Source organism: Gambusia affinis, linkage group LG01 (assembly GCF_019740435.1).
Source record: "Gambusia affinis linkage group LG01, SWU_Gaff_1.0, whole genome shotgun sequence".
Lineage (NCBI taxonomy): Eukaryota > Metazoa > Chordata > Actinopteri > Cyprinodontiformes > Poeciliidae > Gambusia > Gambusia affinis.
This window is the reverse complement of record NC_057868.1, coordinates 10,794,741-11,032,592: the sequence shown is the minus strand read 5'-3', so window position 1 is coordinate 11,032,592 and position 237,852 is coordinate 10,794,741. Positions and strand designations below refer to the sequence as shown.

Genomic DNA, 237,852 nt, shown 5'->3' with positions numbered 1-237,852 from the left:
TGAAAGACGTTTGAAACAGGATCAGTTTATAAAACAGTGTCTTAAGGTTTCAAGATCTCACACAGTGCAGTTCAGTTCATTGCCTGAAATGGATAAAAATGTCACGAGGAAAGATACACAAATCCATGTATCTTCTGTCACCGTGTGAGCTGAATCCAATGGATCTCAATGAATTTCTGTGGAGGAGCTGCAGGGACCCACAAATCTAGGACTTATGAAGGAAATTATTGTTGAAAAAAAATATCAAAGAAGTGTAATTTGTCAGGCATTCTGGTCAGACAACAACAAAATTGTACATTTTGTCCTATGAGCTTCAGACTTTGTTTGGGGGGAACACAATAACCTTAGCATTTAATTCAGGTGTCTTGAATACACATCTGAAAAAACTGTAGAACTGAGGCCTCCAAGATCTGGCCCATATGTTAGTGGAAGATGTTGATCTGGGAGGACAACGCTAAAACTGAAAGTTTTTTCCCCCTCCAACGTCCAAAATGGCAATTGTGAAGGAGAGTACATGAAACAACCTTACACTAAAAACTGTATCTCCAAAAGAACCACGGTGGTGGCATTATAATGCTCAGGGGTTTATTTTCTTAGCAAGAACAGGGAAGCTGCAAAAGACTTCAATGGCCTAGTCAAAGCTCACACTTAAATGCAATTGAGAATCTGTAGCCAGACTTTAAAATTGTGGTTCAAGGACATTCTTAATCCAATCCCAACAAATTTGACCTTTTTTGTAGAGAAAATTAGCAAAAGAAATTCACCCTTTAGATGTGAAAAGGTGAATGAGACACCATTCAAAACAATGGTATTTTGGTTGATTGTTGGCTATTTTGTATGTATGTGTGTTGATTCTCATACAAAAAATTTTTTGACAGCGACATCAGAGCTGAGCCTCCCTTTTCATTTCTTTAAATTGTTTCTCTCTTTATATAAGAAGTTGGCCCACTTATGAGAAATTAATATTGACTTTGATTTATTGAAATTATTTTGAATGCCGTCTGCTTGATGCAATTGAGGAAAAAGGGGTTTGCCTTGAAAATACTGTCAAACGTCAGCACCATGGGGAATGGTCACCAAAACAAAAAACAAAACAAAACAAAACAAAAAAACATTGAAGAAAATACTCTCCATGTTGAAGTTCCTCTTATCAGATTTTAGTCCAGTCCCATTTATTGTTTCCGAATGCAAACATACTCCACTCTTCTCAGAGTTTCTTTTTATGCAAATTAAGAAACGGGTATCATTTTCCTTCAACTTTACTTTAATTATGTATTTTCTCATGGTAGCACAAAAAAAAAACAACAACCATACTCTGTAATTTGTGGCTGCCACATGACAAAATGTGAAAATAGGTAAGTTGTATGTTTGACAGAGCACAAACTCATAATCTGACTATAATTTAAAATACTTTGAACAATTGTTCGCATTAAGATAAATTCATATTGGCAAAAGTCACCTCCTAGTTGTTTTTCCTTGAGTATCTTTTGAGGCAAAAGTAAAGTATTCCTGTTAATTCTATCGACATTACCAAACTTCAAATTCATTTGTAACCTTTTGCAGACTCCATTGTTATTCACACTGTCTTTTATATTTTATTATTTCCATTATCTTATCTGACACCGTCATCATAACTGCGGAGGTCCTTCTTGTTCTTTTTCAGCAAGTATACATTGAAAGTTACTTTCCTACTTTCACCCCTTATAAATTCAGATGCAAATGTTTCCCAGACGCTTCAGCGCCATGTGGAAGGTGGCGGCGGCGTAGATTTTGGCGTGGGAAGCCAGATGTTTTACAGGTTAAAAACTAAAAGTCTGGAAGCTTCTGCGTGGCTCTGCTGGGAGACCGGCCGCGTCATCCCGGAGCACATAGATGCTTGTGGTCGCCACGCCTCGGTGACGCTGATCTGTGCAGGGCGCTGCCGCTCGTGTCCGTCTCATGCCGAACCCACACAATCTAAATGCACCAAACTGAAGAGCAGAACTTTGAATGTTCTGTTACCGAGCACTGCTGTTTCTTTGAACATTTTTCATCCATGGTCCAACCCTGAAAACGAAGAAGGCCTAATAATTGATGTAATAATTAATGTTTCGTTTATGATAATACAGTCTGACCAACAGAGCTTTTGAGCTCCTTATTTTCCCGATTAAAAGCTAAAAGTAAAATGCTCATTGGGTTAAATTAATTCTAAAAGAAATTCTTGATATCTCTCTCCATATTTCCCGATTAACTGATTCCACATGTTTTCTGTCCGTATTTCAACAAAGGATCACTTCGCTCCAGGCTTGCGCAGATGGATACCGACGCTGAAACCAAGACAAAAAAGGTTCCAACCGATGCCCCTTTTCCACGTTTTTTTTCTTATCTGAAAGGACCGGTTCCCAAGCAGACAGGAGAAGATGGCAGTTATTTGGGGGTCCCATGGGGCAGGGCGCGTGCAAAACCCCCTATATGTAAGGGCGTGACAAAGACCAGCATCATATTTACCTCTATAATGACATTTTTGAGCTGAAGAACGATTTGATGTCGAATCTCTTATGGACACACATTTAACTGTTTCACCGTTAAAGACTGTTGGTTTAATTTAGTGAGCGGATGTTGCGCGTAAAAGTTTAATTTGCTCCATTTGAAGATTTGACTATGCATAAAATTATGAAGACTTTTTAATTATTATTTTATAAAATCGTAACTGCAGATGCAAGATCACGGTGTCTCGTAAATTTATGACCTTGGCAGAGATTTTTATATATTTTACATTAGTTACGTAAAGTAATCAAGGGCACAATAGCGCATTTGTTACTGTGGCCACTGAGCCGGATGCCGACGGCGGGAACATGCATCAGGGTGGAGCGGTGGAGCGGAGGCAGACATGGGGAGGAGGGAGAGAGAGGGTCTGTGGTTTGGGAGGGTGGGGGATGTCATGAGGGGAAGGTTCCCATCTGTTGCGCCCATCGTGGCGCGTGCCGAACGCGTGAATCCCACAGTCAGCTCCGAGTCTGCGTCACCGAAGTCAAAGATTAAGTTAAACTCGTTAAATCTTTTAGGAAAAACAAAAACAGCTGTGTCATCTGAAATGTTTAGAATTTTATTGAGGATTTGAGCTCTTATTGCGCGTTTATATATTTTAGGAAATACGGAACATATTTATGAAGAGATGCTTTGTAAGTCTCCCAAATTTAAATACTCACTTTTAATCACCGCACCAATAAGTGTGTTATTGGTGCAGGTTTTTTATGTAAATATGTAGATTTTACATTTTATATATCGTCTCCTTTTCAACATACACATCCGTGAAAGTGCAAAATCTCAGTTCGTTTTAACTCCATCCTGTTGATAATTGATCAGGCTCTTCTGGGGGCCCATAAGCAGATGTTAATCCATACATGGCGTGGCTTGGGTATCTGGTTCCCTTTTTTTGTTGTTGAATAGATTAATCTCGTCACTTTAGATTCACATTTGACATTGCGTGTTTTGTTGTGGCAGGACGCAAACTGACTCTAGAAGCACATAGTATCTCAAGGTCATTCGCGCTTTTATCGTTTTAATCTAACTTTTTAATGATAAGCATCCAATGAGGTAGCTTTCTCCGTTCAAAAGGATACAGTTTAATTGGTTCATTCATGAACTATACGAGGTAAAATGAAATATCAGCCTATATAGATAATTGTTACTTAAGTCCCAACGTTATTAACAAAAGGCGTGGGGCAGAAAGCACATTTTCTAAACAAATTAATAAACGGAGTTTTTAGACCTTGAAAGCCAGAAGCATTTCCGTTACAGGGGTCATGTGCAATTTGAGGTTGGACAATACAGCTTTGAATTCAAACAAACAAACACACACACACACACACACACACGCACACACACACACACACACACACACACACACACACACACACACACACACACACACACACACACACACACACACACACACACACACACACACACACACACACACACACACACACACACACACACACACACACACACACACACACACACACACACACACACACACACACACACACACACACACACACACACACACACACACACACACACACACACAAAACAAAACAAAAAAAAACAAAACAAAAGGCATGGAACCCCAAAAATAGGAGGCTCTCCAGCACTCTGTCACACTCGAGCTCAGCTCCTCCAGGAGAAAGTACAAACAAGCACAACTGCAACAAGCGAACGAAATGAGTCCGAGCATCTCCGCTGAGGCTGGCCAGCCTCTTCCTGCGCGCTCCACTGTGGCCCAGAGAAAACAGGCCCACGAACTCAGAAAGGTAAGGAAACGAGCAGTGAGCACTCGAAAATGAAATGAACTAAAGCGCAGCGAAATTTACAATCATTGTTATTCCTTCCAGACTTTGAAGCCCTTGCTGGAGAAGAGAAGGCGCGCTCGCATCAATGACAGCCTCAGTCACCTGAAGAGCCTGATTTTGCCTCTTGTTGGCAAAGACAACGCGCGTTACTCCAAGCTGGAGAAGGCCGATATTCTGGAGATGACCGTGCGCTTCCTCAGAGATCTTCCATCCTCTCCGGTCAAAGGTGAGTTCGATGACCCACTGAGAGGCTCTATTCCACTGACCTCTTTGTTTTTTTGTTTTTTTTCTCGAATATTCTTCATAGTGTAATCGGTCCACTAATCATATCTCCAATCTTCTCCCTCCAGACTCTGCTGACAGTTATAGAGAGGGTTACAAAGCCTGCCTCCAGCGGGTCTCCGCTCTGCTGCCCAAAACCAGCCTGGACCAGAACGCGTGCCGGCGCGTGAACGACTTCATCCAGCAGACCATGTCCAGCACAGTCGCACCGACCTGCCTGAACTGCTGCGCCCAGAGCTCCAGGACTCTCCCTCAGATCCAACACAGACTCTTGAGCCTCAAGTCGAGCTTCAGCTCCAGACTTGAGAGCCAGTCCCGGAACGACCTGGGAGCCGAGGCCCCCATCCGAGCGCAGGCCCTCCAGCAGCCTGTCAGCGCTGCCATGTGGAGGCCTTGGTAGAATCTATTGGACATTTACCCCTCCTTTGTCAAATTATTTTTTGCCTGTTCTTACGTTTATTGTACGCATTCCGTCGTTCTAGCACAGAATAATCAATGAAACTGCTGTATATATGTAATGTGCTAATTTTGTATTTGACTCGTGTCGGCGTTGACTGCCTGAAGGCATGAAGCACAGATCGCAAACAAACTGACGTCTATGAACGTTTTAGAAAGCAATTCTCTTTGGGGTTTCAAAAGAGACGGGTGGTAGACAACACATTTGTAAAACCCCAGGGGTTCTTTATTTTGGAGGGTTGCACTGTGGACTTGAAGCTATTTTGGTCTGTGCAACAGAACAGTCTGTAAACACTATGTGTTCAAAATAACTATTAATTTTCCATTTGTGACATGAAGAAACACTTGTTTCCTGACATTTGTGATGTTATTTTTCTTCTATGAGATGTGAAATAAATGTACGCTAAGCACAAACGACTGTCTTGCTTTTTTTTCTTTTTTCTTTTCTTTTTTTTTTTTTGCTGCAGTAGCTCAGACGTGTCATTAACCTTAATGAGAAGATTTAAGAGGGGAAGGGCGAGCGGGGGGAGCAAGAAAAATGGCGCGCAATCGCAGAAAACCAGAAGTCAGGAAGAGCAAGCTGGTGCTGATGAGCAGCTGGCCTATTGTTGGTGATGGAATAGGCGCCTCTCTGATTACCGCCAAAACTGTGGGAAGATGCCTGTGAAGGGAGCCACTCTGAGAACAGGGAGCGATTCCAACTTAGGAAACACACGCAGCCATTATATGTCTCATTCCTCTTTGTTTTAATAGCTCATCATTAAAATTAATACCAGCCTTAAAGCCAAATATAAATGTCAGGGACCTCTCCACAAGCAAGAGGAAGTGTAATGGTTTTTATTTAACATGAGGCAAGAGGAAGTGTAATGGTTTTTATTTAACATGAGTTAAGTACAGAAAACATCTCAGCCAACATTATATTGTATATGAACCATTTATTTCCATATAAGGTCTAAATTAATGCGTTAGTGCACTGCAAAGGTCATTTTCTAAGAGTAATGCATATTGTGTGTCTTTATTTTCACTGAAGGTGAGAACACTGTAAATTCATTACTGCATTTTTTCTATATAAAAAAACAAACAAAAAACGTGATGAAAACTTTAATGTTGAGATCTTCTAAAAAATTAATCATGGTTATTTAAAAAAAAAAAACTTTTCACATTTTTTCACATTGCAACAAGCTGAAATAAATTTTATTGCTATTGGTATTTTAATGGGTTGGCAAAAGGAAATTAATGTGGATATTTTTTTTTCCGTCACAAATAAAAAAATGTAATTGTTGGAGTAAACTTCAAACTTTTAAACCCGAACTGAGGAGGCCACTTCCTATCTTGGGAGAATGGTTTTAAAACTTGTTCAACCCATACACAGACCCAGGATGGTTAAACGTAACTGAGGTAAAACATTGTTTGTCTTTTCTCTAACATCAATGTCCACAACCGATCAAAAGATCCTCTGCACTCTGCTGCTACCCCCTGCATTTCTATTTAGTCTCCTTCACAAATAATGTGCCAAGCTTTGAACGCCTTACAGTGCACTGTTCGACCCATCTGCAGATGAAGAGTAGGATCCAACCAAAGAGGAACATTAGCTAATCACTCAAAAGATCAAAAGTAGCTCTGGAGGAGCTGCACAAATTCACTGTTTAAATTTACATAAGAAAATCGGTCTGCAAGGCAGCTTAGTTGTGCTCCACATCCTGTTCTTTGGCAAATAGGCATTGTTGAAAGAAATCCATATACAATGTTTATGCTTAAATGTTGCAACAAGCCACATTGACCACACAGTTGAATGGAGATGCTCTGGTATAATAGACCTTTTGGTATGCATGCAAACCTTGTGGTATAAATCTACATCCATCCATCCATCCATTGTTTATACACCCTTCGTCCCTAATGGGGTCGTGAGGGTTGCTGGTGCCTATCCCCAGCTAACGTTCCGGGCGAGAGGTGGGGTTCACCCTGAACAGGTCGCCAGTCTGTCGCAGTATAAATCTACATGTCATTCTGAAAACACTGTCCCCTCGGTAAGAAATGATAGGGGAAGTGTCATGCTGTGGTTAGTCTTTACTTCAGCTGGGACAGGGAAGCTGTTTGATGGCAATACATCTGCAAGCCTGCAGAAAACCTGTTAGAGGCTGCAAAAGACTAGAGTCTGGCCTGGAGGTTCAGCCTCCAGCAAGACAACTGTAAGCTTTCAACAAAATCTACAACGGTTATATGACCCAATGTTAATTTTTTTGTCATGGGGCCCAAGATTCCTGGCGGCGCCACTGCATAGAAGCGACAGTAGGTCAACAGACCTACAGTAGGTCAATAGTAGCTCAAAGAATAGACTTTAAAATACTGTTGTTAGTTTATAAATCACTGAATGGTTTAGCACCACAATACATTAAAGATCTGCTGTTGTTGTATCAACCTTCCAGACCTCTCAGGTTCTGGTTCTGGTCTGCTCTGCGTCCCCAGAACCAGAACCAAACAAGGAGAAGCAGCATTCAGTACCTATGCACCACAAATCTGGAATAAGCTTCCAGAAAACTGTAAAACAGCTGAAACACTGACTTCCTTTAAATCTCAACTAAAAACCCACTTGTTTAGAATATATTTGAAATGTAATCAATTACAAATTTAATGACAGAACCTGACTTAATGTTGTGTTTTTATTGTTGATTCTATGTTGCATTGTGTTTCTGTGTTTGATATGATGTAAAGCACTTTGAAATGCCTTGCTGCTGAAATGTGCTATACAAATAAGATTTGATTGATTGATTGAATATAACAACATAAAATATATTTTCGTACACAAACACAAAACTGCAATACAATGTTTTTTAAAAAGTACATGGGGAAGGTCATTGTTGGATCCGCCCTATAGTCCGTGAAAGTTCGCCTCTGACCGGTAAATATCCCACAATGCAAGTGTACATTCAAAATTTACAGTACAGCTGTAAATTGATCCAGAGGTCCGATCACATCCAATATCCTTTCAATACGCATATCAGATCACAGTAAAGAGCTGTATTTTCAAAACCCAGCCACCTTACTGTTTTTTTAAGATGTAGTTTTTATAGCCATTTGTTACAGTGACAGTCAACATAAATTTAGGCTAAGACGAAAGTAATGGCCCGTGAACACTTTGAATGTACTTTTCACACTTTGTACCTGGGAAGACTTTCGTCTTTGTAAGTATTTAATTGAAAGGAAGACTCTTGGATATGTATTGTTGTTTCTTTGGTTGATAAATAGCAGTGAAATTAGCATAGCATTAAGATATGCATTGGCTAGTAAGATTTTTGTTTCTTTCTATTATACAGTATTTCAGTTACAAAATCGTCTTGAGTGCTTAAGATAAGTAGGCTACATTAGCCAGGAATATATTTTTACTTCCTGTTCAGTTACAAAAATACGTTGATAAAAGATTTTCAGTCAAGAAAAGACCATCTTGTGTGAAGCCCTGTTTTTGTTCGCTTGCTGTCGAGCACGTAGTCACGTGTTGTGAGGACAGCAAAGCCCTCATGCTTCTGAACGCTAAAATCTCATTAGGGACTAAAATCTCACTTTGTAAAAATTAAATATCCAATTTTTTTTCATCATTTTTAAATATCTAATATTATTTTTTATTATAAGCTTGCTTGCTAATAAAGCTTTTCTTTCATATAAAATAATTACACAACTGTAAGTTGGCAAGTTATATTTTGCAGTTGAGCTTTAGCTTTTCCAACTAAAGAAGAAGCTTTTATATTTTACGCATATGTATAAATAGATATTTGGTAGATATTATTCTTCCAAAATACTTGCTCATTATTGTCCACTGCTCAGTTAGAGTAAAAAAAACCATTATATGCTATTTTTATGCTCTTATATCTGTCCATATGAACATCTATTCTATATTTCTGAAGGAGTTGATGTCGTGTTTATGACGGTAAAAAAAAATAAAAAATAATAAAAAAAATCCTAATACTGCGCCTTTTTGTTAAATGGGAAGAAAAGCACTGAATCTGTATGGTGTCTCTCTCCCACCACTCTGCGGTAAAAGTCACTTGCTCTGGAGCTCGTGTTTCTTAATTCCCATGATGTATCGCTCCACAGTCAGACAAAGGCTCAATGTTATCCTGACCGCACAGATGGGTTCCTGACGCTGAATTTGCCTGAAAAGACAAAAGAAGAGGGCTCTCATCGTAAGAGGAAAACGGAGAGGTGCTGACCCCCTCCCTCTTCGGCCCGGCCCCTCTGCGGGGATGGAGGTGGTGGTGTGTGTGGGGGGCACGGGTACGCGTGCAGCAAGTGTGCAGCTCGTTCCCAGGTTTTGTGGTGAAGGCTTTGTTACTTCACCACTAAACCTTTCTTCATGATTCAAACACATAACATTTATAAATGCAAAAGTGTTACATAAATTTAATGATAATGGAACTCAATTTTAACCAATAAACAGCGTTGTTGAAGAACTAATTATAAGCAAAATTTAAGCAATTTGCAATTGGCAATAATCTGGTTGCCAGTTTTGACAATGCAGACTTTTTTTTATCTCAATTTTTATGTCCTTATCTATTGTTTTTTTTTTTTATATTAATCTTAATTTTTCTCTTGTCTTGTATTTTAATAGTTTTCTACCATAGATTTTCAAAGCTAACTTCGGTAAATGCTGTTATTTCTCGGTCTGTTTCTGCTAAATGTTATCCTTCCACTTAACTTTGCCTTAATATGCTTGGACACAGCGCTCTGTGAACATTTATCTTTTTCATTGTTTTGCATTTTAACCTCGTGTAAACCAAAGTACAGTGCTAGCAATTCTGTATTGTCGATATATGTTTTTAAAATCGTATTCTTATCGTATATTGAATTTGCGTAAGCTATGATCGTCAGCAGGATCTTCACCATTCAAAATTTGAAATGTGTTTGTAATAAATTGGATCATTGAAATGAATAAGCGTTTATGTTATTCTAATATACTAAGATGCACCTGTACATATGGGAGAAAGAGTCAAATAATTGTAAAATATAGATATTTAAAAGAAATTAATCGAGGTTAGTTTTATGTTGTGTCGGGTAAATTCTATTAATTTCAAGATAAAATACTTGGCCCATATTGCAATGACTGACCGTTGCTTCCGTAACACGATATGTATATTTTTGTCACCATTAGTGTCCACATAAAACTGAAAATGTTCCATGGGAAACCGATGCAACACTCCTCTAGAAAGAATCAGAGTCATGCACAGAATCCTTTGTCCTCAACATCCGACATATTTTCTTTTTCTTTTGCCTTTTGTGACCAGAACTGCTGAACACGCTTTAACGATAGCTTGGACGCTGAAAAATAACCAAGACTCAAACTAATGAAGAGTAAAATGGAGGTGGGGGAGTGGGAGAATGGTGCGTTATGATTGGACCGGAATAGAACGGACCTATGAGATGCGTGCAGACGGAATACCCAAGCCAAAACTGCGTGGAGATCATGTGTCTTGAATTTGAAGTTTGGGCTGGGGATGGGTCGCCGGGGGTGAGGGGGTGGGAAGGTGCACGCGCCTGTCCCACTGCTTCGGATGAGAATCGGTGGGACCGAGAGCCAGGACGCAGGAGATGAATGGGGGAGGAGAGATGGTGGTGATAAAAAGGAGGTACAGGGTGAGGGTGGGGTCGGGGATTTGTAACAGACAGCCATCTGGTCCCCGTGGCGCGTGCTGCGCGCGTGGTTCCCCTGAGTGCAGAGGCATGTGATGGGCTGTCATGTCGCTTCAGTATTTATTCAAAATCAGAAACACTGGCGCACACTTTAGATGTTCGTTTGCAGAGAATTAAAAGAGAAACGACGCGTACTCGACGAATACTTCGTGTCAGACTCGACTTAAACTTTCGCAAAATTAAACTTCTGGAAAAAAATGAAGAAAAAAATCAATATGGTGTAATTTTATTCTACGCAAAAGCTGTGGTTAACGAACACCCCCAGCCCCTGTTTATCCCCCGATTTTTCGGCCCCCACCTTTCTGCTTGAAGCGGTAGCTAGAGTCGGACACTCCCTACAGGTAGTGACCCCCTCCCCTCCAAACCCCCAGACAAAAACTGCATAACAACGTCATATGGATTTGCTAAGCTATTGTTGTCAAAGTATAGGAGCAGATGTTATATAAAAGTAGCGTGGCTTGGGTGTGTGATCGGAGAACGAGTGTGTGTTTGAGGGGATAATTTTCTAAACACACACAAACCTGACCCCTATGTGAGTGATGCACGTACTACATCCTGCTATGGTCTGGATTTCCATTCAAAATACATGGAGCAATTTAAACTTTGATATTATAAAGAGGACTAGAGAAGATCAGAAAAAGGAACATTTAGGGTTTAGCGTAATTATAATCAAAAGTCTTATCTATGCGTTTTAGAAATATTGTTTGGAAATACGTACACACAAATTAAAACATTTTATCTCAAGTTACTTGTTATTTATGTCAAACTTCGAGAAGCACCAAAGTTGTGTTCTGTTTATATCCTCAGCGTGCGCAATTACGCACCAATATTGGAGTTTATGTTCAAAGAATGAACAAATAAAATAATTCAACCATTAAGCATAAACGAAAAAGTGGTGCTGATGATGTCTGATTGGGAGTTTTGAAAATTAGTTTCCCCACCCTATGATTTGCAATGCTGTGCGTCTTTACGCACTGGTTTCTCCAGCTTTCTGACGCAGCTTTTGTTTGGTTTATGTCTGTGGATCAAATTGCAGACACGCAATCTATTATCACATATTTTAAAAATTGTGAACAGATGGTTATCTTATTAAATTCAATGCTTTTGTGTTGTTTTTGTCGCGTACGGGCCAGTCCGGGCCAGTTTGAGTCGGCTTGGGGGCGTAGCCGTGACGCACGGAAACCGACGCCGCAGACTTGGATAAATACCGAACCGTCAGTCCGTTAGAGACACATCCTCCCCGATTTAGCTCTTGAACGCTTCTGTGGTACAAAGGCGACACTGAGAAATGTCTCCAAACACGACCTGTGACGCTCTCCAGTCTTTTTCTCCAAGGCTGACTGTGGCCAAAAGGAAAGAGGCTCTGGAGTTGAGAAAGGTAAGCTAAATGACTGGATTTTCTTGGATCAGCTCAAATTTTTAGCCATATGAATGTAAACTCAAACTCTCTGTGTTCTCTTCAGACTATGAAACCACTAATGGAAAAACGAAGGCGCGCCCGCATCAACGACAGCCTGAACCACTTGAAGAATCTCATTCTTCCCCTCACAGGCAGAGACGTAAGCCTCTCTATTCTAATGTTATCACACGTAAAGCTAAAATGTGGCTCCAAAAACTCAAGATAGGTTTGAGCTCAGCGTTTTTAACATTCGCTTTTGTGATTTTCGTAACAGAAAACCCGCTACTCCAAGCTGGAGAAAGCCGACATTCTGGAAATGACCGTGAAGTTCCTCAGTGACATTCCTCCTGTTAACGTGAAAAGTGAGTAAAGAATTCTGCGCCTTTAAATCTTTTTAATCAGTACTTAGGCCCCGGGCTCCATTTGTAAACACCAAAACTCACGTTTATTTGTCTTTTCAGGCCCAGCAGACAGCTATAGAGAAGGTTTCAAAGCCTGCCTCCAGCGCGTCCCCGCTCTACTCCCCAAAACCAACCTGGACGAAGAGGCGTGCCAGCGAGTCGAGGACTTCGTCCAGAAGTCGATGTCTGCGAACAGCTCGCCGACTTGCCTGAAATGCTGCGCCCATAACGCCAGGGCTTTACCCCTGCTCCATCAAAAACTCCTGACTCTGAAAACGTGCTTCGGCGCCAGTCTGGAGAGTCAGCCAGCGTCAGCAGTCAGCCGAGCGCAGTCAGGCCCGCAGCCAGTCCGCGTTGCTGTGTGGAGACCCTGGTAGAGCTCCGCAGTTGAAGATCCCTCATCTTTAATGACGAGGAGTCTTTAATCACGCTATTGTGATGTGTTACGTTTAAGTTGAATTACCTGTAAATTGTTCTTTAGAACTTATTGTTGAAGTGGTTTGATTAAGTATTATATACTTGAGTTTTGCGCGCCGGTCCGTTGTCTTGTGTAAGTTGACAATGTTAGACAGTCGTATTCTTCTTAAATCCGCATGTATGTATACGTTCAATATTTAGTCCTCTCGCTGGACTGAATGATGAAGGGCTATTGAAACAGCCCTGTAAGACCCAAGGGGTCATTATTTGTACGGATTTGCACGAAAGGCTTCAGAGTTCTGAGTCTGTGCAAATGAACTTTGTAGACATTAAATGTCTCTGTAATAGTATCTTTTTTTGGGGACGTGCTGTACTTGTGCTGTTTGCAGCACCTATTGTGTATATGATGTAAATAAATAAAACTACGATGTCGTGGTTACGTCTTGAGTTGTTTTTTTTTTCTTTGTGCACACTTACTTCATTAAAAACAATGAATGAATGAAAAAAATGAGATCAATAAAAAGTACTTTTTTTCAAATGAAAGCTAAAATTAAAGGGAAACTGGATTTAAGAGCTAAAAACAAAATAAAATAAAAAGACACCATAAAACGGATTTAGAAAATACGTAAACCCACTCTAATGGCAAAATACAACCATAAAGGACTTCATATTTTTTTGACATGTGCCTTTTTCTTATTTCTTTTTTATATGTTCTGGTTTGTAAACAAGTGTAATTTTAATATATTGTGCTTTTCACTACCCTTTCCTTATTTTTCAAGCTTATTTAAACAGTTTTTATAATTTGGAGTTCGCTTTAATTTTTCAAACTACATATGTTATTGAGGGAAATTTACTTCAGGAGTTGAATCTTAGTTGTGTAAAGCGCATAAATAAAGATTGATTAATGTAACATTACATATTGGTGCAAATATAGCACAGAATGTGAATCAACCTAGGCATTTTATTGAATAAATAATTAATCACACTGTGTTATGAACACGTTTGCTGTGGGACAAATGTTTAGTTCAAATGCGCCACCTATAGACATGATAAAATGTAACACTGGTGAGGGTGATATTTGAGCGGTCTCTGGTGCCCCCCTCTGGTGAGTTAAAGTACTGACATAGTTTCAGTTTCTACTGCACAACGACATCTTATTTCACCGGCATTGGGTCGAAATATAAAAGCCATTCAAGTTTCCTTTACTTTATAAAGTGTAAACCAAGCATATGAACTTTGTTAAAAATATTTGAAAAATCTGGTCAATATTTTTGCGGCTTCCGTTACATTCCCTTTTAAAACAGTCTTGAAAGAGACACGGTGACCACAGCAGCCCTGGGACGCCGCCGGGGGGGAGTCTGCCTGATTTCTCTCCGTACCACGCAGGAACCCGACACCGGTAGTCAAGGGGAGACTAAACCATGTCGTCGCCGGGGATGGACGAAGCATCCTCCCTCCAGTTATGCAGGTATGACGTCCATGGTTCATTTTCTAATGTGGGGTGAAGGTAAGACTAGTTTGGTTGTCGGTAGTGATGAGCACAGCGCTTTCTGCTCGCGCCGCCGTGTGACCGTTTGTTCACCCGGATGATAACCCGGATAATCCGCCGCTTGGGACTCATCCTAACACAAGATGTCCACTTCGTCCATGAAAACACTGCCTTTTTAAAGTCAGCGCTCCACAATATGTATTCTGCTTCGGTTTATTATACCCTCCAACTGGTGTCTTAAGGATCTTAGCTGTGTGATGATGACCTTAGCTCGATTAGCAACCTGGCCAGGAAGCTGTTTAACTGCCAAGGACAGCTCGTTATAGCCTAAAAGTAAAAATAAAGGTGCATTTTTAAGAGCAAGAGATCGATATTTCTTCTTCTGTGATTCCTGAAAAATCTTTGGAGTTATGTTTTAAATATATCATCCAGATGAACGACATAGAAAGAAACAGTTATTCAGCAGACTACACTGTAATGAATGCTAATCTAGTAGCCGTTGTATTAACAAAAAAATCCCTTCTATGAATAAACTCACCATGTAGCTATTCTCTTTCGCCAGCAGAGGGAGCTACACAACTCACTCACAATATTGTGTTTCTAATATCTGAGGTCGTCACATCCCAGTCTAGCTTCAAGCTAACCAATGGTATACAGTTTCATCGTTTAACCTACTAATGCCATTGGGTTTTTACATTGTTTAATGAAACCATAGTGACTGTAGATTAAATCTTCATTATTATTGTAATTGAATCAAAATAAGTATTTCAACATGTTTGTCAGGTAAAAACACAAATGTCAATGTATTCTACTGGGATTTTAAAAGAGAAAATAAGACTAAGACTTATGCTGTAGGAAGGCTTTTCCTTAGCAGGGATTTGGAAACTGGTTGGAGTTGATGAGGGGATGGATCAATCTTAACAATCCTATATGAAAACCTTTTTGAGAGCAACAAAACAATCGGTACATAGACAATTGTGTATAGAATGGCCGGAGCTGATCTTTTGCGCTTCTTTGAATCTTTCTTTCTGCTATGCTGCACTCTACAACGTCGTAGAGCACTGCATGCGTGTTTATTTTAGAAAGCAAGGACATTTCACTTGCGGTTGTGGATGCAAATAAGCAAACGTACTTGGCTTGTTTGGCCAAAGTAGTTGGTCTCCTTTTTGCAGGGAAAAGGAGAATAACCTAAAAGGAAATGTTTGGTTATCAAAATACTAGAGACATTTATGGGTTGTTTTTTTCCTCCTCATACTGATGATAACTCTGCCTTCTTCACTCAGTAACTGCCTTGTTTTTTTAAAAACAATCCAATTATGAAGCAGCTAATTTGTTTGTAAAATCAAAGTTTCATTGTAAGAAAGGCAAAGACAAATTGCTTCAACCTTATTTCAGTGCGGATTGGAGCAATCAACCCAACTCCAGTTTCAAATCTAATTGAAAAAAGATTTTCATGACAGTAGAATGACTGCTACAACATAGTAAAAGCAAAAACAAACATACCCAAAGCATTACTCTGAAGGTAAGGTTTTATTTTAGCTGTGAATTTTATTAACCACATTTGAACAGGAAATTACAAAAATAATCATAAGGCAGACCTCCAAGAACTTTAGGTTTAACAATTCATAAAAACCACTAAGAAGTGGGTACAATGTAGTAAAAAACTACAGTACGCTGAGTTACGCAAACATTAGCTTGAGGGTGTTTTTCTGTAAAAAAAAATCTTCAAAAACCAAAGACATTTTAATCTAGATAACAAAAAATTCTTCATGCCATTTGAAAATCCAGGCTCTATTTACTATAGTTACAAAGCAAATTGTGACCAACGTTGCGTAATTTTTTAAAATGTCACTGTGTGATGTCATCGTTTGACACATTTCCTGTTCTTCCTGTCCTGACGACGTCAGATTTTATTTGTCTGTTGTTGAATGTGTGCCGAGATCGGGTTCGTCTGGTCTCTGACATTTTTTAAAGCCGGCGTGTGGTTTACCCTGCGTGACATCAGTTGTAAGAACATTGTCAAAACCTGAGATCACAGTAGCAGGGAGGCTTCCAGAGAGAACAGAGTCAAACAAGGCAAGAAAATGGATTGTACAGGGGCAGCAGATGAAGTGGACAAAACAGTAGCAGCGATGGAAAAACAGAAGCCTAGTCAAAGTCAACCAGGCTGCAGGGACGACTGTAAAGATGTGGGAGCTGAATGTGAGCTGGTAAAGAAATTCCAACTCAGCAGGTACTTTATTGCACTGAGAAATCTAAACTTTTTTGTTGTATTCATTTTTTTTTTAAAAACTCGCTTAGCCTATTCATAAAAAGAACAATTTAAAACCTTAACTACTCACTGATCTTAAGTTTCAAACTAGTTTTTAACTTCATATCTAAACTTGGTACAGCATCCACACCACCACTGATACCACATACTGCAACTGTTAAAAGTTAATCAGACTCATCAGGTTTCACAACACTAGCTTTTATTGGCATTTTATTATCTCATACTTATAGTGTGCATAGCTGTGAAAGTCATTTGGCTTCGATCTGAATCGTACATTTCCAGTGCTGGAAACTAATTTTCCCCACCCAAGTGAAAAATGTTTTACAGGAAGTCGTCTGGGCTCATGACTAGCTGAGTGAATGGAACTAAACCACATCACAGTAAAAGATTCAGAATGATGTTATGAGGTGGATTTCTTTTCATTATGAATTGCTTTCTTCTGCTGTTAAGCATTCCTCACTGTCTGATTCACAAGATTAGTCGGGCTTGTTAGACCCGTTCTTTAACTGTGACAAATGTAAATAAAGAGAACAAGTTTTCATAGGACTGCGGGGGATACTTTTCTCCTGCTTTACTGTTTTCCAGCAATGAAACCCACCAAGGACACAACAATCTGTGTTGCAGTAACCTTTATCAGTCTCAATTGTGACTAATCACTTACGGCCTGTGAGTCTTTCTTTTCTTTGTGAGACTGGTATTGTGCCTTTTGACTTGATCCATGCTAATTAAATAGAATCAAGAATTAAAATGATCACAGTATGATAACGTGAAAGTAACATATTACAGCTTAGTGACAAGAAATTTGGACTAAAATGTAATACAACAGTGTATAGCATGCCGTAATTGGATGCTTTTTTTTTTGTTAAAGGAGAAAAATAAATATCTAATGTTGAAAAAACAACACTAAATGTCGGCTGTTAAAGAAGGTTGCAATCTTATTATCTAATGCTTATTGCAAAAATCAAAAATGTTTGCTTTGTTCTTTGTAGAGTAACACTGTTATAACAAAGTGATTGGTAAGTTCTTAATCAAGCTGTCCACTGAAGGTCACTGTGAGGTTGACTTTTTAAACAGACATTAAAGCGTGTGCTCCTTTACTTTCCATAACAACACTGCTTGTGTTTTTCACCATGAAACAGCCAAATGTGTCTTTGCTGTAAATGAGGGAAAACTGTATTAATTTTCTTTCAGCCAGTTGACTGGAAGTGTGCAGAAACAAGTAGGGGAGGGGTATGATGTATTACTCTGTGCTCCATAAAACTGGAAACAAATGGGGTCATTCTGGCCCTTTTTACTGCATCTCATTAAAAGTACCCATTACTAGTATGACGGAAGTTTTTTTTTTTTTTTGCATTTTTGAAAGCATAATTGTAAAAAAGTTTGGTATACCTTGAAACTGGTAACTGATGTCTCAAGACAGCATCATGACAGTGTGACTAACTTTATTAAATAAAGACGGACAGGTCACATTAACCAAATAGAAAACTGCGTTTGTATAAGTTTCAGCTATTTAAATTTTATGTGTGGGTGCGGATGCGTGTGTGTGTGTTCATTTTAAGTCTTTCTTTTACTTACCTTTAACTATAATGCCAAACCCCAGTTGTAATGGGGTTCTTTATCTTTCTCCAGAATTATTTATTAATGCAGACTTATTACCACCAGATTCAGACACTTAGTCTGTTACCTTTGCTGCAGGATTATGCTGCCAGATGACGCCAATATTATGGGTAACGTTCACGGCGGCATCATCCTCAAGATGATCGAAGAAGCTGGAAGCATCGTCGGCACGAGACACTGCAACACACAGAATGGAGTAAGTACTGACCATATTTAGTCCTCATTATTTTTATTCCAGTGGTAAAGTATTAAATCCAGATCTGGAATAAGTCCCTGCCTCCATATAATTGATAGAAAACCCAAAAAATTAGGAAGTCCTTTCAGCCCTGAATCCCCATAGTGCAGCACGCCAAGTTCAAGCATGAAACTATTAGCAGCATGACGCTGCATTCTGTTGCACAGACTATAAATGCCTTTATCATTTGTTCTGATCTCCCATTTCGAAGGTACATTGAACACAACATCTTTGCTCATTTCCTGTCTGCTACAAAATGTTAAAACCAAACATTTTTATTTTTTTTATTTGAGATATCCGCTTTATTTCAGATTGCATTAAGTGATCCATATTGTGGAATTATTTTGGTTACATTTAGAATTGGTTCACTGTCATGGTTGTACTTTTCATTTGTACAACCATGTACAGGTTAGTTCAATTTTGGGTGAACTAACCTGAGATTTAATGACAAAATCTATAGACTTCATATGTTTGCTCTAATTATCATCTCATCTTCAGTGACGTTCATATCAGATTTTGATGACAAAGTTCATGTTTAAATGTCTTAAAGAGTAACAGTGACAAATGGATTTTCAAAAAAACTCGGTACACAGCTTTAATCTTTGATCAGAGAAAAAAAATAGCCGAACTTCAAATGTTAAAGTCTCTGTTTGCATGAGCATAAGTAGCTGATTAAACTAAAAAAATGTGGGCGCAAAGTTAGAAGTACATGAAACTTTACTTAATTTGACAGTTTTCAATTGTTTTCTGAGCTAATGAAGGTAAAACAGCTGGTGAATCACCATAGTTTCAGACTGAAACTGGAATTCCAAAGTTTTTCTTTTTTAAAGGTTTTGTTGGCTCTAGTGGCCTTTATTTGAAAGTAGTTTGACAGGAAACAGGGTAATCAGAGAGGGGGAAGACATGCGGAAAATTTCGCCAGGCTGGGAATCAAACCTGCGACCACCGCTACGAGGACTAGGGCCTCAATACGTGGGTCATGCTTTGCCCCTGCACCACCACAGCACCCAGGAAGTCCAAAGTTTTTATGTTAATGTTATGCAAGCTCTTTTACAATTAGACATCTATTCTGGTTTTGAACAGAATGTGAGTTGGTGGTCATTTATGTTGAATTTTGGATGATTACAAAGCCCTCTGACTGCCAAGATAATCTTGGGATACAGAAATCATTATTATTAGTTGGTGTTTTGCTAAAGCATACTGGGATGATGCAAGATGTCATCCAGCGTTATTACTTTAAGCTAATCATTGTTTAACTGCATCACGAGAAAAATGACTTGTCTTTTATTCTTCTGTCTATGATTATGCTAACCTTTCATTTCCTTTTCTGTAGGACCAATGTTTAGCAGCTCTGGTTCGGGTGGAGAAGACGGAGTTTCTGTCGCCTGTGTTCATCGGCGAGGTGGTCCACGTTTCCGCCGAGATCACTTACACGTCCAAGCACTCGCTGGAGGTTCAGGTCAAAGTCATAGCTGAAAACATCTTGACAGGTGACTCAACTTAACACTGACATTCAGTAACAGAACATGTCCATGCATGCCATTAAGTAAAGGTCAGAGACACCTAATGCAAACCGCCCCATAAATCACATGGTGCTTGTATACTTTAACAGAAATGATGGATTTTACATTCACTGACGTTTCATGTTTTTGTGGTACCATAACGGTCTTGCAGGGAATAAAAACAACATGAAACTGCCGAGCACTAAAGGTTTTAAAAGCAGAAATACAGCATGCTCACACAAAGGCCCTCTGTCTGAAGTGAGATACAGATCAGGAAAAAAGCGTTGAACAATGGCAGTTTGAGACTTTCACAGCTCAGGAGGACTTGTATTTTATTTGATCAGCATTGTAAAACTTTATTGTCGTAACAAAAAGCCCCAAAAAATGTCATTCTAGGAGAGATAGGAGGACAGATGAACTTTTCATGATAAAAACCTATTCTTAAATTTTCTACAGTTGCTCTACTGTTCATGGTTTTGTAGGTTGGAGTTTATCTCTGCAAGACAGGAAGTAGGGGGACACATTGAACCAGATTGTAAGCCAGAAATGTGAAAACGTGCACTCCCTGAAAAACATGTTAAAAACGGTACCGTTGGTGGCAATTTTGGGTGAACTAACCTGAGATTTAATGACAAAATCTTTAGACTTCATTTCTTTCCTTGCAAACATGCACAGCATCTTGGAAGACCAGCAAAGGCACAATCCTGTACGGACCAAACAGAGTTGCATACAGTGAGCCAGAGTTACTCATTAGTGTTTGGGCAGTGCATGAAAATTATCCTTTTTCTTTCTGAATAGTTTGTTTGTTAATGTTCAGAATTTTTAGCAATGAACTAATGTGGACAGTACAGAGCCCCTGAGGGACACTGAAAAAACAAAACAAAAAACGTTTTGGTGTTGAGTCTCATAGTTTAAGAAATTCAAATAGTATGTTTTCTTAAATATTTTTTTTTTTTTTTTTTTTTTTTACAAAGCATTGTTGAGATCCTTAATGTGGAGGATTTTATTTCACTCATTCACTATCAGTAGTTAAAAAATACCATGTTTGTTCAGTAGAGGGCAGCAAATCATACTTATTGTGTTAATAACGTTTCTAGATATGTAAAAATTGCCTTAAAATACCTTGAACTGTTTTAACAAGTTGTTGCATTCTGCACTACAGATTATTATTATAGGCTACATAAAACAAAATTTGCTTCTGCAAGCAGGATTGTATGAAGCTGCAGGAAAATTGATATTGACCTGCGTTTTATATATGAATCTTTAAATACCATTTGCACCAAAAAATGCAAGCTAAGCAGCAACAACGTGTATTTATATAAAGGCATGTTTTATTTGCATTTACGCATGAGACAAATGCTTATTATTAAGCTAATTAAGGCAGTTTTTGAACATATTGTTGAACTTTGATGAAAAAGTTGCAAATACTGCTGACTTTTCAGATTAGTTTCAAACTATATGTAGTGGTTGGTGGTGCTTAAAGAGGGTAAGAAAAAGATGTGGAGTGCAAAAGATAGAGAGATGAGAGGAAGACTGAAAAAAGCAAACAGAGGGAAGCAGAAGGGCAGATGGATGTAGGAAACTGGCAGAGGGAATTAGAGCAGAAGAAGAAATACTTTGTAAGTAGGGAATTATGGTATGATAGATGAGAAAAAAGGACTTGTGAGAAACAAAAGAAGTATCCCCTAGGCGGCAGTTGCCGTAGCAACAGGCTCATACTGGTTGGCTGGCTCGTTGCTGGGCCGAGCGCTCATTGATGGAGGTGGGGTGGAGGCAGAGATATGAGGTGACAGGTGGAGAGCGGTGGGCACACAGGCAGGCATCTGCAGGGGCAGTCCGCTGTGGCCTTGACAGGAAGGACCCCTGAATGGCAAAAAAAAAAAAAAAAGAGCTCATTGAGTAAATTCATTCAAGACATTGGCTGAGGTTCAGAGCACATTCAGCCATAAAATATTGAGAACATTTAATGTCAGAGGACGTACCCTAATAATACCAGGATGTGATGTTGCATCTGGTGCTCATTTTTTCCTATTCTCACCCACAATCCTCTGCAGAGTCTTGGATTTATCAAAGTGCCTCTCGCATTGTTATGAATAATTATGAATAATTTTGAACAGCTAAGAGAACAAATCGATTAGCATAAGATTCAAATGGATATCCTTGCTCAACATCCATCTTTATGTCATGGTCTGTATTTCATAAACTTATTGCCTGAGAGTTTACAGACCATCTGCAATCACTTCACTGTCATTATGACTCATTTCTATTCTGCTGCATCAATCTAGTAACCCCATGTAGCATGTATGAAGATAAAAATGCCAGTATATGAGTTATTTTCTGAATTTATACTATAAAATAAGTAAAAAAAAAAATCAAGTAAGCCCAAATGCTCCTCTAACATTGATTTTTTTTTATCTTGTGTGCTTGTCTAAAATCTTTTGTGTTTTGAGAACATTTTGAAGTAAACTTTGTGAACATCAAATCCTGTAATCTGGTTCTGAATGTGTGATGTTTCATGTGCTGCTGTCTTTTTGTATTATGTGTGAGTATTAGATTGAAGAGTGTAAATTTCACTATTCCATTGCATTTCTTTTACCATGAAGTTAACATCTAGTTAAATGTTTTTCTGTGTATTGAGAATCAGCTGACCACCTAGGAGATCAGACAAGTAGTAAAATAATTAGCTAAATGAATCATAAAGCAGGTCAGGCTGCTGTCAGTTAGAGCCACTCCAAATGTTCAGCATTCGAATGTGAACCTTGATAAGTTTAGAATGTGTAAATTGGAACAACACATGAAATCCACAGTCTCTCACTGCATCACAATAATGTTAATTTTCTATTATCTAATTTTTTCATAGTTAATGATCACTTAAGCATCTTTGGCTTAAAGTGAATTTATCTATACCCCTAACTCATCAAATATTTATTAGTTGAATTAAACAGAAAATTGGTTGTGCCTTGGCATGTTCTCCAAGCATTTGGCATGCTGAGGCAAGTAAATCATTGTTAATGCAGATAGAGCATCTGCATAATGTAGGATCATTTATATAATGTAATGAATGAATGAGTTTCTGTTGGCTATTTGTTTTACACAAGCATTTGCATTACACACTATGCACAATGTCTGAGGTGTCTCAGGGCTTGAGCTGCTGAATTTGTCAAAAAACAAATGCATAGCAATCAAACTGCGTACACTATAATATCAAATGCATTAGATGAACATGTGGGAGCGCTTTATAATTAAACTTGCATATGCTTTTATGTCATTTAAGAACAAGGTAGACATACAATAGGCTGATCTGTTTGGCCTACTGGAAGTGGAGCTGAATCTGACTGAATCTGATGATACTTTCCAACATTATCTTTTCAACTATAAACTGAGGAATTAGGGATTTTAAAATGGTTAGTCTGAGACAAAGTCACCAACATAAATATTACAAACTGCTACTTTTAGAATATTGGAGGCCACCATTTTAATGTCTTTAATAGCAAAAATCATGCTGCGCATATTATTAGTTTTTATAAAAACTGCAATGATTTCCAACCATTCCTATGCTCATTATAATGAGAAAAGAAAACAAAAATGCTCGTATAAACAAATAGAAAGTGTAAATCCTTAATCACTATTATGTAGATCGATTCATACTGATTAAGCCACTGGGGTGACTTAATCAGTATTGACCAAAACACAGCATATGCAATAACAGTCATTCCCATAATAACAAAACAAGTTATATACAGTTCTAATCATAGTAGTTTTAACACAAGGTAGTAAAACAAATATTCCAAAATATCTGGAAAGTATTTACAGAGAACAAGAGGATCGGCTGTAGCTTTGTGTAGAATTCGGTCATATGTACTGAATAGGAAGTGGGTCATATCTGAGTGTATGTATGGACACACGCTCGTGTTTGTGTGCATGCATTCAGGCTCTATGTTTGAATACATAGAAGCCTTACTGGTATGTGCCCTTTTTTTTGGTGGGTGGGCACGTCTCCCAAACATGTAAAAGCTGGGTTTATTTAACGATCTTCACTTAGATTCATCATTTTGTGACATGTGCACTTTACATATGCAAGCGCGTGTTTTTCATCAACGTTTGGCCCTTTAAAAGGTTCCTGCGGGGCCGAGGGGGAAGAAGAAGAAGATAACGGGAGCAGACATTATTTGCTTCTGTCATGTCGGCTTAGCGTCAGGTCCTCGCACACTGTGGCCCAGTCAGATTCGGATGCGCAAGTGGATGTACCTGCACACGCGCCCTGACAGAGCCGCACGCGCGTACGCTCTCCATCGCGTCGCTGATGCACGCCGACGAGCGGGGAGCGCTGGGAGGAACAGGGGGCACACGAGGAGCCTGAAATGCTGACACGTTCGACGCAGGGAAAAAAAAAAAAAAGTCGCACTTCCACGCATTCTCACACCCACACGGCTGCACTCCGAGCAGACATCCCCCTTCTTAGTAAATGAAGCAGGACTGGCACCATTTTACACATTCAGGGCCAGACTTGAATAAGTGTATTTTTATGCAGAAGTTTGTTATAACTGAGCGTGCCTTTGTACAGCCGCGAGGGTTTTGTGGTTTAGTGGCTGATGAGTAAGACTTGTGTATATAGTGGTTTTTGTAGATACAGATTTGTGTTTATGCATTCATGTTTATTGTCTATGTGTGTAGGCGTGCGTGCATGTGTGTGTGAGGCAAAGCATCCAGGTTCCACAGTCAGTCAGGCAGCATCTCGTCAGGCGGGCCTCGGTCACAGACCCCCAGGGTAAGACTGCCTACTGTGGGCACGAGCCGTGATGATTGTCCCCACTGGGAGATTGCACATGCGCACTGACATACGCATGTGCAGTCACAGTTATGCCACAGTGCTTCGAAATTTTCTTGTACCCATCCATGTACAAAACTGTCTCAGGATACCTCAAGTGAAGTACACACACCTTCTAAAGAACTTTATGCTCACACAGCACCCGCAGCCACCCAGATCTGCTTTGCACATATGAAAAACACAGGTTGTTTCTATGAATAGAAGCATTTGGGCTTTATGTGTGCATGTACCTTTACGCACAGGTTTACATAAACGTATAATAACCAGATTATGCTCCCTCAATACACACATAGCTGAGAGAAATGCATTGTGGGTTGAGGCTTAGTAGCCTGTCAGTGTGACAGCTCTTGTTCTTGTAACACAACTACAGTTAACCCATACTGTTTGTTTCATGCTCACCTGAGTCCATTTAATTTAAAATTGACATTAAGGTTTGAAAGATAAAGTACTTTGGTCAAAATGCTAGTAACACTACACCATCAGACCTTTCAGATTCTTATATCATCCTCTGAAAAAGATGAGGACACATTTAGAAACCTGGGTTTTTGTAAAAGATTAGAGTGCAATTTCTGGTGAGGACTCAGTTATTCCACATTTATCTCAATGTAAAATGACTAAAATTACACCCAGACGTATCACATCAGTAGCACATGGTTAGAACATCATTACTCAGTATTTTATAGGTATACCCTGTTCAAACCTAGGACATTTTGTTTGTTGTACTCCTGACTATTTGAAGTGAGAGTGAACACTGAAAAAGTGTTCAGTCTCTCTTGAACTAGATCAAAAGCGCTATCTGAAGCCTTCAGAAAGAAGATTATATGCTACGGGATTTAAAGAGGTCTCAAAAGGATTTGAAATCATCCATTCAAGTCTGGGGAAAATAGTCTACAAGTGGAGGATATTCAGAACAACTTCCAACAAGCCCAGGCCTGGTAGTTCAGGCAAATTCACCCTGAAAGCAGGCCACATGATGCTTAAAGAAGTCTCTAAAAACCTTAAATGTAGTCATATTTGGAAAAAGTAAACCTGTACTCTAAGAAATACATGGAGATTTTACTATAATTTCCTGAGATATTAACAAAGACCAGGACGTCTGGAATGACAGTCTTTGGATAAATTAGTCTAAATTTGAAGGATTTGGACACAGAACAGAGAGTATGTTTCATATAAACTGTGAATAATGGAGGTGAAAGGGTCGTGGTTTGGGGATTCTGCTGTATCAGAGGGTGTTTGTGCTCTGGAAAGGCAGGGGTCAAGTCAAACTAAAAGTCTAGATCTTGATACTGTGGGGCCACTTAGACAAGCTGTTCATATGAGAATCTTCTCTAGAATCTCAAAGGTGAAAGTCAGGAGTGGAGCAAACTTTCCTCAGACCAATGTCAGAGACTGGTAGAAAGCTACAAAAAAGCATCTCACAGATTATTAGCTAAAGGGAATCTCTGGGGTGTTGCACATCTTCTGTTAAAACATTTTTTTTTTTAAGATTTTTTTTTTTAATGCGTGAAACAACACACAATGTTTCACCCTCTGCCCCAGAGCTCTGAAAGATGGAGGAGATTTTTTGGACAGCTTTGGTGCGGGAGTGCACAGAATATGATCGGTTTAGATTGTGAAGCTAATATTTTCTTTATCTTACCTTCATATCCAAAAGAAAATTATGAGCAAGATAAAAACATGGGCAGAACCCATTCAGATAGAAAACAAATCTTAGGGCATATCCGAGATTTGCAACAGGAACTGCAGTGGAGCTAGTGTTAGGATGAACTGCTCTGGAGTTCATCAGCCGTAGAGGTGTTTTTGTCCCGCAGTTGATGTAAATTTAGTTCGAGACATTAAGTGCTGACAAAAGTGTTCTTTTTCTTTCTTCTTTTAAACATCTAAAAGCACTCAGAGAGCCTAAAGTATACTGTCATGTTTAAATTGAGCATTGGAAATTCACAGGAAAAGCACTGCCTTTAAACTTTTCCTGCCCACATAATTAATCTCTTCCTATCAGGCTGTAACATCTCACAGGAAGAATGTAGTAAAGTTAAAAGTAAAGTAGGAGCCTTGGCACAGTGCAATGGAAAAATCTGTGGATTTGATCACCGGGGCTGAGCACCAGGAATGATCCTCTCTGTGCTCTCTCCAATCCTGGAACACATTGTCCAGGATGGAGGACGAAAATACATTTTTTTACTCCATTGTGGAAGAACTAAGAGCAGAAAGTAGGAGACAAAGGGGGTGAAACAAAATGGCAGTAAAAACCCTTTGAGGGGAAAGAAACAGAGGAGGGCAAGAGGAACAAGACCAGAGATCAAAGATGTTCAGGTAGCAAGTCTGATCAAAGTGTTTGAGAAGAGAAGCATCTTTTTAGGTATTTTTCAGGAAAAGTAGGATGCCATGATTGATGACTTAAACTTGGATTAAAGGGGATTGAATATGGGATAATCCATGCTGGAGGGAGTCTTCCTCCACATAAGCACCGGCCCTTTAAATAGCCTCTATGTTTAGTCTTTGGTATTTTGCCTTGTGTTTGGAATTTCTTCTGTGGGAGCTTGGATCTATTGGCCTTTTCACTCTTGTTCTTGGTTCTTCTCTGAGTTGACTTTTCATATCGGCCATCTTTGAAATGGTCCTCATTTTAACTACTTGGTTCTCATTACTGTACACTGAAACGAGCAACTAATGCAATTGTGATGGTGGTTAAAACATAAACGAAACAGACCTGGTATTAACTGTTGTCTAGACTTTGAAACTGGAATTGCTTTTAAATTGTAGCAAACTTTTCTGCCCTTAGCCCTGCCAACTAACATGTTGATAACCTCTCTAGAAACTCTGCTTCAAAATTCAAAACTGTCTCTTTAAAGGAGATATGTGTGTTTTTATAATAATCAAGAAATGAGTACGCTACTTAGGGATTTATTTTCTGTCTTTTGTTCATGGACTTAAGTCTAAGGCTAGCTGGGTCTCGTCAATTTCAAAACCAAACACTCTCAGTCAGTAGAAATTTCAGCGAGCAGCTTTGTGAGACTTCTGTTCCTGAAAGGAATGTAGCCAAAATCAGATCTATAATTTATTTAGTAATCCTAAATAAGTGAACCAGCTGCCTGTTCTGCCATCTCTTATGAGTATATTAATTAAAATTTCATGTGATCATACATAAAATCAAAACTAAACCATACTGGAGTTATTTTCTTAAGAATAACACAATTTCTTGTTTTCAAGGGCAATTTTTCCTTGAGCCCATAAGATCTAACATTCCTTATCATCTAATGCAATAAATAATCTTCCAATCACAACAGGGAGGAAGTTTTGCTATTTTATTAGGGATATGGTGAGGGATAAAGGAGCGAATCAAGGCGATGCCATGCTCAAACATCAACATTGTCTTCATGTGCTGCAGAGGGATTTAGCATTCAGAGCCAGCTGCCTGGTTCCACTCTGGTCAGAAAAGGTCATCAGCCGTTCTGGGAATGCTTCGTTCCGGAGATTCTCCTTTCTGTCTTCCTTTTCACTCCTCGCCTTCCTCCCTTGATTGCGAGCACAATTCACTGAAAACTTCCAGCAGGAGCTAATAATAGACCGGAGCCGCTCAGTCCTGGGTCGAGTCGAGGATATTTAAATATGCCTCTCTCACTCCTGTGGGCAACTTCCTGGTTGTTGGCAAGGGTTTGAGCCAATGGGAGAAGGAGTGGGAGAGAAGCACGGTGGGCATGGCAACGAGGCCCAGCTGCCTGCTCAGTTTTAACTTCAGCGTACAACATAAGCAGTGACCTGTAGGGTACTCTGTTCCCAAGAGTCTTTTGTCAAATGCTAAAGCTACAGCCCTTGACACCAAGATGACCACAGGCCACAATAATAGCGCTATTCCTGATTATTTTCAGCTTAGCACTTCTGTTTCTGAGAGAGAATTTATTAGAATCAATGTGGATAAAATGTCCATTAAGTTCTGAACCACTTTACATTAAGACAGCCACTTTAAGTAATGTGTGAATGCTTTATAATAAGGTTATTAGTTTGGTTGTAGCCAAACATATAGGAGATGTCATCTCTGATCTAAGTTTCAGATTTACATTAAAACCTTCTTTCTGGACATTAACTATTCAAATAAATGGGTTCAAAGTGTAAAATGGCATACTTAAAACAAATATTATTCTAGTGTCACAGTATTCTCCCATCATTTTTTTAGACTGCCCAGTAGATTGGTTATTACAATTCCATCATCGCATAGATGTCATCTTATCCTAGTATGGTAATATTAATGGTATCATGGTATTTAACATTTGAAAATAAATAACATGATCTTTGCTTTGCTTTTTCATTATTAGTATCTTCTACAATTTTTTTTATAGACTCAAACAAAAATGTATATGTAAGTGGCTTATTGTGCAGAATATTGCAGGTTTTTAAAGTTCTTTTCTGTATGGAGACACACAAGCTGATAATGACTGGTTTAGTCAGGGGACCAGAACATGTAGCTAACCTGCATGTATTGTTCATAGCACTGGGTGGAGATTCTACACCTCTTCTTTCAGTTGTAGTTTTCATTCAGTTAAATCTTTGGAAGGCTAGGGCTGCAAGATATATTACCACTACACAATGTTTCCACCATGTCACCTACCTGGCATCCATCTAGCTACATAATTTGTCCAAATGCAGAGAAAACCTGGAAATCATGACCCATCAAATTTTGCTTACAAGTGCAAAGGACAATTCTGAGTCCTTTGCACTTGTAATTGTGCTTGCAATATATTGTGCAGCTCTAGCTTGGATGAACCTCTCAGATTTCATCCACACATGAACACATAACTGTCGGAAAAGCTGATTTCTGGTCGGATTCTTATTTCTGTCATCTACTGTGTGAGTTGGATAGCTTTCCAGACCAATATCCTTGAATTAATCGTGAAATCAACCTGCAATCTTCTCAGTCTCGAGAGTCCAGCTGTGAGGCATGTTAGCGGCTGAATTGATATGAGCTCTCTATAATGCAAAATAAAAAAACTGTAATTGTTATTTGCTCTGATGAATCTAGCTGCTTGTTCATTAGCTACAAGCAGTCTGTTATACTGTTTTATGAAGCTGTTCACGCCAGTAGTAATTTGGTTATTATTGTTATGACTATCGTCTTCAATAAAATGCCTTAAGTATTGGGGCTAAAACGGGTTATGTTGCAGATGTATTTGTTTGTACATTCACAAAAGTACTTATTATTAAACACAAGAGCCATAGTTCATAGTGAAAATCAGCTACTTGGCTACAGGTTAAAGATTAGAATAGCTAAAGAAGGTGATTTCCTCTTATTTCGTGTCTTCACATGTGTGTCATAATTACAGCACCTTAAAATAGACCCGCTCTCTCTGTTTGTAAATTAATTGACAAAGTGTGGGAAGAATGGAAATCGCTATAACAATCTCTCCACCTGATTGCGATGATACGTGATTTCACTGAGTTTCTCGGCCTAACCATAGGCACAGACACAGAACTGGAACTGCTGCATTCAAGCTCAAGGGCCTTTATTTGGCCTCAGGGTAAACAACATGAGTATTTGTTGGGAACATTTATTGTGTGGAATGTCATGGTATTTAATGTGTTCTACACTTTATAAATTATGCAGAACCTTGTGGTCACCAAACTTAGTGTAAATGATTGTTTATGCTCTGAATGGACGTGAACAATTGTCTCTGAATCTTTGTTGTTCTCTTTGTCGACTTTGTTTGCAGCAAAAGCCGGATCTTTAAAATGTAACAAAAGAACGGCTGAAAATTAAATTGGGCGTTGCTTTTTGTGCAGAGAGTGGATTTTGCTCCATTGTTCCTTTAATAGAAAAAACGTGTCAGAACGTCTTGACTGCCAAAAACAGCTGGAAGCTGCCCTGCTGACATAACTGGACAAGAATTCACTCTGTTCTTTCTTGTTGCAGGTGCAAAAAAGCTGGCCAACAAGGCAGCGCTGTGGTACGTCCCCTGTTCTCTGCAGAATGTTGACAAGGTCACGGAGGTGCCTCCTATTGAGGTATGTTAAAGCGTGTCTTGGTCAGCTTAGAGCTTTTGTTCTGGGCTTACATTGTGGGGTTGTGTTGACCCCAGAATGAGAAAAATAAGTATCTTAACTCCAGTAAATTGCTGTCTTATTTAAGTTTAGAGAGTGTGGGGAAGCTAATGGAGGAGCTGAGCTATCAGTAAACCAAAGTAGGACCTATTCAGGAGAAACTCTCTCCCCGAACTCTCCAGGAAAGATTTTCTAAACTTTGTCACTTTTGTATGAAATAATTGTTCGGTTTTATGTGTAAATTTAATTTATAAATGTCACAATGCTCTCACTATGTGAGCTATATTTTAACACTTAGTATGAAAATGTTATAAAGTTGATCAACTTGGTCTGACACGAGTTCCTTTTCTCTAACTAGCAGTTCTTAGCTAAAAATGAATTTATCATAAAAAAGAATATAGATTTTTTTTTAATTGAAGTTTTGATAAACCTGCTAGCATAACTTACATTGAAGCATCTGTTGTTGCGTTGTGGCTTTTGCATTTTTGGTCCTTCTGGGCCATTATGGAAGTTCTTACACTGAGTTTTTGATGATGATGATGATGATGATGAATACTTTATTGATCCCCAAAGGGGAAATTCAAGGTCCCAGCAGCTCAAGACATTACACACAACATACACTACAATTCACACAATATACCACAAAAACACTAAATCACCAAATTAACACAATTACCAGACCAACATTACTAAGAGCTAAAAATACTAAAAAAAACACTAACAATACTAAAAAAGAAAGTCATTTTCTTTTTATTAAGAAAATGACTTTGATTTAATTAATAGTCTAAAAATAGAACTTTTATGGCAAACTTCAATGATTGCTCTGGCTTTGAAGTAAAAATGCATGACAAAAGTAGACGTCTTTTGTGAGAGTTCTGTCGGAGTGAAATGGCACTTTGAGTTCTTTGTGAGCATTGTTAATGAGGAGGATATTAAATTCTCTTTTGGATTTCACAAGGAGGTTAGGAAAACATTTATTATTAAACTGTGGAGAAATGTTATTCTTATTGGCACCTTCAGTCATGCAAGGAAACACTGATCAGTGAAGTGAAGCTCTTGATGGGAACCAGGTTCACTTTGTTTTCATGCAGGAACGACCACCAGCCTTCACTAATGTTTGGTAGAAGTTTGTGCTGGAAGAAGAAGTAAAACAACAAAGAAATAAAAGTTTTCTTTTAGTCACATACATATGGTTTCACAGTGTATCTGCCAATATTTGACCAAAGTTATAGAAGTTGAATAAATCAGAGCATACGTATGTTTTCACTGTATCTCTTCTGTGTTGCAGTATGCTAGTGCAGAGAAGGAAGAAGAAGGCAGGAAGCGCTACGAAGCACAGAAAATTGAAAGAATGGAGACCAAGGCGAGGGGTGAGGAGCCGATGCCGCCTCGACCAAACCCAGGTACGCTGCAGCTGCTTCTACCTGATCATGTAAATAAATCAGGTTTCTGACAGTCTGGAAAAGTCTGGGATTTCATTTGACTTTTTAAGTTCTGAATAAGTGTAAATAGAAGAGAATGGAATTATAATTGCATTTCTGTCCCTATCCTATTGTCTAAATGTTTTCTGTGCTTTCTTCCTTCATTCCTTCCTGAAGCCTGACTTTTGTTGATTACTGGCAAGATGAATAATTGTAGTGTTTTAAAATCATCACAAAGTAGTGAGAATAGTGGGAAGTTGTTTGTGGAAAAGCAAGGACTTGAAGTATAGGAGAATTAACTGTTTATCATGGTGCAATCTGGAAACAATATTCAAACTCTTTGTTGCTGTGCAGTCCATACAGCAATTTTGATCAGTGGTTGTAATTACGTGAAGAACAAAATAGAGGAAAGAACAAAATAGAGAGTTCAGCGCCATGTAGAATGCAGTGTTCAGTTTGTATTTCCATTACGTTCTCTTTCCCAGATTACTGCAGTTGTAATGACATCCAGACCATGAAGTGCAATACAGACATACCACATCTGTAAAGCGAAATACCTGCAACTGAGAAAATATGTGTCACTGAGTGCTGGCGTGGGAATTGTTATTACTCCTAACTCTAACCCGAACCCTACTCCTATGATCAAATTATGTGTCATATTACTAAAGAAAACAAAGACAAAAGAAAGAGAAATCTTTCAACATTCAATGTTAAAGGGTTGTGCCACAGTTTTACTGTTTATATGTATAAAACACAAATAACATTAAATGTGTTTTTATAGACTTATTTTTGTGCTGCATTTTAAAAATATTGAACTATTACGCAACTCTTGTCATTTTTGCTAAACCACAGAGGATGCAGCAAAGGGTAAGTGAACAACATCAACACGTATGTTGAGAATGTTGGTCAGAAATCAGGCATGCCTTTCCATTTATGGCTTGAATTTGGTTTAGTTGTTTTGGGAAAATATACCTTTTCTATTTTTCCAGAATTTAGTTTGTGATGAGATTTTGTTTGCATGTTTTTCTGTCCACATGGCAGAAAGGCACACGGTCGGCTTCAGCCAATCCAGCCTGATCCATTTGGTGGGGCCTTCAGACTGCACACTAGATGGCTTTGTTTATGGTGGTGAGTTCATGTCTTTCTTGTGTTGCTTTTAATACATGTTACTAACAGGACAGTTTGTTCTGAATGATGTTTTACTGAGATAAAAACTCAGCTTTACTTTATAATCCAAAGAGCCACTCAGCTGGCCGTAGGAAGGGTTTACTATGTCCCCTTATTGGTTTGTGAAGAACCTTAAAGAGAATTTTAAATGACTTTCCTTCAACAATGGTTTTCCCAGTAAAATACGTAGAGGTTTTCAGTTCAAATGTGGCAAATGCAGAGAAGAATAGCCTGTGGAAATTCCTTTGCTATTACGCAACAATATAAATTAATTCTTGAACAAAACTGTTATGACAGCGCAACATAAACAACAGAATGTTTTCTTACACAATAAAAGAAATACACGCATGACTCACAGTTCATATAGGGCAGGTTAAGAAGGAAAATATTAAGAAATTATGTCAAAATTAAAACCTCAGTAATTTGGCAATACATTTTCCCTGCTTTTTGCAAATACTGACTGAGTCATGTGTCTTGCATAAAACCAACAGTGTGCCAGAACAAAAAACAGTGCTTTCAGGTCAGGTTGGAGGACCTGCCTGTTGTGAGGAAGCTGAGAGCTGATGCAAGCCAAGTGAAATCGAGGAATGTCCATCATGATGCTCTCTGGTATCTTTGAATACAGTTAGGAATCAGTGGACTGTAAAAATGTTGTTTTGAAAGTATCTATTTTTGTCGATTTTGAAAACTGCTTTGGTGTTAAATGTGAAATTGATCCTAAAGCAGATAACATGTACGGGACAAACCTAAATATGTTCAGTGAGATTTTACATGTAATGTTTACAAATCTTGTTTACCTGAAACAAAAGTGACTCTTTCCTCACAATATTTTGAATGGGTTTAGATTAATTCCTGTTAAACCGCTAAATTATTAAACTGAAAGACGATAAAAAGCAGAGAAGAGAAGCGAAGTGAAATGAAGAATCTAAATTAATGTTGTACAGGCTCTTCTTTTGGCTATATCTATAAAGTTTTAGACTCCACAGAGGTGCTTAAAAGGAATTTAACATCTTTTACATCAATTTTCCAGGGAGATTATAATAATTAAAAATGCTGTTGGGGTTTATCTAGTTTAACTGTAAACAATGAGCATTGAGCGTGAGTTACTGTCTGTGCAACTGTTACCTGCAGGAGAGCACTCAATTGTTATGAGAACAGCTGAAACGGGGATGGATGAAAATAAATTAACAGTGAAGAAAAGTAGGACAGAAGTGTGTAGCAGTAGGAAGATAATAAGGTGTTTATGACAAGAAATTATAGTGTGTTGTTTGCACTTTTCAGTGCTTCAAGTTGTTTAAAATGTTTAAATAAACTTCAGAGAACTTAATTTTTAGCTTGTAATATTCAGATGGATCAGATTTTTTTTTTTTTTGAACGTTTATACAAAAACAAAAAAGAAAATAACATTAACAGGGCAATACTTATACAGCACAGATACAGAAAACAAGACAAAAATCAAGAACGGAGGCATGTACATAAATTACAGCTTCATATGAGAAACAACCAATTTATACATACACGTCATTCAGATTCACATTACTGGTTTTTAATTTTTGAAATTTTGAAGTATTCAAGAACACGTTCCCATCTTTTTTTAAAAGCATAAAATTTCCCCTTCATACAATATCTCAATCTTTCTAATACAATAACTTCAGAAAGCAAATTTTTCCATAGCTGAATCGAAGGAACATCAGAACCAACCCATTTAAGCATTATTGATTTTCTGGCCAACATCAATAGAAATTGCACAGTTTCTTTGTGAGTGTCCAGATGACTGGGTATGAACCCAAGGAGACACATGACTGGACTAGGGAGAAGTGTTTGTCCTATAGCAGAGCTAATTTCACGACATACTGCTCGCCAGAATGCCTCTATAATTTTACACTCCCATAAACAGTGAATTCTAGTCCCTGTAATTGTTTTACATTTGGGACAATTTGGAGAACTTCCTGGTGTGTACTTGCTATATATATATGGAGATATGTATACATTGTGTAAAATATTATACTGCATTTCTTTGTAGCGGTTGCATACTGAGATTCTAGAAGGCGGATCAGATTTTTTTAAAAGGGGTTTTCTGGTGAAGTTACGTGTACTCAGTATCTTCCCTCTTTCCCTTTGTATCTTCTTCTCTAACCAAGCTGATAGGACAGTGTAAAATAAGAACATAAATACATATCCAGATTTGTTGGTGTTACTTCCTGTAGCCATCAGTCAGACTTCTAGTGATTATAAAACAGAAAGCTTCCAGGATGCATTTGTAGCAAATCCAAAAATTTATTTTTCAACACATTGCAGATGCTTTCTATTAGCTGAAGTATATTGTTTATGGCTGGATGTTCGTGCCTCACCCTGTCATTTCTATTGAGGTCAGCTATGTTGGGAGGCCATGAGCCCAGTCAAGAGAATGAACAGAAGAAAGATGTTGACTAAGAACAAGAGGAACTGAGCTAGTGGTGCATCCTGTCTCTCCTATCCTGTTTAGTGACAGGATAGGAGAGACAGGATGGAAAGAAGAAGGATCATGGACAGAAAGATAAACGTTGTAGATTCATGGTTGCCTTTTTAATTTGGAGGGCTCTCTAGTTAATGTGTCCAATTAAAATCAAATATGGTAAAAGCATGCAGGTCATTTAAAACACACCCTCACACGCACACGCATTCTGTTGACTCTTTCATGCCATTGCTCGTTAGGCAATGTACCCTGTTGTTTGCTTGCTGCTGCTTTCGCTACACTTATTTTGTTTACATAACCGAGCCATGTCAGGCAGTCAGGGTGCTCTCTCTCTCTCTCTTTTCCTCTAGTAGGAAACGTACTGTATCCTCAGCTTAGAGAGCCAGTGGTTCGACAGTTATGTCATGGTCACTAACACATGATAATCCAACTGTCATAGTGCGTTATCTTTTGTTTCGCAGTTGTTTGGGCTTCTGCTCTTGGGTGGCTTTGATAGTGATTGTTTGATAGTCATTTAGAAAGATAATTATTTTTTTTTCTAATTATGCAACATTCACCTTTTCCCCATTTTAGTAAAAAGAAAACAGCTGAAACACTGAAATTAGAGAGTCTAGATTATCCAAAATAAACTTCCTCCTACAAGGTATTAAATTGTGATTATGTTTCAGAAATGCGGGGACAAAATCAAAAACAATTTGTATTAAAACGCATAATAGGTTAGATGGTACTTAAAGTAATAAAATGTGCCATATGATCTAACATGGTCCCTGGATGGAAAGAATAAGACAAATGTGAAATGGTTGTGATCTCCAGGCCCTGAGGCAGCGCTGCATTAAAAATAGACATGATTCTGTAAGTGGAAATCGCTGCACAGGCTCAGGAGCACATCAAGTTTATTGTCACTGAGCACAGCTTGTTGCTGCAATCCACTAATGTAAAAAAAAACCCTGTCATAAAGCAAAAAAGCCTTATTTAGCCTTGAGTTTATTTGAGATAGGGTGAGATAGAGACCATGTCCTTTAATTAAGAGCTAAGTTTTATATTCTATGTTCAAAAATTGGCTTTTGTGGTGATCTCAGGTATAGTTGTACAATGTGTCCATGTTTTACAGCCACTAAACAAAACTTTCTTCCAGAGAACACTTTGCTTATTTCAACAACTTTTTTACTCTTGTAAATTCCTTAGAAATTCTAAATGTCGAGGAGTGCTGTGGTGGCGCAGGGGGTTAGCACGCCCCAAGAGGCCTTAGTTCTCGACGCGGATGTCGCGGGTTCGACTCCTTTTCCCGACGACCTTTGCCGCATGTCTCTCCCCCTCTCCTCGCCCCCCTTTACTGTCTGCCTACTGTCGCAAAAATACGAGCCACTAGCGCCGCAAAACCTCTTCGGAGGCAAAAAAGGAAAAAAAAAAAAAGAAATTCTAAATGTAGGTGGCAACTGGACTTTCCTCGTTTCCTCTCATCGTTCTTCAGAACTAATGAAGCTACTTGGAAGAGATGCAAAACGTCTTCAAGAAACAAAATAAGCCCAGCTGTCTCATACTTAAACACTTGGGATTGGCATGTCTTGGATGCATGAGAATCTTCACCAGCATGTTCCTTAGCAATGGTTCTTATGGTCAGTATACATGGCTTCTTAGAGTTGTGATGCTCCCGCTACACAATTTTACATGTCCAAATAAATCTGTGTAAAACAGAAAAAAAAAAAAAAAATCCATAATTTGAATGAGCTCAGTTATTATGGAAAAAAGCTAGCATAAATGTACAATTATTTGTTTTGTAGGTATTAGATTGTATATACTTTCAATTATGTAGTTTACTTTATTAATAATTGTAGAGCGATAATAGATTATATTTCCTCTTCTAGATTGTCAGATTTCATTGTCAGATTGTCCTTGTCATGTTTTTCAATAAATATTAATTATGAAATTATAAGAAATCTTTCCAACTTACTTTATGAACACAGTTGTGAGAGATTCAATAGAAAGGTTTTTCAGATGAATTAATTTTACTGATCAATTTATTTCCTCTGAAGCTGTTTGGATACTAATATTCCCTACACAGTAGTCACACAAGCACTGTTAGATCTGAAAGATCAGAACATTTTTGGAAACACTGCTCATGAGTTTTTGCTCTGTAGCTTCAGATTTACGTTCTATCAGGCTTCTGTAAAACTATATACAAGACAAGAGACGACCTGTAGAAAGTCAGGCTGAATCAAAGTTTTTTTGTAACTGGAAATTAGAATTTAGCCTTAGGTTACATGTAGCCCTAACACAGTTTGTAAAACTCTAAAAAATATTAAGAGTTCAAGGACTTTGACATTTTTTTCTTAAATGATGGTCGCCTGGGGACAATTATGAAACATCAGATATGTCTTGAAATATTCCAAATAAAAGCAAGATCAGAACATAGAACCCCACAGAAGTCTTGAGTCCTTCTGCCTTTGCTCTCCCTTTCTTTTGTGCCTTTACCTCTGCTCGTTATCTTTTGCTCTCTTCTTCCCCCTTCCTCCATCCGTGTCGTTAACAAGCGTGCCACCTGTTACCATGGACACAGCAGCTGATTGCTACATGTGCGCTAAAGCACCTAACTACAATTCATCACCAGCTGGATTGTGTATTGTAGAGCTTTACAGGCACAGAAGTGAGGTTGCCAGTTATTGGGATGGGAAAAGATACAATGTAGATATTTTGTTGTGAAATGTGATGAAGAGAGCGATGCTAAACCTCTGAACACAGAGAATGTGCTACTTGGTGGTCTAACATCTGTTCTTGGCTCTGGTTGTTGATCAAGAAGTATTTAAGCATTTCAGTACCTGAGGTGGAAGTAATTTTGTTTGTCAAACACTTAGTTAAAAAAAAATTGGAACAGAACTAGTGGTATTACTGATGGCAACATAGTTAGATGACTTCCTGAAAACACTGGCTACTTCTAATAAAGAAATCATGCGTGTGATATCATTTCATAATGATTTTATACTCTGAGTGTTCCCCAGTAAGTGGAAATAATGACAGACAAATAAGTTGTTGCAACTTATTTAAAAATAAATAAAAAAGTTCAGTTTATACACTATGTAATTTATTCAATCCAATCTTGGAGACAGAATAATTACCGATTGCATGCATTTCAATTTGATTCTGTTTATAAGACAATGCGGTAAGAATTGTCTTCTATCCAATGATCTTTAGTGGTTGATTGAAGATACTGTAGTGATTAGGTAAATGCACCTATAAAGGGGGATTTATGCCTAGTGGAAGGACAAAAGACACAAATGGCATCATTATTGAGTTTACAAATCATGTTGTCATGACAGCTGCAGAAAAACAGAAAGCCTACTTTCAAATTTGCCTCAACAAAAGGGAAACAAATCTATTGTGCACAGTGCAATGAAAGAGAACCTCTGCACCAACCCATCTGTTTGCATTCTAGATTAGGGAATAAAACCAAAATAAATATTCTGTTCCTTTATGTTTGTAATTTGTGATGCCGGTTTCAGACAGGTTGACTGATTTCAAATACTTTTTACTTTTTAGGGGTTGTCAGCTTAGACAAGCTTTCATTAAATTAATTAAAGACCCAGCAAACCATGTTTAAACCAGCTAAGGAGGGATTCTGTTTACTTGTGCTGAATGTTTGACATAGAATCAATGAAAGAGAAAACGACCCACCTTAATTTCATCAAATTGATTTTACACATCCGTAGCCGATAGGCAGATGCCGCAAGGAAGCCTCGGTCCTGAGTATGGATGTGAGCAAATCGTCCCCTGACAACATCATAAGATGTTTCAGCAATTCTAAAAATGTAACGATGGGCTTATTTAACAAGGTTGATGTCATTTTTTTTTTTAATAAAAAAATAATAAAACAACTATCAATGCTTTTTATCTTAATAAGAAACACAAACACACACATTCCCACACACACAAAGAAACCAGTTAGCTTAGGTTTAACAAAACACAGTGACTAGTGCCCATTTTCTGCAGCCATGTTGGATTTAGCTGGAAATAAAACTCCTGAGGGCATTGACATAGATATTATTATTCACACCAAGACATCTGCTCAAACATTTTAGCCAATATTAATTGGGACTCTTGAATAAAAAACACATAATGCAAATAGTTTAAACTGTTGAGTGGATTGACTTTAATTATTTAAAATAATAAACAATATAATTAGCCAGGATTCTGCTTAAAACTTCTACACTACTGGTTACACTTTTCATCAATGAATGCAAACCACCTTTTTTCATATTTTATGTTCAAGTTCCACCTTTCTGAAGTTATATTCACAAAAGAACTGTATTTTATGTTGACACTTGGTTTTAGATGAAGTTACTATGCGAAAAGCCTTTTCGCTGATCAACAAATGTGTTCAACCTGAGAAGGCAGTGAAGCACATTTGTTCAGCTTCAGCGTTAAAGTTTTTTTTTTTTTTCCTTTCCACGGAAACATGCTCAGCAGGCAATTGTAATCTTTTTCTTTCTTTTTTTTCAATCACAGCTTATGGCACCATCTTGATTGGTGATGCTGAAGGCAGTAAAAAAAAGTGGAAGTTGCTGCCAAAAAGTAATAATTTAAGGCCACTCAGATGAATGTATATTTTTTTGCAGTATCTTGGATCTTTTTTAGTCTAAATGGGAAGTTGAAAGATTTTTAGAGAAGATAAAATTGGGAACTTGAAAAGTGCCCAACAGATCAATGCAGATTTTTGGAGGTTGTGAAGCATCGACTTGGAAAACACAGAAAGCAACCACATATCTGTAACTATATCAGTTTTAACTTTAAGAGTACGGACCTGCAGCATCACATGACCTTTATCATCAAAGATATACACAGTTAAGAATATGCTTATTCAGCCATTTTCTCTGGTTGCCTTTAGTAGATTCTTCATTTAGTTAAGAAGTGACAAATCCCACGGAAAATGATCTCCTCCTATAAGATTTCATAACACTGAAGGATACTGAGACAGGAATCCTAGACAAGCATTCTTTGCAAAGAATCCATGTTGAAATGCACATGCACTCATTATTAAAGATCCGCTACTTTTTCTAACAGTTATTCACTGTAACCTAACCCTAACCCTAGCACTTTTCCACCTGAGTGGCGACAAGAAATGTGTCAAAAAAAATAAAACTTTTACTATGTACTCACAATAATTGTTGGCAATCCCTGTGTTTTTCAATGTGAGATTATGTTACTGCAAGAAAAAGAGGGATTCTTTACATGGCTTTTTAAACTTTTTACCTTTGGAGCCAATAAATATGGAAGACCCTGCTTTTCATGGGGCTTACAGTTAATAAGAAAAGTCATCATGAGCTTAATGCGATTTGCAGAAACCTAAAGTCACATGCAGATTTGTTAATAAGCCGCCTGCTGTTTACTAATGTTTACCTGGAAGCGGGATATGTTGGAGCAAACGCAGCCTATAGGAGTTTCGGAGGAAATGTGGGTGGGATTGGGTGCATTTGCAATACCATTAACAGGAGCGGTTTCCATGGAAACCGCTCATTAGGAGGCAGTTTGAGCTGTTTGATACCGTCCGTGATTAAAGCACTTGCTGGGGAGGGATTGAGCATGACGGGAAGAGATGGAAAATCATCAATAAAGACTGACAGAGACCAAAAACAGGAGAAAGAGAGGAGAAACCGAAGCTTAGTGATGAGAGAATATTATAAAGGAACTGAAGTTAGTTGCACTTTGCGGAAGGTATTACTTGTAGTGTAGGGTGTTCTGTATCCTAGCAAGTAATGAATTAAAACGCTTGAAGTCAGAATACATAGTTGAAGGGTAGGAAGAGCTGCCTTGAAGACTTCTTTCATCATAGCCCGTGGACAGCAGCGCACTCAGGTTCTGGGAAATAATCACAAGGCATCTAATCACATAGGTATTCTGCCTTGTGGCGAACTGGGCTCCACTGGGGACTTGGTTGCTAATCGTTCCCTTTTCCCCCCATTTAGAGAGAGCTGTCTTCCCTCTTCACACACACCACCGCTACCCCTTCCCTCCGCCTTTTTGTGTTCCCACCCTACGGCAAAGAAAGAGTCATGAGTGCCATGTCATCCAGTGAATGTGTAACGTCAGGCCCAGGGCTGTGTTGGCCTAGGCTGTCCTCGTTTGCAGTCTCACATTGAGGATTACTTCAACCTTCTACTCTGACTGTACAAGGAGAATGTTTTTTGCAGGAGTTGCATTAATGCTTAAGCCGGCGGTAGTGATTAACAAAGACAAGCATCTACGGTCGTTCAGGACAGCCTTGTCCTTGACTTACTCTGTACAAGCATTTTCGTCAAATGTTTTTATTGTGAGCAGGTTCTAATATGGATTTGTATACTAATTTGGTGCATTAGGCAAGAATGTAATTGGTGATGACTATACATTAAGTTAATAATTCTTGATGCTGCACCTTTTGTTCAATTCAGTTGAGTTTATTTGAGTTATATAACACCAATTCAAAGCCTGTAATCTCAAGCCACTTTAAATTAGATCAAAAATATCTTTAATCTAATCATGTATACATTTCAGTTGATCCAAATAATCAAACAGCGCAGTCAAATTGGTTAAAGTCAGGGCTTTTCAAACCAATGCTCATTTGTAATCCCTTGTAACATAGTACCTTTACTTGCTGTCATCAGTTTGTTGAGGTCACCAATCACCACCTTTAAATGTTACATCCGCAAACATGACCATTCTATGTTTTGCTTGTGCTACACACCTAGATCTGCTACACAGTGGGATCTCGTCAATTTTCAAAACATAACAGTGGAAAAGTTCAAAAATATCTTCTCAACAGACTCTGGAAGGTATGCATTATTTTTTGTTGCATACAGAATGAGGGAGTTTGCCACCAATTTGGACTGTGAGGTGATCATTGACAAGTTGGTTCATTTTCTGTTTTGAAATATCTGGTCATAAATTTGATTACATAACCAGAGTATAACTCCTAACGGATATACTTTAAAATTCTGTTAATCAGTTTATAGATAAGACTGATGCTGGATGTCAAATTAATTGCATCTTTAAATCTTAATCAGCTCAGTGGACCCAGTTTCATGGCCAACGCAACGCAGCACATTTTGTTTATGCTCCCACACACTTGGCTGTCTTAAATAGAGCCACACAGTGCAGATGGTATATACCTCAGGGAGCAGAATCAGCCTTCAGCAAGCATCCTTATTGATTTTCTGCAACATAAAAGATACATAACGCAGCTCAGAAGGAACAGTCGGGGCGGCCAAAGTGTGTGGCGAACGGTCTGACTGTCTGTAAATGAACACACATTCACAGACACGTCACACATGCTCACAGACTGTCTCTGAGAAGCAGATGTCATCCTCTTGTTTTTCCTTCATCTCCATCCCACCCACTCCATACAACGTGTCCCACTTTCTGTGAGAAATCATCAAACAACAATTTCCTTTACACATGTCACCAGCTGCCAGGGCTGAGTGTGTGGTATGGGTGTGGATGTGTGAACTCCTCTGCTTCCACGTTCTGAAGTAGTTATTGGTAGGTTTTAACTCTGGTTTCCAGCTCAGTGGTTTAGACTAAAATCTTTAAGCCTGAAATTTAGAGATGTGCAGAAATGAACTCTTGGGCCTGTTAATATAGCTAGTATGGCCAAAGATTAAAATAAAGATTAAAATAAATGCTGGTTTTTACTCATCAGAACAATACAAAAATGTTAGAAATTGTTAGAAATTGAACATTTGCTTACAAATGATGTTCATATCCTTGCTGAAATTGTAGTTCCACCTAGTACCATTCTAGTACCATTCTTGAGGAGAAATAGTTAGCTAAAACATTAATGCACGAATGATAAGCTATCAAAAATTAGAGAAAAACTGTTGCTAAACTTTTTCATACATCCATCCATCCATCCATTTTCTGTTCACCCTTGTCCCTAATGGGGTCAGGAGGGTTGCTGGTGTCTATCTCCAGCTACGTTCCGGGCGAGAGGCGGGGTTCACCCTGGACAGGTTGCCAGTCTGTCACAGTGATAAACTTTTTATTATAAACAAAAGTTGATATTTGTTGAACCTCCTTTCCGGTAAGACTCAATAGGTTCTTTGAGATTTCTGGAGTGCTCTGCCACTTACATGCCATTATGAAGTCCTGTTAAAGGTCCTATAAGTTAACCAGTGCGATTATATTTGGGTTCCCACTTAGGTCCATCCCAGAAATGTCTCTTTTGGTGAAAAACGAAATAGGCTGGAAAGGTGATCTTTGAAGGCTTAAAGCAGCAGCGACATTGCACTGCTCAGGCTATTTCAGAAACTTCTGATTTTCTGAGATATTAAACCTCATGATCCATCTTTTAGGTTTACAAAAAATGGTGCAAAGATAAGAAAATACCCAGCAGGCTACAATTGTGTGGATGAAAATGCCATGTTAATGTCAGAGGTCAAAGAAAAATGGGCAGATTTCAGCTTTGACATTCAGGTGGAGAGCATTTATCCATCCAACTTTGTATTCACAGCTCAGGCTGCTGCTGCTGCTGGTGGTGTGGGCGATGTTTTCTTGGCATACTTTAGGCTCCTTACCACCGTTTGAGCATCATTTAAATGCCACAGCCTACCTGAGCAGAAGTTGATGTCAGTATGGCTATTTATGTCTTTTATTTCTTAGAATTTCAAGCAGCTTGATTACTAAATCAGCCTTTTATCTGGTCAAGTGTGTAGCAGTACTAATTATGTCAATGAAGAAATTAGTAAGGCTGTTTTCTAAGTGTAATGAAGTGCACATCTAAAAATCATCATCTGGAAAAGCTTCTTTGTGCTTGTGTTTGATACAGGTGTAGCCATGAAACTGATGGACGAGGTTGCTGGAATTGTTGCCGCTCGGCACTGCAACACAAACATCGTCACTGCTTCTGTGGATGCCATCAACTTTCATCGCAAGATTAGGAAAGGTAAGGATAGACTGGTGAACGCACACTTGGATTTATATCACTCATCTATTACAGTAGTAGTGGTGAAACGACCAGCACTATTTGAATCTAGCAAGTTCAGCAATTACACTGGATTAATAGAATGGGTAGAGATTCTAATTCCGCTTTTGTAGTTTAATGAGGAAAGAATTCAACTTTCCATTAAGTGTTTGACACGGTGCTGGTCATTTTGAGTCAAAGGTTTTCAAATGGTTTCTCAAATGTATTTTTCTAAAGCATGAGGAATCGCATTTATCTTGAACACTATGATTTTTGCAGAAAATGGTGGCTTTTATATGCGGCACCTCTGGTGTCTGACATGATGCCATCTGGAGAATCATTGCTTTTATGGAAGAAAGTCTAAATAGACAGTTGATTTTATATCAATGACCTAGTTTGCATGACCAGGTCTACTTAAATCTTTATGTTTTGTCCTACATTTGAATTAAGTTGGTCAGAAAAGGCAACCGTAGGTATGAGTTCCACTTTCAAATGTATGTCAACAATAATAATGACTGCGTATATTTCTTTCTAACCAATACAACTAATGGAAGAAACATTAAAGAATAAATAGTATTTTGGCTTTCAGATTAGAAAATAAATGATTTCTTACAGACCCAAATGTTTATAAAGGTACAGAACCATTTCAACAGCAGCACATGCAGTTTTTTTTTTTTTTTTTTTTACATTTTTGCTTTAGACAGAACCTTGTCTAGACATCCAGTCCTAATGTTCAGATGTTGTGATCCCCCAGGATGAAATGTTAACAATAGACTGGCTTCATCTCTAACCATTGTTGAATTATGAAGTGGAAAGGAAATGTCACAGCTCAGCACGACTGTGCCAGCTCAGCTTTGCATTTACAGTACACGTGTTTTCAACTACATCTCCTTCATTCAAGCAGGATAATTCACTTGTTGTCTTGGTTTTGTCAATCAAGGTCTAAGGATTTAAAAGCAGCAGTGTGTACGGCCTGAGATGTTGAAAACACTGGAAAGAGGCTGCGGTATAAGCTGAAGCGGTTAGAGGTTTCAAGCAGGATCAGACCGCCTCGTAACCATTTTTAGAACTTGTTCTCCTCTGCTTTTTGTTCAGCGTTTCACTTCACAAAGAACTGCATACAAATCTAAAATGCAGTATGAAAAAAATGTAATCTAATTGGTACAGATTGTTTAAAATCCACATGCATGTCCTCAATTTCTAGCTGTGCCAGTGTTGCTCTGGCGTGCAAATGTATCTGCACATTTGTATTTATCTTTTCTTGATGGTTTTGATGAAATTGTATTTTTAAGATGTAGGAGGTCAAACACAGGGGTATCAAGGCGGCTTGGGTATCAGTAAATACCCAAGCAGCAAAGAAACTTGAATATATGGTGTTATTCCTGAGTTAGCAATGTCTATCCACTAATTTGCATTCATAGTCTCTATGGTAACCATGCGGCTGCTGTGCTACTTTGGATATAGGTTTTCCAGTAAAAAGTGCACCGACCGGGACTGATTGATGTTTGTTGCCAGTATCTCTAATAGATCACGTAGGGAAAAAACACCGAAGTCTCTTACTGGCAGACATTCTTTGTTTGTGCTTACAGCTGGAAACAAAACAAAACAAAGCAAAAAATCATCCTATTATCCAAGTACCAGAAATCAACTGAAAAAAAAAAAGTGCAGTTATTTTGTGGAGGTCATCTCTAATGCCCAGCTTATGGCTCTGGTGCTCAGACTTTGTCTCCAGGTACATTACAGGTTCTCAAAAGGTGACCGACTATATCTGCTCAGAGTTTCTCCTTTTTCTTGTTCTTTTATACATTTTCCCAGGGCTCAAGCATCAATGCTAGTTTTATTTTAGCCTTTTATAACAATGACCAGTAACACACAGTTCTCCCTACTGTTTTGGGCAGTCATCTCAACGATTAAGCGACCTGGTTGAGAATGATTTCTATACTGAACACATTTTTTGAACAGCTTTGGAAGTTGAACAAGAAGATGGACTTTAAAAAATAAGATGTTGTTTAGGGGTAGATGCAATGAATCCCTATAGTGAGCTTTTCAGGGTTGTTTAGTCCGCTTTAATCAAACTTTAGTTCATTTCCCTAGAAAGTATCGTCCGTTTGGGGAGGTGTGAATGCGTAATCGAACTCTGATGTGAGCCAAGAAGAGCAAACTGTGGTCCATCTAAAAACCTAAGTCTCACTTCGGTTGATTTAGAGGGTTTGCCACTAAAATGTACTTTTTAATTTTTTTATTTCATTTTTTGGGGCATTTCTTTTCCATTTTAAAATAAAATACAGATGTGTCTATTTATAAGATTTTCAATAATACTTGGAATAATACAAGAGTGGAAACTTGTATTATTCAAACAAAGCCCAAAAACACCTGCCTGTTTTAGCTAATTTCACAGCTAAAACATCAGAATCACACAATATCCAAACCAAACTCTCTACAAAACGTAAAGCAACCATAATGTCAGATTGAAAAATAAACCAACAATAGTTGTTATTTATAAGTGGGAAAGAGATGTTTGATTCTACCCAATGATGTCCTGTGTATAGTCACTGCTCGTTTTTGTGACCAATTACTACAAAATAGCCAGAGGTACAAATAATGAGAAGAAATACACAAAACCTCAAAAGCTGAATGTCAGATGAAAGGACACGGCAGGAGAGGGAGAGAAAAAAATAGCAATGAAAATGGGGATAACGACAGAGTGTTTCATCTTAAAACCTTAAAATTATGTTTTTGTTTCATTTACCTAAATAAACACGATTTTGCTTTTATGCTTCCACAGTTTGGGTGTTTTATGCTTTTCTCCATGATAAACACTAGAGTCGAGATGAGAAAGTAGTGGGACTTCAACCAGTTTAATACTCTAGAGAAAAACATTTTTGCTTGTTGTTCATAACATAAATGTTACCAATACAGACCGTACCAAAGAGGGCAAATCTTTTATTTCGCACGCTCAGCTCAATGTATACACCTTTAAGCCTCCACCGCAGGTTTGCTGCATCAGACGAAAACGTGAGCTGACCTTCAGAGCTGCACACACGCAGGATGTTTCTGCATGAATCAAATATTAATCACTAAGGTCTTAAAAAAAAATATGTGAAAAAACAGACCCATCATCAAGACTCATTTTTGTCACAATGCCGTTGAGCAGATCTCACTTCTCTCTGCAGAGCTGTCCACATCTGTGCCAGAGGCGATTTATCTCAATGAGACGGAACTTGGTCCTGGTGGTGACATCTTAAAACACTCAAAGGGGCAGATGACATGGGGGAAGATAAATGGCTTCAGTGTATCAGCCCGTCTACTTGTCGCTACTCATCCTGATATACAGCCATTGTACTACATCACCCTTTTACAGTTTATCTAGGAAATATGTTTTTGATCTGGATGTCACAGTTAATATGTCATCTTTTATATATCCACGGTCTTTAGAACCAGCCGGGTTTTAAATTAAGTTAGTGAAAAAATATCTTTCTTTTTTTTTTTTTTTTTAGCTGTTCAGACTTCAGGCAGACAACAATTTTACAATAGCGCAGAAAATCGACGCCATTGTTCACAACTCTGCCTTCTGTTTGCTGACCGACTCTGTCAAAAATTGACCAAAGAAAATCTGAGTCAAGAGGAGAAAGCCCAGACCGTGGTGGAAGCACACATTTTTTGGGGGGGCAGAATTGTACAGAAAAGCAATGGCCTGCCTAGATATAAAGCTTCACCAAATAATTGTTGTTTTACCAATTTTCTACCATTTTTAATTTCTCATTGTCCACTGTTTCACCCAAAATAAAAAAGATCAGGAGTACCTGAAAACATTATAGTTAACAAGCACAATATTTTGATTAAAGTCACCAGCTTGTGTGTTTCCACATTAACAGCATTTTCCATAAGAAGAGCATTTTTTTGCGTTCTGTACGTGAGTAACATGTCCAAATTGTTTCGACAATTTTTGGTTGAAAACATTGTTTCTTTTATTACTTGGGCTTTTTATTGTTTTATTAGTGCTTCAGTATTAAGCCAGGATCTTTCTCAGCCTGCAGAGATAACACCTTCTCTCCTTGTCTCTATGGCAACAGTGGTAATAATACAATGCAGGCACATCAAAGAGAATAAAGGAATAGAACCAGCCATGCCCAGTTATAGTGGTAGACTGTGGTGACCGGAGAAAAGAGCACATTTTTCTGAGAGAAAAGCAGCACAGATTACATTTGTGTGAGCAAATGAATGAATAAACTCTCCTCAGCACTTGTGAGACTGGCCGTCTCACACGTCTTGTGGTCAGTAAAGTTTCCTCCTGCTCCAAATGTCCCACCGTCTCGCCTCTCTGCAGGCTTGCTGTTGAATTTTTGATGAGAATAAAAAATTTCACCCTAATCCTCTCAGCCATTTTTATCTTAAGTATTTTTCTTCTCACTCTTGCTATTTTTTATTTTTTTTTTAATAGACAATGCTCGTGCTTTTCTAGAAATCTTCCCCCTGTTGCAAGGTGTATCTTTGCAACACTGAATGACAATACACCCGATTATCTACAGGAGCCGCAACCTGTCACTCAGACCGATGGTTGATGAAATTGATGTTTGGATTGATGAGAAACGTTAACACGTAGCGTGCAGGAGTGAGAGAGAGAGTCTAAAGTGAGCTACCTTTTATCCATATGAGGTTTATCTTCAAAAAGGTGTTGTATTTTTTACTTAAAATATAGAACAAACAAGGCGTGCTGTGGTGGCATAGGGGATAGTGCAACCCACATTTGGAAGCCTTGACTCCCCAACACGGCCGTCGCGGGTTCAATTCCCGGACCTGGCGACATTTGCTGCACGTCTTCACCCTTTTCTGTCAGCCTACTGTCGTATAAGGAACACTAGAGCCCACAAACAGACCCCCTGGTGGGGAGAAAAAAATACAGAACAAACTTTTTCCCATATCAGTTTAACATAAGATATCCTTTTAAAAAAGTTTACATACAGGACAATGAAGTGGAGAGGCAGCATATCGGCTGCCTCTCCACCAGCCGACTTGGTGGTGGAGATTCATGTATGTCAATAAAGGTTTTTAATGGCTGTCTTGCTCCGTCTGAGTCGCTCCAGATTGAAATGCTATATGTACTTTGGTATTTAAGACTAAAACTTGGTAAGCCAATTTATTCAATGCCCTTCTCCTTTTCTCTCCAAGGTTGCGTGCTGACGGTGACGGGCCGACTCACGTTTGTCAGCAACAGGTCTATGGAAATAGAAGTGCTGGTGGACGCCGATTCGCTGGTGGAGAGGCAGATAGGGAAATATCGTGCTGTCTCAGCCTTCTTCACTTTCATCTCGCTTGACAAGGAAAATAAACCGCTAAATGTCCCACCTCTAAAGGTTGGTACCAAACAGTTTTTTTTTTTTTTTTGCATTTCAAACCATCATTGAAAAAACCAAGAGTCACAGTATCACGTTTCAATGTTGTGGCTCAAAATAAAAGGCAAAAGAGGTTTTATTTGCCATTGTTTTGCCTACTAGATTTTACTGTGGAAAAAGATAAATTGACCATAAATTCCTAGTGACACATCATCATTTAAATGTGTGATTTCTGTCTTGTTTATTTTGGACACTGATTGCTTCACTCTGATTGCAACAAGGTTATTATTGAAGACTGTGAAGCATACGAACACCTCCAATCTAACCTTTTCCTTTCCTAACTTAGCATAAAAATATGTTTGCTGTACATACTGCAGTCTGCAAGAAATGGAAAGAGTTATTCTTTCTTCTAGAACTACAACAAAATAATGGATTATTTTCCTTCTCTTTTAGCTTTTTCTTGAAACATTTACCTGGACAGAACTTTTTCCTTCTGTGCTTTCAGACAGCTAATATGTTATTGGTCAGAAATTTTAAATGTTCACGATTGCAAGTCTGAAGTGGTAGAGTCATTTTGACGACGTCCTGGGTGCTCTGCTCTTCAGTTTCATTAGATCTCTTGGCCAAAAGAAACTTTGTTCTTTTCCCACCTCAGGTAAAATAATACATTTCTCTAGTCTTGCAGAATAAACACAGGCCTGTTCAGAAGACTAGACGAGAAAAACAAAACACAGATCCAATAAGTTTTATTTCAGTCAATTTGGATCAAGTCTTAATCTGCTTTATTTTTGTGCACAGCGCTCCACATTTTCTCACCTGTTTTGTGACATGCAAACAGTTTCTTGTGTTCTATTTCCTGCCCATCTCCACATGTTCAGAGCGTTACTCAGTGACTTTATTTAAGAGCATATGGTTTTTATATCTAATTTGGCTTCGGGGTGATCCAAAGTAGGTAACCATCCACTGACCTGGGCAGGATATATTAGCCAAAACTTCCCTCAACCCCAGACCAGCCTTCAGGCTGTAGAGCAGCTGTCGTGCAGGGATTCCTCTGTCAGGGAGAACAGGACAGTGAGAAGGTCAAGAGATCCAGTCTGGGTCACTGAGAGGTCAAAAAAGATGATCCAGGCCACAAAGTAAGGCCCTCTGATTATTTTGCTTATACAGAACTCAAATTTATTTTAAATGGTCTTACTCAAATTAAGTCTTTTTAAAACTTCAGCAAGAGGTCAAGAAAACCTTTGATTAAAAGTTATGCCTTTACTCACATTAAATTTTGTTCTGAATATTTATTTCAAGCAGTATTAGTTTTCTCATTTGCTGCTAATAGTTAACTGAAATGCAGTTTTAATTAGTTATTAAGAAACCAAATTGTAAACTCTGATTAGGGTTAAACTTCTAATTAAATTACAAAACCTTTACACATTATCTTGCTCTGTGAGAATTTATCTTTTTGATTGATTTTTCATTAGATACAAGACTAATCAGATATATGGCAGCCTGATTGATATTTATTGAGACTTTTTAAATTACTGGCACTTTGATACAGTTAAACATACACTATTAACCGACAGCAGTGAAGGAAAGAGTTTTTAGTTATTACCCATGACTGATTTCTGAGAATTAAAGGCCGTTATTGCTGAAAAGAGTCCTTATTGTCAGTGACTGTCTGACTCAGCAGTTCTGGGGAGTAAAAGTGGAGGTTAACACGTAGACATGAAAGAGATGGATGCTGTTTGCCCTGGCTCTGTGCTGCATGGTGATTCTGACCCTGTTTATTATGCAAACATTATGCACACGAACCATCTGCTTTAACCCGATGTATTTGAATTATTTCCTGGCGCCCCTCACCCGCCCTGACTCTCTCTGTTATGATCCTTTGAAATCACGTCCAACTCTTCAGAGAGATGTGAATTCATCCTGTCAGCGTGTGATATTTAAACAAAAGAGGGGGCCCTTGAGATCCTGTTCCAAGAAATAAACAAAGGGTTCAATGGATTGCAATTAATTTTAAATGTAATATTTATTTTACTGTAAATGTGTATAAATGTCATGATTCCTAACTTCATAATTCAATAATTACTGTTTTTGTGTTTGGTTGCAATTTTCCCCTGTTTAGTTTAATTTGTTCCAGGTTTGCCCAATGCTATTGGATTAGATCATTGTTTGTGATGTTGTGATGGTGCTTTTTTCTTTGCTTTGCAAGCCCAGAAAAAGCTCACAACAGTGACATGAGCTGAGTAAGCAGCTTCAGAGAAATTTGAAAGTCCAGCAGTAGGTCATTATTCTCTCAAGTGAACACTAGAACCACATTTACAAAGTTAGTACCTGAGCTCATCATTAAACTTTAAGTATGTGTGGCTCGCTGCAGAAGCCAAAGAGACGCATTAATAAATGAAGCCAGAGCAGCAAAAATGGTAACAGGGTGAAAGTGAAGAGTGAAGCAGATTTCTATCTCAAAATCCATTCTCTCTTCTTAAACTAAAATTTAGTCTCTGTAAAATCTCCAAAAAGTCTTTAAGCTTGAAATTGTAATTTTAAATGCGAGCACAATCAAAGATTTTCTAAAAGAAAGACAAACTTAGCAGTGTTAATATCTGTGTATTTCAAAAAATATATCTCAGATTGGTTGTCTCATAAATTCTGCATTGACTCTTTGGCTATAGACATCCAGTAGAATCAGAAGGTGGACAGTTATTTTTAAAATGTGTATTTCATCCTGCTATATCTTTTAGTTTTCACTTGTGTCCTTACTTGAAGCTAATGATAGTTAGATATATTTGTAAGATATAATCTACGCTCTGTATTTGCCAAGGAGATGATCATAAATTACTTTGCAGCCAGACCTTCTTGTTCTTTCCATTTTATGTCATGCAATCACCTCTTTATTATCTTTACACTGCATGCGTCTCTGCTCTGCTCTGCACTTCACCGTAATTTAAAGCATGGACATTGTTCTCTAAATTACACTTGGAAAGTGCTAGCAGGCTTCCAAGTCAAAGTCAACAGTTTCAGTGAATTTGTTTAAACTTAACACGGTGTGTTACTGGATCCATATCAATACGGTAATGACGCAATTCAGAAATATCCGACAATAAGTATAGACTCAGGAGCCAAAAAGCACAAAAAAGCTCATGCATTTTCTTATCTGAAAAATTTTTCGGCTGATCAGTACCATTAGTGTTGACTCCCTGCTTAAGCTATCTGTCATCGCTGTCATTTTTTGTACCCTTATCCTTAATCCTTGGGTTGTTACTTCGCCTGAATCCTGATTTCCAATGTAAAGTGGTTTTGAGCAGAGAGATTGTTTCTGGTAGTTCAGGAAAAATCTGCCTCTTCCTCTTTTTTTGTTAGAAAACTAATTTTCTAACAAAAAGTGCCAGTGACTTCCAGCTGTTTCATAAGCTTCATTATCATCCATCTTAGGAACTGTTTTTTGAATACAAAGGTTCTTTCTGTTTCAGGAAAGAATTTTGAAATTACTTATGTGCTTTAAAATACACAAAAAAGCCAATTTTGATTTATTTATGTTGTATGCTTTAAAGATTTCTACATCTTCCATCTCAAAACCATCATACTTGCCCTTTATACTAAAAAAAGGACATGCTTAACTACGAGACATCCTTCTCTGGTGATGCAGCAGCTAGATAGCAATGATCATCAAACATGTGTCTCCTGTAGGTTGGCCTTTTCAAACGCTCCGATGTTTCTTCCTATTTCCATTTCACAAAACCAGCCCTTTAGTTCGGCCATTGTCTGCCTCCCACCTCTGTGCATTCATCACCGGGTTTTCCATCTCAAACAGGCAGCTCACTGCTTGGATTTCAATACTTGAAGATTTCAGTAATAATATGAGCCTTTGTAAATTTTAATAAAAAATAGTAATTCTAAGAAAAATGCAACGTTATTTTAAAAAAAAGTCTATTCAACACTAAAAAAGGAGACCTAATTGGATGCTGATGTAACATGCCAGCTTAAGAAGAAGAAGAATAGAGAGAAATTTGCACAGTGATGCAGACACTGTATGTATCTTGAGTATAAGGAAGCTGCCGTAGCAAGAGCAGATCTGTACGTGTGAGCCTTGGCTCCATGTGAACAGATCACTGAGCACAAATGAGCGAGAGAGGAACCCCAAAGCTCACTCTGTGCTATTTCCAGCTTTCTATTTACTGTGGGCTTTAACATGGCATGAGGTTGACTCAAAATGAGGGCGCCTGCATTCGGTTTCAATCAGTAAGAGCAAACTATTCACATGTCTGGATCGCCAATGTCAACCTGTCAACTTCATCAACATCCCTGTTTCCTTTTAGAGTGATATATCGGCCACAAAATATAAAAATGATGTAAAGACATTCATTTGAATAACACGATGGATGAACAAATAAAGACAAACATCCCTGCTGTTTCTCCTGAATGAATTTCACCTAGGATTACTTTAATGTAGTGAAAGTGGCCACCTAATAACTTCCGTAGATGAAAACTCTAAAAGGAAAAAAAAAATTACTTCTAAAAAAAATAATTTTTCTAATCCATTTGGCATGCCATTAAGGACAATAGCTTTTCCGGTTTTTGTGCAAAAGAAGTGGAGAAAAGCCTTCCAGAAGTTCCTCCTCACTGAAAGCTTTTCTGTATGGTTGGTTGAGCTGAGTGTTTTATAGCCACTAGCTGGTTAGCATGGGAACTAGTCGGTTCTTAAATAGTGAATCTTGGAGTTTGTTCAGTTCTCCAGTTTACCATTAAAAACAGACAGAATGCTTCTGATGACTCGCCTCTGTGGCGATGGAACAAAGTGAGGCAACTTTGCTGTCCTGCAACAAAAATCAAAGAAATAAGTGGTTTTAGTCAAAATGCAACAAAATTATGATGCAATTTAGATTTTACAAAAAAGATTTTTTCAAACTTTTATACCAATCTTAGCTGTGCTTCAACATTTGTGTGTGCTACAGTTTAATAAACATAATGAAGCTGCTTAGCTGATCCAGCTTTATGTCTCATTTAAAAGCATTTGCTGTCACATGGCTGTCTGAAGACGATAGAGGTTGATCTGCTTTTAGAGCTAAACAGTCTTCTGCCTGCAATTCTACTGATCCCAACATCGTTGTTTCTTATCATTCGTTACTGACATGTTAGAGGACTATAGTGTTTATAAGACCTGATTCTGTTATCAAGCTCTTTTTTTCTCTTCAGTTTTTGATCATTATCTTACCGAATGATGAACATGTTTAAAATGAGCTTTTTATGCTGGCAGCAATCACTTTTTGGTTCATTGTGCCTGCATTAATGAATAATGGGCTGATATAACATTACTTTTTCCACTGTTATACAACTGCAATCATTGGCCTGAATCCATTTACCTTGAATTCTGGTTGACTGATTAATTGTTAAGCCAATTAATTTAGTGGAGCGATTTAAACCAACTTCCTTACTGAACCCAATTTTCAAATTGATTCTTCTTGCTTCCACTTAGCATTTTGATACTTTAAACTTTAAACCGTTAATATACAGTATTTAGTATGACTGTGGGATAACACACTATTAATTACCCTTAGATAATAAAAGCTGTTATATGGATTTTGTTTCTTGGGGCTATGACACCTGATAGTTTCCTGCTGTTGTTATAGGAATTGATTGTTAACCTGTAAACTGATACCTAACTGCTTAGAAAGTCTGGATTGAGTTTCCAATCCAGACTTTTATAGCCACAAGCTGGTTAGCATGCGAACTGTTGATAAGCTTATGATGTTACACTGAAGAAAAGGACATGTTTGTCTGTCGAAGGTCATAGAGTAAGGGGCTTTCGAAGTTCATTTAAATGTGTTGAGTCAGCTGGTGGGCTGATTCAAACCAGTATTAACATTGATGCAAGTTAAATTGAAATGTGTTGGAGCACTCACCCACCTGTCATAAACCGTTGGGTGAGAGTAATGCCTAGTTCAAACGACAAGATTTCTACGCCATTTTTTGCCCCGATTTTCCGTTTCAAGCAACCTTAGCATGCCTTGATTATTGGGAGACATTTAAGAGTGTCTTAAGAGATATTCCTGCCGTGTGTGCTGTACACATGGCAAAATTTGTCAAAAAACCCCCAACAAAAAACAACATAGAATTGTTCTTGTAAAGGTGAAATTGTGTTTTCAGGTTATTGCCTTTTTTGCTAGTGCCATAAACACTAAAACTAAAAAAAAAGTGGAACTGTGTTTGAGAAGTGGCCTGCCACCACCATAATTATTTAGGTATACAATTATCTGCACTCCACTTTTAACTCTGAAGCCTTTCCATTGTTTGGGAGTCTGTTGTGCAAAGCTGTGAAGCACTTTACATAACATGTTCCTCTTATTTATTTTTAGTTTTACAGGACAAAGACAGCACAGGCAAAATTAATTTGAGAGTTTTCAAAGCGTTGAATTTGTATATCGGCAGCAAATTGTTTTGTTGTGCTGGAATAAAAGAAAAGATTTGAAAAACCAAAACAATTCTCTGAATGTATTTATCTCAAAAGCATGTTTTCCAAGCACAAATGCAGGGAGGCTTTCTTCCTCTGTTACTACATGTATAAATTTTCCAGTTGCTTGCTGTTGCTTCTCATTTAGTCTTGCCTCTTTCAAAGATCTCTTTGCTGAATCAACTTCATAAAAGCCACAAAATTTCTTCTTTCTTCGGCTAACGCAGGAGTAACAGCTCTCTCTCTCTTTCTTTAACAAGTTCACATAAAAATTCAAATTGAAAAGGGCTAAAACCTGGGTGGATATCATCGGGTCTTCATTTCCTGCCGTGTCCTATTAAAGATTTGAATAATGTGGGGAGGTCACACATAATGAGATTCAGCTTCTGTTTTATCTCTCTGTTAGTGTATTATCTGACTTTAATTATGAATGATTTGCACAGAAAAAAAAAACAAAACACAAAACATTTCCCTTTCAAGACTTTGATCAGCTTCATTTCACTCTGGAGCATGAGAGAAATCTCATGATTTCTCTCCATCCCCCACATTCGTCTAATCATTAGATTTCTTTCCTCTTGGGCAAAATATAACCAAGCCTGAAAGCTAAAAACAAGTGTCAGATCATCCCTGCTAAAATGTTTATATCACCGTGGCTGTTTTTGAGCCAGTTGTGCTCTATAAATAGCCTGATCGAAAGGCCTGCCTCTGCTATTTTTAACTGCAGGTGCTTTTCCCCCCTCATTCTCAAATCCTTGGTGTCTCTCCAGTGAACTCGCCGTGGTTACTATCTTTAGATTTTCCTTTTATAGCTCAACACTGGGTGGGCGGTGAGGGACTATACAAGAGTAGGTGTGTGGAGGGGGCGGGGAGGTTTTGTGGTAATGTGCGTGCACTGCTGGTAGCGGCGAAGTGGGGCATGAGGACAGCGTGAGCACGGAGGGCTTCAGGGACTGTCTTCACAGCAGTACCCTTGAAAAGTACTGAAACGATTTATGCGCTTGCCGATCCAGTTTGGAAATAAATGAAAATGTCTTCAAGCACCTTAGACTTGTGCAATTTTTTATTCTCTTATGGATTTGAAAGGTTCTATTAAAGCGATAGAGTCAGTATTTCCTCTGCAACTGGAACGAGGCTGGCTGCCGATGTCTAATGAATAAATTAAGCACATTCGTCCCTTTTGAGCTTGCAACAGATTTATCTCTTCTCACCTCTTTTATCCATTTATCTTTGATTTTCTTTCGTCATCTGTCCTTCCCTTCCAGTCTTCCCGACTCTCTTCAGATTTCCCACCGCCCTCTCCTTCTCCTTGCATCCTCGCTTTACTCATTTTTGTTGTTCTCTTCATCCTTCCTTCCCATCTTCCTTGTTCTTCATTGGCAGAGATTTAGCTCGCCTCCTCTGACACAAAAACAAGCCCAGTTCTCATGGCAACCTTCTGTAGTCCACATGAAACGATGCACATTTACTTCTAGATGCCCGCCATTGAAAACGGCCACACGTGGGTTAACGGGTACTGTCACACCAGAAACTCCAGTAATCCAAAGCACAGCACAGAGACCACAGAGCTGTTTGTTCTCACTGAAGCAAGGGTCATGAATCTGGAGTGGATGATTAATTATGCATATAAGGTTTTCAACATACCTTATTCATGAATTTGCAAAGATGCTTGCATATTTATGGACATGCTAACAAATCTAAAGAATGTCCAGTCTAGTAAAGGCAGAGTGTTTAAAGACACAAGCAAACCGTTTTGTGATAATGCACAGTTTTAGTGTAGACACCCAAAGTTTGTTGTGTCTTTAAGTATGACACAATTTGTTATAGAGAGAAGGATAAGAACCATGCATGGGGAGAACATACGAACCCCCTGCAGAAAAAAAAACCCCAGGCTGGGATTTGAACCCATGACTTTGTTGCTGCAAGGCAATAATTCCACCATGCAACCCTTTCAGTTGATTTATTTACTGTCAAACATTCAAACATTTCTCATATTATTCAAAAGCAGTGTTTTGGTAAGGAATGCAGCTAGAGATGTGTTTCTTTTCAGTACCCGTACAAAGATAATTGATCCACAGGTGGTTAATGAATTGTGAATTTCCACAGTTGGATTTCACACACACACACACGTGCACGCCCACGGCCACAAACGGGGCTTCGAAAAGGAAGACTTGGAAAGCTCGGCAAATGCTATTCTGTGTATTTGGGCCAATGACGTCACATGAAGCGATAAGACTCGGCACTGGGTGGCGAGGATCAACGCTAAGCAGTGAGCTTCGGCAGTAGGCTCCGTGGTTCAAGGTGATCAGCTTAGTAAACACCACTGCAGACAGATTTGGTCCCAAATTGCCAAGATGGTCCAAAAGGAGAACATGATGAAGACAGAGGAAGAAGTAAATTTTTTGGTCTGTCTCTTGATTCCCAAACCCTGACGAATTCTTCTTTAAGAATATCCAGTTGGTTTATTTGAAACATAAAGTCATAAAATTGCTAATGGTAAAATAATACATTAAATACATATGACATATATTTATCATTTTTGAGAACAAAGTTCAGAGTACTGTTCTCATGATTATTAAAATATATTTCTTTTAAGCTAGGGAAATTTAGAAACATTTGGACGTCTTCCATAAAAATATTATGAAGGAGCGTGAATGCAACAGTATCGCTTAACTGGTACAGAGCTACTGCGTTCCCTCTGGTATTTTCTATGGTGTTTTGTAAAAATAATCAATGAGTCAATCAGTGAGTGAATGACAAAAAAAACATTGATGGATGAATTGAAGAATTTTACGCTTTTGAATGTGTAATTATAATTTTTTTTATTATTATTCATAACGTACCTTGAGACAGCAACTGTTCGTGCTAACACGGCAATGCTGTGGCAGTGCATACAGTCGTGGCATACAAATACAGGAAGGATGAAAACGCTTAACCAGATAACTTTTTTTTCTGTCAGGCTGCAAGGCGGTGTGGCTTCACTGGTGTAAACTGTTCTGTGGTGCAGGTTGCGACATGGTGGGGCTAACTGCTACAGCGAGTCACTTTCAGCAGTAGTTTAGTCGTTCTGCAGCTCCCAGTGGAGTGTTTAATTATTACAGGAACAATTTGCACAGAATAATCACAGCGGGTTTATGATTATAAAATCAAACTATCCCTCCCTACCCTGATACTCCTCTCGAAAGGATTCCATGCACTATAAAAAGCAAGCCATTTTATGGACAAAACTCAAAGCAGATCAGTGGCAATGAATGCCATCGCTTCATCTGATTCAGTAAAGAATGAACAAGCCAAAAACGAATACATTGATAGATTATAAAACACCCCTGTTAAAAATGATTTAAAAATACAGTGTGTGCTTATAAAGGGTGAAGTAAACTATATTAAATATAAACAGTGCATATGACCAGCTTTGCTCCAAAATTACAATTGAAGCTCTGATGAGGACCTGGCCAGGTGACCAAGACTCCGGATGGCAGCTTCACCTTAAAAAAAACAAAAACACATTAAACACGGCAACAAGCAGTGATAAAAGGGCTAATCAGTTCACTGGTGTGCAGTCGCCATGGCAACTTGATCAACCATGTTAAAAACACAGATGTTGGTACTGATGTTGTTGTTTTTTTCATGTTTTTATGCAGTTGCTGTGACACTTGTTCAATGTTCCTTTATTTATCTCTTTATAATCGTTGTGTAAAGCTCAGTTGTGGCAGACTGATCATTGTAAAGATGGGTTTAAAAAATTCACCGTCACCATTTAGAAGAATTGTTTATTTTTCACAAAGTAATCAAGGTTGCTTTACCAATAATACTATTTGTTATTGTGTAGCTCCTGGTTGTCAAATGGTGCTAGGCAAAGATAACACTAAGTCTCTGATAAGGTCAGCTAAATGGATACTATACTTCTCACAATAGTTTGCTGGAGTTCTGGCCCACTCGTCATGACAGAATTGGTGTATGTCAGTCAGGTTTGGAGGTCTGACGTTTTGTAGGCTCGTACACACCTTTTCAGATTTACCTACAACTTCTTCAGATGAGCTGGATGGTCAGGCATTATCCATGTCATACTGAAGATTGGCACAACACAAGGGTGAATCCTCAGCCTTTTTCTCTATGCCTTTGCACCCATGATCTCTCTCCCAGCCATTATATAAACACAATCATTCAGCTTGTCCTGACGACCGCCACTTTATGGCTAATGGAAAGTGATGACGGTCTATTGGAAGGAGGTTTTTACCACTGACAGAGTGGTTCTCTTGCTTTAAACTGAACGGAAACATCTCTAAAACCTCATAAATAATAACAGATTCCAGAAAATAACAACATGCTGAGAACTTAGCACACAGAGCAATGATGGTTGAGAGGTTACACATCTCAACTGACCTCAGCTTGACCACACAAATCTCCCATCAGGTGGGAGAATGCTGCACAGAGACCATGTTTCCTCTGAACCCTAAAGCACCGTCAGGATTTTCTGACCACTTTCTGTCGGTCAACAATAGAGAGCCTCCTGACCTACTGCTGCAGAGTACGATTCAAAAGCTGCCCTGGTCTATGCAAGAAAGACCTGCCGAGAGTAGTAAAGGTGGCAGAACACATCAGTGGCACACAACTCCCTCTTTTCAGCAACTTTCCACAGTGACTTTCTCCACAGAACAGCCTCTTACATCTCAAGACCACTCCAAGTCGGGACATAATTCACGCCATCATCTGCCATCTGGTAGAAGAAGAAAGGCATATTAAAAACATACTGACAGATTGTGAAACAGTTTGTTCCTCCGGCCTGTCAATAGTGATACTCTGTCCGCCTTCCTCTTTTTAACCTCAGTCTAAAAGGTGAAGCATCTCATTATCATTACATACATAACTAGTCTTTTTCCTGTTTGCACAATACATATATTTTTTGCGCTCGCAAGAAGTGATAAACTCGCTGATTATATGAACGCTCTTTGGGTTTGGTTGACAAACTTAGTTAAAAACAGAATGAATGGACAGCGTGTCCAATAGTGTACATTTGCTTAAAATGCTGAACTGTGTAGAATCTCTGTCTTCCTCCGTTTTTGAAACCCAACGAACTGGAATTATGCATTACTTTCAGCTGAATGGCAACAAAGCATAACTGGCTGAGCAATATGTTGATGGTTATATAACTGGTATACGGCAAACAAACCAAAAACTGCAGCTGCATTCTCCTCACCCTGTTCTTCGATGATATGTTCACGCAGGTGTTTGTTTTCTCGTCACATTGGAGTCATGATCCCCAGTGACTTGTACCTGCTAGGTTCTTGTGGCACAGTTGTTACCAATCTGCCAGGTTTGCACCTCACCCATGAGACTGGTATCTGCGTTTGAGTTTGCGATCTGAGTGTGTCCTCAAAAAGAAATTGATCTTAACATACAAGTTTTGTTTGCCGTTTGTCATGCAAAGGGACACAAGAAACGTGGAAGAATGTTTTCTTGACAGAGGATTCTAAAAAAGAACAATTTGCCTGGCGTGCAAAAGACTATGTTTGGAGCAGTGTTGTGAAGTAACGAAGTACATGTACTTCATTACTGTACTTAAGTACAATCTTCGTGTATCTGTACTTTACTTAAGTATATTTAATAATGGATACTTTCGACTTTTACTCCACTACATTTTACAGTAAGTATCTGTACTTTCTACTCACTACATTTCTACAAAACCGTCGCGCTACTTGTTACATCCAAGTCGCATTGCGCTTTTTTCCCCGTTAAAATATGAAGTTCAGGGACTTAAGGCGCTGTAAATCCAAGTAATAACGTGACCTACTAATTACTGTCGTCACCCATCGCCTCCTCCTTTCAGTCGCGGAGCTCCCAGACATGCGCAGTGGTTTCCTCTAAGCGGGAGATGATTGTGTCTAATCGTCAATAATAGAATTTCGCTACATAAATTATAAGATTTGGCGACATGTAAAATCAGCAGCGCTTCACTTTCGGAAACTTCGTCCGACTTTTAGCGTCACTTTGAAAGCAAGCCGAAAGGAAGGTAAGCTAAGTGGACCGGATGTTAGCAAAGCTAGCTGTACAGAGACACATATGGTGCTTCTGTGATTAAAAAAAAGTTGTCAGTCATGCGTTTAATTATTGTGTGGAAGTGTTGTTTTAGGTGTCGCATATATGGGACAACGCTGTGACCAAAATCTGCTATATAGTGATAGTGATGAACAATCCGATTCTTCTGGACGGATTTTTACTAAGTCCTACAGGACTTAAGCCTCACTGAGAGCCGTTCTTTGTTCTTGTGACGCTCTGCATACACTGCAGTAGCTATTATTATTTTATTTAATTAAAAAATAGATAGATTTATTTAATTGGCCAATAAACAAAACAAGAACGTGTAACGCAGAGCTGCTCATTGCTCTTTGATTGTGTTGGTAACCTGTCATGGTGGCAGACAGGGTCAGAACCGTCACTGTCCTTCTGCCTGGTTACTTCTTGCTTCTTGGACAGTATTCATAGTTGAGTGTTGTTTACCATTAGTGCTTTGCCTTAATTTCTATGTTTAATGGAGCAGACAGTTGTGGTTTCTGACATGGGTGATATGGGCAAACGTCCAGGGCGGTAGCTTTTAGGGTTGGTAGGAAACCACTGCGGATTGTGCCACAGAGATGGAAGCAAAGCAGAATGAAGAAGAGTTTGAATTGATAATGATACTGGTTAAATTTATTTCAGCTCTCTGTATTTAATATCTAGGTGTTTTTATGGGAATGTGGATTTAAGATGTTTCCATCCCTGAAATTATGATGCATAGAATCACAAATCGAAATCTAAACTGTCACAGAGAGTAAACACACTAAAAACATGCTCTATCTGTGGTATTGTTAATTAAAATGGCACATATTTCATGTATTAAAATTAAATATGATAGGTACACTTAATGATATTGTATTAGAGATTAAGTCATGCATTCAGGAAGTACTTTTACTTTTAATACTTAAGTTTTTTTAAAAGCCAGTACTTTTTTACTTTTACTCAAGTAAAAGTGTTAATGTGGTACTTTTACTTTTACTAGAGTACATTTTTGTCCATGTATTTGTACTTTTACTTAAGTACATTTTTTTAGTACTTTCTACAACACTGGTTTGGAGGGACATTAGCACTGCGCATCACCTTCAACACATCATCTTCAATGAAAATATTGCTCTTGTATCATCAAGTGGGAACGCTTGATGAACAGTGAAGCTGGTTAATGCGAAGATGGACATTGGGCTAACCTGCCCAGTAACAGCAGAAACAGTCAAGAAAAGTATACCGTCTTTGTTTTCTCTCAATCATCCTCCACCAGCTGCTGGTGCGAATTTGGACTATTTTGCAAAGGAGAATTCAAAGAGGGGGAATTTTCCTCCTTCGACGTGTAAAGCTACTAGATTTGTGAAGGCTAGAGCATGCAGAGCCAAAGTTGATTCCACCAAAAATCCATTCCAGGGGGGCAGAGTAAAAAAAAAAAAAAATTACGGAAAGTTTTTAGTAAAATCTGTGTGAAAGTTTGAAAAGCATGTCTTACTTTCTTTAAAACATTTATATAGTGGATTTAGTGTCATTACAAACAACAAAGCTCCATGTGTTTAAAGTCGTTGGACAGGTCAAGAGACAGGTTCTGAGGGCTCTGTAAGGAGATAGCGGTAATCTCAAAACAAAACAGTCATTTCTAATTTACATTTACTGTAATATTAACATCAAGGTTTGGTGATCTTTCAGCTTATCAGAATTACACTGTTTTCCCACTATATTGCTGTTTAATACGACACCAGAGCCTAGTACCTTACAGAAACGCCTTTAAACACTTTCAGATGTATTGATCGCAAATGTCCTCTGCAAACTTTCCGCGTCTGATGCAGAAAGACCACTTCACCGAGATGATGAATGGTGATTGCCAAGCACAGGGTGGTAAATTAGATCAGACCTTTCGCGCCTTTGCATAATGTTACAGTAGAGGAAACACTCCTGTGCAGACTAATGTGAAAGTGACGAATGCGCATCTTAAAGCAAGTCTTTTGTCCCTGTGCTTATGTCTTCAGATTGAAGGAGACGACGAGCAGAAACGTTTTGAAGAGGGCAAGTCACGTTACCTCCAGAACAAAGCACGGAGACTTGCGGAAAAGGAGCGTCAGCAGTGACTCTGTGGCTCAGCAGAATCAAAACCTACACAGTAAACACGTGTTATGATGGAGTTAATGCCTCTCTGTTATTGTAGCCTGTTAAACCGTATTCTGTGACCCTGTTTTTGCAGCAGCGCTACTCACCAAAGTGTTCCCATGTACATGTGTGCAATATCAACATAAAAGTAATAGTACTTTTTTGAAGTTTAAGGAGAGTTTTATGACTGTACTGTATGTAAAATCTATTTATTATTACTGTTTGTATTAACTGACAGTGGGATTGTAGAAATACCATATTGTTTTGCAGGAATATCTCTAATTATACAGATTTGGCTTTGATGTCAGTAAAACTGGGAGTGAAAGGAAAATGATGATTAAGTGAGTGAATAAAAAAAAAAAGAGCCAAGCGTGAGTCGGGGGCTCTCGCAGCGTGCCCTTGCTTGTTTGATTATAATTATGTCATTGTCTTAGGCATGTCTTGGCAGAGAGGGCACATGCCAGCCATCTTTTCAGCACTGTGTCTTTCACAGAGTTCATCGGAGCTCAGGGGTTTTGACTCATCCAGCATCTCTTCCCCCACCTCCGTCTTCTTCCTCCTCTGCCTCCTCCTCCTCCTCTGCATGCCTGTCACACTCTGACTTCAGCCCGTGTCATGCTCGCATCCGTCTCCATCTCCTCGCAACGTCGCCTTCTTGCTCATTTACTCTATTTATCCTTAAGGCTCTTCTTCTATCCCATCATCTGCCCGCCTCACTCTCAGTTTGCACAGATGAGATATGAAGATTGCTTTCGGCCTTATAAGAAACAGAAAGTATTATTATATCGCTTGGTGTAGAAGGTAAGATCGGGACAATGAATTATTCAAGAGAAGAGTCCATGTGACTGTGTCAAAACTGAATTATCTTTCCAGTGAGAGGACCACATACAGTCTCCATTAAAAGAAAGAATACCCTCTTTCTATTCTAGGCTCATATGTGAATACAACAAAGAAAACTTGTTTCTAAAACAATTTACATCAAATTTGGATTGTGGAAACCACCCTCATTAAATATTAAACAGCAATGAACAACAAAATGGTGACATTTCATGATGATCAGTTAATCAGGCATAATTAACCAGCAGAACCTACCTGCTGCTTACCTTGCTAAGTTGTATAGGATTAGCAACAGAGTACTTAGTTTTTCACACACAGCTTTTACCTTCCGGGTTTATTTTTGTTCGACAATTAATGTGTTGAATCTGTTGAACGATTTGTTCTCCAAAGGTCTGCAACACAAGACAAAATGTAGAAACTCAAACAGCACACCATATCCTTTCTTTACTAACACATTCAAAAGATAAGGCTATTATTGAAAAGCATGTTTTTTCAATAACTTTAAAAAACGAAATGAAAGATTATTTAGATTAACTACACATAGGTGGATGTTCTGTTGATAAGGTTCATTTTCCACTCACAGCTAATAAAAAATTATACAAAATTTAAATATTACATAAGACCAATAAAACACCTTAAAAAACAAACCAAAAAAAACTAAAAGAAATGTAGACGGCTGTATTTTTTTAATTGTCAGCTATAGAAAAACAATTTAAGGAGACACAATCAAAAAACTTGGATTTTATACTTCTAAAAAGTAAAAGCATCATTAGTTTAATCGTGATAAATGCCCTTTTTTTCTATTCAGGCTTCCAAATCTCCTTCTTTGTTTGTGCAAAGAAACTCTCTTGTCATTGGCTCTTGAAGGTTATTGTTTTTCCTTCTGTCCCTGCAGCCAGATCAGTATATGTGCTTTTCATTTCCCCTGCGAAAATAAAGTTAGGCCCGAGCTGCACTGGGGGTGGAAAGAGCGAGGGGGAGGGGGGCATATCTATTTTTAACTCCAGTGAATCGCAGGCATCTTGTGGGAGAAGAACACAGGGAGGGAGACACAATGTTGAAATGACAGGATGCTTTTCACATGGCAAGACAAGACCTCCACGAAATTTGAGCTGATTGGAAGACATTTGCATTATGCTGCACGGGTGTGCTTGCCGGAAAACTATTCTCATCGTTTCAATGGCCATTACTGTCTTCAGTTATTTCAGTTGGTGGCAGCTTAGAAACTATACTGTAACCATACTTAAAGTGCAAGATTAGACTTAAAATGGAAGAAATTACCTTATCATAAAGCAATCGTACACGTAGCAGGAAATCTGCTATTGGACATTGTAAAGTGCGTCCTAACAGAATACCAAGGAAGAATTTACGTCCATTCACTTGCAATCTTCAATTTACACTTCTCACTCTAAAGACAGTGACCCCACCAGAGGGTCCATGTTAAACTGCTTTTCCCACAAGAGAATACGAGTAATGAACGAGGACAAAATGCTGATCTCACGTTTCCGCTCATGCCTCTGCATCCAAATCAGGAGATAGCGGCACTCTCGCTGCTGTATCCTGTACCCTGGAGAGACTGTCAAGGCTGCTTTTATAAATGATTCTCCCGCACAGCAAGAAAAACCATTAGGGAACGCAGAGGAAACGATAAATGACCCAGGGAGGTGTTCAGAAACCTCATGCATTTTATGAAGCAATGAAATCCAGGACTTCCACCACCCTGGTAGTGCTTGTATTCAGGGATTGCTTTGTCAGTCATTTTCTTGTTGCAGGGACCTCAGCTTTCACACATGTGAGACAAAACACATTGACCTGGGTGGATTGTGTGTTTAAATCTGACTCGCACAAATAAGTTTGTCAATATTTTGTGTGAGGGAAAGATTCCCTTGGAGTCGCCGGTCGATGCTGCAGACACTGAAAGACGGAAAGCTGCACACAGAAGATAATTTTAGAAAAAAATAAATAAATGCTTTTTTATGAGAGAATCGTCTTATATCCATCCTTGCACACCTTCACAAAAGAGAGAAAGTCAGAGTCACCACGTGTTATCTAGGAGTGGAGCCAGCAGGACTTCCCTTGCAGAAGGGATGAGGTACCACTCTATAGTTTGTTTGGTTTAAATCTTTCTTCTTTACTGGAAGTACTTCTAAATTTGGTTGCCTTCTCACAAACTCTTTTTCCACAGAGCGCAAATGTCTCTGAAAGAATCTTATATTGTAATTGCCAAGGATTTGCAAAGGTCCCATACCATTATAGGCTATAATAGTTATACAATGCAATGAAAAAAGTAATTTCCCCTTTGCAAATTTCTTGTTTTCCACTTTTTGTCAGTTGAAGGTTTAAAATCATATATCATATATAAAATCAATTTGATATATTCAAAGTCGACCAGAGCAAACACAAAAAGAAGTTTTCAAAATATGATTCAATTTATTAAAGTCTAACCATACCAACCTTCTAATGTGAACAAGCAATTGCTCTCCAAACATAGCAGCTATGCAACTCTTGGTGGCAACAATTACTGTGAAACGTTTCTCATAACCTACAATGAGCCTTTGCAGCCCTGTGGAGGAATATTGTCATGTTACATCATCTCAAGTGGATTTCAGCCCAGCCTTGACAAGGCCACTCCAAGGAAGGTTCACCACTGATCTGTGTTTTCTCTATTTGTGCATGACAGTGCTCACTGGTTGAGTTGTATCTAGGCCTTGGAGTGGCTCGTGAAAGTGAACCAATTATGGAGGGAAAATACTTCACTATAACTCTGTCTCCACATGGTTCTTATGAACTTTTATTGCAAAACTTCATATTCATCCAGACTTTTGGCAATTTTAGAAACTAGAAGAATTAAATGTCTGAAGATATTTCTTTTTCATATTCTTATTTTCTTTTTACATGCCTCAGTTAGTCATTGAAAATAGCAAATTCAAATTACAGACGTTTCCAGATGGAACAATGCATCGAAAGTTAAAAATCAAACATCAATATGCGTTTTTGAAAGGGATAGGATCTCAAGAGCATCATGCTGATGTGGACATCAAAATGTGAACTTACAGAAAACACAGAGGAAACTCAAGACACAGGAACCAGGATGAGAGCAACAGCAGAATCTGGCAAAGAGAAATGAAAACCAGCTAGTTTAATGCTGTTGAGGTGTGATTGTGACGTCAAAGGGAGGTGAGAACAGTTAGCAGCTGCTGAAGGGCAAAGATAAGGACCTGGGAAGAAGAGACTAATGACAGCACAGAAACATGAAATGACTGGGGGAGAAGAATCAGCACTCAGTAAACAGAGGCAAATGTAGAAAATACATAAATAACGGAGAATATAGTTATTCTCGGTTATTTATTTCAGAACTCAGACAGAACTAATCGCAAAGTCCATGGGATGATGTCCTTAAATCTTTTCAGTGTAATGTCAAAGTACCATAATGAGTGGTAAGTTTTCTCCAGCTGCATAAATTTTTACAAAATACTGCTACACCCCTCCTCTACCTGCTGCTGTACATTGATGCCCACGTGGCTGAAAGCAGGCCACAACACTTTTTCATTGCTAACATGGAATACAAATTCCTATGATGATCCTTTTCTGTTTGGAATAAAAATTACAGTGTAAATACCACATTGTTTTTGTGTATATTGCCAGGCACTTATATATATTTTAGTTTGTATGCTTGTTAGCTTCTTTCAAGTCACCATTACAGCCATATTCATCTTCCATGTGTTCCTTATGCTGTGCAACACTACTAAATGTGTTTCTAATGGGAGGTTACAGCTGAAAGTGAGAGTGGGGGCAGCCTGGTGCCTGTGGAGCCAGTGGGCGGGAATGCCTTCTGTTACTTTTTAATTCCAGGTCACCTATCATCTTAGAAACTCCAACACTTTCCCCTTGTCAAGTTTAAATAAAGGACATATGTCAGTTTATGGTACAAAAACAAAGCCTCTATCGTACTCAACAGTGAATATAAACCTTAACCTATAGGCACTTATCTGGCTACCAATATGTTTAATTGAAACCCGTTTTTCAATTACAGCTTCACTTTTATTCGAGCAGTACAGGCAGCTCTTTGTAGACTCGTTTTACTCTGACAACTGAACAATGAGCATTTTAAAGGCTTAGAGTGCCAGGGAACATAGGTTATTATGTTCAAATCTATCCCAGTCTTTTTCAGAAAAGAACTTGTGAAGACTTTTATTCCAGATTTTTCCGGTCTCGTCATTTAAAGTCAAAAGACATTTTACTTATTTTTCTTATTCCACCCTCCCCAAACTCCCATCTTTCAACAGTCTTTCAATAATCTAATATTTTAGATTATTTACTTATTTTGAAGTTTCTATCCTTAAAAACAATTTCCCTTAGGTGGAATTCTTTTAAGAAATCCCTAGTACAAATGTGTGTCTAACAACTATCTGTCAACACTTTTTCACCATTAAAAATGATAACAGTTTATAGTTTTTGTTGATGTCCAATGAGTGATTAAGAGTCATGAGCAAATGCAGTGATTTATCTGGTTCTGAATGCTTCGAGAAAAAAAAGAAAACAACAGTAACTACAACTTCAATACCAATACAAAGAGTCACCACACATTTGGACATTTCCAAACCTACACAGTAAAAATGCCAGTGTTGAAATCTCAGGTGTAGTGTCAAATAAAGAGTGTGAGTGTTGTTTTGACACCACACAGCTTTAAAATAACACTGCCAGTGTAAATTCCGTAAAATTCGCGTTGTTAAATTCCAGTGTTAATTGGTTGGTGTTGCTTAAGCCCCGCCTTCGCGTAACGGCTGCAGAGTTCGTTCTACTTTTTGTCGTCACGCCAGCAGTCAGTCGATCGGTACGGCTTCATTTCGCCACGAAAGACACAATTCTTTCCTAAAGGTAAGCTAAATATTCATATATGACCATTGTTTCGTTGTAAATGTGCTTTTTAGTTTGAGACTTCAAAGAGTGCACGATATTTAACTAATTTTGCTTGGAAAATCCATCAAATTCAAGGTCCCGCCGTTTTGCCTAATCTTGGCGAAAGGTAAATTTGAATTCTGTTATATTTGGTAAGTTCTAGTTGTCGTTTTAAACCATGGATAATACTTGTATATCTGTATTATTTGAAATATTGGCGATGTGTGTATCTAAAAAGCTAACTTTGCAAACGGCTAGCCTCTGAGAGGATATGGGGATGTTTTTTTAAATTCCTTGGCGAAGTTGTTCCTTACTGTTAAGGAAGCAGTTAATTTTCCGTAAAATAAAAAGTTTTTAATCCAACATAAATGTCGAATGTTTTCAACTCTTTATATAATTTATGGACTCATTGTGGGTGTTGTCTGGTTCGTCAACTTTGCAATACACTTTTGAGAGGGACGCAAAAGAGAGCGAAAAAAAAAATCCCCATGTCCACTAGAGGGCTCCGTAGACTGTACCAGTAGCAAAGCAAAAGTATAAAATGCCACGTTAGGGCTAGCTGATATGGTAGCAGATTCTGACTAGCTAGCTAGCTCAACACTCTAGCTTGGATGAAGTTTATATAGTTGACAGAGCTGATGTGTTCAAAGTGATAGTGGAAGTGATATATCTGAAAAAACATAATTATTAACATAATGATCATTCAAATAATTAGTAATTGCTGAGAATGGGTTTTCTGTTCATAACCTCTCCTTAATTGGTGTGAGTTTGTTTAACCCCTATGTGAAACAGGTATATTCTTTTTGAATTGTGTTTTAGGAGAGTCCCTCCTGTCAATGTCCGCATCACCTGTGCCCTGGGAATTGTCACCCGCTTTCCCAGTTTGAAAAATAATTGCTCACCAACTGGCTATGTGAGTACCTGAAGATCTTTTTCACAATGTGGATTAACCATGTAACTGTCCTTTTGAATACAATGTAATTGATATTTTGTGGTTTCTGTTCTGGGATAGGAAAATTTCTACGATCCTCAAAGTGGACAGGGCTACCTGGCCTATCGATTGAAAAACGCTCAGCGTAACACTGCAAGTGACTTTAAGAGGAACTCCCTGACTGCTCAAGAACTACAAGGCAGACCTCAACATCTGAACAGCTGTTTGGTGATGGATGCAAAGAAGCAATGTCCATAATGAAGCACGATCAGACCAGGACGTTGTTAAGGGGAAAATGAAGGCAACATTCAAGCATAGACAGAATATGCTACATGATCTGGACCAGTCATCACTCATCTTGGATCACTTCCCAAGATTCTTGGATACACCAGGCTTGGTGAGAAACTCCCAGATTTGATTAACTGAACTTTTGAATTGAGTTTTTTGATGGTATTTTTTCTTCTGTTAGATTGAGCAGGACTTCATCATGCTCTTTGGAGAAGACATCTTGGGGAAGTTTGTTGCAAGATGGCCAACGTTCTACAAACCAAAGGTCATCACTGTCAGCAAAAGCCTTGGACAGAGCGTTCACCTGGATGACCTTCTGTCTGCTCAGGAGGAATCAAGTGATTATGGTATGTATTGATAGATAAATATGTTCAACAGTCTTTTCTATGTATATGCATTCTAAGCATGGCTTGTTATGATTTTATCAGAATGGGACAGTGACTTGGCAGCCATTCTCCTGCTGGTTCATCTCTTGCCTCCAACCGTCAAAGGGAAGAAACATGTAAAAGTTAGTGCAGCTGAGGCAGCTGATCGTGTTGTGAAGTTCATGAAGGTATGTTTTTGACATGAATTATTGTGCTTCACTTACTGTAAATTGATCTAATTTTTACAAGACTGTAAAATGTAAAGTCATTATTTCGCGTTATTTGTATTGTAAATCTATAGTTATTTTTGGAGGGGATGGGAGAGATCAGGGTTAATTTTATGACAAAATGGAACAAAAAATTGGTTATGGGAAAATAATGACACAAAGAATTGTATGAGCCCATTAGAAATTATCTTTTCACTTAAGCTCACAGGAGTTTCCTTGCAAGTCATATCCCCTTTTGTGGCATGTTCACAGCTAAAGGAAGGTGGAAAATGTTCTTAATTTGTTGCTAGTGAGGGACTAAAATCATTATTTCTAAAGTGCTGTCTTTTAATCTTAGGTTGGAACAAGCATGGCGACACTCCTTGGCAAAGTTGGATCTGCACAGCCCTTCCTCCTCTGTTGGAGAGAAGAAGAGCAGTTTTCTGAAGTTCTACATCATCCTGGATCAGAAGCCCATTCCTTGTGCGCACAGACTGCAGTGGCTGCCTTCGATGAACTTTTTAAGGCACACTTTGTGTTTGCTGTGTCCTACGATGCAACCCTCCTCAACTTCTACACATTCATCCAAACAACAGTTTATGGGATTGATGCGGCAACAGCAAAGGAGAGCCCCAGAGTCGAGGAAATCAGAGTGAGAATTAACAACACTTAAATATGCCAACATGTTACATTTGTAAGGTTCAGCACAGAAATTATTCAACTCTTTTTCAGCGTTTGAAATTTAGTCATGCTTTGTATCCAGGGCACAAATTGCATTTTAAACGTGGGGAACATAGCTGTTCATCTGTTTTTTACACGTATTCTGGGTTCAAAAAGCACTTGATGAACGCACATGGAGGTACTATTGCTATAGATTCTGTTTATGTGGACAATGTTGGAGCAGATAGTGCTGAGACTGATGATGTTTGTGCTGATGATGCATTGAGTAGTACTTCTGTTAGTCAACAAAGACTTCCTAAAATGAGGCAGTTAATGGACATGTGTAGCTCTGTTATTGCCCAAGTTCAAACATCTGGACTTTCTGAAAATATTGTGCAATCTTTAACTTGTTCAATGGAAGAGGTTGTTAATGATGTTCATATTCAAGCACAGGATGCTGTTCTTGCATATCTTTCATCTGAAGTGAATGAGCAAACCTTAAACAAAGTCAGAGAATGTTTTGAGAACATGGAAAATCTATTCACACACCTTAACACTGTTTTGTATGAGCTGTGCATTGAAGGTCTGTAATACTGAAATGGGTTTAATAAAAGTTGAACTTTCCATTTCTGTGTATTGTTTTGAATATTTTTTACCACTGGATTTGGTTGATATTGACACCTTGTGGGGTCAATTATTTACCTTTTTAACACGATATTATATTTGAGGTTAACACTACACTAGTGTTACTTTTGACATTATATTTTAACACCAACACCGTTGTAATGTTAATATGACACTCCATATTGTTGAATATTAACAATATCTGGTGTTAATTTAACAAAAAAATGGGTGTCAAACTTTTAACACTTTGAAAAGTGTTACTTTAACACCAGCTGACTTGGACACATATAGACACTTTGTGGGTGTTAAAATTAACACTGTTGGTGTTAATTCACCACCGCCATTTTTACTGTGTATGGAGACACAGTCAAGCCTAAATATTGTGTACAGATTTTTGTATGGTAACCTGCTAAAAATGCTGTCCAGTCCCTTTAAAAACATTTGGTTCTTCACCATGAACAACATAAGAAAACATCAGAGATACATTCAGAAAAGCACACACAAAGTTAACAGGAGACAAACCAGAGGTAAAAAAGGTAAGAAACAAGATGATCTAAAATAAATTGATGTATATGTACTGGTAAGGGAGGAGAAATCTAAAGTGGTAAGGAAAGCATAAGCACGAGCTAACAAAACTATAAATATAATGTTTTGCATGTTGACAGCCTGTGCCAAAATTGGAAAAAAAAAAAACAACCCCAAAACTTACGAATGTAGTCCTGGAAGAATCAGCTGGGGATTTACTAATATTTTTCCAGAAGGCACTTCACAGGAAAGAGTTTGACTGTGTGCAAGATTGGCAGCTCCCAGGTGTAGATGAGTGTCATAAGTCATCTCGTTTAATGAATGGGAAGCAAGAGATTGCTCATCAGACTGTTCCTGAAACAAATTAAATAATCCTCATAATTGTTGCAAAATCCACTGCACTGGGGACAATTTGAGTTTCTCTATTTATTAAGGAGATTCTCTTCTATACATATATACATACATAATACATACATATATGGGTGCAATCTCAGCCCTGCGGGCAGAAAACTGCTCTAACTGAATCATCCAGGGACGGAGACTTATATAACAAGTCCTATAATGTCAATGAAAGGCGCATGTAAAATAAGAATGAATAACATGGAGAAAGAGCATGTATGAGTTGATACAGGGTTTAATGCATGATTAGATCATTTTACAAAGGTGACCGCTGCTAAATCTAAACACTGTAGGTCTATTTAAATTATTGGTTTTCCCCGAACATGGGAAATGAAGTCCATTCATAATTAGTTCACAACATTTTATGCCCGTGATGCTTACGGTTATTTTTCGCGAAAGCGTAAAAAAAAAAAAAGAAGAAAGTATAGAAAAGAAAGAAATCAACAGCTCTACTCCTTCTAAATGAGAATCCTGTGTATTTTTTATTCTATGAATTATTCCTTATTGCGGTTCACTCCCACGGCCGCGGTGTCTCTGACTCACGAGCGCGCTTCATCTGCCGGGAGCGCGCATCAGTCATGCTTCATCCATCGCGCGCCTCGCTTGCGTCGGAGGATTTTGTCTTTTATTCTGCAATTATCTTACCTGCTCTCACTGTCGCTCCGCTCAGCGCTGTTTCCAAAGAAAATCCGATGTTTGTTGTTCAAACAAGCCAAAAGACTCGATATTCTTTTTATGTTTTGCCGTCCTGTGAATGAAACAAAAAGACTGGCAAGACAAGGAGTAACTGGCTCCAGCTGCGGTGCTGTGGTGGGTTTCCTTTTTCTTTGTAGGTCATTCTCTTAACTTAATGCTGTCGACACTCCCGTCACTGTATACAGCCTGAGGATTTAAACGCAGGAAAGCCACTTTAAGGGACTTGAACTGACGAGACGAGGCAACCGCCTTTCATTCGTGTGGAAAAAAAGAAATTATGAGATGCTAGGAGACTGATCATCCTGCGGGGGGGAAAAAAAGGTAAGATAAAACTCTGGTAGCTTATTATGTTAATGCCACACTCGATGGTGATTACCCCGCTAATTCATAATTGATGTTAAGCAAACAGAAATAACGAGGCTCCATCGAAACAGGTGGTGTTCTGAAGCAGAAACAGCTCAGCTGCTGGCGAAGAAAGTGAATATGAGTGCAAATGTTTGAATCAAAATGTGGACCTGCGTTGGCCAGGCAGGTCTGACCTATATCAAATGGCACCAGAAGCAAATTCGGACCGAGAAGTGGCCTGATTAAAAGATGAATGGCATGCAATGTATACTGTAGGTTTAGTTATGGGATTTGGCAGCTTAATTAAATGAGGAGCATCAGCTACAATAAATGTATGTGACGTTATACTGGTAATTACAGAGAGGACGCTGAGTATTGACAGAACACCCACCAATAAAAGGGGACATGTAACCTAGATACACCAGTGTACCTGTTGACTAAACTGACATTAGCATAAAAAAAAAGCCTACTGAATGTTTTAGAAATCATAAACGTTATTACTGGTATCAATAGCACTTGTAAACTTAATTTTAGAAATGTGATGTCAGCCGTTTTTATATTTACAACATTAGACTGCTTAGTATAAAGTACATGTTTTTTTTGTTTTTTTTTTGCCTTTTAAGGAAGTTTTAACTTGAATTTAGTTTAAGGGTGACCTCATGCTCTACCAGCATGTGGAACAAACATTGCCTTAGTACTTTTTAATGTACAGTGACTCCCAAAGGAGCACACAGAGGTCCATGGCAAACAAATTCAAAACCTTTTCCGAATATGATGCGGCACATATCCTACACAATTTTAGCAAAAAGTCACCATTTTTTCCCCAACATGCTTCTTTACCTTCAGCGCATGCTCAATGGAAAACTGGTCAGTCACAAGCTAACACATAGCATCATAACACAACAACACACAAAATGAAAGAAAGAAAGTCCACCCTCCTTGACCCGCCAAAATATTCAACACAATATCCTAGAGTCCAAGTTATAGTTCAAACCCAAAACCTCTAATGGTTTCTATCATTGTTGCAGAAAAACATCTGTCCTTCCATCAGTGAATTTCCTAGCTTTTTTTTTTTTTTTTTTAAACAAAAACGTTTAGGATTCTTCACTTGAAGAAAAGGAGGTTCACGTTTGACCCATTTTATCAAAACAATCTTCCTGGCCACCATTAGAATTTGAACTTGTTGAATCAAAGAGTCAGGAACAAGCAAGCAGTGGAACTAGTGGCACGTCTTTACTTATTATTACTTATTTTACTGATGCTTTAAAGACAATCTGGACGATTTCCACAGACAATAGGACCTTGTTCCAATTCGGATCTTCCATTTAGGACAATTTAGGAATCTTTTTATGAAATATAAAATATGACGAAACATAAACACTTCAATTAACTTTTTTAAAGCATTAGGTTAAAAACAGCAATAATCTAGTTTCATAAGTGTGCAAACAATACTATGTTTAAGTACATTTGTATTCAATTTCAGTATTTAGTTTTATTTGGTACACACTGAACATCAATAAAATCAATCTGATTAACCTGAAATAAAATTTAGTTTTCCTCATAGGGTTGAAATAATATTTCAATTCTCCAGCTAAATCAATGATTAATGTAGCACTTATAAAGGACCAACACCACCTCCTCATACAAATGTATCAGTCAGGAGCGCGGTATTTAAAAAAATCCAGAGTTTTCTACCTACCTCATAACTGTCAACACAAGAAAACATACTGATAAAACTGATATTGCGACATTTCAATCTTAACTGTTAAAGAGACTGACAACAATCCAGAATGTGTTTGATGTGACAATAATATCACATGTTGAAACCATTACTCAATCATTTGTTTCTGATTGGAAATTAGAAGTGTATCTCTCAAAATAATAAAACAATGTTAAAGAAGTACAATAAAAAAAACAACAACATCTGGCTCATACATTTTATTTCAATAATCAACAAAAAATGAGTTGAACAGAAAAATCTTTATTGGCATTGCAACAACAAAAAAATGTTTGATCACTGCTTAACATTGTTTAGCATGTTTACGCTGGTATCTTTGATCATCCACCTTGTGCGATAAGCTCAAGATGAATGTCTTCCAGTCAGAAAACAAATTCAAATATTACTTCAAATGTAACATATATTGAAAATGTTGGACATAGCTTACACATGAACCAGAAGTGAACAATACCTTTAGGGAGAATGGTAGCGGTTTTTATTTTCGGCATTATCGTAAGTTCAATCATAAAGCCAGCACAACAAAACAGCTGCTTAATGAATGGAATATTAAAATCTTGGGATTATCGTGACAATTCAGAACTGACTCTGACAAAGCACGTGTTGTCACATGTAGTAGATATGGACAAGAGATGTTTCCAAAGTCTGATCAATTTGATGCAGAAAACAAAAACTGTCAAGATGTGAATAGACTTGAATGAACAAGAAAACCCGTCAGATTACAGCCAACCCTAAACTGGTAAAAATCTTAGAAATTATTTATCACCGTCCTAATATTTCACAATACAGAAACCTGACATTTAGCTGATGTGTACACTTATGAGAACCACATCATTTTAACATTAGATTTAGCACAGGTCCCACCACTGTACAGAAAGCAGCCATGGTAGCTAACAATCACCGTGGGGGAAAAAGAGCTGCGGCCTGTGTGCCACAGTTTTTGCTACACCAGATCTCAATGTTTTGCGGGGCAAGTGTGACATTTTGTTTGTCGCACGTTCAGCTCTGTCATTTTGTGACCACGTTAGGCTGCGTTCACACCTTTCCATTCTCCATTTACCAACAACAAATCAGCTGTTTTCGTCTAGGCAGATTTATGTTGTAATGGCAGCATTACGTAAAGAGCAGACTGAAATGCTATTTCTTCTAGAAGGGTTAGGATATTTACACCTATTTAAGAATATTCCATATGCAAACAGTGCTCAACAAATGTGTTCAGACTACTTGAACCTTTTGTCAAGTTTTATCAATTCACAAACTTCAATTTGTGTGTTTTCTTTGTTTGGAACTTCATGTGAAACACAAAATATCACAAAGAAGGAAAAAGAAACCCCTGAGAAATCCCATTGCCAGCTTTCGGCAAGCCAGGTTACGGACACAGCAAAGATGTGAAACATGTACGCTAGATAGATTAGACCTAAACTGAACTATTTAACCTACATGTAAAGTAACACTGGTTATCACCCTGAACAAACCATTCTCGTAATGAATCATGGTGGTGGCAGAATCATGCTCCAGGAATGCAGAAAAAAGCATGAAGACAAAAATAAAAATGGTTAAAATATTGCCATGTGTTCCTGTCCACTTCACAACTGCACTACATTTTGTTGGTCTGTATCATTATACCACTTTCAAATACTTCTAGGGTTGTGGTTGTCAGAATTTGTCATTCATTGACAAAGTTGAAGGTAACCTTTTGTAAACAAGAAGAGGGCTTCAGGGTTGCATTTGTAATGGAAAATTCAGCTGCACACTGTGTAACAATTTGCACATGTTGTTAAGAGGAGCCATCATCATGCTTTTTCCATGATCATGAAACTTGATGGATTGTGGCCTTTGATGGTAAAGCATGATTGGCCTGGTACAGTTTTTATTTGTATTTTTTCAAAAAAATACTGAATTTTACGTATAATTTTCATAGTGGTGACTTGCTAAGTTTTAAAGATTATACATGAGATTCTTGGCTCTGAAAGTGGAAGGGTAGTGGGAACTACAGTCTCAAAGAGGGTCTGATGTTTATGCAAAGTTCTTTCTAAATCATTGCTCTGGGTCTGTTATGTAACATTTTCTGATAGAAAGTCTCCAATGTGCACATATTATTTTACTTATTAAAATATCACCAGTTTAAACTCATTACAGTTCAGACAGAAATTTCCACATGTGCTCATAATTTAAAATATAGTCTGTCTTTCGTAGGCGTGTCAGGAATATGTCAGTAAGTGAGTTAATCTTCCATCCTTCAGATGCTTTAACTCTTTTGTCCTTTCAATATTTATTAGATTCAGCAGCATTTTTTTTTGTGCCTGACTTCTAAATAAAAGGGAAACGTGTGCTGGAAGTTTACAACAGCATTTGATCTATAGGTACAGACTCTGCTTTGTCTGATAGATGAAACTCTTTTAAGAGCTTTGAAAAGCAGGTAGAATGAAACCTCCAGTATGAACGCTTCATGATACGAATGGCAATAAATCCCCCATAAATAAGGATGTATTAAAAAATCCTGAAACACAAACTTGCTAAAAGTACAAACATTTCTGATAAGTAGGTTATGTGTTTTACAAAAATCGTGTTTGAGATAGTAATTGGACACATTACAATAATGTGTATTATTTGTTGTCAAACAGTTTGATTGAGGAATCAGACATGAAAATGGAAAAATCAGCAATACACGTTTGTCCTTTTTTTTATGTGAACATAAAGACAATACAAAATAAAAACAAAATGACATAAATAAACAAGGACATTCTCAAGACCCACCCTCCTCCCCTTTCCCTGCAACTTACATCTTATCACACCGAGAATCAAAACAAATTCTCAATCATGTGTATTATTTTAAAAAGAAATTACTCTCAACTGACAATGATAGTTCCTCCAGCTTTCACTTTGTCTCACATTTTTATCTTTTAAAAAAGACAGAATTTATGTACATGTTGTCAGTATATAAGGCTGTGACTTAAACATATAAATGTATTTAGGTTATGTGTGTGATTAAAATGGATAAAAATTGTTTAAGTGTAAGTTAATTTAACTAGCTTTTTCTATGTAACTTGTCTGGATATGTTTCTTACAGAATGAAACATAGTCACTGGATTCTATGTAGGTAAATTACGTTTCCTAGCAAATGCTGTACAAATCCTGTACACTATGAAAATGTTTTTTGTTTTTGGTGATTTAGAGAAATTTAGTTGGTGATATTATGCCTGCATTTAAAATGTCCACTTTTATATAACATTATTATTTCTAATCAATGTCATATAAAGTAAATAAAGATAAATCAAACTGGTCACCCATTTTTTTTTATTGACACCCCTGCCAATTTTTCACTTGGTTTAGCAATTAGCATTAGCATCGCTTGGTAATACATTTTTAATACCTTTTTTTTTGTTTGGTGGCTTCAGCTGTGCGGGGCTGACAAAGGGGCTCAAGTCTGGGTAGAGAGCAAGCTGCCAACTTATTCTGCCACCCTGCTGTGCATTAGTGAAATGCTGTGATTAAGTGGAAGGGGCATGTGCTCACAACATGTTATTGTTGTTGTTTGAGGCCTTAAGTATGTGCACTTCCACATTTGCTGTCTGCTTTCATCTGCTGGGAGCGTGCTCTGTTACAAGTTAGCATTTACAGAGAGCAGTTCTCGATGGGAAGATCAAGATGCGCAAACTACACAAACATCATTCAAACTAAGAGTATACATTTGTGTGTAAAAGCAATTGGTTTCTAGTTTTCCACTCTTGTTGAAAGAAAACACATTATGATAAAGTGCTACTCTAGTAAAACAATGGTTACTTGTACTTCTGGTAAAGTAAAAAATATAGTTAAGTTAATCTATTTTGTTTATGCAGCAACTTTTAAAATAAAAATTAAAATGTGCTTCAGTTTAAAGGGAATCATTGCATGGCAATCAGTAAAGGTTTAGAGATCCTATTAGAACGGCTTCCATGTTTTGGCTGTTTGTAATCCAGAGAGAGAAGTGTTAGGAAGGCTAGTGAAATTTAAATTTTCTATGCACACAAAAAAGCAGGAATAACCATCTCCAGCGCAGTATTATTACTATATGTACAGTTTAAAAATATATTTAAATGGAAATTAAGAGACAGAGCAAAACTTTTGATGTGTTCTGTAAATAATAAACCACAGTTAAAAGTAAGGCTGTCCTTTTGTGAAAAGTAATACAAAGATTAATGTCATCAGCATTGGTAGATAAGCGAGTTATTACTGAATCATCTTAAAATATATGTGAAGCAAATAAAGCATAAATAAAATAAAGCCTCAATAATGTTAAACCAATTTGACTATAATGCATATAGAAAAACCTGTTGCATTTGTTCTGTCTCAAACATTTGCTTTATTTATCCATTCATTATCAATCATAGAAAGAAGTTGTTTTGAGCTCTTTCCTATTTCCTTTATATTCTATTTTAGAACATAAAATAGAATATACTTTACATTGAAATGTATTATACATTTTATAGTAAAATATATTACATTTTACATAGAATAAAGCTGCTTAAAATTATGTGAAGTTGCTACATTTTCCCTTACACTTGCCAATGACTGCTGTTAGATAAACTAATTTTGTAACTACATGCTTAATGAGTATTGTATAAAAGATGATGGACGCGTGAACTCAGATGCTGCATTAGTCATAATTCACTCTTGTTTAATCACCTTTTAATGTATCCAAGCAACTCATGCAGAATGCTGGAGTTGTAGGACAATATTAGCTTTCTATCATCCGGTTTTGATTTGTTGGTATTTATGGAGCTGCTAGTCTTATAAGTTTTATGTCTGAATAATTTAATATTGGCAGAGCAGCACTGGGTGTCAGCTGGGCAGGTTAACCATTAAAGTCAGATGACACCCAAGAAAAGCTCCCTGGCCTTTTAAAATGAGTGAAAGGCTGACGTTCTGCTGTTATTTCAGTTTAAGAGTTGTTTAAGATTTGGTACAGTTGCTAAGCAGCATACACAGTAAAAGATTCAGTATATTGATCCTGACCATGTCCAGTAAGGATTTAGCGTAATTGTGGTGTAATTAAGGAAAAAATGTGAGCTTGTCAGTTGTATATAACACAATATGATATATGATATTTGATTGGGCTTATGGATTTCAATCCTTTAGAGTTTGCAGTTGTTTTGCAAATTCCTGTGATTCGTACTTTAATTAAAACACTTACTTTTGGCAGATCAATTTAATGTTTGATGTTTTGCCTCTGCTTCCTGTTCTTTATCTCCTCGTTTGGATGAGTGCACATTTTGACATTCTAGTTTATCTATGGGATACTGAGATAAAGTGGATTGTGCTGGTGATCTGTCTTGGCTCAAAGGAATTTTTCTTGGCCTCATTATAAATAGATAATGAGCACTCAATGTAAATGAGCAAGATTGATGGTGTATTAGTCTTTGAGAGTCAGCCCAATCCTTCATGTGGTGAAGAGGAACACTTCAACACTGCGTGAAGGATGGAACAATAAAAAAAAAAAAGAAAAAGGAAAGTGCTATTTACAAGGTTGTTTGTTTTGTTTCAAGGAAATCTTCATTTATATCAGGCACTGGACTAGGCTACTATGGGTCCTATCATTCTATTCAGAGCAAATTGGTTTATTGATGACAATATTTTTGGCCTTCTGCTCCTTGAGCTCATTGAGATTTGAGCTTTTAACTTTTGCTTGTAATAGGACACACTAGATTTGGAAATTTCTGCATTGAGGTAATGGTCCACATTACCTAGGGAGCAAAAATAGAGCCTGCCATTTACAGTGAGCCATGCTAACTGAGCTTAGCGATGCTACGCCCAGTTAGCTAGCTGAGTTCTTTCTTGCACATGTTGTGTGATCTGTTCTTGATATTAATAATGAATGAATATGCACTAAAGGAAGGTTGGAGAAAATATTTTGAATGCTGTTAATTAAAATTTTTAAAGAGAAATGGTTGTAGGATGAAATTAACATCAACAGGTTAAATAAAGCTCCGCTGGAACTGGAAATCGGAACTGTGCCATAGAGCTTTCAGATCTCGATTTTCTATTCGTCTTTTTGGCTACATAGTTCTAATTTATTCTCTTTAGTTCTCTAAATGGAAATAGTCAAATTTTTCTAACAAAGGTGTTAAAGTTTTACACATTTTTCCATACTCTTTCCTGCTTCACTTTCATAATTGTAAATGAGATCACCTCATGCTTTCAAGAGGAGAAAATATTAATATGCCAGTGGCAACTTAACAGCTTCCAGATGACTCTAAAAACCAATAGATAATGTCCTGTTGGTTATTTCCAGTTTTCACTTTTACTCTCTGCTCTTTTCCCCTCTTGCAACAAATTTCTGTGTTGCTTATTTTTCTTCCAACTTGAATATATTAGTCTGTAAATGTCAGCTGTGAACAGAGCCGTTTACTCTAATGCAGCCCCACCTCAGCACAATCCCATTTCCTGTTTCACTGTTGGCACTGTTCAGCCAGTTATTGCTATATTCTTGGTAAAATCCCTACTAAAGATGTTCCAGCCAGCTGGTCCATACATTCAGTTTGTCCTGTTCTCCTTTATTTTATTTTAAACCCCATTGTGCTCTATTTACCAGCTTCTTTCCATGTTCATTGGCAAAAATTGAATGTTCTCTGAGGTCACTTCCTTATTTCTTCATTGTGAATCAATTATGTACTAGTATATTGATTTTTATCCCTCTGTCCCTCCTGTCAGCAGTCAGGTCTGTATGTAACATTATCTCCCGATATGTCTTAGAAAGCTTTTAGTAAGTGATTTTCTGGAATAGATATTCCTCTGGGGACTGCCACATGTTCATCTCTTATTCAGTCTATTTTTAAATTAGTAACTGGATGTTTACAGAGAGAAAAAAAAACCCAAATATATATACAGTACAGACCAAAAGTTTGGGCACACAGTTCTGTCCAAACTTTTGGTCTGTACTGTATATCAAACTTTAGACAGTTTCAAGCTTTTAAATACAAGAGAAGAACCAGGAAGAATTGAGCATTTAACATTGTACCAGCAGGAAATGACTCTAAATGTATTTTTGCTGACTGTACTTTCAGAGTTAATCACCTGTCATGTGTAAACATCAGAGATGTATTATCAAGTACTGAGCCTGTAGTCTGGGGAAAGCAGCAATGCTCCGTGGAGCATATTTTATTTTCATCTCTGACGGCTCTATAGAAGTGTGGTTGGCTGGCCAACAAGGCCCCCATGAATCACACTGGACACTAGGGCATGTATAAAAGGTTTACTTTACTGTTTAAAGCAGGAAGATGCAAAGATTCCCTCCTGACACACTGACCAAGTCTTGGCTGGCGTAGTAGCTTAGATATCACCAAGAAAAAAAGGGACAGCATAATTACTAGTCTGAATTTCTGCAGATACCATTCTATCCTTTATTTTAATAGATAAATCCATCTTCATGCCTGCCAATATTTGGCTGGCCAAGATTCGATCTCATCCTCTCTGTTTCTAAGATGATTATAGCATGAGGTAAAGAAGCAAAAGAGAAGTTGTTTGTTCCTTTTATTAACGAGATAAGTTTGTGTGCTGAAGAATAAAGACACATTTTCCCCTGTGGCTGTTTTCACAAGGACTCCCCGATGTAAATGGTGCGCATCTTACAGGCAAAGACATTATGGTGATAAATGATTTCGGCTGCTCCCAAATGTAGTTTGTTTGGTATTTACTGTAAACACACAGCTGCTACCTGATGTGCACTATAAGGTCTTTTATTATTTTATTATTTGGCCCCTTACAGAGTTTTTTCTGTTTTTCCTGCTTTGAAAATCACATTTAAATGTATCAGAGTAAAGCAATTACAAAATACTTTTTCCACATGATTTCTGGAAAGTTGAGTTGAATTTCACTAGCAGGACTAGCATTCAATAGAGCCTGTCTGTCATGAAGTACTGTCTCAATCATAACTTGATCTAAAGAAATTCAAGAATGGAGAACAGACAAAATCATTGGCGTCCCATTAATATAATCTGGTTGGTTATAAAGCCGATTTGAAGACTTTTGGATTCCAGCAAATTGCATTGAGATATTACCCACAAATGAAGAAACCAAAAACCATTGGTGAGCCTTTCCAAAAGTACTTTAATGACTCATGCTGGAGGACATTAATGGACCCACAATAACATCTAATGAACTACTTCTCTAACCTCAGATAAGGTTAGCATTTGTGATGCAACAATAAGAAAGAGGCTTCGCAAAAATGGCCTCCGTGGGAGAGTCGTAAGGCCAAAACCATTACTGACCCAAAGGCCTGCCAAAAACCATCTTGACAAAGATTTTTCTGAAAATATTTTGTGCCATAATTACACCAAAGTGGTACATTTTAAGATATGTGTCAGGTTACATGTGGTTTAAAACTAATATTTAAACAAAGAAGATGCCGAGAGTTAAACAGCTGAGTTGGTAGTGCGATGATCTGGGGTTGCTTGCTATTTCAGAACCTGAACAACAAGCTGTAAGTAAGTAAGTGAAGTTTATTTATTAAGCACTTTCCACAGACACAAAGTCACAAGGTGTCGTACAACAAAAATCAAAGTTGTACAAATAAAAACAAATACAAGAAGCACAATAAGACATGACAAAAACCCGGGAAAACAAAAAAAGTAACTTTTTTTCATAATTTACAGCAATTGGCTGAATGAGGCTTCATTTTACTAGAAGGTCAAATACTCTGACTGAGAGGTTGTGTTTTTGTGCAGATCTTTATACAGGTTCAATAGTTTGTCTTAATGGAGGAGTAACAACATTTTATCTGCTCCACTGATAAAGAGCAAATGGACAAATCTGAATCTGCAAATAACATCTAACTAATAGGATCATTTTTGATTTGTCCTTGAAGGAAAACATCCAAATAGCATAATTATTGATAAAAAAGAACTGTTTGAAGAAATATATATTAACTACAGCTTCACTTTCATGCATTGCTTTTCATGCCGATAGTTCATGTAAGTTAGGTAACATGTAAAATTAATTGCTATTAAAATGCATGACCCATTTCTGCTTTCCAATCTGTGCCTCTCATTTAACATTCAGTGTCTTGGTGTCAGAGAGAGAAAGTCTCCAATCGGTGTGTGTGTGCACGTGGAGTTGTCAGTGCTGATTTCCCTTGTGTAAAGGACAGATTTGGCTTGAAGGCCCGTGGGATTGTGGGCAATCGAGCTGTTAGCTTCTGTAGTTAGAAAGGCCGTCAGTCAAATGGTTAAATAAAACCTGAGCTACAACTACTACTACTACTACTGCTCCTCCTGTTCTACCGCAATACTTCTTTGAGAAGCAGAAAAAATAATATTTTGATGTTTTTTGGTGGATTTTTTATTTTATTTGATTAAGCCTCTTTTGATTGAAGGTTTCACAATGTATAAAATGATGCTGGCTGGATCTGCATTTCTTACTGGGTTGTTGGCAAATCCGAACTGGGTTGGTCAGTATCCTTAAAATTACAAACTTCTAAGGAAGACAGGCCCTTGTGGGCTTCTTACATTCAGTTTGAATTGGAAATTTCATCAGTTAATCATGAACTATAACGTCCTGTGGACCTACTGGCCTGGTGTTTCTGATTTTTCGCCGTCTATTTTTAACCAGCAAAAAATGCTGTTCAGGTCAAACTAAAATACTGGGCATATGTGTGTCAAAGATGTATTTAAAAATGTTAATGACATTGACTCATCTTAAATATTGAGCTTAAGTGTAATAAAGTAGCTCCTATTTTGTGCCTGACTATAGTTCACTTTATCCCTGGACATTAAAATACCAGTTGTACACATTCAGAGATTAAGAAATTGGACTTGTCGAATATTTTCTCTCTATTGAGTTTAAACCCATTTGTGTACCTCTTAAGCTGACTGAGTCATCCTGGAGGAAGGGCTTCAAATTTTTTTTCTACTCTCTTTTGCTTTCTAGGAAAGGTATGATCTCAATTTTATTCGATGTTTAATGTCTGCAGACATTATACTTTGGTGAAGCAGAGGCTAGTCAGAGCAGGACTGAGACAAAAGTCGACTTGTGCCATGTCAGAAGAGCTCCAATATAAAAAACATCTTCAAAAGTGTCATACTTCATTCAAATCACCCGGAGTACACCATGAAGAGCTTTCAGCATTAATAAGTTTAATTAGTTCTCTTTAAAAAAAAAAAGAACCTTTAAACTACCATTGCTTATTAGATAATGATTTCCATGGAATAAAATAGTTTGTTTTAACAACAGAAACCTGCTTTTGCCTTTCCTGAATAGCAATTAGATTGAACACGACTTTCTGCTGGTGTTGGTGTCTCTGGTCGTTAAGTACTAACCTGTCACGGTCTTTCATACGATTCCTATTCAATTCTAAAACTTCTCCTGTGATTAGATTTTACATATGTTTCTGAACATATGACAAAGATTGTACCTGCAATGTTTAATCTGTAAAACAATTTGCTTGAATTAAGTTGCACATTATATGAATGAACAACAGCACCGCATGTCCCTCAGCCACTAAATATATCTGTCTGTGCTCAGTTGGAGGTCTGACAGACTCAAGACAACCAATAAAAGCAACAATAGTTTTATTGTTGTGAATAGCTGCTTCCGGTAAATGTCTCACATCAGTGAGTAATCACAGACTAAAACAAATGTAGTCATACTTTCCAAAGTTGCTTTTGTTTTGCATGTTTTTCCTGCTGGATAACTCCTGAGCAGCTGTTACACAGAAAACACGTCAACTAGACGGAGTCCATACGTCATTTATGTAGAAGACAGAGGCAGAGGGGCAAATCTCACAGTTTCTCAGTCTGTGTTAAATTCCTGAATATGAAAACTATTGAGATTCTCATTACACTCAGATGAAACCAGAAAACATTGAATTAAATGAGTCAGAAGCTTATTTTTCCTCACTGAGAAGTCAAGGCAAACTTTTCCATAGTTATCTTATTGCATGTACATTTCTGACTTTGAGGAAAGTAATTAGGAGTTATGTAATAAATTCTTTCTCATTATTCTTGCATTTAGCATGTAGTAACAGTTTTATTAATCCTATCTGATCTTCAACAAGAACAATTAGTCTGAGAAAACAAAGGTCATGTGTTTTTTTTTTAAATACAAATATTTGGTCAGATCTTATTAGAGTAATCAGCTCTACCTCCATTATGTCCTTTACGCCGTACCTTACTGCTTCAGATACTTTCTCTTGCTCTGCCTCTGTGTCTTCCCAGCAAAGGAAATTTATTGATTTATTGTATTTCCCTTATGGGATATGTTGAGTTGATTTGGGTCATGTTGTGACGCTTGCTTCAGTACTTAATTGATTCAGCACTCTTCTGTTGCTCAGTCCATCCCAACCACCTGGAGAATCCCAAATCAAAGCCATGAATCATTCTTTTTGTATCCCAGAATGTTTTTGAAGGCTGTGGATACAATGTGTGTTGCTTCATCCTTCTCTGGGTAAAATGTGCTTCTGTAAAGGCAGCAAAAAGTGAAAAATGAATGAGTAGGGGGATATAGTGAAGCTAAACCTTGGGATTCTTTGAACTTTAGAACTTAAAAGACCCTGTATGCATAACATTGTTTTTAGTTCACCAAAAATGTGAACTAAAATTTTACAGTTTTAGTCTGTAAAAGGGCTCAACCAATCGCTCATACTTTCATGCACATTTTTGAGATTAATAACAGCACAAAGAATATATATGTTTCAATGCTTAAATGGGTATAATTTTGAAATCTGCTATATCTATCATCCTTTTGCTTTCTGTATGTTTTATTTCTCAGATTTATAACTGCCACCTGTTTCCTGTGGTTAGTCTTTGTCTGTTGTCTGTTGTTCTCCAGGACAAAGTCGACAATCTTACATGCAATCCTGCTGTAAAGAGAAAGAAGTAGAATTAGATCAGTGGAAATTTGATCAGGGTTCCCGGTGACACAGTTGTTGCCGTTTTCATCATTCCTTCTCAGGGGTCCTGCCTGCAGCATGTCAGTGTTTGGACAAGCCAAAAGACAGGAAATGGATGTGACAACAGGCTCCAGCTGTGCCAGGCACTTTTCTCGTCACTCTGGGGGGGAACCAGCGTTTTCCTCTTGTGATGAGTGTCATGAGATGTGTTGTGGTAGGCTGAAAAAAGATCCTTGTACAGATTAGATTTTGTTATGTTGTTCTGGTAAATATTTGTAGCACAGTATTAGTTTCCCTGTGTTGCTTTCCAACCCCTTTGATGAGGATCAGTAATCATTGAAATTTGATGGACAAAATCTTTGATAATTAGTAGTTGTTCTTGATTGAGTAACTGAACTGAATTCTACCTCCTAGGGTTTCTACCTCTCTTTGTCCCTCTCCCTTTTCCCTTCACAGTTAATTCAGGCAGTGGTTAAACACTCCCCTGAGAAATGAGATACTGTGCATAGAATATAATACAGAGTTTGCCATAAATTTCCATACGTAGGAGAATGTAAAATCTATATTTCTTTTGTATTTCAGATACCCAAGAAGATGCGTTTGACAAAAGAGCAAAAAATTGAAATCATACTGATGGCTGGATTGGGAAGCAGTCGCATGGTTGCACCAAACTTTAACAAAAACATGGAACGAGCGTCACACACAACACTGCGCCAAAACTTATTTGGAAGTATCAGAAAACTGGAAATGTTGCGAATCAACCATGAAGTGGTCCAAGACGTGCAGCGATTACACAGAGTCCCACAAAAATAAAAACGGTTGTATCCATACATACAAATGGTTCATCTGTCAAGAAAAACCATTTGACAAACAAAAAATAAACATTTCCATACATACAATTTTTTTTTTTTTGTATGTATGGAAACTTATGGCCCACCCTGTAGAATAATCCTCTACTTGTGGGGAGAATTCAAGTGTTAGCAGCAACGTGACAGGAAGCCCAGAGTTACATGTAAAGTAATAAAATAATCAATAATATTAAAGACAAAGTAGAAACTGTACCATAATGGTACTTTAAGTGGTGAGAAAATGCTACAGTTATGAATAAAAGTAGATGTAAATTATTTATAACAAATGTATTTGACCATTAAGATAATGTTTAAATTGTAAATGTAATCAGCTCTTCAGTTTACCAGCTGCAGAGAGAAACGACCTTTGATATCTTTCGCTGCACATTATAGATGCAACATCCTTTTGCTGTAGGAGGTTTTCAGTGCTATAATGGTCATATGCATGGGCTGGAAAACATGTTCATAGTGATGCTATTTAGTCAGAGTTCTCCTGTTTGGCGCCACCTACACTGGGTTGAGAGGATTTACAAGGACAGAGGTGGCTTTCCTGCTGTTTCCTCTCAGCTGTTCATAAGTTTTCTCAGCAGAAATACTCGTACAAATATGTACATTTTAAGCGTATACATTTATTTCGATGAGACACTGCAAATATGCGTTTAATAAGGATACTGTCTGACGTTTTGAAATGGCTAGCTTACTTTAAATTAATCCTCAAATATGCATAACAGCATAATGGCGATTAGTCTGACTGCAAGTATACCAATGCATGTCGACCTTCATTAAACTATTCATTCAGCTGGTCATGATTTGATAATTAACATTATTGTCTAAGATTGTTAAGTACCTATAATCTGAGTCTGTTTTGTTGAAAACTGCATTTCATTTGAGGTGAATGACAACAGTTATGAGGGATTGCTACACAGAAAATGTTTAATGTAAAAACGCCAAATGACACGGCTGCATAGAAAAGCAACATGCCCAAATTCACCATCACTGTTCTTAGGCAGATTGTTACCATGTTTTAATCCTTCCATGATCTTTGGTACCTATTTTACCCCCTTGACAGACAAACAGATGCTGGATATCTCATCCATTCCTTCAGGTGAACTAACCTGGTATATTACAGAATATTTATATGCAAGAAAAACATTTGACTGATTGATTCAAAGTGATATGTATATGCATGTAGAAGCTGCTTCAAGAGTAACAAGGGTTAGGTGCATGAATAAACTCATTTGGGTGACTATTTCTGTGTTTGCATTTATTGCTATTTATAGTTGTAGACTGAAACAAAAATATGTTGCCGTTGGTTACACATTTGCTTTTCTGTCTGTTGTGGTATGTAGGTTTCATTAAGACTGCATAAGACTAGGGAAATTATTATTGGTAAACATTGCAATGACATCAATTGTGAATAAACCTGTTTTCTACTATCACGATGTTCTTGTACTGAACTTTATCTTCTCAGTCAAAATCTTTAAAAGAGAGTACCCTGAAGGTCAATGAGAATCCACCCAACTGGTAAAGCATATAGACTCCCAGATTTTGAAGGGAGCACAGCATAACACTACAGAACGTTGCAACTAAGGTGTATTTTGATTTTATATTGGTGATTGAGATTTACTACACAGTGCCGGCCTGGTTTTTCTTTCATGCATAAGTGGTTTCATAAGCCACCAGATGGAAATCTATTATTCCTTTTATTGGATTTCTGTAGGTTTTATGCTCTTTATTCAAATCTGCGTCGCCCAGTTTAAACAAACAAGCAGAACAGGGAAAATTAAAAAGCTGCATTATGAATGTACCGCTGATGAGTGTTGTGTATTTGGAGGCATCGTCATTCAGTTCACAGATTTTGTACCAATCTGAATTTGATTGTTGTTCCTTCTTTGTGTCTCTCTAGGTTTATGCATGTAAGGGAACTGGCTCAGCTCTGCCAATCCTCTCTTCTCACATCCCACTGTGCCGCTCCACAAACACCACATTTGCCTGCTGTCCTCAACCCATGGAGAGTACACGCCCACCCAGATAGGATGCCGGCTTCGTCCGACGCGCTGCGTCCCCTCCTGCCCATCGCCACCACCTCCTTCTCCTCACGTGTACCTGCTCTTGCTGACGGCCCCTCCCAGCCCTTCAGGCCGCGCCCCGCCCCGCACCAACATGGTGGATGAGATGACCACTATGAAGGATGACGTCATCAATGCCAACACGCTGGCTTGGCTGGTCTGCTCGGGCGTGTCCATCCTGGCCAACACTTGGAGCATTCTTAGCGTCAGTGCTAAGCAGAAAAAGTGGAAACCGCTGGAGTTCCTCATCTGCACCCTGGCAGGGACACACATTCTCAACATGGCTATACCCATCACCATGTACTGCGTCATAACGCTGCGGCGGCAGCACTCTAACTATGAGTGGAACGAGGGTCTGTGCAAGATGTTTGTCTCTACCTTTTACACGCTAACATTGGTCACCTGCTTCTCGGTCACCTCGCTCTCCTATCACCGCATGTGGATGGTCCGCTGGCCAGTGAACTACAGGTATGACATTTAATTATGAGACTAAAAAGTCCTACGGCTGTTTCAGATTAAACCAAAGTCATACAAATTAAAAGACGAGCTCCTGTTTTTCATATTATAGATGAAACGATCAGTTGTTCTCTCCTTTTTTTTTAAATTTCCCTTTATGGAGAGCTCCACTTGTTCCCTCTGGGGACATTTATTATTGGAACTATTCCCGGCAGAAGAAATGGTTGCCTTGTAAAGTATGTTTGGAGTGTCCTCTGACATAAGTGTGAGAATACATATAATGGGTGGGCCACTATTCAAGGTACATGTTCATGTTTTTTGCATTAAGATTGGGAGGAACTCTTGCACTGGACATTTCATTTTCATAAATATCGTCAGCATTCTTGCGGCATTAATCTGTCTGGTGCCTGACAACGGTGCCATCGTATCCTCTGAACACAACCAGCAGGCAAAGTGGGTGTACTGTCTTGCCCAAGGACATAATGACTGGGACAAACAGAGCAGGGATTCAACCAGCAATCTACCGGTTACTTGACCAACTTTTACCACTGTCGCCATATATTTGATTTATCAAACAAATTGGGAATTTATGGATTGAAGAGATTATTTGTTAGTGAAAGCCCAAATAGAAGTTACAGATTGTTTCTGCGGCTGATTCTTGTCAGTTTTCTGTAAAGTCACTTCTCTCCTCAGGTTTTTATAAACTATTCAACATAACTTCCACGATTCTAAATTTTTTCTCAAAACCCGTAACAAACATCTGTCTTTTATTTTCTCCTTTTTAGGACAAAAATAACTGAAGAAAGTGCTGCTGTGCATGCAGCAGGCTACCTACTGACAGCAAATTCAGTCAGAAATAATCGACAGCTGCCACAGATAGACATGTTACCTGTGTCAGGTATATCAGTCAAATATCTGACCCAAGAACGCTGTTAGTATCGCTCAAGCACTGATACTGGGCTGGATCAGTCCTATCTCTACGTGTAAGCATTCATATAAAATATCTTCAAACTATACGTATTAAACAGGGTAGTTATAAACTTTAACTCTAACCATAGACCCAAAGAAGCAAATCTCAGAAGACAAGGTGTCATTCAGGTCAGAAATTTTAGATTTTCGTCGCAGATTTCTAAGATAGGACACAGGCATCTGTCATCCTGTGTACAGTTTGTGAGTGGAAAGGATCGCATCAGGTGAAATCTCTTTCCTGCTAGCAGGTCAGCTGGTTGCAGTTATTTGAGGTAACACCGTGTCAGTCTGTCTGAACAGCCAGTATCTGCCAGCTCTATTTTCCACCTTCACTCGGTTCTCTCACAACATATGATATTAACAAGAAACAGTGAGTAATAATAAAACCGAGGTTCACCACACTTTAACAGCATCACCACTATTTTCGTCTCGTTTCGTCTCCCGGGACGTCTGCTGTTCACACCGAGTTACATGCTTTAAACAGGATCGTGTCTTTATTATATCAGCATTGAAGTGCTGCACTAAAATAAGAAGCTGATTTAATACAACGGCTAGGTTTATTTTTTTACACACTAAGGCATTTTGAATACAGGATGATGTATTCAGTTTTTATTCAATATTTGCATATCTCAGCCTTATAATATTCTGTCGAAAGATTTTCTAATATAAACATAGCGTAAAGGCTAAATAATAACAGGTCGTAGATGGTGTTATTCTACAGATTACATGCACAGTGCATGTTGTATCCTCCTGAAAGCCTAACCATGGTGCATCTGGTAAAGAGCAGCAATATGTTGGCTCCCTTTTCTTCCCTGCTGGAAAACAGAGTGATTGCTCTGCCAGTGGCAATCAACCCTACAGATGCTCGGTCTGCGGTCAGCTTGGCAAGTTTTGCACACAAGCAGCTGCTCAAAAAAAAAAAAGTGCTCTCTCTTGCTCTTTGTGTGTTAGTCAATCTGTTATCTATTGACTAACACACACACACACAGAGACACATGATTTGGCACAAAATGCTTTCATTTTTTACTTTCTCATCTTTATATGTCCCCTCTCTTGATTTCCTTTTTGTTTTTAAGTTAGTTTCAACAGTGATATGGAGGAAGCAAAGTTCCAGACTCGGGCTGTGTAACTAGTGTTCATCTTTCTTTTAAATTGCTTCCCATTCACCCCGCTGAGCTGGCAGGCCTGCCTTTTCCCTGACATTAACATACGCCGAAGCCCTGAATTATGAGTTCCAGCTTTGTATTTAGGGAGGTATTCTCATCACCCTGTGCTCACTATCTCATGTAAGTTATTTTCCTCGCTCACTCTGGTAATAGATTCATGCAGCTTGGTGACGTAACCTCCCCCATGTACCCCAGGCACATTCAGGAAAGGCTAGCATTACTCACTGTGACAACAAGATCTACTTGTTTTTGCAACAAAAAAAACAAAACAAAAAACACAGTGGAAAAATAGAGGCAACTGCTGCCCCTTCTGTGTTATTTATGTTGACACAGTGTACATAGACTAAACAAGTTTGAAATATTTTTAAAATCACATTTTAACCTGATAAGAATGAGATGCATCTTCAGAGGATAATCCTGAGAAGAGGAGACGTAAAGGCGATGTTTGCTCTTAATTTCTTTGGAGAGGCTGTTGTGGCGTTTGGCTGAAAGAGCTTAAAGAGAAAAGAGTTTACTTTAATTAGATATATGAGGCAGAAGAAATACTTTACTTCAGCCAGGCCATTTTTAAAAGCAATTTATAAAGCAAGTGTTTTATGAACTGAAGTGGTAATGTAAATAAATAGATCACAGGTTATTTTAGTGTCTAACTGCAGGGAAGCCTTGGCATCTGTTACTTATATAAATTAGTCAATCTTCTATTGTGCTTATTAAAGAGTGAACATTCACATACAGTTTAGAATAAACATAACCTTTAAAAATCTGTAATTTTTAGACCGCTGGACCACTTATCCAGCAAAATTAGTACAAGACAGAAGTGGTAAAATTCACTGTCAGAATATTGTGATCTATTCTCAGTTTTCATAAAGCTTTCACCTGCAGTCAACCAACTTTAGCTGATTATATTTTCTCTTTAAGAACCAGTCTATCAGTATTTCCAAATCCTGCATGTTCCATGACAAGCAGAGATTGAAAGTTCAACAGAATAATGTGGAGCACTTTTACTATAATCATTTTAGCCTTCCTGTTATCTGCTAAAAGTCTCATTTTCCCTTTCTTCCTCACATCCAGAATGAACGACACCTTTATTGTGTAACTGAAAATTGTTTTCTTTTCATAGCTTCTGACTTAATTTTTGAATATCATACTGAAACTGGAAATATCTAAATTTAGGCCTTCTTCACTTTGTAACATCAGTCACTATCTGGAAAAAGATAAAACTTTTAAGATTCTGATGTGTTGGTAGCTGATCAAAGCCAATCGAGCTCCTCCAAATCCCAATTAGTTCCTTGGTTCATGCAATGAAAAGGTCTCATTAGGTTTTGTACATGCATCTAAATTGATTAACGCCAAGAATTGTGAAAAATATTTAAATGCAACATTTTTGAATGGCTATTATCAGCAGCAACTCACCTAGGGAAAATACAAACTTAACACTTTTCCTGGGCCCTGTTTTGTTTCTTAATGACAGGTTCATTCTGACTCTGAGCAAAGCAAATCAGCTTCCTGTCTTTTATCTCCTCTCTTCTCTTAAACTCCAAGTCGATCTGCCTTTATGTGAAATGAGAAAGTGGGAATTGAGGAGCTCCTGCTGTTTTAGTTTGTTGTTGATAGCAAATTTAAACGTGAGATGTCAGAACGTCATTTAGTCTTTCCATGGTTTTACTCTGTAGTTTGTATCTGTTTTCTGGTTTGTTTGTACTCAGAAACAAACCAGAAAACTATATTCATCTTAAAACTGACCATAGTTTTAAGACGGATATGTCTTCCTGCTAAGTGCGCCAATAGCCACACCACCAGAAGACAACGACAGAGAATATTCTTCATTGTAGCAGCGACTTGGAGGTGAAAGGAATTGGAAATTCTCTCATGCTGAAAAAGACCCAGATGACAAATGGACCGAAGGAAACTATCAGCAAAAAATCGATTTCCTTCCACTTTCTTCTCTGCTTTGTCCAGGCCATCACTGTTTTTGATGAGGTGCTTTTTTAAAACAGATCTTCAGTTTTAGAATCTTAAATGTACTTTTTAAAAATGTATTTTTAATTTATATTCCTGTCCACCAAAGGCCGACATGAGGAGTTTTTTTTCCTTGCACTTTTAATATTTTGCGCAATTTATTATTCTTTTGTTGCTTTCCTGAGGTTCCCTGTGTTGAACCCTTTTGAAAAACGTGTCTAACTACTTGTTAGCCCTCTAAAGGAGAACTAATGGACTTTTAATTGTCAGATTTAGCTTGTTCTGGTGCCAAGCTTACCTTTAGGAATTGTAGCTAAAAGTTCAGGTTTTGTTTTAACAGACTATAATGCATTTTCCCAAAAGGTTCTGGGAGATTTATTTGGGAATGTATGTTTACTGTGGAAGAAAATCTTTCTCTTTCAACACCAGACCTTAGTCCAGAATATGGAGATACCAGGAGTGTCAGGCTATGATGTTGCTGACACAAATACAATCACATGGATGAAGTAAGTTTAACGAATGAAGCAGTTCAATAGCAGAACCTGAAATTCAAGAACAGGCTGGCAGCAGCAACAGAGGATCTGACAATGGAGTAACTAAACCAATAGGAGTTTAGTTATTAAATGTTTTGCAGGTGAGAACAGATGTGGAATGAAAGGCTTTGGGAGAAAGTACTGATTAAGAAAGGGAACACAAAAACTGAACACTACAATAACTAGAAATGCAAACAAAGAGTACGTAGAGTTAGAAAACTATATTCAAAGTCCAGGTCATAACAAGGAGATGTTCACATTTAGAACTAAATAAGTAAGTTGTTAGTCATTTCTGCAGCCGCTTCAATGTTGCTGTCTGCCTCTGGACAACTTTGTTGACCAGTTTTAATTGGATGGTTTTATTACAACATCTAGTTTTCTGTATTTTCCCTGCTGCCTTACATTTTCTCCATTTATCAGTGGCTGCCTTTCTTGGTGAACAGTGTTTGGATAATGTTGTGGATTAAATGATGTTCGCTTTTCAGCAAAATACAGCCTGAGCCAAGAAGGAAAAGGAACAGATGTCTGGAACGTCTCACTAGGACAGCTGAACTTTGGTAGTTTACTCAGGTTCATTATAATTGACTGCAAATATGAACACAAGAATCCTGAGCGCTGAAACTGAATCAAAGGTTCTTCATCAAAATGTTAGTTTAACAGTGTTCACACTTAAGCAAACAGGTGATTGTTCAGTCTTCCATTTGATTGAGGTTAAATGTGATTTAAATTTGAAATAAGTTAGAAATAATTTATCAAAGTCTAACATTTTAGCAGGGCTTTGTACACCTCTGTCAGCTTTCCAGGCATACAGTAACTGCAGTAAAGTTTTAGTAGGAATACCTCTGAGATTTCGCCGAGAAGACGAGGCTCACAAGCTTTAAACTAATAAGCTGCAGAACTTACGGAGCAGAACATAAAGCGACGGCCAAGTTGAGCTGAAGCCCTGACAGCTTCGCTGAATTGAAACAAAATTCTTTGCTTATGCTTCCAGGTTGAGTAACACCAAAAAGCAGGCGGTTCACACAGTGATGGGCATCTGGATGGTGTCCTTCATCCTGTCCACGCTCCCAGCAGTGGGCTGGCACGACACCATCGATCGCTTCTACACCTCCGATTGCAGATTCATTGTGACAGAGATCGGCCTGGGCTTCGGCGTGTGCTTCCTGCTGCTCATCGGCGGCAGCGTGGCCATGGGCGTGATCTGCATCGGCATTGCTCTCTTCCAGACCTTCTCCATTCAGGCGGGCCATAACGCCGACAAGAACAAGTTCAATGTCCCGACCATCGTGGTCGAGGATGCTCAGGGGAAGCGCAGATCATCCATAGACGGATCAGAGCCTCTCAAAACTTCGCTGCAGATCACTTACCTGATCAGTGGCATCGTCTTCATCTACGACTTCCTGACTGGTTTCCCCATACTGGTGAGTTTATTGTAGGTAGTGGCTAAGGGGTTAGATCAGGGGTGTCAAACTCCAGTCCTCAAGGGCCGCTGTTCTGCAACTTTTAGATGTGCCTTGGCTGCACCACACCTGAATAGAATAATTAGGTCATTAAGGCTCTGGAGAACTGATCTACACAAGGTGGAGGTAATTAAGCCATTTCATTCCAGTGTTTTGTACCCGTGGCACATCTAAAATCTGCAGGACAGTGGCCCTTGAGGACTGGAGTTTGACACCTGTGGGTTAGATGGTCAAATTTGAGCTCTCAATGGAAAATGGAGCCATGTTAGTTAGAGAGACTAAAACAAAGAGAAAATATGGCTTTGGAAACTATTTCCCCGTGATTTGCAAGAATGGTTTAGATTTATGCAATTCAATAAATATGAATCACACTGCACGGTATCTGTAGTTGTTGATTTCAACAGACAGGCAAAACAGCCGGGCGTATTTCCTCTTGGATATCCCTTATTTTTATCTGTCAAACCATCTCTTCCAGTTTTGTTTCTTTAAAGTACTTTTACTATATATAAAGAGACTGTGACTTTGCTTATGCAATTTTTGGTAATGTTGAGTTAAAGTATGCCTGAATCTTGAGTGAATGAGTTAATAGTCTTTCACATCTTCCCTATTCAAAAGACATTTAAAGTTCTCAAAGTTGGGTGTTTACTGAAAGCTACCGGCTTCTTTTTTTTCTTGTATCCACAATGAACCAGCCTGGCCTCCTGAAAGCAAGTTAGTTACAGTTTGGTTACAATAAAAGCTGCAGAAGGCACAAGAATCTGGTCAGTTTATATGCTGCTTAGGTTCTGTCTGTCTATGTAGGCCATCTGATGAATATTTTTTATAATCCATAAAGCTTCCTAAAATCACATCACATGATGTGATTTCAGGAATTAGTTGTTCCCTTCTTGAGAACTTGCTGATCACAGTTTATTTGAAGTGTCTCAATCTAGAAATATTCTTCCTCTGCTTCACAAGTGTACGTTTTGTGAAGATTATTTGTATTTTGACACTTTGGATTTTGAATTATCTTCTCTTGTTAAGTTGTAATTTTAATGTAAAACCAAAACAGTTCATTGCTAAATTTTCTGCCGTGTGTCTGCTGTGGTCCTCTAAGCTGGAGAGGAAAAACAAAACTCGCTCAGCCAAATCAAGAGCCTCTTATTTGAACAGCTCGACATTCTTTTTCTGTATTTGTGTTTTCACTAGACCTCTTATTTTTGTTGCAAATGTCATCATGAGAAGAGGCTATACTTTGGAGTCTGTGTTGCAGTTTTTCGTGCAAGATGAAAAGTGTTCTCAGTGCATAGCAATAATGTAGCATTATGCTGAGATAGTTTATTTCAGTATCGGTGTTAAAAATGCCTTTTTGCTGAATTATCTTGAAGATAATCCACTCCTTTTGTTAAAAAAAATAATTGCACACTTTACAACAACAACACTGCATTGTATATTGTTTCATAGGGTTGAATTACTGATGACAGACCATGTTTCTAGTGCAGTGAACGAAACAGCAAGTCTTCTGGTCCTGATCTAATGAGCTATTTAAATGCATGGAAAGCCGTTCACACACAAATATACTGCATCTTTGTTTTGGAGTGCATGGAGTTACATGGAGTAATCCAGGCTTAGAGAGCCCAGAAATAAAATCAAATGCTTGTACAATATCTGATCTAGATGGGATTTGTTTTGATGCTAAGATCAATAACTTCAGGGTTGCATGTAAAAGTGATTTATGTGTGCATCTGTTTGAAGTTTGGTAAAAATAATCACACACTAAATGATTCTAAACAAATTGACATATGTTTGATGAAAATGAAGAGATATACTATATGTAAACTATAAGCCTGTTTTGTCTATACTTACAGTTTTTCTGCATCACTCTCTAATTGGTGTTTCTGTGTGTTACGTGTAATCTTTTTTATGTTAACACTGAAATGAGGCAATGTCCCTTTAATGTTTGTGCTCCATTACTTCAACTTTACAATCTAGTAATGTCATTATAGATGTCTGATAAGACTGTACAGTGTATCACGAGTATTTCATTGTGCAATAGTCATAAAGTCCATAAAGGACTATTTGGAGTGCTATAAATGTCAGCTAATAATATACTCCCAAGTTTTATGAACTTGCATTTTGTACGCCAGTATAGACACAGTCTCAAGGAGGCAGATGGTCACATTGGACAAAAAACGACATTGGTCAAAATCCTAAAGGTCACAGAGTGATGGAAGCACAGATAAGGAAGAGAGGAAATAGGAAAATAGCCTGATGATATTGTCATCACTAAATTTACAATTATTGCCACCAACACAAGATTTTCTAATATCATGCAGCCTTAACGCCTGACCAGAGTATGAGTATCATATCATATCCCTCAATTTTTCCCCTAAACAGTTTTCTGAATGTTGCTAAAATTGACAGCATCATATGATTTGTGACATTAAAAGCCTAATTGCAACTTGTAAAAGACTTTACTTTTTGTTCTAAAAAGGTGGTGAGCTTTGCCAGTCTGAAGTTCGACCGCTCCTATAACTGGATGGTGCTGTGTGTGCTGTGGTGCTCCATCGCTCAGTCCATTTTGCTGCCCATGTTCCTCTGGGCTTGCGACCGTTACCGGGCCGACATCCGTATGGTGTGGGAGAAGTGTGTCGCCATCATGTCCAACGATGAAGTGGATGAGGGTAAGTTATTGTAAGGCATCTCCCTTCTGCCCCGCCTCCGTTTTTCCCTCATTTGCATCTGCCCAGTTGATGATGTTTAAAGACTTTTAAAATTAACTTGTTAAATTAATGAAGGAGAGCTTTTAACGTACATTTCTAAACAGCTTTAGTCTAGAGTAATCCAAAGAAAATTTACATCAAATTTTCTTTTTCTAACTAAAAAGAATGAAGACAGAGTATTTGCTGGGAAAAATGTTAAGTGAGTCTCTTTTGGTGAAATTATTTCTGTTCAGTCAAGAAAACAAGGAAACATTTCTATTTTTGTTAGTGATTAAACGTCCTGGATTAAAAGCTGATATATGATGCAGCTGAAAACTTAAAATGTTAAACAATTACTTGGCAGAGCGGCAGTGAAGTGTTGCTCTGTGCGCCATCTTGTCAGAAACAAGGAACAGTCACACAGGCACTTTCTCTGCCATCGCTTTGAAAAGACTTTAAACTTCAGCAATTGTTTGATGGAAAATTTCTGTGATTTTGAAACTATTATCTCAAAATCACAAATTGTAGGGTTTTTTTTTCTGTTTCTTGTGTACTTTTTAAGTTTGAACATTTGCAAATAAGTTTTTTTAAGCAGCTTTAATTACTTTTCTTTAATCTGTACATAATCTCAAGTCACAGGTCAAATGTTATCATGTGACCTTTGTTATGAGATAAAAAAATGAAACGACAAGTGTCTGCCTAGCTCTATAAAGTGCTTCTAACTTTATTTTCTATGATGTCTGTATTTATGCTTTAAAACTGCTACAGATATATGAAGATACATTGCTTAAGAAAGCATCTGTTTGTCTTTTTACTGTAATGGTTTAAAGTGGGCTATCCTCCCTTGGAAAGTTTTTCTTAAGAGAGGAACGGAACAAAGGATTCCTCATTCGGTTGACAGCTTTTAGTGAAAGTGAACCAAACGCTGCTAAGATGCATATTCATGTCATTTTGATGGTCATATTTCCCTCAAGTCAGGAATAAAACAATTGGGTATTGGTTACAAACCTAAAATACATTGAATTAATGATTTTTTATGCTTTTTTTATGTTTTATTTTTTGTTTGTTTTCTTTTCTTTTGCTTTTTTTTTGTATTTGTGCAATGATAAGTCACCTGCTGACGGAAGTCATTTAAAGGCACACACACATTAAACAACGCTTAGCTAATATCAGAAAGTCTCATGATACCTACCTCTTTCATAACATACTAAACAAGAATATAGTACTCAGTTCAACTCGATTTAATTCAGTTTACTTCAAGTAAATTCATTTGAATTCAGTGCAGCTTAAATTTCCACCAAGAAAACAGACACTTCTGCAACATCTGGTTCTAAAATGAGGTCACATGATAATCATGCAGCAGGTAGAAACATGAACTGGGCTAAAAATTTCTCCCCCTGTTTTTGTTTAAACTCAACCCTGTCTGAATCCCTCCTGCCCCGTTTCTAACCCTCTAGACCTTCTGACCCTTTTTCTCTTTTTGACACCTTTCCTCAGAGCTGAAAATTGTCCAAAGGGTGCCATGAAAAACACAAGGCAGTTCATATTCTGTGTGATAATTAACACTCCCAGTTCTCTGTTTTGTTTTGTTTTTTTTCCAGAGGGCTTGCCATGTATAACTCATCACAGTTGTATGTATAAGAACTGTTTCCTGTTTCCCAAAGCTACTAACTTTGCATGCAAAGCTGCCTGTGCAAATAGCAACTTTCATCCTGCATCCATTTGGCCAACATTTATCCTCAAGATCATTTTATACCCATCTTCAGTTGATTTGTTGTGAACATGAAGACAGTTGTTGTGTTAGAATAATAATAATAAAAAAAGATTTAAAATATTGCAACAATTCTGGTTTTGAATTTCACAAGCAATTCCTTGGCTGTCTCTGCTTGGTTCTTTGCTTATAGCTTACATTCCTCAGAACACACAGAGGAGAAGTCAACAAATCAGAGAACGATTGAACTTGTTTCTCCTTTCTATTCGTCTGTCTGTCTGTCTGTCTTGTGTATGGAGTTCGTTGCTCTCTAATCCTGATGCTCGTGCTTTTCTGCACTTTGCAGAAAACAGCCAAGATGGAGGAATTCATGCCGACTTAATATATGACAGACCATATGACTATAGCTCGGCGCCTGAAATCGTGATGATAGACCGTAATGCCAAGTTTGAGTTCTCAACCTTAGAAAGGGGGGTTCTGCAAGGGTATCCATTGAGGGAACAACAGGAAGATAAAATGCAGTATTTGCAGGTATATTTATTGATTTCCTTCATTTCTTTTTTTTTTTTTTTAATCAGTTATAATTAATTTTACTTTATTATTGAATGCATGGTGAAGTGGCCTTGTATGACTCTGCAGCAGCTTGATTGAAATGGTAATAATTGTGATGCTTTCTCTCTGATTTGCAGCAGTTTATTTTTTTTTTGGCCTTTGTTTTTTGCTTTCCTAGGGTGAATCTAAAATATTCTCACGCTGACTAATGTTTGGTAAATATGACCATCAGTAGTCCCATCAATACATTAACTGTGCTTCGTTTACCAAGTAGTACATCCTAGTCATGAACTTACAAACAGCATTACAATATTGTGGAAGAGGGTAAGAGGGTAGTAATTGACTTACCTTCTACATTTCAGGATTTTCCTCAAGCGATATAAATGTCTGCTCATGTTCTGCAAAAAATAAATAAATAAAAAAATAGCATTATGTCCATTCAATCCAGCAACTCGCAGCCTTCCAGGGCAGTTCAACAAATTCAGAATGAAAGTATTTGCTTTGATTCAGACATTGGCTCCATTTTGAAAATAGCCTTTTACTCTCTCTGATTTCATATCACCTTAACATGGTTTAAAGTAATCATAGTTTGAACTGTCCTAAAAGACTGTAGTGGGGATATGTAACGTCAAAGTCAGCAATTCCCAACCATACAATATTACCTCTTGCAAAGCATCTGAAAGTAGTACTGTGTCATCTTTGTGTTATTCAGTAAAAATTGGAAAAAAAAAAGTATCATTGAGGTCTATTTTATACGTATCCACACTGCAAATCAATTTCTTTAAATTGGCCCAGTACATTCGATGTCCAACATAAAAGATGGGCACACCAAACGCAGCATTTAATGTGCTTTTGACCTGACTGTGGTTAAGACGTCATCAAAACAGAGATGTATACAGTAGCCATCACTCCATTATACCAACTCGGTGCCCCGTCCATCATCTTTTGTCCTTTGTTTACATCGGTAGATCTATTTTGCTGTGTAGTTGTATTAGACTGTGTTGTGTACCTGCAAAAAAGAAAACATAAACTTGTTGTTTCAGTTACAGGATGTCTGACTGAACTTTGACTCAGTGAACTTTATTACATTGTTTCCAAAGTAGATCGAGTGTGACATGTGTCTACAAATCCTTCTGATTTCGTAGCCTGAGCTTCACAACTGCAAGAATAAAGCCTCTTTGGCTTTATTTGCTCTGTGTCCATGTTTGCCTGTCTGTCCTGCATCTTCACTCATTCTAAAGCTTGTGCTGCCCTCTGCTGTCCAGCTCTCCCACCTTTAGAGTTCAATGCTACTGTATCGTCTACTGTTTAATTCTCTGCATTTACTGAAAGACGCCACAGGGGGGCAGACTGATATCAGTCTTGAGGCTCTTGACGTGATCCTGACAAACCCACTGTCTTTGAATAGTTGTCAGAACACAATGTGAGTATAACAAGTAGGAAACCTTTATAAGATAAGATTATAGAAATAGAATAACTTTATGCTAAAAATTTCTCTTAAAATGAGGAAATAGAAGCTTGAAATTGTTGCATGTGGGATTTAATTTTGAGTCAGGGCGCTATGCAGAATGTAAGTTGTTTTTGCCTCATTTCTTTCTCCACTGACCACAGTAAACAGCCTCTAAAAATTGAATTAGCACTAATAAAATTCTAGGTTGCACTAAATCTTTACATAATCTATATTATTGACAAGGATGATAATGATACATAGCATGTTTACCATATTTTTTGTAGCCAGTGTAACATTTTATGCATTTTAATGTATCAGTCTTTATTATGAAGGGTTTGTTTTGTGTCTTTCCTCCAGGTGCCCCCTACAAGAAGATACTCCCACGACGAAACAGACATGTGGACCAGCGACCTGATCCCCTCATACCTGCAGCGATGGGGCTCCACCGAGGACGTGATAGTGACTGCCCACTACAGCTCCACCTTGCCGCGCCGCGAGAGGCGCAGGAGCAGCCTGGTCTCCTACCACGAGGAGAGCCACTATCACCACCACCCCCACCGCAAGCGGCGGCGATCTGAGGACAACATGCACTCCCTCAGGCACCTGCCTCGCATCGTGTGCGGCGGGGAGCGCTACGAGGACGAGCTGTGGTGCTTCAGCCGCGACGAGGTGATTAACTTTATAGACGAGATTCCCGTGCCGAGCCCCAGGAGGAGCCCACGCCGCACGTCCACCGTCTCCCTCATCCCCAACATGTACGAGCAGCACGCCATCGTCCTTCCCCACTTTCCACTCACAGACTTCGAGCGGGAGCCCCAGGCACTCAGGCGGACCTCGGAGCACAAGAGGAGCGGCAGCAGCAGGGGCAACTCGCCAGAGGGCTCCCCCAAACCGGACCGGTCCCCTGGCAAGATGAGCCACGGGGCTTGTGGCTCAGGGAAGGGCTGCAGTAAAGGCCAGCGTGACGCGGGACAGCAGGACAGAGGGGGCTCACCCCGACGCAGAGAGAGGACTGTAGGGCACTCTGGCAGCAGGCACAGGACAGGTGAAGGTGCCATGTCCAATGCTGGAGCTGATTGGCTGAAGCAAAAGCACCTCAGCAAGGCTGAGAGTAAGGGCAGCACAAACAGTTTCCTAAGCACACCTTCAGCATCGTCCTCGGGATATATTACCTTTCACTCTGATTCTGTTGGTTCCACCACCTGAAGCAAAGCACCCATGTTGATAAAAGTAGTAGGACGTAATATCTAGTTGAAAACCTCAGTGGGTTTAGAGAAGTGACAGGCTGGAACATATCGACCTTTTTACTTGTGCCATTATTCAGTTTTCTTATCTAGCAGAGATAAGCATCTGCTAATCCTAGATGGCCTTAGGAACTTTGGACCTATTTTTTGACTGGGCCTTGATTTCATGTGTGGGCTGGTGACAATATTGATCAATCCAGCTATTTATCTGTCACAAAGCAAAATCTCCAGTGACAAACACTTTTCTGCCAGCACTGACACAAGGGAACTATTTTTAATTGTTGTGATCATTCCTGAACCTTGTTTCTGTCGTTTGGCTCTTATAGGAGGATAAAATATTTTCATGTGGATTGGTAAGGATTTTTATTACTATGTTTTCTTTTGTCTTCTTTTAAATTCTTGAACTTGAGTTGTGTTTTACTTGGCTTGTCATGTATTTTTGTTGTGTGGTACGAACACAAGCTTTCTTGAATACAGTACATTTTCCTTCAGCTTTGCTTAAGTGCAGGAGTCATTTCAACTTCTTTCATTTTTAAATTACCAGTCACCACATAAAACCTTTTATAAAACATTTTTCACATAAAATGGAAAATTAGTTTTAAACACACTCCATTATTTGCCTAATTAACGGTTTCTGTGATCTTTTGAAAACGTGAAGACCAATCCTTTATAAAGAAGTAAAGAGTTATTTTTAAAATAGAATTCAGATGTTATGTAAATATGAAGAACAGTGGATATTTTTGTTTTTGGGAATTTCTGTTTATATGAAATATTTCCTCCCAAAGGTTTATCTTACTTGACTTTGGTGATAATGAGGCACAGATGTAGCTCATTGCATAACAAACAGCTTTTAAAATAAATATGCAAGTTGTGTTTTCTACTCCCCCCTGCTGATCCTCAATAATCTGACTTCACACCATGCTTTGATTCACATTTAGTTATTTCTCATAAATTTAAAAAGGTGAAAAGCACAAATTATGAACCATAAATTGGAACTAAAATTCAACTTGTAAGTGACCTGGTTCTCCTGGGTGACATGTGAAGATGAATGGGCTTTGGAAGGTTTTGTCAAGCTAATGTTTTCTTTTGCTTAATTGACTGGGCTCTCCAAAGATAAAGTGTAGATTATATCAGAGTAAACCCCTATAAATCTTTAGAGGGATGCTGTAGCGCCGTGCAGAGACTATCCCTACCTCACATTTTATCTCATTACAACCACAAACCTCAGTGTATTTTATTATTTTAAGAAATACCAACAGGAAGGCCAAACATGCGAAGATTTTCCTCCTGGAAATACCCTGTTTTTAGCACTATGCATCTTGAGGCAAAAGGCTCCCACAGCATAATGCCGCCACCATAACGTCTCACTGTGAAGATTGTGTGTTCAGCAGAACACGACGTGTTAAACTTCTGCCACAAATGGTGTTTTTCCACACAAGTAAAATAAATAAAGTAAAAAATCTAATTAGTTCCCATCTGAACAAGACTTTCTTTAGACATTACTGTTCTTATCAATCTGCAGTCGTCTTCTGGAGGCAGCTACTAGCACTGGATTTTACTTACGGGTGTCAAAGTATTAAGGGGCCTGAAATGCTTACCAAATTTTTAGATTGTAAATCATGTAACAGAAATTAAAAAAAAATGTCAGTCATTGTCCATCTACTTAACATTTACGCACTACTTTGTGTTGATCTGTGGGACAAAATTTCATAAAACTAAGTTTACTTCTGTGGTTGTAATGTGGTAAAGTATCTTTAAAAATCCTCAAGGGGTGGGAGTACTTTCACAAGTGACTTGAAGATCTACATTTCTTATTTTAAATTCAAATTTTCAGAAAGTAAAATGCCCAATAATTTCTAACATAGCAACAGCTTTACTAAAAATCAGCCATGTGTTTCTGCAAAATTCTAAATAAATCAACAAACTACATTATTTCATCTCTTCCAAAGTGATAATTTGCTAAAATAATGCAATGGAGACAGTAGGTAGAAGACCCAGTTGGGAGTTTTGTGGATAGTAACTGTGAATGTGAATGTATTTGCACTAATAAAGTGCAGCTTATTAAGTAGGCATGAAGAACTGAAATGATCCCCTTTTGCACCTTTATTTGTCATAAAATTTGTTGTTTTGTTTTACCATCTCCGTCCAAATGAATAGAGTAGCACTTTTTGGGCATTTATGCTTTATGCTTTTTTTTTTTTAACAGCAGCTTTGTTAAAATTTTAAGTGTTTCTTACCAATTTCAGACTATTCAGTCAAGCAGCTTTGCTTAACCCTGTTTTCTTTGGGAAGCAAATCACCTCGCACAGTCATATGTTGCTGTGGAATAAGTATATATACATTTTTTTCATTTCATTGTATTTGCAATATTAAACATTTTTTGTGACATATTCAAAGGTTGATTACCGAAATACGAACAACGTTAAATGTTAGTTTCTTGTTGAGTTGATGACTTTGTTGACATGATATGACTGATTAAATTCACATGAAAACACGTAAGAGTTTGTGTGTAGAATCGTTCTGGTGTCTGTTCACTGGACTTGGGTGGAAACTGTCGATCTGATGATTCTGCTTTCTAAAGCCTGGATGAACATGAAATCTTGGAATGCTTTAAACACTGGGAAAAGAAATAAGGAACGTCTTATTTTTTAGTTGTTTAATTCAAATGTCTTTAATAATTTTTTTTTTTTTGGGGGGGGCATCTTATTGGATTTCTTTCTTTTTTCTCACACCTTACACCTCTTTCCTAATAATCTTTATTTTAATTCATTTTGTGTATATATATGAGGTACCACGCTTGTGTTCATTTTCTGTTCCATGAGACTTCCCTAATCGTTAATTTGACTCAACAATGTTTAGTTGTCATGATGTCCAGCCCAGATGATCTCTCTGCCTCCAACCTTCTCAATAGTTTGTAATATTTTTTCTGAATATGCAGAGTTTGACTTTTACATAATGTGATGCTGGGCACCAGTCAGTCCAAAAGGAGCTGTTCCTAAACTTCAAACACAGGTTATGCCACCATGTTCTCTAAAGATAACTGTAAGGGTAATCATCTTTTTTTTGACCCGGTCATTTCGGCTTAATTTTTCATAGAGGACACAAACTCCCTTCCCGGCACGTATTTCAATGACCAAACTATGGAATATTAATAACATTAAATACATTGAAAGTTTGTTTTTTATATAGCTATTCATAAAAAAAGCAATAATTTTTTTTAGACACACTTGCCAAAGAAGAAGAATGTTCAGGCAGGTGAACAACAAGGACGTACAAATAGATGTTCAGCAAAAGCCAATTAAACAAATGATTTAAAGTATCATACAAAGCGACTGGTTTGAATTGACCTTTCTCCTGTTGTGTTGATGTCCTGAACATGGTACCTAATCCCCAGGTTGCCTGCTTGTCTGTGTGTTGGTGTATGCGTGTGTGTGCAAATGTGAGTGTGATTGTAGTTTAAAGTGCTTTAAGTGATACATATGACCGGCTATTTTCTTGTTGTTCTGTGCAATGGGAGAAAAAAAAAATATTTTCAATGACTTGTTGGCCTTTTCTCTGTTTATGCTTCGGTCTCATCATTTCAGACATTTCTAACTGACTGCTGGCCGTGTGGACTTGAAAGCATTTTAGTGAATTTGCACTGACTGCCCTATAGGTGGCAGTGCATGGAGTAACACGCTGAAATATGCCAGACAAGAAAACTGCTTTAGGTGTCCTTTGTGCACTATGGGCATAAACCATATCACAGGTTATTAATCTAAATTACTGATTTAGATATGGTTCTGATAGAAATGTCGAATACTATTGAATCTACAGCCCGGCGGTGAAATAATCCTATGGTCTGCAGCCGGAATCAACCTGGAACAGAAAGTCATCATTCCTCTCTGCCCCCGATGTTATAAATCCTGTGTCGTCGTTACCCGTCATGATACTGCTAAAACTGCGCCTTCAAGGGCAAAGTTTATCCGCAAACAGGCCACAGAAAGGAGCGTCTGGAGCGCACTTCATCCACGTCTGGCCCGTTAGCTCCGCCCGGCTGACCTCAGTCTCATGCTAATAGAGGATTCTCTGCCTCCCTTCAGTTCTCATGTGCGTCCCTATTCTGGTGGAGCAAACTTGGAGAGTGAAACAATGTGTGGAAGAGTTCATAGAAGTCCTTAGAAAAAGTTGAAGTGCATTCAGTGCGCTCGTCACGTGACCCTCCCTTTATCACATTAAACAAACTTTCCTTGTGCCTCTGGCCCCCAGAGGTCTTATTAGCGAGCAGCTTTGACTTTGATGATGCGAGCTTTTCCAGGCTGAGTTTTTAGGGGGCGAACCAACCAAGCAAAGGGTTAGAACAACGAATATATTACTTGAAATGACAACTACATTTCACTATTTTTGGTTTGAAATAACTGCTTCTACTTTTCCATGTCCTCTTTTATTAGGAACCAGCTTCGTGTGGGAGGCAGATGCGTTATTTCAGTTCGCGCCATTTGAAAGAGCTTGTGGGCGTTTCTGCGATTCTCCTCGCTGTAAGGTGCCATCCTTCCCAGGATAGAGAGACGCTTTATGACAGCCCGGCCCAGGCAGCGGGAGAAAACTAAAGAGCGCTTTATGGGAGCAGACTGATTAATCTGCTGTGTTAAAGACACCTGCAGACCGCAGGCATCGTGCATCAGGTTGATTTTTATTTTTATTTTTTTAAAGTGTTGTTATATTTAAACGTACACGATAGAATCTGGTTTTAAATATTGACTCAAACTCCACGAAATGACACTCTCTGGAATATGTCAAGACTATGTTGCGCATTTGCTTTGCGTCAGAATGCAGAAATATTTACGACAGCATAAATATCAAACTTTTGTTCACTTGTAAAAAAACAAGTGCTAGTCTACACATTACTGACTTATTCCGCCCTTAAAAATGTTGATCTTACTCAACGTGCAACCAAATCTGTGGAGTCGGGGACTGAATGCGTCATTGTCCTCCTGCAGCCACCTTACCGTCTCCAGCTCCTGTGGACTTTGATGAAGGATCCTGGCGTGTAATTCGCAGCTTATAGCAGAAAATCGCCACGCTGTCCGACAAGCGTCCGATTTCCCCGCTCTGGTTTCGGTACTTATGCGTGAAAGTGGAGGAGAATGAAAGCAGCGCGTCCACGTCCGATGCGTTTCATGGCATACTTTTGGGAAGGAAAAAAAAGTGACTGCGCGACAAAGACGAGAGAAGGAAAGAAAAAGCTCCAGAAGAGCTGGGAAAAATAAATGAAGACTCTGAAACTGTGAATTGTGATGATGTTTTCCAATATCCTGGATTTCTTTCTGTTTTCTATACCTCACACCTCCTTTTTAAAATAATCCTTATTATATTTTAGTTCATTATGTGACACATCTTGTTTTCGTTATGTTCTGTTTAATTCTTCGTATTTTTATTTAATTTGTCTCGGTCCCGGTTTTGTTCCAGTTTCAGGACTTTTTTCAGTTTCAGATGCAACCTTTGCTGGATCACTGTAAAACTCCATTTTGGAGGGTTTTGTTTAAATCTTAATTAAGCATGTTATTTTTGAAATGGTTCTAGATGATACTAGACATTGCTTTCTTTACAAAAAAGAAATCCTACCTACATTGGTTAGATCATGATTGAAAACATCACCTTAGTACAAGTAAAAGTAAAAAAAAAAAAAACTGCCATAAGACTTCAATTAGTGTAAACTTAAGCTTGGATCTATTTTGTCTTAGAGTTTAAGTTTAGATCCGCCTTAATGAGTGACAACATTATATTAAAGTCAAACTGGCTGGAAGCTGATCGTTGTCGTTGTCAGTGAACGGCACATTTTAGCTGCGACTCTCAAAATAGGTTTTAGCCAAAAGGTGTATTACTATTTCAGAAACTTTTCATGTTTTATTCACAAATCAGTTCTTTTTTGTTTGTTTCTTTCTTTCTTTCTTTTCGGAGAAGTACAACAAACAGGAAAACTAATGTAATGATTATTTTGAATTTAATTGGGTACCATTTAACTAGCGTTAGGTGTCTTTTAGGTGATAAATTGCAGTTACTTGAATTAGCCAAAGAATTACTGTAACAGCTTTTTATCTTTTCTGCAGATGCAGGAAACTTTATTTTGTTTTGTTTTTAGATATTTGACATTTTTTAGTTCGGTTTTTTCTTTTTCAGAACTTGGGACATCCAGTTTTCACTCTGAGTTGCTGTGCAGCTCTGTGGAAAATACAACTCCGGAATTAAGGGACCTGATCACAACGGAGTACAGTTGTTTATGTTTATTGGTGTTCACATTTTTTAAATATTCTCATGATTTTTCTGACCTCCATAAAAGCGATTTCATGACTCGACTAATAAGGGCTCGAAATGTCTTTTTTTTTTTTTTAAGCTTTTGCACGATAAACTAAAAACATCATAATCAAAACAACAACGAGAACAACAACAAAAAACAAATGATGTTTGGTCAAAGTTTTATAATTTTTCTCTTTTTATTTCCAAGTTACATGAACAACTCAGTCAATGTTTCGACAGTTTTATTGATAAAATAATACATAAGTGAGCTTAATAACACAGTGGTGAAAATCTACAGTGCAATTATAAACATTCAGTGAGTGAGTTTCCCAATCAGCTTCACCAGGGCCGCCACACATGGCTCTCCGTGTTCCCCGCGTCAAGCCGCGGACTGGCGCACTCAGGGTTCCTGTGACGGCTGCTTTGCGTCTCTATGTTTCCAGTGGGAGCTTTCTGCGCAAAAACACGGGTCTGTTTGGCGTCAAATAACTTGTTCGTATCTTCGATGGCTAAAGAAGAAACCGTGTGAGCCGTTCGGAGTTTCGGTATTACAGATCTGGTCGGGTTCCTCTCTTCTTCGTGTCCTTTTGCGCTCGGCAGCCGAAGCCTCACCGCCGCCTCTTCCCCCTGCTGCTGCTGCTGCTGCTCCTCCTCCTCCTCCGCCGCCTCAGTTCGGCTCGGGTCGCTGTCCGTGGTGCTGGACGCTTCAACTCTCCGCCGAGAGCGACAGAGCTTGTTAGAGAGCTGCGACATCATCCAGCGCTCACTTCCGTTCAGGTGATCAGCCAGCAGCAGGTACTGGTTGACGTTTGCCAGGCAGTTCCGGAAGCCCAGCTGGTAATCAGGAAACTCGGACGCACCGGCGGAAACTGCGGCAAACATCGAGGTGGAAAGAAGAGAGAAATAATTTATAGAAACACGTTTAGCTGCTTTAATGACGCAGATTAAGTTAGCAACTCACTGCTCTGAATCTTTTGGAGGTTCCTCAGATGTTTCACCGTGAGCTCTAAGATGTCGGCTTTCTCCAGCTTGCGCTTTCGGATCTGAGAAAACAGTTTGATAGAAATCGTCACATTTGGATCACTCGTGTAAAGTTCCATCTTTTAAAAGCCCAGACTTGTCGTCCGCACTCACACTGCTGCTGTAGTAGCTCTCCAGAAGCGACTTCAACTCGTCCAGACACTGGTTTATTCGCGCTCTTCGCTTCTTCTCCATGAGTGGTTTCGAAACCTGTGAAAAGGTCAGGCTTAGGTTAATTTCTACAGCTTGAGTCTTTAGGCCCCCCCCACACATCCATCGATTTTCGTTATATCTGTACCTTGTTTCCGGATTTGCCCTTTTCACCACATTCTGATGTTGCCACCATTCTTTTCTTTTCTTTTCTTTTTTAGTCCAGATTTTGATTTAGTCTGCTTGAAGTTAATTTCTTTCCCTCTCCGCTGCCCTGAGCGGAGAATCCGGGGAAGCTTTTTATAGGAGCACCCACTTAACATGTGAATACAAACCATCCCGCCTGTCTCCTGCGCTCAAATGAGCATCAATGGCGTCATTCACGAGCATAAGCCAACCACCGCTACAGACCAACACAACAAGAGCAGCAAACATTTTAAAAACTGTTTTCATTTATTGACATAATCAAGCAAGAATGATTGTCTATATTTAACTTTATTGTTTTGTTTTTGTCTCGCTCCACATGTATTTTATTTGAATTGTATTGTTACTCAAGATAAAGAATTAATATCAAAACCTTTTTAAATTAATAATGAAGCTCTCACATTGTATGCAGCTTCTCAAATTCAATCATTTGTGGAACTGCTTTGTGCTGCATTCACAACTACAAGATATTCCAACGCTGAACTTCCAGAAACTAATTTTTTTGTTTTGTTTTGTTTCACGCGCAGAAAAATAAAAACCCATCCCCACAGCATGATGATGCCACCACCACATTTTATATTGAGGGTGATAGGCCATGTGCCGTTTAAGTTTTCCTCCACATACAGGGTTTTTGCAAATGTAATACTTAGGTTCACTGTTTGTGTTGATATAGCAGAGCGCCGTCAAAGCGTTTTCAAGCTGCAAACAGGTATTCTTGTGACTTTGTCCAAACAACGGATTTATGCCTTCTGTCTTTAATGATTTACATTAACGTGGCACACGTGACTATCCCCGTCTTATGCAAGACTCGGTATTTTCACGCATAATTGCGCAGAATTTTATCCAGCAGGTTGTGCAAACTAATGGAAAAGTAACAGGAACTTTACTCACACGAGTATAACCCGAGTTTATATGATTTAGACGCAGCATTTTGGGTCTGTCGAACAGTTTCGGTAGCAGAAGCGGTCTACAGATCTGGCAGGCAGATTGAAGGTAAATTTACTACTGAATGTTTATCTGCACACGTCCAAAAATCAACGTGTGGGGGCGCGAGAGAAAAAAAAAAAATAAAAAAATACCACACTCACAGAGAAGCGTAAAAATGATAACCATATCGGTTGCTCTTGGAGTGCAGAGAGGGAAATGTTGACTCTTGCATTCAGGCTTTTATGTGTGAGTTTCACGCCACCTGGTTCAAGGCAGCACCGTGATAATTCCCCACCATGTCCACACATGATTCTGATTTTCTGGTACGCGCTGATTGTAAAAAAAATCCCCCCCAAAAACCAAAAAAAAAAAAAACACCCCAAAACTTTTGCATCCGAAGAAATGCTATCAGTCAAACTCATTTGCTTTACACCAAACAGTAGAAACGACAAAAAATAAGCAAACACAACACCTGCTTAAGTTGGAAAGTGAAACGTGAATTTTACGGACGTTTTCTGATTTCTTTGGGACTTTTCGGATTCTTTGGCTTTTGTGCGTCAGCAGTTTTTTGTCTTCGTGGCATGCGGGTTTGGTGAGGCACCGAGGAGAATTGCGGGCCGCCCCCTCGCCCTTAGACTCTCGCCTCCCGATTTGCCACACTGCTCTCTGAAAAGGGTTAACTCTTGGGAAAGCCGTGCCATTTGAAACAATGCGCTGACTTCAGGCTCGAGGAGGCTCGGCGCTCGGCCTGCGTGCTCGCGCGCACACACAAGACCGCACGAAAACACTTAAATGCGTCTGAGATTATAGATACCTTCTCCTTTGCAGTGCCAAAGTTTAGAGTCGTGCTGCCAATGTTCTCAGAGGGGCATAAGGAGAACTATCGACTTTTTACTGCCGCGCTAACCAAAGAAAGTTGCCTGAAGCACATTGTCGAAGAATGTTGTATTTTGATTTGGCTTTAGCTCCCGGCTAGACTACACGGTAAAAAGTTGCATTTGGATGTATTGAATAGCGTTCATCAATAGCTGTATTATAATGTCATTTTGATGCCTTAGCAGAGTTAAATTTTGTTGATTTAACTCTGCTAAATATCTTTTAAAAGAGACACAAAGCCACAGCGCTCGCTGCACATTAGCCCTTAATCATAAACCATTTCTTATTTCTTACCCAAATTAACGAAGATCGGTTCATGCGGTTTATGGGATCAAAGACGTTCCTCTACATGCAACATGAATAGATTCGTAAGAGTTTGTGTATATTTCAAACCAATAGGTTTCAGTCTAGAACATTTCTATTAATATGGGACTCGATAGATCGAAGCTTCCATCAAATCCCACTGTAGAAACGTGTGGACTCCAACTTATGCATAGGGCTGTCGGTCTTTTTTTCGTATGTATTTATTCTTTTAAAATAAATACTAATTGAATAAAAACCGAGAAATTGCCTGCCAACGCTGCACTGTTAGCCTTTGCTGTATTTTCTACAGCTAAATACCGCAAAATGCCCAGTAAAACTAACATAAAACATCTTTACAATTAGTTACTGTAATTTGCATTGCATTATGGGTAAAGGACATAGTATTACAGTAACTTACTGTATGTTTTGAAGTTGCAGTAATTTACTGTTTACACATTGCAGTAGTGGTACTGTATTTATAATATCTTGCACTGTTAGCCTTTACTGTATTTTTTACAGCTAAATACCGCAAAATGCCCAGTAAACTAACATAAAACATCTTTACAATTAGTTACTGTAATTTGCATTGCATTATGGGTATAGTACATAGCATTACAGTAACTTACTGTATGTTTTGAAGTTGTAATTTACTGTTTACACATTACAGTAGTGGTACTGCACTTATAATGTCTTTGCGCTGGCCATGTAAGAATTCTATTTGATTTCCAACGGTCATCATAGATGTTTCATCGTGGTTCTCTGTTTCTGTATTTTTACTCCTTTAGTGGTTAACATATTTTAAGGCAGAAAGAGAGCATGTATTTTTGTTTTTTTCACATCCTAGCTAACATTAATATGCAGTTTATCTAGCTACGTCATCAAGGGTGGCTTCGCTTCCAACGTTTTTCTGATGACGTTTGTTTTAAACTCCGAAGCTTTTTCCGTCCAAGTGCACGTGCAGCTCTGTCGCTGTGGGCTCACACTGCTTCAGCTCTTCAAGACAGGTAAAAAAAACACTTAGAAAACTGTTTGAAGCCAATGTATATTTTAGATGGAGCTAACGTAACTTATAGCATCATGCTATAATGCTATAACTTAGCATGAGGTGAAAGATAGAAAAATATGATGGTGTTATTTTTTGAGCTGGTTAATTAACGTTAGCTAAGGTGCTAATTTTACCGAAGGTTTTAGCTTGGCTTTTGCCGCTAAATCTTCCTCGAGCGACTAGCTTTGGGTTGAGATAAGCTCAGTGCTGAGTGTCTGTTAGCATTGTTGTTACATCCTTTGTCGAACAATATAACGTTAACTGATAATTGATCCCCCCGCCCCCTTTTTTTTAAAAATACATCTAATAACTGTTCATTTGTTTAAACCATGACCTTGCAAATGTTAAGAGTGCAGATTAGCTAGGTCAACAAGGATGAATTCTAACGTTGTTCTTTTTTTTTCTTTTTGTCAGATGATTTTTTTAACTCCCAAGCTTTTTCCCTCCAAGTGGCTGTGCAGTTTTGTCCTGCTGAGTGCTAACATAGTTTCAACTCTTGAAAAGACAAGACAACAGGTAAAAAGACAGCTCTTCAAACATATTTGAAGCCACAAAATAATCTGGAAATGTAGAGGAGCAGCTAACCTAATCTATAACTTTGAGCTTGCTACAGCTAGTTAGCCTGCTAAAGTATCATTACATCTCCAACATAGTGTATAAGAGTCTGTAAATGAGGACAAAGGTGGAAAACATTCAAGTGGTTTCTGTTATTTTTTGAGTTGGTTCAGCCACAGTGGCAGGTGGACAAAAAAGTTAATTTCCAACCCTGGTTCCATATAAGGACTGTTCACCTGTTTAAACCATGCTCTTACAAATTTAAAGTTAAGTCAGTACTAACAGGTGCAACTATGTACAGGTGTAAATTCTGCAGCATTTGTACTTCAGAATTTAGAGAATTTTGTACTCATGTGAAGAAACATCAACACACAGCTAATTATCGGTTTCGTTGTGGAATAGAGCAATGTCCTACTTCCGTCAGAGAAAAATAAAACATTTAGAAGAAAAAGAGGACTCAATCTTCATCTTGGTTGATGTAATTTTATATCGACTCTTAACTTAAAACACACATCTTAAATCAGAATTGTTCAATTAATTTGTTAAAGGGATCAATTCACCCAAATTACAAACATTTTGTTAACCCATATTGTACTTAGCCATTCAGATACTGTATTTGTGGAATGTAATGCTTTAAAAAATTCATTTAGCCTCACAAACTGTCATTCACATCCGTTGTTTCAGAGTGGTAGCAGGATGTAGGGGTAAAGTCTAGTCTAGTCTCTGGGGTGAGGTTCTCAAAAACCTGTTGTAATCTGGGTGAACTGGCCCTTTAAATATAAATTACTACCAGTAATTCATATTTAAGAGTTTTCCTTTTATGTTTCAAAGGTATCTTCCACCAAGATGTCTGTTGAGATGGAAATGACCTTACCTACAACACCAAGGGTAATCATGCTTGGTAAGAGGAATATTTTCTATCACTATAATTTTTTGTAGCAATGTATGTAATAGTTATGGTAGTCTGTACTTTTACTCACTAGCATTAGCCTGACAAGGGTTTGTCTATTTTAGGAAATAGCTTGATGTCTGCAACCTGGTGGATGGTCAGTATGGAGGAGAAGGTATTTTTGAACCTGAGCAACTACATGACTTTGCCAGCGTCCTTGCTGTCTTTTTTGGGTCATATTATGACTTCAATCTGGAGTATCAGGAGTCAGCATCCACCACGCTGGAGATGATACAACTGTAAGTACTCTACACCAAGCCATTTATGAATTAAATTTAATGACAGTTTGACTGATGATGAAGAACCATAGCTGATTGCTGTATTGTATGTCTTCATTTTAAAAAATACAATTAATATATTTTATTTCTGTTAAAAGATTCTTTGTGAGGATCAATCCAGATGTTGATACCAAATGCACAGCCAAAGTCAGTACAAGCTGCAAGACGGGAAGTCAAGAGGAAAGTAGTCAGTGTCAACTCCCGGATCAACACCTTCCTCAAATGACTCGCTGAATTTGAATGGAGGACTTCCAACTAGGTAAGCATTTTACCAAATGTTTATTATTTTATTGTCTTTTCCTCCTATCTTGCATGTTCTGACTTTACTTTAGGCTTTTTAATATGATTTTAATGATTATTTATAAATGGCATGTGATTCCTACACAATAGCCCTTTAGAGTAGCCTGCATCTTTTCTGTGTCCGTGGTAAAAAGTGGATGTCGCTGCATCTCTTACTAAATCACAGAAATGTTTAAGTGTGTAGTCGTTTAATTGAGGTGTTTTTTTATACTATGCAGTTTCAGTTTATTAGGCACACCTTTGCAGTAATCCGTCAGCACCAACAAAATGACTGAAAAGATTGTTATGACATGTTGTATTTCATCGTCTCCTTGGGGACATTTGCAGGAGTCTCAATACAGTACGCAATCGTTTGAATTAGTGAAGACTGACTGACTGCTTTTGCCATAAACAATCCAAAAACCTGAAGTGAAGCCAGTCCTGCTCATTCTTTATGCAGCTTCTATTATCACTTCAGTGTAATTGATTTTTTAAAAAAGAAATTATCAACTTAATGCTGCTTTATGCCAATGATTTTATGCATTTGGACATTGTCAGTCAGCTTAATTTGTCAGCCTTCCTGTCGATTTGAAAATGTAGATAACTTCCTGACCATCTCGTGACCTCCCACATTGTCTGTCTTATTCTTTACAGTTCAGCTTCCACAAGATGGATCTCACTGATTTTGTTTGTGAATGGAATAAAAGTTCTTCTGATGTAGGAAATGCATCTGATATAACAATATTTATTGATATGAATGTCTACCATATAGTACATTATCGCACTTGCACTGTTATTGTGATGTATTGTGTAACAGAGCACATTTAAGCTACTGTTTTCTGACAATGCAGCCTCTGCTGGTTTTTAAATGAAGTATATTCTATATATTTTTTTAAGTCAGTCTTTAAATAGTTTATGGCTGGTACTTGATGCACACATGTTCATGTTGCTACATACATGTGCCATAAAATATTATTGACATGACCTGTAGTGTGTTCTATGGTTTGTTGTTTTATAGCACATTATATTGTATTGTGACATTGTTCTTTATGACATTGTGAATATATAAATGGATTTTATTTCAACAAATCTGCTGAAAATAAATACCTGTTTTTTATTCACAGTACTTGGACTAAAATTTCTTTTGTGAAATTTTTTCGGTTTATAGTAAAATATTCTTGTATTAAAAATGTAAACTTTAATTTACAGTAAAACTGACATTATGTTGTGAAACAAGTTTACAGTAGACCAGCTTTACTAAAAATACATTTACAGTTTTATGCTATAAACTACATTTACAGTAAAGCAGTTATAACTGCAAAAGCACACTCACAGTAAAAATTAACTGTGAAATATCATGACAGTAAAGGTACTGTAGAATGGTAATTACAGTACCTTACTGGCAACAGTGTTGCCAGTAAGGTACTGTAGAATGTCAATTACAGTAACTTACTGGCAACACTGTTGCCAGTAAGTTACTGTAGAATGGCAATTACAGTAACTTACTGGCAACACTGTTGCCAGTAAGTTGCCATAAGTTACTGTAGAATGGTGATTACAGTACCTTACTGGCAACACTGTTGCCAGTAAGGTACTGTAGAATAATTACAGTACCTTGCTGGCAACTTACTGGCAACACTGTTGCCAGTAAGTTACTGATACCATTCTACAGTAACTTACTGGCAACAGTGTTGCCAGTAAGTTATTGTAAAAATACAATAAAAAGTCTAACAGTGTGTGACACTATAACTCAATATGAAATCTGTTCGGGATGCTCTGGTCTAAGCAGCCTTTCTGATGGCTTTTGTCCCGGCGTTGCGGCACATAATCATCGTTTTCACGCCTGTTTTTTTTCCACGCACAACACCGTGCACTGTTAGACTTTTTCTTGTAATTTTACAGTACCTTACTGGCAACACTGTTGCCAGTAAGGTACTGTAATTACCATTCTACAGTACCTTACTGGCAACACTGTTGCCAGTAAGGTACTGTAATTACCATTCTACAGTACCTTACTGGCAACAGTGTTGCCAGTAAGTTACTGTAGTTGCCATTCTACAGTAACTTACTGGCAACAGTGTTGCCAGTAAGTTACTGTAATTGCCATTCTACAGTAACTTACTGGCAACAGTGTTGCCAGTAAGTTACTGTAATTGCCATTCTACAGTAACTTACTGGCAACTTACTGGCAACAGTGTTGCCAGTAAGTTACTGTAATTGCCATTCTACGGTACCTTTACTGTCATGATATTTCACAGTTAATTTTTACTGTGAGTGTGCTTTGCAGTTATAACTGCTTTACTGTAAATGCAGTTTATAGCATAAAACTGTAAATGTATTTTTCAATATGGTAAAGCATCTGGATCCAATAACTGTAAACTTGTTTACAAACCTTAATGTCAGTTTTGCACTGTACAATTAAAGTTTACATTTTTTAATACAAGAATATTGTTACTATAAACCGTATAAATTTCAAATGGTGAACAGTAAAGCAAATTTTAGTCCAACACTGTGAATAAAACAGGTATTTATTTTCAGCAGATTTGTTGAAATTAAATATTGTTATATCAGATGCATTTCCTACATCAGAAGAACTTTTATTCCATTCGTCAAACAAAATCAGTGAGATCCATCTTGTGGAAGCTGAACTGTAAAGAATAAGACGATGTGGGAGGTCATGAGATGGTCAGGAAGTTATCTACATTTTCAAATCAACAGGAAGGCTGACAAATTAAGCTGAAGTGACAATGTCCAAATGCATAAAATCATTGGCATAAAGCAGCATTAAGTTGATAATTTGTTTTAAAAAAAAAATCAATTGCACTGAAGTGATAATAGAAGCTGCATAAAGAATGAGCAGGACTGGCTTCACTTCAGGTTTTTGGATTGTTTATGGCAAAAGCAGTCAGTCAGTCTTCACTAATTCAAACGATTGCGTACTGTATTGAGACCCTGCAAGTGTCCCCAAGGAGACGATGAAATACAACATGTCATAACAATCTTTTTAGTCATTTTGTTGGTGGACAATAAAGACAATAAAATAATAAACATTTGGTAAAATGCTTACCTAGTTGGAAGTCCTCCATTCAAATTCAGCGAGTCGTTTGAGGAAGGTGGTGATCCGGGAGTTGACACTGACTACTTTCCTCTTGACTTCCCGTCTTGCGGCTTGTACTGACTTTGGCTGTGCATTTGGTACCAACATCTGAATTGATCCTCACAAAGAATCTTTTAACAGAAATAAAATATATTAATTGTATTTTTTTTTAAATGAAGACATACAATACAGCAATCAGCTATGGTTCTTCATCATCAATCAAACTGTCATTAAATTTAATTCATAAATGGCTTGGTGTAGAGTACTTACCGTTGTATCATCTCCAGCGTGGTGGATGCTGACTCCTGATACTCCAGATTGAAGTCATAATATGACCCAAAAAGACAGCAAGGACGCTGGCAAAGTCATGTAGTTGCTCAGGCTCGAAAAATACCTTCTCCTCCATACTGACCATCCACCGGGTTGCAGACATCAAGCTATTTCCTAAAATAGACAAACCCTTGTCAGGCTAATGCTAGTGAGTAAAAATACAGACTACCATAACTATTACATAGATTGCTACAAAAAAATTATAGTGATAGAAAATATTCCTCTTACCAAGCATGATTACCCTTGGTGTTGTAGGTAAGGTCATTTCCATCTCAACAGACATCTTGGTGGAAGATACCTTTGAAACATAAAAGGAAAACTCTTAAATATGAATTACTGGTAGTAATTTATATTTAAAGGGCCAGTTCACCCAGATTACAACAGGTTTTTGAGAACCTCACCCCAGAGACTAGACTAGACTTTACCCCTACATCCTGCTACCACTCTGAAACAACGGATGTGAATGACAGTTTGTGAGGCTAAACGGATTTTTGAAAGCATTACATTCCACAAATACAGTATCTGAATGGCTAAGTACAATATGGGTTAATGAAATGAAATGTTTGTGATTTGGGTGAATTGATACCTTTAACAAATTAATTGAACAATTCTGATTTAAGATGTGTGTTTTAAGTTAAGAGTCGATATAAAATTACATCAACCAAGATGAAGATTGAGTCCTCTTTTTCTTTGAAATTTTTTCTTTTTCTCTGACGGAAGTTGGACATTGCTCTATTCCACAACGAAACCGATAATTAGCTGTGTGTTGATGTTTCTTCACATGACTACAAAATTCTCTAAATTATGAACTACAAATACTGCAGAATTTACACCTGTACATAATTGCACCTGTTAGTACTGACTTAACTTTAAATTTGTAAGAGCATGGTTTAAACAGGTGAACAGTCCTTATATGTAACCAGGGTTGGAAATTAACTTTTTTGTCCACCTGCTGAACCAACTCAAAAAATAACAGAAACCACTTGAATGTTTTCCACCTTTGTCCTCATTTACAGACTCTTATACACTATGTTGGAGATGTAATGGTACTTTAGCAGGCTAACTAGCTGTAGCAAGCTCAAAGTTATAGATTAGGTTAGCTGCTCCTCTACATTTCCAGACTATTTTGTGGCTTCAAATATGTTTGAAGAGCTGTCTTTTTACCTGTTGTCTTGTCTTTTCAAGAGTTGAAACTATGTTAGCACTCAGCAGGACAGAACTGCACAGCCACATGGACGGAAAAAGCTTGGGAGTTAAAAAAAAAAGTCATCTGGCAAAAAGAAAAAAAAAGAACAAGTTAGAATTCATCCTTGTTGACCTAGCTAATCTGCACTCTTAACATTTGCAAGGTCATGGTTTAAACAAATGAACAGTTATTAGATTATTTTATTATCTAATAAAATAATTAGATAATTAGTTATTAGTTATTAAAAAAATATCAATTAACGTTATATTGTTCGACAAAGGATGTAACAACAATGCTAACAGACACTCAGCACTGAGCTTATCTCAACCCAAAGCTAGTCGTTCGAGGAAGATTTAGCGGCAAAAGTCAAGCTAAAACCTTCGGTAAAATTAGCACCTTAGCTAACGTTAATTCCGAACCAGCTCAAAAAATAACACCATCATATTTTTCTATCTTTCACCTCATGCTAAGTTATAGCATTACAGCATGATGCTATAAGTTACGTTAGCTCCATCTAAAATGTACATATCCAGATTAGGTTTTGGCTTCAAACAGTTTTCTAGAAGTGTTTTTACCTGTATTGCGAAGAGCTGAAGCAGTGTGAGCCCACAGCACAGCGACAGAGCTGCACTTGCACTTGGACGGAAAAAGCTTGGAGTTTAAAACAAAGCGTCATCAGAAAAACGTTGGAAGCGAAGCCACCCTTGATGACGTAGCCAGATAAACTGCATATTAATGTTAGCTAGGATGTGAAAAAACAAAAGTACACGCTCTCTTTCTGCCTTAAAAATATGTTAACCACTAAAGGAGTAAAAATACAGAAACAGGGAACCACGATGAAACATCTATGATGACCGTTGGAAATCAAATAGAATTCTTACATGGCCAGCGCAAAGACATTATAAATACAGTACCACTACTGCAATGTGTAAACAGTAAATTACGGCAACTTCAAAACATACAGTAAGTTAATGTAATACTATGTACTATACCCATAATGCAATGCAAATGTGGTGGGATGGTGTTCCACCCTCCCAACTACACACACCAGGTGTAGCGACTGATTGGTGGGCGGGGCAGATAGCTTTAAAGCTGAGCAGTCCGCTGCGAGGTGCGTGTGCCTTGTTTCCTTACTGTATGTTGGCTGCCCAAGTGGCTGGTGTGCTCGATCCACTCATCCAAAATAGTAGGTGCCATTTTTGCCATCTGGGCTGGGATTGTTGTCGGGTTCTGGTGCAATACCTGCCGTGCGTTTCTGCAGCGTTGCGCAGCTGGCGTTGGCGGCTGCAGTTGGAGGTTGGTGCGGCGAGCGGCTTCCATCCAGCCCTCGCCTGCTGATCCGCTCCCTCCCTGGTCGGCTGTGTCACCACATCTGGGTAAGCTACCGGTTTAGAATTTAATTTATTTTACCTGAATCCAGGGTTAACAAGTTTTCTAATTTAGGATTCCTTCGGAGTTGCAGCGCTTGGACGCTCCTGCTGTCTTGTCTTGCCGGTTTTGTTTGGGCCGCTCTCGACGGAGCCTGCTGGCGGAACGAGCGGGGCACGACTCCTCTGGCCCCGCGTGAAAAGACATTAGAAGTCGGACAATGACAATTTGTCCCATCGTTTGTAGTGGTTGTGTTCTTTTCTTTGCCGTTTGTTTGCTTATTATTTAAATTACTAATTTGTTTGCTTTCCTTTGTTTGATTTACTAATTTGTTTTCTTTTGCATTGCATGTTTTGTTTGTTCATTCATTTTGTTGGGAATAACTTAAATTGTCCTTATTTTGATGCCTTTTCCTTCTAGGGGCTGAGTAGTGGGCCTGAGGCCATGTTTTAAAGGAAAAATGTTTTAATGGAATTTGTTAATAAATCATTGTAGACTACTCCGTGCTCTGGTGCGAGAGAGTAATATAGGCAGCCTTATGCCAAAATTTAATCGGGAGTGATTTATGACCCTAATCATTTTAATTTCCGGTGTATTACCGCCCCTCCCCACTTCCGGTGTATTACCACCCCTCCCCCCTTCCGGTGTCAAGTTACCGCCCCTCCCCCATTCACCCCATCTGTTATGACATCAGAGTTTTAAGAATAATACAATTAAAGAATGAAAAACATTATGAGTCTTAAGATTAATACAATAAGTTTTAAATAATCCATATTAATATACAATATAATATATTTAAATAGATTTGGGATGTTGTATTTACCTCGGGTTTCAAACAGAATATCTTCCTGAGATGCGGTCCTGTTTTGAGGTGGGACAGAAATCCCTCAGGATAGTTCTCCTGACCTCTGGGTCAACACATATGGCGGACAAGGAAACTCTATGTCTCAGAAAAACACATTTTTCAAAAAGTTGGCATTTTCTGCAGGTCTCAGAATTTGCGCGGGAGAGGGTATAAGACTAGACAGGGGCTGAAATGGCCCCCTCCTTTCTGCTGTGTGTGCCCCGGCCATGGCTGCGTGTGGCAGGGCTGACCCCTAGGCTCTGAAAGAAAGGGTTTGACCCCCAGTCCCTGCCATCGCTGTGTGTGCGTGCGGGCGTGTGCGTGTGTGTGAGTGTGTGTGTGTGCGCATGGGTGTCCCTGCGTAAGAGTAAACGTATACCTCTAAAGAAAACCTAGAGTTTAACTGTTTTACTGCATTATTTATGGTAGCACGATTAGTCAGTGCTGACTGAGTTTGTGATTTCCTTCATCACTTAAATTTGGAACTCTTATAGATTTTTTATTTTTCTGTCACACTTGCTAATGTGATACATGTCCGTAAAAGTTCCTCATCTGTAATTTTATTTCTGGGGAATATGTGACGGGGACTAAACAGGCCTTGGTGAAGCTACTCATATGTATCTTTCAGCTTTCCCTAAAGTTGAACATTTTTTACATTGCACAACCACGCTCCAAGAGTTGCTCCAACATGGGAATTATTTTTATTTCTTTCTTTTTTTTTTTTTTTTTTTTTTTTTTACCTTTATCATTATTCACTACTTTTGTCTCTGAGTTATATGCTGTATGTTTCTTGGCCCTAATGATGCTTTCCCTTCATCCATTATCTTACACACTTGAGTAATCCTGTGAATATAAGAACCTGTAGTATTTACTAGCAGTCATATCACCTGAATTGTTCCACCTAAGTTTTCAGTCAGTTCACTCTTAACAACTACTTAATTCAGTTAAACCTGAATTGATTCGTGTTCACAGAACCAGTTTTGCAGCTACAATCTGAACTAGTTCTTGCTCGTTAAGCTAAAAATAAAGCAGAAAGCAAACTATAGGTCATGCTGTGATTAGTTATTTAGTTATTACTAGTTTATTGTAGTTAGGGCAGATATAATAAAGTTATCTATGTTGACAGTAATGAAAAAGTAGGTCCGCCATAAAATGGCTTATTGTTACAAATAAAACGAGTGTTTCACAAAGAAGTGCTTCTCAGCCGTTATGTTGTTTTTGCTCAAATAAATTGCATTTTAAAATGTTTTATCTAAACTGCTGCTCTCATTCATGTATTTTAACTGTTTAATCTACAATAAACAAAATGTTTTAATGAAAAGCATTTTTGTAACTGCGCTTACCTTTTACCTTCTTATTACCATTAAGTCAGTCCTTATATCGAGTTGCTATATTGATATAGAACACAATAAGAATCCAATTACAATCCTTTGAGTCTGACAATCTCAAAGGGAAGTGAAGGCAAGAAAATATAACAATAAGTTCAAATCTGTAATTTTTGAAGATATCGCAAATGCCTGCATAACTAAAATCCCTGTAGTACCTGGATTTCTATCGATTTATTGAATATGTAAATATTTATGAATGGCCATTCAGGTTTTATATAGTTTTTTTTTCTTTTGGTGTTTGTTGCACAAATTTAAATATATGAAGGATATCAACCAACAATTCAGTCAATTTGTGATTTTTCTTAAATACTCCCTCTCACGGTGAATTGCTTACATCTTCTGACAGCTAGTCCAACTTATGATAACATTGACTAGGTTTGCTATTGGTACACTTTACCTAAAAATAAAAATAATAAAATTAAATTAAACATACTCACTACACAACCGTGCTCCAAGAGTTGGTCACAATATGGTGAATTGTTTTGTTGCCGATAAAATTATCTACAGCTTTTGTTCCTTGGTCCTAATGCCGCCTGTTCACTAATGTTCACTAACAGACAGTCTTGTAATTGATAAGCTTATAAATGATCAATGCAAAGCATCAGTATGCGTTAAAGAAGATCTATCAGTCAGATTAAGTCAAATTTCATCAAACTCAAAGCAATCAAAATTCTATTTCTCTGAAAGGTAATCTTTCCTTTTCAGGGACTGTATGAAAGGAATCATTGAAATATATTATGAAATATACTATGAAATATTTAATTTGCAGAATCCCCATAATAAAACTTCAATTGTGAATTGAATGATTACATTGCATCTAGACACAAAATAATCAGCTGTTAATTAGTAATCGTGCTATGTAAATGACTAACAAGATCTGATCAGACAAGAAACTTGACCACCTAAAATGATTTCTCACATTGAACCGTCTGACTTTCTGTAGCTGACTAAATTTAACCTTACCAAAGTTTTGGCCTTAGAGCAAACAGGTACTGAGTTTGAAGCGTGGATCAGACGCCTTCAGCCATCTGCTAAAGCTAGACTCCGGCCTTCCTCACTGTAAAATAAAACATCACACTTTAAACAAAAAAGTTCAAGTGAACATCACTTAATTATTATCAACTTATTGTTTGTACTCGTCTTAAACAAGTGGCAGGAACGTTTGGTTAAAAAATAAAGCTTTACAAGTCAATCTATTTAAGTTGAGTCCATGCAACAACTAAAATAAAAAGTGAACTATTTGAAAGTAGCGAGGATTTTGGGTGGTAAAAGTTTAACATCTTAACACATCCAGACACTACCTCATTTCTGCTCAAACAAACGGAAAAATTTTGAATAGTACAACTATGTCAAATAATGAGACCGTGTGTCTTTAATCTATGTAACAAATATATTGCTGCTGCTGCTGTAGGCAGAAAATAAAAGAAGTTTTGCAGAGAATAACATTTTGATGAGTTTAAAACTCATTTTGGATGAGTTTAAGAATATTGTTTGCCAAAATCACACAGTGTAACTACACATGTCTTTTATATGATGCAGTAATTGAATCTTTTAAGGCAATTGGTCTGCATAAATGTAAGTAAATACAACCTATTTTCCTGCTCCACATACTTAGCTAGCAGTTTGCCAATTAACTTCCCAGTCTGAACTTCTGGGCAACGTCTTGATTCAGTCAAATCTTCTATCCTAGATCTCCTGAACTCCAACATTCTTCTACATATCGGTACATATGTGAATGTTTAGCTTGCTGGTCTTCAGCATGCTTTGAATGCAGTATCTGGTTTCTCTTACTTTAACCCGCCCAACTTGCACCTGATTGGCATGTTAGTCTTTTGATTCCCTCCCAGTGAGGCGGTGCTTCACAAAGCAAACTGTTTGTCAAACCGTTGATCTGCCTGGTGGCTGTTTCAGAAGATGAGGAAAGACGGTGACTGAGTTTTAGACAGTACTGGTCAGTTCAAGCAGCTGCTCATGTAGCTGCTCATGTAGCTTTTTTTTTTTTTTTTTTTTACTGGATGGCAGTCCTAAAAGTATATATCTTTAAAATATGAATAAATACGTACAATTCCATAGTTATTTGATCCAGCGGTTATAGAAGTTTGGTAATAATGCAATTCTGGCATTGTGCTTTCTTAATGTAAGTATTTCTGCTACTGGACAAGAAATAGTGTTAAAAGAGGATTTAGAAAGAAAATAGTTGATATTTGTATTTACTGAGAGCAAGGCTGTGACTAGTTATCAGGACAGAATGAGAACTGAAAAACTGTTGGGTCCGCATGACCAAGGAGGGAACCGGTCATCTGCTCCAACAATTTATTAGTCTTTAGGAAATATTTTTGGACACAAGGAGCAGGAACATAACAACATCAGATGTATTTTTCATCCTTATATCAGTGATTTAAAACTATATTTAATTTTGCATCATCTTATTTTTCACCCATAGAAAAGTCTAATGTGTTTATTATGAGTAGGATTAACCAAGCTGAAGAAGAGAAAAGAGAAATAAATATTCATTGGTACAGAATCGAATCAGCAGATATAAACTTATGAAACTATTGAAACTTAAGAATTTTATGTTGTGTAAGGTATTTAAGAAAATAATACTGAATCTGTGCTCACAAATTTCTTTATCTGGTTGTTATCTCTAAACTACGTTTACTTTTTATGTTGAACACCAGACCTCTTGCCTCTTTTTCACAGTTTTTTCACTTAGTTCCACGACTGCAGTGGATTTTATAGTCAATGTTAAAATCCAACACAGAGTCTGAAGCGATGGAGGAAATTTATGTCAATATGGAACCTGTTGGACAAACTGCATCTAATCACACAGGTAAGAACGAAGTTACAGAGAAATCTAGTATGTATGTTATTCAATTTTTTCTAATGTTAAGGTTTTTGTTAAGGTTGGAGCAGCTCCAAAGAGAGGCTCGGCCTCGGTGTGGTCGTATGCTTGGGAATCCTGAATGTTTTAATTCTGGCTGAACTCATAGGCCTCAGTGTACAAAGTGAGTCTTCTTCTAGTCATCTTACAGATGTAAACTGAGTAAATTTTATGTTTCTGTTTTTTCTACTGATCAAATAGCGAGGGTTTAAAAAAGAATAAAGCTTGGTGTCTCAAAGTGTTGCAGAGAGGTGGAACATTACACCATGTTACATGAGTTTGATTCATTTTCAGCAATGGTTGCATCTGCAGCCGTTTAGGTTAGCGTGTCTTTAATATCTCCTCTTTTTCAAACTATTTACCAAACAATTTATTTTTCAGTGTTACCTCAGTTTAAATTCTACAGGTGTAACCAAAATCATGAAACTATTTTATAAGTCTTAGGTGAAAATACGATGCCACTTCTTTTTTTTTTTGCAAACATGTTTGTTGATTTTTTTCCCAGCTCATAACATGACAGCAGATTTTTCTGACATCGGCAACATGCTGACCGAACAGAACAGCAAGTTTCTCTCCATGAACTCTAACTTTGAACTCTAACTTCACTGAAACGGCGCCACGAGCTGAAGAGACTTTAAGGTTTGTCAAAACTTTAAAAATTTGTATCTCTTTAAAAACTGAATTCTACTCTGAATTGTAGAGTATCACTAAAACCTTTCCTTTTGGTTTAAATGAGTATAATGTAAGTGACCAACTTTTTGAATTTATTAAGTGCTCTATCATTTTGTGTGCTAAAGAATAACGATGTAAAGCAAACTAAACTTTGAAACTTTGATTCTTTTTCCTTACAGATCAGACAAACATCAGTTGTTCCTGTTAATCCAGGGTCTGAAGAAGAGAAGAGCAGATCCAGTATTGATGGATGATTAGGATTTGTGTTCACTGTGATATTATTCATCAATAATAATGTAGCTTATTAGTATGCTGTTACATAAAACCGTAAAGATAAATTGTACGCTTCCAACTGTTGTGACTTATAAAGCAACAATTTTACCGGTTGTTCTCCGTGTTTCTCTTTCTTGTTAAAACTCTGACACGATAAACAAACGTTGGAGGATGGTTTTATGCGGAGGATCGTTTTAGCACGATGAGCTCTGATTGTGTCTTAATGTGACTTTTACTACGAGACTTTATGGAACTCCAGTTGTGTCCGTAATAATGGACTAAGCTCTATCTTGGTAGATTTTTTTTATTTCCAATTATTTACTATCATTTGTAATAAAGTAACGTCAACACCACACATTCAGCTGTGAGGAGTTTGTTCTAGTCATCTTAAAGATGGAAAGAGTCAATGTCGTGTTGATTCTGAGAAGCTGAATGATTAACTGAATGACATTTTATTCATTTCAGAGTTCAACCAGCGAGGTTATTCATTTTGTGGCGGTCCTAGTCTTAGAAAGAAAGAACCAAAGATAGAAAGCAGTAAATGTTCATGTTGGTTCCAAAGGCTTCTCCTGAAAATATGGATCAAATCAGGGTAGGAAACATCATTTTTACATCATTGGGATATTAAAAGTCTTTTATCTAAACATCTTATGAGTAGGTTTTTATTGTTTCCTTAAAACTATTTAAGGAGTGTTGATTTCATCTAAAATTTTAAGGGATCATAGAGGTTTTAAAGCTAATAAAACAATAAAAATGTACTACATGGCTTGCATTTGAAGCTGTAGCCCAACACAGGGTAGACTTTTCACTGTGATGGAAATATTTGTCTCTTTAAAGAAACCTTTGACCATTGCAGCTGGTCCAGGCCACATCCAATTATGAGAGGGGAGACACGAGGCAAACAAACCGTTTAATTATTCCCAGTAAGAAGATTTAAGGGTATTTATTCTAGTCATTTATCCACAGTAGTTCCACAGTAGTATATCCTACTGACACCATTTTGTAAGCAGTGAGATTTCATGTCTTCCAGTCTCTGTCTTAGGCTGACATACGTGGGTTTCTGGTTGCCTTTTTTCTTCGTGATCTGAGACACATAATAGGAACGATACAGTTAACAGATTGAATAACAAAACAACTAATGGTCCTCAGCAGTATAATTGACTGTGGTATGTTTACCAGACAGTAGATGAAACGTTGATCATGTGTCAGGACAGCACACTGCCCCGGCAGCTTCTCTATTAGGACATACATTAAAAGTACAAAACAGGATATGATTTAGCTCTTGCTGTTGAAATCATAGATTTGAATGAATTGCAAAAACATAAAACATTTTTTCCTAAACAAAGACTTTTTAATAACTAGTTTGACTCACTCTGCTCCTTTAACTCTGAGACTCGACCAAATTTCTTCTTGAACATCACCGCTATGCCTGCTCCCATGCGACAGTGTTAGAGAATTTTTGGTATTATCATTTTGTTATTACTTTAGTTCACATTCAGTCTGTTTAAACCTTCCTTATGTGTGTATGAACTGACCTGGAGGTCAGGACTGTCTGTTTATCTTCTTGTGAAACCGTTAAATTCTGTGTTTCTCAGACCCTAAATTATTTTTGTTTTGTTAACAGCTTGACCGAGATTTGAACCGGGCTCAGATCGTAGATCAGTTATCACACCTGAAATTGGGTTGCTGGTTGTTTAGGTTACATGTTTTACGACCTCTTTTGTTTTTACTAACTACCCCCTTGGCTGTTTTTCTTAGGGTTTCTTATTGATAGAGTTTCTCAGTTTTGTACATGTTGATATTTTCTACAAGCGAATTGGAGAAAAATATATAATCATAAAGTACTGAGTTGGTATCAGCGCTTACTACAGTCTTGCTTAACCCTCTACATCTGTCCAAACACTAAGATGAGTCACTCTGTGCATCCACTCATCATTTTCTTTATTAGCCTTAAAATTTTAGATGAAATCAACACTCCTTAAATAGTTTTATGGAAAAAATAAAAACCTACTCATAAGATGTTTAGATAAAAGACTTTTAATATCCCAATGATGTAAAATGATGTTTCCTACCCTGATTTGATCCATATTTTCAGGAGAAGCCTTTGGAACCAACATGAACATTTACTGCTTTCTATCTTTGGTTCTTTCTTTCTAAGACTAGGACCGCCACAAAATGAATAACCTCGCTGGTTGAACTCTGAAATGAATAAAATGTCATTCAGTTAATCATTCAGCTTCTCAGAATCAACACGACATTGACTCTTGCCATCTTTAAGATGACTAGAACAAACTCCTCACAGCTGAATGTGTGGTGTTGACGTTACTTTATTACAAATGATAGTAAATAATTGGAAATAAAAAAAATCTACCAAGATAGAGCTTAGTCCATTATTACCGGACACAACTGGAGTTCCATAAAGTCTCGTAGTAAAGTCACATTAAGACACAATCAGAACGCATCGTTAAAAACGATCCTCCGCATAAAACCATCCTCCAACGTTTGTTTATCGTGTCAGAGTTTTAACAAGAAAGAGAAACACGGAGAACAACCGGTAAAATTGTTGCTTTATAAGTCACAACAGTTGGAAGCGTACAATTTATCTTTACGGTTTTATGTAACAGCATACTAATAAGCTACATTATTATTGATGAATAATATCACAGTGAACACAAATCCTAATCATCCATCAATAATGGATCTGCTCTTCTTCTTCCGCAGAGACCCTGGATTAACAGGAACAACTGATGTTTGTCTGATCTGTAAGGAAAAAAGAATCAAAGTTTCAAAGTTTAGTTTGCTTTACATCGTTATTCTTTAGCACACAAAAATGATAGAGCACTTAATAAATTCAAAAAAGTTGGTCACTTACATTATACTCATTTAAACCAAAAAGGAAAGGTTTTAGTACTCTACAATTCAGAGTAGAATTCAGTTTTTAAAGAGATACAAATTTTTAAAGTTTTGACAAACCTTAAAGTCTCTTCAGCTCGTGGCGCCTGCTTTCAGTGAAGTTAGAGTTCATGGAGAGAAACTTGCTGTTCTGTTCAGTCAGCATGTTGCCGATGTCAGAAAAATCTGCTGTCATGTTATGAGCTGGGAAAAAATCAACAAACATGTTTGCAAAAAAAAAGAAGTCGCATCGTATTTTCACCTAAGACTTATAAAATAGTTTCATGATTTTGGTTACACCTGTAGAATTTAAACTGAGGTAACACTGAAAAATAAATTGTTTGGTAAATAGTTTGAAAAAGAGGAGATATTAAAGACACGCTAACCTAAACGGCTGCAGATGCAACCATTGCTGAAAATGAATCAAACTCATGTAACATGGTGTAATGTTTCACCTCTCTGCAACACTTTGAGACACCAAGCTTTATTCTTTTTTAAACCCTCGCTATTTGATCAGTAGAAAAAACAGAAACATAACATTTATTCATTTTACATCTGTAAGATGACTAGAAAAAGACTCACTGTGTACACTGAGGCCTATGAGTTCAGCCAGAATTAAAACATTCAGGATTCCCAAGCATACGATCACACTGAGACCGAGCCTCTCTTTGGAGCTGCTCCAACCTTAACAAAAACCTTAACATTAGAAAAAATTGAATAACATACATACTAGATTTCTCTGTAACTTCATTCTTACCTGTGTGATTAGATGCAGTTTGTCCAACAGGTTCCATATTGACATAAATTTCCTCCATCGCTTCAGACTCTGTGTTGGATTTTAACATTGACTATAAAATCCACTGCAGTCGTGGAACTAAGTGAAAAAACTGTGAAAAAGAGGCAAGAGGTCTGGTGTTCAACATAAAAGTAAACGTAGTTTAGAGATAACAACCAGATAAAGAAATTCATGAGTTCACGGTTTCAGTATTATTTTCTTAAATACCTTACACAACATAAAATTCTTGAAAGTTTCAATAGTTTCATAAGTTTATATCTGCTGATTCGATTCTGTACCAATGAATATTTATTTCTCTTTTCTCTTCTTCAGCTTGGTTAATCCTACTCATAATAAACACATTAGACTTTTCTATGGGTGAAAAATAAGATGATGCAAAATTAAATATAGTTTTAAATCACTGATATAAGGATGAAAAATACATCTGATGTTGTTATGTTCCTGCTCCTTGTGTCCAAAAATATTTCCTAAAGACTAATAAATTGTTGGAGCAGATGACCGGTTCCCTCCTTGGTCATGCGGACCCAACAGTTTTTCAGTTCTCATTCTGTCCTGATAACTAGTCACAGCCTTGCTCTCAGTAAATACAAATATCAACTATTTTCTTTCTAAATCCTCTTTTAACACTATTTCTTGTCCAGTAGCAGAAATACTTACATTAAGAAAGCACAATGCCAGAATTGCATTATTACCAAACTTCTATAACCGCTGGATCAAATAACTATGGAATTGTACGTATTTATTCATATTTTAAAGATATATACTTTTAGGACTGCCATCCAGTAAAAAAAAAAAAAAAAAAAAGCTACATGAGCAGCTACATGAGCAGCTGCTTGAACTGACCAGTACTGTCTAAAACTCAGTCACCGTCTTTCCTCATCTTCTGAAACAGCCACCAGGCAGATCAACGGTTTGACAAACAGTTTGCTTTGTGAAGCACCGCCTCACTGGGAGGGAATCAAAAGACTAACATGCCAATCAGGTGCAAGTTGGGCGGGTTAAAGTAAGAGAAACCAGATACTGCATTCAAAGCATGCTGAAGACCAGCAAGCTAAACATTCACATATGTACCGATATGTAGAAGAATGTTGGAGTTCAGGAGATCTAGGATAGAAGATTTGACTGAATCAAGACGTTGCCCAGAAGTTCAGACTGGGAAGTTAATTGGCAAACTGCTAGCTAAGTATGTGGAGCAGGAAAATAGGTTGTATTTACTTACATTTATGCAGACCAATTGCCTTAAAAGATTCAATTACTGCATCATATAAAAGACATGTGTAGTTACACTGTGTGATTTTGGCAAACAATATTCTTAAACTCATCCAAAATGAGTTTTTAAACTCATCCAAAATGTTATTCTCTGCAAAACTTCTTTTATTTTCTGCCTACAGCAGCAGCAGCAATATATTTGTTACATAGATTAAAGACACACGGTCTCATTATTTGACATAGTTGTACTATTCAAAATTTTTCCGTTTGTTTGAGCAGAAATGAGGTAGTGTCTGGATGTGTTAAGATGTTAAACTTTTACCACCCAAAATCCTCGCTACTTTCAAATAGTTCACTTTTTATTTTAGTTGTTGCATGGACTCAACTTAAATAGATTGACTTGTAAAGCTTTATTTTTTAACCAAACGTTCCTGCCACTTGTTTAAGACGAGTACAAACAATAAGTTGATAATAATTAAGTGATGTTCACTTGAACTTTTTTGTTTAAAGTCTGATGTTTTATTTTACAGTGAGGAAGGCCGGAGTCTAGCTTTAGCAGATGGCTGAAGGCGTCCTGATCCACGCTTCAAACTCAGTACCTGTTTGCTCTAAGGCCAAAACTTTGGTAAGGTTAAATTTAGGGCTACAGAAAGTCAGACGGTTCAATGTGAGAAATCACTTTAGGTGGTCAAGTTTCTTGTCTGATCAGATCTTGTTAGTCATTTACATAGCACGATTACTAATTAACAGTTGATTATTTTGTGTCTAGATGCAATGCATTCAATTCACAATTGAAGTTTTATTATGGGGATTCTGCAAATTAAATATTTCATAGTATATTTCATAATATATTTCAATGATTCCTTTCATACAGTCCCTGAAAAGGAAAGATTACCTTTCAGAGAAATAGAATTTTGATTGCTTTGAGTTTGATGAAATTTGACTTAATCTGACTGATAGATCTTCTTTAACGCATACTGATGCTTTGCATTGATCATTTATAAGCTTATCAATTACAAGAGGCGCACTGTCTGTTAGTGAACATTAGTGAACAGACGGCATTATTAGGACCAAGGAACAAAAGCTGTAGATAATTTTATCGGCAACAAAACAATTCACCATATTGTGACCAACTCTTGGAGCACGGTTGTGTAGTGAGTATGTTTAATTTAATTTTATTATTTTTATTTTTAGGTAAAGTGTACCAATAGCAAACCTAGTCAATGTTATCATAAGTTGGACTAGCTGTCAGAAGATGTAAGCAATTCACCGTGAGAGGGAGTATTTAAGAAAAATCACAAATTGACTGAATTGTTGGTTGATATCCTTCATATATTTAAATTTGTGCAACAAACACCAAAAGAAAAAAAAACTATATAAAACCTGAATGGCCATTCATAAATATTTACATATTCAATAAATCGATAGAAATCCAGGTACTACAGGGATTTTAGTTATGCAGGCATTTGCGATATCTTCAAAAATTACAGATTTGAACTTTTTATTGTTATATTTTCTTGCCTTCACTTCCCTTTGAGATTGTCAGACTCAAAGGATTGTAATTGGATTCTTATTGTGTTCTATATCAATATAGCAACTCGATATAAGGACTGACTTAATGGTAATAAGAAGGTAAAAGGTAAAGAGTTACAAAAATGCTTTTCATTAAAACATTTTGTTTATTGTAGATTAAACAGTTAAAATACATGAATGAGAGCAGCAGTTTAGATAAAACATTTTAAAATGCAATTTATTTGAGCAAAAACAACATAACGGCTGAGAAGCACTTCTTTGTGAAACACTCGTTTTATTTGTAACAATAAGCCATTTTATGGCGGACCGGGTACTTTTTTCATTACTGTCAACATAGATAACTTTATTATATCTGCCCTAACTACAATAAACTAGTAATAACTAAATAACTAATCACAGCATGACCTATAGTTTGCTTTCTGCTTTATTTTTAGCTTAACGAGCAAGAACTAGTTCAGATTGTAGCTGCAAAACTGGTTCTGTGAACACGAATCAATTCAGGTTTAACTGAATTAAGTAGTTGTTAAGAGTGAACTGACTGAAAACTTAGGTGGAACAATTCAGGTGATATGACTGCTAGTAAATACTACAGGTTCTTATATTCACAGGATTACTCAAGTGTGTAAGATAATGGATGAAGGGAAAGCATCATTAGGGCCAAGAAACATACAGCATATAACTCAGAGACAAAAGTAGTGAATAATGATAAAGGCAAAAAAAAAAAAAAAAAAAAGAAAGAAATAAAAATAATTCCCATGTTGGAGCAACTCTTGGAGCGTGGTTGTGCAATGTAAAAAATGTTCAACTTTAGGGAAAGCTGAAAGATACATATGAGTAGCTTCACCAAGGCCTGTTTAGTCCCCGTCACATATTCCCCAGAAATAAAATTACAGATGAGGAACTTTTACGGACATGTATCACACTAGCAAGTGTGACAGAAAAAAAAATCTATAAGAGTTTCAAATTTAAGTGATGAAGGAAATCACAAACTCAGTCAGCACTGACTAATCGTGCTACCATAAATAATGCAGTAAAACAGTTAAACTCTAGGTTTTCTTTAGAGGTATTTACGCAGGGACACCCATGCGCACACACACACTCACACACACGCACACGCCCGCACGCACACACAGCGATGGCAGGGACTGGGGGTCAAACCCTTTCTTTCAGAGCCTAGGGGTCAGCCCTGCCACATGCAGCCATGGCAGGGGCACACACAGCAGAAAGGAGGGGGCCATGTCAGCCCTGTCTAGTCTTATACCCTCTCCCGCGCAAATTCTGAGACCTGCAGAAAATGCCAACTTTTTGAAAAATGTGTTTTTCTGAGACATAGAGTTTCCTTGTCCGCCATATGTGTTGACCCAGAGGTCAGGAGAACTATCCTGAGGGATTTCTGTCCCACCTCAAAACAGGACCGCATCTCAGGAAGATATTCTGTTTGAAACCCGAGGTAAATACAACATCCCAAATCTATTTAAATATATTATATTGTATATTAATATGGATTATTTAAAACTTATTGTATTAATCTTAAGACTCATAATGTTTTTCATTCTTTAATTGTATTATTCTTAAAACTCTGATGTCATAACAGATGGGGTGAATGGGGGAGGGGCGGTAACTTGACACCGGAAGGGGGGAGGGGTGGTAATACACCGGAAGTGGGGAGGGGCGGTAATACACCGGAAATTAAAATGATTAGGGTCATAAATCACTCCCGATTAAATTTTGGCATAAGGCTGCCTATATTACTCTCTGGTGCGTCTTGTGTAAAAAGATCAACCCCCTCTGCTGGTCACACAAATTACAGTAACTAATTGTAAAGATGTTTTATGTTAGTTTTACTGGGCATTTTGCGGTATTTAGCTGTAAAAAATACAGCAAAGGCTAACAGTACAAGACATTATAAATACAGTACCACTACTGCAATGTGTAAACAGTAAATTACTGCAACTTCAAAACATACAGTAAGTTACTGTAATACAATGTCCTTTACCCATAATGCAATGCAAATTACAGTAACTAATTGTAAAGATGTTTTATGTTAGTTTTACTGGGCATTTTGCGGTATTTAGCTGTAGAAAATACAGCAAAGGCTAACAGTGTGGAGAGTTGATTTTGACGTGCAGTCCCAAAAGCAGTTGTCGCGTCTCTTGTTTTTTTTTTTTTTTTTTTTCCCCATATTTTTTTGCACCCCTAATGATAGGCTTCACCTCTGATTACTCGCTTTAATTTAAATTAGTGTTGGGTTACTATTAGTGAATGTTTCTAAAGCGTGCCCTGTGGCAGATGACTGCAGGAAGCCTTAAGAAAAAAACCAAAAAACTCTTGCAGTTCTTCCACATGGTGTTGCGCCACATCTATCCATAAGAAAAGCGCAGCAAGGAACGTGTGCGTCAAAATGGAGACAATAATGTGAGCCATTAAATAACACGCTAGGTGTATGTTTATAAAAGGGATCGGAGCTCTTCTCCCACTGTCCCTTTTCAGCCGCGGGTCATTCATTAACCCGACCGGACCTTTGTCATGGATTCCCGCCGGAGGAGACGCGATAAAACCGCTGTAATAATTGGACTATTGGGGAACTTGTTAACAACAATTAGTGCGTCAATTATGCAATTACTGCAATAAACTGCTTCCCCGCTGAAAAGAAAGTGATGCATCTGCAAGTCAATGGTTACGAACGGAGCCCCGACCGTCATTAATAGACGAAAGCAAAGATTTTAGCAGAAAGCAGGCTGAAACCAACGTGGCTCTTTACACCAGGGATTGGCAGCTTTTCCAACCCAAAGAGCAATATTTATCCCTGCTTTCCTCAACATAGAATTTGCATTAAACGTCCTCGACCACGTATTTTACTATATATATGAAATAAAACATCCGGTCGGGCGGATGGATAAACGGATGGAATAATTGGATGAAGAAAATGTCAAGAAGTCCAAATATTTCCCCCAATCTATACATCTTACTCTATATTTATTTAGATCTGGAAATACTTACCTGGCATACAATAAAACATCGGGTTTCATGCAAAGTTATAAAGAACAATGGTCATTTTTTAAATTCCCCTTTACACCCATTGTCCATTTATTAGAAGCAATTTTTAGGTCTCATCAATTAGCAGCATTATGTTCTCCAAAAACAAAACAAAACAAAACAAAACAAAAAAATAACTTAAGAAAAATATTTATTCATCACGTATTTTATAAAAGTTTTAGCTTATTCTATGTTTTCAGGACACTGGTAAAATCTACGCAAACCCTGGGTCGTAATTTGGCTCACGGAGAGCGGAGCAAATCGATGAACCGCCTTCCATTGAGCTGAACTCGAGGTGTGACCAAACCCTCATTGTGCACACCAGGGCTTCAGTACAAGAAAAAAAAAGAGAGAGAGAGAGCGAGCAGGTACATGAACAGGTGGACTGGGAGAAAAAAAGAAACCTGAAAATATTCGGAGGATTTCAGGAGAAGCCACGCGACGGACGCGTTGGCGAAACTCTGATCAAACGTCAAATAGAAAAAAAAATAGCGTCATGAATTTCTATGGACTTCTCCCCGGTTATTTAAAGACTTCTTATTTTGGAGTGGCGACACAAAGACCGCTGTTCTCATGTGTGCGCCGGGGTTAGCGCATGAAAGGAGCAGAGGCCGCACATTAACATCGCTTAAGGTTTTTTTTTTTTTTCTCAAGGGCCGAAATGAACTGACCAGGAAAGTAACTTTATAACTGCGCTGGAGGATGAAGCCCTTTGTTGGCCTCTGAAATGAAAGACACAAGAGCTTGACTAAAGGAGTTCGCCATTGTTAAAGACTGAAGCACACGGGCATTGATGCGTCTTGAATTGCAAAACATCTGCCATTTACTCTGAAGGGACAGAGCAGGATTTGAATGAGAATACCAGAGCAGATTTTGGTTCGCTGCATTCAGTCGCGCGTAAGGCGACAGCCACAAGAGCAGCGTTTGATTTTAAGTAACAACATGATGATGAAGTTACTTTGTCTTTTAGCTTTAATGTCTTCTGAATTTGGGCTATAATGATGTACGGCTACAGAACAGCACTTCATAAACATGTAACTCAGGTGTCATAGTTATGAAAGCTGTGTGTTTTATATGTCTAGTTTAAATTTGTTGTTCATAGAAATAAATACCAAAGTACACCGAGACTAAAGTGTTTGAACGTTAAATGCCAGTTTCACGGTTGTCTCAAACACAGAAGGTAAATTGGAAAATTCAGAGATCATGGGATCCCGCAGGGCACTCTGCTGGAGCCAGGATGGTTTACATTACACATCAATGATGTTCCTTAGCTGATGATTATAGAAATTTAATGCAGGGACAAAATGTATCAGCCTTACAGCACAGAATTACATAATTGTTTAGAAATACATGGTAATATTGGTATACTTAATATTTTTTCTTAGCTTTTGCTTAGAAAAAAGAAGAAAAATAAAACTAAATATATTTTATACTTAAGCATTCAGTAAAAAAAATGCAAACTATACGAGTTAATAGAATTACATGTACAGGGATCATTGGGTTGCCAGATAAGTTATAAAACAAACATGACTTAACCCCTCAACTGGCGGTATCCCATCAATGCAACAAATCCAGTTTGTTTGAATACTCTGCCTTTTTTCGCCACCAGTTAAGGAGTTAAGTTCCCTACCAAGCCATTAAAGAAAGATAATAAAAGATCAGATTGTATTGAAACAAAACTGTCCTGTCAGTTGTTACATGGATTAAAAGAAGGTTATTTTATGCCAAACCTTCTTATGAACGCAAATTACCTTTGGAATCCTAAAGTGTGTTATTTTGGACCTAAAAGGATGGACCAACTGCAGCTCGACTTTTTCCCAGGGCTTTCCCCCTTTATCTGCTCAAAAGTGCATGGGGAACAGAAAGCTACAAGTGAAAAGCCGCGAGGCGTCCCTGCTGTTTTCCTCGCTCTGTATTTTCTATTAGAAGGAAAATGCATGCTGTATCAGCAAAAACGAAAAAAAAAAAAAAAAAAAGAAGAACAGCATTATTTATTAAACATATATCTTTTCTGTGGCTGCAGCAGTTCTCAAAGCCAACACGTTTTTTTGTTTGTTTTTTTTGTAATGTTAGATTAGATACTGGAGGTGCGTTTTACATTAAAGCATATATATTTAGAATTATTATATTTACAACACGCAGTGAATATTTTTGCATTGCATTTTCTCTGTGCAATGTAAGTTGTCAAACTGTTACACAGGGTAGAGATTTTCTAAGATGATAGAAATGAAATAAATATGGTCACCAACTAAACATTTTACCGCATGTTGTTTAGTAGAATAACTGTAGATTGTGTCAATCTTAAATGGTGCTAATCGAGGCACCATCGTGTGTGGCTAAAGTAACTCTGAAATTGGTATGAAATTGTCAATTTGTAGGTGTCAGCGTCCCGCTCTCTAGGAAAAGTGCCATATGCCATGTTAAGTGGCACTTTTTTTACCAATTCGTTCCTAGTTTCACGGTCCGTCCTCCCATTTTTTTCCCTTTGCCAGGAAGCTGAAAAGCCGCAACAAAATGGCAATTTACCCACCAGGACTGCGCCCCCCCATGTGTCCCCTGCGGCAAGCCTCTTCCGTTTCACTTGGAGGGGCAACCCTTCCACCCCCAGTCCAACCGAGCATCTCGGCGTGAAGCTTTTACTTTTGAAAGGGGAGGGGGGGAGATGAAGAGCAACAGGTTGCCTGAAGTCAGCATTTTATTTCAAACAACTCTGAGTATACCTGGCAATAGGAAGCACACAGGGTTTATCTTTATCCAAATTAAATCAAGAGATTAAAAACAAAACAAATCAAACAAACAAAAAACCCCCAAATAAAACAGATAAATGGACTTGGTTTGAAGGGGCTTATCTCTGAGATCCAGATACATGTTGACTGAAAAGTTAAGGGCCACCAAGCGGAGTTTGCGGCTGCTTAGGGCCCCCTGTTGCCCTGACTCTTGTTTGACACATAAGTCAATTTCTTGTAGGTTGAATAACTTATTGACAATTATTAGTCATATTCTCAAAATAGTTTATATAAATTATTATTATTATTATTATTATTATCATCAGTATTAAAATCCTCTGTAGAACTCATCACACTGGTATTTTCACAAGTTAAAAAGGGGACCCCATAAAATACTTAGCTGAAAGCCTCATAAAACTTTGTTCCAGACTCTGGAAAAGGTGGACGTTGACCTTTGGTAAATAGTGGTTCCCTCTTATCTATACTTGTTAAGGTGCCTAGCCCTAAGTGTTGGTGTAGCACTGTGGCTTTTCTTCTAATGAAGAATCTCGACCAAACAGATTGCATAATTTAAATCAATACCTCTGGATTTCCTGTGATCGAGGCAACAGATGCCTCAAGATGACATTTGTTGTGAATTGGCTGCAAATTAAATACATTTGCATTGAGCCAAATCAGAATATTTACCTGCACTGAATTACATAAATTAGATTTTAATTATATTTTATAGCGATGCAATTTCTGCAACTTTCATTTAAGTGGAAACAATTTCTTGTTTATTGTGAGTAATAATAATAATAATAAAAAAATGTCAGCAAATGTACAATAATGCTGGTGGTTCTGCCAAATATTTGTATTATCTAGAGGCAAAATTTTGGTTTCCACAGTCACCTCAAGATTTCTCAGGATGAAATATTTAAAGGTTCTAACAGATTGAATGGGCTTCCTCAGACATAACATTTCACCACTGAATATTATGTCATCAATCTTTGATTGTTCTCTGCTATAATCAAGGTAAAATTGTGTGTAAGTGAACCTGAGTAAATGACTGAATTGTAAAGAAATTAGCTGGAATGAGCAAAAAAAAACATTGATTTGGGCTCTAAAGATGAATTTGACCAGTTTGTCTTGTAAAGTACTCTGAGGTGGAATTTGTTGTAACATGGCTCCAAATGAATAACTGCAGACGTAAAATAGTGTATCTATTATTGGGCTTTATTTTCGTAAACTAAACAAGAAAATCAACTCTCAGACACGGAAGGATGGTTGTTTAGCCTGCTGCAATAAAGTGGCGCCCTCGTGTGGTTACAATAGAAGTCAGTCTCAACAATATAAAAAAAATATATTGTAAAACTCGTTATAAGTTCTGGTATTAAGCAACATAGATTTTACGAAATAGTGCCAATTCATAGCACAATAGAGCACGTCACCTTCAGTTGTTGTAAAAAGATGTTGTTTAAATCAAACATACATTAAAAGAAAGTTGACTTTGCAATTTGACATGTTGAAATTGGGCAGATTGAAGAATTTCTGAAAAATGCCTGCAGTGTTGCTTCGACTCATTTATGCACAGATGTGCTGATTGTTTTGGTGTAGTTCTGTATGAGACACTGAAAGTACTGCGGTGTGTTTTTGTGGGACTGAAAAATAATGATGTAACATTTTGGCAGAAAATACCACAGCAAGAATGAGTAGAGGCTGCAGAGCACTGCGAGAGCGTTCAGAGACTGGATGAACTTTCCGTGGTAGAGCATATAAGTCACATATGTCAGAGTCAAGGCCCGCGGGCCACATCCGGCCCGCGAGAAGATTTTCTACGGCCCCTGGGATGATCTTGATTTATTATTAGAACCGGCCCGCAGCAAGCCGGCACCCCGTCTGAAAAAATGCGAGATGCTTACAGCTGATGCAATTGTAGGGATCCTCTATAAATTGAGACATAAACAAATTAAAATCGCCTTTAATAAAACAACTCTGACACAGTTGAGAAGTGACAGCTGGTATAAAATCTTTTTCATTGTCGATGATTTTCTTACAATGCGGTTATAACTGACATATGCTTATTGAAAACAACCAAAATGTTAAAAACCAGAAAATAATAATAACTCCATATTTCCACATCCTCACATGTACCTGTAACATTGATGTATGTTTCATTTGGACAGATTTCACAGGTAAAGCAGCATCTGTGGATGTAATTTTGCTTTCTTGCATATCCGTCAGGACACTCTGGGTTGCAAACAGAAGTGGGAACCTGTTTAAGGAACAGACAAAAAGTGAGCACACACACAACTTTCATACAGCGTTGTGTGTCGAAATCTTTAATTTACCTTTTAAAGTGGAATCTGAGAATATTAATTAGAACAATCTTCACTCTATTCAGCAATTTTATTTAGCTTTCAGTGAATACTCTAATGTTTAGCTGACTTACTGAAAAACTTGATTCTCACATATTACTGCTTTTACCATCCATCCATCCATCCATCCATCCATCCATCGCTTACTTCTTTATTTGTGTGCCAGATGATTTCGGTGCTGTTGATGTAGAAATTAACTGTTGGATAAAATTGATAAAATCCAAACTTCTGTGCATCACCAGTTTGGTTCCAGAAAACGAGGAAATAGAGTCCAAACTTGATGTCTCCATTTTTATCAAACTGAATGGTGTGGTTTAACAGAGTGAAGTTGGACTTCTGAAGCGCTGCTAGAACCTAAAATGGACAAACAATAGTCAAATGAATATTTCCAAATTTGTACTTAATTAATGTATTTTTTTCTCCAAAAACATCTCAAAGGCATGACTTTTTTTAAAAATGATTCACTGGTATATATACAAGATTCATGCACCTGACTATCTTTTTAATAGTTTTTCTTTATCACACAGGTATTAAAAGATACCTTAAAAATTCCAGTTATTAAATGAGGTGATAAATTTGACTGAAAAAATTAATAATTTTTGAGCAATACTTTTTGAAACCTTGCAAAAAACAAAAATAAAACAAAAATTTCCCAAAAATCCACATATTTATTTTGGTTCATTCATGAGGCTATTACAAAATAATAAAATATAATAATTTCCTAAACTCCCTTTAAGATAACTAAATGTTCTAAGCATGTCATAAGAGTTTCAGATAAATGACACTGAACCAGAACAAATCAAATACAGAAATAATGTGTGAGCAAATTAAATGTCTAACACTTTTATTTAATTATGAACACATTTGTTTCACTCTTATACAGTTTATTTTTCTAATTTGGATGCATTGTCTGGTCCTCAGTTCTGTCAAGGCTCCAACACAACATAGTGGGCTTTGACTAGGCCATTCCAACCACTTTAGTTTCATTTCTAACAGTTTTGGAGATCTGCTGTTGATCTGTGGATCACTTGATAATTTTTGGCAACAAATTATCTCTTTGAAAATTTATTACAGCAGGAAATTCAGGAGATGTTTTTTTGCATAAAACTAAACCACGAATGATTTTAAACTTGCACAGCGTTTATTCAAGCACTACAAGATCTGAGTCCAAGGTCACTTTCCTTAATCTTGTTGATAACCACTCTCATGGCCTTCAAAGGGAAATTATCGACAACAACTGACAGCAGTTTTGAAATTTATGACGACTTCAAGCCTATTACTTGTTGATAGGCACCAACAACTATCTGGAAATGCACAAAACATCCTAAACCCCAGGTCAAGATTTTAAAATAATGTATTTATTGAATTTTAGATCTTGAAGTTAAAGGATAATGTCCTTCCTTTTTGCAACAGCTTTTATTATAACTTTCTTACAATGAAGGTAAATAGAAATGGTGCTTCACTCCCACAAACCCCATCAGTATCCTGTTTGCACATGAGATTTATAAATTAGTAGATTGTAAAACCTGGGAAAATATCCAGATCCAACAACCAATAAGCTGAGTCGTATGACTTTGTTTAAAGGTACCACTAAACTTAAATTGCTGAAATGAATGATCACATCCTTACCATGTTTGGATACACTGTGACATTACTACATCCCTCTTCTTCGCACTGTAAGGTCTTGTGCAGTGCATGAGCGATCGCATAAACAGCAGAATAAACAGGAAAAGAGAAGGATGGGTCTGCCTCTAGGATACTCTCTGCACTCCAGTCACTGCAGTTGAAAACCTGATTGCCACACATCTGCTGCCCAGTGTAGCCACACTCGGTGTGGCCCTTAGCAGAATGGATGAAATCACCAAAACCAGGAACTGCCACTATAAGTGCCAGTTTAATACTGCACTTGTTAAGGTTGATCCGTTGCTGCTTTGTTATGACGCGCTGAGCGGCTAACGTTGTACCTGTTGACAGCGTGTAAAGTCAATCCGATTCTTGTTGTCCAAATTTGTTCCAATCAGATGAACCATTTGTGAACAAATTCCATTTATTCCACAATACACGAGAACAGTGTTAACAAAGACTCCGCCACAGCGGTCAAAAACTTGTATGCCCTTCCGGGTTCAACACCTGTCGACTACCTGTGATCTCTTGGTTCATATACTGGAGCCGACAGCGCCATCTAGTGACCAAATCCAAAAATACACATATTTGGCTCCAACACACCGGCCCCTAATTGGCACAATAAACAAATATGCCAATTCCCAAAACAATAATACAGGAGACAATATGTGACATTAACATTAATTTAAACACCATACACCATGCAAAGTTTGGAAATCGGTCTCTCAATAATATTGGACTTAGTTTTCAATGTCACTGACCTCACAAAACCATGATCATCTGTAAACATTTCCAAAACTTTCCCAAGATGCCAGGATCCTCGAGGTGCAGAAGGATCCATTATGACCACAATATCTCCAATAGCAAGAGTTTTCATCCTCTCATTCTATTTCTGCCTTTCTTGAAGCAAAGGTAAATATTCTCGAACCCATCTCTTCCAAAACAGGTCAGCAAGTATTGTACCTGTTTTCATCATCTTCTTTCATACTGATCCTCCGGCTTATATGTTCCATGGGGAAGTGAAGGCTTTCTTCAGAGCAAGAGCAGATGATTGGGGGTAAGTGGCTGCAGATCATTTGGATCATCTGAGAGGGTTGTAATAGGGCGATCATTCAAGATGGCTTCTGCTTCACACATCACTGTACTCAACCCTTCATCATCAAGAATTTGCTGACGCAGCACTGAATTAAGTACTCTTCTCACTAGACGAATCATTCGCTCCCAAACACCAACAAAATGGGAAGCAGCAGGTGGATTAAAAATCCAATTAATTTCCACTTGTGTTAAAAATGACTTTATTGTGTCCTGATCGAGATTAACGAGAGCTTCCTTCAATTCTCTCTCAGCACCAACAAAGTTTGTTCCATTATCAGACCATAACTGATTTACTTGTCCTCTTCTGCTGATAAATCTCCTCAATGCATTGATGCAGGAATCTGTATCAAGTGTAGCAGCAACCTCCAAATGAATGGCTCGACTTGCCAAGCAGGTAAACAAAACGCCATATCTTTTGCAGCGTGTTCTTCCTCTTTTAACTTCAAATGGCCCGAAATAGTCAACCCCAGTATTAAAAAAAGGGGGGTGGTCTGGGAGAATTCTTGCAATGGGTAAGTCAGCCATATTATGCATTAAGGGTCGACTATTATACCGCATGCAGATGTTACACTCACCAATAACCTTTCTCACAGCAGAATTTGCCTTTGTAATCCAGAACCTTTTCCTTACAGCCGACAGTGTGTGTGCCCGTCCTGCATGTCCAAGAACTTGATGAAAATGCCTGAGGATTAACTTGGAGATGTGTTGTTCTTTGGCCAGAATTATTGGATGTTTTACTTCCTCTGGCATTGCACTTCTATGAAGCCGGCCTCCAACTCTTAAAATTTTATCTTCCAAAACAGGATCCAGTACATAGATAGAACTCGTACGGCTCACTTTAGAGTTGTGTGACAGAGCTTCAATCTCATGCTGGAATCTTTGCTGCTGACAGTACAAAATGATGAAGAACTCTGCACTTTGGAGCTCTGCCAATGACAAATTTCCACCCTTTGAGTGATTGGTGGTCCTTTCCCTCTTGTGTTCATCTGATGCACAACTGGGTTCTTGTCCATTAAAGGATCCAGCTGTTTTCTCCTAATACATTTCTCCTTTAAGACACACTTCAGCCTTAGGTACCAGGCCACTGCTCTTTTAAGTCTTCTCCAATCTGAAAAATATGCAATAAGCTGGTCTGTAGGTGCAGGAGTGTCAAGGCCAATGATGTTAACTGCAGCCTCCTTCTTAATCTCTTTGTCACCGACATCCAATGCTACATCAATCACCCCTTTAGGCCACCTTTCTTCATCTTTCCATAAGAATTCTGGTCCATCCAGCCACGTCCTGGTTTTCAGGAAGTCTGAAACTTTCAGTCCACGAGACACATAATCAGCTGGGTTTTCTTTTGTGCTGACATGATTCCACTGAGTAGGTTCCGACAAATTTCTGATGGTTGCAATTCTATTCGCCACAAACGTGTGAAAACGTCTGTCTTCATTATTGATGTATTTTAACACAGATGTGCTATCAGTCCAGAACACTGATTTTTCCAGATGTATATTCAGCTCTGCTTTGACCATGGCATCCACCTTCACAGCTAAGACAGCAGCTGAAAGTTCAAGCCTGGGAATGGTGATGACTTTCAATGGTGTTACTCTGGCCTTCCCCATAAGGAAAGCAACATGAATGATGTTTTCATAACTTACCATACGAATGTACACAACAGTTCCATATCCAGTTTCACTAGCATCTGAAAAATTGTGTAATTGTGCATGCTTTATGGCTCCAAACCCCACAGGTTTTATGCAGCGGTCAACACTAAATGTAGACAGTAGCGCAAGCTCCTCCAGCCATCTTCTCCATTTGTGTAAAATGTCTTGTGGCAGTGCATCATCCCAGCTACAGCCTCTTTTACACAGTTCTTGCTGCATCAATTTTGCTTGCAATGTCACTGGCGCCAGGAAACCCAAAGGGTCATACACAGAACTGTTCACAGATAACATTCCACGCCTGGTCAGGGCTTGCTGTTTCAACTTCATCTTAAACTGGAAGGCATCGGTCTCCACACACCACTGCAGACCCAAAGCTCTTTCCATTGGAAGTTTATCGATGGCCAGATCCAACATCTTCAAATCTTTAGCTCTCTGCTCCTCTGAGATGGCCTGCAGAACAACACGACTGTTGCTTATCCATTTTTCCAATGTGAAGCCTCCTTTTCCACACAGAGCAACAAGATTCTTTATCAAATGAATAGCTTCCTCCTCTGTAGCTGCACTTTTAAGACAATCATCGACATAAAAGTTTTGTCTTACAGTTTCTATGACCTCTGATGGAAATTCATTCAAATTGTCTTGGGCAGTTCTTTTTAAAGCATAGGCAGCACAGCTGGGGGATGAAACAGCTCCAAATAGATGGACCATCATTCTATAAGGTACTGGTTCGAGTGTCATATCCCCATTTGGCCACCAGAGAAAGCGGAGAAAGTCTCGATCTCCTTCTGGCACCTGCACTTGATGAAACATAGCTTTAATGTCTCCCATTATGGCTATTGACTCTTCTCTAAACTTCATAAGGACCCCCAGTAGAGTGTTGGTGAGGTTGGGGCCTGGCAGCAACTCACTATTCAAAGAAACTCCTTTAAATACTGCAGCACAGTCAAACACCACACGTAAAGCTCTCTTCTTTGGATGGTAAATCCCATGATGGGGAATGTACCAAATTCTTCCATTATCACAATGCAAAAGATGCTCAGGTACACGTTCTGCATATCTGCATGAAATTATGTTATTCATATACTCCACATACTCCTGGTGAAATGTCTGATTAAATCTGAATCTTTTCCTGAGACTTTGTATTCTCTGTTTGGCCACTGCAAAATTGTTTGGTAAACAAACATCCTTTCTTTTAAATGGCAGATTCAAGCAATACTTTCCATCCTGTATTAATGCAGATGTTTCCATAATATTGAGAAACTTTTGATCTTCTCTGGACATTTCTTGTTTGTCAACTGATCCTTCACAGAAATCATAGTTGTACTGGCTCCTGAGCAGTTCCTCCAGCTTACTTACTGAGATTCTGTTCACTGTTACAGATGAGACTTCTTGAACACCACTGCTATCCAAGGGCCCATTGACAACCCAGCCAAGTACAGTTCTGACAGCATATGGACCATTATCTTGACTGTTAATGACTTCCCAAGGTTCTAATAACCTTGGAGCGTTGGTACCAATTAACAGATCAACCTCAGCATTTATGGATGGCATGTGAACTCTTGACAAATATGGCCACTTTATTAAATCTTCAGATGTTATCATGTCATCTTTAGTTACAGGCATTTGTCTTTGTGTAATAACTTCTGGCAAAGGATAAAATGTATTGCTCTCCAGCCCAGACAACTCAAGGTTACACAGAGAAAATGCTGAACTTATTTTAGTTTGGCCCATTGTTCGAAGAAGAACTTGTGTTCGCTTTCCAGTGAGGTTCAATTGATGCATCAGCCTTTCAGAGCAAAATGTTCCAGTACTGCCTGGATCCAAGAAAGCGTAAGTTTGGATGACACATTGTCCTTTCATGGCTTTAACCTTTACAGGGAGCACAGATAGTATTCCACGATCCTTACCGGCCCCTGTATGGCCACATGTTGCATTCACAATTGATGGGGGTTCTGATATTCCTGTTTCAGACTCAGCAGAAATTGTCTCTCTTCTTATATGTAGCACAGTTGGATGACTTTCATTACAAATTTCACAAGTTAATCGTGCTTCACAATTCCTGCTGATGTGGCCCCACTGTAGACACCCAAAACATAATCCTTTTCTTCTCAACAGAAAGACTTTGTCCTTGTGAAGTTTTCTTTTAAATTGTTTACATTCTTCTAGTGGGTGAGCTTCTGAACAACAAGCACAACATCCATCATTTCTTTTAGCTGCAGCATGTTGCTGATCAACTTCTCCTGAAGCACTCCCAGATGTCACAGTGCTGGCCACTACATTCCCTTTGGTCTTAATCCCAGGTTGCCGTTGACGACTGATGGATGATGTACTGAAGTTAGAATCTTGTAATTCTCCGAAAAAAGGATCTGACAGAATCTTGACATGTCGTTCGATGAATGCAACCATATCACCAAATCCTGCCCGGTATCCAGTTGTCTCCATTATATCAAAAGCTTTACTTCTCCAACACTCTCGTAACTTGTATGGCATCTTAGCAAGTATTGCTCTCATATTTACAGGCATGTCCAACTCCTGCACGTGCTCCAGCTCTTCCATTACATTACAGCGCAAAAATAAAGAATAACTCTGTAATGCTCTAATGTCCTCAGTTCTTATTGTTGGCCAAGACAAAGCCTTGTTAATATATGCAGTTGCAACTTTATAAGGGTTTCCGAAATGTTCCTGTAATAAAGACTTTGCTACAGTGTAGCCATAATCTGGATTCAAATGCTGACAACTGCGCACCAGCTCCTGAGGTTGACCTTTAGTAAATTGTTCCAAGTAATACAAACAGTCCGCATTATTTGTTTTGATTTCAACCCCTTGTTCGAAGGCTTTAATAAAGGCTCTGTACTGAAGAGGATCACCATTAAAAACAGGAATGTTACGTGGGAGAGTCATACTCTGTTGCTGCTTTACCAAGGCTGCTGTGATTTCACTTTGTCTGTTCATGATGGTAAGAAGTTCTCCAGGTAATTGAGCACTGTTTGATGATTGGATCATTTTCTCATTATGTTTGAAATGCTCTTCCGATTGTATTTGGGATCCACCAGCTTTATGTTGACCACACACAGGGTGCTGGTTTGTTGCTACCGTTCTCTTTGGTCTCACATCCATAGATTTATTTTCCTTTGATGTCAACTTTAATTCATTTCTTTGTTTAGTATGGTCTATACCATCTTGTTGAGTTGTTGGATTATCAATTTCATTTCTAGGAAGAAACTCCTTCACAAAGGGGTCCAAACTTTGCTTTAATCCCTTTTCTTTTGTTTTCTTTTTATAGTGTGAGCTCACTGAGTTTGACGTTTGTGAAGAACACTCCAGCTTTAAATTATACATTTCCATCTGCAAGTCAGATTCAGCCAATTCAGTTTCCAGAGCAAGCATCTCTTTTCTTTTCCTCAGTTTCTCCTCCTCTTCTTCAATTGCGTGTCTTTCTTTTACAGCCTTCACACGGGCCAAAACTGAGGCCCTGTTTGCTGCTACCTTTAACTTTACAGATGAAGTGATACTGGAACTAACACTCCTTTGTGAATGTCCACTAACATTTGACACACTGTCAGTGGGATTGACACCATCATCATCATTATTGTTGCCAACTGCAGTTTGAGAGAGCCACTTATTCACTCTAGAAATACATTCATTATTAGGAATCATATCTGCTTTAAACCATATTTCATGATTTTCTTTTACATCATCTGGCAAAAACCCCAGAAAAGATTCATGCAAACATTTGGCATCATCACACAACTTAGTCAACCTATCAAAAGCACTTAAAACCTTTGTTTTTTCACCTTTTGACATTAAATCATGAATTTCATATCTTATATTACCCGTTTTGTTTAATTTAGATTTTCGTTCCTTTTGTAATGTTTCAAGTTTTTCAGCCAAGGCCTTTTCTGTTAATTTAACAGTACGTTTTTGAGTTTCCCCACCAGTAGCCATTAGTTCAGTCTCAGAGTTTTTGTCCATTTCCATAGTCCAAAGGTTCAATTGGAAGACAAACGCGCACAAAAGAGCTACTAAATGAGCCTCAACGCAAAGAGGTCCAATATTATTTAAAGCGACGCAGTTACCAATGCATTGGTTTTAATGTGTGCACACACAAAAAACAAAAATGAAATAAAATAAAATAATGGCCATCAAAGGTGTAGCGCTACACGTACCTCGTTGGGCGCCTGTTGACATTCCATGATTTAATCCACAACGATCTTCAAAGATCCAGGTAGTTCATCCGGCTGTCCGATCCTCCTCAATCACTGACTGCCACCGCGTCCATCAGATCCATTGCTGCCGCGGTCTAGTCCAATAAGTTACGTCCTTTCAATCACAAATTGTCTGCCACCGCGTTCATCCTTTTCTGCCACGGCCGCAGCCTGATGCTACTTTAGCTCTGTCCATTTAGCAAGCACCAGCACATCGCATCCCAAACGGTCCCAGTCTGCTCCACATGGTCTCCATCGCTTTGTTCAAAGACATCGGAGTTCATCAAAGTCCAAAAAGGGCAAGTTTTTGACAGTATAAGTGCCAGTTTAATACTGCACTTGTTAAGCGTTGATCCGTTGCTGCTTTGTTATGACGCGCTGAGCGGCTAACGTTGTACCTGTTGACAGCGTGTAAAGTCAATCCGATTCTTGTTGTCCAAATTTGTTCCAATCAGATGAACCATTTGTGAACAAATTCCATTTATTCCACAATACACGAGAACAGTGTTAACAAAGACTCCGCCACAGCGGTCAAAAACTTGTATGCCCTTCCGGGTTCAACACCTGTCGACTACCTGTGATCTCTTGGTTCATATACTGGAGCCGACAGCGCCATCTAGTGACCAAAACCAAAAATACACATATTTGGCTCCAACAGCCACTATTGGCTGGGCCACACCGAGTACAGTTCCAATGTTTCGTATTTCTTCCATCTTAGGCAGCTGTTTATTCAGAGACCATGCATCAGTTGCTATCCAAACTTTGTCGGTGACGTTAAAGTGGATAGCTGACTTGATGAGAACTTTGGCAGCCATTTCAGCTGTGAAGACAATGATTACACGTATCCTCAGCAGCTCAATGTGTTTGAACACCCTAGAAAAATTCATGTCGGCGTTGAGGTCTTTGGTGTACCCAATGCAGATGTCAGTGTCCCTGATCCGCTTCACGAATAAGTCAAGGCCGTCGCTGCCGTAATCATCGGCAGTGTAAAGGAAAGCGACCCAGCGCCACTGAAAGTGCTTCAGAATGGTAACAATCACCTCTATCACATCTCTGTTGGTATGCACTGTTCGTAGGAATGACGGGAATTTTTCTTTCTTTGAAAAGATAGAAGTTGAGGATCCATAATTAACCTGCAAAGAAGAGTTGCAGAAAAATTAAGCTTCTCTAGTCGAAAAACACAGCGACATTTTAATTTTAGCCCAATACTCCCGATATTGTGACGATAACTTGGCCTATATAGAGTTGTGGTGATTCAGTACTTACCATAGGAATGAGATCTGCCATGAAAAACGGGGCTGCAGTGAGGGATTGAGTGCTTGTGAAAGGACCAACCACTGCTATTACCTTGGACAGTTTTGTGTTTGGTTCAGCCCAAGGTTGGATCTGACCATTCACTGAGACGAGTTTTAAAATTCCTGGGAAGCTAAGCGTGTCTGAGCAGTGATCAAACATCTCGTAGCCCAGAGTCACATTTGGAAGCAGGCTGGTGGAGTTGTTAATTTCGTCTACCGTGAATCTCATCAACTGAAACCTCCGATAACTTGAGATACTGAAACACTGGCTGAGGACAAGAAGGCAAAGTATCAGAACGAAACTGTAATTGCTCCAGAAAATTGTATTTTTAAATAATCACTTTCAAATTGCAATTTGTATTTACTCAAGTTATCTTTGTCAATAAATGTATTGTCTGTGTAGTTAATCCAACACGTACTTAAGTCACATTGAGAGAGTATATTCATATCATACGCCAATTTTAAAATGCTGCATCATTCTTTCGTCATTTTCCCTCGTGAATCATAGTCGTAACTTAACTCACGTCGAGCAGTCCAGAGCTTCTGGTCGGAGATGGCGACCAGGGCCCCAAGTGTAATGAACATCAAAGAGTCCACCTATCAAAAAATTCCCATCCAGACGAAACTCTGAGGATGGAGCGGTGCATCGAGTTGAAGCATGCAAAAAAGTTTCAAACAAAAACACGGCAGCAAGAAGACGGTGTTTCATTTTGGCAGCCCTCCTCGTCTGCTGTGCGCTACAGTGAGGATTAGCTCTGTTTATAGTTTGTTGTGATAAACTGGTGTGGGTCAAGCCTCTGTCATTCCTCTCCACGCATGAGAAAATACTTGACATCTGACTAACACAGGCCGGTACATGGTTGAAGGAGTGTTTCCAAATCAGTATGCAAAAGAATCATAGGACATTTAACAACAAGTAACAACAAGCAAGTTTAATGATTCAGTCAGGTTATAAAGGAGTGAAAATGTTCAGCAGCATGTGTGTTAGTCTTTATGTTGACAAAAAATTATTTTTTTTTTTACTGATTTGATAGCAACGAAGCCTGTTTTCATCCTAGATGGCTCAGTGGATTTCAGATCCACTGTATTATTTATTAAATACTGACATCCAGTGCTGTCTGTTGGACATTACATGAATATAAATTAAAAGGTAGAGCTTGGCTTGCTGTTGTATATTTTTTAAAAAATGGCCAAAAGCAGGCTTAATATAAACACTATGGGTTTTGCAGGGTTAGGGTTTGAAAATGTTGAGTGAATTAAGAAAGTTTATCAGAAATATTTCACAGCTCCAGACTGAGGAGGAACTATACAACCAACATGACCAACAAATCTATATGATCTGATCCGCATTGTCTACTAAGTTAGATGTAACTAATATGGAACATATATTATGGAAGTAAATATGTGCCATCAGAATTTGAATAAAAAATACCTCTGAAATTTGAATGTTGTATATTAGTGCTTACTTTTTCAGTATTAAAATAAATTCAGAATATATTTTTAACCTAAAAAAAAATTCAATGTCATTATTTTTGCAGTAAAACATATTTACTTCCATACTGATCCTTGTTGGATAGTTGTCATCTGTTGTCATTCTTTCAAATCGTGTACCAGTGCTACTAGTGTGTTTATCGTTCACTTGTGCTGCCTGGATTTCTGTTCACTTCTTCATTAAACCATCATTTTCTCTACAAATCTGAGTGCATCGTGTCAACTTCACCAGCAACAAAATCACTAATCATGACACTTTAACAAAAAAAAAATCAAAAAATAACAGCCAACCCATTAAAAGATTTGAATCAAAAAACCAAAACCAAAACTAATGGATTAAATGCTAACAAAAAATGTTTTGAAATACTGTACTGAACCTTGTCTAAACCCAGCCTAATTTTGGACGTGTTCATTTTATTTGTTGCTTTTAACTCGTTCATGCGAGGATTTGGATTCATGTGTTTAAGCAACACAGTCTCACTCCCGACTCGTCATATATTGACGCATGGGCAGGTTCCCTTAGCGTCACATGTTGACGCGTCGGGTACCCCCTTCGCGTCAATAATTGACGAGAAGGGTTCTCTCTTTGAATGCTGTACCGCTCCCTAAGCGTCCAGAACCGACGATCTAGGAACAAATAAGATAACACAATTCGTGCATAGCTGATGTATTTGTAGGTTCTTAACAATTTAGTTAATTTTACTTCTGTTTTAAAAGATCCTCCGGTTCTCTGAAGCCGGAACCTTTTTATTTTATTTTTTACCTTTTTTTAAAAACCTTTATTTATAATTTCTCTGCAAATTTGAACAGGATATTAAGAATTTACTAAAAATACAAAAGCCAAACCTATCCGTCATAAGATTTTAATTAGGTATTGTAATAATCGTTACAGTATTTAAAAACAACTCACTAAAATCTAAAACCGGAGGTTTTTTTTCTCTTTTGTTTATTTTTGTTCGCTTTTTTAAAGACCTATATTTCCAATATGCCTTTGATTTCTTTGGATTTTTTCCAATAATTCACTCAAAATAAATGCCAAAATTTAACATACTTGGATAATTTTATTGGATCTTTACAAGACGTGTTCTCTCAATTCATGCCGTGTTTTTATCTTCCGGTCGTGCAATTTTTTATTATATATATATATATATATATATATATATATATATATATATATATATATATATATATATATATATATATATATATATATATATATATATATATATATATATATATATATATATATATATATATATATATATATATATATAATGAAATTAAAAAAGTATATTCTAGAGTTATGTAGTGTTATGAGTTGTCCAACCTCATAGCCTTCCACTAGGTGGCTGTATGTACATCCGTAGTTGCTTGCAATCTTATCAATAATGATAAGAAGAAGTTATCTTATAATCTTATTGTTAATTAAAAAAGTTAAAAATAAAAATACGGATGGATTTGCTCATATGATTATATGAAAATCTGTGTTTGTACCATATGAAAATGTTTAATATTTGTATTAGTAGTAATAATAATAAATTACGGATTGCACCCGACAAAACATTAGAGAAGAAGAAGAAGCTTACGTCATTCGACGCGACACTTTCCACGGTCGGAGCTGGTGAGTAGCCCCTGAATCTGTCAAATAAAAATGTAGTAAAAAAACCTCAAAAGACCGAAAGTCTACATTTATAAATCTGCTGATGGTAGTTCTATGAGTTAATGTTAGCGAGTATGTGGCACAGCATGTGTTTGTACAGATTTAGACACGTTTTTAACCCTACTTGGTAGAAAAAAAGGGCTACTTTAGCTCGCTAAAGTAGCCTTTTAAAAGCCAGTCAGGTTCAAATGTAGCTGTCCTTCATACCTTTAATAACAATGTGCTAAAATTTTGTTTCATATATCTTAAAAAAACGTATACTTTTCAGTATACTAGTTTATATCAGTATATTGATTTAATGTTAGGATTCTGTCATACAGTTCATTACATTTCATCGTTTCCCACAGTGTATTATAAACCCTGAGGCCATCATTCTTTATTTGTTGCCCCACCAGGCTAAGCATTGTTTATTTATTTAAGTCTTTGTAAAACGTTTGCATTTTCTGTGACTTTATAGTTATTGTTCATGCTAATTATACAAGCTATGCCAATATAAAGTCTTTGTTTTCATTTTTAGATCCGGATCACATACACAGGAGTCACTCATTGAAGATGAATCACAGTAAGTGACAGAAATTTGTACTCTTCTATATTTGAACAACAGGTCTAGCATCTAGTAAAGTAACTGTGCGTTGTTTTCTTGTTGTTGTTGTGGTTAGGCTGGACAGGGATATTAGAATTATTGAGAGTCACCTTGGTGTAAAACGAAGGTGGCTCCTTCGATGACATTTTCCAGAGAACACTGAGAGATGTTGACCAGGAACTTAGAGGTCAGCTGATACGACGAGCACAAAATGAAGCAAGGGAGAGGGCCACTCTTCTCAACCTGAAAAGAAGATGTAATGGTAACACTACTTCTTCTCTTGACTGTATGGTCATTAGCAAAATTGAAGCTCAAAGGTCTTGTGGTAAACCTAAATTTAATCTTTATGTTATCCCTGCACCATGCATATGTTCACTCTAGGTACTTAAGCGTCTTTATGCAGTGTAAGTGACTGGTTTATTCCAACTTGTCCTTTGTCATGGGTATGTGCTTTTGATGTGTATGGTTATTTATCTTTGGTGTATGAATATGTTTCTTGGTGTATCCTGTCTTTCACCTAATGCCCGTTGTAAATAGGTGAGTATTGTAATACATCCATTTTCTAATGGACATTCAATGATCTTATACATTACGGCAGATATTGAGTCACTGTAAGAACTATCAGTCTTTATATTCTGAGGATAACTTTTTTAAGAGTACAATTAAAATATCATTCAATTATTGGCAGTAATAGATTTTGACCTACAAACTGAGATTTCCTTATGCGAACTTTAGTGTCATGTTGAATATCTTGTGTAGAATTGGCTGCCACTACTTGTGTTCACAACATCCAAATTGAGATAAACACTATTTCAGATGTCAACCTTTTATTATGTTTAACATACTTCCATAAATGACTATTGTATCATGTTTTCATATTGTGTTGATTGTATTATTTTTACTAGTATTTATATTTCTTCTTTCTTTACAGATGGACAGGGAGTTGTTATAAGGCTGTCCAAGCAAGTGAATGCCTGTAACAGGAAACTGAAGAAGATTGTTACAGAGTACAATAATCTGCAGTGGCCTCCACAAACTGGCATCTTTCCATCACATTTAGAATTTTGAGAATTGTGTGATGCCTCCTCCCAGCTGTACACATTGTTTGATGAAGAAGTGAGTAGAATTGATCTAAAGGTTTTATTCAACTTTCTACATGCTGTTATTCACTTTATGTTGCTACTACATTTAACAAGGTTCCACTTGCAATTGTTCTCTTATTTTAAAGATTGAAGATCATGGTGTTGTTCCAAAGAACCTAAAAAGTCGAGCAATAGAAGCCCTGCATTTGAAGACTAGAGCAACTGAAGAAAAGCTTCTACTTAAGAGAGAGATGAACACTGTCATTCTTCACCTTCATCAACAACATGGACATTTAAGTTCAGCTATAAATGATACTGCAGATCCTGGTTCAAAAGCTGTACTTCATCAAAACATTATCATGTTATAAAAGAAAATGTACAGTGCAATGAACATGTTCAAGAGGTTTATCGAAGTTGGTGCCCCTCCTCCAAATCATCACCTACCAGAGTTTAACTCTTATTCTCAAGCACTTATGTCTCCAGATCTACATTACATAGACTATGATGAAAGCATTGACGATGGAGAGGATGAAGAGGATGATGACGACAATGTTGTGAAGGAGAGAACAGCATAGATTGTGAATCATCTTCATGATTTATGGCCACTTACTGTTCTATGTGAAGAGCACATATTCCAGTATAAAAAGTTCATTGATGATTTTCATATAAGCTTTTTGTTCTAACATCTCAGTTTATTGTTTTTGATATTGTTGAGACATATCTGTTTTTTAAGTCAAGCTATATATAATCAAGGGCATTTTAATTTTACTCATTACAGCTTTGTAGTCTTTTTCACATTTATTAATGTTCTTGTTCAGTATGACATTGTTAATGACTAAACTTTATTTACAGTTTGAATTTAACTCTTAATCTTGAGATGCTGCATAATCTGCTTTACATAATATCTTTAAATTTGAGCACAACAATGAAATAACTAAAACGTAGTGGACAAAAATTTTGTGATGTTCATATTTGAGAAATATTTGACTGTTATCCAAGAATTACATTATTTTGAAGGGCACTACTCTGTATTAAAAATTCATTAAGAGCTATGTCAGTGTTTCTGTGATATTTCAGACAGATTTCAAAACTTACAATATGAACTATTTGTAGCCTGTGTAGGGACTTACAAACTGGTTGATTTGATTTACCTTCCTGGTTTTAGTAAGAATGCCAGCAGCACCATAATGTATCATCTGCAGTTGGATGATTGACTACTTTTTTAGGAGACCCCTCACACCAGCATCCAGGTTGAGTGTTTGCTGTCTAAGCGCTCCTTCCACTGCTCCACCACTCAGATGGCTGCACAGACTAGTGAGAATTATCTTACTGTTAGATTTGCATTTAGTTTTGCAACTGTAAGGACATGTACATTCCTGGTTGTTTAAAATGTTATAGAGCAGTTAATATTAGTGTTGATGTTTGCGTTTTTCTGGAGGGCAACACGAATATTGACATCCTTCACACCAGATATTACATTAAAATTTAAGCACACAGCAGGACGGATCAGGCAGGAATATAAAGACAGAGAGTCTGAATAACACCAACTGTATGTCAGAAAATTCTGACATGTAGTCTTATGTGATTTGTCTCTGCTTACATGAAAAAAAAAATATGGGCCACTATGGAAAATGGTGACAAACCATTTTGGGACCTATACTGTCTGCCCTCTTTTTTCCCTTATGGGGCCCACCTAGGTATGCCTGGGGCATCATATGACATAACTGTTTGTAACCTACCTGAGAAAGCGGCAACATACAGTCATATGAAAAGTTTGGGCACCCCTATTAATCTTAATCGCTTTTATGTATAAATATTTGGGTGTTTGCAAAAGCTACTTCAGTTTGATATATCTAATGGACACAGTAATATTTCAGTATTGAAATGAGGTTTATTGGACTAACAGAAAATGTACAGTATGCATTAACAGAAAATTTGACAGGTGCAAAAATATGGGCACCTCAACAGAAAAGTGACATTAATATTTATTAAATCAGCCTTTTGCAAAAATAACAGCCTGTAGTAACTTCCTGTAGCTTTTAATAAGTTCTTTGATCCTGTATGAAGGTATTTTTGACCATTCCTCTTTACAAAACAATTCCAGTTGAGTTAAGTGTGATGGTTGCCGAGCATGGACAGCCCGCTTCAAATCATCCCAGATGTTCAATGATATTCAGGTCTGGACTGGGATGGCCATCCAGAACATTGCAATTGTTCCTCTGCATGAATGCCTGAGTAGATTTGGAGCGGTGTTTTGGATCATTGTCTTACTGAAATATCCATCACCGGCATAACTTCAACTTCGTATCAGCTTCTTGAACATTATTCTCAAGAATCTGTTGATATTGAGTGGAATCCATGTGACCCTCAACTTTAACAAGATTCACAGTACCAGCATTGGCCACACAACCCCAAAGCATGATGGAACCTCCACCAAATTTTACAGTGGGTAGCAAGTGTTTTCTTGGAATGCTGTTTTTTGTTTGTTTTTCCCGCCATGCATAATGCCTTTTTTATGACCAAACAACTCAATCTTTGTTTCTTCAGTCCACAGGACCTTATTCCAAAATGAAGCTGGCTCGTCCAAATGTGCTTTTGCAGACCTCAAGCGGCTCTGTTTGAGGCGTAATTGCTGAAAAGGCTTCTTTTGCATCACTCTCCCATACAGCGTCTCCTTGTTAACACATACTATCTGTAATAGTGCAGCTAAACTAAATATGAGAAAAAAGTGAAGCCCTGATCATAGTTTAATACACTACAATTACACTCTCAATGACCATATACATTACTTTATAACATCCTCGCACTTACAACTCACAGGGTCTTATTGTCGCGGCAAACGTTCAATGTTTGAAATGGAATGCGCCCCATCATTGACACACGGGGCGATGTCATGATTAAACTCACCAGTCTGAGTGGGTAGCAAATTCTGTTAAAGTAAGTAAATCACATTTTCCAGTCATAAACTGAACTTATCAGACAGAATGAAATCCTAATGTCAAATCGTATTAATAGTTTTCATTAAGCGGCAAAAAGTGTGTAACTGGTCACGTGGCGTGTCACCCATTGATAACCAATAGTAACATGTGACGCGTTGTGGAACTACTGCATCCCACAATGGAATCTTCTCCAGCTGTGTCCTATCAACATGCCTGTCCCAACGATTTTGAAGGGAGAAAGTGCCTTTACCTGAACGTGTCATCTTCTAACCTGGTCAATTTGTTTATTTAAAAGGAAAGATCTTACTCATTTTTTTGCTAAAGGGTATTATTTGTGCTACCATGTGGAAATTTTTGAAGTGCAACAGTAATGAGTTCAGCTAACATGCTCACTGATGTGTTCGTTTGATACCCAAATATTTGTTACTATGTAAAGCACTCACATTTGACAGAATATCTTTTCAATACAAAAGCTTTTATTGATGCATTATACATTTATCAATTGTTTAAGACAAACTACAGGAAATGCTTACATTGACAGCTTTCAGATAAACAAATGTCACAACTGTGACCAAATTAGAAGTGTCTTTTTTGCAGTCCCAGTGATACATAATACATTTTGAAAAAAACATGTTTAATGACAGATAGCACAACACAAAAATACATCTCCAATAAAAGCTTGTTTTACAATTTTGCTGAAAACAGAAGTGAATGATTTCACAGACCTGAAGATGTTGCACAATGGAGATCCATGGCTATAAAAAGCCAAAAACTACTTATATCATATATTAGACACTATCTTCGAACATACAGATTTGAACATTTTGGACAGTGAGACACCATGTCATTATTCCAGCAAAGAACCAAGTAGTACTATAAGACAATTTTTCAACGTTAAACATGTTAATGTTTCACCTTCGCTCTGAAAGACTCAATATCTGCCGTAATGTATAAGATCATTGAATGTCCATTAGAAAATGGATGTATTACAATACTCACTTATCTGTGCCTATTTACAACGGGCATTAGGTGAAAGACAGGATACACCCAAGAAACATATTCATACACCAAAGATAAATAACCATACACATCAAAAGCACATACCCATGACAAAGGACAAGTTGGAATAAACCAGTCACTTCTTACACTGCATAAAGACGCTTAAGTACCTAGAGTGAACATATGCATGGTGCAGGGATAACATAAAGATTAAATTTAGGTTTACCACAAGACCTTTGAGCTTCAATTTTGCTAATGACCATACAGTCAAGAGAAGAAGTAGTGTTACCATTACATCTTCTTTTCAGGTTGAGAAGAGTGGCCCTCTCCCTTGCTTCATTTTGTGCTCGTCGATCAGCTGACCTCTAAGTTCCTGGTCAACATCTCTCAGTGTTCTCTGGAAAATGTCATCCCAAGGGAGCCACCTTCGTTTTACACCATGGTGTCTCTCAATTATTCAAGATCCCTGTCCAGCCTAACCACAACAACAACAAGAAAACAACGCACAGTTTCTTTACTTGAGGCGAGAACTGTTGTTCAAATATAGAAGAGTACAAATTTCTGTCACTTACTGTGATTCATCTTCAATGAGTGACTCCTGTGTATGTGATCCGGATCTAAAAATGAAAACAAAGACTTTATATTGGCATAGCTTGTATAATTAGCATGAACAATAACTATAAAGTCACAGAAAATGCAAACGTTTTACAAAGACTTAAATAAATAAACAATGCTTAGCCTGGTGGGGCAACAAATAAAGAATGATGGCCTCAGGGTTTATAATACACTGTGGGAAACGATGAAATGTAATGAACTGTATGACAGAATCCTAACATTAAATCAATATACTGATATAAACTAGTATACTAAAAAGTATACGGTTTTTAAGATATATGAAACAAAATTTTAGCACATTGTTATTAAAGGTATGAAGGACAGCTACATTTGAACCTGACTGGCTTTTAAAAGGCTACTTTAGCGAGCTAAAGTAGCCTTTTTCTACCAAGTAGGGTTAAAACGTGTCTAAATCTGTACAAACACATGCTTTGCCACATACTAGATAAGTTTATCTACTAGAACTACAATCAGCAGATTTATAAATGTAGACTTTAGGTCTTTTGAGGTTTTTTTACTACATTTTTATTTGACAGTTTCAGGGCTACTCACCAGCTCCGACCGTGGAAAGTGTCGCGTCGAATGACGTAAGTTCTTCTTCTTCTCTAATGTTTTGTCGGGTGCAATCCGTAATTTATTATTATTACTACTAATACAAATATTAAACATTTTCATATGGTACAAACACAGATTTTCATATAATCATATGAGCAAATCCATCCGTATTTTATTTTTAACTTTTTAATTAAAAATAAGATTATAAGATAACTTCTTCTTATCATTATTGATAAGATTGCAAGCAACTACGGATGTACATACAGCCACCTAGTGGAAGGCTATGAGGTTGGACAACTCAACACTACATAACTCTAGAATATACCTTTTAATTTCATATATATGCTTATATATATATATATATATATATATATATATATATATATATATATATATATATATATATATATATATATATATATATATATATATATATATATATATATATATATATATATATATATATATATATATATATATATATATATATATATATAATGAAAAATTGCACGACCGGAAGATAAAAACACGGCATGAATTGAGAGAACACGTCTTGTAAAGATCCAATAAAATTAACCAAGTATGTTAAATTTTGGCATTTATTTTGAGTGAATTATTGGAAAAATCCAAAGAAATCAAAGGCATATTGGAAATATAGGTCTTTAAAAAGCGAACAAAAATAAAAAGAGAAAAAAACCCTCCGGTTTTAGATTTTAGTGAGTTGTTTTTAAATACTGTAACGATTATTACAATACCTAATTAAAATCTTATGACGGATAGGTTTGGCTTTTGTATTTTTAGTAAATTCTTAATATCCTGTTCAAATTTGCAGAGAAATTATAAATAAAGGTTTTTAAAAAAAGGTAAAAAATAAAATAAAAAGGTTCCGGCTTCAGAGAACCGGAGGATCTTTTAAAACAGAAGTAAAATTAACTAAATTGTTAAGAACCTACAAATACATCAGCTATGCACGAATTGTGTTATCTTATTTGTTCCTAGATCGTCGGTTCTGGACGCTTAGGGAGCGGTACAGCATTCAAAGAGAGAACCCTTCTCGTCAATTATTGACGCGAAGGGGGTACCCGACGCGTCAACATGTGACGCTAAGGGAACCTGCCCATGCGTCAATATATGACGAGTCGGGAGTGAGACTGTGTTGATGCAACGTTAGTGACCAAAAACGCTTTATCTCGAGAGAAGTGAAAAACGGACAATATGTAAATTTTCAGCACCACATTCAATTTTCAGCCTTATTTGCTTTGGTACAGCATAGAAATGCTGAGAAGTAGTAGATGTGGTTTTTTGAAGCTGGAACCAAGTCAAAATTTTGAGTTTTAAGCTTCTTTAATGTTAGTGAGGAGAAACGCTTAAACGTACAATATGTGAATTTTCAGCACCACAATCAAATTTCAGCATCATTTGCTTTGGTACAGCATAGAAATGCTGAGAAGCAGTAGATCTGGTTGTTTGAAGCTGGAACTAAGTCAAAATTTTGAATTTTAAGCTTTTTTAATGTTAGTGACCAAAAAGGCTTTATCTTCGAAAGAATTGAAAAACGGACAATATGTGAATTTTAAGCACCACATTCAATTTTCTGCCTTATTTGCTTTGGTACAACGTTGAAATGCTGACAAGCAGTAGATCTGGTTGTTTGAAGCTGGAACCAAGTCAAAATTTTGAGTTTTAAGCTTTTTTACTGTTAGTGACCAAAAACGCTTTATCTCAGCGAGGGAAGTGAAAAACGGACAATATGTGAATTTTCAGCACCACATTCGATTTTCAGCTTTATCAATTGTTTGTTTACCCAAGATATAATCTAGTACGGCATTGGCCACAATTTTAAAACCTATATATTTTAAAATATCTGCTGGTAATTGCATATTCCTTGTAGAATATGGAATTACTACAAGGAATTGCATATTATAATCTTTAAACATAACAAAGATTTATTTTTTCTAAAATGATTCATGCAGATTTACATTGCTTTAAGTCAATCAATACAATTGTTTCTGGTGGGAATGCCATAAAGAGCAATGTGATTTCTATTTACATAAAACATCATTTTCAAGAGCATTAGGTTAAAAGATAAGTGCATCTTATCTGTCTATATTTACATTTTATTAAAAAAAGCATGTTAAGAAATACTTATACAATTTTACTGAACTACAATGTTACTAAACTGTTTTGGTTTTATGCACAACACTTTCCCTTAAGAATGTTTAACTTCACTATGGGGATAATTCAAATTATTCAGTCATTAGCTTTATAACAGTATTTTTTCTTATATTTTTTGTGGCATGACTGCAAAATTTCCCTTTTATACTTTGGGATTATATACAAAAAGACACATTAAATCTAAAAAATATACTTCAATAGATTTTGAAGTCAATGGTAGCTTTATTGCCAATGTTATAAATATTGAAAAATTAAAAGAGTGACAACAAATAATAATTTTCAATTTAATTCTTTATAAAATCAAATTTACAATATGCCAGTAGATGGCAGCAATCCTCTAAGCAAAATGAAATAAGACAAGTCAAGCAAGAAAATTGATAAGATTACTGCTGCATTTTTGTAATTCGGAATTTACCTCAAAATATCAACAAGTTTTTATGAACAGTTTAACTCAAGACCCACCCGAACTAGCAGAGCTAAAAGATAGTTATCGTTATTTTACTTGGTCTGGAAAATGGAAAATGTGAGCCTATTAAATGTGCAAAACTTCCACTTAGACCCAAATGAAGGATTTCCGAGCTCTCATGTGTGCTTGAATGCAGCACAAAAAAAAAGGGATGCGGAAGTGACGTGACATTTTGCCCTACACCACCGACGGAGTTGACAACAAAAATAGTTATTTTGTGTGTCTGTGTACAATTTTTCTTCTGTTCACCGTCACAATCTCACAGTAGGTGCTGCATTGCTATGACGACGTTCCTATAAAGATTCTCAGGCTTTTTGCCTTCACAAGCCTCCATTTAGAGGTATTTTCACCCGACGGTTCAAGCCGCTCTCCTACGTCACAGACCCAACTTGTCAGTTTTCCGTCAATGGCGTGTACTTTAGAGAAAGTGTTGTGCGATGCTCGGGCCCTTCTGGACAGACTGAAGGAGCACGACACGGCCGCCGAGGGACTGATAGACCAAACCGGGGCCCTTGGACGGAGGGTGCAGAGCATGAAGGAGGTGGGGAATGCTCTCCCAGACAAGGTAGGATCGAGTGTCAGGCTTCACTCTGACAGTATAAACGCGGCAGACCAATTCAGTATAATGCATAGCTGTAAAGTTAAAGGAAGAGAATAAATATTAGATATTTGTGTGAACAATTATATAAGAGTGTTTTGTGCAGCTGCATTGAACCGACCATGCGCACAGTGGTGGTGCAATCATGATGTGTGCAATCATGATGTGTGCAAACCTGTTTCATTGGGTTCAGGGAAGATATACTGAGTGAAATACAAGGCAACCCAACAAATGTGAGTATATTTATTTAATGCACTGGTGGTGATCAAATGTCCAACCGAGATGCAGTTGAGGATCTGAGGCCTACAATAAGCTTGCCACACTTTTCAGATTTGTACTTTCAAAAAGTTTTGAAAACCGTGTGAAAATTTGCAGTATTTAACCAGAACATCAGAGCAGTATTATGACCTTTTCCTTACAAATCACAACAAAACAAGGTTCATCCTTGTGATGATTCAAGAGGATTCTTTATCCACTGAACCAGTTTAAAATCTAAACCTTGAAATGCTTTTCCCCTCTTTCTGTTGCCTGTCATCGTTTCTCTCAGCACACAGGAGACAATACAGAGATTCAAGAGCTGATGACGTACAAGCCCCATGTCCTTCTGACTCAGGAAAACTCTCAAATTAAGGAGCTGCAACAAGAAAATAAAGGTAATGCTCACTCCTGACGATTTGTTTCAGTTGATGGTTTAAGTCAGTGTTTCCCAACCCTGGTCCTCAAGGCACACTGTCCTACATGTTTTAGAGGTTTCCCTGCTTTAATGTGCCTGATTCAACCTGTTAATCAGTCATCAATTGAAATCAGCTGCACTGAACAAGGAAATACCTAAAACATGCAGGGCAGTGTGCCTTGAGGACCAGGGTTGGGAAACACTGGTTTAAGTTGCGCTAACATAATTTATGGCCTCTGCAGAACTGTGGCTATCTCTTGAAGAACACCAATACGCCCTGGAGCTAATCATGGGTCGGTACCGTAAGCAGATGCTCCAGCTGATGATGGCAAAAAAGGAGCTGGACACCAAACCGGTGCTCAGCCTTCATCAGGACCACGCTAAAGTATGTTTGTTTACATCCCCAGATGAGAGTTATTTTCACATGGCTGAGATGCTCCTTGTTTTATGTAAAGTTCAAAGGTTGGCTGTTTTTTCTACAGGAAGTGCAGAGCCAGGTGGAGCGGATCTGTGAGATGGGCCAGGTAATGAGAAGAGCCATGCAGGTGGACGATGAGCACTACTGCTCCATCCGGGAGCGGCTGGCTCAGCTAGAGGTGAGCAGCACTCGGACTCGGTTGCTGTAGTAAGTGAAGCTTCAGAACGGCAGCAAATTATTCATCTTCATTTACCTTTAAATGTTGCCAGAAACTTGTTATTGGTGCACACCTAATATTTGGTCGTCTTATGTGTACTGCTGCTGTCACTTTTAGAAAGTTTGTCCTGAACATGTCAGTGATTGTGACCTTTCCAACCATCATATCGCATTTCTAAAGACTTCTAATTGGAAGGCATTATTTTGTCCTGAGAAATATCACGTCTATGAATTAAACCTCAAAATTATTAGCATTAAGAGTTTTTTCTATTTGAATGAATTCTAGTGAGGCTTTTATATGATTCAAAAGATGTTAAGTCTAATCCTGTAGTTGTATCCATTCATTCATCTTGTATGTGTTGTTCTCTGGGTCTCGTTCAGATTGAGAACAAGGAGCTTCGGGACCTTTTGAACATTAGCAAAGGGTCGATGAAGACTGCGAAAGATGATGGCGCCCAGCCGCCATCACCCCCACCAGCAGCCCAGTGGGAGCATTCCCCACTGCCGGCGTCTGATGAGTGAGCAGAGCAGCTTCTGCCTGTACTGTGGCTGGGCAAAAGAAAAGAAACCAAACAGGGTTTTGTATTTTCTGGTTAAGGTCACTTGAACACAGCATTTTAGCTTTCATGAGCATTTACCCGCGTGTGGGTTATGAAAGCTCTTGTAAAGCATCACTGTACAGTAATTGTATGGTCACTGCTGTCATGTTAGAGTGGATTTATCATAACCTGTGATGCTAATTACATCTTTGATTTGTGACTAAGATACTAAAAGCAGCAAGGGAGATTTGTTTTGTATTTTGGAATAAAGACACAGTTACTCTTCAGAGATACAGAACAGAAAACTTTCAACTGCTAGACAGTGGAAACAAATTCAGGAGCAGTATGTCATTGTAAACATAATTCTTCATTATAACAAGAAATGAAACTCAAACAAGGTTTGTGTTTATAATGAAATGAGTTTTATGTTGTTAAAAGGATAAACTTTCTTGTTTCACCCCAGTGTAAGACTGCGTGCTCTCTGCCAAAAAATTACTTTTCACAAAGTTTCACCTGCTGCACATAATGCATTTATACTTTTAATATGTTTGTTAGTCACATAGAATGGATTTTAACGTTCAAGGGACTATTGTCAGTTTCCACATTTGGAAGCAGAGGAAATGTACCAAACCAGTTCATGACACGTCTTTGTACAAAGTAAAAGATTTTAAAATATGCCAACTTTTTGTGTAATTTTCAGTTTGTACCTATATGTTTATAAGGCATTTATGTGCCCAGCATCAGTGGCGCAAAATGTGGCTACCTTGTTCCCTCTGTTGGTTGCCCTTCTGCTAGTGCTCTTGCTTTCATTCTTGTCCATACAAATAGCTTGGGCAGCGGCCCTTCAAAAATGCTTCAAGGCGCGTTTTTTTCTTTTAAATTTGTAGTAATGCCTTGACAACAGGGAGCTAAAGATGGGGCGCAGAAAAAACTCCGGGGCAGAAAACGGATAAGGATAAAGATGTTGGAGAGACGAAGAAAAGCTTTTCAAAGTGGTTGAAAGACAGTAGGTAAGTAATGTCAGTGTATCAACAAGAGAGTTGTAAATATTCAGGTTAGCTTAAGCTAGGCTAAAATGACAGGTGGTTGTTGTTGTCTCCGCCCTGTACTCACTTGTATAAGTTTATGTTCTGGGAATGGGAGAGGGGCCGCCGGTGAGATGTTCGCATCCACCTAAAAAATATGTAGTTGCACCCCTGCCCAGCATGACACTGCCAACGCCTATAGCTCCGTTGTATCCAGGGCCATGCAGAGTCCTATGGAGGGGCAGGGGCTCAAATTTAAAAAAGGGGCACATTGAACAAAAACTAGCAACAACTCATATTAATCAAGAATCTAATTGGATCCTACTGTATCATCACCGTCATCCAGGGAAATGCAAAGCAAATATAATCTATATTTTCCCCAACAGGTTTAAAATTGCTGTTTCTGCTGATGACAGTCCTGGAGGTCTGAGTTGATCTGAGACTGTAGCTGTTAAACAGACCAGAGGAGAGAAGGTCTCTGGTTATGAAGTTATGAAATAAGCTAATTTGCTGCCATTTTACTAATTAAGCCCTAATAATATCTATTTAACCTCTAGAACAACCTGGCTGAAGACCAATTTATAGATCCAAAAAAGCTCAAAGGGGTTTGATGTTCTCTGAGACCTAGAATTATAAGACTGGAATATCAAGGCAAAGAAAACTCAGTAGCTGCTGGTAGGGGCCATTCAGGAACCTCCAGACACTCAGGGGCCCCTAGAAATTGTAAGACAGGCCATAGATCTAAACCTGTAGCATCATTTATAGAGAATGACAATGTTATTATATTTTATTTAATGCATTCAGCTGAGAAAAATAAATAGTACATTTAGGATTTAATTAGGACGTTTACTTTGTAGAAGTTTAAAGAATCATCTTGATAGTTTGATTGTTGTTACCATGGCTACAATATGGTGTAATCTTTGTCTTTAAATTAGGTTTGTTCACAAATACATCACAGCAAATAACCAATAATCAGTGATTGATTTTAAACTCGGCCAATAAACCTGGTCTCTCTCTCACAGATTCACCTTATTGATATTTAAACATGTTAGTGATGCTGAGGTTCTTAGTAGAAATTCCAGAGTGAGGGGGGTTCTGTCTAAGGCGCCATATTACCTTGGACCGGCTCTGTCTCAGTAGCCGCTGCGATGCACATCTCTATGCCCCTGTCAGTCCGCCGATGCTTTGGAGATATTTTGATTCATTTCATTGTGGCATGTTTGGCTTTTTGCTGCAGTATTTTCTCTGATGTTTATTTTGTGAATTCGGCCCCGAGATTCGGCCAAAATGCTGTGGGCCGAACCTTTCTTCAACACTTGTATCGATGGTATGTTCAGGGTGATGATAGTTTCAGTGGTATCAACTTGAAGGGAAATAAATTAATGCCACTTTTTTCAAAATCTTTGTGCTAAAAAGCTACTTTTCCTTCTACATCGCAGTCATTTGCACTCTAGTTTGGGTTCTGTTTGTCTGCTTTTCCAAAAACCAGCTTCGTGCTGCATTCACTTGAAGATGCATAATGGAACTGTCTTATGTGCTAAGTTCATCAACGAAAAACATTTTCTCGAAGTATCTTCGTGCATTTATTAAAATCATTTATTAACGATTTTAATAAATGTACGCTTTCTTATTTTTTTTATGTATTTAATTTTGTCGTAGATCTACGTTAACTTCTTTACACAATGCATTAGTCTGTCAAACTTCCGATAGCGCTCGAAGGTAGCGCTATCGGAAGGATGTGCTACAGCTGCAGTTTGAAACCTTTAGCCTGGAGCGAGCTAAGTCAGAATGTCTGAGAAGGAGCTCGGGAAAAAGTTGGACAGCTGCCTGGCAGACGGTGTCGTTAAGCTGGGTAAATATTCTTCTGCCTAGTGTACTAGTGTTACTGTAATATAGGTGGACACAGAAGCATTAGGCTGTAGCTTTTATTGTAGTTTACATCTCTCATTGACTGGACGAGAGGCTAACAAGCTACCCGTAAAAAACTGTTAAAGGACAACTAAATGAGCAGTCATACGTTAACGGAAATAAACTGAGGTTTATTCTAGCGCCCTGTTTTTGAATTTGACGCTTACGATTAAGACTGTGTTTAGTGAAAGAAAACCAGAGCAGAGGTTTGATTATTATAAGTAACATACATCACAGTTGACTTCAAACTACAACTACAAACTGTTGTCTATCTTTCCTTGCGCTCACAGAACGCGAACCTCATTTACGTCAACCCCATTATGGTGCCTGTTCAACTTTCATGAAGTCAGAGATTTATCGCTTATTTATTTAGCAGATGGCAGGTTAAATTAGCTCATACAAGCCATAGGTTAGTCATTTTGTAGGCCAGTGGTTTACAGAGTTGGAGTCAGGAATCTTGTGTGTTTTACTAACGGGCAGTTATGGGCTCTTAAGATCCTCTTCATAAACACTTATATATGGTTATAAAGGTTACTAAATTATAAAAAATAAACAGCCATCCTCTCTTATTCTTCCAGGATCCATACCTACAAATTGCAATTTTTTTCATAAATAATAATAAATATATATTAGTAACTGGCCATAACATCAATATTAATATTGATATTTATATGGTCACAAGTGTGAGAAAACCATGTGTTACCTAGGTAAGTCCAGAACAGGCTGGTGTCTATTTCGGCTCGTTTGCTGGTAACAAGCTTGTAGGTTCTGCTCTGCTGGCGGCAAAAACAAGGAGGAGGCAGATGGAAGCTTGTAGAACTTTATTCCTCTCCTTGGCAAGGCGAACAACAACCACACTCTCCAGGACTAGTCTCTCAAAAACCTTACACACACCCATCTTTCTTCTTCTATGTGCTCCTCCCATTGCTCTCTACTTACACTACCCCACCCTGGATGATGTTTAAACAGATTTAACATTACTCCAGCAAACTAAACTGGTTAGAATAAATCCCCCAACATCTAAACTAGAACAGTTCGTTGATGATCTAATGCGACAGAGACTACAGTGTTACAAGACAATATACTTGCAGAATAACAAGCTAAAGTCAACTTAAAGAAAAATAATACTAATAATAATCCACGGCATGTAGTGCATTACACTAGGAACTGGAACAGGCATGCTGTATAATTTTTTTCTTTTTAAATGTCCATCACCTGAACTGGGCAGCGATCCGCCTACACCCAGATTCAGGCCAATAAAGAAAAGAAAACAAGAGTACATTCATGCATTTGGACATTTAGCCACTGACCCACTGACCAAATCAGTCAGGGGGTCTGCATCTCCTTTGTGGTCTTTGCTGAGGTCCTGCTCTTTGAAGGACCAGCGGCCGCTGCTCCTCCACAGAATCCTCGGTGTCAACTCCGTCCGGTAGAAACTGAATGGGCTGGCAGAGACTGAGATGGATGGTCCATAGTTGATTCCTCCATCTCTGAGAAACCATCTCGGGGATGATCCACATCCGAAGAAGCATCAACCACTGGTGGAGGCACCTCAACTGATGCTGGGCCATGAGTCTTGGAAAACCCAGCTATTGTCCAATGGGCTTCTGCTGTAATAAGGCTTAAGCTTATCATGATGAACCACTTTAGTTCGTGACCTCGGGCCCTTCTTGATGCAATAAACGAGGTCATCCAATGTTCCAGTGACAAAATAAGGACCCTCGTAGCAAGGGAGGAACTTCCGTATTCTGTTTTTCACTCTTTTGGTGCCTTTAATCAGGAGCCAAACAGCTTCTCCAACCTTCCCTTACAAAAAATCCCATGAAAATCACATGTGATTCACACAAATTTTACATGTGAATCACATGGGAAAGCACATGAATACGTGTGATTTTGGAACATTTCGTGGTAAAATCACATGTCATCACATGTGATTCACATGTGAATCACACATTTCCACATGTGATCACATGAAAATCACATGTGAAAGCATGTGATTTTTGGTGATTTTCACATGTGAAAATCACGTGATCACATGTGAATCACATCATTCACATGTAAAATTTGTGTGAACCACATGTGATCACATGTGAAAGTCACATGTGATCACGTGATTTTCATTTTTGTGCATGTTTTTATTATATTGCCTCTTTGCTCGCTCAGAAGACCTATCCAGCCACTCCCTGGCCAGTTGATGGTAGAGTTGTAACCTCTCTTTTTGTTGCCTGACACACTGTGGAATGTTGGCACAACCATCGTCAGGGAGGGAAACAGCAACAAGATCGATCGGCTCGGTTATCTCCCGACCAAACAGCATCATATTAGGCGTGAATCCAGTAGAGCTGTGCTTGGTGGCCCGGTAAGCCACCAAGCACAGGTGGCTGTGCTTGGTGGCTTGCATATGGAAGCATCAGATCCCACTCCCAGTGACATCGCTCTGCAGTGGTGGCCAGAATTTTCTGCAAAGTAGCATTAAACCGTTCCACTTGGCCGATGGATTGGGGGTGAAATGTTCGCGTTTTTTCTATGCCCAGCAGTTCACACATTCTCTGGAAAACAGCAGATTCAAAATTGGTGCCTTGGTCACTATGGAGCGAGTGTGGGGCTCCATATCTGCAGACCCATTCAGACACAATCTTCGCCACAGTGGGAGCTTACTCATCAGATAGAGGATAAGCTTCCACCCACTTACTGGAATAGTCCTGCACCACAAATACATAGAGGTTATGTCTCTCAGTTTCATTTAAGGCTCCCATCAGGTCAACTGCAACCCTTTCCATGGGGGCACCAACCCGCACAGTTCCCATGGCTGCCTGGGGTGTTTTCCTTGGCCGGGCCTTGGCTGAGCAGCTGATGCAGGTACCACAGAGTAACATCATCTTTCATATTATACCAATAATATCTGCTTTTCAGGCGTGACAGAGTCCTCTCTGCCCCAAAATGACCACATATGGGCCCATCGTGCAGTTGTTCCAATACAGAGCTGTGGTAATACTATCTGTGGGTAGAAACTTTTGCCCTCATTGCAATAAAATTTTATTAACATGATTCCATCTTTTCTGTAGAGTCTTTTCCACTGTGACCATAGACCTTTGCTGCTATGCTGGCCCAAGCAGGACGACTTTCCCCTTTATCCATCCATTCCCAAACTGCTCCTATGTTGGGGTCGTTCTTTTGGGCAGCAGCAAGTTGCTTGTTAGTACAACCACAGAACAGGTTAGGCTGAGGTGCTTCGTTCACCAGGTTTATATTGGGATGAGTGGAGTTCTGTCTGTCACCATTTATGTAGTTGCCCACTACCCCCACTAGAGGCTGCCCTGAGGAGTTTGAAAAGTCATTGTGGACTGATGAGCAATCCATTAGGTCACACTGCACAGCCTTGTGTTGAAACTGCTTCCTGCTCAGCTCTGGATTGGGTATGTTACATGCACAGTTCTCATGACATGGCTTCCTGGAGAGAGCATCTGCATTTAGGTGTTTAATCCCTGGGCGGTGAAGCACTTGGAAATGCAGTTGTCTGTGGTATTGGTGCCACTGTCTGTGGCACCAATACTGTCTGATACTGATGCCTTGATACTGGCATCAGTATCAAGGAGCAACTCACCGCTATCCAGAGGGTAGCCAAGGACAGGCGCTGATGTTAGGCGTCTTCTCAGTTCTTCAAAAGCCTCCTGGCATTGAGTCGTCCAGTTAAAACGTGCATATTGTTTGGTGAGCTCATGGAGTGGGTTGGCAACGGTGGCAAAATTTTCCACATAACAGCGATAATATGAAGCCAGCCCCACAAACTGCCGCACCTCCCCCACGTTTTGAGGTGTGGGCCACTACTGTACCCGCTGAATCTTCTGGGGGTCTGTGGCAACACCTTCAGCAGAAACTTTGTGGCCTAGGAAAATTGCTTGCTCCTGAAACAAGCAGCATTTGGAGGGTTTGAGCTTGAGGTTAGCTGCACACAGCCTGGCGAACACATGCTCCAGTCGCTCTAACATCTGACCAGTGTCTCGTCCTAGAACTGTATCGTCATCGAGATAGACCAATAGATAGACCCATTGCAGCGGTGCCCTGTGGGTCAGCATTGAAGCTACACAGCGTTCCCAGTTCGGTGCAGTTAGCGGGGAAAAAGGAAATCTGTCAACAGCAGCTACACCTCGGCTATCAGTCTTATCATTCATATAACATGTCGCCACGAGGCGTGCATGCTACATTTCCAGCACCACCATGACTCGGATAGAAATGGGCTAAAGTCTCACCGCAGTTTGTCGGCGTTATAAAGGGGTTGTAGTGTTCTGATGGCGGCGGGGTAAGCGGCCATTGTGGAGCGTATTTGGCAGCTTTGCTCCCGGCTGGAGTTAATTCCATAATCATCACACGCTGATCATTACCACGTCACTCTATTTCATCACACAAACCCACATTGTCCTGTCGGATCTCTTCTTCATCCATCACGAACGGGTTTAAGCTTACTCTTCTGCTCTTTCCTTCCACGTGAGTTGATACTTCGGCAGCAGCGTTGGCGCCAGTCACAGCCATCTTAGAATTCCCAGAAAGCTCTTTCAGCTTGCTTCATCCATTTCTTGCCGTTCCCCACTCCTTTATTATTATTATTACTTTTTTTTAGCAGAGCGATCCTGGAGTGAGCCCCCAGTGTTACCTAAGTAAGTTCAGAACAGGCTGGTGCCTATTTCAGCTCGTTTGCTGGTAACAAGCTCATAGGTTCTGCTCTGCTGGCGGCAAGAACAAGGAGGAGGCAGATGGAAGCTTGTAGAACTTTATTCCTCTCCTTGGCAAGGCAAACAACAACCACACTGTCCAGGACTAGTCTCTCAAAAATCTTAACACACCCACCCTTCTTCTTCTACGTGCTTGTCCCATTGCTCTATCTACCGCCCCCCCTAGGGAAAGGCTGGGCCTGTAACACATGTTCTTTACAACAGTGTAAAAGTAGGTTATATTGGCCATTTGTTATGTTTGTGTTACTAGTGTTGCTTGTACACTCAACTGATAATCAATCTTTCTGTTTTATTTTGGGGGCTAGAAAGGTCAAAGATTGGGGGAAGAAAGTGTTTGACATTTGGACCCAAATTAAACCCTGCTCAGTTGTGTGACAGATGCTGTTTAGCAAGTTTTCATTGACCAACTCTTTAGGAATGACCATGATTTCAAAAGAGTGCTGATAGACTATTTTTTTGGTTATTTTCATGATATGAGGAAAGATAGGAGAAGCATTTGTCGGTTGGAAGCTGTACTCCTTTATTTAGCGAAAGTATGGGGTAACAACATGAACTACATCTTATTAGAGAAACCTCTAACTAGTTTCCTAGTGCTCCCCCAGTGGTCAGGAAGTCTAACTACCTTTACTCTTGATATACAACAGAAACTAATCTCTCGACATCTCCCTTCTTTTAAAGTTACACATTGCAAGATCCCAAACATCTGCAATTTATTTCAATGTCTTAAAGGACACTAAATAGTACATTCTCTAATACAATTAATTACTCCATTTAACGTAATTTTTAGCTGTCACGTCTCTTTCAACAAAGGCTTCTTTCCAACATAAACTTAGATGTTTTCAGAACAACTTTCCCACAACATTTTTATTTATTTATTTTTATCACAGTCTTAACAAATTCCACACAGAACAATACAGGACATCACAGGGGTTAACTGCCCTCAGCCCTGACAGGGATTATTATGCCCTTTTAAACCTTAAAGTCCCTGAATCTCAGAGGCTGCTTTATTTTGTGTCCCCTGGAAGTTGTCCTCACAGGAGTAGATGGTGGGAAGGAGGATTCTGAAGGAAGGCTCGCTACTGGCTGATTTGATGGTGGTTCAGATGGAATGGCCACCTCGGTAGCAGGGGATTTGCAGTCCTGCTGTGGCACTGCAGACTCAGCCAAATATTGTGCTACAGGAATATCAGTCTTAGGAACCTCCTGAAAGTGATGTCTGTTATCAGTCCCAGGAATCTCCTGAAGGTGACGTCTGTTGCGACGGGTCACGCTCCCGTTGGCCATTTCTAAAAGGTAGGATCTCGGCTCCTTGGACTTGCTGATGACTTTGGTAGGCATTGTCCACTCTTTTTTCCCCATCAATTTTTACTCTCACATTTTGACCAGGGAGAAGGTCAGAAAGAGGGCGAGCTGAATATCTGCGGTTGTAGAAGAATCTGTAAGAATCTTTAGCCTTGACATCTTTTATGTAAACTAGGTCTGGGTTGACTGCGCTTGGCATCAATGTTTTTTCCAGGACAGGAACAGTGGTGCGAATCTTTTGGCCAGTCATAAGTTGCGCTGGACTGGAACCTGTTGCTGCTACCAGTGTGGAGCGGTAACTCATAAGGGCTAAGCAGGGGACAGGTTGTTTAAGGACGTACTTAGCAGTCTGAACAGCCCTTTCGGCAGCTCCATTAGATTGTGGGTAATGGGGGCTTGAGGTTATGAGTGAACCCATACCTCTGCTTGAATTCTTGGGACTTTGTCGATGTAAACTGTGTACCATTGTTGCTGACAAGTTCTAGCGGGATCTCACAAACATGTATTTGAGCTTGTTGATAACTTGAGTGCTGGAAACGGTGGTGAGGGAAGCAATTTCAATGTCCCTGGAAAAATAAACAGCAACTAGATACGTCTTACCCTCAAGCACAAACAGATCGGTTTGTAACCGGATATGGCCCAAACTGATTCAAGACACTTCTTTTCAATCTGTGAATACCTCTTCTGTGCATCAGTAAGTGTGCGTGAGCAAAAGGCAACAGGACGCAACTCCCCCTCATGGTCTTGTAACAGAGCAGCACCGAGGCCATAGCTGCTGGCATCGGCCCTGACCACTGTCACTTTGTTGGCGTCGTAGTGGCAAAGAGCTGGAGCAGCTATGAGCATTGTTTTGGCCTTGTTGAATGCTCGCTCCTGGGGTTTGTCCCAAACCCATGCAGACTCTTTCTTGAGCAGATTAGTCAGTGGTTACAGCACAGTAGACAGACTTGGCAGGAATTTCCCAACACAGTTCACTAGTCCAAGCACTTGTCTCAGCTGCTCCACATTTGACGGTTGAAGCATTTTAGCAATAGCATCCACCTTGCTCTCATCCAGCTTTACACCATCTGCACTAATGATGTGTCCGAAGAACTGCAGTTCAGTTTTTCCAAAGTGACACTTGGCCCTGTTCAACTTGAGACCGGACACCCTGATCGTCCACAAAACTGCATTGAGCCGGCAGTCATGTTGCTCCTTAGTAGATCCATAAACCAGAATGTCATCCTTAGGGACAACAGTTCCTTCCAGGTTCTTAAGTAGATTACTCATCAGTCGCTGGAAAATCTCAGGCGCAGATGTAATCCCAAACGGTAAGCGTTAGAAGCAAAACCGGCCCATCGGGGTAATGAATGTCTTTGGCAGCTGGGGTCCAATGGAATTTGCCAAAACCCACTAGAGGCATCCAGAGTGGAGAAAATCTTGGCTAGTTTAGGTGTTATGTCATCTACTGTAGGTAAAATGTAGCATTCCCGCTTAACGCCCTTGTTCAATCGTTTTAAATCTACACACACCCTGACTTCATCCTTGCTGCAATTTGGAACAGGCACAATTGGGGTACACCAATCTGTTGAGGAGGTCACTTGGTTCAGTGACCTCAATGATTCAAAGATTTAGCATCCGCTTTAGTTCCTTCTCCACCTTTGAAAGGAGGGGGAAAGGGACTCGGCATGGTGTATTGACGCTGTATGGAATTGCCTCTTCCGTCAGCTCAATTTTAACCGCCGCACAGTTCAGTAGTCCTATTTTCCCAAACACGTCACTGGATAACAAATAGTCACCACTGATGGCATTCCTTTTTTTGTTGTTTTGCCACTGCTCTGCCTAACAGGTTACTGACAAACTGTCTTTTAATAACTATAATCCAGTACTGGTATCTCTGACCATTGTGTGTGTTGGTAGCGAGGAACGTACCTACGCATCTGACCTTTCCACCTGGACTGTACATTGTTCATCTGGACTTATACAATTTTGGTTTCTGCGGTAGATTATTGAAAGTTGTGTCTGTCATGACTGTGGTATCAGCACCAGTGTCAATTTTAAAGTTCACTGGACTACCATTCACCAGCAGTTCAATGTCCCAGTCGATGTCTGAATCTGACTCCTCGATGACATTTGACTTTGATGTTGTCCTATGGAACAGTTCACCAATAAAGAATGAATCCTTATCTGAACATATAGCAGTTTCAGCTCTGACTTGTTTTAGCATTTTAGTTTTACACACAGCCTTGAAATGTCCCATTTTGTTACAGTTTCTGCATCTTTTATTTCGGGCAGGACAGTTTTTTTTTTCTGTAGTGCATCTCTGACAATTCTGTCTATTCTCGTTTGTCTGCACTTATTTCTGCCGTGCTTTCACGAAGTTCCTCTTTGTGCTGCTAAAATATTTCTGTCTCACCTCGTTCACTGTAGTTTCCACTGCTGTTTCACTTGTTCACTCTGACGTGCTAGCTGGATGGCTCTCCAGAGTCTGGTCTGCTTCTAGTTGAAGTTTTTGAGAAACCTTCTTATCCATTATTCCAATAACGATCCGGTCCCGAATCTGCTCGTCTTTCCTAACGCCGAACACGCAGTGCTGCGCGAGCTCATGTAAGATCCGCACGAAAGCTTCAACCATCTCACTGGCCCTCTGGCTCCTTCTCTGAAAAAAGGCACGGTCATGGATAACGTTTCTTTTTGGTACAAAGTGTTCGTCAAACTTCTGCATCACTAGGGCGAACTCATACTCTGGATGTAGCATGTCCTCCATTGCAGCAGGAAACACAAAAGAACCGTAAATAGGTTCAGCATCTCTGAACAAGAGCAAATTTACCTGCATCTCACCACTCTCCCTGTCGAGTTTCGATGCGACTCTGAAGCGAGAGAATCCCTGCTGCCAGGACAGCCACTGCGCAGGCTGCGTAAAGTCAAACGGCTCTGGAGGTCCAAACTTTGCCATTGTGCTCTCTCTGTAGGCGTTTAAGTCCTTAATTCTTACACCATGTCATGATATGAGGGAAGACAGGAGAAGCATTTGTCAGTTGGAAGCTGTACTCCTTTATTTACCTGAAGCACGAGGTAACAACATGAACTACATCTTCTTTGAACTTGTTTCTCTAACTAGTTTCTTAGTGCTCCCCCAGTGGTCAGGAAGTCTAACTACCTTTACTCTAGATGTACAACAGAAACTAATCTCATGACAGTTATCAAAGTTTTTGGGTTTTTTAGAACATATATGTATATAACCCATCCCAACCTTCCCCACCCCTTCACAAAACAAAAACCACAAATACAATAGAACAAAACAAAACAACCAAGTCAGCACATATCCAATCAATAAAATTTTAACAAGAAATTGGCATATACAAATATCCTCGATGTTAGCAGAAACAACCACAGTAAACAGAAGTAATCACTCGTCTGTATTTTCCAAAGCAACATTTCATCAAAGGAATTTACTTGTCCCAATATTGCAGGAGAGAAAACAGTTCCAGGATTTCTTGAAGTTTTCTATGTCATTATTTAGCTTAGCCAGCATTTGTTCATATGACACTATTTCCAACATTAATTCCAACTGGTTTTTAACATTAGTAACAGTTGAAGATTTCCATAGTCTGAGGATTATTCTGGCAGTCGTGACCATCCCCACCTGCACCACGGTGCTTTGGTATTTTGACTTATTAGGCATCACTGTTTGATCCACCATTAGGCAAAGTCTTGGTGACATGGTAATCCCCACACCTATCCACTAGACCAGTGGTCCCCAACCACCGGGCCGCGTACCGGTCCATGGACCAATTGGTACTGGGCCATGCAAGAAATAATTAAATCTGTCCGTTGTATGTATTGAGCCCACCCCCACAGCCCCGGTCCACAGAAAATTTACGAAGGGTTGACCGTAAAAAAGGCTGGGGACCACTGCACTAGACTATTTTTTTTCTCTAGTCTTGAAACAAATACATCTTACTAATAAGCATGTCACAATAACAAGTTTTGCAGGACAATAAAGAAGTTATTGGGATAAATGATGATATTGTCAATTTGTGACCATTTTCAACTGAAATGATTTATTAATGCAATTATACTTACTCAAAGCACAGAAAAACATTAATTTCTAAAGAACATTCAACACTGGAACTGGGAAACATTTAAATGATCCAAAATAAAAAATACAAAGCAACAACAGTTAAGATGGATTATGACATCTCTGTAATCAAACTTGCATTTTAAAACTTAATAATGTTTCATTTTTAACCGTTTTGGTTAACCCTACAGGCAGAAGTGGCAAGTAGTGCAAATGTCAAATGTTTGCAGGGTTTTTCTAAATGGCGGCTTTTCAGTTAAAGGGGTGTACCTCATTAATGACTATCCAATGGGAAATGGTCACAGTCACAGGCTTACTTACTAACAATAAAAAACAACACCTTGCGGTATGTTATTCTGTGTAGGTCAGACACTTGACATGCAGGATACATATTAGAAATGTGCATTAGTAATTATTTCCTCCCTGTATCTAATGTTTGCCTTATCATTCTGTGTTTCAGGTACCGGTCTGGGATTAGGAATTGTGTTTTCTGTCCTGTTCTTCAAAAGTAAGCCGTTTCAGTGGATTTGAAGTTGTTCTTTATCTTTAAACGTTAATTTAGCTCAGATACCATTGAGAATATCTGGCAGCATAACTAGCATCATGCTCTTCTGCTGGTACTCTAAGCTGCAGACATAGACGCCATTCTTTAGGGCAGTAAGTGTTTGTTTTATCTCTGCCAACAAAGTCAGTGCATCTTTGTCCTTTATAGGACGTACATGGCCTATTACGTTATTCTCTGGAGCTGGACTTGGCATGGCGTATGCCAACTGTCAGCATGACCTGAGGTCACATTATTTGCTGCACACAAGTGAACAGGTTAGTGTGGGTTCCCTTTCAGTTGATTCACTCGGTACAACACATAGGGTATGGGATATAACGCCCTGCGTGGCGTAACTGAAGACACCTTTAATCACGCTGTAAGGCAAATGACGTGTGATGACGGGTGGCAGGCCCCGCCTGCATATAAATACACCCCCATCACAGTCATTATTTAGTTCTTACGCTCTTCACCTCGTTGAGAACACCTAATTTCCAATCCGTGCTTTCTAGCTGCTGCTAGATAGCATCGCTCTTGTTTTCTTTTCCAAAACTAGCTTAACTGCTCCTGTTGGTGTTGGCTACTGCTGCCTTCTGGTTAACGTGTCTGCCTGCTGAGCGCTAGTTGTATCTCTGATTTGTCTATTTTTACTTTTTTGTTTTGTAGTTCGGGATGAGCACAAAACAAAAATGGCGAAGCAGAAGTCTTCCATTCGCCCCTGTCCTCAGGAGTGCGGCTTAACGCTTCACGAAAAAGACCAGCACGAGGCATGCCCCGTCTGCCTTGGAATTGTCCACGCAAGAAGAGCGTTGTCGGAGCCGACCGCTTTTGCTTTTTGTAGCCAGCTTCGGCGCTCCACGCTTGAACCGCGGGTCAAGTTTGTGCAGAAAGTGCTGGGAGAGGCTACCGTGTCACAACAAGACTCCTTGTTGTCCAAGTCTGACGAGGACAAAGGGGCCAAAGCTTCCATACCATATGGAGTATGTGGACGGGTTAGCCGAAACGGTACAGGATGCAGTTCACCAAAATCCCGGACGATTCTGAAATTCCCCCCGGACATTTTTTTAGGTCTGAAAAGTAGGACATGTCCGGGAAAAGAGGACGTCTGGTCACCCTAGTTAATCAAGCACCTTCGCAAGTACAAATTAAAAATGTTGACGCCGAGACAACTTTTGAACGCTGTCGGCCTAGGCGATTGGTTTGCAACAATCGATCTGACAGATGCTTACTTTCACGTAGCACAGGTGTTTTCTGAGGTTTCCTTTCGAGGGAATAGTGCGGCTTAACGCTTCACGGTCTGTCTCTTGAAATTAATTTGAAATTTCTATCATATAAGACAGCTCTGCTTCTTGCTTTGGCGACTACAAAACGGGTTGGGGACCTGCATGCACTTTCGGTGCACCCCTCTTGTGTTCAGTTTTCAGCTGATGGTTTAAAGGTCACCTTAAGATCAAATGCTGCATAGCTCCCTAAGGTATTTCCTTTGGATTACTGCACAATGATCATTGAGCTTTCTAGTTTTTATCCCCCTCATTTTGCTTTTGAAGAGCAAGGAAGGCTGCATTTTCTGTGCCCAGTACGTGCACTGAGTCTTTACATCAATCGCACTCACAATGTGTGACTGTGTGATCAGCTGTTTGTGTGTTTTGCCAATCCAGCTAGAGGCAAGGCTCTGTCCAGACAGAGACTCTTTCATTGGGTCGTGGAGGCTATTTCTATGGCTTACAACAGCAAGGGCCTCCCTTTACCGCATGGTGTGAGAGCACATTCAACCAGAGGTGTAGTGGCATCCTGGGCCCTTTTCAGAGGGCCAGTGACATCTGTGCTGCAGCCAGCTGGTCTTCACCACACACTTTTGTTCAGTTTTATCATCTGGATGTGACAGCCCCTTCTGTGGCTCATTCTGTTCTTTTTGCTGGGTTGGACGTTTCAAACTAGCTCAGTGCTTTTGTCTTAGGTTTTATGGCTGCTCCGCAGGGCATGTATATATGTCCCATACTCTGTGTTGTACCGAGTGAATTGACTGAAAGGGAATGTAATGTTATGCATATAACTACTGTTCCCTGAAGGAGAGGAATGAGGTACAACACCTTTTTCTGCCCCGCCAGTCAGCCTGGCTCGGTGAAGAGCGGCCATCGAACTGAATAATGACTGTGATGGGGGTGTATTTATATGCAGGCGGGGCCTGCCACCCGTCATTACACGTCATTTGCCTTACAACGTGATTAAAGGTGTCTTCAGTTAGGCCAGGCGGGGCGTGATATCCCATACTCTTGTGTTGTACCTCATTCCTCTCCTTCAGGGAATAGTAGTTATATGCATAACATTACGTTTTATTGGGCCTTTTATAGGTTCTGCACATATTTTTAGTTTTTGATGCCAGCCTTCTTGTTAGTGTCTTACTTTGTCATTTGAAGAAGGCAAGAACAAACAAAAACTGCTAAGCTTTTTACTGAAATCTCAATTACTTTTATGTAATACATCACATGACTTCATTACGGAAGAGAATTAGGGCCACTGGAAAAAAAACAATCAGTTCTGACTTTAATCTCAGAATTCTGAGGAAAATGTCAGAATTCTGTCTGTATTCTCAAAATTCTGAGATTAGAGTCAGAATTCAGTTTTGCTTTTGTATGTATTCTTGTATTCTTTTGTATTCTCTCAACAGTTGGTGCTTATTTTCCCTACACTTGTGGGAACTTATGTTATTTTTTGATACAAGAGCAGTAGTATTATCATTTATATTTTATATAGCTGATTTGTAACACAGGACCTAAAAGAATGCTTTGAAAGTTGGGTCATTCTAATGACCATGTTATTCAAATTAACAATAAAATATTTAATCTTTGCAAATCGATAGCCTTGCCTCCAATGTGTATTTTGCTGTAAATTCAATATTTACATGTGCCTTGTTTTGCAGTGATTAAATAAGACTGATCAGCTAATTTAATTGAGAAAAATATTTCATCTTACAGGATAGTATTTAGTCACAAGGTAAAGTATTCAGAGATATGAAAATGATGGAAACAGAATTCAAGGAACTGCCACAAATGAACTGAGTCACCAGACAAAAATCCATTTATTTGTCTCTTCAAACATTAATTAAAAATAGTTAAAGATACACACTTAATAATTATACATGGTCTCTTACTTAATGAGACAATAACATGGTTTCATAGATGCAGGGTCTACAAATACAGCTCAAATTATGTTGGATATTTGTTTCTTATTTTAGTTCTGTCAGATTAAGAGCTTTACATAAGTTATGTAAGTAATGTAAACCTCTTAGTTTTACATCAGTTTGGTTATGAGCTTGTTAATTTACATAAAAAGCTGCTAAACTATCTTAAAATCATTACAGAGCTGAAACAAAATGTGATGGTTCTTCACATGGGTGATGATTATTATATCTTCCCTTTACTTTAATAACACTAAGCATTCCCCAAAAGGCATAAAAACCTCAAATATTTGCAGAAATACATGTTTGTACAAATGCTCTAGTTTGTTAATTTCATTAGGGACAAAGGGTGAATAGAAAATGGATGGATGGATAGATGGAATTCAGTCTCCAAGAGAGGGGATGTAATCTGGCAGTTTTGTCTTCCATCAGCGCTATGACATCGCAGTCAATCTATAAACAGATAGAAAGAACAATTATTTTCTTCAATGCACTGCAGAACAATAATAAGATCACCCAAAATAGTGTACCTTCAGTTCACTGCTTATGGCAGTAAGAAAATACTGATTTTGAGTAACATAAAAGCTATCTACTGTATTGGGGGAGAAAGGAAGTTTGCCTTTAAAAAATAAAATATTGGATTGATTAGGATATTGACACTAACAGATTTGTGAATGCAGTTTAATTATAGTAAAAGGTATTACACATGGCACATATGAGGAACAACAATGGGATCACTTTGTTATTTTCATTATTTATCTATTCATTTGCCTATTTATTTACATCCATCCATCTATCACAACATTCTGCATTTCTATTGGTTGTGCACCTTCATGCTAGGTGATGAAGATGTGATGCTTCATCACCTAGCATCACATCATCATGCTAGGTGATGAAAGAACCGTCTTTCATCACCTAGCATGAAAGATGGTTCCTCCCCCCCGTGCCTTGTTTAGGATTAAGGTGGGAATGATCCTAACCAGGACTTTTTATTTTACAAATAACTTTAAACATTAACTGTGATTTAGTGAATTACAACTGCAGCCTATAACATTTCCACACCTGGACGATAACTGTACTATTTGCAGATGGTATTTGATGAAATTTCAATCTTTAGATGACGCGTATAATACAGTGCAGGAAAATGATTTTGTGATTATGAAACAGTTTCCATCTTTTTACAACATATACCATGTTGTAATCCACATCAGTTGGTGTTAGCAAAACGGTGAGGATGTCCCATGATCTGAACAACCGAGTAACCTTTCTCTCTTTCTCTGAAGTAAACCTTATTGACATGCCAATCATATTGGTCACTATATCTGTAATATAGACTCTGGTTGCTTTCCTTGGAAAATATTCAGAGAAACGAACAATAAAATAAACCAAAACATCAACTGTTCATACCCTTTATGAACATATGATGTAACATTGCGAGACACGTTAATTCCTCCATCAATGAAAACTAAAACCATGCTAGCTGCTAGCTAGCTATCCATCTAATTTTACTCACCTTTGAAGACCCCTTAAATCCAGCATGTTCCTCCAGATATTTTGTTGTCCTCCTGCACAACTAGCATGTTGGTCATTGAAAGATGGTTCCTCCATCTTGGAAAACATCAATGTTCTTTATAGTGTCCATAAATTATAAAGTCAGAATTCTGAGACTAAAGTCAAGATTCTGATTATTTTTTTCTCAGAATTCTGAGATTAAAGTCAAAACTCTTTTTTTTTTTCCCAGTGACCCTAATCCTCTTCCGTACTTCGTGGTGGTTTATAATTTTTTTTTTAAGTTTGAGTTAGGTTAAAATAGTTTTGCATCACCAATGAAACAAAAGGAATAATTTTAAAAGATTTTAAGTCTTATTTCTATGTTAAAGTGACAGTTCCTTGTCAATATTTTGTATAAATTTTATAATTTGTCTATTTTTTTGTATGTTTTTTTTTCTCAGCAGGAGCAGTGATTTCAACCCATCAAGATGTTTTTTATCTTTATTTTTGCATTGATTTTGTTTATGCTTTTCGAGTGTTACAGTTTGCAATGCACTAAATTTAAATTTGTCTTCCTCCAGATAAACCGTCCCAATTATGATTGTAAGACTTGTGTCTGCCTGATCAGTGCAATCTGTGTGAATTTAATAAAATAATCCCTAATTATAGAAAAAACACTTGTGGTGTGATTCTTTATAAGGTGGTTTGATATTTAATTGGTGATATTATATTTAACTTGAGCAAATGTATTATATTCAAAAGAAGGTTTGGATCAAGTCAAACTTTCGATCGGTTGTGTTTTTGTTCAGTAAAACAAGGTTAATAACAGGTGGAGGTTAAATTCCTCTGCTTTTCCTTTCGAAACCGTTGTCCCATAAGACAGTGGGCTTTGATGGAGGACAGTGGCTCCATCAAAGCCCAGCAGCAGCTGAATAGTATTGATCAGACAGTTTCAAATTGCCATTAGAATCTAGGATCTAGCATTTCTTGTGTGTTAATGATATGCAATAATAATTAAATGTAAGCATTATTGTAATTTTGTCAGGAAGCAACAAAAAAATCAGTTTCTATATCAACAGTTTTAAGAATCACTAGAATGGAAAAATGTATGTCTAAAATAGAAAATGTACAATTATCAATAGTTACAAAATCCACTTAATTTTCTTATCAAAAATGAAAACATTAATGTTCTTTTGCTTAAAAGAACATTAGTGTAGAAAGTGTATGTGAATGAATACATTGTGATTGCATCGGTTAACAGAATCACAGAATGTTTCTAAAAAAAAAGCTACACAGAAGAACAGGCCCACAAAATGCGAACAGGCTTTACAAAAATGCGCATATTTTTATTGAAACAGATAAAAACTTCAGAACCAAAATAGGAGAAAGACCACCCACACAGTTCCTATGATGCAGAATTAGCATATCTGGGCTGTGATTGTGCATGGTTATGCTCCATGTTGGACACGCTCGCACTCAGTAGCTGTGCGCTTCGACTGGGAAACACGATGAAGTGGCCGCCTCAGGGATTAACGGAGGCAAAGGGATGCAGCTCTTTTACAAGGATCATGATAGCTGTAGAGCACTTCTGAACACAGCCTTGCTTGGTAATGACTGTTGCAGCTTTTTTGTTTCTGTTACAGATTTTTGTTTCTCTGTTTCCCAGAATAAAAGGACTTGCAAAAACTGGCCGAGTCTTTTTCCCCGAGGTGCGTTTACGAGGATCTCTCTCCATCCTCAGTGGGTCATGTCTCTGGCACTGCTTTTATGTGCGAAGTAAAGGCTTATCTCTCTTTGTGCCCTCCTCCAGTACCTGTCATCATTGTGACATGCAGCTCTGTCATCTACCGAAGAGCTCATTCTGGCTCTCAGCTGTGGATGAAGGAAGGACATGCTGGCCAGGATGGAGAGATGAGGCAAACAGTTTGGGGGATTTCAGTTTAGTCTCTGCAGAGTGATTCCTGCCAATGTGGAGATGTTAACCCATGGAGAAGAAGAGTTGGATGGTTTTTGATAGCAAGAACTCTGTGGTAAAGTTTTGAGGTGTGAGCTTTGGCCAGGAATTAGATCCAGTTGGGAACTCTGAGGAGTGACTGGGGGAGTGACCCTTAGAGGCTGATTTCTGGATAACTGCATCCACCATGACCGACTTCCACCCATCTGCCTCTGTGGGCAGTTCCAAGGGCAGCTCTCTTGTTTCCAGTGACTGGAACATCACGGGCAGCGGCCCCTGGTTGTTGGCCTTCATGTTGACTGCCATCATCTTCATGACCGTCTGTGGCAACATCCTGCTCATCGCTTTGGTGTTTGCCCACCGCTCTTTGCGCTGCACCTCCAACTGCTTCCTGGTGTCTCTGTTCTTCTCCGACCTGATGGTGGCGTTGGTGGTCATGCCCCCAGCCATGCTCAACGTGCTGTGCGGCTCTTGGATGCTGTGGCCTGCCTTTTGCCCGGTTTGGCTTTGCTTCGACGTCATGTGCTGCAGTGCGTCCATCCTGAACTTGTGTGTGATTAGCCTTGACCGCTACCTCTTCATCATTTCGCCACTACGTTACAAGCAGAGGATGACCCCACCCAGGGCTCTACTTCTGGTTGGGGCCGCTTGGAGTCTGGCAGCCCTGGCCTCTTTCCTACCCATTAAGATGAACTGGCACAGTTTGGGTCACGGGGATGAATACTTGCTAATTCCTCAAGTCAGCCTTGGTAACATCAGTTCCTTCCATGAAAAGCAATACCCGGACTCCTACTTCCAGCAGTCGCCAATGGGAGGTGCGTCCTTTCAGTGCCGCCTGCGGGTGACCCTGCCCTTTGCTTTGGTGGCATCCGTGCTTACCTTCTTTTTGCCCTCCAGCGCCATTTGCTTCACCTATTGCCAGATCCTTCTGGCAGCACGGAAACAAGCAAAGAGAGTGGCGGCATTGAGCCACCCTCCTCACCCTCATCCGTCCTTTGGAGAACCTGCCCAGCCTCCTTCGCCCGGTGTTGCTTCCGGGTCAGCTCAGCAAGATGGATGTGACTGCGGTCATCAAGGACCTGCCATGTCTCAAAATGCACTGGTAAGAGAACAATAAAACTGAAACTCTGCCAAGGTGAATACTGCATGAAGGTCTGTTGAAGTTTAAAGGAAATGGCTCCTGACAGTAGGAGCTGGTTATGTACTGCAAAGGTTTCCTAACTGAAGTTCTTGACATTTATAGAGGCAAAAAAAATCATCATGGAAGGACAAGAAGTTGCTTGGCTGCACTGCAACCTTGAACATTTAAAAATAACTTGTTGAATAATTCTCCTTTTTTGGAATAGCTAGAGGGAAAATGTATACAGTAGCTTCCCCCAGAGAGACTCACTGTGTTGTTTTAAAGGCTGTTATTTAAATGTCACAGCTCCATCCAGTGGAAGTGTAAGATTGGTTTGTCCAGCTTTCTAGGAGGTAGTAAAGACGTTATTATTTGTTCTTTTCTGAGTATAAAAACAAAACTGCAACACTTTTCTTTTTGCTGTAGAGTACCTCAATAAGTATTCAAATTGTAATTTATGTATCACTTCAAATTGCTTACAAAAATGTTTTTTATTTTTAAAATTTACCCAATTTTAGCAGTTTTGAAAAAAATTCTTGATGAATGTTAGTTCTTTAATCACTTTTTATCACTGCTTGTGTGTTTCATTTACTTAATTGTTAAGGATGAAGTTAAAATTTTGATTTTCCTAAATTTTCTCTCTCTCATTGATTTTCCTTCTGATTTTAAGTTAGAGTTCATTTTAGTGTTGATTTTATATGAATTTGAAATCCAAATAAATATCCAGAGATCTACCCAAATTTCCATTTATGTGGTAAGAGTATTAATGGAAAGTTTATGAACAACAAGACTGACCTTGAACAAGTCTAAGAAAGGTTGATTACAACTTATATAATTGGTGTAGCCTAATTACCACATCATTAAAATGAATTGTTAAAATAATTAAAATCAGTCAGAATTATACCAAAGACACCCAAATAAGTTCTTTTGTAAAATAAATATGGGTACTAGTACTGGTGTATTCATGCTAGACTTGTAAGCTAATTTTTATTATTTATTGTCTAACAATTCATCCATGATGGCAGCAGTAAAAGTAGATGTGAATTGTATTTGTACCTCTATATCTACCGTTTTTCTGTCACTCTCTGCTATCCTTAGCTGTCTGTGACCAGTGAGCGCCGTCTTGCTCACAAGCAGGGTCGGAGGGCACTGAAGGCTAGCCTCACACTAGGAGTCCTTCTGGGACTTTTCTTCAGCACCTGGTTACCCTTTTTCATCACAAACATGGCTCAGGTCAGTATGAGCCCCTGACCGCTGGCTGACACAGTACTGCTAAAGCTTTAGTCCCCTCCCACGCACATGCAGGAATTTTAACGGTTTTACTACAAACATTTGCAACACTTTTGTCTTCTGGACTGACTCTGTATGATTCAGTGATTCTTCTCACCAATTATTTTACAAGCATGACAAGTATGAAAAATAAATGTACTAGGACCAAACACAGGAAATGCACAGTGAAAAAACACTTGGATACTGGTCTATTTTTGTGTTGGCCAGCCTTGGCGTCACAGCCTTGCCAAGCCAACAAAGAAATAGATTGGCATTTCAGCTCTGTATGTCTGACTCATTTAAAGCCAAACGCTTGTTTGCTTAGCCCACTAAAGGACCATTTGCAATTTTCAAATTGTTGAAACAAATCATTTTGAATGAACTGAATATATACTCCTAACAAACAAGTGGCATGAAATGCTCTTTGAGACCGAATACATGTCAATATGCAGCTTAATCTAAATTCATAATCACACTTGTTCTGTTTTTTAAGATGATCCTGTCATTTTGATTTACCATCTGTGCCCTCCCTCTGGAGAAACAGAGCTGCAGAGACTTGACTGTGTCTGCGCTCTCCTTTCTTTTCACACTCAATGTGGTGTGTGAAACACACACCCCCTTCTGTCTCATTCCCACCGCCTCCTTGTCTCATCTTGATAGTATTGGAAGCTCTCCTCTAACAGCTGTCTCCTTCTTCATTGTTTCTGTCTAAACCTTCAAGCACTCACATATCAAACGATATGGAGTTAAGAGCTAATAAGCTGTGAGCTTGTTTATGACACATCTGGTTTACAAACTGTCAGATCTTTTAAAAAAAATTCAGATGATCAACTTCAGTTTGTAACATTTTGGAACACAAATTGTGGTGGAACCTCTCACAGCTTAAGTTTATGGCCTTTCACCATAGGAAATGTAATTTTTAAACTGGAGATTTAATTTATAAAACATGATGGTTTCAAAATAATCAATTATTTTTAATTTTACTAGATTTTATGTACATCTGAACTTTATCATTCAGTATCTTTCACCTGAAACTCAACCTGCCCACTGCAAGGGTAATGTTGTGACAAAAATTTTATTCAGTTCAAAATTTCCTTAAAAAGTTTTTTTTTTATTCAATCAACTTCCTTAAGCGCAATCCATTGTTCCCTTAAAACTAAACGCATTAGAAATGTGTGCTATAAAATCAAAGAATACTCACACTTGTTTAATTTGTAAAATGATGTAAACCTTTTTGTCAAAGGTGCAAGACATTAATTGTCAGTTTAAAATGCTTGTGTCAAAGATATACAGATATTTTCACTCATTCAAACAAAAGCTGCACAGATTAAACTCCGTACTGTTAGGTTTGTGATTTACTCTGTAATTTCTGTCTTGGTCCAGGCGTGCTTTAGAAACTTTTTGTTTCTTCCACTGTTCTACACTAGTGCCTGCTTCTTACAACAAACTCACATCTTAAAAGTATTTAAACATTGACAAAGTTAACATAACTCAATGTTTCATCAGAGGAAACAGTTTCTATCATTTTTTAAATTTATTTTTCATATCTCCTAAATATTTTGTAAAGAAACTCCTGTTGCTACGTTAAGATGCCAGGAAATCCTGTGTCTTCCTTCAGGCAGTGTGTGAGTGTGTCCCACTTGCGCTGTTTGACGCCATCACCTGGCTGGGCTACTGTAACAGCACCATAAACCCTATCATCTACCCGCTATTCATGAGGGACTTCAAGCGAGCTCTGGCTAAGCTCCTGCCCTGCTGTTCATCACGGTCACCCAGGAGACCCTCGCCGGCTCTCTCCATCTCTTTGCGCAACTCAGGGGAGCCCAACATGGCCAGCAACCTGACCTCGCCTCTGGACTCCGACCCTGCACACCCAGCAGCCACTGCCACAGACAGCGTCAACCTGCTGGATGCCGAACACGCTGGGATTGAGTTGCCTCTGCTTCTTCCCAACCAGGTGGACAATCTGGACTGAATCACTGTGGAAGCACAGCCAGTTAGTGACTGAGGAATTACACGGGGAGGATGGGCCATTGGTAAGTACTGATGCTCAGTAATATTTTATATTTGACTGAACAGAGAAAATCAGATTTAACACATATGAGCACAACTACCTGAGAGTGTTTGTTGGAAGAACAGAAGAAGCAAAAATGTTTAAATTTAGTTAAACATTTTTTCTATCAAATTTTCAACTTTCCCAGCTCTTTATTTTTTCTAGAAAGTTTTTGAAAATGATGCCGTTGATCGTCTGCTCTAATTTAGATTGTATTTCGCCTGTAGGTTTAGCAATGGCAGCAGAGGACGTGAAGGAAGTTGGTGATGAACCTCCAAATATTTAACATAACCTATCGCCTTGTTCAGATCAGCTCTTCTCTTTTCACAGTGGAGGATGGTTGTTTACAGTGCAAACAACGTTCAATAAGTTTCATAGTGTGCACTGGCACATTACGTCAATTGGGTAAAAATATAAACCTCAACAGAGGTTTATATTTTATAAGTCCTCCAGGAAGTAATTATTTAGCCGAAGGTCCAGACCCTCTGGTCAGAGTGAAGCGTTGAACAAGGAGCTGAGTTTTACCAAACTAAGCATAAAGTGGTTTGCAAAAGTATTCACAACCCTTGAACTTTAATATTTCAGTATATTTCATTGGGGTTTTATGAGATACACCAACACAAAGCAGCACCTCCTAATTTTACCCTCCTGTTATGTTCTGGGTCAAATTGACCCGTTTTAAAGTTTAAATTTTTTTTAAAATAGTTGTAAGTTGTTTTTTTTGGATGAAACTTTTTCTATATGCCCTAATAGGTGCCCTCTACATAGAAATTGAAAATTTATTCATTTTACACACCACACTTGTGTTAAAAGTAACACAAGTGTGGTGACCCCCTGCGTCTACTTTTTACATACAGTACAGACCAAAAGTTTGGACACGCCTTCTAATTGAATTCAAACTCAGCTCATAGAACTCATAGAAAACTCAGCTTCAAAAGTTTGGACACGCCTTCTACTTGAATTCAATTAGAAGGTGTGTCCAAACTTTTGGTCTGTACTGTAGATACTGTTCGGGTCAATTTGACCCGGCAGTCAAAAAAAGATTTAAAAAATGTCCAATTCTATGTTTCCTTGTAGCTATGAACCATATTTCACCACACACACACAAACACAACACAACACACACAACCCCACTTTCTCACTAAAGTGGGCTTGTGCAACTAGTGAAACTTTCTCGTAGTTTCACTAGGAAACTGCGAGAAAGCAAGTGTGTCAACAGCGCCACAGCAGGTTGGGCCAGGAATTTTAATAGCCCATTCACACACAACGCATTTGTGCAAAATTATTAGGCAGCTTCTTTTCCTCAGACCTCAGACAAAAGGGGCCAACAAAAAGATTTAAGTGACTCTGAAAGGTGCAAAAAAGTTATCCAGAGAGATGTAGCACTGTTGAAATTACTAAAATATTGGAGTGTGATCACAGAACCATCAAATATTTTGATAATAATAATGGAACAGGGTCACAAGAAATATGTTCAGAAAAAAAAGAAGTAAATTAACTGGCAAAGATTTGAGAAGAATCAAATGTGAAGCAACCATTATCTTCTGTTACTGTCATATTCCAGAACTGCAACCTACCTGGAGTGCCCAGAAGTGTGAAAGTGTTCAAAGTTCAGAGACCTGGCCATGGAAGGCTGAAACCCAATCACCACTGATCAAGAAATATAAGCTGAAAGACTGGACCAAGATACAGATCTTTCAAAGGTTTTATGGACTGCTGAGATGAGAGTGGCTCTTGACGGGCCAGATGTTATTGATAATGGATAGGCACATGGCTGGATCAGTAACGTGACAACTTGTCCATGGACAAGTTGTCCCCCATGGACAACTTGCTCTTCTTAAATGGGAGATTTAAGGTGAAGAAAAGTGGTACACGTTTCTGAACAATGTCGGAAGGCTGTGGATGCTGCTGCATAAAAAGTTGATCATCAACAGATCGGCAACTGGCGGGTTCCATAAAAGGAAGGTTGCTCAAAAGAAGGGTAGCGATACTGGTCAGTGATTTGAGTTGCATGTTTATTATTCTCACTATAACAGATAATAACAAGTGAGATGGGAACATTTTCAGTTTTAATTCAGTTGTATAATAATTCTTCACACTAATAGTTGCCTAATAATTGTGCACACATAAATATTGTCCTGAGAAAGCCAAAATCTCACTTATACTTACTTAAATATTCAGGTTTGAGAGGTTATTAACATTTTGGACTAACCGAGAGAGCTGTAGTTGTCCAATAATAAAATGAATCCTCAATGCTACAACTTTTGTTATAATTGTTTACACAGTGTAGATGAAAGAGAGTACCATGTCTGGTACTCCCATGCCAACAGACTACTTTTTCAACACCTGTGTTTTTTTTTTACAGTCAACTGTGATATGCTTGTCACAACCTATATTTATTAGAATGCATGTTTTTGTTGATTTACATTACAGGATCCCATTTGGTTTTATATGGAATGACAGAACAGAAAAGAAGTTATAAGTGTTATAGTTAAATTGATTCTGTGAATTCCTCTATCTCTCTTATCTGCTTACACACACACACCCCTGCTGCCAAGCCATAACCATATCATATAAGACTGGTACATAAACAAAATGAAACTGATTACACTACCCTTTAGGGATGCAACAGAATGAGAAGAATAAGAGCTAAACTCACTCTACAATCTATGCTTCACTTGGTGTCAGCCCTAAATGAGCTGACTGACGTTCAGTGCTGGACGGTGAATGTCACTCTGTTTCTGTTCCATTTGTTTGACTTGTAACATTTGATCATTTTTCGGAGATGGAGTTGGAGGGATACAATCTCTCTCATACAAATTGAGTGAAGAACAAAGGTGGGGGTGTTGCTGTATGTTAGTTGTTCCTTGAGATGTGAAAAATTAAATGTATGTCATTTGCTTTGGATGAGATGATGGAAAATGTTACTGTTGAAACTGAGATGGAGAAAATAAGTAACATTGTAGCTTGTATACATAATGACAGGCTCTGTTAGAAATAGCTGTGAAAATTTCCTGAATGGATTAAATGATAAGAAAACTTGGTTAATATGTGGAGATTTCAATATTGATTTATTAAAACAAGGACAGAACAAAATGACTTACAGATTTTGCAGAAGCCATGTTCAGTAGAACTTTATATCTAGTGATTACTCAACCAGCCAGAATTACTAGTACAAGTGCAACTGTGGTAATTTAAAAAAATGGAATAGTTAAGTGCATAATAAGTGATATAAGTGATCATTTCCCTATATTTATGGCTCATCACAGTAAAGTAAAAAAAAAAACCTTTTAACTTTATTGTTAAAAGGTACATAACACGCTTCGTGTCTAAAACGACATCAAGCATAGAGCCAGATCAGGTGGCCTTGTAGAATTTTTCCCTGTTACACATGTCCCATGTTAAATCCTCCCAAATGTCCCAAATTAAATCCTCCCAAATGTCATATGTTGAATTATCCCAAATGTCCCATGTTACATCCATATTAAATCCTCCCAAATGTCCAATATGAAATCCACCCAAATCTTCCATTATAAACCCTCCCAAATAACCCATATTAAGTATTCCTGAATGTCCCATGTTAAATCCTCCCAATTGTCCCTTATTATATCCTCCCCCATGTCCCTGTAGTCACTCGACCCAAGTGTCCCATTATAAATCCAGCAAACTAAACTATTCTGCAGGTATTTGGTCTCACAGGAGAACAAATATTAATCACCTTTACAGTTAATAAAAAACAACACTGTGTTGCAAAATTATGATTAAATTATTTGTACATTAAGTAGTGAAACAAGGTAGTTAATTTGTTTTCTAAAAGCTGCCATATACATGTATGACACGTGTTTTCTCTGCCAACAACATAAATGTCTATCCACTGAAGAAGTTGCTGTGTTGCATAAAATAACCTGAGAGCAGCAGAACTGGTTCTGGAACTCACTCTTCTCCAGGTTTTTATTTGTGTAAGTTCCAGCTCCAGAACATCTGCTCATCATCCGGCTCAGTCTCCTCTCTGCTGTTCTGAGCAATGAAATCAGAGGATGTGGCGTTGTTAGGGGAAACATTGTTTAGAACTGAGACTTCGTTGTTTGGTTCCATCTCATTCAGCGAGTCTAGCAGATCTGTGATGTCAGGAATGTCCCAGCCATCGCCCATGTCCTCTGTCTTGTCCCTCCAGTCTGTGCTCTCTTGTGATGACATTTTGTCTTTCTCGCTCGCTCGATGCTGCTCTTCGGTCCGGTCTACGGTCTTCTGAGCACTTCTTACAATCTGAGGAAGAACAAATGAAGCTCCTGCCACTTCTTTGGTGGGAACTCCCACTGCCACCAAGATGGTGTCCATCTGACGCATGTAGTCCAAGTGGCCTTTCACCTGCCAGACATCATGCAGATGTTTTTTTAGTTTTGACTTTGGTTTGACCAAAACATCAGTCAGATTCCATTAAAATAAATGCTTATTGTTGAGCAGGTAAAACAAAACAAAAATTTACAGTAAGCTATTTTGTATTTTTAATTTAATAAATTTTGTGGCCCACTAGTAATTTAAATTTCCCAGTTCATTACATAATGATTTCTACTTTTATTGAAACCCAGAATAGTGAGTTTATTTATGTAATTTATAATGTTAATTAAATGTGTGGTGCTTATGCTGGGTTCAAACCTAGAAGACTAATATTTGCTGAAACTTTTTTATGAAGCTGCTGTCACACTGTTTCTGTTGTATGTTCGTACAAATGTGGCTTCTGTGGGTGTAAAAGTAGAGAAAGGAAGTGGATTTTTATCAGTCCTGTGACGTATATGAAGTATGAGTTTAAATTTTGATCTTCCTCTTGTTTTGCATTGTGTCTGATTTGGGTGTTGTATTGCATAAAGACAGAATAAGCTGCTGTCTTGTTGAGTTCTGTCCTTATTGAATCATCTGGGGATGAACATGTACTTATCCGTGCTCAGTGTATAAAAGGTCAAAGCTATTAGTTAAATAAATCTAATTTATTTATTTACTATATATAAATGTTAAAGTTCTGACACTGATCATGTCATGTTTGGTACAAACCAGCAGATTAATGTTTGCTAGAACTCCATGAACAGTCTCTCTTTTTTAATTAAAACTACTCTGATTGTTTCTCAGATTGGCATGCATGTTGCCTCATCTAAAAATGAAGTGAGTTATGATTAGCTTATAATCTAATGATAAAACTGATTTACAATCAATGAAGATCTCTCAAGTAGTCTAAAAATTTTTCATTAAATAAAAGAGAAATTATTTCAGACTGTTGTCTAGTTTGAGCACTGTTTTCATTTTAGCTATTTTAACAGCATGAGGGCTTACCACAGATGAGAGATCCACATTAATTATGCGGCGGTCCTGGATGTTGATTGGCTGCAGCCCAGCGACAGACAGCTGTGCAGCTGAGCTTCGGTACAGGAACCCCAGGAGCCAGTCGCCTCTGACAGGCAGAGGATTCATAAAGTCATTTACTGATACACTGCCACAGATGTTTAGTAGAAAAACTCCTACAAACAGTGACTGTATATCTGTAGACATCTGGGGCCTCATGTATAAAAGAGTGCGCAGTTTTCACACTAAAACTGTATGTCAATACGGTCAGATTTAGAAAAGTGCGGCACACAAAACAAAATTGGATGTATAACGCTGTGCGCATTTATAAATCTATAAATCAGAATTTGCGGGAAGTTGAGCACAGCTGCTGGTCCGCCTTGTCTCCACCCATGCATACATATGTAAATTAGTACAAATTTCCGGAAGTCTGCCGCCACGTGAACCATAGCAACGGTCCTTGCTTGTAGCAGTATAAGTATTTATGATAATAATTCTGTTTTTATTTAAAATGTGCTTTCGTACAGTGGCCCAGAGGTGCAATCACTTCAACATTAACATAGCACAATTACAAATTATAAAAACACAACATCAAGGAAGTTCAATTACAAATTAGAAAAACACAACAACATTAACGAAGCACTACAACGTTAACAAAACGCAAAGGGTATGTCCCAGTTGGAGACCTGAGAGATCGCTGATTGGACGACAGTGCTTTTGACCCGGAAGTTCGGCTGTTGTTGCAATACATTATAGCATCCGCCATATTGAAAGTGGATAGAGAAATCATGTGCATAAGTTGTACATTTACAGAATACAGATGTTTTCTGTCCATAAAGGTGCATTCACAAAAGAGCTCCAGGATGATCAGTCTGGTTAATCTAACTGATAATAAACCATCATCAACATTTCCCAGCAGATCAATATGACCTATGATCAATCGCTCCCTCTGAATCCTTCCATTGACGACAGACAGAACTCAACAAGACAGCAGCTAAAGCGCTCCAGAATTATGTGGCTCACTTTTGGGCAGATACTTATATACATGTGATTATACACACCCTGATCACCTTAAATATAATCAAACCTGTTTGGAGATAATCTGTTCATTCAAACCTATTTTCTTCTCTTTTAGTGAGAAGGAAATTTGCCCTGCGACAGACTGGCAACCTATCCAGGGTGAACCCCGCCTCTCGCCCGGAACATAGCTGGAGATAGGCACCAGCAACCCTCCCGACCCCATTAGGGACAAGGGTGAATAGAAAATGGATGGATGGATGAGAAGGAAATTCCCCTGCAGATGCAATTTATGTGCTTTGATGCAGAACTGAGGAAAAGTACTATGTACATTCAAGTGAGTTTTTCACATGCTTTTATTTTTATTTTCTTTATTTTGTGTGCGTGTTAGGTTATTGTCTGAGGATAAATGTTCAGTTTTATTGTTTATGTTTAAACAACAAAATATTAAAATCATAAAAAACATCGGTTTTGATGCTTTTTGGTCTAAATAACACTGAATGTAGTCAGATTTCAGTGTATTTAGGTTAGTTTTGGTGCTTGTAGTTTGATATTGCCGACAGAAAAGGTTTGTGTGGCTGGCGCACATTTTCAGAGCAGGTCAAAAGTTTGCGTATATTTACATTCATTTTTAAACAAGCTGATTAAGCATAAAATATAACACCACACATTTTTTATGCATACGCACGCTTTATACATGAGGTCTGTGACGGAGGAGCCGTCACGAGTTAGGACTTAATTAGAGTCCGTGTCAGCATGCAAGCACGCCCGCACATATACACACCAACACATACACAATCACTAACTTTTTTGTTGCAGCTTAAACTGAGGCAGTTCATCGTGGGTGCACACACGGTGTTCCTACTTCAGTTAAACATTCATCCTAAACCCATTATTTTCAGCATCAAACATTTTCCTGGTTTTATTTTCAAGTAGGGTTTTGTTTTTCAGATGGTGGCTTGCTGGGAGGGAGTCACATGATGACTGCATGATGTCATCAGAATAGTACCAAGTGTTTTCTATTAAATTGAGTATTGTATTTTTGTTTACAAGTTTATTTATTTATTTTTCTTATTATTATTATTGTTATTATTATTATTTTTGTATACTTTAAGAGTTTATTTGAGTAATTGCTTAGATTTTGATTATTTGGAGTTGTCTGTGGGCGGAGCCTGTGGCTTTAAAAGCAGGGCTCTGCTCCACGGGCAGTCAGTCTGTTGTTAGACTCACGCTGGAGGTGATAGACTGTTGATGGACTGTTGAACTGAAGCTGAATAAAATCCTCTAAATCCTCTAAAGCAATCTCCAACCTGGACTAGTCATTATGTTTGGCTAAATCATAAGAGAACACACAAGGCCCCTAATCATTAGAGATCATGAGTTTACCTGCAGTACCCGTTGACTATTCTTCCTGCCACCACCCTAACCATTCTCTCCCAGGACTTCTCAGAGCCGTCAACAGGAGCCCCGAGGAGGACCACATCTTCTACCACTCCTTCACTACCTGAGGATTGGAGAAATGCTCTGCATTTACCTCTGCTTCCACTTTAAACAGTAGCACTGCAGTTGATCAAATGACAGACCCTGATACGGTACCTTTATCACTAGCAAGCTCCTGCAGACAGTAGTAGATGACTCGGGCTCCAAGACTGAAACCTATGAGGCTGACGGGTCGCTTCCCCTTTAAACACAGCCAGAAAAGACAAGTAATTATTTTACATGGACAACATGTATTTTTATCTTAGTTGTTATGCATATTTTCTAAAGTTGAGACTTTTTAATGTCAGATTATGAAATGTATAGATATGAATGTGTTAATTTTTTTAACGCAGCTAATAACCTTTTTTTAAAAACGTATAAGGTTTCTGGTTAGAACCTTTGGACTTGTATATTTCTGTTGCACCTGTAAAAATGGCCCACAAGCAACATCCACCATCAACAAAGATAGATAAAAAAGCTGCTTCTCTCAGCCTAGTGGAGTTTAATTTGATTTAAAAACAATCTGATGGGGGCGTGCTGTGGTGGCGTAGGGGATAGCGTGACCCACGTTTGGAGGCCTTGAGTCCTCGACACAGCCGTCGCGAGTTCGATTCCAGACCCGGCGATATTTGCCGCATGTCTACCCCTTTCCTGTCAGCCTACTTTCATATCGGGGACACTGGAGCCCACAAAAATAATTGGTAAAACTGTTTTTGAAGGGAAAAAAAAGATTTAACAGATTTCAAACAGTAATAATTTGTAAAAAGTCATTCAGGGTTAAAGCTGATCACAGAACTGTCAAATGTTTTACTATATTTACTAAACATAAGAAATATGTTAAGAAAAACAAAAGAAAATGAACTGCCAAAGATTTGAAGAATCAAATGTCAAAAGACATCAGATTAAAAAATAAATGACAAACTCAATGGATGGAAGTTGGATGCAGGAATTTAACAACATTCAGGTTTATAGAAACAAATTAAATAATTTTATTTTATTTCTTTTTCAGCTCTTAAGCATTTTGTTTGAAAAGTAAGGACAGTAACAGCAATGTTAAATTTGCCAACTAAAACAATTATATCACAGCTATACAGCTGCTTAGACTGAGCCCTGAGAGGATGACAGTGTGGGCCTACCTGCTGCCTGCTCCTCAGCACCTGAGCCAGGTGTTTGCCCACCTCAGCCGAGCGGTTCAGACAAACACACCAGGGGTTGTCAATGACGCTGGCCGCTGCTAGCAAAGATGCGGGCCACGTCAGAGCTGTCACGATGCCTGTGACAATATATTTTTGTCACAGTCAAAAATATATTCAAATGGATCCAGGATCAAATCAGGAGCAGGTTTTTTCTGAAGTGACTGGAGATCTGGCAGTACCTGAGAGCACGGTGTACTTCAGGGCTTCCTGAGCCACCATGCTGACCAGCCCATCCAGTAGAGAGGTCATGGCGGAGCCCAGGTCCCGGAGGAAGCGTGACTCCCACACCAGGCAGTATTGCTCGCCACACTCCCCCAGGCTGGACCACGGGGCCTGGTACGAACCTGAACGCAGCAGGCGCGGGTTGTTTTTAGTCTAAGTGGCTGTTCAATGCTGAGTGTTTTTACAGCCATTGTGTGAGAAGGGACAATGAGCACGTGACTGAGTGCATTTTAATGAAAGAGCTGCTCGCTTTTATGTAAGAGAGGAATTTATTCAGTGTTTTCTGCATAGTTACACATGCAATAATAACTGTTAATGCAGTTCACAAACATTTTGTGCATTTAATTCCTCTATTATTTATGCTACTTTTTTCTTCTTGGAACTTTCTAGAACAATGTAATCCACAACAATGAGGTTTTAAGTTCAAGGTAAAAATGAATCAATAAAAAGTCAAAGTCTATGCGTTTCTGTTCATTTCCTGTAATTATTTGTTGTCTAACTGTATTAAAGTTTAAATATGACAGATGGATCAATGTTACTGAACTTACAATGTAATACAAGATGATATCTGGTGAGGATAATCAACAATATTTAACGTTTTTAAGTTACTCAGTCAGTTTTTATTATATTTTGTACTGAGCACATACCAGGGGTGAAACGGTTAATCAGATTAATTGTGATGAATTCATTTATGAAACCCTGTAAATTCTAGACACTAACAGGTACCATAGAATTTGCGAAGTCCCTGCTCGAAGTTCCATGAAACAGGTGTACGGAGCCTGGTGCCGGAAGCTCTTTGAAAGGCTGTTTACATCGTTTTAAACTGTGTGATTGTGAGCGTGAGTGGGAATAAAAATAGCAAAAGGTATTTTTTTCCATATAACACAGTAGAAGTATAGCAGGTAAACCTTTTATGGATACAAACTCGACTAAAACCCAACCTGTTTAGGACTGTATTTGAAACGTAATCAATTACAAATTTACTGATGGAACTATTGTCGTGTTTTGATTATTGATTCTATGTTGCATTGGGTTTCTGTGTTTGATTTGATGTAAAGCACTTTGAAATGCCTTGCTGCTGAAATGTGCTATACAAATAAAATTTGATTGATTAATTGATTAACTGGAGCATACAGCCTCAAAAAGGCCAATTGTTGAAAGAACAATTTATTCAACAGAAATTAAGCCAAAACCTTACAAAAATATATGCATTTTACATTTCAGATAAAAAAAACCTGTCTGCAAATATGTTCCACCAAAACCTCCTCAAGCATTTAGCTTCACTTTGTTTACATTCTGTGAAAAAACAAACAAAAGGAACTGAATTGTTTTCATTTGCATATATTAGTCCATTTCTAATATTAAAAAGGCTCAAATGAAAAACCTGCAAAATGTGCCAGTTTTTTATCTGATTAATTGAATAATCATCAGAATACTCAATAGATTAATATCTAACTAAACTAAAACTAAATTGTTACTTTCAGCCCTAATGTACATATTATGAGTTATGCTTTATTGACCTCTCACTTACATCAAGCTGATCAATAATCGGTCACAGCCAGGAACTGGACCTCAAAATAAATCACAAAGGTCCAAATAAAGAAGTCCAAAGAAACTGCTGAAAAACAAACTTTCTTCTTTAAAACATCTGAAGAATGTCTGGCTTCTTTAAAATAAAAACATAAACATATGAGGGGGTTTAATAAGCATCTTGTCATGAGTTGCGGGAATGTTGGTGGAGGCAGTCCCGCAAGTGTTGGTGCCAACTAGGGGTTGAACCAATTAGTCGACTAGTCGACTCTAGGACGTCTCGCGAGTTTTTACATTTCATGTCGACTAGTCGCAGTCATGTGATTGCCGGTGGTGACAGCATGTACTGATCTGACAGCACAGTATACGTCACAAGACACAAGAAAAATAAGTTAATACATTAGTTTAAATGATATGTAGATGGATGCATATTTGTGGTTTTACAGTGTTTTTAAAAGGAGATGGAGTTGCAGCTGCAGTCAACTACAAAACACGAGCCGTCTAAAACTCGCCCCCTTCCCGCGAAGGATGTCACTTAGCCGGCTCGCGAGTGTCTTTGTCACGACGATCTAACTAATACATTATGATGTTATGTTGCTGATTAAATAAAGATCTGTGGTAATGCCATCTAAAAGATGTGCGTTTCCTTTTGAATGTTGGTTTCCCAGCAACTTATTATTTATCATAAACTATCCCAATGTTTAAGTTCACAAGTGGGGTTAAATACACAGAGGTTAATCAAGGAGACATGAAACACCTGGGAACAATCAAGGGAAGACAGGACAACACAAACACACAGAAACTCAAAATGAATACCGAAAAGGAACAGATCCTGACACATCTAGAGTACTACAGAATGGCTCTAATCTGTAAAGCTGTGATGTGCACACTGACAGGAAATCAAACTTGACTGGAGGCTCACTCACTGTATTTCCCACTGCAGAGCCAACCGGTCACAGCTATGGTCAGGTGCAGATGCTTCCCAGAGCTCATTGGTCGAAATTCAAACTCTTCTATGGCCCCAACACACTTATTCATTTTATATCCTGCAGAGAGGACGTGTGGAAATCAGGATAAAAATTTAAATAAATCATGCTTCAGATGGAAAAAGTGAGACGAGCCCAGTCAGTTACCAGTCAGTCCAGCTCCAGCAGCTCCAAACAGAGAGGCCATTATAGCAATACCAGCAGCTGAGCCCAGAGCCGCAGCCCCACTGGCCCCCAGCACAGCGCTGGCCCCAGCTGCCACCAGCGGAGCCGCCAGTCCACCTGTCACACCTGGAAGAAAACGTTACACAACACATAACACAGGATAGTCTTCACATCAGTTTTATTTTCCTAAAAGCATGGTTTGTCCTCTGAAGAACAGGATTAATCACCGATCACGGTTCCTCCCCCCACGGTGGCCAAGCCAATCAGGAGGTAGCGTCTCAGCTTTCGTCCTCGTTCTCTCCTCCGGCGGCGGGACGACTCCTCTCTGGTTGGAATCAGACAGACGAGCTGGGTGAGTTAAAGGAAACCAGGCGGCTCCTGTAGTCTCCGAGATAACGTCTTTCTGGTTACACCACAGTGTTATCTTACTGCCATCAGAAATAATAAACACTATATGTGTTTGCAAATGAAAACAGCTTTAAGAGAAATGTTTCTATGAAGCTTACTCGCTCTCTTCTCCTGCCTCCCTCAGCCTCTCTTCCAGCGTCTCCTCAAACTCTTCCAGCTGCTGAGGAGACACTCGCAGCAAACAGCTCACATGACGGATCAGGACTCTCGCTCTGGCATCATATTGACCTGATAAGCACAACAAGTCGTCCGTTTAAAGATATATAAAAAAAAACAAAAAAAAAACCAACCCTTTCAACATGATGTCTTATATGATCCTTACCATCTTTGACAGACAAAGACACCAGATCCTGGAGAGGAAAGACAGCTGGTTACAACAGGTGGAGGAATGAATGCAACCGCCAGATTTGTTCTCTATTTGCAATAAACAATAAGTCAATCGATTGCAAGATAAAATAAAAATAAAAAACTCAATAATTTCCATTTGCATGATTTATTGTTTTCCTCTTTTCTCTCTTTCTACCAAAGACTGGATGATAAAAGTTTCAGTCTGCTGTTTTGGTCTTAACTACAATCTGTTCCTGAAGTTCAGCTTTATTTACAGAGACTTTAGGATCCTTTTTTGTTGTGTTTCTGTTGTTTTATTTATTTTAGATATTTAAAATGTATTCCAGTTTCAGTGTTAAACATTCTTCAATTTTTGAAAGGGCGTACTTGGACTGTTATGCTATTACCATTTGATTAGTTGAAAATGGTCTCAAAACAACAATATTATTATTTATTGCAGTAATTTCTTTTTTTCTTTGGTTGTAGTGGCCTTTATTTGAAAGTGCTAAGACAGGAAAGGGGGCAATGAGAGAAGCTGGAAGACATGCCGCAAGGGTCACCAGGCCGGGAATCGAAACTGTGACGTCCGCATCAATGACTAAGGCCTCCTTATGAGGGTTCTGCTTAACCCCTGCACCACCTTAGCACCCCCCTTTGGGACAGTTTATCATCCAGCTAAATTTGTTATCATGACAGCCCTGTTAACAGAACTCTGGAGAACTCAACAGTTTGAAAGATATTTTTAAAAATAGACACTATTAGGTCTGTAACAATTCATCAGATTAATTGATTATTGAAATTATTGTTGACTAATTTATTAATTGATTAATTATTAATTGGATTATTTAGAATCAAAAGGATCACTGATTAAGCCAAAATTGCACAAAAACATTTGTTTTCTATTTAAGAGAAAGAACTGTAATGTGTTCTTTCCAAAACGTCTCAAGTGGAAGTTTTAGCTTCAGTCGGTTCAAATTCCGTAAAATAAAATCTCTTATTTAGCAGCTTTTGGTATCTGCTAATCAGTAGATCAGTCCTGCACTGTATAGATGCTGAGTGAAGCAGAAAGGACTAAGCTTTTCACATGTGGATGTTAGAGGAATTGTTTTACCTGCAGATCCACCCAGTTGCTACAAATGATCAACTATATGCTAAAGGAAAACTGCTATTGCATTTTAGGCAATAAATCCTCATTCTCTTACTTTAAAAAGTAATGGAATTATTTGTCTATTTGAATTCTTAATGTATTTCTAATGTTATATAAAAGAATCTTAAATAAAAAGTCTATAGAATGTGCTAATTTTTTACATAATTAATCATCAGATAACTAAAATAACTGTTAGTTGCACCCCTGTTCTCCCTCTCTGACTCTCATTAACACAATGTTTTTATTACATAAACAATAATCACCTGCTGTGTTTGTGCTAATTTTCAGAAACCTTGCCTTTTTTATATATATATAAATGGATTGTTTTTGGGTCGTATTTTTATAGCAGCAGAAGGGATAACTGTTTCTCTCTGTTTTTGAATAAAAACAATGAGCAGTTATTATACATTTTTTTGTTGTATTTTTAAAATCAAGGCATCTATTACCAAACTTTGCCAAGGAAAAGCATTGATTAAAAAAAGACATTAAAATAATTGGAACTGTGACAAACAAAGCTGAACGAGCAGCCAACACATACACTGAGCAGAATTGTAAAGAAATCTCTAAATATCACAGAAAATATTGAAGAAATGCTTTTCCACTGTGAGATTCTTTTAATATAGCAAAGGATTCTTGCTTATTTGAAAGTCAAACACCTGTATGATGGGCGTGGTTCCTGCAGCCACCAGCGGATCTGCCTGTAGGATTGAGAGGAAGGTGTCTGTGCCCTCAGAGCCCAGGCCTGACAGGAAAGCCCCCATGACTGGCATCACTGACTGGTCCAGACCCAGCAATTGGACCAAGTCCTGAAGGTACTGCTCCCTAAACGCACTACAGAAAAAGAAGAAACTCTCATTACAGTAAACAGGACTGTCATGCTCAGATAGCATCTCCTCCCCACCTGTTTTCAGACGCAGAAAACAGCTGGCCCAAGGAAACAGCGCACAGAGCAGCAAAAGCAAAGCGGCTCTGTTCAGTAAGCTGGCGGCTGGTCATTTTCTCCGACTCATGATCTGCTGTTGCTGCTGCTCCTCCAGGGTCTGAGAAGAGAAATGGGCTCATGGAAAACTGAAACAACACACATGAGAGAAAACACACACATTACCCTACATACTCTATCTATCCACTATGGAGGATGGACTGAATGGTGATGATGTAAGAGTGGATGTAGGTAACTTCACTTTGCTGAATTTCTTCAGGGGTATTAGAGTAAAGAGGGTATCCAAAGCTGATATAAAAAAAACAAACAAACAAACAAAAAAATATATAATTTTCCCTTTACACTAAAGCACTGCTTTATGGTTGATCTATTTGTAGTTTGGTGGCTAGCGTTGGTATTAAAAATTTTATTGAACTGAGCTGCCTGAGATATGAATGCAGCCCATTTCATATTGTTTTGTCCTCATAAAGCAAGAACTAGATTACAGTCTAACTTTGTACTTCATCCGCTCTCTGATGAGCTGACCTGAATTCAACAGAATCAAGCTGCCAAAAAGCGATACACATGTTTAGTTTCTCTTAATCTTTTCAACGTTAGCTATTTTCCGGTTTTAAAACCTTATGAATTTCAGCGAAAGTAAAACAGCATTAGCTGAGACAGCTGTCTTATCTACTCGTCCCTTGCTAAGTAAACAAGCTAACGGTACTTGGTGAAATACAAACGACGTGACCAGTTTACTTAATTATTTTAACACTATGTTAATGAAAACAGTAAGGGCATTCAGCTGTACCTGGTGAGAAGTTGGCGTTGCTTTGTTTTTCCTCCATGATGGTAGCTGTCACAACTCTGAAGTCTGAACTTTTGTTGCATTCACGTTTCCACTCAGAGCCCTGATATTACAGCTTTCACGACACTTACGCTACTTAGATTACTGTACAGGTAGCTTTATTCCTGTATTACTGAAGAAAAACAGCTGATTTTAGTAAATGTTTTCGTTTTAATTATGTAGTTAGCGATGCTATTCTGAGCTGAATCATGAAAATGCTGAAAGAAAAACTAAAATTAGAAACGCATTATTGCTAGTGTAATATATTATTTAGAGAATATATTTTTTACACAGTTAAGTTCAAATATAACTGATACAATACAACCACGAGCGTTGACAATACTAGATGTTAGGTGAAACGATCTTTTACGGTTAGCAAGTGAAATATTTACCAGCATCATCAAATGCACCGCAACCTTGTCAAATTAAAAGTGACGTAACTTCCACGTACTCTCGAACAAGGGTAGAGGTTTTCTTCTTCTTCTTCTTCTTGATTTTATTGGCGGTTGGCAACAAACTTTAAGCAGCATGGTAGAGGTTTTCTCACGATAACAGCCCTAAAATAAAATAAACCATATGTCTGTTATAATAATATTATTTCATTGGGGAATAAATATTAGTTATTTGCCATTGATTCCCAAAGTAAAGCAGCGGGCAGCACTACAGTGAGTAACACCGACCACAATTTGAAGAGAAACAAATGAAAGTCAGCTGATCCATCAATATTATTCCATCTGTGGCCAGTAGGTGTAAGTGTAGCTTCTATTTTTCTTTCATTACACTCTTCACTCGGACATTATGTTTGTTAATTTTCTCGCTACTTTTACTGAACTCATAAAGGTGAAAATGTATTCACCAGATATACTTAAATGTTTCTTGCTCAGAGTGGGTTGTTGAGTGTCTGAAAAGGCTGTCCATTTCCATGAGACGCCTTGATGGTGATGTATCAGACAGGTTTCCTGCCAAGCAGTGAAGAAATCTGCTTTAGTTAAGCACATTGGTGTCACTGGAATAGATGCAGCCTTTGGATGTTTATGCGGCACTGTTTATTTTTGCACGTTTAATAATACAAGCATTCAAAAAGTTTATGGATGTCAAATAAGAAATAGGATGTTTATATTAAGGTCATGTCATTCTGGTAATTAAGGATAATGATAAAGAATCATGATTATGTAGAGTACACATATTGTCAGAATAATGTATATTTTGCACAATACATGACTTACGTATTTATAACCACTTACCGTGTTCATATTTTGTCAATGTGTTTTATTGTGATTTTCTGTAAATAATCCGGGTTCTGCTGGAGCACAATTTCTTTTACTAATTTGCTCAAAATTGTAATAAAATGACTGATCTTAAGAGCAAATGTAGTTTGTTTGTTTTGTTTTCAGTGTTTCTATGGAGTAAAGTACTACTGAACAGTAAAGTAAAATGGGTAATATTTAGTACAATTTAGGTCTATTTCTTTTGTCATTACGTTAGAAATGATTAGCTTTTTCCTACACTGAAAAAAATTAACTTAGGGGGTTATCACATCAACAAAAGAATATCATGTACTTTTAACTAAAGAATTTTATGTTTCAAACAAAAACGTGATACAATCATGTTGGATAAACAAGAAATTCAACAACTTCACATTTATGAAATTTAATCATGTTGAGATAACATGATTCATTATAGTCAGACTGACCTTGTGCTCCTGTGACAGGCTGGCAACCTGTCCAGGGTGTATCCCGCCTCTCGCCCAGAACGTAGTTGGAGATAGGCACCAGCAACCCTCCCGACCCCTCTATGGGACAAGGATGAACAGAAAATGGATGGATGGATGATCTTATGCTGAAGACAAGGAGTGAGATCATGGGATATCACGCAAGATCATGGGAAATCATGGGATATCACACAAGACCAATGAGACAATTGTTTTTTGTCTCAACTTGAATATAACATGTATTCAAGTTGAGATAACGTGATTCGATTTAGTCAGATTAATTTCCCTCCGAAGAGGGTCTAGCGAGATCAGGGGATCAGGAGAGATTAAGGGAGATCACGCAACATAACTGTTTTGTGCCTGGTAAAACTTTAAAGCGGTTTTAGTTACACATTAAACTATTTGTTTTTCTCTGCAGGCCACTATTGGCATTTAAGAATTGCATTGTAACAGTGCAGTTCTTTCTTTCAGCCTTTAAAAACTCCACTGTAGCAGTGCATTTAAGAACTGTAAAAAAAGTCTTTGACTATTTTAAAAAATTGTCTTTGAATTAACGTAATTAAATCATGGAAAGGATTTTCACATGTAATTAAATAGCTTTCTTTCAGCATGAAGCATGTTTGTTGAGCTACCTTAATTTTCATGAGTTGGATCAACTTAATAAGTAGTGTGAAGATATCACTGTAACATACGTTGGTTTCTCAGGCGTGCTGTGGTGGCGCAGGGAGTTAGCACGTCCCACTTTTGGAGGTCCTAGTCCTCGACGCAGATGTCACTGGTTCGACTCCCGGTCCTGGTGACCTTTGCCACATGTCCTCACTCTGTCTGCCTACTGTCTTGAAACAAAAAGAGCCACGGGCGCTGCAAAAACTCTGGAGAAAAAAATGGGAAAAAAAAGTTGGTTTCAACTAAATTGCCATTAATCTTAGTCAAGTAAATTATTTGGTCCAAAGCATTGCAAATCAGTTGGGCTGGTTCTTTTAAATTACATTGGGTCCAACTATAGTAAACGAGTTGAATCAACCTTAATAAATGCAATTGAGCCAACACATTTGCTTTAAATTGGAATAACCATAATAAATTAAGTTGAGCCAACACTTAATAGAATAACCATAATAACATAAGTTGAGCCAACACTTAATAGAATAACCATAATAACATAAGTTGAGCCAACACTTAATAGAATAACCATAATAACATAAGTTGAGCCAACTCATTTTATTTAAATTAGAATAACCATAAAACATTAAGTTGAGCCAACATGTTTGATTTAGAATCAACCATAGAATAGCTATAATAACATAACGTGAGCCAACACAATTGCTTTACATTGGAATAACCTTAATAAATTAAGTTGACCTAACACATTTGCTTTAAATAGGAGTAACAAAATTACATGGTGCTGAAATAAAGCAAAGTAATCAGGTGGAAAACCTTTCTATGATTTTTTTATGTTCATCCAAAGAGGTTTTTTTTCAGTGTACTTCATTTCTCAGTCAAGTAGAAAATATAGAAAATATATTCATTCTGTTTGTGCTATGTTGTTTTTTTTATTTATTTTACATTTATACCCTAAGAACAGAAAAAACAAGTTTTTTTTTTTTTAAAAATCCTATAGTAGATGTTAAAAAAAATTACAAGTCATCTCACTCTTTGGATAGTAAGTATAATACATGGGTACTGTGGTGATGTAGGGCCAAAACACAACACATGGTCTTAGTCCTCGTGGTCACAAGTTCGATTCCCGGCCTGGTAACAGTTGCTGCATTACCTGTTTCCTGTTAAACTACTTTCAAATAAAGGCCACTAGAGCCAACAAAACTTTTTAAAAAGGTGAAATAGAAGGGAGAATAGATGTGATTGGAGTTTTATCAGATGTAATAGGAAACTATTGGCCGGATGCTGTTAATTGAATGTATTTGATGTACATTAACTGCTACTGTGGCCACTATTCAGCAGAAGTCTGTATTTTTGTATTCTGCCCGTCTGGAACATAAAGATGTATGTCAATGCACTCATAAGGAGACCAACAGCAGGGAACTTAAAGAAACAATTGCTGCTGTTCATCAATCTGGGAAGACTTTTATAGGGCAATTTCCAAACAAATGGAAGTTCATTTTTGCACAGTGAGACAGCTTATTTCGCAGGTGGAAAACATTATAGGGAGTTGACAGATTTCCCCAGAGTTGACATGCTACTAAACACACCCTGATGTCATATTGTGCAATGCTTAAAGAAAGTATGAAAAAAGTATGAAAAATCTCTAGAGAGCCTTAAACATTGTGCATAACAATATGATAGTAATATGCTATGTGGCTGGAATGATTAATCAGATTAATCATGATAAATCAATTATGGAAATAATCATCAAGTAATTTAGAAATTAAGTAATTGTTTTCTGGAGTATACAGACTCTAAAAAAGCAATCTGATGAAAAAAAACAACATATTCAGGGCAATAATTAAGACAAAACTGTAGAATATATACATATTAAATTTGTATTTAAGATAAAAATACCTCTGTGTGTAAGTATGTTTTATCCAAAACAATTCAAGCAGAATAGTTTACTTTCACCAGGTTCAATTCACTAAAGGAGTGCTCTGTTACGGCACATTTAGCAATTTTATGTTTATTTTCTGATTTAAAATTTGCATTAAATAATTTAATTATTTGCATATTTTATTCCTAATATTTATACAAAGACTTGAGTGGTTAAATAAAAAATCTGTAGAATTTAACTGATTAATAGTCCAAATCAATGGAATAAAATAATCGCCTTAATGTGCTGTGACTTCAGAATACCGCTCTCTTGGACGTTTCCTCTTCAGACATTGTGGGATCAGCTCCTCTCTCCTTCAGTTCTGTATGCTTGATGTTTATTCATGTTTTCTAGTCTGAATTCTGAGCAATGACTCAGAGACAAAGTCAAACACTGGAAAAGTATGAGAGTGGGTTAAATTTCCAGCCAGGACCCCCATGGGGAAGAAGGATTTTTACAATGCTGCTGTTTTGTCAAAAATAACATCCTGGATTTGTCTCTTAGCAGCTATGCCTGTCTCCATCCTGTTTACGCAATCTACTGGCCAGATTCAAGCAAATCCTTACAAGTGGCAAAACAACAGCATAGTAATAAAAACAAAAACAAAAACAAAAAAAACATATTCTTTATGCATCTGACTTTGTTTGTTGTATTTAAGCTGTAATGAACGGAAAATGAACAAATGTTTATTGTAAATATACAATCAGGAAATTTTATATTCTGAAGAATTAGATAATTAGTTCTTCGGCTCTACTTTGACAGATTTAGCCTTTTCACCTTTTGTAGTCAGAAAAAGAGGACACCCAGAGTGGAAACAGAAAAAAATCCTTGCTGTTGAAAAAACAGAGATGGAAAGGTTGATATGAAGTGAACTCTTGCTGCACTGTTCATAAAATCCAGGCTGTGCATATTTGCACACCTGTGCATCATGTCCTGCTGGAGTAGGTCATTTTGAGTTTTGTGATTTGAAAAGAATGCAGTTTCTACAGTAAAACTATTAATTATTTACTTCTTCTAATTATTTGTCTCTAACAGACTTCTGAGATGTTTAATTCCATGTCATTACACATCCTTAAGCTATGCAGGGAATAAAGATTTCACATTTCGCTTCTAGCATTTATATTCTGGACTTTCTGGGATTTCTGAAATATCTGTAAATGAAAAAGTATGAAGTTAAAATCAGTATTTACTAAGAACCTCAGCAAAATCATGTGTTGAACTTTAAGCAGAGCAGTCTGGGAGTGAGACAGAAAATAGTTCCTCCCTGCTGTTGCATTTTCCAATATGGTGTTTGTAAATGATTAACTTAAAAACTGTCAGAGCCTCCTGGTTTTACCTTATCTTATAGCCTGAATCTTTACATGGAGAAACAGAAAGACAACTCTGTATGTAATCATGAGTACATCTGGTTGTATGAAAGAAGTCACCCAAACAGTGATGCAATAAAATCTATTATTACAAAATGTAACTCACGTGTTATTTTGATTGCTCCAGACTTTTTACATGCTTTCTTTGCTTTGTCAAAGAAAGCATGTGATAATTCATGTTATCTGAAAAATGGGGAGTTTTAGTAATTCATTCAATAGCTACATAGTATTTTGGGATACCATAGTAAAGGGGGCTAAGTACAATTTGTATTTAGCCCCCTTTACTATGGTATCCCAAAATAAAAGCCAATTAAATTAGATTGTGATTAAATTATACATTAATTAACTCTCCTTACTAATTAGAGGACTTCTAATTAGCACTGGATTTTACTCCAGGGCATCAGCGTAAAAGGAGCTGAACACAACTTTGTTTTGTTTTTTTTCTTTTAATTTGAAAATCAAGTATCTTTTTCTTTCCCTTTCACAGTTATGCACTTTTTTTGTGGTGGGACTAAAATATTGAAAACATTGAAGTTTGCAAAGCGACAATATGTATAAAGTTAGATACTTTTGAGGAATTGTATTCTCTGGAACTTTACTTAATTTACTTTTGACCAAGGTGACACACTGAAATTTGCTACAGTGCCAACAATGTCAGGAGCTGTTCCTTTTCTGTGTTTATTTTGAGTTTCTGTGTCTCTGTGTTGTCCTGTCTCCCCTTGATTGCTCCCAGGTGTTTCTTGTCTCCTTGATTACCCTCTGTGTTCTCTGTTCCTCGTTGGGTCCTCATCATGTTTGTCCAGTACCTGTTGTCACTGTTTGCGAGCTTCTGCATCCGCTCCTTTGTGCTGCCTGGACTTTGTGTGTTTTTGGATTTCTGGACTTTTCTTCATCATTAAACCATCTTATTCATCTCACCTGGGGTCTCCTGCCTCTGCCTCACCACCCAAATCATGACAAACAAGTGTGACTAATGAAAAGTAACAGCAGATACTTAGGGAGTTCTGTAGTAGTATATAAAGTGGATCTATTTACTTCAGCGGAACTACTCCTACTAAGCTTACCTAGAGGTTATCTGCCAGTGCATTGGTATGTAACTTTTGAGACAAAAGTAAAGATCAGTAAAATCACGTTCATTTTCTTACCACCGAGTTGAATCTTTTATTTAAATATACTATGTTGGAGTAAAGACACAACAAATTGGCGACGAGTAATCTGGACCATAAACAACTGCACAAAATAAAAATTTAAACCAGAGGGAAGGAGAAAAGGACGAAATAAATCAAGAGACAAAACAAAAACTAGCAAAGTATCCGTGAGTAACAGTGCATAGCACACAGTGAAAGGATAAATGGATAATATCTGGATTCCATGTGCAAAATGGTTTATGTCGGAAAAGTAGAGGAGTTTGATAGTTCAAGGAAAGACTGGGAATCATACGTAGAGCGAGTGGAGGTGTACTGCGACGCTAATGATATCGAGGAAGAAAAAAAAGTTCCATCCTCCTCAGTTTAATGGGAGCTAAAACTTACAGTCTACGCTGTAATCTCCTGAGCCCTGCTAAACTGTCGAGCAAGTCATATAAAAACATTGTTGATACGTCGAAGAAGTACTTGAATTCCGCACCACTAGTAATAGCGGAAAGATTCAGATTTCATAAGAGGAATCAAACAAAAGATGAAAGCATATCTGAGTATATGGCCGAACTGCGCAAACTCTCGCAGCATTGTGACTTCAAAACAGGACTAGACAATGCCTTGAGAGATCGATTGGTATGTGGCATGCACTGTACGAGCACACAAAAAAGGCTACTGTCCGAAAAAGAGCTAGATTTGAAGAAAGCACTTAGCTATATCAATGGAAACAGCAGCTAAGGGTACATAAGACCTACAGAAGAAAGGATTAGAAAACGAAGTGCATTAAATGTCCTTGGATAGAAAAAAGCAAAAATGCTACAGGTGTGGTAAATCCTCACACAAAGCAAACAACTGTTGGTTCAAAGAAAAGACATGTAGGAAATGCCACAAACAAGGCCAGATAGAAAGAACATGCAAATCAGACCAAACAAATACCCAAAATGAAAAATCTGGAAAGAACAAACGTTTTAAACCTAAATCAAAGGCAAATGAAATGCACAAAGTTACAGAACATTCTGACAACACAAATAGCAGTGAGGATGATGACCTGTCATGCTTAGAAGTTGCATAGCATAACTGAAGAAGACAGAAAAATAATATGAGTAAAGTTTCACTCCAGACACTGTAGTCATGAACTGGACACAGGTTCACAGGTTCAGCTTTGTCAGTGATCTCTGAAACCGATTATGACATGCTATTCTCCCACTTACCACTGAAAAGACATCAGTGACATTAAAAACCTTCTCAGGTGAAAAAGTGTCACCAAAAGGGAAACTTAAAGTGGATGTGGTTCAAGGATGACCAAATACACAAGCTAGAACTCTATGTTCTGAAAACCACAGGCCCAGCACTACTAGGGCGTGAATGGCTGAGAAGAATTCAGCTTGACTGGCATGCATTAAAAGCTCTGAATATCTCAACAGGCCTCAAGAGCTCCACCCGTAGGCCTGAGCAGAGATTGCCACAGTTATTGGATGCTAATGCACACGTGTTCGAGAAAGGCATTGGCAAATTAAAATACCTAAAAGCAAAAATTGAACTTGACAAAGATGCCAATCCAAGATTCCACAAGGCGCGCCCGGTGCCGTATGCTCTATGTCCCAAGATAGATGCTGAACTACAAAGCTTGGAGGCATCTGGCATTCTGTCAAAAGTTGACTGGAGTGACTGGGCTACGCCCATTGTTCCTGTGATGACAAAAGGAAAAAGTGAAGTGCGTATATGTGGGATCTTCAAAGTCAGCATCAACCCGGTGTTGCGCACGGTGCAGTACCCTCTTCCACAAATAGAGGACATCTTCTCATCATTGGCTGGTGGGGAGAAGTTTTCAAAGATAGACGTGTCACAGGCCTAAATCCAGATGGAAGTGGAGGAGTGAAGCAAAACGTTTCTAACCATCAACACTCATGAGGGACTTTACCAATACTTGTGTTTGGTGTTGCTTCAGCCCCAGCCATCTGGCAAAGAGCCATGGATCAGGTGCTCCAGGATATACCTGGAACACAATGCTACATGGATGATATTATCATAACAGGAAAAGATGATGATGATCACTTCCAAAACCTGAGCAAAGTACTCACCAGGCTGAATGAGTATGGCCTACGAAGGTTTACCTTGGTGACTGATCAACAGCCCCTAGTCTCAATATTCAATGTACGTGCAGCAGACAGTGATGTCAGCTGCGTTACTACAGCGATGGGCCCTGTTCTTAGGAGCACACTCGTATGAAATTGAGTTCAAGGGAATTAAACAACATCGCAATGCTGATGGTTTGTCATGCCTCCACATCTGTGGAGGAACTACCATCAAAGGAGGATCCGGCAGAAATGTTCCATACAGCACTCGTAGATCAGCTGCCAGTTACAAATGCCCTGATACGAAAAGAAACGTGGAATGACCCAACACTTTCCAAGGTGTATGACATCACAGTACAAGGCTGGCCTGCCCATGGGAATCATACTTTCCTGACTTTTCAGCAAGACGTGATCAGCTGTCAGTCTGCCAGGGAACCTTAATGTGTGGATCATGTGTGGTAGTGCCCTTCAAGCTTCGCACCAGAGTTTTTGGACAGTCTGCATGAGGCTCAAGTAGGTACAGTGAAGATGAAAAGTCTGGCCTGTAGCTATGTATGGTGGCCAGGGATAGATAAACAGATTGAGGATATCACCAAAACCTGCCCAGGATGCCTAAGCATTCAAAATGCACCACCACAGGCTCCCCTACATCCGTGGGAATGGCCATCTGTACCCTGGCAGAGAGTGCACATTGATTTTGCTGGTCCGTTCATGAACTATATGTTTCTCATAGCTGTGGACATTCACTCAAAATGGCCAGAAGTAGTCCCAATGAAATCAACAACATCAGAAAAGACTATCTCTGTTCTGAGAACCATCTTCACCAGGAATGGCCTACCTGAGCAAATTGTGAGTGGCAATGCCCCACAGTATTCTTCTGAAGAATTCCAAGACTTCATGAAAAAGAATGGTATCAAGCATTTCAAGTCAGCAGCTCACCATCCAGCAACAAACGGGTTAGCTGAACGGTTCGTACAAACATTCAAAAAGTCCATAAAAGCAATGACAAAAGAAGACATCTCTCTTCAACACAAAATTGGCAATTTCCTCCTGGTGTACCGCAATTCTGTCCATGCAACAACTAATCAGACACCCGCAATGCTGTTTATGAACAGACTGCTCAGATCTTGCATTGACCTTCTAAAGCCAAACCTGAGGAGAGAAGTGTAGAACAAACAGTTCAGCAGCTTTTTGAGTGAACCACCAAGGAGCTTTGATGTGGGACAGCAGGTCATGGCACGTGACTTCTAAGGGGAAAAGTGGAGGTCAGGAAAGATAATCACTAGGAGCGGCCCTCCGATGTACGAGGTGGACACTGGAGAGCATACCTGGAGACGTCATGTAGATCAACTGTTGAATGCTCAACCAAAGACACCGGAGCAACCAGCATGTCCACCTGATCTTGAAACCAAATCTGAACCCAGTACAGTGATACCCAAAGTTGTAGAGGAAGTGCCCCCTACCAATAGCACTCCACAGGTTCCCAGACGTAACCCTGAACGACTCAGAGCACCCCCGAAAAGATTTGATTTATGAGTTTCACTTATGGACTAAAAAAAAACAAAGTTTCAATATTTGTCAACTGGATAACAAATTGCATCCAGTTGACAAATATTGCCAATGCATTGGCAATGTTGTATGTTGCTTTAATTGTGTAGCATTATTCTAAAAGGGAAGGGGTGTAGTATATAAAGTGGATCCATTTACTTCAGCAGAACCACTCCCCTAGCTACTGAGTTTACCTAGAGGTTATCTGCCAATGCATTAATATGTAACATTTGAGACAAAAGTAAAGATCAGTAAAGTCACATTCATTTTAAAGGATTCACCGAGTTGAATCCTTTATTTAAATATATTAAGTTGGAGTAAAGACACAACAAGTTCTACTAATATTGATACTTTTTTCCAACCTGAGAAATTTTTACCACTTTTATAAGACGACAAACTTCTTCAACCTAACAAACAGTCATCAAGTCTCCCCTGCCACTCATCCATCACTCCTGGACTAGAAATCCCTCTAGTGTCTGAACCACTAGAGAGATAGTGTGTGTATTAACGTGTGTGGGTGTGTGTGTGTGTGCGCGTGTGTGTGTGTGCGTGTGTGTGTGTGCGTGTGTGTGTGTGTAAACGTGTATTTGGGTGTGTGTTAAAGTCATACAATGGATTACTCATTGAAAAAAAGACAAACTTAGAGCAGACAAGTTCAAACACACCACCCTCATGTCTGCTCTGATACCATGTCACTAGTAGACTATGTCAAACTTCTTGTTTCTGTTCCAGCAGAAGAGCTGAGTGAAACTTGAGTGGACTGTATGACCTCTGCAGAGGTTGTGTATGTGTATTTACATTAATCAAAACGAAGCAGGAAGTGGTGAGGTACACACAGAGGAAACTGCAATGCCTGCAAGTGCAAGTGGGGACCCAGACAGACGGATGGAGAAGACAGTTGATTGTGTTTAACAGGCAGCATGGGCCTGGCTCCAAGCCTGTCATCTTTCTGTCTGCATACGTGGGTTTGTCATCACACCTGGTGGATTGCTTGAGTAAACCTCACCACAGGTTTAAACATCTCTCTCAACTGATGCTTCATCAGTGTGAAACCACCCCTAACTCCTTTGTACCTAGCTGAGAGAAGCCAGACCTTCAGGCAGGCACCTTTTAACATCTTTCATGATGCCAAAGGGTCCATGTCCCCATGGACCCTTTGACTTACATGAAGCTGTTTCTGGAGTGAAAGTTTATTAGATAAAATTTTTCTTTGGTCTTTGTGTTCTTCTTCATTATTTTTTTCTGGTTCCTGTACTTTACCAATACAGGATATTGTGAAGTGTGTTCTTAAAAATGTGAAAAGTGGACCCATGGAGGACAAAAGGAGAAATGACCTGACTAAAAAGGTATCACCATGGAAACAGTGCCAACATCCTGTATTTATGAAGTAAGAAAAAATCAATCAAAGAGGCAGCCTTCATTACCCTTCAGTTTATCAAGAACTGTAATCCTGCTTTGGGGTTCTGTCTGTCCACTTGTTGGTATTATTAATATATTTAGCTAAGAAAGTAAAAACTGGTTCTAAGCTGCTCTGTATAGACTCAACACTGGTTTGTTGAAGCAAGTAAAAACTCTGATGCAGCGTGGACATAAGAGGGTGGAGGCACCCGTTTCCATTGGCTCAACATGCAAATCAGCCATTAAAACACTCCCTAGGACGCCTTGGGCTCAAAGCCAAATCACCCATCAAAGAAAAAGTCCACTGATTACACTGATATAATGTAGCACACAAAAGGTTTTGAACCATACTCTTTTGGAATAGATAAATTTGGGTCCTCATTCAGCCTGGTACGTTATATTTCATAATGTTTAAATTGTTTAATGTAGAATTGGGCCAGTTGGAGTTTTCTAATTTATGAAAGATCTCACACACAGAAGTTCCACTTTTATATCTCCAAATTGTTCTTCACTTAAACCTCTTCTTCATTGAGAAGTCTCACAGTTGCCCATTTGTCAACTGGGCAACTGGTTGCTGCCCAGTTGGATGTGTCTCCATTGGCAGTGTGTTCCTCTTATTGGGCAGGAACTTGGGCAGGAATGTGAGCATGCAGGAGCTGAGGTTGACATTTTGATGTAATTTCTCAAAAATCTCTTGATATTTTTGTTGGTTGCAGATTGCACCGTCCAGTTAACGCTGCATGTGCTCTCAGTCAGTGATATCAATCGACAGGCCAATCAACTAAAGCAGTCCACTGCCAATCAAATCGCCCTCCTGACCATGGCCTTTGCCTGATCCTAGCTTGAAGTGTGAGTGATGCTATTTCTTGTACTGAACCTTTTTCATCTGGACCTTTGAGTATTCGATCATAGCTATTTCTTTCCCATGGTATGCTCTGATCATTAGATCAGTAATCCAAGTCATCCTGCTACCTGAGTTTCTGCACAAGTTGACATAATCGTCCTGTTTCCAGCGTATAGAGGAGTTCCCTCCATGTTGTTCTGTGGGTGAAACAATCCCTAGTTAAAGGACATTCTCCATTCCTCTGTTGTTTTATCACAGAGGATTCAAGTCAATCAAAGTTTGAATCTCCGGAAAGGATTGCCTTGGAAACCCCCTCTGTTGGGTAGCTCTCAGTTCCTAAATATGCAGTACTTCTGCTATATCATTAAAGTCTCTCATTCACCTTTCTACTTCACAAGAAAAATGTGCTGAGGACGCAGTTGTTGTCCATCTTGTACATTATCCTATTTATCAATAAAGCGTGTCTAACTTTCTCTAGGTTGTGGTTGTGAGTCTAAACTGTACTGTTTACATCATACATTTAAAAATTCATTGACGTACAGCCTGGCGGTACTTCTCTTTAGGTGTTTGCTTATTTCCTCAGTTTGCCTTTGCGTATTATTTCCACCATCAAAGATTGTTTCCAGGGCTGAGCAAAATTTGTCTCCCTTAGTGCCTGCTCATTTGTGAACAATGCATCTGGACAATGCACAGCTGCTTTACCTGAAAGACTTTTCTTGCCTTTTTCATTTTGAGCAGTAGATAATAAACAGTTATATACATTTTAGGGATGTCAGTATTCTTACCAGTGATTTTGTTGTTTTAAATGCTTCAGTAGTAACAAAATTTTAATGTTTCTTCCCACATTTTTCTTTGTGGGGCTAGTGAGTGTTGAGGGTGCTACATAACGATGGATCAAAATATCCTGAGCATTAAAGACTTTGTGTTTGTTCTCCTAAAGTCTGTGGCCTCAGAACAAGCACATACACGAGAGCAGCTTAGGTTTTCTCATTTGATAGGTTGCCAGAACCTCCCCGAACACAACTTGCCCCGACAGATTCTGTTGCAAATACGCTTGTAATTAACACTTCCCTGCTTTCCTTAAACCTCCAGACATACCAAAAAAGTGACTTCAGATACCTTCCTGTGCCAGTGTCTGGTGCAAGTGCGAGATCTGTGTTGTGTACAGGCGCATTACTAAGCGTGGAAGGCAGCTGGGATTGCTAAAGAGAAAGAGAATCCATAAAAATGCAAGAAACCACTTAAGGGAGGAGAGAAATGAATACTCAGCTGCTGTGTGCTATGGCCAAAAGACTTTGGCGCATTTGTTCAAACAAATACACTGTGGTGCAAAAGAGAAAGTAATAATGGTGTGTGAAATGTGAAACTAGCCATCAGAGAGGAAAAAGATGAGGCTATGAACGGATTTATAAAAGTGACACTAAGCGACAGTCCTCAACACAGCGTCGGGTTGTGTGAGAATCGCCTGCTGCATCCAGCCTATCTGCTTCCCACAGGCTGCATGAGTGGAGCCAGCGCTCAGAGGACTCTGACATGGATGAGTCACAGCCACTGACCTTTCTCATGTGGTTTTGTAATAAGCGGAGTTTCAGTGTTTCTTAGTTTACTGCAGTAGGCAGCCGAGGCTCTCTGGAGCATTTTGTGCTGCTGGAATGAAAGTCCTTCACACACAGCACAAGAAAGTGCACGGGGGCCAGCTGAAGCTCTGAAAGGAATGGTATGCTGAACTTTAGACAATAAAGCACAGTTTTAGCTCCCAACCCTTCTCTTTAAAAGATTTTAAGCTCTTCTGAGAGACTCACAGGCCCATCTTGGGCTCCTTATTCAGACTCTTTCTGTTAAATTTAACAGTAAATTTCTCTTCCAGCCAGCTTTATTTTTTTTTCAGATGTTTTTTTTTTGGGCTTATTTGAAATGGTTGGCGTGACATATGCTGTACAATCATCTTAGGAAACAACATCCTTCCTCCCCTGAATATTTTTCATTAAACTCCCTGCCAAAACATGAGTACCTTTATCCTCCATTTGTAAATAAAACATCCTTCTGAGTCTACGGGACAATACCTGCATTGTTCGAGCGGATCTCTCAAGTAGAACAAAAGTCAGCCATACAATGAAAAATGTCCATTGATCCAACTTGGCAGGACCAGTGACATTTTACTGTGGAAACTCTTGGTGGGTGTTGGCCAGTGTGGACAGTCACTGAGTGTCCAATCTTCCAAAACAGATGTGCTAACCAGAGAGATTCCTTCAGTTCTGCCCTGAAATAGGGAGCGCACACATAGTGTTTCAGGTTCTGTTCAAGCTGAAACACACGCTCTGATTTATTCTGCCTTAACCCAGATCATTTTCTCATTTTTAATGTAACTTGTCATGTTTGTTTAGGTGAAGCAGAGATAGAATTTCATCAAAGACGGCTATGTCCTGGATTCTCGGAAAAGATGCCATAAAAGTCTATAGAACCATGTGTGAGCATAGTTGTTAAAAAACAAAAGGAAATCACAAACTTTGAACTTTAGGAAATACCTACTTCTGCTGGAGGAGAAGAGTCTCTACAGACAGGATGCTGTTAGACAGAGACAGGAAAATGATCCTGGATGGATCTAGATGCACAGGAAAGCAGTGGGTGCGTTCAGTATTTGTGGGTTTTGCACATTCTAATGACGGGATTTCCCTCCCAGCCTGTATGTTTAGCTCTGCTAGATGTGTTCGCACCACCAGGCAACAAGGCAAAGATTCCTTCCCAGCTTCGCAGCGAACTTGATCCGCTTCCATTTGTATGCAAAATGTGCGGCTCTCTTGGCTCCCGGTCAGCATAACTTGAACCTGGTTCAGTTACACCTGGGAGTCTCCCACTTCCACCGCTCCTGCTCCTCTGTTTCATCTCTCTCCTTACATTCAGGGTTTAATCACAGAGCTTCTCAAACATATTCAGATCCCTTAAACCTTTATATGTTTTGTCCACTAACAAACACAAACTTTAGTTTTCCATCCATTTATTTTCTGTACACCTCTCTCCCTACTGGGGTCAGGTGGGGTGCTGGTGCCTATTTCCAGTGAGACAAACTGGACAAGTCGCCAGTCCATCACAAAGAGACAGACAGGACAAATAACCATGCACACACACACACACACGCACACGCATGGACACTCCTACACGCACACACACACCTGCGAGAATTTTCAGAGACTAATTAACCTGCAGTGACGTGCGGTCAGGGGAGGCAGGTGAGGCAGTGCCTCACCAGCCATCATGGAAAGAAAGAAAATATATAATCATAAAGTAATTTAAATTGTTATATTCATCCGGTGGTTTGTACTAAAAAATATTTATTTTTCATGTAGCTTCACCAATTAATATTTTTATTTGTTCAAAATCGCTGAATTTTCTTATTTTCCCATTCAAATGCTTGGAAGCGATGCCGGTGAGGCAGCAGCGAGCTCTGCCTCACCTTGGATTGCGCAACCCCTGGCTCTGCGCTGGCTGCTAAGCGGAGAGAGCATGTTGCTGTACGGCGTCAATAAAATGGTTTAAACAAATTTAATATGTGAACTTATTTCCAATAATTTAGCTTATGTATATAATGTACAGTGCTTTTTGTCACCAACTGTGTTTGTGTAACGTGTTTCGTGTAATGAGCGATTATAAACGGCAGAGAACAGGTTCGAGGTGAGGCAGGCAGTTCTCTTGCCTCATGGCAGGCGCTCAAGATCCCAGACGCGTTAGTCTTGTTCACTCCTCAACTGCCGAGTAAGTGACAGCGAGCTAGGCTAAACGATTCGGGAAGCAAGTCAAGTGCAGCGATAGATTATAATAGAGATAGTGATTTTTTGTTTTGTTTTTTAAGGAAATGTGTGTTTTGTGAGCTACAGTCTGTATGTGTAAGGATGCAGAAGTGAAACATAACCTGTAAACTGCTGTCAATCTATGCATCTATTTGCAAATCTGATTCTGATGACGTCAGTGCCTCACCAGCTATGAACCTCACCTCATGTCACTGTTAACCTGACAGTCATGCTGGGAATCAAACCCAGGACCTTCTTGCTGTAAGGGAACAGTCCTAATAACTGTGCCACTGTGCAGTCCAAACTTTTGTCTTTTTTCCTAGAATTTTATGGCATGGGCCCAACTCAGCATGAAGAATAAATGTGAAGTGGGTAGGATTTTATGAATAAAACCCTGAAAAGTGTGACTTGCATTTGTCAACACTGAGAGATTTGGAAATATGTTTACCAATTTTACACATCTCAACACTCTAAATTTTGTTTTTTCACAAAATACCTCAAGCTCAGTTAAGGCAAATGCATTCATGGACAATTTATAAAGTCCTATCCAAGATTCTCTATTGCATTTAGGCCTGGACTTTGACTGGGCCATTTTAGCACATGGATTTGCTGTAATCCAAACCATCCCATTAATGCTTGGCTGGATCTGTAGGGCCATTGAAAAGTCAACCTCCACTAGCGCTCTGAATAAATGTCTTCCTACAGCATAATACTTTACTGCCACCATCATGGGAATGTGGTGTTCAGGATGAATATGGTTTTTGATCGGGGAGAGAAAGCAGGATAATGTTCTCATCTGACAAGAGCAGCTTTTCCTGCATATTTGCTATTTTCCTTTGTATGTGTTTTTCTTTCCTCTAAAGCATTTCGTATTACTCTGTGTATGAATGACACTAACCAAATAAACTTGCCTAGCGTTCATGGCTTGTGTCAAACTACATATGGGATTATTTATGTCCTTTCTTCAACTATAACTTTCATCTCGTCACACCTTCTTATTAATAGTTATTCTGTGGACAGTTATTGATACGTTTTTTTCTGTTGATGTACACTGAAAAAAATAACTCTTTGGATAAACATAAAAAAATAATGGAAAGGATTTCCACCTGATTACTTTGCTTTATTTCAGCTCCATGTAATTCTGTTATTCCTATTTAAAGCAAATGTGTTAGGTCAACTTAATTTATTAAGGTTATTTCAATGTAAAGCAATTGTGTTGGCTCAACAAATGTTATTATGGTCATTCTATGGTTGATTCTAAATCAAACGTGTTGGCTGAACTTAATATGTTATGGTTATTCTAATTTAAATAAAATGATTTGGCTCAACTTATCTTATTATGGTTATTGGGGCCTGCCCATAGCAATGCATAAGGAGAGCAGTGACTGACTTGCGAAGCAAGTCAGTCACTGCCTCCATGCATTGCATGGCAGGCACCTATTGTTCTACACCCAATAGAATGTCTCTTTATTGGGGCCTGCCCATAGCAATGCATAAGGAGAGCAGTGGCTGACTTGAGCAAGTCAGTCACTACCATACATGCATGGCTGTTCTACCAATAGAATGTCTCTTTATTGGGGCCTGCCCATAGCAATGCATAAGGAGAGCAGTGGCTGACTTGCGAAGCAAGTCAGTCACTACTCCATACATTACATGGCACCTATTCTACCCAATAGAATGTCTCTTTATCGTAACTTATTCTTCCGTCACCGTAATGCTCGTACGCTCGAGCCCACCCACAAAAGTGGTATCAAAGCGTCGGCTCGATCCGGAGGTGTGCTATTACTTTTGGTGGGATTTGGAGTTACCATGGCGGCGTAAAAGCAAAACGACCCCAAAATCACTACGAGCTCACCAGGTGCAATCTCTAAATGCGTCAAGATGAGGCAACCAGTAAATCCTGAAAATACCCTATTTTGAGGATTTTCTGTGTAAATCATAACTTATGTAGAAAGCCATTCAAACTTCATTTTGTAGATATCGTCCGTGATCTCTTTTAAAGTGAAGACAGCACGTCAATATGTATTATGGTTTGTCCACAACTTCTTTCTAAGCGACCCAAAGTTTTTGATTTTGGAAAAATCAGAGTGTGAAGGCTGCTCCTCTAGAGTGAGAGTCAGGCGACATTTTGACCCCAAATCATTTTTAACTCGCCCTCACGCTCACAAATATTGCATGATTGGTATCAAACTTGGTCATGACATTGATCGCGTGCCTGCTCCGGTCAAATGTTTTCAAAAATTATCTAAGCGCTTACAGTTTTCTCTCCAGGTGCTTCAGAGCAAAGTCATGCGCCAGGGTAGCAGACAGATCTCACTGATTCACTTCCATGTATTTCTGATAAATTTCAGACCTTGGCACACACTTTTTTATCTCATTGCTGTTAATACTGTGAGTGAGGTAGAGATATGAATGGCGGGACTATGTGAGGCGACAAATAGCCCTCTCATATGCTTCAAGCGGTTTTCGAATATGTATTACGGTTCCCGAGCAGGAAACAGTTTTTTACAATGCTTTTTTAGTCAAACTGGCTGGCTCAAACAGAGAATTGTCTCCCCTGGATGTCTCACTCACAGCTGGCAGAGAGGATTATTTACCATGTAGCGGAACCCAGAGCAGGGAGAGCTGCTGAGGACTACAAATCGCATCACTGTAGTTGAACTACTAGTTCAGTTAAAACAGAGGAGGACTGAGCTGGCCTTTAGAAAAACTTGCTGCTATGGGCTGTATATAACTAATTTAACCCTGTCACTGTTACACATGGGATGAGTCTTGGCCCTTTGAAATGAAGCTTACTGAAAATTTCAAAATAAAAGCCCTTGAAAATTTTTACATCAGGTCATTGCTTTTTTGAGCGTTATATGACTGATTTAATCCAATGACTGTTACACATGGGATGACTTTGACCCTTTCAAATGAAGCTTAACAAAAATTTCAAAATAAAAGCCTTGGGAATTTTTACATCATGTAATTGCTCTTTTTGGCTTTATGTGACTGGTTTATCCAAAGCACTCTTACACATTGGATTAGTGTGGGCATTTAATATGAAGCTTACTGCAAATTTCAAAATAAAAGCCTCAAAATGCCCCTCTGGACAGTGATATCATTCTGCATTATCTGTTTATCCGAGGTTAGGGAACTGCCTTGCGCAGCAAGGCAGTTGATTGATAACCTTTTAGCTTAAATAAGCTATTTTCTATTTTTCAGACTTATTAGCCATGTTTAGTATACTTAATGGAGTAAGTAAATGACAGTAAACATTCTAATGATACCCACATGCTACTGAAAGTATTTATGCTTACATTAGCATATGTGCTCATTTGAGCTAATACACTTACTTTATCATACTGAATGTTGCAAGTCCAGCTTACTTAACATTCTTGTGATTCTCCACATGCTATTGATTACATTGCAGCTTTCTTTAGCATTGATGCTAATTCTTAGCATCAGAACGCTGGGTCCAAACCGACGGGCACACTTTGGCAGGCCCCAGTTAAATTTCTTCAGGAATTTTCTAGTTCTTAACTTATTCTTCCGTCACCGTGAATGCTCGTGCGCTCTTGAGCCCACCCACAAAAGTGGTATCAAAGCGTGCGGCTCGATCCGGGAGGTGTGCTATTACTTTTGGTGGGATTTGGAGTTACCATGGCGGCGTAAAAGCAAAAACGACCCCAAAATCACTAACGAGCTCACCAGGTGAAATCTGTCAAGGGGCGAGGCAACCTCTAAATCCTGAAAATACCCTATTTTGAGGATTTTCTGTGTCATAACTTATGTAGAAAGCCATTCAAACTTCATTTTGTAGATCGTCCGTGATCTCTTTTAAAGTGAAGACAGCACATCAATATGTATTATGGTTTGTCCACAACTTCTTTCTAAGCGACCCAAAGTTTTTGATTTTTGGAAAAATCAGAGTGTGAAGGCGCTCCGCTAGAGTGAGAGTCAGAGCGACATTTTGACCCCAAATCATTTTTAACTTCGCCCTCACGCTCACAAATATTGCATGATTGGTATCAAACTTGGTCATGACATTGATCATGCCTGCTCCGGTCAAATGTTTTCAAAAATTATCTAGCGCTTACAGTTTCTCTCCAGGTGCTTCAGAGCAAAGTCATGCGCCAGGGTAGCAGACAGATCTCACTGATTCACTTCCATGTATTTCTGAAAAATTTCAGACCTTGGCACACACTTTTTTATCTCATCGCTGTTAATACTGTGAGTGAGGTAGAGATATGAATGGCGGGACTATGTGAGCGACAAATAGCCTCTCATATGCTTCAAGCGGTTTTCGAATATGTATTACGGTTCCCGAGCAGGAAACAGTTTTTACAATGCTTTTTTAGTCAAACTGGCTGGCTCAAACAGAGAATTGTCTCCCCTGGATGTCTCACTCACAGCTGGCAGAGGATTATTTACCATGGAACCCAGAGCAGGGAGAGCTGCTGAGGACTACAAATCGCATCACTGTAGTTCGAACTAGTAGTTCAGTTAAAACAGAGGAGGACTGAGCTGGCCTTTAGAACAACTTGCTGCTATGGGCTGTATATAACTAATTTAACCCTGTCACTGTTACACATGGGATGAGTCTAGCCCTTTGAAATGAAGCTTACTGAAAATTTCAAAATAAAAGCCCTTGAAAATTTTACATCAGGTCATTGCTTTTTGAGCGTTATATGACTGATTTAATCCAATGACTGTTACACATGGGATGACTTTGACCCTTTCAAATGAAGCTTAACAAAAATTTCAAAATAAAAGCCTTGGAATTTTTACATCATGTAATTGCTCTTTTGGCTTTATGTGACTGGTTTATCCAAAGCACTCTTACACATTGGATTAGTGTGGGCATTTAATATGAAGCTTACTGCAAATTTCAAAATAAAAGCCTCAAAATGCCCCTCTGGACAGTGCACACGCAGGTGCAATGATATCATTCTGCATTATCTGTTTATCCGAGGTTAGGGAACTGCCTTGCGCAGCAAGGCAGTTCATTAACATTAACCTTTTAGCTTAAATAAGCTATTTTCTATTTTTCAGACTTATTAGCCATGTTTAGTATACTTAATGGAGTAAGTAAATGACAGTAAACATTCTAATGATACCCACATGCTACTGAAAGTATTTATGCTTACATTAGCATATTTGCTCATTTAGCTAATACACTTTATCATACTGAATGTTGCATGTCCAGCTTACTTAACATTCTTGTGATTCTCCACATGCTATTGATTACATTGCAGCTTTCTTTAGCATTGATGCTAATTCTTAGCATCAGAACGCTGGGTCCAAACCGGCGGGCACACTTTGGCAGGCCCCAGTTAAATTTCTTCAGGAATTTTCTAGTTAGCTAATACTTTATCATACTGAATATTGCATGTCCAGCTTACTTAACATTCTTGTGATTCTCCACATGCTATTGATTACATTGCAGCTTTCTTTAGCATCGATGCTAATTCTTAGCATCAGAATGCTTCCAAACCGAGCACACTTTGGCAGGAATTTCTTCAGGAATTTTCTAGTTATTCTTAACTTCTTCATCCATCGGTTAATGCGTGCGCTAGCCCACCCACAAAAGTGGTATCAAAGCGTCTCGATCCGGGAGGTGTGCTATTACTTTTGGTGGGATTTGGAGTTACCATGGCGGCGTAAAAAGCAACGACCCCAAAATCACTAACGAGCTCACCAGGTGCAATCTCGTCGTCAAGGGGGAGGCAACCAGTAAATCCTGAAAATACCCTATTTTGAGGATTTTCTGTGTCGTCATAACTTTATGTAAAGCCATTCAAACTTCATTTTGTAGATCGTCCGTGATCTCTTTTAAAGTGAAGACAGCATGTCAATATGTAATAAACTTCTTTCTAGCGAAAATTGATTTTGGAAAAAACACAGTGTAATCAGACACTCTGCTGCAGTGACAGGTGCCCCTCACATTTTTCACGGATCCTTCAAAGGACAAGCTTTGATCTTCTCGCTGATGCATGCTTTAATTACTTGCTTTCCATCCCACATTCAGTCAGCTAGTCAGCTGCCTGTGCAACAATGTCCTTGTCTAATTCAGCTCTAAGCACCTTCCGATCATCTTGGTCTTTCAGAACCAGATACAAGTGTTCATGGGCTGCGCTCCTGTCGACTGAGTCATTCCTCACCGATCTAAAATCAAGCCTGCATTCGGCCTCCATTGATGTCTTTTCATTGATACGAGGCGTTCTGGCATGCTGGTTTAGTCCGCTCACCCGTCAGTTTCTCGCCTCATATGCTGTCAACCTGCAATAAGCGCTGGTTGTTCCACGATGCTGCTCCATTGGCTGCTGCTCTTCCTCCTGATCATGGACTGATCCGTTATCTTTTACCAGTCCACCTAGGAAAACAAATCAGATTGCTCATGTTATCTCAGCTGTAGCTGACTCTTCAGCCCATCAACCGAACTTGGATCTCAAAATAAAGCCCTTGATTCGTTCATTTGATATGCATCATGTCACCGTCAGCGCTTAGTACCTTTAATTCAGTTTATCTGCCTCTATTGCTGGTCAGTGCATCTTCAGGGTCTCAGTAGCTCAATTTGTTAGAGCGGTTTGCGCATTTAATGGCGGGCGCTCTTTATCAACCTCATTGTTATTTTAGGGGAGTTTTTCCTCTGTTGAGCTTAAAAATTCTGTCAAGTCCCAGTTTGTATCTCACATTCTGCCCTAATGCTTGCTGGTCTCTAATCACAGCACTATATTTCTTTAAGCTTTTTTCACTAATAAGAGGATTCTCTTAAAGCTACACATGCACCTGAAAACAACATTTTGCAATCTTTTTATTACAAATTCTCTTTTATTGGAGGGAGAGAAAAAAAAAAAAATCACGTTGGACCTGCACCTGCTCTAGTTTCACATCTTTTTATCAGGGTCAAACTGCTTGCCTCTTTCATCACGTGTTCCAGTCGCCTGTGCATTTATGTTATTAGTTATATATTTCCAAAATGTTTTCTTTTAATTTATTTGTCCTCTTATATTTGTCTATTCTTGTGTTCCTCTGTGTCTGCTATAATTTTGGTCCAGCTATTCTTCTTCTTCTTCTTTTGTTCAGGGTCCTCCAGGACCATTATATATACTTTATTAATTTCTCTTCCTTTTGCTACTTGTTCCACTGGGGAGGCAAGTTTTATAATCCTGTATTCCTTTCATTTACATTTTGAATGTTTTTTTCCTTCATTAATGATGGCTATTTTCAGTTTAGTTGCTATTCTTTATAACATTTGATGCAAATACTGTTATTTTGTACAATCTGGCGAACTAGAGCACATGCTATGTGAATGCTAATGTCCCGATTGACAGGTATGTTTACTTTTGTTACTTGTTCCACTAGAGATTGGGCTGTGAACTAGGCACATGCTATGTGCTAATGCTAATGTCTCATTGACAGGATAAATGCCTCCAAACCCTGATTCAGTTTTGTGGTTTGTCTGATTACCACAAACGCAGAAGTGCACAGTCACCAAACTCAACCCTCTAACAGTCAGTTTCACCTGCACAGCAATCCGAACTTCACAGCGTCCTCTTTCAAGTCATTCACGTGGCAATACCAGAGCTTCCTTTTCCTCATTCAATGGTTCCGACTTTTCAAGGAGGCACTGATCAAATAAGCAGGCATGCGCTCTAAGAGGTCCGTGCCATCTGCACTAGCCAGTCCAACAAACGTCAGATAAAATGCCAGCTTTTGATAAATACACGATCTCTCATGTTTGTCACAATTGCTTTGTAATTCTGCTGGAGCTATTCAGTGAACCACAAAGCGCTTTTCATAAACAAGCTGTCTCTTGATAGCCTGAGCATCACCAGTCTAACCATTTTGGAGGCCAAGTTAATGTAGTAAATATTCAGTTACTGTAAAAACTTATTCGTTTAATTAGTAATTTAATAAGAGAATTTGTTGAGGTTTAGGAAGTATTATTATATTGCATGTAGCTAAATCATAGTGTTTTAAGTGTTTTATTTTAAGTTTGTATCATATAACTCATTGGCCACTTTGAATTTATGCAAAAGAGCGAGCATTAACAGAAGGAAGAGAAAAAAGCATGCTGCAGTGAAAATTTCAGAACCACACAGTTTCAACTAGTTTGTATTATGAGTTATTTAAGATTTGACTGCTCATGAAGGATAACACAAGAAACTGTGGAATAAATCTTGTTTTACATCTTTACATCGAGCTGTGGAAGTTTTTGTTTTTCCTCCTCAAACACAGTGAAATCAATGATGTGGCAACATTCGCCTCATAAAAGCTTACAGATCTAACTTTGGCATGTGATTTACCTAAAACCGTTATCGTTTGTCCTCTGTTATTTGCAAACGTAACCCAGGCTTCTTCAAACCGCAGCTGGTGGAGACATGCTCTGCGTTTGTCATTTGTATGTGTTAGGATGTGTTCCTTACAGAAAGTAATAGGCGCCTGTTCTAATAACAACGCTGCTTACGGCCATCAAGTCTAGACTATTGTTCTGCGTAAGTCTATCAGACTGCAGGCATAAGCGGCTGCGTAACAAGTCTATTAATACATGAAGCTGCATTCAGCCAATGTCATTCTCTCGACCGACTGCTTCAGGTCTTCACAGACGCCGCATCCTCTGGTTTTGGGGGCTTTAAAAGCTAAATGGTTGCTAAGTTGCCTTTTTCCTCAGTCTGAATCCTCTACATTTTATGAAATATTCTTTGGTGGCTTGCCTCTGGGGCCATCCTTGCAGAATCCTTATTAGCCCAAATAATATTACCATGGTCAAGCATTAATAAACCGCCCATCCGTTAAATTATGCCTTTCATTCGCCGCTGCACATGGCAAGCTTCACAACATTTCATGTAGCTGTTTCCGGTTATTACAATGCTATCGGACTCTCCGTTTCTAAGTTTCAGGTTTCGCTGTCCATGTCTTGCTGCGACGCTCAGCGAGCTAACGCAAACCTTGAAGATCTGGCGCTTTATAAATGGCTCTCCACTTGCGTTCATGACTCAAAAATGGGCTGATCTATCTTCACATACTCTCGCCTGGCAAACCTTCACCAAGTTCTGCTCTGTCAATTCTTTTGTAGTATCAAAGTTCTGCTTTCATCACCTACTGTTTCACCACTGTCGATTTTGTACTGTCCTCATGCAGTGTTACGGGCATCAGTTTTCATGAAGCTACAGAAACCTAGTTAATCATAGCCTCTTCTGAACTCTGCTGCAAGCTCCTTCTCAAGGGATCTCTAACGTCTATTGATAGCAGAGACTGATATCTACTACCTAGGAGTCTCATTGCGCTCCGTCAAATTTCTCCTCCTACACCTAAGCGCTCCTCCATGCGCTTTTGCTAACCTTCCATGGATTTCTTGGGCTGAGTGAGTTCACGTCTGCATCGGAAGTATTCAGTTTGTCATGAGATTTATCTATATCTGATCTAAAATTCTTCGACCACTACAATCCTTACATCAAACACCAAACGAAAGGTTGTGTACTATATTGCTTACGCATGATCGGTCCGTTCTGTCCTTTTGCTCAAATTCATGTAAAGACATCAACTTTCAAATCCAAATCTCTGTTTTCACAGAATGCTTGGGACTGCTAACTGGTTTAACCTCAGACACGTTAGCATGCGGTCTTACCTAGTCACTTTTCAGGCCATTCTTTAGAATAGGCGCGCTACATCTACTGCCGTTCAAAGCTTTAACTTCTGCTGCTGGCTATTATTCATCTTACATCAGAGATTTCAATTCAAAGCTCAACGTTCATAACTGCAGGTGAGCATCGTCATATCTGGTTGGAGCGTTCTGCCATTTCTAACATCTCATTCTGCTGAGTTGCGATTCAGCTTGCTGACAGCAGCCATTCCATCCTCCACTAAAAGTTGTAACAAGTCTATCAGACTGCAGGGACAGTAGTAACAAAATCTATCAGACTGCAGGGCCAGCAGTAACAAGTCTATCAGACTGCAGGCCCGCCAGCGTAACAAGTCTATCAGACTGCAGGGAGCACTGCTAACAAGTCTATCAGACTGCAGGTTAGCGTCTGTGCCTAACAAGTCTTGCAGACTGCAGGCCAGCTAGCCTCAAGCATCTTTTGAAGACTACCCTGAGCTAAACCTGACCGATCATGCCTGGTGATCCTCAGCTCCAAGTCTTGCCCTTAGCTAAAAATTTATCATTAAATCCTCTAACTGCTTCTCTTTCTGTGTGAGTCTATCCAGATTGAAATGAAGCCTAGCATTCGCTGACCACAAGCCCATCAGACACTCACCAGTGGTATCAAAGGTGCCGAGCTTTCGTGGTACGGATTTGGAGCTTTGGATCTTCTGCTAGTCAGCCGTGCTTCAACCCACCTCCTATCTCCACCATCATCCCAGGGACATCTTCTAGCTCCTCTCTGGTCAAGGCTCGTTACCAAGGGACGAAGACTACCCTGAGCTAAACCTGAATCACCTGCCTGGTGATCCTCAGCTCACTAAGTCTTCCCGCCTTCATAAAATTCGGATCATTAAACTTCTAACAACTCTTTCTCTGTGTGAGTCTATCCAGATTGAATTATGGTTTGTCCACAACTTCTTTCTAAGCGACCCAAAGTTTTTGAATTTTGGAAAAATCAGAGT

General features: G+C 38.4%; 11 protein-coding genes, 4 long non-coding RNA genes and 1 pseudogene across 24 annotated transcripts; 11 read left to right on the top strand and 5 right to left on the bottom strand.

Moving 5' to 3' along the window:
• The first annotated feature begins 4,205 nt into the window (after window positions 1–4,205).
• hes2.1 (hes family bHLH transcription factor 2, tandem duplicate 1) lies at window positions 4,206–5,022 on the top strand. Its single transcript, XM_044119243.1, has 3 exons — window positions 4,206–4,295; window positions 4,377–4,560; window positions 4,685–5,022. The coding sequence occupies exons 1-3, from the start codon at window positions 4,206–4,208 to the stop codon at window positions 5,014–5,016; spliced, it is 606 nt and encodes a 201-aa protein (XP_043975178.1). The 3' UTR covers window positions 5,017–5,022.
• Window positions 5,023–12,030: 7,008 nt separating this feature from the next.
• On the top strand, window positions 12,031–13,322 carry LOC122831893 (transcription factor HES-2-like). Its single transcript, XM_044118414.1, has 4 exons — window positions 12,031–12,132; window positions 12,218–12,313; window positions 12,428–12,515; window positions 12,615–13,322. The coding sequence occupies exons 1-4, from the start codon at window positions 12,043–12,045 to the stop codon at window positions 12,929–12,931; spliced, it is 591 nt and encodes a 196-aa protein (XP_043974349.1). The 5' UTR covers window positions 12,031–12,042; the 3' UTR covers window positions 12,932–13,322.
• Window positions 13,323–14,120: 798 nt separating this feature from the next.
• acot7 (acyl-CoA thioesterase 7) lies at window positions 14,121–64,882 on the top strand. Of its 2 annotated transcripts, none has more exons than XM_044119025.1 (9): window positions 14,121–14,439; window positions 18,428–18,545; window positions 19,918–20,074; window positions 30,820–30,911; window positions 32,236–32,350; window positions 33,410–33,496; window positions 44,782–44,898; window positions 50,086–50,270; window positions 64,731–64,882. In XM_044119025.1, the coding sequence occupies exons 1-9, from the start codon at window positions 14,393–14,395 to the stop codon at window positions 64,827–64,829; spliced, it is 1,017 nt and encodes a 338-aa protein (XP_043974960.1). In that variant the 5' UTR covers window positions 14,121–14,392; the 3' UTR covers window positions 64,830–64,882. The 2 variants fall into 2 exon arrangements, with proteins under 2 accessions (XP_043974960.1, XP_043974952.1); XM_044119017.1 differs by lacking the exon at window positions 14,121–14,439 and adding an exon at window positions 16,418–16,693.
• Window positions 64,765–71,036, bottom strand: LOC122832370. Its single transcript, XR_006370836.1, has 2 exons — window positions 67,187–71,036; window positions 64,765–66,077 (listed from the first exon to the last, which is right to left on the bottom strand). It is a non-coding gene; the product is annotated as an uncharacterized LOC122832370 (long non-coding RNA).
• A 752-nt stretch (window positions 71,037–71,788) lies between these two features.
• LOC122839002 lies at window positions 71,789–92,104 on the top strand. Its single transcript, XM_044130107.1, has 5 exons — window positions 71,789–71,912; window positions 71,985–72,150; window positions 72,232–72,356; window positions 72,733–73,026; window positions 91,976–92,104. The coding sequence occupies exons 1-5, from the start codon at window positions 71,811–71,813 to the stop codon at window positions 92,102–92,104; spliced, it is 816 nt and encodes a 271-aa protein (XP_043986042.1). The 5' UTR covers window positions 71,789–71,810.
• On the top strand, window positions 75,112–106,810 carry LOC122833112 (probable G-protein coupled receptor 153). The gene is made up of 6 exons (XM_044120424.1): window positions 75,112–75,599; window positions 91,976–92,606; window positions 98,213–98,642; window positions 101,155–101,344; window positions 103,420–103,604; window positions 105,433–106,810. The coding sequence occupies exons 2-6, from the start codon at window positions 92,233–92,235 to the stop codon at window positions 106,279–106,281; spliced, it is 2,028 nt and encodes a 675-aa protein (XP_043976359.1). The 5' UTR covers window positions 75,112–75,599; window positions 91,976–92,232; the 3' UTR covers window positions 106,282–106,810.
• A 5,976-nt stretch (window positions 106,811–112,786) lies between these two features.
• her3 (hairy-related 3) lies at window positions 112,787–114,135 on the bottom strand. Its single transcript, XM_044116444.1, has 4 exons — window positions 113,914–114,135; window positions 113,730–113,825; window positions 113,557–113,638; window positions 112,787–113,464 (listed from the first exon to the last, which is right to left on the bottom strand). Exons 1-4 carry the CDS (start codon window positions 113,959–113,961, stop codon window positions 112,935–112,937), a joined length of 756 nt encoding a protein of 251 aa, XP_043972379.1. The 5' UTR covers window positions 113,962–114,135; the 3' UTR covers window positions 112,787–112,934.
• Window positions 114,136–124,805: 10,670 nt separating this feature from the next.
• LOC122833663 lies at window positions 124,806–125,474 on the top strand. Its single transcript, XR_006371008.1, has 3 exons — window positions 124,806–124,980; window positions 125,056–125,170; window positions 125,238–125,474. It is a non-coding gene; the product is annotated as an uncharacterized LOC122833663 (long non-coding RNA).
• A 3,921-nt stretch (window positions 125,475–129,395) lies between these two features.
• On the top strand, window positions 129,396–130,843 carry LOC122833667. 2 transcript variants are annotated; one of them, XR_006371012.1, is made up of 4 exons: window positions 129,422–129,531; window positions 130,095–130,224; window positions 130,298–130,399; window positions 130,781–130,843. It is a non-coding gene; the product is annotated as an uncharacterized LOC122833667 (long non-coding RNA). The 2 variants fall into 2 exon arrangements; XR_006371011.1 differs by having other exon boundaries at window positions 129,396–130,224.
• Window positions 130,844–131,978: 1,135 nt separating this feature from the next.
• LOC122838994 lies at window positions 131,979–132,659 on the bottom strand (annotated as a pseudogene).
• A 10,727-nt stretch (window positions 132,660–143,386) lies between these two features.
• LOC122838966 (taste receptor type 1 member 1-like) lies at window positions 143,387–157,015 on the bottom strand. Its single transcript, XM_044130033.1, has 9 exons — window positions 156,161–157,015; window positions 155,608–155,905; window positions 155,004–155,474; window positions 154,917–154,923; window positions 147,399–147,643; window positions 145,917–146,123; window positions 145,546–145,666; window positions 145,314–145,337; window positions 143,387–143,406 (listed from the first exon to the last, which is right to left on the bottom strand). Exons 1-9 carry the CDS (start codon window positions 156,469–156,471, stop codon window positions 143,387–143,389), a joined length of 1,704 nt encoding a protein of 567 aa, XP_043985968.1. The 5' UTR covers window positions 156,472–157,015.
• A 2,431-nt stretch (window positions 157,016–159,446) lies between these two features.
• Window positions 159,447–161,504, top strand: LOC122830259. Of its 2 annotated transcripts, none has more exons than XR_006370498.1 (3): window positions 159,447–159,632; window positions 160,302–160,486; window positions 160,599–161,504. It is a non-coding gene; the product is annotated as an uncharacterized LOC122830259 (long non-coding RNA). The 2 variants fall into 2 exon arrangements; XR_006370499.1 differs by lacking the exon at window positions 159,447–159,632 and adding an exon at window positions 159,779–159,813.
• A 6,835-nt stretch (window positions 161,505–168,339) lies between these two features.
• Window positions 168,340–171,326, top strand: sike1 (suppressor of IKBKE 1). The gene is made up of 5 exons (XM_044114412.1): window positions 168,340–168,766; window positions 169,347–169,452; window positions 169,715–169,857; window positions 169,955–170,068; window positions 170,488–171,326. Exons 1-5 carry the CDS (start codon window positions 168,608–168,610, stop codon window positions 170,626–170,628), a joined length of 663 nt encoding a protein of 220 aa, XP_043970347.1. The 5' UTR covers window positions 168,340–168,607; the 3' UTR covers window positions 170,629–171,326.
• Window positions 171,327–173,379: 2,053 nt separating this feature from the next.
• micos10 (mitochondrial contact site and cristae organizing system subunit 10) lies at window positions 173,380–189,555 on the top strand. Of its 2 annotated transcripts, none has more exons than XM_044120510.1 (4): window positions 173,380–173,522; window positions 184,131–184,178; window positions 184,383–184,489; window positions 189,345–189,555. In XM_044120510.1, exons 1-4 carry the CDS (start codon window positions 173,459–173,461, stop codon window positions 189,351–189,353), a joined length of 228 nt encoding a protein of 75 aa, XP_043976445.1. In that variant the 5' UTR covers window positions 173,380–173,458; the 3' UTR covers window positions 189,354–189,555. The 2 variants fall into 2 exon arrangements, with proteins under 2 accessions (XP_043976445.1, XP_043976437.1); XM_044120502.1 differs by having other exon boundaries at window positions 173,384–173,522; window positions 189,342–189,555.
• Window positions 189,556–190,037: 482 nt separating this feature from the next.
• On the top strand, window positions 190,038–202,998 carry htr6 (5-hydroxytryptamine (serotonin) receptor 6). 3 transcript variants are annotated; one of them, XR_006370879.1, is made up of 5 exons: window positions 190,038–191,936; window positions 193,053–193,187; window positions 194,842–195,259; window positions 196,841–197,269; window positions 201,746–202,998. XR_006370879.1 is itself a non-coding variant. In XM_044119996.1 (3 exons), the coding sequence occupies exons 1-3, from the start codon at window positions 191,022–191,024 to the stop codon at window positions 195,196–195,198; spliced, it is 1,407 nt and encodes a 468-aa protein (XP_043975931.1). In that variant the 5' UTR covers window positions 190,038–191,021; the 3' UTR covers window positions 195,199–195,629. The 3 variants fall into 3 exon arrangements, 1 of the variants encoding a protein (XP_043975931.1); XR_006370878.1 differs by lacking the exon at window positions 201,746–202,998 and having other exon boundaries at window positions 196,841–198,173; XM_044119996.1 differs by lacking the exons at window positions 196,841–197,269; window positions 201,746–202,998 and having other exon boundaries at window positions 194,842–195,629.
• Window positions 198,321–211,550, bottom strand: tmco4 (transmembrane and coiled-coil domains 4). Of its 4 annotated transcripts, none has more exons than XM_044119956.1 (15): window positions 211,305–211,550; window positions 210,818–210,986; window positions 209,989–210,127; window positions 209,744–209,918; window positions 207,936–207,963; window positions 207,712–207,841; window positions 207,433–207,530; window positions 207,188–207,331; window positions 206,981–207,100; window positions 204,482–204,646; window positions 204,243–204,379; window positions 203,224–203,308; window positions 203,014–203,131; window positions 200,602–200,719; window positions 198,321–199,644 (listed from the first exon to the last, which is right to left on the bottom strand). In XM_044119956.1, exons 2-15 carry the CDS (start codon window positions 210,852–210,854, stop codon window positions 199,228–199,230), a joined length of 1,911 nt encoding a protein of 636 aa, XP_043975891.1. In that variant the 5' UTR covers window positions 210,855–210,986; window positions 211,305–211,550; the 3' UTR covers window positions 198,321–199,227. The 4 variants fall into 4 exon arrangements, with proteins under 4 accessions (XP_043975891.1, XP_043975909.1, XP_043975884.1 ...); XM_044119974.1 differs by having other exon boundaries at window positions 209,989–210,155; window positions 211,246–211,488; XM_044119949.1 differs by having other exon boundaries at window positions 211,246–211,486.
• Window positions 211,551–237,852: the final 26,302 nt, after the last annotated feature.

Bases quoted from the DNA above. Each gene is read 5' to 3' on its own strand.
- hes2.1 (XM_044119243.1), top strand. From the start codon at position 4,206: ATGAGTCCGAGCATCTCCGCTGAGGCTGGCCAGCCTCTTCCTGCGCGC. The intron at 4,296-4,376 runs GTAAGGAAACGA...TATTCCTTCCAG, and splicing joins AGGCCCACGAACTCAGAAAG to ACTTTGAAGCCCTTGCTGGA. The intron at 4,561-4,684 runs GTGAGTTCGATG...TTCTCCCTCCAG, and splicing joins TCCATCCTCTCCGGTCAAAG to ACTCTGCTGACAGTTATAGA.
- LOC122831893 (XM_044118414.1), top strand. From the start codon at position 12,043: ATGTCTCCAAACACGACCTGTGACGCTCTCCAGTCTTTTTCTCCAAGG. The intron at 12,133-12,217 runs GTAAGCTAAATG...TGTTCTCTTCAG, and splicing joins AGGCTCTGGAGTTGAGAAAG to ACTATGAAACCACTAATGGA. The intron at 12,516-12,614 runs GTGAGTAAAGAA...TTGTCTTTTCAG, and splicing joins TCCTCCTGTTAACGTGAAAA to GCCCAGCAGACAGCTATAGA.
- acot7 (XM_044119017.1), top strand. From the start codon at position 16,545: ATGGATTGTACAGGGGCAGCAGATGAAGTGGACAAAACAGTAGCAGCG. The intron at 18,546-19,917 runs GTAAGTACTGAC...CCTTTTCTGTAG, and splicing joins ACTGCAACACACAGAATGGA to GACCAATGTTTAGCAGCTCT. The intron at 30,912-32,235 runs GTATGTTAAAGC...TCTGTGTTGCAG, and splicing joins CGGAGGTGCCTCCTATTGAG to TATGCTAGTGCAGAGAAGGA.
- LOC122839002 (XM_044130107.1), top strand. From the start codon at position 71,811: ATGAAGGCAACATTCAAGCATAGACAGAATATGCTACATGATCTGGAC. The intron at 72,357-72,732 runs GTATGTTTTTGA...TTTTAATCTTAG, and splicing joins GTGTTGTGAAGTTCATGAAG to GTTGGAACAAGCATGGCGAC. The intron at 73,027-91,975 runs GTGAGAATTAAC...GTGTCTCTCTAG, and splicing joins CCAGAGTCGAGGAAATCAGA to GTTTATGCATGTAAGGGAAC.
- LOC122833112 (XM_044120424.1), top strand. From the start codon at position 92,233: ATGGTGGATGAGATGACCACTATGAAGGATGACGTCATCAATGCCAAC. The intron at 92,607-98,212 runs GTATGACATTTA...TTATGCTTCCAG, and splicing joins CGCTGGCCAGTGAACTACAG to GTTGAGTAACACCAAAAAGC. The intron at 101,345-103,419 runs GTAAGTTATTGT...TGCACTTTGCAG, and splicing joins CAACGATGAAGTGGATGAGG to AAAACAGCCAAGATGGAGGA.
- her3 (XM_044116444.1), bottom strand. From the start codon at position 113,961: ATGGTGGCAACATCAGAATGTGGTGAAAAGGGCAAATCCGGAAACAAG. The intron at 113,826-113,913 runs GTACAGATATAA...ACCTTTTCACAG, and splicing joins AGGGCAAATCCGGAAACAAG to GTTTCGAAACCACTCATGGA. The intron at 113,465-113,556 runs GTGAGTTGCTAA...TGTTTGCCGCAG, and splicing joins CCTCCAAAAGATTCAGAGCA to TTTCCGCCGGTGCGTCCGAG.
- LOC122838966 (XM_044130033.1), bottom strand. From the start codon at position 156,471: ATGTCAAGTATTTTCTCATGCGTGGAGAGGAATGACAGAGGCTTGACC. The intron at 145,667-145,916 runs GTAAGCGATGGA...TTCCTTAAACAG, and splicing joins TCTGGCACACAAATAAAGAA to GTTCCCACTTCTGTTTGCAA. The intron at 143,407-145,313 runs GTAAGCATCTCG...TCCTATTGCCAG, and splicing joins TCCCTACAATTGCATCAGCT to GTATACTCAGAGTTGTTTGA.
- sike1 (XM_044114412.1), top strand. From the start codon at position 168,608: ATGGCGTGTACTTTAGAGAAAGTGTTGTGCGATGCTCGGGCCCTTCTG. The intron at 169,453-169,714 runs GTAATGCTCACT...TGGCCTCTGCAG, and splicing joins GCTGCAACAAGAAAATAAAG to AACTGTGGCTATCTCTTGAA. The intron at 170,069-170,487 runs GTGAGCAGCACT...GGTCTCGTTCAG, and splicing joins AGCGGCTGGCTCAGCTAGAG to ATTGAGAACAAGGAGCTTCG.
- micos10 (XM_044120502.1), top strand. From the start codon at position 173,459: ATGTCTGAGAAGGAGCTCGGGAAAAAGTTGGACAGCTGCCTGGCAGAC. The intron at 173,523-184,130 runs GTAAATATTCTT...TCTGTGTTTCAG, and splicing joins AGACGGTGTCGTTAAGCTGG to GTACCGGTCTGGGATTAGGA. The intron at 184,179-184,382 runs GTAAGCCGTTTC...TGTCCTTTATAG, and splicing joins TTCTGTCCTGTTCTTCAAAA to GACGTACATGGCCTATTACG.
- htr6 (XM_044119996.1), top strand. From the start codon at position 191,022: ATGACCGACTTCCACCCATCTGCCTCTGTGGGCAGTTCCAAGGGCAGC. The intron at 191,937-193,052 runs GTAAGAGAACAA...TGCTATCCTTAG, and splicing joins CCATGTCTCAAAATGCACTG to CTGTCTGTGACCAGTGAGCG. The intron at 193,188-194,841 runs GTCAGTATGAGC...GTCTTCCTTCAG, and splicing joins TCATCACAAACATGGCTCAG to GCAGTGTGTGAGTGTGTCCC.
- tmco4 (XM_044119956.1), bottom strand. From the start codon at position 210,854: ATGGAGGAAAAACAAAGCAACGCCAACTTCTCACCAG. The intron at 207,332-207,432 runs GTGATTAATCCT...GTTTTCTTCCAG, and splicing joins GGGGGGAGGAACCGTGATCG to GTGTGACAGGTGGACTGGCG. The intron at 207,101-207,187 runs GTAACTGACTGG...TCCTCTCTGCAG, and splicing joins TGCTGGAGCTGGACTGACTG to GATATAAAATGAATAAGTGT.